Consider the following 275897-nt stretch of genomic DNA (forward strand, 5'->3'; position numbering starts at 1 on the left):
ATCTGGCCACGTTCTGCTTGGACCTATTCCTCCATAGGAAGGTGTAGCTCAGTGAGCAGCACTCCAATTCTCTTAAGCTCTTTAAATCAAAAGCCTTGAACACTGGCAACAAAATCAGAGCAAGATTTTTATGCTTTTGAGTTTTGTTGTGGTCTGGGATTTTCTTGTGTCAGTTCAATGTCCACAGCTGTGGTAGCTGTGCACCAGGGGCCACCACTTTGCCTTTGTGATGCAGGGCCTGGTGCCTGGACACCATTGTCACGGAGGGCTCTGGGGTAACCGCGGGGGTATATAAGCAAGGCGAGCTCTGGGATGCCAGGAGAGCAACTCGCTCAGTTGTTCTGTGTGCCCGTGGAACAGCTACGCTGGCAGAAGAGGCCAAAATGTCCATGGAAAGAGAGGAGAAGGCCCGCTCCAAGACCACCATGGGGCAACCGCTCCTGAAGAAGAGGCTCTTGGTGAGGCTCAAGGTAAGAGGGAGAGGCTGGCGTGGGACGGGGTCACACGGCGCTGCCTCGGTGCCAGTGCTGAGTTTGCTGGCAACAGGGGTCCTGGCAGCCCCCTCCATCCCACACCTCCTCCTCCTGCCCACAAGGAGGTGGGCCACAGGCGGCAACCAGGGGTGCTGCAGGGTGGCAGCCAGGGCCAGGTCTCGTCCCTTGATGGGGACAGACTGCCAGAGCTGCCCTGCCCCAAGAACTCTCAAGCCAAGGCCACGGGGAGACACCACGTCCAGGCAGGGAGCCCAGGGGCAATGGGCATGGACATCTTCTCAGCCCAGGAGCTGCTGGCAGCTGGGAGGTGCGGGAGGGAACAGGCTGGGCCGTGGGGCTGCCAGGGCATCCTGGCAGAAGGAAGGACCTTGCACAACAGGGACAGGGAGCCACAGGGGCAAGGGCCAGAGTCATTGTAGTCTCTCCTTGGTTTCTCTTGCAGTTGGGCAGCCTGGTAGGCAGGGCGACAGAGGAGGAGACAGCTTGCCAGCCATGCCGGCTGCCTCTCCTCAGGCAGGATGTGGCACCTGGGCAGGCACTCACAGCTCAGCCCTCAGGAGCTGCCAGCACTTGGTGTCAGAAGCCACGTCCCCCTCCAGCTGCACGCTCCACACCTTTAGGCAGGGGCCAAGACAAGGCTGCCAGCACCTGCTGCAAGCTGCCCCATCTGCCAACTGCACCCTCTACATCATCTTCTTCCACAAGCAGTTACAAGACTGCCAGCACCTGCTGCAAGCTGCCTCCTCTGCCAGCAGCAACCTTTGCCAGAGGCAGAAACACAGCCATCAGCGCTGCAACCAGCGGCCACCAAGAGGTTGTCTCCTCTGCCCGGGGCACATGGGGTGACCGGGGCACATCTGCCAGGGTGGAGATCTGGCAGCCTGCCCTGCACGGCCCTGGAGCTTCTGTCCCAGCTGGAAAGGGGACAGCCTGGCACGTCCCCAGTGAGCCCCAGCACAAGGTTTTCACTGGGCGATGGGGATGCTGCAAGCAGCCAGCAGCACGGCAGCACCGGGCAATACCAAGAAGAGCAGAGGAAGTCTGGGCAGCTGATAGACAACGTCCCTTGCCTGATCCCCACAGACGTGGGAGCACTGGTGTTGCCTGCAGCACCACTGCGCCAGCTTCCTTGGAGAGGGACGCGGGACCAGCATGCTGTGGACAAACGGCACGACGTGTCTCAGAAAGGTTCACAGTGCGTGTCAGGTGCCAGCCCCATAGCAGCTTGTCGGCTGACCAAGGGGCTGCTGCAGATCGTTTGACCATCCAGACCGTCCACACGGAGCATCTGGAGGACCAGGAGAGGAGCTGCCCGGCCCAGACCTGTGCAGCCACCCGGCAGCGTCAGCAGGGTGGCCTGGAGGCCCGGCTGCTGTGGCGGCAGGAGAGCGAGGAGCAGGAGGTCCTCCGGACAGAGTCGTGGCGGCTCAGTGTCAGATCCAGGAGGGTGAGTACCAAGGACGGCATGGGATGGGGTGGGACGGGACAGGACAGGACGGGATGGGATGGAGGCAGGACAGCACAGGGGGATGAAGCCTCCCTCTGCCTGGATTGCGCCCCTGCGCCGCACAGCTCCAGCCCCATCATCTCCTGGCTCTGACAGCAGCTGCTACCGGCAGGGCCCTGGCATGCAGGTGCTGCTGGAAGCCAGGCTGCTTTTACTAAACCCCTCTTTCTTTCCTTCCAGACCTGCAGAGTGAGCTTGAAGGTGTGCCAGCCAGAGGCGAGGCGATGCAGGGAACTCCTGCATGATGCCACCAGCAGAGAGGACATGCTGGAGTGGATGGAAGCCCCCGGACCCAGCCAGCAGCAAGTGGGGGCAAGAAGGAAGACATTCCTGCCAGTGCTGGACAACAAAGCAGGGGACTTAGTCCAGGAGGGGGAAGAGGACAGTGATGGAGATGACATCATCTGGCCCTATTCCCAGGAGTTCTTTCAGGACCTCAGCTTTGTCCCCCAGGAGGAATCCAGCTCATCCAGCAGCATGGGCACAGAGGCTGAAGAACAGGAAGATAATTACCAGCACAGCACATATGAATCCCTGGAGTTCACAGAAGCAGAGCCAGCAGCTTCTGCACGGGCCAGAGCTCTTGGAAAAGAGGGGCACCACTTGCCTCTGTCTCCTGTGCCACAAGAGGAGGCAAAAGCACCAGCTTGTCTTGCCTTTAGTGAGCTTGACACAGCAGTGGAGGCAGAGAGCCTGGCACCTGTCTCCTCCAGCCCCAGAGAAGATGATGTGGCTCTGGCGGACACCGACCACTTCATTGTTGGTGATGCTGTGGATAAGGCTGTGCTTGTAACAGAAGGACCAGACCAGCAGGACACCACAGCAGAAGCTGAGGGACGGGCACCTCTTCCCTCCAGCCCCACAGACGATGATCTGGCTCAAGGGGACACCGACCACTTCATGGTCAGGGAGTCTGTGGCCAAGGCTGTGGTGATGTTGGAGGGACCAGACCAGGAGGACACCAGAGGAGAAGCTGAGTGCCTGGCACCTGTCCCCTCCAGCCCAACAGATGGTGATCTGGCTCAAGTGGACACCGACCACTTCATGGTCAGGGAATCTGTGGCCAAGGCTGTGGTGATGTCGGAGGGACCAGACAAGGAGGACACCAGAGGAGAAGCTGAGTGCCTGGCACCTGTTCCCTCCAGCCCAACAGATGGTGATCTGGCTCCGGTGGACACCCACCACTTCGTGGTCCGGGAGTCTGTGGCCAAGGCTGTGCTTACTACAGAGGGACAAGGCCAGCAGGACACCACAGCAGAAGCTGAGGGACTGGCACCTGTCCCCTCCTGCCCCAGAGATGATGATCTGGCTCCGGTGGACACACACGAGCTCATGGTCAGGGAGTTTGTGGCCAGGGCTGTGCTTGTGATGCAGGGATCAGGCTACCTCTCGAAAGTACAGCAGGACCTCCTAGAAGACATGGGCCAGCAGGCAGAGCCCAGCACAGCCTTTGGCTCCTGGGTAGCACAAGAGGCTGAAGGGACTTCATCACCTCTGGCAGACACTGACACGCCCAAGGCTGAGCCAGGTACGTCTCGGAGGCGAGGGCACGCCTGGCCCAGCCATCCCGGTGAGCAGCACTGGGCACACAGGGACTGGCGGTGCCCCGGCCACCTCTCCCTGGGGAAAGGCCACGCTGGCAGGGGCAGCCAGGAGCCCACCCGTAACCCACCCAGCCCCTCACCTACAGCTCTCTTTCCTGCAGGCACGGCCACACCCCCAGAGGCCACAGCTCGACGGAAACGGTCCTCCCTCTTCCGAAGGGTGTCCAGGGGCGTGCGCAGGCTTTTCCAGTTCTACCGTAGAGCACATCGGAGACAGGAACCCAGCTCCCCTGCCAGCACCGGGAGGGTTCCTGGAGGTGGCCACCAGCCCTGAACCCGCCCCGCCATGCTGTCAGCTGCCTCGAAAGGCTGCCTGTGGATTTTTGAAACCTAATAAAAGCTGACAGCTCCCATAGTGCTTGTCTGTGTCTGGTGCCTCTCGGGAGAAGTGCAGGGCACGGGGAACCGCTTCCAGGCAGCTGCAGCAGGAGCTGGGCTGGCAGGAATAAGATTGTATCCCCTTCTACCCGAAAGCACAGTGGAGCCAACAAAGGCAAAGGCAGGCTGGGGGCACCCTGGTGAGGCCAGGGATGCCTTCCGTGCTGGGGGACGCTTTCCCTGCAGACAGAGCAGCAGCAACAGGGGCTGCCGGTTCCACGGTGCCCCATGTTCTCAGACACTGACCAAGTCAGTCCTGGCACAGCCGAAGAGGCACTCGGTGAGACAGTGGCAGTGCCCTCACTTGGGGGTTCCCACTGTGCAGCCCATGCCCAGCAGCTGAGGCAGCAGCTTCACCTCAACCTGGCTGAGTGTGGCCCAGGGGAAACAGAGTGGCCCTGGTGCCGTAAGCAGGCTGGTCAAGGAGGACATCAGGCCACCAGACCTGCAGCACCACAGCTTGCCTCTGCCTTCCTTAGCACCATGCAAAGCCCCTGACTGCTGCTCCCCCTCCCTTCTTCCAAGCTAAAGCCAGGACTTCTGTTTGGCTTTTTTCCCCCTCAGTCGCTGCCCAAGGCACTGAGTCAGGGAACAATGGGCTCTGCAGCACCATGCTCCTCTTGGTGGACTTACACAAGCCCACACAACCCTCACTGCCCAGGTGCTTTGCTCAGCGTGTTAAGTATCACTGGCAGGCTTAGAAGGGCCTTAATATCTCCATCCTCTGCCAGGGCAGCCAGAGGGTAGCACTCTGCAGCAGGGGTCCTCCTGGCAGGACAGGTGAATTTATCATTTCTTCTGCTCAATGCGCTGCAGCCCAGGGGAAGAAGGAACATTTCAGGGTTGAAATGGTCAAAAAATGTCCAGTCTATGCACACACTGAAGCCACAGGGCAGGGAACCCTGGACATGCAGCCTGGGCCACCAGAGTCCCCATGAACTTGCTTTGGCATTCCACTGAAGTAGCTTGTGCCCTGAGTCCTCCAGACCTTCCAGAAGGAGCTGAGGAGCTTTCTTGAAGCCTTCCTTCTAGTGCAGACTTAAAGGAGGATCTCCTCTGCTCGTACTGTACAGCTACAGCTTTGCTGATGAGATCAGGCATCCAACAGTTGCTGGTCTTGTCTGCTATCATCCCACCCAGCAAGCACTGGAGAAGTTAGGTGTGATCAGGACTCTGAGATCACAAACAAAATCAATCACATGCTGCTAACCGATACTCTCCTGACTAGATCAAGACACCCTGGGACATGGAGACCAGAAGGACTTTCTTGGCCTAGAAGTTTGCTGTGTCTTTTGGATAAGGCAGCAGCAGAAGAGGAGACTGAGTGTACCCCACTGCATGAGAATGAACAGTCCCATAAGGCAGCTGAAAGCAAGCAGCACCCCAAAGCCCAGGTGGTCCTTGCTATGGGCTGCAGGCATGGCTCGCAAAAAAAAAAAGGGAACTATTGATCCTGTTGCCACAAAAATAAAAGCCCAGATCCGATGCTCGTGATGTGGAATCTCAAGTCCCCCACTTAAGGAACAGCAGCAATACACAGTCCTTCCAAGACATGCACGGAGGACTGTGTCCCTCACACAGGGAGACGGATTGCTTGCCACAGTGCCCTTGTTCCGCTCTGCAAGAGCAACTGGGCACATCTGTACGAGGTGGAGGATCACTGAGAGAGACCTTGGCTTCCAGGGTAACGCTGGCAGTCAGTGAGGGAAGCAGCAAAGACAGTCATGGTCTTGCTGACTGGAGACCCCAAGGACATGTGCTCTCATGGGTGAGCGACTGTCAAAATTGGCCTGGAATAATAATCACCACAAAACCCAGAGGTTAATGTTAAAAACCTTTCCTGCTTCATTATTAAATACATAAATCAGCAACATTACCAGTAGAAATATGTATGCTACAGATTTCCACTCTTTAAATATCATATCCTACAAAACGCAACTCGCCTAACAGTATTTCTGCTGAAAGAGACAGCTGGAAGCAGGGAGGGAGACAGAGAACCGAACACACATTGGTAGCAACAGGATGAAATGGAGTGTGAAAGATGAACCGTGGGGCTGGCTTTCAACAGGCAGCTCTAACAGCTTCCTAAGCTGCAACAGAGACACCCCTGTTAGATGCAAGGGAAGGACACACTCAGCGGAGAGGTGTGTGATGCAGGGAAGTGCTGCAGCCTCCTGAACAATGTGATACAGCTTTGGAGTGATACACCTTGCTTGGAGTAGGTTGCCTAGACTACCTCCAGAGCTCACTGTGTTCCTGTTTCTGAAAGCTATTCCAGAGGCCTAAGGAAGTTCACAGAGGTCTACTTAAAAAGGTTACCGGAAAAAAAAAAAAAAAAAAAAAAAAATTGAAGCAGCTCCAGAGCTGAGCTTGGGACAAATTCACTTGAGTCAAGTCAACCCCCTGCATCTCTTTTCCCCTAAAGACAACTGAGGCTACTGCACCTCTTTTCATCACACTTCCATGTAGAAACCCTCTGAATCTGGAGCTGGGCAGGACACCTGGCAGTACTTTACCCACTGTAAGTGGGTTTTGTATGTTAACATTTTGCCAGAAAATTCTCAAGCAGCAGTGTCACTAATCCAGATTGTGCCTCTGGCTAAAAGGAAGGACCACTGCCTTCAGTACAGATGGAATCTGCACTGCAGCAGGGGATGACCTTGTGTGAGCTCTTCTATTGAAAACGCTGGAGAGCCCTTCCTTCTCAAAAGAACACTGATTTTTGCAGATTTTCTACTTACAGCTTAGATGATGTGAATTGATTTCCACTGCCTGGGGGTCACTGGCAAACATTCTACCAACTCCACACAGACATCAACATAAATGTACACATTGTCTCTGTGTAAAGAAGCAGTTAGCAGATGAGGCTTTTTTTCTCTCTTTTCTAAATTGTCTGTGGGCACAGACACCAAAGAGAGGAGCTCCACTTCACATTAATGCATATCAGTTGAAGACCCATTGTGCAAGCCTGTGGGCCAGTCTAGGGGAAAAAAACAAAAAAGCTCTTTTGCTCGCTTTAGAAGATTTATTCTTGAGTCTGTTCGTCATCAGCACAAGCACCTACAGTTATTCTCCAGGCTTCGGAAGAAGGAAATTCCTCTACCTAGGATGTACCAGCTAGAAGGAAATCTATCCAGCACAGCAGGAAGCAAAAAGCAGAAGTGGACTGTGCCACAATACTCTCTAAAATGCAAAACGTACAGGATGTTTACGCAAAGAGGTAGACATTCCAGTGACAGAGAGAACTTTTGACATTGCGATAAACATCAGCTAGTGCTTCAAAATCAATTCAAAAGCATAAACTAAAAACTCCACACAATTTTATCAGTCCATCCTTGCAACTGAATCAGTCATTCACTTAACTCCTGGGCTTCCTTTGAAGTCCATTAGTTCTTCCAGTCATAAGACAAATCCCCTTCCACTGCTTTCAAAGACAAGACATCATGCTTTCTAATAATCTGCAGTATCTTTGGTGCCAAGAACTGTTCACTAGGTTTCTTGATTGATTCCTTTTCCAGGTAGACTTTGCCTCTAGACTCTCGGCTCTGGCCTAAGAAAGAGTCCTTTTCATCCTGATTATTGCACAGAAAAGGCACAAAAATTTCTGGTGACCTCTACAACTCCCATGAGAATTGTGCTTTTTACCTAGGGGTCCCATGATACCCCAAGGGGAGAATGCCTGTCCTGGAACATCTTCTTCCACTTAAAAGCAGATTTCCCCCTCTTCCTTAAACAAAGGAAAGCTTGGAATGAAATCTTCCTTTTCGTCTGAAACCATTCATCAATTCAGTTTCTAGCTTCAGCTCAGTGGGAAGGATTTTGTCGTTTCTAGAACTTAGAGAAATCATTCTTTCTACAATTGCTTGGAGGGTTCTGGAGCACGATGAGAATTAGTCTCCCATCTGGCCACGTTCTGCTTGGACCTATTCCTCCATAGGAAGGTGTAGCTCAGTGAGCAGCACTCCAATTCTCTTAAGCTCTTTAAATCAAAAGCCTTGAACACTGGCAACAAAATCAGAGCAAGATTTTTATGCTTTTGAGTTTTGTTGTGGTCCGGGATTTTCTTGTGTCAGTTCAACGTCCACAGCTGTGGTAGCTGTGCACCAGGGGCCACCACTTTGCCTTTGTGATGCAGGGCCTGGTGCCTGTACACCATTGTCACAGAGGGCTTTGGAGTAACCCTGGGGGTGTATAAGCAAGGCGAGCTCTGGGATGCCAGGAGAGCAACTCGCTCAGTTGTTCTGCGTGCCTGCGGAATGGCTATGTTGGCAGAAGAGCCAAAGTCTTAGCCTCTTCATGGTGTGCACATGAGTGTAGTGGAGACTTCCCATGCACCCAGCGCTGTTTTGCTCACTGTAATTTCAATTTTATTAATTAAATTAAACCATTAGCAGAATATTGAGTCTCAGTCATTTTTAACAAGGGTATGACTGGTTTCTCTTCAGTGGCTGCACCTAAAAAGGCGATATTAATCTCCCTCCCAGCTGGGACAGCACGTCTCGTCCTAATAACAATACAGGCACTTGCATTATATATGGCTTTACAGATACACACCACACATCAGAGAACTGCAGCTGTACCGGATGCTGGCTTACCATAGGCAGGGACAGTCCACCCACCCCCATGACTGCTAACTGAGCTGGTCTGACCGACCACGTAGACAGACAATTTTGCTTTGCTATAATGGTGACATCTGCACCTATGTCTACCAATAGAGATAACTGTTTTTCTTCACCCTGACAATTTTTAACAATAGCTGATTCTCTCAGTTGCTCCTTGGTGATATTCACTGCCAGATTGACTATTTGTGGACCCTCTTGATCCAAAACCTCCTTCCCCCTGTTCAATGTTTGCAGCTCGAGGCACACAGCTTTGGAATGGTACTAACTGGGCAATTCTTTGTCCTCTTGGGATAAAAACGGAGGCAAAAGAGTGTAGACCATGGCCTGCACCAATCCTGTGTAGTCTGAGTCAATGAGTCCTAGAACAACAAAAATGCCCTGTTTTGAAAAGAGAAGACCGCCCAAGCAGTAGTGCGCTCAGGCCGTGACTAAGTGGCCCCTGCATGTCAGTATCTATTAATGCCACTTGGTGTCAGTAAGATATTTATCTAGGAGTGTTTCCACATCCACTCCGGCGCTCCCTCGGGTGGCTTGCGGGGTGGCGATCCAGGCACCCTGATTTGTTGTCGGTGTGCGCGGGTGGCGCGCCCGCACGGGAGTTTCCCTGTTTCTTACGACACTCCTGAGTGTTATGATTGTCTTTTCGGCATACCCACACACCACTTCCCCAGTTTCTTCCTTACAGTCCCTTTTAAAGTGACTTTCCTTCCCGCATTTAAAACACCGCTTTGTTTTTAACTTGGTCTCCATTAGAGGTGCACCATTGCTCCCACTGCAGCAGCGGTAGACACCTCTACCACGGCTACCGTCACTTGAGCTTGTTCTGCTCCCCTCATCTTCTCAACAGCTTCCAGCATCGGCGGAAATTGAGGGTCCCTTTGGTAGGTGGGACAACCCCGGCCTTTCCGCTCCGCCTCCGTGATGTATTCCTTTTTAAGGAGACGAAGCACTATCGGGCTCCTGGCCACCGGACCGGTCCTTTTGCCCCGCTTCCCATTCTTCCTTCGTGGTGGCTCCTGCACTGGCTGCGGTTCGTTTGCCTCAGGCGTGGTGGATGAATGGGCTGGTCACCGGTTGCCGAGGGCTGCCGACATGCCTCCTTTTTTGAGGCTTTAATGAGGAGCAGTCGCATGGGGGTCCTGTTACAGTAAGAGGCGGAGGTGGGGCTGGCCGCTCATGTCCCTTTTTCTCCGCCTGCGGCACTTCAGGCTGCTGCGAAGCCTGCGGAGCTTGCAGCCACGCGGGCAATTGGAAAGGCGCACCCGGTATTCCCGGTACCAGAGGTGCCGCGAACAGAGAAGGACCGACAGGCTCAGTTTTTTGTGGCCCCAAGGCGGCAGATAAATGCGGTCTGCGCAACGTCCCGCTCAGCTTTTAATTCTTTCAAAGTCTCAATCACCAGACGCCACGTTTTTGCCAGTTTGATCGCGTCCTTCGAGCCCCCAAAGACCTCCTCTAAGAGGGTACTGCTACCTCTTCCCAAAGTGCAACCTCACACCGTTATTCCAGTCCTTAAAACGGTTGTGCTGCTTTGCCCACAGCAGTAAGTGCCGCAAAGCGCTGTCATCAAACTTAATCTCTCTCGTGGAGAAGATATGGTGAAGGAGTTTCACCGCTGCCTCTCCTGCCTTGCTCAGCGATGCCACTCTCCTTCCCGGCCGCCTGGGGAGCCTGTCCCAGGTTTTCAGACCTAGCTAGGTTTTCCCTCAATATGAGCTCCCCGCGTCCGCCGCACACTCCCGCGGAGCGTGTTCTCCGGAGCCAGGGCACCTCTGCTTCGGCCACCCTCCTCTCTACCCTCGTCCGAGGATTTTTTTACTGCACTTTTTCTCAGCAATCCTAGGCGAGGCTGGTCACTGTTCGGGCGCCCGTTGTCGCGAGAGGGCTCGGAGTAAATGCCAGACAATCAATATGATTTAAAGGCAGGTCTCCCTCTTTATTAACTTCAACAACTGTGTTTATATTCAATACAGCATGTCTCCCCAGCTAAAGGACCTTCAACAAGTCCTGTCACGCTGTGACCACGCCCCTGACCTTTAAACCAATCAGTAGTATTCACGGGCAGACCACGTGAGGCTGTTTCGGTCGATTGCTACGTGCCGACTTGCTCGTGTTCTTGGTCGCCATCTTATCACGTCTCAGAGTAACGGTCAGTTCGTTAATACCCCCGTGTACGTGGCTCCTTCAGTACACGGCTGTCACCTTGTAGAAACCCAACAGGATGCCAGGAGAGCAACTCGCTCAGTTGTTCTGCGTGCCTGCGGAACAGCTACGTTGGCAGAAGAGGCCAAAGTCTCAATGGAGAGAGAGGAGAAGGCCCGCTGCCAGACCACCAAGGGGCAACCGCTCTTGAAGAAGAGGCTCTTGGTGAGGCTCAACGGAAAAGGGAGAGGCTGGCATGGGACGTTGTCACACGGCGCTGCCTCGGTGCCAGTGCTGAGTTTGCTGGCAACAGGGGTCCTGGCAGCCACCTCCATCCCAGACCTCCTCCTCCTGCCCACAAGGAGGTGGGCCACAGGCGGCAACCAGGAGTGCTGCAGGGTGGCAGCCAGGGCCAGGTCTCGTCCCTTGATGGGGACAGACTGCCAGAGCTGCCCTGCCCCAAGAACTCTCAAGCCAAGGCCACGGGGAGACACCACGTCCAGGCAGGGAGCCCAGGGGCAATGGGCATGGACATCTTCTCAGCCCAGGAGCTGCTGGCAGCTGGGAGGTGCGGGAGGGAACAGGCTGGGCCGGGGGGCTGCCAGGGCTTCCTGGCAGAAGGAAGGACCTTGCACAACAGGGACATGGAGCCACAGGGGCAAGGGCCAGAGTCATTGTAGTCTCTCCTTGGTTTCTCTTGCAGTTGGGCAGCCTGGTAGGCAGGGCGACAGAGGAGGAGACAGCTTGCCAGCCATGCCGGCTGCCTCTCCTCAGGCAGGATGTGGCACCCGAGCATGCACTCACAGCTCAGCCCTCAGGAGCTGCCAGCACTTGGTGTCAGAAGCCACGTACCCCTCCAGCTGCACGCTCCACACTTCTAGGCAGGGACCGAGACAAGGCTGTCAGCACCTGCGGCAAGCTGCCCCATCTGCCAACTGCACCCTCTACATCATCTTCTTCCACAAGCAGTTACAAGACTGCCAGCACCTGCTGCAAGCTGCCTCCTCTGCCAGCAGCAACCTTTGCCAGAGGCAGAAACACAGCCATCAGCGCTGCAACCAGCGGCCACCAAGAGGTTGTCTCCTCTGCCCGGGCCACATGGGGTGACCGGGGCACATCTGCCAGGGTGGAGATCTGGCAGCCTGCCCTGCACGGCCCTGGAGCCTCTGTCCCAGCTGGAAAGGGGACAGCCTGGCACGTCCCCAGTGAGCCCCAGCACAAGGTTTTCACTGGACAATGAGGATGCTGCAAGCAGCCTGCATCTGGAGAGAAAGGAGAGGAGCTGCGCGTCCCAGACCAGTGCAGCCACCCGGCAGCGTCAGCAGGGTGGCCTGGAGGCCTGGCTGCTGTGGCGGCAGGAGAGCGAGGAGCAGGAGGTCCTCTTGACAGAGTCGTGGTGGCTCAGTGTCAGATCCAGGAGAGAGTACCAGGGATGGCATGGGATGGGATGGAACTGGAACCTCCCTCTGTCTGGATCGTGCTGCTGCGCCGCACGGCTCCGGCCCTATCAGATCCAGGATGGTGAATACCAAGGACGGCATAGGATTCGGTGGGACGTGATGGCACGGGATGGGATGGGATGGTATGGAGGCAGGACAGCACAGGGGGATGAAGCCTCCCTTTGCCTGGATTGCGCCGCTGCACCGCATGGTTCTGGCCCCACCGTCTCCCGTCTCTGACAGCAGCCGCTGCCTGCAGGGCGCTGGCATGCAGGTGCTGCTGGGAGCCAGGCTGCTTTTACTAAACCCCTCTTTCTTTCCTTCAAGACCTGCAGAGTGAGCTTGAAGGTGTGCCAGCCAGAGGCGAGGCGCAGGGAACTCCTGCATGATACCACCAGCAGAGAGGCCGTGGTGGAGTGGGTGGAAGCCCCCAGGCCCAGCCAGCAGGAAGTGGGGGCAAGAGGGAGGACATTCCTGTCAGTGCTGGACAAGAAAGCAGGGACTTAGAGCAGGAGGGGGAGGAGAGCAGTGATGGAGATGACATCATCTGGCCCTCTTCCATGGAGTTCTTTCAGGACCTCAGCTTTGTCCTCCAGGAGGAGTCCAGCTCATCCAGCAGCATGGACACAGAGGCTGAAGAACAGGAAGAAAATTACTAGCACAGCACATATGAATCCCTGGAGTTCACAGCCTTGGAGCCAGCAGCTTCTGCACGGGCCAGAGCTCTTGGCAAAGAGGGGCACCACTTGCCTCTTTCTCCACTGCCACAAGAGGAGGCAAAAGCACCAGCTTGTCTTGCCTTCAGTGAGCTCGACACCGCAGTGGAGGCAGAGAGCCTGGCACCTGTCCCCTGCAGCCCCAGAGAAGATGATGTGGCTCTGGCAGAGACCGACCACTTCATTGTTGGCGATGGTGTGGATAAGGCTGTGCTTGTGACAGAGGGACCAGAGCAACAGGACACCACGGCAGAAGCTGAGAGACGGGCACCTGTCCCCTCCAGGGCCACAGATGGTGATCTTTCTCAAGTGGACACTGACCACTTCATTGTAAGGGAATCTGTGGCAGAGACTGTACTGATGACAGAGGGTGAAGGAGTTTCACCGCTGCCTCTCCTGCCTTGCTCAGCGATGCCCCCATCTCCTTCCCGGCCGCCTGGGGAGCCTGTCCCAGGTTTTCAGACCTAGCTAGGTTTTCCCTCAATATGAGCTCCCCGCGTCCGCCGCACACTCCCGCGGAGCGTGTTCTCCGGAGCCGGGGCACCTCTGCTTCGGCCACCCTCCTCTCTACCCTCGTCTGAGGATTTTTTTACTGCACTTTTTCTCAGCAATCCTAGGCGAGGCTGGTCACTGTTCGGGCGCTCGTTGTCGCGAGAGGGCTCGAAGTTAATGCCAGACAATCAATATGATTTAAAGGCAGGTCTCCCTCTTTATTAACTTCAACAACTGTGTTTATATTCAATACAGCATGTTTCCCCAGCTAAAGGACCTTCAACAAGTCCTGTCACGCTGTGACCACGCCCCTGACCTTTAAACCAATCAGTAGTATTCACGGGCAGACCACGTGAGGCTGTTTCGGTCGATTGCTACGTGCCGACTTGCTCGTGTTCTTGGTCGCCATCTTATCACGTCTCAGAGTAACGGTCAGTTCGTTAATACCCCCGTGTACGTGGCTCCTTCAGTACACGGCTGTCACCTTGTAGAAACCCAACAGGATGCCAGGAGAGCAACTCGCTCAGTTGTTCTGCGTGCCTGCGGAACAGCTACGTTGGCAGAAGAGGCCAAAGTCTCAATGGAGAGAGAGGAGAAGGCCCGCTGCCAGACCACCAAGGGGCAACCGCTCTTGAAGAAGAGGCTCTTGGTGAGGCTCAAGGGAAAAGGGAGAGGCTGGCATGGGACGTTGTCACACGGTGCTGCCTCGGTGCCAGTGCTGAGTTTGCTGGCAACAGTGGTCCTGGCAGCCACCTCCATCCCAGACCTCCTCCTCCTGCCCACAAGGAGGTGGGCCACAGGCGGCAACCAGGAGTGCTGCAGGGTGGCAGCCAGGGCCAGGTCTCGTCCCTTGATGGGGACAGACTGCCAGAGCTGCCCTGCCCCAAGAACTCTCAAGCCAAGGCCACGGGGAGACACCACGTCCAGGCAGGGAGCCCAGGGGCAATGGGCATGGACATCTTCTCAGCCCAGGAGCTGCTGGCAGCTGGGAGGTGCGGGAGGGAACAGGCTGGGCCGTGGGGCTGCCAGGGCATCCTGGCAGAAGAAAGGACCTTGCACAACAGGGACATGGAGCCACAGGGGCAAGGGCCAGAGTCATTGTAGTCTCTCCTTGCAGTCGGGCAGCCTGGTAGGCAGGGCGACAGAGGAGGAGACAGCTTGCCAGCCATGCCAGCTGCCTCTCCTCAGGCAGGATGTGGCACCCGGGCATGCACTCACAGCTGAGCCCTCAGGAGCTGCCAGCACTTGGTGTCAGAAGCCACGTCCCCCTCCAGCTGCACGCTCCACACTTCTAGGCAGGGACCGAGACAAGGCTGCCAGCACCTGCTGCAAGCTGCCCCATCTGCCAACTGCACCCTCTACATCATCTTCTTCCACAAGCAGTTACAAGACTGCCAGCACCTGCTGCAAGCTGCCTCCTCTGCCAGCAGCAACCTTTGCCAGAGGCAGAAACACAGCCATCAGCGCTGCAACCAGCGGCCACCAAGAGGTTGTCTCCTCTGCCCGGGGCACATGGGGTGACCGGGGCACATCTGCCAGGGTGGAGATCTGGCAGCCTGCCCTGCACGGCCCTGGAGCCTCTGCCCCAGCTGGAAAGGGGACAGCCTGGCACGTCCCCAGTGAGCCCCAGCACAAGGTTTTCACTGGACAATGAGGATGCTGCAAGGACACCAGAGGAGAAGCTGGGTGCCTTGCATCTGTCCCCTCCAGTGCCACAGTCGATGATCTGGCTCCGGTGGACACCGACCACTTCATTGTTGGCGATGCTGTGGCCAAGGCTGTGCTTATGACACCGAGACCAGAGCAGGGGGACACAAGAGGAGAAGTTAAGAGCCTAGAACGCGTCCCCTCCAGGGCCACAGATGATGATCTGGCTCCGGTGCACATTGACCACTTTGTCGTCAGGGAGTCTGTCGCCAAGGCTGTGCTTATGATACCGGAACCAGACCGGCAGGACACCATCACAGAATCTGAGACCCTAGCACCTTTCCCTCCAAGGTCACAGATGATGATCTGGCTCCGGTGGACACCGAGCACTTCATTGTTGGCGATGCTGGTGCCAAGGCTGTGCTTATGAGAGAGAAACCAGACCAGCAGGAATCCACCGCAGAATCTGAGAGCCTGGCACCTGTCCCTCCAGGGTCACAGATGATGATCTGTCTGGTGGACACCGACCACTTCATTATTGGAGATGCTGTGGCTAAGTCTGTGCTTATGACACCAGGACCAGACCAGCAGGACACCAGCACAGAAGTTGACAGTCTGGTACTTTCACCTCCACGACCACAGATGACAGATCTGTCTCCGGTGGACACCGATCACTTTATTGTTGGTGATGCTGTGGCCAAGGCTGTGCTTATGATACCAGGACACCACCACAGAAGATGGCAGAAGGCAGCTGTCCCCTCCAGGACAACAGTTTATGATCTCTTTCTGGTGGACACCGACCACTTCATTGTTGGCAATGCTGTGGCCACGGCTGCACTTAAAAAACCGGGACCAGACCAGCATGACACCACCGCAGAAGCTGACAGCCTGGTACCTGTCCCCTCCATGGCCACAGTTTATTATCTCAGAGAGATAATAGAGAGTCTGCTGCCAAGGCTGTGCTTATGACACCGGGACCAGAGCAGCAGGACATGACCACAGAAGCTGAGAGCCTGGCACCTGTCCCTTGTATGTTTAAGCATACTTATAATGAAGAAAAGTCAGAAAAATAGAAGGAGGAGCTGACGGCAGGGACCCGCAAAACAGGGACGTCATGTTACCATTTCCCTCAGCAACAGAACGAAGCCCGCAAAACAAGAACCAATGCTGGGCAAGGGAACTGCTTCCAGGCAGCTGTAGCAGGAGCTGGGCTGGCAGGAGTAAGATTTTATCCCCTTCTACCCCAAAGCACAGTGGAGCCAACAAAGGCAAAGGCAGGCTGGGGGTACCCTGGTGAGGCCAGGGATGCCTCCCCTGCTGGGGGACGCTTTCCCTGCAGACAGAGCAGCAGCAACAGGGGCTGCCGGTTCCACGGTGCCCCATGTTCTCAGACACTGACCAAGTCAGTCCTGGCACAGCCGAAGAGGCACTTGGTGAGACAAGTGCCCTCACTTGGGGGTTCCCACTGTGCAGCCCATGCCCAGCAGCTGAGGCAGCAGCTTCACCTCAGCCTGGCTGAGTGTGGCCCAGGGGAAGCAGAGTGGCCCTGGTGCCGTAAGCAGGCTGGTCAAGGAGGACATCAGGCCACCGGACCTGCAGCACCACAGCTTGCCTCTGCCTTCCTTAGCACCATGCAAAGCCCCTTGACTGCTGCTCACCCTCCCTCCTTCCAGGCTAAAGGTGGTCCTTGCTATGGGCTGCAGGCATGACTTGCAAAAAAAAGGGAACTATTGATCCTGTTGCCACAAAAATAAAAGCCTAGATCCGATGCTCGTGATGTGGAATCTCAAGCCCCCCACTTAAGGAACAGCAGCAATACACAGTCCTTCCAAGACATGCACGGAGGACTGTGTCCCTCACACAGGGAGACGGATTGCTTGCCACAGTGCCCTTGTTCCGCTCTGCAAGAGCAACTGGGCACATCTGTACGAGGTGGAGAATCACTGAGAGAGACCTTGGCTTCCAGGGTTAACGCTGGCAGTCAGTGAGGGAAGCAGCAAAGACAATCATGGTCTTGCTGACTGGAGCCCCCCAAGGACATGTGCTCTCATGGGTGAGCGACTGTCAAAATCGGCCTGGAATAATAATCACCACAAGACCCATAGGTTAATGCTAAAAACCTTTCCTGCTTCATTATTAAATACATAAATCAGCAACATTACCAGTAGAAATATGTATGCTACAGATTTCCACTCTTTAAATATCATATCCTACAAAATGCAACTCGCCTAACAGTATTTCTGCTGTAAGAGACAGCTGGAAGCAGGGAGGGAGACAGAGAACCGAACACACATTGGTAGCAACAGGATGAAATGGAGTGTGAAAGATGAACCGTGGGGGTGGCTTTCAACAGGCAGCTGTAACAGCTTCCTAAGCTGCAACAGAGACACCCCTGTTAGATGCAAGGGAAGGACACACTCAGCGGAGAGGTGTGTGATGCAGGGAAGTGCTGCAGCCTCCTGAACAATGTGATACAGCTTTGGAGTGATACACCTTGCTTGGAGTAGGTTGCCTAGACGACCTCCAGAGCTCACTATGTTCCTGTTTCTGAAAGCGATTCCTGAGGACTAAGGAAGTTCGGAGGGCAGACTTCTTGGCCTGTTCAGAAGACTAGTTCAGTGTACCCTGGGAAACAACTCTTGAAAGAAAAGGGGTCCAGGAGGCATGGACGTACGTCAAGAAGCAGTTTTTGAAAGCACAGAAGTAGGCTTTCCCCTTATGCCAAAAGTCGAGCCAGAGGGCAAGACGACCTGTCTGGCTGAACAGGGAGATTTTGAAAGAAATGAGAAAGAAGAGAGCCTACCGATTATGGAACAAAAAGGGCTAACTACTCAGGAAGAATTTAGGAATATAGTTAGTGTTATAAATTGGGTCCTAAAAATTGACCAGGACACGCCAATTAAAAAAACGAATTCGAATTTATTAGCAAGAGACAACAAGCAAAAACAGCGCTGAGTTCTCGGCCGCCTCCGCTCCCTACAGACAGCACGCCTCCGGCTTAGGTTCCTTTCATTTTATAGTCCGCCACCTGCTGGCGTCACCAATTGCGGCCGTGTTCGTTCTGCGCATGTGCGCAGTGTTGCTAGGGGTCTCTGGATCCTCCAAGGGACGGGTCTCTCGTCACGTAGCAGCCTATTTTCTCGAGTACATTTTGCGGTTTATAAACATAACATTTTTCACTGCTTCTTTCTTACCTATAGTAGTAAAATTACAAAGGAATATACCTTGTAAACAATATATATATAATTCATAACAGAAATATACCTTGCTTAAGGTTTAAATGAACAACCATTATATACAATTCATAACAATCCCCCCTTTTCTTTTATTACAGATTTTGTTCATTAAACCGCTGTAATTTTTGGTGGCTTAGTACAAAAATTCCTGTTGTTTCAAATTCATTGGTGGTACTTATTTATATTTAACACACATAAACATCAAATGAGCTGCTTCTAGTGATTTTTAACCAGTGAAACTACTTTGTTTAAAAATACAAGGCCCAAAGGTTAGTCCTAAAACAAATAGTATGAATGGCCCTGTTATAGTGGATAATAATGTTGTAAGCCAAGGGGATTGCTGAAACCAAGATTCATACCAGCTTTGTTGTGCTTCACGTTCTCTTTTTCGCTTTTCCAGCCCCTCTCTCAATTTGGTCGTAATATCTCTCACTATCCCAGTATGGGCAGCGTACACACAGCACTCCTCATGCAAGGTTGCACAGAGTCCCCCTTGTTGTAGAAATAACAAATTCAGCCCTCATTTACCGCTGTTGTTAATGCAGTAAACCCCTGATTTTGTTTTACTAAAGAGGCTACCCCTATACCTGCACCAGTTCCTCCTAAAATTTTAAAGGTTGCAAGTGTCAGTAACAGGCTTCCTTCTTGCTAAATGATGTTCCAGGGTTGTTTTTCATAACTTTAGAGGTGGTACAAAACTTTGGATGTTACTATTACCTGTACATAATACATTTTCTACTGTTGGCTGTATCTTTTGATATACTCTCACATGAAAAATACTTTCTGCAAGAAAACCATTTTGAATTAGTGTTATTCTGGGAAGAGAATGTTACATATATGGCATTACAGGGAAAGCATCATTGAGAATGAATATTTACAAAAGCTACTCTTTAGCAACTCACACATTGTTTCGAAAAGCACAGATGCACTTATTTGCTCAGAAATATGCTAGCAGGTAAAAATTCCTAATGCCTAAAATGGGGACATAACAAAATTGTGCATATTTATTTTGCCTGATCTGAACCTGTTTGTTGATTCCTATGCATAAAGTTTTGGCTTCAACGATTGTCACATTGTGCTTTTCACACTTCCTATTCAAATACAGACTGGAAAGCAGGACAGACCCAACAAGCTACCTAGCCACCTGCTGGTTATTCAGGATGCCAGAAAATCAATCTCTGTATATTAGAAAAATATTATAGTTCATTAAATAGTATTTTGTCATCTGGACATGGCAGCTCTTTACAGGCTCCTGTGACAACACAGGTTAAATAATCATGGGTTCAAAAGACCCAAAACCCCTTTTATACACACTATCACCACCGAGTGATGTAAAAAGAGAGGAAATGTTCAAGGTTGAGTGATCAAAGGCAATTTAGAACAATATGTTTCCTAAAGCTATTATAGCACAGGAAACATCTTATTTCATAGAAATGCAACATTTTCTTTTAGTGGGCATTTTTATACATTCTAAAGATTCAGAGTGGAATTCACTGAGATGTTTATTCAATACAAAAAAAAACCAAAACCAAAACAGTTATCCTATATGGTAATTAACCTGGACATCCTTTGCTTCCCTGGCTGCGTGGCATGGCTGAATGGATACACTGAATGTACACTGGATAGTACAAACCAGCCTTTTTCAATTTGTCATCAACTGAGTGTGTTTCTAAAATAAATAAATCACAACACCATGACTCAATACAAACTGAGCCCACATATAACACAAATGGGGCAGAAACAAACTATGCCAGAACAAATTGTCATGTTCTGTCCCAGGGAGACTTCTAGGCCACAAGACTCCTTAGAATTCCAAAAGTGTTTAAAGTCTCTCTGTTCACATATATATATATATTTACAGGTCCCCAGGCTGGTTGCTCCTACACTGTATTCCCTTTTAGGAGAGGTACATCCCACCAGACCTCTTTATATTATGAGAAATTTATCTTTCACTCCTTCAAGATTCCAATCTGTCCCTATGATTTCACAACCTCAGTAGGCAAAATAATAATGGCCCGGATGAGTATAGTAAGATTTTCCAGGATTAGGAACAGGACAAAAATAATATGCTTTTTGCTCAATACAGGGTGCCATAGGATCCAGTATCGGTATCAATTTACATAAGGGGGTTATAAAATCTGGAGCCCCTGGTGTTACCTGTGAACTTTTCAAGTTATATCAGGGACCATTTTAAAAGATGGTGGTGTTCATTTCCTAAACCTTCGGCCAGCAGGATTGAAGTGATCAGGGTAACTAATATTAGGTTCCCCATCATATGTCACCTCACACCACGTACCCCTCTTCCTTCGCCTCAGCCGCCTCTTTGCAGAAGGCACCGGGAGTGTCTCTTCTTCTCGGCAGCAGATAGTGCTCTTCAGAGGATGCGGGGGTTCTTTGTAAAGTCTAAGCCTGCATAGCCAAAGGGATAGTTCTCTTAATTCTGAGTCCCGCTCTTGTTCGGTCAATTATTTAATATGTTTCGTAATAGGGGCCCTTTTAACACAACACTTGCCTACCATTTTTGTCCTGTTCATAGCCTGAACATGCTCCACACTTGATTTTACACTGTGCCATATACGAGCCAAATCAATATGTTCCTGGTTTTCTAACACAAAATATCCCACATTATACCAGTCTCCTTCTGGAATCCCTTTTTCATCTGTCCATTGTTTTTGTACTACTTGAGGCCAATTTGTATAATACACTACTCCCACATTAGAAGCAATAAGACAGGAATCACAAAGAGTTTTATCTTTCAAACACTTTTCTGTACCCCAATACATTTCCTTACACTGTCCACATTGAAACTTTACCCAATAGTTACAAGAGTTATCCCCACAGTCACAGCATTTATAAAGTTCTCTCTTTAAGGGTTGTATATTTAAGAATTTATCTACAATTTTCCAAACTGATTCCTTACTCTACCATTGGATCTCTACCTAATAAATTATAGTCCGCTTCGGGTACCAAAAGGAAAGTTCCCAATCCTATTTTGAACTTGATTTGCAATTGTACATTTTTATAACTGGTACCCCAAACGGAACTCCACTAGCCCCAACAACTTATGCAAACTCTGATGATATTTTACATCCAAGAGATAGAATTTGGACTGTTGACATTTCTGTCCCCAAGTCCATTAAGAATTCTACCTCCTGTCACTGGAGACCCACCCCACTGCTATCAAGGACTCATTCGCTTCTCTGGTAGCCAGCAAATAAAGCCCCTGATGCTTTTAATCTTCTTTAAACATTTTCTTATCCCGCATCCTTCTTCTGAAATCCTTCTTCATATGACCCTCTTTGTTGCAATAATAGCAAATGACTACATTCTTAGTCCTTTCAAGAGGCCCTGGAGCTTTACCAGGCCTCTGATACTGTCCCTTGCGCTCAACCAGCTCCAGCCCCACTGGTCTTTGACCTGCCGGTCTCTGACTCCCTCGCACAGCAGCAGCAACCATCATTTTCACTGCTCGCTCCTCTGCCTCTTCAACTCTTCATACGTGCACTTTCCCTCTTTGCACTTTCTGAGCCTCCCTCAACAATTCATCCAGTCCCCTATCCTGCCAGTCTTCTAATTTCTCCAGCTTTTTCCTAATATCCTTCTGAGATTTAGCCACAAACTGAGTTTTTAACAAATTCTCGCCTACTGGAGTACTCAGGTCCAGCCCTGTATACAAATATAAGTTTTTTCTTAACCTTTCTAACCATTCTGTAGAAGTTTCATCCTGCTTTTGTTGTTCTTTAAATGTTTTATTAATATTCTGTCCATGTGGGACGGATTCTCTTTTACCTTGAATAGGATGGATATTAGAAAGAATTTCTTTACAGAAAGGGTGATAAGATATTGTAATGGGCTGCGCAGGGAACTAGTGGATTCTACAACCCTGGAGATATTTAAAAAGAGATTGAATGTGGCAGCTAGTGCCATGGTCTAGTAAATGCAACAGTAGTGGATCAGGGGTTGGACTTGATGTCAGAGGTCCTTTCCAACAAAGATGATTCTATGATTGTGCGATCAGATAGTGCTTCAAAATCGTTTTCTCAGTCCATCTTTGCAACTGAATCAGTCATTCACTTAACTCCTGGGCTTTCTTTGAAGTCCATTAGTTCTTCCAGTCATAAGACAAATCCCCTTCCACTGCTTTCAAAGTCAAGACATCATGCTTTCTAATAATCTGCAGTATCTTTGGTGCCAAAGAACTGTTCACTAGGTTTCTTGATTGATTCTTTTTCCAGGTAGACTTTGCCTCTAGACTCTCGGCTCTGGCCTAAGAAAGAGTCCTTTTCATCCTGATTATTGCACAGAAAAGGCACAAAAATTTCTGGTGACCTCTACAACTCCCATGAGAATTGTGCTTTTTACCTAGGGGTCCCATGATACCCCAAGGGGAGAATGCCTGTCCTGGAACATCTTCTTCCACTTAAAAGCAGATTTCCCCCTCTTCCTTAAACAAAGGAAAACTTGGAATGAAATCTTCCTTTTCGTCTGAAACCATTCATCAATTCAGTTTCTAGCTTCAGCTCAGTGGGAAGGATTTTGTCATTTCTAGAACTTAGAGAACTCATTCTTTCTACAATTGGCTTGAAGGGTTCTGGAGCACGATGAGAATTAGTCTCCCATCTGGCCACGTTCTGCTTGGACCTATTCCTCCATAGGAAGGTGTAGCTCAGTGAGCAGCACTCCAATTCTCTTAAGCTCTTTAAATCAAAAGCCTTGAACTCTGGCAACAAAATCAGAGCAAGATTTTTATGCTTTCAAGTTTTGTTGTGGTCCGGGATTTTCTTGTGTCAGTTCAACGTCCACAGCTGTGGTAGCTGTGCACCAGGGGCCATCACTTTGCCTTTGTGATGCAGGGCCTGGTGCCTGGACACCATTGTCACGGAGGGCTCTGGGGTAACCGCGGGGGTATATAAGCAAGGCGAGCTCTGGGATGCCAGGAGAGCAACTTGCTCAGTTGTTCTGTGTGCCCGTGGAACAGCTACGCTGGCAGAAGAGGCCAAAGTGTCCATGGAGAGAGAGGAGAAGGCCCGCTCCCAGACCACCAAGGGGCAACCGCTCCTGAAGAAGAGGCTCTTGGGGAGGCTCAAGGTAAAAGGGAGAGGCTGGCATGGGACGGGGTCAAACGGCGCTGCCTCGGTGCCAGTGCTGAGTTTGCTGGCAACAGGGGTCCTGGCAGCCACCTCCATCCCAGACCTCCTCCTCCTGCCCACAAGGAGGTGGGCCACAGGCGGCAACCAGGAGTGCTGCAGGGTGGCAGCCAGGGCCAGGTCTCGTCCCTTGATGGAGATAGACTGCCAGAGCTGCCCTGCCCCAAGAACTCTCAAGCCAAGGCCACGGGGAGACACCACGTCCAGGCAGGGAGCCCAGGGGCAATGGCCATGGACATCTGCCCAGCCCAGGAGCTGCTGGCAGCTGGGAGGTGCGGGAGGGAACAGGCTGGGCCGTGGGGCTGCCAGGGCATCCTGGCAGAAGGAAGGACCTTGCACAACAGGGACATGGAGCCACAGGGGCAAGGGCCAGAGTCATTGTAGTCTCTTCTTGGTTTCTCTTGCAGTCGGGCAGCCTGGTAGGCAGGGCGACAGAGGAGGAGACAGCTTGCCAGAAATGCCAGCTGCCTCTCCTCAGGCAGGATGTGGCACCCGGGCAGGCACTCACAGCTCAGCCCTCAGGAGCTGCCAGCACTTGGTGTCAGAAGCCACGTCCCCCTCCAGCTGCACGCTCCACACCTTTAGGCAGGGGCCGAGACAAGGCTGCCAGCACCTGCTGCAAGCTGCCTCCTCTGCCAGCTGCACCCTCTACATCATCGTCTTCAACAAGCAGTTACAAGACTGCCAGCACCTGCTGCAAGCTGCCTCCTCTGCCAGCAGCAACCTTTGCCAGAGGCAGAAACACAGCCATCAGCGCTGCAACCAGCGGCCACCAAGAGGTTGTCTCCTCTGCCCGGGGCACATGGGGTGACCGGGGCACATCTGCCAGGGTGGAGATCTGGCAGCCTGCCCTGCATGGCCCTGGAGCCTCTGTCCCAGCTGGAAAGGGGACAGCCTGGCACGTCCCCAGTGAGCCCCAGCACAAGGTTTTCACTGGGCGATGGGGATACTGCAAGCAGCCAGCAGCACGGCAGGACCGGGCAATACCAAGAAGAGCAGAGGAAGTCTGGGCAGCTGATAGACAACGTCCCTTGCCTGATCCCCACAGACGTGGGAGCACTGGTGTTGCCTGCAGCACCACTGCGCCAGCTTCCTTGGAGAGGGACGCGGGACCAGCATGCTGTGGACAAACGGCACGACGTGTCTCAGAAAGGTTGGCAGTGCATGTCAGGTGCCAGCCCCATAGCAGCTTGTCGGCTGACCAAGGGGCTGCTGCAGATCGTTTGACCATCTGCTCCGCCCACACGGAGCATCTGGAGGACCAGGAGAGGAGCTGCCTGGCCCAGTCCAGTGCAGCCACCCGGCAGCGTCAGCAGGGTGGCCTGGAGGCCCGGCTGCTGTGGCGGCAGGAGAGCGAGGAGGAGGAGGTCCTCTTGACAGAGTCGTGGCGGCTCAGTGTCAGATCCAGGAGGGTGAGTACCAAGGACGGCATGGGATGGGATGGGATGGGATGGGATGGGATCGGATGGGATGGGACGGGACGGGATGGAGGCAGGACAGCACAGGGGGATGAAGCCTCCCTCTGCCTGGATTGCGCCGCTGCACCGCACGGCTCCGGCCCCATCATCTCCCGGCTCTGACAGCAGCTGCTACCGGCAGGGCGCTGGCATGCAGGTGCTGCTGGGAGCCAGGCTGCTTCTACTAAACCCCTCTTTCTTTCCTTCAAGACCTGCAGAGTGAGCTTGAAGGTGTGCCAGCCAGAGGCGAGGCGCAGGGAACTCCTGCATGATGCCACCAGCAGAGAGGACATGCTGGAGTGCATGGAAGCCCCCGGACCCAGCCAGCAGCAACTGGGGGCAAGAAGGAGGACATTCCCCCGGGAGGAATCCAGCTCATCCAGCAACATGGGCACAGAGGCTGAAGAAGAGGAAGAAAATTACCAGCACAGCACATACGAATCCCTGGAGTCCACAGACGTGGAGCCAGCAGCTTCTGCACGGGCCAGAGTTCTTGGCAAAGAGGGGCACCACTTGCCTCTTTCTCCACTGCCACAAGAGGAGGCAAAAGCACCAGCTTGTCCTGCCTTTAGAGAGCTTGACACAGCAGTGGAGGCAGAGAGCCTGGCACCTGTCCCCTGCAGCCCCAGAGAAGATGATGTGGCTCTGGCAGAGACCGACCATTTCATTGTTGGCGATGGTGTGGATAAGGCTGTGCTAGTGACAGAGGGACCAGAGCAGGAGGACACCACGGCAGAAGCTGAGAGATGGGCACCTGTCCCCTCCAGGGCCACAGATGATGATCTGGCTCAAGTGGACACCGACCACTTCATGGTCAGGGAGTCTGTGGCCAAGGCTGTGGTGATGTCGGAGGGACCAGACCAGGAGGACACCACAGCAGAAGCTGAGTGCCTGGCACCTGTCCCCTCCAGGGCCACAGATGGTGATCTGGCTCAAGTGGACACCGACCACTTCATGGTCAGGGAGTCTGTTGCCAAGGCTGTGGTGATGTCGGAGGGACCAGACCAGAAGGACACCATAGCAGAAGCTGAGGAACGGGCACCTGTCCCCTCCAGGGCCACAGATGGTGATCTGGCTCAAGTGGACACCGACCACTTCATGGTCAGGGAGTCTGTGGCCAAGGCTGTGGTGATGTCAGAGGGACCAGACCAGAAGGACACCATAGCAGAAGCTGAGGAACGGGCACCTGTCCCCTCCAGGGCCACAGATGGTGATCTGGCTCAAGTGGACACCGACCACTTCACGGTCAGGGAGTCTGTGGCCAAGGCTGTGCTTATGACAGAGGGACCAGACCAGCAGGACACCACGGCAGAAGCTGAGAGACCAGCACCTGTCCCCTCCTGCCCCACAGAAGATGATCTGGCTCTGGTGGACACCGACCACTTCATTATTAGCGATGCTGTGGATAAGGCTGTGCTTGTGACAGAGGGACAAGGCCAGCAGGACACCACAGCAGAAGCTGAGGGACTGGCACCTGTCCCCTCCTGCCCCACAGACGATGATCTGGCTCAAGGGGACACTGACAACTTCATGGTCAGGGAGTCTGTGGCCAAGGCTGTGCTGATGACATGGGGACCAGAGCAGCAGGATACCACAGGAGAAGCTGAGAGCCTGGCGCCTGTCCCCTCCAGGGCCACAGATGGTGATCTGGCTCCGGTAGACACACACCAGTTCATGGTCAGGGAGTTTGTGGCCAGGGCTGTGCTTGTGATGCAGGGATCAGGCTACCTCTCGAAAGTACAGCAGGACCTCCTAGAAGACATGGGCCAGCAGGCAGAGCCCAGCACAGCCTTTGGCTCCTGGGTAGCACAAGAGGCTGAAGGGACTTCATCACCTCTGGCAGACACTGACACGCCCAAGGCTGAGCCAGGTACGTCTCGGAGGCGAGGGCACGCCTGGCCCAGCCATCCCGGTGAGCAGCACTGGGCACACAGGGACTGGCGGTGCCCCGGCCACCTCTCCCTGGGGAAAGGCCACGCTGGCAGGGGCAGCCAGGAGCCCACCCGTAACCCACCCAGCCCCTCACCTACAGCTCTCTTTCCTGCAGGCACGGCCACACCCCCAGAGGCCACAGCTCGACGGAAACGGTCCTCCCTCTTCCGAAGGGTGTCCAGGGGCGTGCGCAGGCTTTTCCAGTTCTACCGTAGAGCACATCGGAGACAGGAACCCAGCTCCCCTGCCAGCACCGGGAGGGTTCCTGGAGGTGGCCACCAGCCCTGAACCCGCCCCGCCATGCTGTCAGCTGCCTCGAAAGGCTGCCTGTGGATTTTTGAAACCTAATAAAAGCTGACAGCTCCCCATAGTGCTTGTCTGTGTCTGGTGCCTCTCGGGAGAAGTGCAGGGCACGGGGAACCGCTTCCAGGCAGCTGCAGCAGGAGCTGGGCTGGCAGGAATAAGATTGTATCCCCTTCTACCCCAAAGCACAGTGGAGCCAACAAAGGCAAAGGCAGGCTGGGGGCACCCTGGTGAGGCCAGGGATGCCTTCCGTGCTTGGGGACGCTTTCCCTGCAGACAGAGCAGCAGCAACAGGGGCTGCCGGTTCCACGGTGCTCCATGTTCTCAGACACTGACCAAGTCAGTCCTGGCACAGCCGAAGAGGCACTCGGTGAGACAGTGGCAGTGCCCTCACTTGGGGGTTCCCACTGTGCAGCCCATGCCCAGCAGCTGAGGCAGCAGCTTCACCTCAACCTGGCTGAGTGTGGCCCAGGGGAAACAGAGTGGCCCTGGTGCCGTAAGCAGGCTGGTCAAGGAGGACATCAGGCCACCAGACCTGCAGCACCACAGCTTGCCTCTGCCTTGCTTAGCACCATGCAAAGCCCCTTGACTGCTGCTCCCCCTCCCTTCTTCCAAGCTAAAGCCAGGACTTCTGTTTGGCTTTTTTTCCCCCTCAGTCGCTGCCCAAGGCACTGAGTCAGGGAACAATGGGCTCTGCAGCACCATGCTCCTCTTGGTGGACTTGCACAAGCCCACACAACCCTCACTGCCCAGGTGCTTTGCTCAGCGTGTTAAGTATCACTGGCAGGCTTAGAAGGGCCTTAATATCTCCATCCTCTGCCAGGGCAGCCAGAGGGGTAGCACTCTGCAGCAGGGTCCTCCTGGCAGGACAGGTGAATTTATCATTTCTTCTGCTCAATGCGCTGCAGCCCAGGGGGAAGAAGGAACATTTCAGGGTTGAAATGGTCAAAAATGTCCAGTCTATGCACACACTGAAGCCACAGGGCAGGGAACCCTGGACATGCAGCCTGGGCCACCAGAGTCCCCATGAACTTGCTTTCGCATTCCACTGAAGTAGCTTGTGCCCCCCTGAGTCCTCCAGACCTTCCAGAAGGTGCTGAGGAACTTTCTTGAAGCCTTCCTTCTAGTGCAGACTTAAAGGAGGATCTCCTCTGCTCGTACTGTACAGCTGCAGCTTTGCTGATGAGATCAGGCATCCAACAGTTGCTGGTCTCGTCTGCTATCATCCCACCCAGCAAGCACTGGAGTGGTCCTTGCTATGGGCTGCAGGCATGGCTCGCAAAAAAAAGGGAACTATTGATCCTGTTGCCACAAAAATAAAACCCAGATCCGATGCTCGTGATGTGGAATCTCAAGCCCCCCACTTAAGGAACAGCAGCAATACACAGTCCTTCCAAGACATGCACGGAGGACTGTGTCCCTCACACAGGGAGACGGATTGCTTGCCACAGTGCCCTTGTTCCGCTCTGCAAGAGCAACTGGGCACATCTGTACGAGGTGGAGGATCACTGAGAGAGACCTTGGCTTCCAGGGTTAACGCTGGCAGTCAGTGAGGGAAGCAGCAAAGACAATCATGGTCTTGCTGACTGGAGCCCCCCAAGGACATGTGCTCTCATGGGTGAGCGACTGTCAAAATCGGCCTGGAATAATAATCACCACAAAACCCAGAGGTTAATGTTAAAAACCTTTCCTGCTTCATTATTAAATACATAAATCAGCAACATTACCAGTAGAAATATGTATGCTACAGATTTCCACTCTTTAAATATCATATCGTACAAAACGCAACTCGCCTAACAGTATTTCTGCTGAAAGAGACAGCTGGAAGCAGGGAGGGAGACAGAGAACCGAACACACATTGGTAGCAACAGGATGAAATGGAGTGTGAAAGATGAACCGTGGGGCTTTCAACAGGCAGCTGTAACAGCTTCCTAAGCTGCAACAGAGACACCCCTGTTAGATGCAAGGGAAGGACACACTCAGCGGAGAGGTGTGTGATGCAGGGAAGTGCTGCAGCCTCCTGAACAATGTGATACAGCTTTGGAGTGATACACCTTGCTTGGAGTAGGTTGCCTAGACGACCTCCAGAGCTCACTGTGTTCCTGTTTCTGAAAGCTATTCCTGAGGCCTAAGGAAGTTCACAGAGGTCTACTTAAAAAGGTTACCGGAAAAAAAAAAAAAAAAAAAAAAAAATTGAAGCAGCTCCAGAAGGTACCTGGAAGGTTTTGAGAAGGTAAAACTTTTTTAATCTTAGCACTTAAAAGTTCTCAGCTTGCTTTTCCTTGCAAAATGGAAGTTTCGAGAAGTCACATCAATTGCACTGCTGAAAGGGAAAGAAACTCAAATGAAAAGACTTGGGTACAAGATATAGGAAATTAAATGCCATAAAAAGCAAGGTAAAACCAGAAACGAGAAGTTTCCAAAGAACAGAAGAAAAAAACATTCTTAGCAGGAGAGCAGGAATAGGGTTAGGAAACTAAAGAAATGTGTAAGAGCTATTAGTCTCAAATTGATGCGCTCCCAGTGTTAGGAATTAAAGCTTGCAAGCAGCAGTATCTTTACACCATATTTCAATGAAATCTAGTTCTTTAGAACTTCTGCTGGACACCTGAAGAGGACAGATTTCTTCTTTTGCCTAAATGTAAAAGCTTCTACAGAACAATCACTTTCATCTGAAGCACAAATGTGCTATCACAATTGACAAAACCTCCATGTCCAAGGAAATTGAGAAGACTGGTGGAGCTGCCTCCTACATTCAAATAATGCTGCTCCTCTGTCCAGATACTGTATGGGGTTTGGGGGGATGCTCCTTACCTCTTTCTAGTAGGATGTCCATGCCTAGATCCTGAATGAAAGCAGTCTCGCTGGGTGTTGTGGCAAGGACCTGGAGTGCAGGTAATAAGTGTCTTCCCTCTCTCCTGTGCTATGAAGGACATAGAAGTTCTCAAGGAATATAAACCATTAGTGCTTAAGATTTTCAATGCAGCAGATGATTAATTTGGACACTTTTTGTAAAACATCTATTACGTATTCAGTCACCCAAAGAACCTCAATAGTCCATTTCATTTGATGTTCCTGAAGTTGGGCACCTCTCAGTGATGATGTTTCTTCAAGTCACCAGGTACTGAGCACCAAGTTCAAGGACACCTTGCCCTAGCAGACTTGAGAACCTGGCTAACCAGCAAGTTTAGTCACCTTGGCCATAAGTGGTCTGTTAGGAGCTGTAGTGCAGCCCCAGTGGAAAAGGCATTTCCCTTGCTGCTGACCCAGGGCCAGATGTGACTCGGTGATGAAGGGCTCCAAAAGCTCCAAATTCTAGCATTCTAATACAATTACCTAGAATATTACATTGATCATAGCAACACAGACCTGAGGGAGTGACAGCAGAACAGAGGGTCCCTTTATTTTTGGCTGGTCAAGTTCTTCTGTCACTGCAATTATGTCTTAAAGAAACAGCAGTAAAATTGTGCAATAAGGTGACTGCTAAGAAAAAATCTCAGCTCCAGCTTTGTCTCTCTGGCAATCACTACCCGCAGCCTAGGAAGTTGTCCTCTTCTAAAAAATCCACAGGCTCTGTTAGCATGGTAACAATCCCACCTGAGTACAGAGATCTCGTATTTGGGAACCTCCGTGTACTGGCAATCCCCTGCTCCCAGATCCCTCAGAACCACCAAGATTTCACCCCCTCCACTCATGCTTGCACAGAGACCATGTTTTGATCTACTCCACCAAGCTCAGATTCCTGCCTTGGCTTTCTCTAGTCCAGGTTTAGTATCTTGGAAGTCCTGACCTCCTCAAGGCTTGTTTTTAATTTGCTGCCAGGTTCTTACTTGAGACAGCCTGCTTTGGTTTTCCAGGTTTAGCATATTAATATATATTAGTTGCAAAAAACCCCACACTTTTACCTCACTAAACACACAGCAACCCTCCCATCATATCACGCACAGTTCCCTTTTTTTTTTTTTTAAATAAGTATTTACAAAGATTCAGGGTACTATAATGTTAAAAATTCTCCTGCCAACAGCACATATGTCTTTTTAATATAAAGTCACAAGAACAAGTTGTACATTAACACAACAGAAGTACTGTCTAAAACCCCTTTCTCCTCAACAGCTGCCATAGTCCTCCACTGCAGGAATCCACATCTCCCACTGCAGGAACCAGCTGCTCTACTTCTCTGGGACTTATACTGGGGCTGTTCAATCTCCCTTCGTGATCAAGTCCTCAATATATGCATCCAGTTCATCATCTGTATTAATATCGATGTCCTGAAACCAAAAGCACAAGAAATAACAGTGAAAAGTTGATCTAGAAAACCAGTGCAAAAATGGACAAGACAGACCAGCATCAGCATCCTCTGAAACATGTGCCCTGGACAGCCCTTACATCCCAGCTTCCATCGCTCCCTAGCTGCTGACATCTGCTCTGAAGGCACCATCAGCTTTCCTTGCCAGGGCCTGACAGACCACCAGAGCCTGGAAACCAATCAGCACTTGATGCTCAAACAATAAATTTACTGTGCTGACCAGAGTCAAGTTAGTTTTTTGGGGTTTTTTAGCTTTAACACAGTTTCCTACTAGGGAGCAACCCCTTCAATATGTTTGCAGTAGCTTTTCCATTGGGTGGTCCTAATTTTAGTTAATGTTATTTATTTCACACATTTATGCAAACACATATTTGCTATTTTAATTAAATACTTAGTAGTATAACTAATAACTAGATGTCACCATGAAATTTTTCTATTATTATTTGTTTAAAGGTCTGCATGGGATTCAGAATCTAGCACCCACCTTTCTGCCCAAGAATGGGGCAAAAATTTCCTGCAGAACATAGCCTATGCCCAGGGGAATTTTCCTGCAGTCCCATGTTTCATAGCAGAAAGCAAAAAACCTATCAAAGCTGTGCACTATGTACACGCTGTGAAAAATCCATTTGTGAAAATTAATACTTCTAAGGATCCCCAGAGGCAGGCAGTGACAGAAGCCTTGCATTTAGCTGCCCCTGATGGTCTACGCCTAAGCTGCACCCGAGAAGGAGTTGAAGCTTGGTCAAATGCTGGATGCAAACATCTCAAGTGTCTGGAGGCTCTGGGGAAGGTTGCAACTGGGGAAGCTCCTGTTTCACACCCCTTCCTCACCCACCTCCTGCACTTTCTGGAGAAGGGCCACTATGTTAGTCCGCAGCTTCTGCAGTTTCTCCTGTGTTTCCTTGAGCTTTCTCTCTGAGTCACGGAGGTTTTCTTCACAGGCTTTGGCCCGAGCATCAGCACGCATCTGATATGAATTGCACAGGTTCTGCAGGCCTACTTCATACTGTTTGAAATATTCTTTCTATAGAAGACAAAACACAAGAGATGAAGTGTTAAGAAGCAGCATCAAGTGTCAAGAAAACCCCAGCACTCGCAGCCTGAAGCTGCACTCTGGGACTGGCACTCTGGGACCGAGCAGGCCCTGCCTGCAGTCATTACCATGCTCTCACATTTACATTTCTGATTTGCCTACTGCAGGCAGCACAAAGTCACACAGATTTTCACATTCCTCAAAGAGCAGAACTGCAACCAAAGCTGCCTGGATTCACATTAAAGAAGCAGCATGTTTTAAGAACCCTAAAACCACAGTTTTGCTGTAAAAAGATCTCACAGCCTCTGTATACAGTGAGTTTCTTTAGCATAGACCCAGACAATGCAGATTGTAGTAGGAAGGAACTGCACTGGCAGAAAATTCCAGACACGAGCAATGTGTCTGTGGAAGCAGCAGGACAGGTGACTCAAGCAGATGCCTGAACTAACACAGAAAAGAAGACAAAAGAAGACATTGCAAGTGAGGGAGCAGGACACTTTGAAGACTACCAAATAAGCAGGGGCTTTTGTCATTTGGTCAGCTGTAGAAGGCTTCTTGTAACCTACAGATGCCTCCTGAAGAAATCTTCCTTTGTGGCATGTCAGAGGAGAAAAGCCAGAGAAGCCAGTTCCACTTATCTGCACTTCAGCCTGCATTGGACCTTTCAGATACTGGTGCAGGCTCAACCCCAGCTGTTCCTTGCTCAGAGGTCACACCAAGAACCTTAAGATGTGCAGTGAGATCACAGTTTGTCAGCTTGCTCATCAGAAGAAGTGTGAGAGGGGTTGGTTCCCATGTTCTCCCATCTTCAAGATTGCCTCCCCATAAGTTAGATTTCTAAGGCTGGAGGCAAAACCAAGAGGTATGCTTACATACCCTTTCTACAAACCTTCAACCTGGCCTCTCTTTTTTAAAAGCTTAACAGTGAGACAAGAAGTTAGGATCGTAGCAGCCAACATCCTTCCTACACAGATGGGTGGCAATTAAAAAATCCCCAGACAACAACGGTCAAGAGACCACATTTCAGAGGCTCTCGCTATTTCTCAGCTATGTTTTTCTGCTAAGGACCTAAACAACCTTTTGAAGAGTGTGATCTTGCATCAAAAGGATGCACGTTTGCAATAGAATGGAATGTCTTTGGGGAAAACCCCCAAACTTTTCTGGAAATTTTGAACTCACCAAGGGAAATGCCAACAACCCTTCAGAGCTCATGGAACTCAGCTCCTTCTTGGAGATAGGAAAGTTTGGAGGTAAGAAGTACCGCAAACAATTTCTGCACAGGAAAGAAAAACACAAAACCAGAACTGGAGTTCATAAGACTAATGATATGAGACTGCAGCAGCTCTGCAGAACTGCTGTGAACCCACCGAAGGATCTGAACTAGTAAGTCTACTGTTTCTTGGCTGCTGCTGGGACCTGTGGTGTCTGGCTCAATTCTGACACAGTCTGAGGTAGAAGGTTCAGCCACAACAACTTCCTCTTCCTGCTGCGTATCTGGAGCCTGGTACTCAGGAGAGGGAGGCTTCATCAACCTCACATCCTCACTGCCCTTCTCTACCCTGAAAAAATAATATTAAAGGAAAGTCAGATACATTCTTCTTTATTGGCCATACCTGAAAAACTGTTTGCAGCTTTATCAGAACCTGTAACCAGCTGCTACTCTGAGACCTCCATATCACACAACAGCTGCCTCCACAGGAAGATCACATCAAAGCAGACTGTATGGAATCTGTCATGCTCATTCTTTATGCAGCATCTGGACAGACACATACTCTCTGACATGACAGCAACATATTTGCCTTCAGCATCTATTGAAAGCAAGACAAGCCCCTAAAATCCCATAGCTAGAGATAGTTACCAGCGATCCCTGGGTGTGGTGTCTGTAGGAACATAATCAAACTTCACCTTCCAGCGTACTGCATGCTTGCCCAGCTCCACAGCTGTGACACGGCCTGTGAACCACTCCTTGTTCACACGCACTTCCACGTGCAGCCCTTTATCTGCAAGGAGGATGACAGCAAAGATGTTTGCAAACATTCAGATGCTGGAAAGTACATTCTGCATGACCACTAGAGAAGACAGACACCCTCAGCAGGCACCCTCAGCATCTAGATCCCTGGGAATTCCTTCCAGTGGTACGTGATCCATAAAACACTGCTGTCACACAGTTAAGTCCTACTTAAAAACAGTGCAAGTGTGGCATTTTGAGATAGATGGTTTCTCCTGTACTCTGAGCTGTTGGACATGTGCATTCCAGGCTTCTGTTGGCCACTAGGACAATTTGCCACTTGTCCCTAGTGGATCACCTTTGATATAGCTCCCTGGGAACAAGCTGAAGACATGCCCTGCTCTGGCAGAAGGTGCATCCTAGCAATCATCTTTCCTGGGATCTCTCAGCCCCTAAACTCTCACAGCAGCACAGCAGGTCTAGATACAGCCCTCAGCATTTCCCAGCTAACAGAGCTGCATGCTCCATGTAGTTAGGAAGGGTTGGTGCCATCAGTTGACACCATGCAGCCAAGCAGCACACCCGTGAAGGTGATGCAGCCTCATGTTACCCCACCACAATCACCTATTGTCTAATCAAGGTGTTCTAGCCAAAATGTTTCATGTGAGTTAGAGTCATCTTGGGGCAAAGGATGCAAATTTACACTAATTCTTATTTTAATAAGCTCATTAATGAAATCATACATTTAACCAGTGAATCTAGTTCTGCAACAACTCTTTTCCAGTGTTAGATACTGGAGGCATTTCTCACCTTTCTGAGCTTTCTTCAGTTCTGCTAGCTCTTCTTCCCCAGCACTGTCAGTGAGCTGTGAACAGAGAGAACTCAAATTAGTTGCATCCCAACAAGATCATAAACGTTTGAAAAAATATCTTCATCTGGGGAAACAAGTGCACTCTCACCTCTACCACAACCTCATTGAAATCCTTCTTCTCCTCTTTCACTGCCACAAATTTGCCCCGTTTTTTCTCCTTCTTGTGCTCCCCCTCCTCCTCAGATCCATCCCCTGTGGTGGTGTTCAAGGTCCTCTTCCGGGGGGTGGAGGCCTTTAGGAAGTAAACAAATTCTAGCTATAATTGCGTGCTAGCAACCAAAACCTTATTTCAGACAACTTATAAAAATAAGATGCTCAGTATCCAGTATTTTCATTTGATAGTCAATCAGCTTTTCCAGAAGGTTTTGGCAGATGCTACATAATTCTCCACATTATTTCAGTCTGGGGAAACAGTTTGGTCTAGCACAGAAGATACAAAATGTATCTTCATGCAGGGTGTGGAATGGCACCCTAACTCAAAAGTAAAGTAAAAATTATCTTGTCTGACACAGGGACTACATAGGAACTCTCATGTGGCAGATCAAGACAGGCTATGCAGAGCAGCAGGTAAGGAGCTGACAGTTCTCATTCCATTGGGTCTTACCTGTGAGCACTTGACAGTTGCAGATTTCTTTAGTGCTGACACCTTGACAGCTTTTGAACTGGGTGTCTCACGTGAACTTTTGGGGTTCTGCAGAACAGCACAGGGTGGTTTTGTTGTTGTTGCTGGTTTGTCAAGAGTTTTTGAAGTGCTATTAGACTTCCAAGCTGCCACAGTGTGCTGGTGTGTCCTGGAAGTGCTGGCCTCTTTGGAGAGCATGCTTGCTAGTTTGGGAGTGCTGATATTTGGCCAAGCTGAAGAGCTCTTTTTCAACTGACTGGTGGACTTGGGCAGAGGTGTAGGTGGTGGTCTGCTGGGAGCATTCTTGATTACATCAGGTAAAGGGGGAGACCGTGGACGCTGAGGTCGGGTCTGTGACTGGGAGTTCTGAGAGAAATGAGAGTACAGAGAGAGGATGGAAGAGTAAGGAATTGCTTTCCAGAGCTGCTAAGGATATAGCACAGAAAAGCACAAAGGCCACAGCAGTATCCTATTTACCTCCCCTGAAGGCCGCATGGTCACTTCCAGAGGCAACTTCTTTAAATCAGCTTGACACCGAACTGGAGTGGTTTTCTATTAAGAAAAATTAAAAATTCAGAAATGCCATCTTTAGGAACTGTCAGGACCTGCCTGAACCCAGCCCAACAGTTTTCCAGTTTAAAATCAACAATTACAAGAAGGTGTGTTCTGTATCCTTCATGCTTTCATCTAACACCAGCAGTCACACGGTGGTGAAAATGAAATGAAAATGAAATGCATGCTGAGATGCTTGTTTTCTGCTATTAAAAGAACCCTTAACCCATGAAGAAGCACAGGTGGTATTAGTGACAGAGACAGACATGACTCTGCATCAGCCACTTGCACTAGGAGGTCCCTCAGACCTCCTGTGCTTAGCCAGGTACCTCCAGACTCACCTGTAGAGCTTCCAACTTTTCCTGCTGCTGCCGAATTTTCTCTGTCAGTTGTTTCTGCTTTTCCTCCTGTGATTTCAAGTCTTTCTTCAGAGTTCCCAGTGGTACCTTCTGCTTCTGCTCTGGAGCTTCACATCTAGCATGAAGGGAATGCAAGAAACCTCAGCAAAGACTGTCTCATGCACACAGCACTGTCCCCATGTCCCATCCCAAATGCAGCAGTAAAAAACCACTTTCTGCAGTAACCACAATATCAAAACCTGGTTTTCTTCTTGGCAAATACATACATGATTTAGGGATCAAAAGTACAGGTGTTAAAAAACATACTACATATGCTGGAAGCTACCAATTCAGAGCCCAAGAGCTAAGCAAGCTTAGAAACAGCTGCAAGTGGTTTTCTATTCTGTTTCTGTACTCGGGACTTTCACAGCAATTTTTCTTCCTAACAACTTTTGTCTTCATAGCAATTCCTTTTTTTACAGATTTCCTTTCCATTTAGGAAGGCTTAGTACCAGCAACCTGTGCTTAAGGTGTCATTTACATGACCTTTTCAACAGAAGATGCACTTAACCTTGCTGCCCAACGCCACAAAGTTTTCCTTTGCAATATCCCTTAACTATTTGCATTTTGCATTCTGTTCAGCTTATGGCCTACAAAACAGTAGCAAGTGTCCTACTCCCTTAGGGCCTCTCAGGTGCAGAATGCTGGAAGAGTCCTTGAGAGGAGGAAAATGCAGGTAGGAAATACATGAAGGTGGACTGGCATACCCTTCAAATGCCACCAGGAGCCCTGACAGAGGAAGGAGATGGGACTGAGGTGTTCCTAGGTTTATCTCCTGTCACAGAACTAAGTCATGGGGACATACACAACAGAATCAACCCCTTCAGGGCAAAACCATGCAGGGATGATGTGAGACAGGAAAGCAGCATGTAAGTGCTGAGATAGCTCTAGCAAACGGCAAGAAATCCAGCTGATTCCTGCACTGCCTTGGAGCCAAGCCACTAAAACCTTCTGGCAAGTGTAAGCTTGACAGATAGAGGGAGGACCCTGCCCAAGAGGCTCAGGATTTTATTAAGAACAGGCCTGCCAATGGGATGCCCCCTAGTCTGTAAGATACATACTGTGGTAAGCTTTGTCAGTGGAAAGGAGCACAAGGAGCAATTTCTCCATCAGCCTCTTCTCAGCTGAAGCACTGCAGGGGAATTTTTCACAGACCAGTTACATCCTTAGCTAAGAAAGCATCTGCCATCTGTAAAATGACTGCCTGACACCAAAGCTGCAATGTCAAAGATAAAGCTGAACAAGTGGCATCATATGCAAATTTCCCAGCAGAGAAATGCCATCTCCTGTGCCACTGCATGAATTGAGGCTGAAACCACTGTTAAGCTGCATCTTAGAGAACAAGAAAGCAGAAAAAAGCCCGTTAGTTCTGCTGACAGGAAAAAAATTAAGACATGACATTCAAAATGACTAACTGCATCCTTGGAGGCATCAAGTCAGAACAAAGGAATTATCTTAGAATAGTCTGCAACTCAGCACCAAAACTGGCAATGCTCAAGAAGCCTTGAGCCAAAGAATCATATTCATCTGGTTTCAGCCAAGAGTCCGAACACCTTTTAGGACTGGATTTAAGGTAGGAAAAGGGACATGGTCCCAAGCCTTGCTATTGCTTCCATATGGGGGCTGGAGATGTGGGAACCTCTTCTTGGGCTGGCAGATTCAGCCCTTCCCAAGCAGTTTATTAGGAAGAGGACATCCTCAGCACAACCACGGTCTTTGTAGCTCTGCACCAGGGCACAAATGCATGGAGCAGCAGGGAAGTTAGAATTGGTATTCCTTCAATGAGAGTTGCCAAAAGGAAGAAGCCAGAAAATCAATACTTTCCAAATATCAACTCCAACACTTCTGTGTAGCTGCTTCATCCACAGATGTTAAAATTTTGATTCCAGTTAAAAGTTAACATCTGGAGTCCTTCCCTCTGACTTTAAGCACTGAGCCAAGGCACCTGAATTACAGAGAAGCTGCTTCCCTCATTCCATAGCAAAGACAGGAATCAGTTCTAGTGGTGTTTCTCTGTACACAAAAGCAGCAGCCAAGAGCAACTCTCTTTCTCATTCAAATAAATTACTAGATTCTACCCAACTTTTAGAACTGTGAAACACATCATTGGTAAATGAATAGTTGTGTTGCTCCCTCAAATGTGCAACCCTGAGGTCACTGCAACTCCGAGGTGTTGCTGCAGTTTGTGTGCATAATAGATCACAGCTACAGTAGCAATGAAGACAATTGCAAAGACTCCTCTGAACAAAGACTCTCAGCCTGCACCTATGACTATTCTTCAACTGCTGTCTATGCTACCTACAATAAAGTTAACAGGCACAAGCTAAGGCTACACTCTTATTCCCAGTGGCAGAACAGAAAAACTATAAAGGAACTTAATTTCACAGTATAACTGGTTGAGGTTGGAGGGGCCTGTGGAGGTCATCTGGTCTAAGTCCCTGCTCAGTTCATACAGAACTGGTTGCCCAGGATCATGACCTGGAATACCTCCAAGAATGAAGACTGTACAACCTCTCTCAGCAATCTGTGCCATGAAGGAACCTGTTCAGAGGGAACCTCCTGTGCTTGTTTGTGCCCATTGCCTCTGGTCCTGCCACTGGGCACCACTGAGAAGAGCCAGGCTTTTTTCTCTTTGCAGCCTGCCTTCAGGTATGTAAATATACTGATGAGATCTCCTTGTGCCTTCTCTGCTCCAGGCTGAACAGCATATACTGGTGCCAGCAGTTGTTCCTCCTCAGAGCAGGACTCTGAACTTCTCCTGGTTGCACCTCCTGAGGTGCATGGACCATTTCTTCATCCTGTCCAGGCCTCTCTGGATGGATGCATGACCCTCTGGCATATCAGCCACTCCTTCCAGTGTAGTTTCACCTGCAAACTTGCTGAGGGTGCACTCTGACATTTGTGTATTGCACAAATGCCCAATCAGTGTGTCAGCTCCAAACACATCCATCATCACTACTTTTTCACAGAATGTGAGCACAGATTAAAGGTACAGAATTACTGTCTAGTACTCCAATTGTTCTCAAAGAAGAGATGACTATTAAAAAAAAAAGTGCAGCTAAGACATGCTGCAGCAAAGTCTTTGTATTACCAGATTCTTACCTGTCTTGTTCAGGATCAGGGTTCATAGAGCACACCCAGCTATCAGGGTAATTCTTCTCCACTGAACTCAGCTGGAATGGGAGAGTTCGCCACTTCAGACATACATCTGTGGGACAAATATTTTACAAGTCAGAAATCTACAGCCTAAGCCACAAAATCTTTTTTTTTTTCCACAGCACTTCTCAAACCCATTAAACACCCTAGAACCACACTTATTTCCACAGTATAGCCAACAACAATAAAATCAGTGGCCAAAAAAAAGACACAGCCACAGGATTTACTGAGTCAACTGTTGTTTCATGCTCACAAAATGCTTGGAGGAAGACCCCAAGTCTTGTACAAGGCATCCATAACAACAATTTGATAAAGCCTGGTATCAACCAATACTAAAGGACCATACTCACACTCACTGCTGCAGTGACAGCATGAACAAACCAAACTGAGCAGCCACTCCTGAAAACACTGCTCATATCACAAGTCAAGCTGTCTCTTACTGGTGTCAACACAAAACAAGCCAAAAAAACCCCACCCTAATCTTGCAATTTTTGATGAGCCAGGAAGCCAGATTTGCTCCTATTTGACAAAAGAACTCCACAAGACTGGACTCATATTCCTTACCGCATCCTCATCACCAAGTCTTGTGGGGACAACTAGGTCAATGGAGTTTGGTGTCCCTCTACTAAGAAACCAAGCGACTGTGTTGAGATCTCTCTTACCCCAGCAATGGCTGAGAACTTGCATTAAATTTGAAAGGCCAGGGTATTAGAACGGAAGTTACTTGGCCATTTTCCATTTCCTAGGGGGATGTGTGGCTTTGGCCAGGACCAGTTCATATGACTTAGTTCTAAGTCCATTCTCAACACTGCTATTGGCCATACCTTCTCTGCTCCATAAGGATACCTGAAGAACATCACTGATAATAAACTACAAGAAAGGAACCTTATGGTAAGATGTCTAAGTGTACCATCAAGTATAGACAACGGCAACTCACAGGAGACAACCCCTAGAAGCAGATAATCATTGCAAAGCTCATCTCAAATCTCCCACCCTTGTAGCTGCTCCCAAAGTACAGCCAGGAGCCCCTCCTCCCTTCCCCAGAGGCCCAGCCTCCTAATCACAGCCCCGCTGGACGCACCGCACTGAATCGTGGTAGGGATCTCCATGGCTCTCCGGCGTTTGTAGCGCAGTTCACTAGATGGAGGCTGGCTCCAGTTTGCTGATAAATAACCGAATTCATCCCAGAATTTGATGATACCTCTCTGGGCTGGAAAACAAACAAGCTGCCACTCAGTACGAAGACTTTACCACAAAAATCACCACTTGCACTCTTGGGTGCCCTCCCCCTTAGCTGCCTTCTGGCCACCATAGGTTTCCATTCCAGCCCCTGGTAATGTGCAGCTTCATTACCTATAGCAACATCCTTCCAGTACTGAGCCAAATGCTCTCCCATGGCCTTCAGCAAGTGTCGATACTCTTTGGCATCAGCAAAGTCTTGTTTATTATGGGTTGGCTCCAGAACCAAATAGGGCACATCCACCACGCCTACCACTCCACCACATGCCCTAGAAGATAGATGCAGGACCAAGAACATCATTAAACTACGAGGTTGTTTTTCAGAGAAGCAGTATTGAAAGTACCAGGTTATACACGCACTCATTCACCCATCCACCCATTCCTGCAGCAGTACTGGTTTTAATTCATCAGATCTCTAGATCAGACTTCAGCTGATATGCAAAAAGTAAGGTGGGCTCAAATGTTTAAATTTGCTTCCAAGACCTCTTCGCCCTGTCCCTAGAATGAGGCAGTATCACTAACAGTATTCATCATCCTCAAATATCAGCACTGAGAACAAGCTGCAGGTATGACCAAAATCTCCACAGAGAACATTCTAACAAGAAAACAGGGAAATGTTGGGAAATATTAAAGGTAATTTACATGTCAGAATCCAAACTAAAGGCTGGCAAAATGAGTAAGCCTCATGTTTGTGAAGAATGATTAATGCAGGACAAGGTTATTACACAGCCTAAATTATATGCAGGAACATGCCAGGCTTAAGCAAAAAGATTGCTGAGAAGACTCCAAACTCACATGCCACCCTCCAGCTGCGGGCCCACCTTCTCATACATCTTTATGAGTCGACTGCAGTTATAAATGAACATGCCATCCAATTCACGCTGCTCAATATTTACACCAAAGATAAAATTCAATTCTTTGGGCTCCTTCAGTGCACTGTAAAAGAATGAAACAGAGCCTCAGAGATGCTGAAAATAAAATTAATTTTTTGCTGTTATTAATCATACAAACATAGAATGGTTTGGGTTGGAAGGGACCTTAAAGATTACCAAGATGCAACCCCCTGCACAGGCAGGGACACCTCCCACTTCCAGGGAAGGGGCATCAACAACCTCCTTAAGCAACTTATTCCAGTATTTTACCACCCTCATGCTGAAGAATTTTTTCCTAATAGCTAAATCTACCCTCTTTCAGTTTAACACCATTAGCCGTTGTCCTGTTACTATCCTCTCTGGTGAGAAGTCCTTCCCCAGCTTTCCTGTAGCCCCCTTCATGTACTGGAAGGTGCTTTAGGGTCTCCCTGGAGCCTTCTTTTCTGCAGGCTGAACAGACCCAACTCTTTCAGCCTGTTTTCATAGCAGAGGTGTTCCAACCCTCTAGTCATCTTACCTTTGTGGCCCTTCTCTGCACCCTCCCCAACAGGTCTATATCTTTCCTGTGATGCTGTCTCCAAAGCTGTATGCAGTACTCCAGGTGGGGTCTCCCAAGAGCAGAGGGACAGAATCCCCTCCCTTGCCCTGCAGGCCATGATTCTTTTGATGCAGTCCAGGATGTGATTGGCCACCTGGGCTGTGAGTGCATGTTAATGGCTCATATCAAGCTCCTCACCTACTGCCACCCCCAAGTCCTTTTCCTCAGGGCTGCTCCCTATCCATTTACCCCCCAGCCTGCATTTGTGCCTGGGGTTGCACTGATCAAGTTGTGCAGGACCTTGCATTTGGCCATGCTGAACTTGCTGAGGATACACTCTATCCCATTGTTCTTGTCTCCAACAAAGATGTTAAACATCCACTCCAAGGAATTTTGGTTTGTTTTTTCTAGATGTAGTAAAGCATGGAAATTAAAATTTTGATACAAAACTAAGTCTTGATATTCAAATTCTGGGAAAGTTCTCATAATTACAAGTTGTTACAATGCTTAAAAGTTTGAAAATTTCTTAAGTTAGAAAGTTGAGAGATACAACACAAAGCCTAAGCAGAGATTTTTTCTGGGAAATAACAGGATAGCAATTTGCATGATTTCTACATTATCTATGCAGCAGATACCTTCAACAAAAGTCAGCCTGAAGCATGTTTGTGAGCACAAATTTCTGAATCTGAATCTATTATCAACAGGAATTTTATCTCCTGCAATGCAGAAAGCCTCAAGAGTTTTATATCTGTGCTATAAATCAAAAAACCTAAATTTAGCACGTTCCACATCCTCCATGAAATCTATGCTGAGGATTTTTCATAATGAGGATCCTCTGTTTCAGACCAAGGGTACCACCAAACATGAGATCCAACCTTTTCACTACTGTGAGGCATGGTCTATACCACTGTTCTACACACTTCCCTCATTTTTGACTTCCCTTATTTTTCTCCCCACATAAAATTCTTCGCACTTATGTGCTTTAGCTCATTTAAGAATTCGATTTCTCTGTAAGTGACTGAAGATAATGGAATTCTTCCAAATGATCTGTTGACTGCTTACGAATATCAGATATTAAAAGAAACTCATCTGTGCATCCATCAGCACTGTACAACAATAACCTGCAGATATAAGACACAAATCTGTCTTAACAGACAAGTGTTTCCAAAAAAGTCCCTGAAGTAGATTAATTTCATGTTCATTTTCTGTTTAAAGTAATCCTTTTCCTCACACAGATGTATAGGGACCATGTAACACACTTTTCTTTAAAAAAGATGACTCTAAAATATGTTACTAGGAAAACACCTGGGTTAGCAGCTCTCAGTAATTTTAAATGTAAACCTCTGCAAGAGGTGCTTTGAACACTGCCAACATAGAATCTTGGCTAGAAAGTTACCCTTTTGGTCTCAGATCATCCAGGTAAACTACTGTGATTTGAGGGCATGAGTAGGTATGGCAAACACCCATGTCAGGGATTGTCTTTTTCTAACTTTTGGCAAAGGCTGTAGTGCCTTAAATTTCAAGTAGTAATGTGCACTGACCTACTGAAGAAAAACACCTGAAGAAAACAGCTTCTGCAGCAGAAGTTGCTACATTCTTGAGATCACATATCTAGCACTTTCAAACTAAAGCTTTATTTATTTATTTATTTGTAGCATCTTAAGATGCATTAAATCTATCTCTGGCAACAAGTCTGAGATAGTTTCTGACCTAAGCAGCCATGTAAACTAGCATGCAAAGCAACCTGGTGGGAACAGAGACTTGGTATATACAAATCCCTAACTTTCTCAGACTCAGCATTTGCTTCAGGAGCATTTGTTTACAGCTTAATTTGTGAAATGCATATGAAAAATTTGCAAAAAGCCTGCATACAAAGAGTGGAGTATTCCTGTGAGTACATTGACACTGAAGTTAATTGCAACCAGAACTAAGAACAATGTCTTCGGATTTCACAGCACTGACTGTAACAGAACTCACCAAGTTTTTACAAAACACCTCTACAACTTTATAAGACATTTCACTGTAACTTGCTAACATTTGTTTGCCCTCTTTTGAATCTTACCTGCAGATGAAAAAGGCCAAGAGTGAAAAACTGATGTGAAAAACAGGTAAAAATCTACAGAGCGTAAGCCAAATCCAAAGACGTTTTTCAGCAAGTAGGAGGGGAATAGCAGAAGCAACCTGAACTGATTGAGCACACTCAGGTTTAACAGCCAAGGGCATACAAGATGCCCACAGATATTTTAGCTTTGAGCTCAGCTGTTGCCTCTACCACACCAGCAAAGTGAGAGAGACATATGAGGATGCAGAGAGAATAGCCTGGGAAAATCAGAGCTCTGAACCCCTGTGCACTCACCGCTGCTTTGCATCCTTGATCCTTTTCTTGACATCAGCCTCCCGGCGCATCGTTATTGCAGAGTTCTGGACTTGACGTAGTGTCACCTGCAAACAGGTATCACACAGTAAAACTGATGCTGTGAATCTCATGAAATTAACTCACGTCTATGTTTTTTCCCCTTCAAGAAGATGTCAGAAATGTCTTTAATATAAAGCATTCACAAATGGTCAAGAATGACCGTCAACACACTTTTACATTTAGGCCAGCATTGGGATGCTTAAGCTGCTATACAGTTGCTTGGAAGAAAATGTTTTGATGTAACTAAACATTAAAGGTCACTGAAATCAGACAGTAAGAGAGGCACAGGATAACTGTCAGTGAAGTGCTGCCAAAGCACAAGGCTTACCCTGGACTCCCTCGTGAGATCCCCTCCAAGGCGCAGCTCCAGGGCACGGGCTTTACTCTCAGCCTCACGAGCCTTCTCCTCCGCTGAAACACAAGGTAAAAAGCATGATATCAGCCATTCAGCACAGAGTATGGTAAAGCATTCACCTCAGGCAATTTCCAGCCTTTGCTGGCCTGACATGTACAAGGGTACCAAGCTAACACAGAAGGGTACAAAATAAAACCTTACACGTAAGAAAGCATCACTGACTTGCTCAGAGGTTGCAGTCAACGCTGGCCTAACAGCAGGGCAAAACTTTGCCAAAGCATGTTTAAAGGAGGAAGTTCCATGAGGAAGGCAGGGAGGAAATTAAAAGAGTAAGGATGTAAACAGTACTGCCTGCTCCACCTGGAAGCATGAAGGCAGAGAAAGGCTCTCAGAAAACAAAGACTGAATTCAGGCTTGAAAAGCGGTTACATAGACAAAATTTCTTGCAGAGATGAAGGGAAAGAACTACTCTCAGAAATGTATTTATCTTTGGTAATTGTTACATTTTGCCCAGAAAATTACAAACCTGCACTACACACAAAATAGGATATGTGTATGTGCAAGAGGACTAGAAGAAATGATTAAGCACAGGTTAAAAGAATGGTGACGGGCGCAGATACTGTTTGGAAATAGAACCAGGAGGTACTGAGGGATGGTGTGGCTATCAGCAAGGAGAACAGCAGGAGGCAGAAGCACAGCCTGTGAGCCAGATCACTCCTTACTCTCACAAAAGGGAGACAGACGAGGCTGTGAGATGCCCAAAACAAAGAAACACAACAGTGAAGGAGCAATCTTGCCTAACATTTACAGAAGATGAAGTAAGCAAGAAGGTGACAGGATGCCACTTGAGTGCTGGAGGTTACCAAGCACTTCCCCAAAAAACCAGTGCTCATTTGCCAGCAAGAAGGAATCCAGATGCTGTAGCCAGTATCACAGTGGTTATCTACTGTCCTCCATGCCATGGTCAGTGTTACTTCTGGAAATGCATATTTTTGCTGAGTGCCAGTTATGGGAATGCACACAGGCACAGTCAAATTACTTAAGTTAATTACAAAAAAGCCCCTTTCCTTTCTGTGCAGTGTTACATTTGACTTTTATTCCACTCCTTCCCAAAGAAGCATGCTCTGAGGTTCACAGCAGCTTACCAGGAACATCATAGACAAACTGTACTGTGCAACCAACTTCATCAAGATATCTCTTGCTGGCAATGGCAAAACCAGAATGTCTCAATACAGGATTCTGCCTTGGTTCAGAAATACACAGAAAGCAGCTGATGGTCTTTCACAGCTACCTTGCCCAGAAATGGTACTTTTTTCTTGGGTCCATTCACTACTTAGGGATTTAAATGCTACAGCTTATCACATGAGACAGGAAGTCAGTTCTGAGGGAATGAAGAGTGGCGTTTCCTTATCTTAAAATATAAGATATGTCTTCAACTCCTGAGTTGTGGCCCTTTTTGGATATGCCAAAGCCACCTCCCAAATAGCCATAGCTACCCATACTTTTTTCCTTTCCATCCCAAGAGCTATTTTTTGGTTATTACAAGTTTTGGTCAAATAAGATCTATTTCCAGTGACTCATCAATGCCTCAGCAGAGTTCTACAGTATCATGGATTCCAACATACGCCTGGCAGCCAGCCACAGAATACTGGAACTGCAGTTATTTCAGCTGAGATCCACAGTTTCTCATAACTCACCCACATTTTTGAAAGAGAAAACCACAAGTCATTGCCTGGTAAAGATCTCTCCTAAGACCTGTGGGCATCCTCAAGAGAAAACATGCTGAATATGATGAGAAATTAACTTTTCTATCAACAGGAGAACAAGTGAACTTGGTTGCTACAGATTAAATTGATTTTCCTAGAAGAAATGAGATCTTGTCTGTGAAAGCTGAGATTGAAGCTATTAGAATGTTTCAGTCCCGGCAGCTTCGTGCAATCAAATCTTGCAGAACAGCCTGAGGTCTGCCATGAGTTTCACCACACTCTTCAAAGCCACTCAGCACCTGAGGCAGAGGGCTGGCTTTGGTGGTTAAAATGAGTTCATGTTTCCATGTCAGTGGTATCTCTTCCTAGAATTGGGACACTGGAGACACTAAAGCTCACTTTTTAAACACCACAAAGGCCTCATGGACTGCTGCAAGAAAGAAGCCTCTCTAGATCACACTACTTGTACCTTCTGAAGGAAATAAAAGTGTGTCCTGGACACCTGCTTTGGCTATAGAGCTCACTCAAAAAATAAATCCATATACGAGGACAGAGGCACAGGATAAAATCTGTTTAAACTTCATAGTTTTAAGTCTACCTTGTTAGGTTGTGTTTCATAAAGAAGGAACAGGGAACACAACAATTTACAATTCCATTTTGCTCTTTGCTTTGGGCAAGGTCGAATTCCCACTGCCCTTAATGGCCCTGCACAGGCTGAATGTGACACCATCACTTGTGTATCTGAACTACATGCACACATGCCTGCAGCACTCTCACACAGGGAGAGGACACATGCCTCTGATTGATTTATTAAGCTGATTTATGAAACCTACCAGAAGATATAGATTTCTCCTTCACTATGGCATTCCCCCATCAGGGGTTAGAGAGACCACTTAGAATGTTAAATGTGCAAATTTAAGAAAGTTCTATGCTATACTTACATGGTTATGGAATTTCTATATGCTGAATATCCAATAATGTTTAATTTGGTTTCTCATGAGGACTACAGGACTTAATAGGAAGGGAAGGCTACGTGGAAAAAAGGTGTCTTGAAGGGGGAAAAAACCCAAGAAACAAACCAGGACTCCCTTGTACACTCTGACTGATCACTTTACATCAAGTGACAGAATAAAAACCTATTTTTTTAACAACTGCCTCAACAGGGAAGGAGCAGAAGGAGAAAAGAACAAAAAGCCAATGATGTGCAAAAGGAGGGAGCAGAACTGTGGGGTAACAGGGCAGTAGCCTTGTCAGGCTTCATATGGAGCATGGGCAGAATGTGACTCAACAGGCAATGCTATACATGTACTGTCCAGAGGAAGTGGTCCTAGGGAATGATGTGCATTCCTTGCACTGCACAGAAGTAAGTCTGGGTATTCTGTAAGCACCTTAATAACTGATTTCCTGAGCAACCGTAATGATCATAGAAATGAGCAATTTCAGGTCATATCCTACACAGCAGCATCTTTCAGTCTGTTCTTGCAAAACCAGGATGCACCAAAGACTCACCTATCCTTGCCATGTGCTCTGCTTTCTTCACCTCTTGCTCTGCACGGGTCTTGAAACGGTTTGAAGTATATTTGTACATCCTGTGATGATTAAAACTTATTAATTAGCAAATTCAGCAATTAGGTCAAACTAAGATTTCATTACTGTATGAGAGAATAAGGTCTCCACATGATACTCTACTCTTCTTAAAAGATTCAATACATAGAGAAGGAAGTTTATATCTCAGGAACTGGGTATTTTTGGATGCAGCTAGGCAGAAATTTTTAAGTCAGATGCTTTAGTAGTAGCTGCAAGCACAATATCCCCTTCTGCATTAGCAGGTGGGGGTAAAATATATTCTTGTAGGAAATTGAAAGGTTTAGATGAGTAAGTTCTTCCAAAGCAAAAAGGGAGAGTAAATATCAAAAACCTCAAAAACCTCCCATTGCAGAAAAATAACACTTTCCTTCTCCTACAGTGCCTGATACTGCCCATCTCCATGCAGGACTCTCTTGCTTTCTCTCTCAAAGCCTCTCTGTGGCAGAGCAACTCTCTGAATGGAGTTACAAGTTTTGGCTCAAAGTTTCAAGACATTTCTCTATTGCTACACAACCTTGACAATATTTGACTCACAACCTTGTAAATTGTGCTTGAGTTGCAGTGGCTTGTTTCACCTTCCTTATATCATAACATCATCATAAACGCAGATCACAATCTGCCTGACAACTGCAAAGGTAAAGAGGCAAATGTGTAAAGGAGGCAGAGGCAGAGTCACCTCTGTGCAGAGACATGTAATTGGGTAAGAGGAGATGACACCAAGAAGGATGATCAGAGCCTGCAGGAACTACAACCTCCTTAAAACACTGGGGTTTGGATGGAACAAGAATATTCCCAACCCAAGTAACTTATTATGAAAAAACAAACCTCTCCAGCATTTAGCCAAATCACAAACCACAAGAAACGCTGGTTTTACAGAGAGAGGCAGAAACATAAGGATGTAGGGCTTGATTGACCAGCTCATTACTGTAGGAAAAACCAGACTTAGATTCCAATGAGATATAAGATTCCATCAAACAGCAGATAATCTAGGAGGATCCATGAGAAATCACCTTGCACAGATGAAAAATTTCATTTGTGTATGTTTCTGTGGGCAAGCACACACGGATATCTATACTGATGTCAGAGTCTGAGCAACAGAAATCCCTTGTTCCTAAATCCAGAAAATTCATACCACAAGCACAATCCAATTAAATACATTTCTGCATCTACTAAACTAATTTTCTGCTATTCATAAGGATTTCCTCACCGAGGAAAGGGCACGCAAGTCCCAACTCTTCCAGAAATCAATAACTGCGATCGGAGACACAGAGTCAGCTTTTACATGGCTACCATCTACTCAAATCTACTTAGCAATTAAAGATACCTGGGGCCAAGAGAGAGAACACATTCTGAAAACCAGACTGGTTTCAGCATGTTGGCATAATAAAATTACCTCATCCACATCCCACCTGGCTTTCCTGAGGAGAAAAAAAAAAAAAAAAAAGGGAAGCAGGGGGATGCAGAACTATTCCAACATGCTCAGCTCAAGAGGCAGGGCAGTAGCTGAAAGGAACCTGTAGACAGCAGGGTGTCCCAGACAGGCACAATGGGCTATCACTGCGCCTATTCTCCTGCTTCACTTTCTTTCAAACACCAAATGATTTCAGTCACAGGCAAGAAAGACCCCATTCCAGTGGACTGGAACAGTGTATCCACCAAAGATGTGCAGAAACATGTCAGACAGAAAAGAAGCCTGCAGGATGTGACAGTAAAATGCACTCTCCCATCTTCATTACAAATGCCTTGGAGTGTCCTCATGAAGAGACTCCCTTGCTCATGGCCTGGCTACTTCTACCTGCACAGCCTGCACTGCTGAACAAGCTCAAATAGTCAGTAGAGGAGGCAACAGAAGGATGCAGTCCTTCGGGAGACAAAAGTCATTCTCAGGGAATATCATGGTATTACACTGCAAACACTGGTGAAGGATCATCACAAAATCAGCCTGTCACCAGAATGTAACAGGTTTGAGAAAGGTATGGAGAAGCTTCCAGAACGAGTAGATGACAAAAGGGAAAAAAATGTCCTGCTCAGGAAACAGAGTGCAACAGCTACAAAACCTTATTTTTCTGTAAAATCACTCAAATATCCTAAAGCCCACAACGGGTACCTATTCCCACATTTTCATTTAAGAAGCTGATGAAACTATGAGCTTGACAGACAGAACAACTGTAAGCTGAAAACTGCCAGGTTCTTAGGGCAGCAATCAGTGGTGTGACATCAGATTGCAGTTAGTAAAAGTACCAACAGGTTGACATTCAGCCCATGCTGTTGAACCACTACTGCAATCCAAAATGCTGTTTTAAAACAACCTACAAATACTTCATAAAATACTGTTTTATTAAGATACATTATGTTAAGGTGTCTAGATTGCAGTCTGTATACTCCCAGGGACAGAAGAACACTATTGACTCAAGCAGATTGACATGTTTTCCTTTCACATCCCATCTTTATAACCTTCTCCAGTTCCTGTTGAACCAGCCGGCAGCACATCACAGATCACTTTCCAATTTTTCCTTAAAGGGACTTAAAAGGAATATTTCCCAATTTCCCAATCCCTATTCAAACCTAGATCAGGTACATGTAAAAGTTAATTTTCAAAGCAACTCTTTCAAAGTATGCAGTCTATTTCCTTTTCAGTTACACTCGGTAATATCCAGGATATGTATTTGCTTGTCCTACTTAGAAAAACCAGTTACCTATTAGATTTGTATAGTTATGGAATTCTGACCAATTAGTACCTTCATTCCCTACTTTGCTCTGACAGGGAGCCAAATGGCACAAATTACTCATGTGATTTTCAAAGACATTAAAGACATTCCACTATCTACCACTTTTTCCATGATGTCAGTACCACAGTCCATTCTCTTAATCCCTTCTGTGGTTTTATCATGGAATTATGCAGGATACACCCAGAGAGTAAAATGCTAAACCTGTTCTGTAAAGGAAAATCTAAAAGTCCCAGAAGCATGCAGGCTTTGGGTCTTACCTGGGCTTGTACAGGCAGCAGGAAAGTCGCTTGGTTTGTACTTTGTGTCCATTTATGAAGATCCTCATTCTGGGATCAATATAAAGCACAGCAGTGTAGGCACGGAAGGAGCGGCGCTCAGGCTTCCTGCAACAGAGGGGTGATTACAGAGCCTGAGCAGTTTGTTCAGCATTTACTCATAGGACTACCAGCAGACATTCATAGAATCATACAGTTTTCAGGGTTGGAAGGGACCTTTAAGATGCCAGGGTTTATTCAGTCACAAAATTGAGCAGCAGACTCACAACCAGCTGTCATTCGGACAAAATTATCTTTGATGAGTATAGAAAATTAAAACTATATTTTAAGGATCCTTTATTTTAAGGTGCCAAAAGAAGGGTGTCAAGTTTGCTCCAGTGACTAAGTTGAGACAAGCCAAGAGAGGCATTGACAGCAAATTCACAACCATAATGCCTGCAGGCCATTTAGATGCATGAATTCCAAACTGCTAGAGAACTAAAGATCTTCTTAATTCTCCAGTTCACCACAGAAAGAAAAGCTTTTAAAAACCACACCCACACAATATACAGTCAAACCCTACACATAATTTGATCAGAATCCAAGGGACTGTCATGCCCATTACGCTTACGTTCCATCTGGGGACGTTTCTGCCATCTGAATGTCTCGGGGGTCAGAAGTAACATCCAGCTCTGGCTCTCCATTATCCATTAGCTTGAGGTTAAAGATGATCACCAGGGTACCTGAGCAAGTAACAAGCTGATCAGGTGAATCCCAGCCAAACCCCAAATACCATATCTATGACAACACCATACATACATACCGTTCTCACCACGGATCTTCTTAAACTGCTCCATCACTTCCTGTTCTGATTTGAAAGGGGAATACTTGTAAATTAGCTCTGTCTCAACAGTAAACTTCTCCATGTTGTCAGTCACAGGCACCCTGTTCCGGGCACTCCAGGTGGGCAGGGGAACAATGACCTGCAAATTACAAAATACTTGTGCTTGAGCACAGACATACTTCCATGTTAAGAGTGTGGATACAGAACAACAATGCCTGAATTATGTGTTAAGATACACAAGTTTCAATAGGCAGAGCCAGACTGATGTTTTACTTTAAAAAGTTCCAAAAGAAGAGACATGTCTGGAGTTTCTGACTTGTGGGTAGCAACTTCAATCACACCTGTAATTCTCTGAAGAAAATCAAATCAAAGCAGTACATTTGAAACTCCAATTCTGTGATAAAAAGAAAATGCAAGTAGCCTAGGCATGTGCTGACCTCAGTATAAGTTACTTTAAGTGACTGAAATGAGCTCTTCAAATATGCTATAGTTTAGAGAGACTTCTCAAACAGAATTAAACCCAAAAGGAAAAAAATTTCTTATTAATTTGCAGAACCCCTACAAGTGTATCACAAAGAGAGAACCATGCACTGATCCAACCAGAATAGCAACCAACATTGGCACAGCCTCTTCTCCTGAATACTGAGAAAGTTCACATGAGACAGTGTTCACCATATTCATTACAACAAAATACATGCAAACCTCATCAATGCCTTCTTCCTCATGGAATGTCCTTGACAAGAGGAGGCAAGTCATGGTGTTGTCTTTCTTTGTGAACAGGATAAAATCCTTCCCAATCCGCATGGAACCCCTGGAAACAGATTTGTCTGTATGTTACACCTGATGCTCAACATTTTCTGAAAAACAGACCACATTATTGAGTTTTCTTCCTGTTGCATTCAAATATGAGATGCCAACACCAGGTAAGGCTGAAGAGGAGTTTTAACAGCAATACCTCATTCCTTTCAAAAGGTATCTCAACCAGGACATTTTCATAATGTTTTGAAACTCTTAACACTAGTCATCATTAAAAAGTGCACACATACAGCAAGGCTTTGCAGGCATACTATGTAGAAATTTTAAAAAATAATAGGTCTTTTTTTAAAATCTAAAAGAGATGACTAAGGTGAGGTGTCATAACAATCTTCAAATATGACAGCAGAAATGTGAAAAAGCAACTTTAAACTTCATTTCACTGTACACAGAATGAATAGCTGCAGACAGGTTTCTGGGAGACAGGCAACTTATTTTCTAGTGTCTAACTCAAAAGACTGACTGACACTTTAGTTAATGCAGCTTAGCAGCTAGCTGTCATAAAAAGGGACAGTCCCATTTTTCACCCCAATCCTCTATCCCCAGTAGTGCCTTCCCATGTTTTCTTTTACTCTATTACCTCACTTACAAAAAAAACCTAAAAGAAAAATTACCATTCCATCAAAAGAAGGATTAAGTGTTCTGTCAGTTCAGTTCTCTTTAGATGAGCTTAATGCAATACCAAAGCTCACCTTTCACATGTTTAGGCTTCGGTCTGCATTTCTCTGATGTAATATAGTATGTCTCTTGCTCAAGGTTAAGAACAGGACAGTCATCTGTCCTAGAAGTGCACAGGCAGAATCTGTCCTGCACTGCAGCTGGATCAACAGTCTCTCAAGATTCAATACATCCCGTTTTTCATTCCCTTCCTTCCCCAATACAGTTCCACAGATTTCCCCAAGAGGATACACACAACCAAGCCACATGGAACAGCATAAGGCAGAATAGTCAATCAGAGTAAGCCATAAAAGCCCTTTAACTTCCCCAAAGACATCAATCCTAGCAAACTCTTGCATCTTCCCTAGCAAATCCCCTCTAACCAGTAAGATTTCCTTTCTGCCTTTGTTCCTCTGCCACTTAATCCCATGACTCCTCTCATTCCTTCCATCACTTCCCTTCTTCTCTCTGCATTTGTTTGGTTTAAGATAAAAAGAAAAGATGTAAGTCCATCTGACTACTTTTCTAGCCAGAGGTTGCAGCACTATTTTGCTCCAATTTTGCTGTCTGACTGCCATAGGCATATTAAGGTTTTGTTTCCTGCTCTATCATTTTTTATCCCCTCTGTATCCTCTGCATCATGCAAAAAAAAATGGCAAAACAGCAACACTGGCTTTGGATTGGGTTTTCTGCCACTGAAAAAAGGCAGCAGATGTTCATGGAGGTTCTGCCTACAAAACTATATATATCTATTTATCTCCAAGCAAAACCACATTTACTATATCAACTCTAACCTCCACAGTCTCAGGAGGCTGGCTTTTGTTATACCTACGATTTCAAGCCATTCCCATACTGCCCAATTTGGGTTGACTCAGGTGATCGCTTGGCTGATTTACCAAACTGAATAACACTGGCAGCTTCATCTGGAATGAGAGACAGGGAACAAAAAGTCTATTTTAATACACACACATGTATCTTTTATCTAAAACTTATTCATCGCTGTTAGTAGCACAGAAGGACTATAGCATGGAAGAGGCTGTCAGCCCAATGAAATATCATCCTGAAGTTCTACCATACAGACCTATAAAGCACACATTGCTGGATGGCATTTACATGATCAAAGGCTTTGTATAGATGCCATTGTGCTGACAAAAAGAGTTCCAAGTTTCAGACTAGCCCAGTGCTCTGAGCAAGCTGCACAAAGATGTTTCCTTTAAAAAAAAAATGTCCACAAGATGATCTCTTGTGTCCACCACAGTTACCAACATGCTAGTGAACCAAACAGCACCCTGGACACTGCAGCTCTGCTGTACTCTGTGTGCTGCTGACACCACACCCTCAAAACCACAGGCATTAAAGCATAAACAGTATTACAAAATAGGTCTTGAATTCAGGGTAAACATTACTTTTTCTTCATGGTGTTGAATGACACTATGATTAATTATTGCACTAATAAGACAAACGCTAATTTTCATAGCAGATTGCTGGAGGGCTGACAGCAGGACAGCTGTGGGTGAAAAGGCAGTACTAGCAAGTACCACAGCAATTAACAGAGTATTTAATTAGCACAGGACAAAATGAAAGGATATGATATCTTTGCAGCTGAGAGGCTGTCATTTTTAGCTCAAGCCTTTCTATTGTTCAAGGGACAAAACCTTTTAACATCATCCATAGGATGGAACAATTCCTCTCCCTTCCCCCAAGAGATAGCAATTGTTTCACATGGTGTTTACTGGGAGAAATGAAGCGCAATTCCAGAGACAGGGAACACAAACTACCTTAACAGGAAGGCTGACAACAATTGCAGCCCTCAAATGCATACACAAGCTGTCAGGGAGCATGGAACATCAGTCACTCAGCCAGGAGTCTGAGCCCCTGGACAAGCTGGGCTTAAGCATACACGAGACTTACCCAGATCCACTGGGTTTTTACAGTAAGAGGTTTAGTATTAGCACAGTTGGTCTAACATGGAATCACTAACTGGGTGTCAGAATTCCATTTTCCATTGAAATGTCACTCATATTTAAAGACACAAATTACAAGGTGAAAATACAGAAGAACTATGCAAGCACCTCACTGCCTCAATTTAGTATGTTCATAATGGAGGTCCATAACTATTTCAAAACCAGTTTTCGACTGGATGAGAGCACCTCTTCCTTTCCTTCAGTATACTATAGTATTTTCTGGGCAAACAAAGAAAACATTAGATTATTTCTTATTTGGAGATATGATAGTGTTATTATTATTACTTTTATTACTGTGTTAGTTTTACAACCTGGTCAGAAAAGGTGATAGGGAATATTCTAAGAAAAGAGGGCTACTAGAACTCTTGCTATACAAAAAGTTGTATCAAGAACTATTATAAACAAAACCTCAAGAAGCCTGAAGAGGGAAAAGAGTAATTGTCCAAAGCATTTCCTCACTCAGAAGAGGAGACCATATGGTATATTAGTCAGTGCTGGATGTCCAAGAACATGCTGTAAAAATTCTTTCTGGGCAGAGGGTTGAAGATGATGCTGAGCAGAGGGGACTTCTTGAGAGCAAGGGAGCATGTCTCTGCTCCAGGCTTGTTATCTCTGGGAGAGATTTAATCTTCGCCTCCTCCCACAAATTAAGATAGAAATGAATTTTTTTTCCAGCTTTTTTGATTCAAGGCTCTGAAGAGAATTTCACTTAAGGCTATTTTAGTCACACTGTTTTGATTTTGTGGTGTCTCACAGTACTAGATTTAAAAAAACGAAACAAACAGAAAACAAAAAAACAAACAATAAACTCCCTGGCAACAAAAAGAGGGTGACATGATCTATGCCAAAGAGAGAAGAGAAAAAACAATGCAAAGGAACTTATTCAAGGTGGCAGACTGATCTTCAAAGCCCAAGAAAAGGAATCAAGGGCACAGATGAAAAGCTTCCTAATAAGAAGCTTCAGGGATGAAGAACTGAGGGATGGAGATGTTTAGTTCCTGACTGTTGATCCTCCAGGTCAGTAACAGCATACACCTGAATGGCAGAGAGGCTGTTACAGCAGGCATGCTGGCTGGCACAAACAAGACAATGGGATAGAAAGAACATACAGATGTGAAACAAGGTACCAGAAATTTCTCTGAACCAGTTGCCCAAGAAGCTTGGCCGTCCCACATGAATCAGCTAAAAATGTATGCTTTAGGTGAGCTTGATTAATTATAATATGAAAACCTGATTTCCAAAAGTTAAGATACTCACCTCTCCTTGAAGACCCCACTCTTGCACAATAAAATTTTTTAAAAATGTACCTTTTAAGAAGACAAGGGTACCCTACATCAATCAGCTTTAAGATAAGGGATTGTAAGCACCAGTAAAAACCTCGTGAACAACGAATATGCTAAATATGTTCATTTACAATGTATAAATGTGTGAGTGTTCCAATGTTGTATGTGCCAGCTTTGTGGGAATACTGACTCAACTCTATAATGCAGCAAAACAGTTTTCTTTTGGCCAGATTAGTTTTCTGCAACTGAAGAGGTGAACAGTTTGATATATAATACTGTATGAAAGAGCCAGTGCAGAGGCAGGAACAACACCTCCAGGCATGAAACATGCCCCTTTCAACAGAACCAAGATGCTAATTCAGCTTAAGCCATCACATGAAACCTATTTGAAAATGGAAATTTAACTTCCTGTGACTTACTTGAATCCATTCCTGTTCCATCATCCAAAAAACACAGCATGAATCCACCTCGTAGGTCTTCCCGTTGCTCTACAAGAGAAGAATTATTCATTACTCCCACAGGCAAAAGGTAAAAGTGCCATAAAACAGAATCGGGGTTCATGACAGAAGTAAAACAACAAATAGGACTTTCACGACCCCAGTATGGTTCAGGTCTAAGCAAAAGCACCAGATTTTTGTTACAGAATAATTAAAAACTTATCCTGCACTTTACACTCTAAGTAAATATACAGTACAAGAGTACAGTCTAAAAGTGAGATTTTAAGCATCCAGCACCAATAACTACTCACTTTACCTGACCTCAGCTGGAGGCTGATCTATGTGCTTGCCCGAGTTATTTGCAAAGACACAACTTTTTGAAAGATAATAGGCACTGGTGCACAGGATAAATGGTAGAATCACAGACTCGTGCTTAGGTTGGAAAAGATGAGAGTCCAACAGTAAACCTAATAGTGCAATGTCAGTCACTAAGCCTTGTCCTTCAGCACCACATCTTTAAATACCTCCAGGCCTGGTGACCCAAGCACTTCCCTGAGCAGCCTGTTCCAGTGCCTCACAACCCTTTAGCTAGGATAGAGTTAATTTTCTTCATAGTAGCTGGCATGAGGATGTGCTGAAAAACAGTGTTGTTTTCAAGGCAGAGATGTTTTAATTCCTGCTGAGCAGTGCTTACACAGCCTTTCCTGCTCCTCACACCCCACCAGTGGGCTGGGGGAACACAGACAGCTGGGAAGGGACAAGACACTGGGACAGCTGACCCCAGCTGACCCCAGGGACATTCCAGACAATAGGACTTCGCACTCAGCTATGAAAACAGGGGGAAAAGAGGCTGGGGGAACACTCAGCTTTATGGTCTTTCTCTTCTCAAGTAAGCAGCAGGCGTGATGGGGCGCTGTGGGTTCCTGGGGATTACACACCTGCCCCTGAGGGAAAGCAGTGGATGAATTCTGTCTTTGGTTTTGCTTGCTGTACTTATTATATCATCTCTATCTCAACCTCCAAGTTTTCTCAGTTTTACTCTTCCGATTGTTTCCCCCATCCCTCTGTGGGGCAAGGAGTGAGTGGCCGCATGAGAATTAGATGCTGTCTGGGGTTAGACCACAACAGTTCTTTTGGGCACCTACAAGGGGCTCAAAGGTTTTGAGATAATGTCAGACTTGAATGCATTGTGCTACACAAATTTTTAGCTGTTGTTTCTGTTTATCTATTAGCTAGCAGCCTGCTTTTTGCATTTACTGTTTGTTATAATGCTGATTGCCCTGTGCCCATGGATAAGATCATGCCAGAGCAGGTACACCTCGAAGCAACCACGGCTGTGGCTATGTCTGTGCTGCAGCAGATATACCTCTGAAGGGATTGTGACCCAAGGGTAAGTCCATGCTGCAGAAGGCACATCTTGAAGCATCTGTGGTGGTGGATAAGTCTATGCTGCAGCACGTACACCCTGAAGCATCAGTGATTGTGCATGAGGTCATCTTGGGACACTTCAAAGTGTGTGGCCATGGATAAGGCCGCAAGAGAGCAGGTAGGAACACCCCTGGAGGAACTGCAGCCATGGGTAGGGTCATGTTGGAGCAGGTTTACAAAACCACCACAGTGAAGAAATTGTTCCCAACCTCCAATCTAAACCTCCTCTGGCACAACTTGAGGACCTTTCCTCTTTTTCTATCATTTGTTCCTTGGCAGAAGAGATCAACACTCCCTGGCTCCAACCTCCTCTCAGGGAGTTGTAGAGAACTAGAGAGGGAGAAAGTCTCCCTTCAGCCTCCTTTGCTCCAGGCTGAATACCTCAGGTCCTTCAGCTGCTTCTGGTCAGACTTGTGTCCCAACCCCCTCTCCAGCTCCCCTGTCCTTCTCTGGACATGCTCCATCCCCTTAATGTCCTGGTAGGGCAGGACTTGGAGGGGGGTGCAAAACTGAACGCAGTAATGGGCATAAACACCCTCACTCTTATACTACTAAGTACAATATGCATTTGCAGCCTTAAGTTAACTACTGGCTTAGCTGCCAACATGCAAGGAAGCAACAGCAGTGACTTACCAGTGTAAATGTCTATTCGTGTGGCATCTGCATCTCTACAAAGCAATAAAATCACAATCAGTATTCAAAGCTCAAATAGAAACGAAGTGAAAATCCAGGTACATGCAGTAATTTCCAAAATCAACTGGCTGCACAGATCACAGTCCACAAAGGCCTAACAGCCAAGTACTAGCAGACAAGTTGACAGATATATTCTAGTCTTTGCCTACTTGAACCCTAACTCCAGAACATGCTGCTGCTGCCACAAAATTGAACCTAGTAATAGCATTACTGGCTTTTCACCAAAAAGGGATTAACAGTCCAGGATGACCCTACTGCTGAGCCATATGGTTCACACTGGACTCCTTTGCTTTCTAAACTCCTTCTCAGAGAGGAGTCTGGGTGCAGCTGGATCCAGTCCTAACCCTCAGCTGGGAAGAATAGTTTGTCACAGATTCAGTTTGTTGCAGCTTGAGTTGGTGCCTCCAAACAGGGACCCTGCCCAGACCAGTGCCTTTTAAGGCCTCACAAATATTTAAGTGAAACCCTTCATACACTGTGCATCCTTGTATTTGAAAATGGAGCACATAAAGCACTAGAGTTCTCTCCTCAAGACCAGTTTCAACTTTTTTCCATGTAGACCATCACATACCCTTGGTTTGCTGATCATAAGAATGCAACTGTAGTGCTGTAATAAAACCCTACTTCCCAAACACCAAAATCACTGTCCTTTGGATCTCCAGCCAAGTACAACTGCCTCCTCACTAGAAGACCAACCTCTCTTTTGCCAGAGGAGAAACAAAGTTGAAGAGAAAACCACCCATTCATCTCAAAGATGCCACATTTAATTACGTTGTAGCAAAAGTGAAAACAGCAACAGTGCACAGGCACAGGGCTGATTGCCTTCACAGAATTCTTCCTATACAGAAAGCTTCCAGTTTCAGCTCCTCGCATTACAAACAGCATAGTGTGACAATTCATGCTTGACAGAAGATGATCTCAAAATATTTCCACAATGCCACATCAGAATATTTTGTATTCTCAGAAAATAGCTCAGAAAAATAACTCTGCAATGCCTGGGATGCAGCAATTGCCTGGATTCCTGAATGGAAACATGGTAATTGTGGCCTAAACCCCATGATTTCCAAATACCAAGTCTCCTCTCAAGTGTCACAGTTGTTCTAATTGGTTTTGGTCTTTTTTTCAATATCCCACTCCTAATTTCATTTTCATCCTACCACCATGCTTAGGATACGAAGATCCAAGGATTATCTGAGTATCTTGAGAATCCCAGCTCTAATAATTACTATTGTACAAATTTCTTTAAACAAAAAGGCAGACATTTTTTCCTTAAATCTACCCCCTGTCTTTTAATTATTTCCTCTCTAATCTGTGTTATTCTATGCTATGATTCATCCAAACTTACTTTTTAAGAAGTAATACTTTTTTTTTCCCCTGTTTTTTTCTTTAGGGGGTAGACATAGTAGTATAAGATGACCAAGGGTAACATTCATATTAAACTACAGCAGAGACTTCTACTATATATTTTCATGGTCTACTACAAGTCAAAATTGCTCAAGATAAGCAAACAGACAGACTAATGAAATCTTAACTAAATTTACCTTAGGAATCAGGCAGTCTCAAGTACATACCTGGCATTATCTACAAGTTCAGCAAGGGCACCGAATAAAAACTCATGGGTAGTTCTGCAATGAAACAGAATCAGCAGAGTTACACTGACACTTAAAATGAGACCTTCGAATAAACAAGAAACTCAAACACGTTTTAGACAAATCCAATTGTATGTCTGTAACACCAATATCTCCAGCCACTGACAGCAGACTAGAAATTAGCTTTTTACTTTCAGAGGCAGAGATGCAGCAGACAGACTACCCTGTGAAGACTCTGATTCAACAAACCACTGCTCAGTATAGTCTAAAAAACCACTGTATGGTAAACATACAGTTTACCTCAACAATAGAGAAAATTATTGAGGTAGGGAACCAGCCTATGAGCCAGTCAACAATTAATATACATCATAGAATGGTTTGGGTTGGAAAGGGCATTTAAACCCATCTAGTCCAAGCTCCCCTTGCAGCAAGTAGGACATCTTCAACTAGACCATGTTGCTCAGAGCTCTGTCCTACCTGACACCAAATGTTTCCAGGATGGGGCATCCACCACCTCCCTGGGCAACCTAGGTCTTGTTTCACCATCCTCACCATAAAAAATTTCTTCCTTCCATCTAGTCTGTATCTGCCCTTTTTTAGTTTACAACCATGACACCTAATCCTCTTATTGCAGGCCCTGCTAAAAAGTCTGTCCACATCTCTTCTAGGGTTCCTTTAAGTGTTGAAAAGCCACAGTTTGGTCTCCCTGGAGCCTTCTCTTCTCCAGGCTGAACAACTCCAACTCTCTCAGTCTCTCCTCAAAGCAGAGGTGCTCCAGTCCTTGGATCATTGTTGTGGCCTTCTACAGACTCCTTAATTATTCACCACATTGCCAGGTCTCTTCATGGCAAGTAAACACTGCCTATATGTAAAACACAGACAGATGAGGATTATGCGTAAGGTCCACCTTCCCCATGCACATATTCACTTTGCAGAAGTTATTTCTGTCAGGAAGAAGCTTCCAGATCCTGGGAGACTTTCAGTAGCTGCAACTGCTCCTAGCCAAGAGAAAGACAGTCTTCTGCCATGATGGTACCACACCACCACCTTCCAAGCTCAATGCTAAAATCATCTATTCATGGGCCACTCCTGCACAATCTCAAAAGCCATGTTTAATTTCTGGCCTCTTAACTTTTATAACCAGCACCCTTAACCTTGAGAGAAGATAGATGGGGAAAATACCTAAAGAGAAAACCTAATAAAATTATTACAAGGCATTGTCTGCCAACATTAATGTAATGTGTCCACTGACTGCCCAACTTCACAATCTATCTTCAGAATATAACACTTTTAAATGTAGATAAGCCACATGAACTCCAATATTAATAGCAACTACAGGACTTGGAGAAACAGTTGCTAGAAACTGTTGCTCCTGTAGGATGCTCAGTGAAGAGACATCCTCAGAAACTGTTTCTATCTACATGTTTCAGTTTGCAGGAAACCTCTTCACATACAGCCTGCTTCCACTGCTACACAAAAAGGCCAACAAGGCAAGCAAAAAGTAATTCATATTTTCAGCTTTCAAAGAACAGATCCACAGGTACTTCCCCCACAAAATATATAGCTGTCCATGATGCTAATAATCCAAAATCAACTTTCATATCCATCTTCAGTGTCATGATGCCTACTCTATCAATGTAGCTCCAGTCAGAGGAAAACACCTCAGCTTTCAAAGTCATCACCAGAGCCACAAGAACAGAGATTTCCATCTCTGCAAGCTCCCATTTGTCCACGCAGAGGCAAAAGACAGAATACAACGGTGTTTTGAAGGCTATTTTTCCAATCAGAAAGCTTCCACAGAAGCTCAAACTTTGTATTCTTTCCTTTGACCAGGATTTCCTGTCCACAGACTTGAAGTGCTTCCTTAACTTTACAAGTACTTACTCAGCTCCACAAATCAACATTCCAGAAGTTTATTTAGGAAGTAACCAATGTCAGGAAAAACCCAGCAGCAAATGGATGCTTTGGCACCACTAACTATGTTTCACTAGCAGCTTTTAATCTGCAATTAAAGAATGCTTCTAAGTAAGAAAAGATGCAAATAATATTTTAAAAAGGGATTTCCAAAGAAAGATATTGGAACAAAATAGCTGAAAATGTAGCTGTAGATGATATGAAGAGAGGCAAGAGAAAGCATGACTTCCACATAGCTTGACCCAATACTCAACTTGATCCTGAATCTACCAACACTGGAATTTCTTGTGCTGACAGCCAAAGTGAAACCTTGCTGTAAGCAAGTGAAATCCACTCCAGCTCTTTATCACTACCAAAAATATATATGCACTATAAATATCTTCTATTCAGAGTATTAATCTCAACACTTACCTTGCCAATATCTAATTAAAGCCACATGAATTGCTTTGGCCTGATTCAATGAACTCAGCTTAAAAAAAACCCAAATAAACATGGTCTTGCAATCCCTGAAATACTTAACATACACTGTTATCAACTGATGACAATTTTCCCCCATCTTTAAGAAAAAACTGGGATTATTCTACTCGCAACATGAATTTGAAAACCATGAGGCAAACTGCTGGCACAATGGAGTGATCAAGAGCTTGCACATAACATGGAAACACCTAAGTGTGAGCTAGATGGGCATCAATAGAGGCACAGTAAATACAACTATTACTAGTATACAACTAACTAAATGACACATGAAATTGGGGGGATCTTAGCAAAAAATTATCTTGGCAGAAACAGACTGGCTTAGACCTTCCTTCTTGGAAGGCAGCTTGGAAGACAGCTTCCAACTTTCATTCCAGATAGCTCCATGAAGGAGTGCAGGCTTGACAGGGAACACAACAGAGAAGACAACTGCTCCCAATTTATCGAAACCTGAGTTACAAAAGGTCAAGTCAAACAACTATGTAGAATACGACCAATTTCAAACACCTCCCAAACCAACTGCTTGCAGTAAGACTCCAAAGGAATAAAACCTTATTTTGTGGGCAGTCCTAGAGGATCATCGATGTTTAAACACAGTTGGGGCTGCAAAGTTGATGCTGCAAAGTCAGAGAAGTAACTAATCATTAATGAAAGACTGTTGGGGAAACAGTTCAGAAATGTACAGGTTGTGAGCAATCCTGACTTCAATTTAGGCCACATTGGGTTAATGGTTATTGAGGCCTAGTTAGAGGCTTTCTGAGAATGAGCTAATGGGAAAGAGATAACTTAACTGGCAACAGAAGAGGAAAACAATTATGTGAGAAGAATCTTTCCGTGAGAATGATATGTGTAATTGGAATACAAAGCCACCTCCATGATAAGATGGTGTAAACAAGACTTCTCTATATGTGAGTGCAAGTTGTTAATAAACGATTTCATACAATCATAGTGATGTGCACATGGAATCCTTAAGCCTCCGCAGACTGTTTTCCCACAAAAGATATAAAACTTTTTTTTTGTTTTGGACATGTCTGGGAAGATGTTTGGCATCTGCACCAGAGGCAAGAGCTATCCTGATGGTACTGTACTCCATTTCAGGCCAGAACATAAAACATGCACAAGAAGAAATGGAAGAGCCTGGGGAGTGGGAAGATGTTACTGGTCTGTTATTACTAGTATTCCCCTGGCCAGATAGAAAGATAGAAGTCTTTCTATCTGAGTGACCTCCTTCCACTCCAGCTGTATTGAATGAGACAATTCTAGTCACAGAAAATAGTCAAGTTCAATCACAAACTAAATCCTACCTACCATCAGAAGACAATTTCGTCTGTTCAATTAACAAACTCCTTCAATTTTGCATTACAAATATCCAAAATCTGAAAAATGGAAAAAGTTGGTTGGGCTCAGATGTCTTTTTGAGACTGAATGGATCTGAAGTACCTTAAAAGTAGCAGCATTTGATTTTTAAGGAAGAATGTCAAGGGAAACAGGTGGCTCTGGGAAGTCATAAAACCCACGGAGGGGTAATTTTCACATGCTGAAACAGTGATTTCCTTTCTAGGATCTAAAAGAACTTTCACATCAAAATGTAAAATAGTTTGGGCTGGAATGGACTTTTAAGTCCATCTACTCCTACCCCCTGCAGCAAGCAGGGACATCTTCAACTAGATTCTATTGCTCGGACTGAATGTTTCCAGGGATTAAGGAATCCACCACAGCTCTGAGCAACCTGAAAAACTTCTTCCTATTTTAGACAGTCATAACCCTTTGTCCTATCACTACAGGCCCTGCAAATAAGTCTCAACTAGACGTCAGGAAAAGCTTTTGAAAAAGAACAGAGGTGTTTTAGTTTTTAAAAATGGCAACTCAAGTAATTGAGGTACATGCTGTGAAATGTGCCACAGACATGGGAGCACTAAGAAGCTACCAAAAAGATCTACCAAAAGTCCTCAAGTTCAGGGACTGATAAACAGGCTTCTGGAAAGTATTTCAGACCAAGTACTCTGCATGAGACATACTAAAACTTTTCCTACAGAAAGTCTCGCAAAAGGATGAAGAAAAAAAAAAATCAGATACCTTCTGCACCTCACCAGATAGATGGCTGATTTTTAACTGGAATTTAAAGAACTTCTCCCTCCATGACTACCAGAACATCTTTAGCACTGAAATGAAACTTTTCTGAGATGGTATGGTTTTCCTCAGCAAGAGAGGACAGACAAAAAGACAAGATATTGTCTCCATTATCAAAGTTACACACTGTTCTTGGGTTGGTTTTCATTTGTTTTCCTCCCCCTCACTTTTTTTCAGGGGAGCTGGGGAGTTGTTTATTTGGGTTGTGGATTTTTGTTTGTTGTTTGGGTTTTTTTGCTTTTAAAAACTACTTCCATTTTTTCCATTGCCATTTGGCAAGGGAAGGACTTGGCTTATGTGCTGATTCCCATAATCTCAAAAGGCTCTTATTCATATGCATTAGCTTGCAGCTCCTCCTAAACATTTCAATGTACTTATGTACTGCAGACATGTAGCACACCAGAAGCTGATCATCAGCAGAACAGAAAGCATGGTGGCAACATGAAGAAGCTTTAATATTCAATACTTCAGTGAAGCAAGAACACATCAGCCTTTTCTACAGCACAGACATCTTCTTATGAAGTCAGCCAAAGTTCTGGTGTCCTGCAGGCAAACACAGGCTGCTGACAGAGCTCTGCCATACAGTCTTCTTATCTGTAAAAACATTTGTTTTCTGCAGCTGGACATTAGAATTTCTCAAATCAACAACAGCAACAGAAGCATGATTCAGTATTGTCTATCGTCTTCCGGCACTTCAGTTCACTCCACATGCAGTGGCTTCCAGCCAAGCCAGAGAGACACAGACCCCAGGAGGATACCAGGCTGTTACTAGGTTTCTTTTCTTGTACAAAACCGGTTAACTTCCCTCATCATGAAAAGCAGTGGCTCATTCATAATGCTCTTGGCATATCTAAGCGAGATTTGTCTTGGTTCATCTTGCAGACATATCTTGTGTTGCCAACAGAATGAGTCAGATCCACTTCGAAATCAAGTTGCCTGTGTTTCTGTGTATCAGAAGTCTTCAGGCTGCTGCAGACCACTGCTGCCCTTCACACATTGAAAAGAGAAAGCAAAGCGATAAACCTGCACTTTATTTCTTCTTCTATGATGGTAAGGGTAAGGGTCAACTCTTCCACAAAACATTAGAAGATAACCTTATGCCGGTGACCAGCTGATCAAAATGAAGAAACGCCCAATGTGGTTCATGTTGTTCTTCCAGGTCATTTGGCCAGAACAAGCTTTTGTGCTTTAGGGCCAGCTGGTAACTTAGCACCACATGGCTGCTCACTGAATCCACCCTCCCTGCCCCAGTGGGGTGGTGAGGAGTATCAGAAGAAAAAAGGAGAAACTTGTGGGTTGAGACATGAACAGTTTAATAGTTAAACACGAGAAGAAACAGTAACAATAATACTAATAAAAGAATATTTGAAGCCAGTGATGCACAGTGCATTTCACCACCTGAAACCTGATGAGCAGCCCATTCCTAGAGCTGCAATCTCTCTTTTTCCCCCTGCCAATTACCCCAGTTTATATACTGCCATCCACTTGGCTGGTTGGGGTCAGTTACCCTGGCTGTGTCCCTTCCCAGTCCTTTGTGAAAATTAACTATCCCAACTGAACCCAAGGTCTTTCTTTTAAAACTGTTGTGTACATGGCACTACAAGGTTTACGTGCAATAGGCAGTTCTCGGATGGGTGCTCATCCTTGCTAAGCACCTTTTCTCGGTGACACTTCCCATTTTCTAGACATACACTTAGAAGTAACCCATTTTAAAGAACTTTGCCCCTTCTGGGTACGATTTTATTTTAGAGGATTCATCAGTTACGTACAAAAGCCACAGCAGCTTCAAAAAGCTCGTCAGAAGAACGTCATATTCTGCTTGAACCACACCTGCACAGTATATTAGGGCACCGATGTGAGGACGTGCTGCGGATGGATGACAGACGCTACGGCCATCACACGTGCTCCCCCAGAGAGCCGCGGCCGAAAGGCCCGGGCTGGCCGGGAGGCTGCACCCTGCTCTTCCCGTGAGCCCCTCCAGGCCTCGCCTCTCACGCAGTTACCAGCCCGCACAAAAAGCGATCGGGGCCGGCAGCAACCCACGAAGCTCCCGGGCCGGGCTCGACGCGGGGCGGGGGATTGGTCTGTCCTGCCGGGCCGCCGCGGCCTCGCCCGGGTCCCCCCATACTCACCTGCCGGCCCCGCGGCCCAGGGGCGGGTGCGGGCGCTGCCGCGGGCACCCAGGCACCGTCCCGCCGTGGCCCTGCCCAGCGGCCACCGCCCCGGCGGCGCGGTACTCACGAGTTGGTGTGCAGGTACTCGAAGGTGAGCTGGGCCCGGTTCAGGATGCTGTAATTGGCCAGGGCCATAGCAGCGGCCGCCGCTTTGTCTGCGCCGCGATGGCGGACGGGCCCCGCAGCCGCAGCCGCCCCCGCTCCCGCCCCCGCCCCGCGGTTCCAGCCCCGGCCGCGCGGCGCCCATTGGTGGGGCGGGGTCACGTGACAGCAGAGCGATGGCGCGGGGCGCTGCGGCTTCTCCGCGGCCGCGTGACGGACGCTGTCGGGCGGCGAGAGGCGGGAGGCAGCGGGTGTCTGCGGCGCGCGCAAACCCCGCCCCGCGGCCTCACGCGTCATCACTTGCGTCATCCCTTACGTCAACCTCCACCGGCCCCTCCCAGCGCGGCCCGAGCGGCGGCGGCGGCAGCGGGAGCGGGAGCGGGGGCGGGGGCGGGAGCGGGAGCGGGAGCGGGAGCGGGAGCGGGGGCGCCGCTGGGTCCGCCGCTGGGTCCGCCGCTGGGTCCGCCGCTGGGTCCGCCGCTGGGTCCGCCGGGTCCGCCGGGTCCGCCGGACAACCGCAGCAGCACCCAAGCCTCACAGCTTGAGGCAAGCCCGCTGGAACGATGCGGTCCCGCTTCCGCAAGAGCCGGCGGGAAGAGGTGCGGGGAGCACGGGCTTTGCGCAACCCCTCAGAGCCAGGAGGCGGCTGCGGCGAGCGAGGGTAGCGCGACCCAGCTGACGGTAAAACTTGGGCACCGGGGAGGAGCGGGAGGAACCTTCCCGTCCCCCGCAGCGGTCCTGTGAACGGGATATGGCGCGATGGAGAGACCCGGAGAGCAGCTGCCTGAGTCCTGCGGCCGGCAGTGCCGACAGCGGGGAAAGGTCCGGGAAGTCATTGTGGAGAACAGAGAGGGTTTTATAAAACCTTAAGTCCCGTGTCTTCGATTAATCTTGAAATTCAGTGGGATCGAGCACAGCGGGGCTGGTGCCTTGTATCCTGTGCACGCTTTTCCCTCTGCCAAACCACAGGCTGGACCCGGGAATCCTGAAGGCCGGAAATACTTTGCCGAGCACTTGAGTTGCTTAGTGGAAAAACATACTAAATTCTCTTTCTGAAATGGACTTTAAACAGAATGGGTACCTCTCCTGCATCTCGGATAACAGGAATCTTTAATGACCCAAAATCTGAAGGAATTACTGATGTGGTGTATCTGAGCTTTGTGGTAGAAAGTTAAATTTAATCATATAATAATCATGATGGGCAAATGGCTAAAATCCGAGCTTCATATTTGAGTTGCTTGCCTCCCATTTTGTGTGTGAAATGTGTCCCCAGTGGCATGCAAGCCAGAGCTTTGACCTGAGGACTTCACTTCTCAGCACAGCACTGAGGTTCATCCTCAGTTCAACATGTTCAGATCTAAAGACTCCTGCAAGCCAACACGCATGTGTGTGGCAACTCTTTTAGGCCTTGTCTCTGACTGGCTATGCACAACAGAACATTAAAGCTGGAAAGGAAAGAATTTGGGAAATTACTGGCAGCAGCTGTGTTTATGTGTCATTAGGTTTATGACAGAATATAATGTATCTACTTGAGTCTTTTAAAGACTAAAGGTTATCTATTGTGCTCAGCTCTTATTTCATCGTCTTGCACTCAATATTGGAAGCAGATGTCAATATCAATCCCATCAACATAAGGGCAAAGCAACTATGCAGGTACATGATCCTAAGGAGCATCAACCCGAACTTGTGCTTCTCGTCAGCCTTGCACTCTTCGGTACTTTGGGTGCTCTCTATTTTCCTAACAGGAAATTTGTCTTATCTTGCCTTTTGGGGGAGAACCAGTGTTCTTTTTCCTGCCACTGGAGAGGTTGGAAACATCAACAGAGTACTGCAGTGCTCTGGAATGTAGCAGCTGGACACCTTCCTGTTGCTCTTGTGGGATCTGACCTGTTACTAGGACTGGTTGGCTGAATGCCAGTCCTTTCCATCTGGCTCTTGGGAGAAGACCAGTACATTGCAGTTCCATTTTATTTGGCTAGTCCCAGGCAGGAAATTACTCTTTTCCATCCCACCATTTGGTGGTGTTGAATTCTACATCTTCTGTTGAAACGAAAATTTTATTCTTACAGTTTCCATAGTTGTTCTGATGTAGGTTTCAGAAATGTTTCTGACTGCTGCTCTTTGGTCTTTCTTGCCCAAGTCTTGAAAGGATTATATCATTGTTCACTGGCCCTCTGAGCTGCCAGACACTATTCCAAGGAGTAATTAAATTAATTTACCTTTGGATCTCAGCACAGTTCTACAGTTGGCCACAGAAGAGCTATTTGGTGGAAACCAGTCAGTGGACAGAGATGAAATGCTCTCTTTGCTTCCACACCGCTGACGCAATCTGCTGAGTTCACCAGTGCTTCTGAGATGGAAGTCTTCACACTGCAAACTCACATTTTTCCTCTCTGGGGGCAACACTTCTGTCTTAGAAACTCTCTAAACTTAGTTTAAATAGTTGTAGATCTCTGTTACACTGATTAGAGCAGGCAACTTCATTTCTTTTTTCCATCTGCTACCTGCACCATTTCCCTGGGTCTGTGCTGGCATGCCTGCCCTCCTGCCTGCTGCTGCCTGCACCTTGGACATAAGACAGAAACTGCTGTGTGAGAATGATGTGAAGGAACCCATGAGAAGCCAGTAGAAGAGGAATGATGGTGGCATCTTACAAGAACTGAGCTGACAGACTTGGAAGAGGAATGAATGGCGTGAATTGATCTTTCGTCAGACATGTACAGTTTAGCCTACGTTTCCACAGGGGTGCTGAAAAGGATGCAAACCTTGGGGCTTCCTTCTTTCTAAGCTCTGTATGACATTTTTAGTCACCTCTACCAACATGCAGGCTTCTTAACAAAGTCACTAACTAGCAGATTTTTTTTCCATGAATAAATAGTTCTCTTTGTCTCATTATTTGAAATGTGTGGACTGTGTTACTTGTGGGTTTTGGTTCAGTTCAGAGTGTCTTTTCAGACCAGCCTGATGGATGGGCAGCTCTAGTAATTTCAGTTTGGCCAACTTGTAAGCAACCAAACCAAAAAAAAAAACAGTGTAGTGAAAAGCTTGTGAGGTCTTATGTGTGGATCTGTCTTAGAAATAGCATCTGAGTACACTGAGCTGTGATACAAATGAAGAGGCAAAAAGCCGTATGACCACATCTGGTACAGAACATGCTTGGTGAGTGCTATGGAGGGAGAAAGGTTCTACAGATTCTTCCCATTAAAACCTCTCTCAGTGGTGACTGATAATAGATAACTGCTCCTCTAGTGTGTGCTGTGAATACTACCAAATGTCATCTCTGAAAGGGTTCATCTCTAAATTTAGATACAGGCAAGTACAAGGTACACCAGAACCCTAGACTGCCCTTGTGTGTTAGTGAAATTGATAAGAGTAGGTGGGCTTGGCTGCTTTGGTGGAAGAGAATGAGGAGATGCATAATGTCTTCTGTGCCATGGGATAGTTTGCAGGAACCTGCTTAGTCTGACAGTTGGAAGCATTGAAGGCAAGAGAAGGTGTGAAGAGCAAAAGGTACCACAGCATCAGACCATAGCAAAAAGCTTCCAGTCAGCACTGTGTTGGTGCACAGCTCCAGAGGCTGTCCCCAGCCTAAGCAGGGACTTTCAGGAAACGTGGATGTTATCAGGAAGAGGGGGGAGGGTAAGCAGCTGTGGGACAATGACATTTTTTTCAGAAACTTCACCTTGAAGTTACTTCCTACTGTGGCCTCATCCAGACACAACTATTTTCATTAAGAGAAAGCAACTCAGGAAAAGCTTTATCAGCATACTTGATCATCTCATGTGCTAGTGACCAGACCTCAGCAATCCTGTAATCCCGATAGCATCCAATTTGGAGAGTGTGTGGAGATGACACCATTCTTGCTCAGTACATCCTGAGGTCCACTTCTTCATGGAGTCTGGCTGTGTCCTGTGCTAACGACCTGGAGAGGAAGGAGGAGCATCATGAAGTGCCCTCTCCTCCCACATCCTGGGGAGAGCTATCTGCACACCCTGCCCCAAGCTGCTGCTCTCAGCATCTTTTTGAATTGTACATTTCCTCACAGACCCCACCAGAGATTCTGCAGCATTTGGTTCAGACTGGGAGGTGACCCTTGCTAGGAGGAGCTCCACCATTTCCAAGCATCAGGGACACAGGCAACAGGACCTGTCAGTGCACCTCAGTGCCACCTGAAGCCATCCAAATGCCAAACCCTACATGGGGAAGCTGCCTGAAAAATTAAGGAAAACTTCTGCATCAGGAATGACTCAGTGCTTTGGTATATCATGTTCTCAAATATTTATTTCAGTGTTCTTCTAAATGTTTTACTTGAAGAAAAATATTGTAATTGGCCAATATTCTGCAGAATCTAAATATTATGTTCTAAGACACTACTTCCTTCAGTTGCAGAGATTGGATTCTTTGCTGATTACATGGTTCAGGCTCTGGGCATGATGAGGGCTTCCCCCCTCTGCTGTGTGTTTACATGTGACTAAGGCTTTAATCCAACCAATGTCATAGGAAGGGGGAGAAAGGACAATTTATCCATGGTTAAAGCTGAAAAAAAGCTTTTCATCTGACAGACTTTTGCACTGAGAAAGAGGAAGATGGGAACAGTGCGTGTGAGAAGAGGATGGGACAGTTGGGGGCAAAAACTGAGCCTCTCTGTCCCACCTGCATTGACTGTGCAGGGAAGGGGCACCAGGAACAAGGTGCCCTTGCAAGAGTGGCCACACAGTCTCAGAGCTCCTGAAAAACAAGGAACAGTTGCCTGTGGAGGGCCTTGCCTTTCCCCTGGTTTGGCAAAGGCGTTGCTGGGTTTATAATGCTGGAAGGGTTTCAGGCACACTTCATGGTTCTTGTTGTGGAGAAACATCCCACCCTATACCCAGGGCTTTGCTGTGTGCTGGTTTCATGGTCAAGAGAGCCACCAGGCAGAGGGTGCTGTGGGGCATGTGATGCTGGGAAGGCAGTGAGGTTAGTTGCTCATCTGCCCAATGCCAGAGAAACCCTTCTTGATCCTTTGCTGTGGATGGAAAATAAATTTTTTAATTACTTCAAAGTCACCTCCAGTAACTTCCTTAAAAGGAGTCTATTGCAGTCTTTGTTGCAGGTAACAACAGCTCTCAATGCTGGATTTTCAGATGATGATGGGGGCAGAGCTGAAAGGCCAGAGAGACTGCACAACACCACAGGAGGCATCTGCTCTTCTGTCCCTGTGGTGTGGTGAAAGAGGACAGAGAAGCATTACCCTTCTGGGCAGAGTGAAAGAGTGAAGAGTGCCTGAGACACAGAAGATACTGGCTGAAGAACAGGGAGACCAGGGGGCCCAGCCAGGACAGGGTCCAAGCTCTGGCAGCACGGCCAGGTCTGGTGCCACTGGAAGCACTCTGCAGCCAGTGTCCATGTCACCAGCTCAGCAGGCACACATGCAGTTGGCTACAGTGCCATGGGGGCACTGGCAGCTGTGTCCAGCCATGCTCAGTGTAGTAGCAGTGAAGAACTGGGGTGCATGTCTGCAGCCCAGATAACTAGAGCAGCTCAGCAATCAGTGAAGCACAGGATTTCTTGTTGGACTGGGGTGCAACCACCAGCTGTAACTGAGTCACAGGGAGTACAGTGCTGGTCTGTGACCTTCACGTGAGCCAGAGCTGTAGACGACCCCAGTTTAAAATGGAAAAGCTCTTCATAGGGACCCAGGAAGCCAGCAGAGCAACAGGGAGTGCTCATGGGAGCATTTGCTGTGGGATAAGGACAAACCAGTTCATACTGACTTTGCAGTGGATAAATTAATCTTCCATCTCCAACATGAATTGGGGACAACATATAAAATGCCAAATGATGTGCTAGCAATATTTGTGTATGTGGACAGGGCATTGTAATGGAACCTAGGTCAGCCTGCTTGCAGCAGACTAGACATACCAATGAGGATTAAGACTCCAGTGCAAGACTTGGCAGTCACAGATGGGCAGGGAAGGCTTCTGACCAGGCAGCTGTTTAGTTCTTTCGTATATAAACTGTCTAGACCAGACAAGAGGAAACAAAGCCAACCCTGGCATAAGACTACGGCTCTCTGCAGAGATGGTCTCCAACCTACACCTTTCATATTTGAGTTATTCAAAACAAGAGAAGGAACAGAAGAAGTAGTCAAGCTGGCTATGTACCAGAGAGAAGTCTACAAACAACTATAAAAATAATGGAAAAGAATGGTAGTTAGTGAGATGTATTACAACTAGGAAAACACTTGGTGTTTTGCACACAGAAGATACAGCGTTGACAAGAAATGTCACCCCACAGCCCACAAGTCTCAGGCAGTGCAAGATGACACAGCACTGAGCTCCTGGAGAGGAGCAGACCCAAAGAGCATGAATGCACTTAGAAATATTTTACCAAGTTTTCCTAATTTCTTGTGACTGTCCCAGTGGAGAATCAAGTGAATATAAGAAAATATGATCAGAAAAGAGCCTGGTCTTGAAATAGTTCACATGACAAATGAGACAGAAGGGCCTGTGGCTGGGACAAGGGCTGAAGCAATCAAAGCCATCATCAGAGATGATGCTCTGAGCTGCAGAGCAAGGCTCATCCTTTTGGTCCATAAGGATGTGATAGTTCTGGTCAGCCATCACCAACTGGTGGCTCAGGGATGTGACACACACCCAAGCCTTGCACTGACTGGCAGGATGTGACCCACTGGGTGCAGCACACCTGACAGCTCCCTGTCAGCACATGATTTGACTTATTAGCAAATACCAGGACTGGTGTCTGACAGGCTTTCCATAACATTGCAGCTGCCACATTTCTTGAACCAATGTGGTGCTGGTGCCTGTGATGTTGTTTTTACTTTGCCAGGGGCCCATGGAGGAGCAGCCCCTGAGTGATGAGGCACAGGAGGACCTGCTTTGGCTTTGCACCTGCCTGCAGCCCCTTTGGGCCTGTTCACAGGAGCACCCAGTCCTGGAGAAGGTCCCCAACCACCCAGTCCTGGAGAAGAGAGTGTGCCCTTCATTGGGTCAGCCTGCTTGTACTGGTGGGTTGTGCAGGACCTCTGGGGTAGGAGTAGCCCTGGGATTGGTTCTTCATCCTTCATGAGCAGTTTAGCTGCTCTGGAAAAAGTCCCCTGTTTGCCTTGGCACGAGGTTGCAAAGAGAACCTGGGAAGTCCAGGGGGCTTGACCACCTCTGCCCAGGACTGTTTGACCTTGCCTGTGGCACAGCAGTGCCACTTGTGTGTTTCTATACTGTAGTCCAGGTGATGCCAAGGACCTTCCCTGAACCCATTTATGCAAGAAGAGTCATCCTGTACTTGACACAGTTTGTGAATGAAGCCATTTTTTAGGGCAGTTTAGCCACAGTAGATACCAGCATTGTGATTTATGGACTCTAGAGGTATCCCAAAAAGGGAAAACCAGCTGTGTTAGCTCAGTGTGACAAAGAAATTAGCAAGGCAGGGGGCTGGGGGATGGAACTGTGTAAGGGAGGGACTGGTCATGTCTTAGAAATATCCTTTCCTGTGGAAATACTGAAACAGCCCCAGGCCCCATCACACACAGCCAGGGCCTAGTGCAAGCTCCCAGAGCTGAGATGGAGCTGGAGCTTCCCTCTGGTCTGAAAGCACCGAGGTCTTGCTCTTCAGCTCCAAGTGGGGCTTCTGAGGTGGCCTGGAGCTGCTGACTCCCCAGGCCTGAGTCCCTGCTCTAGATGAAAGCACAGCAGGGTGAAACCCTGTGGGTCAGTGCCTCTAATGACTCTGTACTTTGGGAGGGTTACAACCCCTTGGAGGAATGAGGGCTGACAAGTGCCATTTGGGGGTCTGCGCAGGCTGGAAGGGGAAGCACTGGCTCTGCAGGGTGGTAGCTCTGGAGCAGGCTCAGATGCCAGCAATGCAGGGAGCAAGGCTGCAGTGTGCCTCTGAGGGCACTGGGCAGCTGTGCATCCAGGACAGAGACCATGTACTTGGCAAGCATGCTGTGGGCAGACCTACAGCAGGGAAAGGCAGTGCCCACTCCCTCACAGGCTGGCAGCCCTGTCAGTCCTGGCTATGCTGACACCCAACCCCTGACCATTCTCAAGCACTCCAGTTCTCCAGCCCCACTGCCAGAGTGCAGGCTGCAGCCTCAGGGTCTGTGTCCTGAGCAGCTGCCAGCTCCACTCCAGCCTCTGCCTCCAAGGTTCCTCTGTTCCCAGCTGTGGTGTCCTGCCTGCAGCTGTGTCCTGCACTGCAGGACATGGTGCAGCACTGTCATCCATCCCTGGGCTGCAGCACTGGGTACTGATGATGTTTCTGTCTTCTTCCTAGGGGCAGAGGCAAAGTGGATTTATGGTCAAGAGGTCCCCAGGGAGGACCAGAAAGTGTTGGAGGCCCTGCAGCAGGGGCAGAGCCAGGCTCCTATGGTGTATGTAGTGCTGGCAGACACTGGCAGAGAGGTCTGCAGGGTCCTGCTCTGCCCTTCCCTGGCTTCTTTGGCTGGGCGGGGAGCAGGACAGGCTGTACTTGCTTCACAGGATCCCTGGGGGACTCCAGGCATAACAAGGGCCAAAGGTGAGAAGAGGGAAAAATGCAGGCAATGCTTTCAGTCATCTGGCATTTAACCCCTGCAAGCCAATGCTGTGGTGGGGCAGCAGCTCAGTGCCCAGTGTTGCAGCCCCCACGGGAGGATGTGAATGGGACCAGGGTGTGCATGAAGGAGGCAGAGGGGGTATGGTGCCTGACCCAGCATGTGCACGTGCAGCACAGGATCTCCCTTGTACCAGAGGTTCCCATCAAGGAGCGCAGGTGTGTGCTCTGTGCAAGCTGAAACCTTGGGCATTCGCCAGTACTTTGTTGCTGTCTGCAGTTTGACCTGGGCAGTCCAGCCCCTGGCACAGTGAGATGTGTGATGTGCACCAGTGCTCGTGTACCTCACTGCAGCACGATGCAGCCGCCTGTCACACACACCCTGCCTTCAGCCAAGGCACTCACATTGCTGTGGGCAGTGTGAGCAGACAGACCAGAGCCTGGAGACAGATGGACAAACCTGCCCACTCACTTCTTATGTGCAAGTAGAGACACAACAGAGATCCAGCCCTGGAGGTCCACACTTGTCACAAGCAGCTTCCAGCTCACAGAGAAGTGGTGCATGCTCTCTTCACACTAGCTCCCATATGTGCCAGCCAGGAATGACAACTGTGGTCCTCTGTACCAACAACAGCATTGCTCCCACTCAGGCAGTGTGGTCCCAGAAGTGGGACCTTGTTATGCTGTCCTGTGGGGTGCTCCCACCCCCAGGTCCTGCTGCTGTGGCTTGTCTTAATCACAGTGTCAGCACTAACCCTGCCATGTGGCGCCCAGGGACCTGCTGTCCAGGAAGATCTTGGCACATCTGTACACCCAAGGGTGCAATCCCTAAGAGGGAGGGGAGGAGGAGGCACAGAGCCCTACTGTTTCTGCAGACCCAGGGAGTCGGAGGAGCTTCTACTCTGTTCAGGAGCTGGGGTGTGTCCTGGGAAGTGAGTCTGAGAGCCCCAAAACTCAGCCTCCATGATGTCATTGTGTATAATAGCACAGTGCTGGATGGGAGCTGCCCTGGTGTCGGCACACAGAGGAGTGGCAGTGATAGGCTGCACATGTGATTGCCGTGGGCAAACAGCACAGTGAAGTCCATCTCCTCCTCCTCCCACTCCTCCCTGAACATATCCAGCTGCTTTTGGTAGCCAGGGGTGCCCAAGCATCCTCCTGGGATGGCAAGTACCCTCCTCCTGTCTTCCTCTGGAACATGGGGCCAGTCAGGTCCAGCTGATTGCTGACCTTGGGAGTGGTCACAAAGTGATGGGTGTGGGGAGAGTGGGAGCAGCACAGGTCTGTGTGTGTCAGGTGTTCCCAGAGTGGGAGGGATGAGGCCAGGAAAAGCTCCCATGTGTTGCTGAAGAAGACAGAAGGAGGAAAGAGGAGGGGGTCCTGAGATCTTCCTCTCCCTGTTGCCAGGGCTCCTGCAGCCTGTACTCCTCTCTGCTGCCATGCCTGCAGGAAAAGCCACAGGCTCAAAAAAGACTGCATTTGCATTGCCTGCCAGGTGTCTCCAGCCCCTGTGCCAGACCAGTCCCAGACACATGCTGGCACTAGTATGCTCCCAGCATTCTACCAGTGGTATTTAACATTACATTTAGCATCTAAAAAGGGAACCCAGAGGACTCTTGACTTTCTTCCCTTGATGCACCCTTGCCTTAGATGGGGAATCCCCCAGAGATAAGCCCCTTGAGCCTGCCCAGGCCCCTGCTCCCTGGTGGGGGTGTGTCCCATCTGCTAAGCATTCTGCCCACCTGTGTCAGCATACAGCACCCACCCTGGGATCTCTACAAGTGAATCTCACCATCACCTGCCCCGGTGCCAGTGTGCTGGGCATTAGCCTGCAGCCCCCACAGCCAGGCCTGGAACCACAACCCCTGCGCTCCCTGATGGGTTTGTAAATCTCTCCTTGCTCCCCTTTCATGGGAATAAGGTCTCCACTTCTTTGAGGCTGCAGAGAGCAGAGCAGGGTTGCCTGCATAACAGGTCCTTCCTATCCTGCCAGCCTCAGAAGCAACATCCTCGTCACTTGGTGGATGAGCCCTGTGCTGCCAGGCTGTCATGCAAGTGTGCTCATCCCACAGCTCCTGGAAATTAATTTTGCAGAGATTTCTCTTGGGGAGAGGACCCCAGGCAGGAGGTGCTGGGCCACTCTCCACCCTCTCACCCTGCATGCTGGAGGTGCAGCAGCTTCTCCCGCGGGTGGGAGTGGCCCCGGCCCCTCGGGGTCCCTGGATGGACCGGCCGGGGCAGACCGAGGGGTGACCTTCCCCCTCCAAGCCTCTGCACCTGGAGAAGGGCAGCGCTGGCATCCACACCGGGGGGCTGCTCAAAGCTGTCGTGGAAGGGAGCGCAGTGACGGGGGAAGGGGCCAGGTGCACCGGGACCGCTCGGGCTCCGCTGCACAGTACCGGGGCGGGCGGCCGGAATACCCTATGGCGGCGCCCGGGGCTCCGTGTGCGGCGGAGCGAGCCCGGAGCCCGACACGGCGGGGCGGAGCGGCCTTTCCCGCCCGTCGCACGGAGCCAATGGAAGCGGCGGGCACGGCGTGGGCGGGAGCGGCCGGCGGCGGCGGGGCCGGGGCTGGGGCCAGGAACGCGGGCGTAGCGGGGCCGGGCCGAGCCGAGCCGAGCCGAGTCGGAGCGTAGTGCGGGGCCGCGCTGCCTCGGTCGCCCTTTGTTGTTTCGGCCGCCGCCGAGCCCCTGGTCTACAGCAGCGGCGGGGCAGGCGGGCGGGATGTCCCTGGACAACCTCCTCGGCATGGACGAGGGAGCGCTGCGGAAGCTGGTGAGTCCCTGCTGGGGTGGAGCGGGGCAAAGCGCGCTGCCTGCAGCCTCTGCCCGCGTGTGACGGCTCCCGAGGCGCGGGTCGGTGTGTGCCCAGCAGTGCCCCGGCTCACCGTACCCCCCGGGGTCGAGGGGGTGGTGGCTATGCCAGGCGCGGGTAGAGAGAACGGCCGGGCTGGCGCCGGGGGCTGAGCGGTACCAGGAGGCCCTCTGCTCCCCGCAGGTGATGGAGCTGGTGCTGCCCTACCCTGGGGGGCAAGTGGGGGCCACCGGCAAAGAGCTGCTGCAGTGCTGTGGGAGGTCTGGGCAGCAGCACCTGGAGGGGCTCCAGCTGGCCTGGGCCGGAGCTCTGGGCACGGGTGATCTCTGGCTCAAGCCCCTGTCTTGCCCCAGTGGCTCCAGAGTCTCCGGTTCACACCTAGCCCTTTGCTCGCACCAGCGATCTGACTGTAATGTCTGTCCGGTGGCTCCATCACCTTGGCCGGCGGCTCCCGCCTGAGATGTTTCCTGCTGCCGGCTCTCTGCTCGCCGCTCTCAGCCATCTGGCCCCGCTCTCTGCTCCCGCGCTGCCCGCGGCTGGCTCTGTGCCCGGGCTGCTCCCCAGACTCGGTGCCCATGGACGGGTATCCCCTCTTGTTCAGCCGAGCCGCTTCCCTGCTCCGGGAGTGAGAGCCGGAGCCAAGTCCTGGCCTCACGGCTGCCGGGCTGGGTGTGCTGGTGGGGAATGAACCCCCGTGTCCCCCAAAGGTGGGCTCTGGGTGCTGGGCTAACCCAGGGATGTTGTACCAGGAAGGCCTGTAAAGTGTTGCCCAGCTTTGTGGAGCCCTGCCAGCCCCGAGGCACCGTGGTTTTGGGGCTGGGGGTGTTCCGGGTGCCGCAGGGCTGAGCGCTGGGGATGGGGAGGGCAGGAAGCTGAGTCAGCCGGGAAGGCACGTCTACGGGAACAGGAAAGAGTCGGGGTACTGCAGCACTGGTGGGGAGCAGGAGCTCCACTAGGCGTGGGCAAGGGGTCAGGACGAGACATCTGCCTCGGTGGACCCTCCTGATGCGCCATCCTCAGCCAGCTCTGGGTGACAACACACAGACGTGCCCGTGGGTTGTGGGTGGAGGAGCCTACTGCTCTCTGTGGGGTGACATGGAGATAACAGGGTGTCCTGGGGGTGTGGGGATTGGTGGTCTGAGTTTCTTCCTGTCCTACAAGTGCTTTGGCACTGCCATGTCCCATATGAGGTCTTTGGACTGAGATGGAGTCCTGGGAGTAGTGATGGGATAGATGTAGGGTTTGTGGTGCAGCTGGATCTCCAGCCAGCCTGGGAAGGTAGAACCACGCAGGAAGTGCCACTTCTCCTGGGGCTTTGTCTTTGGCCCGCCTGAGGCTTTGTATTCCCAGAGCACCCTGATCGTGGCTTGGGTCTCCCTTTGTCTATGTTTTACCAACTGGGGAAAGCCTGTTCCGAGCTGATGAGAGGCAGGGAAGGAATTATTTTTCTTTCTGGTTAAGTTTTGGCTCAGCTCATCTGGAAGAGGATTAGCCCATATAAGGGAAAACTGCCTCTCCCACTGCTTCCTCCCTGCTCCTCTGCTCTCCCCAGTCCTCTACTCTGGACTGCTTCTCCTACTTTCTTCCAGCAAGTAAGACCTTGGCAGCAGCCTGTGACATCCCTGGGGGTTCTAAAAGAAGAAGTCTGGGGAACACGAGCAGGTCTCAGCAGCTTTCTCACTGGGACAGTATGCTGATGGAGTTGGGACTCCAGACTCCATCCTGTAAGCAGACACATAGTTCCCTCTCCAGCTGCCTATTGTTACCCCAGTCCTGGAAAGGCCAGTTGGGATGAACCTGTGGTGCAGCAGGAAGGTGACAAAAGGCTTGGATGAACTTAGGGAGGGAGCTGTGGGTATAAGGTTGGTACTGTGCAGCGTGGCCCTTAGCTGGCTGTCTGGAAGAGCAGGGGGTTGTGTGAGAGCTATGCTGAACTCCCAGATGTGGTCTGCTGGCCCCAGGCTGGGGAATGCTTCCCTCTCCTGGCCCCTCCAGGTCTCAACCTGGTTAATTAAACTGGCAGGATGCAAATCCCTGTGCAGGAAAAGGCAGAGCAGACTTGAGCTAGGAATGTCAGGGTGACGAGGTCCCCTTATACCCCATGGCCTTTGGGAAAGGAGTGTTGCATCTCATTCATGCCCCCATCAGCCATCTCTCCTTCTTGCTTTCTTCTGCCTGGAAGGCAGCCATGCTCTCCGTGGCTTCTCCCAAAGGTGACAGCAAAGCTTGGGGCTGCTGAAGGTCCTTGATATGCCTGGCTTCTGTCCCCAGAGCAGTTTCCCTGTGTCTGGGACTCTGGCCTGCCAAGTGCTGTGTATTCATCCACTCCCTAGAGCCAGATGGATACAGGGCTAATTACAGCTGTCCCAGAGGAACTGCCAGCCATGCCGGGGCACTGAACACTTGCTGTGCTTGGGCATCATCAGAAAAGCAGCTCATGGGTGCTTTGCCAGCACCTTTTTCACAAAGCCACTTTGTATGTGTACTGAGGCAGGCATTTGCTCATAACCATTAATTTGCTGCCAGCTGGGCAGGGCTGGTGGGGCCCTGGCATGTGCTGATCCCTGGGCCAGCCCAGGGGTTGGGCCCCTTGGCCCCTGCCCACTCCCTGGCTCCAGCTGTGGTTTCAGGCACGCTCCCCCTCACCACTGGCCACGGAGCCTCCAAGGCCACTCATTTGCCTCATCCCAGCTCCCTGCTGACGTGGGCTTGAGACAAAGCTCTTTCTCCTGCCTTGCTGCTGTTTCTCCTGCTGGGAGAAGCCCTCCAGGACCCAGGTGCAGGTCAGGTCTCAGATGGAGTCCCCTGGGTAGGGCAGTTGCTGAAGTTGGAGGGTGAGTGTCACATGAATGCCAGGGTGTCCCCCACTCCAGGGTGCATGAGGCTGATGTCCTATCATGTGCCTGCTTTCCCTGCACTCCTGACTCCTGCAGTTGCTGCCCTCCCCATTGCTCTGACCTGGCTGCCAGTGCTGAGCTGTGCATCACCAGCAGCCGCTCATTTAGGGAAGGGCCAGGACCTTGGCCTGCCAGGGTATGGTGGAGATGTGTTTTTCTGTCCTCCATGCTTTTGCACAGCTGTGGGGAGAGCTCTGCTTCTGATGGGACCTCTGCCTCCAGCACCTTGTCTGGGGTGAGACCAGGCTCCACCGCTCCCACCCTGTGCTTGGCAAATCCAGGCTTCCTGGACAGCCAGGGTTGCTGCTGTCCCTGCTGGAGCATCTGTAAAAGGCCTTGTCCTGATACCTGTGTCCTGGCAGCCAGTGTCCCCATCTGCAGCAGCATCCCTGGGGTGCAGATAGGTGCCCAGGGCTGGCAGGCCAGCCTAGTGTAGATTGGAACTGGAGTCCCATGTGGACACGGGTTGGTTTCCTCCTTGACATCCCCTTGCCCTGGCAGTGCAGTGGCTTCTGCTCTTCCCAACTTCTTCCCTGCACGTGTGCCACCAGAGGTGCCAATTCTGAAGAAGAGCCTTGGGGACTGGAAACCATTGCTCTGTCCAGGAGGCAGATACTGGTGCTGCTGTGGGATGGGATAATCAGCTGTATTGTGCTGGGAGGGGGTGGCACTGCCAGCCAGTGCTGCAGGGGCTGCCAGGGTGGGAGGGAGCATCCCAGCTCCACACAGCTGCCCCTGAGGGTGGGAGAACTTTCAGTGTTGGGCTGTCTGGGGGGAGCTGCTCCGGGGTCAACACTTCTGGCTGCCAAGCATCCTGCTGGGGTCCTCCCAGCTGGCAAAGGATAATGTTTCTGTCTGGACCTCAAGGCTGGCAGAGGCTGGAGGACCACAATTCTGGCTGCCACTAGGGTGGTATGTGGCAGCTCTGTGCCTGCTGGCTTCACTGAGCTGGAAATACCCTCCCTTGGTCTCCAAACCCTGAGCAGGGAATGTGAAGGGTGATGGCGTTGCTGTGGGGCTCTATGCAGGGCAGTTTCTGCTTACATGTGATGGTTTGGGGCCCTTGGTGCTGATCAGTCTGGCTGAGGGACCAACCCTGGACTCCAGCTGTGGCAGAACCTGAAGAGCCTGGATGGGTGGCCTAGCAGTGGCCCATGGGACCGGAAGGGAGGGAACTGACGCTCTTGTCCTCTGGCGCAGTCACTGCTGCTGCCGTTTCCAGCATGCTGGGCCTTGATGTTGACAGCAGCTGCTGTGGGTCATGAGGTTTATTTTTCACAAGCTCCATGGAAAATTGCCTCCTGGTTCCCAGCACCAAGTTGATCTTGATGTCCCACAATGGGGTCATGCCTGCCCTGTCTTGGTTTTCCCTGTGGATCTGGCTGCCTTCTGCCCCCTTTCAATGTTGGGGTCCTGTGTGGCCCCTTCAAAAGCACTTGGACTGATGGCAGGGATGGGTCTGTGGACCTAATCTGGAAGAAGGAAAGCAGCACTGGGTGCCTGTGCCAGGTTCTGATGGGAAACCTTGGGTGTGCTGAGGGAACACTGTGAGATGTTAATGAGGGGGGTGAGGGCAGGGTGGGTTGGGGCTATGCTTTCTGAACACAGAGGGTTGGACTTTAATTTGGGACAGATACTGCTCACTGGTTTGGCTCTGAGAGACACCTGCCATCCTCCAGTGCTGGGTGAGAGTGGGGAGGCCTACAAGGGGGAACCCCTCCTCACTGGGGTGGAAGGACAGGACTGGAGGTCTCAGTGCCACCATGGCATCCCCTCCTGTCCATAGCTGATCCCACCACCCTGCCCCTGGGGGCTGAGCCTGCTCCCCATGGGGTCACGCAGTGCTGTGCATGGGCCCTGCTGGACAGACGGCCTCATTGTGCAGTGCCCGGGCAGCCCACGGTGAGGGGGAGGCACCAGGGGCACAATGGGTGCTGAGCCCTGCCCGTCACACACAGCTGGAGGCAACGCTGGACCTGGCTGAACGGCGCCGCATCCGCTCGGCCATCAGGGAGCTGCAGCGGCAGGAGCTGGAGCGGGACGAGGAGGCGCTGGCATCCAAGCGCTTCCGCACAGAGCGCAGCAGCCACCGGCAGGAGGACAAGGAGAACTGGCCACGGTGAGTCCAGCCTGGGGCCGGGGTCACCCCCTGCCTCTGCCCCAGACAACAAATGCTTTGATGCCCAGCCCCACTGTGGCTTGGACAGATTTGGGTGAGTGGGAGGGTGGGAGGAGATCGGCACCAAGCAGCTCGGCGTGTGGCGGGGCCATTGCCTGAACTTTACGGCTGCCCACAAGGGAACTTTGGTCCTGAGCACCCACAGCATCTCCTGGCTGTCCTCTCTCACCCCCACCCAGATCCCGGCACCTGGAGGAGGAGCAGAAGGCAGCCCTGGCTGCCTTGTCTCAGCAGCTTGAAGCCATCACTGATGTGGAGGAGCTGACAAAACTGGTGAGTGACCGTGTGCTGGGGCTGACTGTGTGCCAGGGTGACTTTGCTTCTCTCCTGGGTCTTTCTCTCTTGCAGCTGCGGGCAGCAGGTGAGTACGAGGAGCGCAAGCTGATCCGAGCTGCCATTCGCAAACTTCGGGCTGAGGAGATCGAAGGTGAGGCACTGTCCCCGTGTCCCAGGGCAGCTACCCTGGAGAGCTCATGATGTGGATGGCTCCTTCCTAAATGTTGCTTTGCTCCCATCCAGCTGCAACCTTGGCTGAGAACATGCGCAGCAGCCAGAGGGATGGCAGCGAGCCCCCCGCAGTGCCTGGGCATGCAAAAAGCAGCCAGAGGGATGATGCTGAAACGAAGGAGAGCCATAGGGGTGATGCTGAGCTGCCAGCCCTGGCTCAGAGCAGGGAGACCTGTGATAAGGGCAGCTCCAAGCCCCTGGCTGCAGCCAGGAGTGGAGAGATCAGCCAGAAGAATGATTCAGAGCAGCTGGAATTGGCTGGGCCAGGGAAGAGCAGCCACGGAGGGTGTGTGGAGCAGTCCCCTGCACAGGAGCCCAAAGGCTCAGTGGTGAGTGTGTGGAGTGCTCCTGGAGGGTGGGGGCAGCACCATTGAAGACTCTTCACCCTTCTCTCAGGCTCCTGTGCCAGCTTGCCTTGGGCACAGAGCCCTGGGCATGCTGGGCTTTCCCGCCCGAGGGAACTGGGACAAGTGGAGCTGGGGTCTCTGAGGATATGGGGGATGCACTGCGCTGTGCCAGCATGGCCCCAGCAGGGATGATCTCGGTGCTCAAACATGGGTGCCCCCTGGGCTTCTCCCTGAAGATGCAGCCTGGGTGTGAGTGCTGCAGGTAAGGGGTCTGCTTGGTGCACCTCTCCCCCTGCAGCTCTGCAGGGTCAGTGCTCTGGGGGCAATGGTCACTTGTCCTGCCTTGATGCTGCAGCTGCTTGCATCAGTCCCCCTGCACAGGCAGATACCTTGACCCTCCCATCCCTCTCCCCATACTGGCTGTTCCCACTGGCCCTCGAGGGGCTGGGGCTTGCTCTGGAGTGGGGCTGATGTCCACCAGCCATGGTGGGGGTGCTCTGGCAGAGGAAAGGATGAGCTGATGGGCAGGGCTGGAAGGAATGGGCTCAAGCTTGGCTTCCTGCACAGTGGTGGTCCCCCCAGGGGACTGTGGCTCTGTGGTGGTAGGAGGTCCTTGCAGGGACACCATGCAGGGTTGCCCTTTAGGAGAGAGAGTGGGGAAAGGAGAAACATAATCATAGCCAAGGAGTAAGGTATGGGTCCTTGTGTCTGCCTCCATTCAGCCCAGATTTCACTGCCACCTGCCCCGGGGCTATGCAGTGGGGACATGGCCCTGTGCCACCTCTCAGCACTGTCTGCCTTCCCAATCTGGATGTGCTGGAACACTGCACCCTGTTCTGCCCCTGCTGGGACATCTCCTAGGCAGCTGGTAGAGCTGCACCACTATGGCTGATTACTCCAAACCTGAGGACATTTCCCTTAAATGCTGAACATAGTGGTGCTTGGGTTCAGGTCCTCGGTTTCCCTGTCTGCCCTCTGGGTCCAGAGCCTTCTCTGCATACCCCCACCCTGGAGTCAGCACCTAAAGCCTGTGGGATTCCTAGGGGCACTGGAACAGCCAGGACTGGCACCTTGTGCCCTGCCTGGTAACACCAGGACTCCCTAGCCCTGCTTAGTATAATGTCAGGGATGCACAGGTTACCTGTGTGTCCTTGCCACTCAGTTGTGAGTGTGTGGTCCTGAACCCAGAGCATCCCATTGTTTGCTGAGCAGAGCTGCTGGTATCACAGGCTGGGACAGTGTGATGCAAAACTGGGTGCTCCCTACCTCATGGAGCCCTGAGACTCCTCCGCTGGGTTACAAGAAAGGATGGGGGCACAAGTGAGGGGCTCTCCTTTCCTCCTACCTCCTGGCATCCATGTTGGACACAGGGAGCCACAGGGAGACCCAAGAGCCAACTCCTTCCTCCACTGCCTTGTGCTTATCAGCCCCAAGCAGAGAAATGCTGGGAGCCCCAGGGGTATGCAGGGTTTTGGTATATCCCTAGCTGAGTGGCAGGGAAAGGATGGGGTGACCTGGTCAAGAGACCCTCTCACCCCTTGTTCTCTCCAGGCCCATCAGCAAGGCAACACAGTGGAGCAGGAACACATCCCAGCTGGAATGCAGGAGCTATGCAGTCGGCAGGTGGGAGACCTGCAGAAACCCAGTGCCCAGGGTGAGTCCCCTCAAATGTCACACTTGTGTGTGCCTGGGGCCACAGTGGTGCCAGGGACAGCTACAGGATGGATGGAGGATGGGGAGGGCAGCACAGCATCTCCCAAAGATGTGGGCAGGGGAGCTGGGTGCCTGGGGGGGCCATGGCAGCAGAGATGCTCTTTAGGCAGCCGCAGGCTTTCCTTGTGCCAAAACTCTTCTCTCTTTGCAGCTGTGGTCTCGGGGACCCTTGTGCTTCTGGAGCTACAGCTGCCCTCAGAGCCTGGTCTGGAGCCCAAAGATGGTGGTGAGGAGGGGGAGCAGTGCCACTCATGCTCCTCAGGAACTGCCCAGTCTAAGGGGCAGCCCCGGGCAGCCTGGAAGGCTGGGATCACGGGCAGCCCTGCTATCTCTCAAGAGCTCATTGCGGGGCAGAGCTGTACACCAGACCAGCCTAGTCCTGGCAGCCAGGTACAGAACTGGCAGCACAAGTTGGGGCTGCCACCGCCCACTTGGCTGCCAGTCCCGTGGGAAAGGCAGCTTGATGGAGGGGGGGTGAGCACGGCCCCCCCAGCTGACTGCTTTGCCCCTTTTCCCTCCCTGCAGCTCAGCACTAGGGTGTGTGGGCAGATGCCAGGGCTGTCTGGGAGGTGTGTGGAACTGGCAGCAGGTACGTGCATCCCTGTGAGAAGGGGGTGCAGGGCTATGACTCCCCCAAGCCTGGCAGTGCTGCTCTATGCCCCCTGCCCTGCAGCACGTGCACCCCTGGGGTGCAGGGAAGGGCCCATCCCTGAGGATGTGACTCAAGCCTGCCAGGGCAGAGATGGGAGTGTGGGAGGTGGCCAGGCTCTCCCCAGTCGGTTGTCACCTGTCACCCTGCTGTGTGGGGTGGTGGTGTTGTCCCCCAGCTGGGTGCCGGGAGAGCGGAATGCCACCGGGCTGTTTACCAGGCCAGACGGCAGCAGGGCCATGAAAGGGAATCGGTGCCTGCAGCAAACCCCGGCCTTTTGCATTCTTTGTCCCAATAAGGCTGGGAGCTGTGTGCTGGCTGGCCCCCCACCCCCCTGGGGCCATACTCACTGGCCCAGCCAGGGCCCAGCACCCTATGGGTCTTCCCTGCAGCCTTGAGGAATCCTGGTGGCCAGCAGCTGCCCTTGTTCTGCTGCTAGGAAGCCTGTCCTTTGAGCTGTGATGGGAGGAAACTGGGAGGAAAAAAACAGAAAGCAGAGCTCTGCCCCCAGGGACAGGGTTTCCGCTCAGAGCTGACCTTGCAGACAGAGGTCCTCTCCCTCCAACAAGCCCCAGGGGACCTCCGGCTGGTTCTTGGAGAGATGCACAGCCCTGGGGCAGTGAGAAGCATGCAGGACCCAATGCCCCTTGCCTCACCCGTGGATGACGCAAACCTGAGTGCTGAGCCCTGTCACTACAGCATCAGTGTTTCTGTTCCCAGGCCGGACTGCTGCCTGTTCAGTGCCTGACAGCACTCTGGATGTTCCCTGTGTGTGGGCTGAGCCACTGAACCCCCTTGCCCTCTTCTCTAGAGGCAATGTTGGGCTCTGCCCCACTATGCCAGGGCCTGGAGGGTTCAGGGGTGATCCTGATCTCATGGCATAGAGCCCAAGTACCAATCACTGCCCTGCTGGGGCACAGGTACCCTGATCTCTGCCTTTCCCTCCTCTGTGGCATGGTTTGGCACTGTGGGGCAGAGCTGTCTGCTGTGTTGCAGAGCTGCCTGCGAGTGCAGGTGGATTTTGGTATTACACTTGGGGGAGTGTGGGGTGACAGGGAGGGGGACCCCAAGGTGCTGCGTGGAGAAGGTGGGGATTGCAACAGGACCGTGGCTACGCTTACCCTCTGTTCCTCTTGTCCTGTTCCTCCCATATGTGACCCATCCCTTCCCAAGTGGCAAGGCCCACCCAGGACACAGTGGGGACCCCAGCTCGCCTGAACACTCACGGTTGGGAGCAAGCATCCTCCTCCGTGTGCCTGTCCGGCTGCACAGGTAAGGTCCCAGTGACAGCTGCCTCTGCTTTTTCTGCTTCCCAGTGGCTGGAGGTCTCTGGCAGAGCCTGGGGAGCTGTGGAGCTCTGGAAGCAGGCCGTTGCTGGCTGAGCAGGACTGGCTGCTGGATGGATGCCCACCTTCTTTCTTGCCCCCTGCCCAGCACCCATCCTCTCCCCACGATTGTGCACGATTAGCCGGGCCCCTGCAGGAGCTTTGAAGGGCTGCAGTCAACCTGGGAGGGGCAGCAAGCGCAGCATGGCATCGGGAGGGGTTGCACGCATGGTAGGGTCTGGTGCGCAACATGCATCGTTCAGGCATTGTAGGGGCTGCATGTGTGTCAGGCCACTGGATCCTCGTGCATTGTGTGGGCACACTGGGGGCAGCATGCTGGGCAAGGCGCCCCCGGGGCAGGGGCAGCATACATTGTAAAGGGCCCTCCGGGGGGCTGCGTGCGTGGCGGGGCACCCTGGGGACTGCGTGCATCGTAAGGAGCCAGGGAGGGGGGTGCAGCATGCGTGGCGGGGACGCCCGCAGGTGGTGGCAGCCCAGGTAACCCCCCGCGTCTCTCCCCGCAGAGCAGAGCCGCGCCGGGTCGCTGCCACGGGCTGCCTCGGTGCGGGAGCGAGCCCAGCGCTTCTCCCCGGCCGCGGCTGCGGACGGCCCGGCGGGGGTGGGCGGCACGGGGGGGGCGGGCCGGGACCGCCCAGTGGCAGAGGGGGCCCCGCACTGCCCCGCCGGGGCCCGCTCAAAACGCGCGGGCCGGCGGCAGCGGAGGTGCAGAACAGCTCCCGGCCCCGGTCTCCGCCGGTCCCCGCCCTGCCCGCTCCCGCCCAGGTCCCGGTCCCGACGGCATGAAGACCTTCTTCACCATCGAGATCAAGGATGGGCGTGTGCAGCCCCTCACGCCACGTGTCGTGGCCACCCCCAGCAACCAGCGGGCAGGTGGGCACCGGGCAGGGAAGTTGGGAAGCGCGGGCAAGGGTACAGGACCAGGGGACAAAATCGAGTTGTGCATCCATTGGGAGACCAGGTGGGGGAGATGGGCAGTGCGGACAGCAGGCACCCGTTGTGAGGATGGGATGGGCCGGTTGGGCAGCGTAGCACCTGGTCACTGTAGGGATGATAGCCACAAGTGATTCCATCACTCGTGGAAGTAGGACTAGGACCACTGGGCACCTGTCAGGGGGGTGGGCACCATGGGGGCAGCAGGTTGCCAGCAGGCAGGTAGGAGCTGGCAGGGCTGCAAGCACTATGGGACAGTGTTCCCAACAGGATGATGTGCACAGTCAGACAGTGGAGCAAATGGGTGCCAGTGAGCAGTAAAGCACTGGCAAGCTGGTAGAAATCAGTGAGCATATGGAAGTCAGCAGGCAGGTGGGCAGCAGTGGGCAGGTGGGTAGTGATAGGCCAGCCAGGCACCGATCGGACACAGCAGCAGCAGCAGCATTTGCGTGCTGGAGGCTGAGCGTGGGTGCTGCCAGAAGAGCAGTGGCCAAGGGCAGGAGTGTGCCTGGCAGCCCTCGTCCTTTGGCAGGGATGCTCAGCCTGCTCAGGCCATCTCAGTACTGAGAGGTCATCTGGCCCTGCAGTCTAAACCCGGGCCCACTGTTCTGCCACACTTGTGACTGCAATCCCTCCCCAGCTTCCTGCCTTGTCACTGCAGCCTTGCCCCATCCTTTGCCTCGCATTCATGCTGTGACCCCACTGACCTGCTGGTCCAGGGGAATCCACGCAGTCCTGGTCCATCCTATCCCCACTCCTGCTGTGTCTGATCCAGCCCTGCCCTTGATCCAGCCCTCCCTGCCTGCAGGCGTGGCTGGCTTGGGATGTTCCTGGGGTTGTCCCTCACCCCAGGGGGTCTTGGCTGCAGCTGTAGCGCTGCAGAAAGTGCCCTTCCTTGGGGAGGAGGGTGAGCCAGGGTGGTGAGGGGGGCCTAGTTTCCCCATCCTTGGCTGTCCACAGAGCCCTTCCCATGTGCCAGAGATCAGCACCCACCACTGAGGCAGGATGTATGCAGCAGGCACCCTACCTGGAGCTATTCCTTGGTGTGGGGCTGAGCCTGCTAGGCTGGGGCAAATCCCACATACCTCTTGTTTGCCTTGCAGAGGTGACCCTAGGGCTACGGAGTACCCCCATCCGTATCACCACTGTCCCCAAAAGCAGCAGCAGCAGCATCTGCAGCATCAGCACTGTCAGCAGCAATGTCACCAAGGTGAGTGCCAGGAGGTGCTGTGTGCCACAGGACTGTTTTCCACTTGGGCATGGTTTGGGATGGGAAGCGGTGACCAGGGCAAGGGGGTTGGTGCTGACAGTGTCATTTGGAACCTCTAGCTTATCATTTTGTATTTACAAAGAGGCTTTGGGGTCTGCATGTGGACCCACAGCCCCAGCCATGTGAGTCCTCTGCAGCCTTGACTGTGCTACTGTGTATGCAGATACCTGCGGGGTGGGTGGAGGTGGACTTGGGAGCTATTCTTCTGTCTTAAATACCTTTTAGGGTGGGAAAAACCCATTGCTACCCACCCCTCTGGTTTTACTCCCGAGGATAGACCTTGGCTGTGGTGCTGCAGAGCCTGCCAGAGGAGTGAGGAGAGGGGGAATAAGTTGCTCTGAGAAGGTCTGTGACCTATTCTGGAGCCAGAGACTGGGTTCTTGCCTCCTCTTGCTTTGTGTTTCAAAGTCAACAGCACAGTGGCAGCCTTAGGCTTCCTGGCTCGGGAGGGATTCTTAGGTGTGAATGGAAAAAATTGAAAATTTCCGCTTAGTTTTGGGGGTCAGGTGTGACATGGTTGCCCAGGTGTGACATGGTGCTGGGGGCAGTGGGTCTGGGTGCACATAGAGGCAGGCCTCCTTGTGCAGCCCTTTAAATGCTTTTATCTGCTCCTGGCCATCTAGGGTAATGAGAGGCGCTTGCTCATGCAGCCTTGGCAGGAGCCAGGATGTCAAGTGAAGTTCTGCTTCTCTTGTGGCTCTGCATGTACCCAGCTGGTGTTTTGGACACAGTACTGCCGGTGGCCACAACATGGCTGAGGCACTCCAGCCCTGTCTTAGCCCTCGCCAGCATGAAGCAGGCAGTGCCTGCAGAGTGGCAGGACTACCCTGCAGTGCTGCCTGCAGGAGCTGGCAGGTCCAGCTGTCCATGGGCAGCTTGCTGCCTGCAGAAATGTTCCTTCCCCACACTAATGGGCTTGGGCAGGCTTGGCTGAAGCAGCCCGTCAGCTCTCATTAAGGTATTAGCGATGCTGCCTGGTGGGGTGGGGGGCTTGGGACCCATTGGTTGCCTGGCGGGAGACACAGCCTTCAGGTATGCTCCCAGGAGGCAGGGAGGAGGAAGAGGCGGCAGTGGTGCTGGCAGCCTTGCCAGGTAGGGCTTGGTTGGAGGGGCGAGTGGGGTGTGTGGATTCGGGACAGTGGCTGCTGTAATGTATTCTCCCAGTGATGGTGCTGCCTCTGGCCAGTGTGCAGGGATCTGCTCCCCCTGGGGCATTTGTCAGGCAGCGTGGCAGGATAGGGGGCCCCAAAAATCACCACTGATGACCAAGGCCCTCGCACTGGTGCCAACCTGTGGCTGGACATGCGTCAGTGTGTTGTGAGTGACGCCAGCCAGGAGCAGGAGGGTGCTCAGGCAAAAGGGTGTGTGGGTGTTCATCAGCCCTGGAGCTCATCCAGCACAGCAATGGTTTGGGGTTGACCCTGCATGGGGGGCTCTGCCCAACCACCATGCCCTGCAGCCCCTCAGGCTGCACTAAGAGCCCTAGCAGCAAGCCAGGGTGTGTGTGGGGGCACTCTGCAGCACCCCCCTCCCCCCACCAAACCACCTGGTCCCAGGGCTTGAAGTGCTGCCAAGTGTCAGCGCCTGCCTCAGCACCCCTGTGCAGGACCCCCGGCCCCAGCGACAAGAATAGCCCTGCAGGCGCAGAGCCAGGCCCAGCCAGCCTCCAGCTGGGGGTGGTGCTCCCAGCACCCCTATAAAGGGCAGGGGACAGCTGAGCGGGTCTTGCTGCAGCTCCTGCCAGCACTGACACTGCCACCATGCCGGGGGTCAGCCTGGAGGGGCTGGCGCAGGCCGGAGCGGCCGAGCTGGCAGAGCTACGGCGGGAGCTGGGGGCTTTCCGAGGGGTGGTAGAGGGGCAGCTGGAGCAAGCACTGGGGCAGGTGCAGCCCCTGGTGCAGGCACTGCGGGAGCTGCAGGAGGAGCACCTGGAGCTGCGGGCAGAGCTGGCACGCCTTGGCCGCCGCCTCGACCTGCTGGCACTGCAGCTGGAGCCCCCCGGGGAGGACCTCAGCACCCTCTTTCTGGAAGCACAGGACCCTTGCGCCCACTTTGAGGGCACCGAGGAGCCCAGCAGCCTCGTGGCCCATCCGCCTGCTTTCTCCAGCACACGCCAACAATCGACCCTACAACTCTCCCGGAGCAACAGTGGCGTGAGTGCCAGCAGCCCTGCCCTACGGCAGCGCCTGGCGAGGGGATGGGAGGGTGGCACCAGCCAGCAGGGCTCCAATAGCCCCGGGGCTATCTGGAGCCAAGGTGAAACCTCTGACACAAAATGAGACTGTGGATGCAGCGCAGGGGCAACACGGTGTCAGCAGGATCTGCACCCATTTGGGCTTGCTGCTGTGGGGGCAAACGTAGCCTGCCTGCTCTGCATTGCCAGCATGCCGGTCCTGCAGGCAGGGTGCAGACAGCTGTCTTGCTCTTTCCCACGCACAGCAGTGGCAGGGTGCAGGTGGTGGTGTGGGTGCACATGGCTGGTGTCCCCTTCTGCCAGCAGTTTTGCCACAGGCTGGGTGCTGGGCCGGGGCAGTGGGATGCAGGATGGGGCCAGGTGTGCAGCGGGGCAGTTCTGCCTGCTGCCTCCCCTGCCTATTCCGGGCCTGGCCCACTGCCGGCCACACATTGCTGGGGGGTTGTGCTGAAAGGGACTTGGCAACCTGGCTTTGCTCCGGTGGGGGCCAAGCTGGCCTAGATCCTGAGCAAGGGTGTGGGGGAGGCTCTTGATCTCCTGCACAAGCTCTTCTTTCTACTAAGTCCTTTTAATTCCCTGGAAATCCCTTGTGTTGCTAACAGCATGTACTTGCCTTGCCAGCACTTTGCCCACAGGTGGGCACCAGGCCCTGTACAGCCTGGAGTGCCCATGCAGCCCCTGCCTGCTGAAGGGCTCCAGCAGCCTCCAGTGATGATATGTGGGGACATTTTGGCAACCAGGCTGGGAGCAGTAAGAGATTGCTGGGCCCTCCCAAGGCAGGGGGTACCATGGGGGGGATGTTGTAGTCCCCTGCTCTGCCTTGGTTACTGTGGATGCCTGCAGCATCCCACCAGCTTATACCGCATGTGGCATGTCTTCTGCAGGGTCCCCACTGCCTGTGGCACTGGGCAAGTATCAGGGCCATGGAGATTGTGGTCTCTGAGCAGTGTGGTGAGGGGCGGGAGGGGCAGCAAGTTGGTGGGGACTCAGTCACGTGGTGCTGTCCCTTTTAGATGGAGCCAGAAGTGGTGGAGAAACCCAAGGCACCAAGGCGGGTGGTGGAGCAGCCCCAGGCACCGAGGCTGGAGCCAGAGTTGCCTAATGGCATGGAGAAGGTCCAAGTAAGGGAGCTGGAGAGAAGGAGCAAGCTGAATGTTGAGGAGCTGAACAGGATCGAGGATGAAGATGTTCTGGATAAGATGGTACTTCCTCTGCTGCTGGGCTTCTGGGGAAGGCAAGGGGTGAAGCCAAGCTGGTGGCAGAGGGGTGATGCTGACCTCTACCTCCTCCTGCAGCTGGATCAGACAACAGACTTTGAGGAGCGGCGACTGATCCGAAATGCCATGCGGGAGCTCCGCCAGCGCAAGCGAGGTAATCTTGGGGACAGTGACCCCCCCCAGAGGTCAGTAGTCTCATGGTGGCACTACAGGCAGGTGCTGACCTAGGCCTGTCCGGCTGTGGTGAAGCAGACCTGCATGCTTGGTCTTCTGCTGCACCCATGGTTGTGGATATTGTCCTTCCTACAAGGTGGTTCTGGACCAGCAGTAGCCACAGAACCCCTGGTGTGGCGAGGACCGTCCCTACCACTCCAGCCTCTCCCTGCTGACACTGTCTCCCTCCATGTTTGCAGACCAGCGGGAAAAGGAGCGGGACCAGCGACTGCAGGAGACAAGGAGCCAGGCAACGGCAGGGAGGGCTGGCCATGCCACGGAGACCACCACTACGCAGAGCATGCAGTCAGCGGATGGCTCAGCACACAGCACCATCACCAAGACTGAGCGGCTTGTCCAGTCAAGTATGGGCTGGGCCATGGGGGCACAGGGCTCGTATCAGCCCATCAGGAATCTGTGGAGGGACTTTACCACCATTCTACCACTGCATCTTCTCTTTGATGTGCTCATCACTAGGCCCCACTGGGAGCGTGATTATGGTTCAGGGCTGGTTTTACTGAATCACCTCTGGCTCACCCAAAGCCTCCCTGGGGGTCTGTAAGGGCTCTGCTGTGGTGGTTCTCCACCCATCTCTTTGGGGAGGCAGGGGCTTTGTCTCCCCTTTGGGCCTGTTTCCTGTCCCCTACAACTTTGCTCTTCCTGTCCCTGGGTCTCAATCTGATAGTCACTTCAGAGGCCTGAGGGATGTTCCAGCTCCCTGCTCTGTGCTCTGGCCTCTTGGCTCTGCCTAGGAAGTACATGCCCTCTGTCCCCCCTCTGCCTGCCCTGGCTGTAGCTCTGCCACCTGGGACTTATCCTGTTTGCATGGATGTGGGGTGGCTGTGGGTGCTGATGCTACTTCCCTAGCTGATCCCTCACATCCTTGCCCCCTGCAGGTGATGGCAGCAAGACTTCCCGCACCACAACCATGGAGTCGAGTTACTCGAAGAGATCAGACAGTAGGAGCTTTTTCTGCCTTTTCCCTGCAGCATCTGGGCAACACCCCAGGGTCATTGCTGCCTCTGAGCTATCCCTGCCTTTGGTGAAGGCAGAGCCCCCACCTGCCTGGTGCCACTTTTCTCAGCTCCTTCCCAAGGCCTCTCTTTCTCTCTCTCTGCAGATGGCAACAGCACGTTCGTTCAAACCAAATCATCCTACAGCTCCTCATCCAAGAAGATGGGCAGGTGAGAAGTGGAGCCTCCCTGGGGCCAGCCCCAAGTGGTCCCAGTCATCTGTCTGCTTGCACAGGACCCTCGCTGCCCAGCTTGAGGTGTCCCTGTGCAGGAATGTCCCCAAAACCCCTTGGTCCTTGGGGCATGCTTGCTTTTCCCTCCATGGGCATAGAGACGTGTCTGCCAGCTGGGGTAAACTATTACTGTCCCAGGGACATTGAAGTTTGCCACGCTCTGGGGCTGGCAATCAGCTGAGGCCACCACATTCCTTCCCCAGGCTGTCTGTGGCCCTCTTAGCTTTGTCTGTCTCTCTCCCAGCATCTTTGACCGTGAAGATGAGAGTGCCTCCAGGCAGAGCAGCCTCGCTGCGCTGGAGCGGCGCCAGGCGGAGAAGAAGAAAGAGCTGATGAAAGCACAGAGCCTGCCCAAGACATCAGCCTCACAGGCTCGCAAGGCCATGATGGAGAAGCTGCAGAAGGAGAGTGGAAGGTGAGGCTGGGCCAGGGGCAGGCTGGTTGGGGACCATGATCACCACTTGGATAACACCCTGTGCCTTCTGCCACAGCTTGTCAAACCCTTCAGCAGGGCGCCAAACCACTGTCCAGCGCTCCTCCAGCTTTGGTGTGCCAAATGCCAACAGCATCAAGCAGATGTTGCTGGACTGGTGCAGAGCCAAGACCCGGGGCTATGAGGTGAGTGCCATCTAATTTGCCTGTCCCCAGGGCCTGTCATTCTGCCCCTTGGTAACTCTCCTGCTCTTGCAGCATGTGGACATCCAGAACTTCTCATCCAGCTGGAGTGATGGCATGGCCTTCTGTGCCTTGGTCCACAACTTCTTCCCTGATGCGTTTGACTACAGCCAGCTGACACCCCAGAACCGCCGCCACAACTTTGAGGTGGCCTTCTCCTCTGCAGAGTATGTAGCTCTCATGCCATCAAGTGGGCTTGGGGTGGCTTGGGGCAGCTCTCCCACACAGTGCCTGGGTGATGGGGGACACAGCAGGGGAGATGACGCTGGAGGTGGGCACCTGTCAGCATCGCTCCCCTCATGTTATGGAACAAGGTTTGGACACCAGGGTGGGAAAGCAGTGGACAGAGCCACAAGAGGCCAGCACAGTCTGGCAGGGCAAGGATGGTCATGGGGGCCTGGGCTTCCTGAGTGTGGGGCAGAGCACCCAAAGGCCACCCAGCTGCAGTCAGTACCTCCTATCCCAGGATGTCAAGTGTGGTGGCACAGCCCCTGGGGTGTGGGGTTTGTGTGTGCCAGGTATCTCCTTTCACAGTCCTAGGGGCTCAAGCTGTTGCAGCTTCTCCAGTCTCTCCCCTTCCCCTTTTGCTTCTGGTTTTCCTGGGTGCTGAGAGATGGGAGCTTATCCAGCTGAAGGGCTGGCAGCCAGCCCCTCTCTCCTTCCTTCTGTCTCTCTCCCATGCACTCCCTTTCCCTCCAGCACCCTGCTCAGAGGCAGGGCTGGGTGACTGGGGGTGTCCCATTCCAACTGGTGCATTGGGTGGTGGTGTGAGCTGGGAGCTCTCATGAGCTCCCTTGGTGCTGCAGTGCTGTTCAGTGGAGCAAGAAGAGAGCCACGTACCTGGCTCTTCGTGCTCCTGGTAATGGACTTTTTGCCTCAATTTGGAAACCGGTGCGTGGACTTGAGAGAGCCATCGATCGCTCCAGCCTGGAAGCCAGGTGGCCTCTCGTCCTTCCTCCTCCTCCTCCTCCAGCTCTTGTGAGCATCTTCTCCCAGGCTTCCTGCACCAGGGCTGTGCCACGTGGTTCCAAGTGGAGCTGGGCAGGATGGCTGGGCTTGCCCCACTTATCCTCCTAGCGGGTCTATATAGGGGCTATATAGAGCGCTGCTCCGCTCTGGAACCTGCTCCCCAACCACCCCGCACCAAAACACCTCACTTCTCCTCCTCTTCCTCCATCTGTCCTTCTCTCTGGACCTCACGCCTCTTCACGCCACTCACCTCCCCTCCCCATCCCTTGCTTGTGCTGCCCCAAATCTCACTGAATGGCCTTGGCGCAGCGGTGCCCAGAGCCCTCCTGCCCCTGCATCGCGCACCCTAGAGCATGTGAGAGCAGAGCAGCATCTGCTCTGGGGGGAGGGATGGGAACTGCACTGATCCGTGTCTCTTGTTTTCTCTCTTCCTCCCTTCCCCGACTGGGCTGCGGTCACTGGCTTGCCCCTCTCTCCCCACCCCCAGGAAGCACGCGGACTGTCCGCAGTTGCTGGACGTGGAGGACATGGTCCGGATGCGCGAGCCAGATTGGAAGTGTGTGTACACATACATTCAGGAATTCTATCGCTGCCTGGTCCAGAAGGGGCTGGTAAAAACCAAAAAGTCGTAGGCCATTTTCACCCCCCCGGGAGCGATGGTGAGAACCTTCCCCTCCAAATCCGTGCCCGTGCTGCACCCTCACCACTTGGTTGTGGCAGCTGGGGAAGAAGAGACTGGGGTATTCTGGTGGGCAAGGGGTGAGTCCTGGTGCTGTCAGCTGCCAGGGCCAACCTGTGGCCAGAAGAGTGGAGGCAGTCAGCTGGCCTCTGTCCTAGAATAACACCCCTGGGGACTTGGAGAGGGGGAAGTTGTGTCATGATGGGGGACTGTTGGCTTTCCAGCAGGAATGAAGCTGCTGCAGCTCTTCCCTCCACACTGGCTGAATGTGGAGTGAATTAGGTGCTGGGGATGTGACTTGCAGTGATCTACAGTAGCACAAGCCCAACCAGTGCTGCCTGAGTGTGGGTGCCCCCCCCACCCCGGGCTGCCCCAGCATCCCTGCTTGCACTCCCTGCTTGGTGATAGCTGCAGGCACTGCTGCGTGGCCAGGCGTGGGTGATGCCTTGCCTGTGAGGTGCTGACTGCTCATATATGGGCATGAGTGGGGAGCCTGGAAAGTGTGAGTCAAGGCTTGGGTCCTGCCGAGTCTTGCAGTGTTTGTGCCTGTCTTCAGGGGCATCCCAGCTGGCAGTGGAGCCGCTGCTCTCCCATGCTCCATGCGGCATCAGCACACCGGGTCCCAAACAATGGCTTTATAAGGGCAGAGCTGCTCTGTCTGCACTGCCATTGCTTTGCCATCAGGCCCTGAGCTGGGGCTGATGGTGGTGAGGGGCCCCCAGAGCTTGGCGGGGGCTTTCCCAAAGCCCCAAGCACACTCCTCCTTCCCTAGGGCACCCGAATCATGAGGTGGGGCAAGTTCTGGTCTGGCCATGGGCTCTGAGCTGAGCACGGGCTGCATTGACTCCAGCAGAGGCCCTGGAGGAGAGCTGGGGTGTTGGGGGACAGGAGCAGAGCACTGGGTCAGGTGGTTCTCCTTGGCCCTGCTTGGTCCCAGCTGGGTGTCACTTGGCTGTGCCAGTGTCAGCCCAGGGGCTAGGGTGGGCTGTGCTGGGGACTGAGGCAAGCAGTGGGGTTACAGCTGAGTGGGGGGTGGAGAGGGCTTGGGGGTTGCTGTAGTGGGTGGCAGATTGGGGATTTAATCCTCCTTGTACTCAGAGCTGCAGTGCACCCTGTCAGTGGGGCAGAGCCCCTGCCAGAGGGTGGCCCTGGGGCTGGAGCAGCCAGGCTGGCCATGGCATCAGCCAGGGCTACCAATTTGCTCCAAACAGCCCCCAGGTGCCTGTGGCTGTTTTGGCTGTCTGTTAGCAGCAACAGCAGGTCGGGGGGTGGGGGCTCAGGCACCATCAGTCCCCCTGATGGGTGCTGGTGCCTGCCACACTAGCTGGCAGGGATACAGTGACCCAGGGTGAGTGGCACCGGTGGCTGGGTTGATTCTCTGCGCCCTCCCCCAGCACCCCCAGCAAAAAGGTGAGAGGAGAGAGGCTGCCAGTTCCCCTCTGCCCTGCGGGGCTGTCATGGTGATATCCCAGCCGTGCTGGCAGCCTCTTCTAGATGGACTCCACCAGCTGCCCAGGGAGCCCCAGTCTGGGGAGAGGAATGGCATCCACAGCCCAGGGAGCTTGGTGGGTGGTGTGGGCAGACTGAGGTCAGGGCTGACACTCCACTGAGGTGGCAGCAGCAGAGGCCATGAGTATGTGGGTACAGCCATGCTCTGCCAGGGCTCCCCTAAGCTGCCTTCCTGAGCACCCCAGTGTGACCTGGGCTGGGGGGTTGTATGAACAGGCCAGTGCTGAGCTGCTTGAAGCTGGGCAGAGCCCAACCCCCTGGTGGGGCTGTGCCAGGGCTGTGGCAGGTACTCCCTGGAGAGCTGGTCCAGGACAAGGGTGGGAACTGGGCAGACAGACAAGGTAGGAGCACAGGGCTTGAGCCGGAGTGATTGGCACCATGTGACCAGGACATCCTGACCTTCATTGGACCGGATAGTGACACTTGGGGTGGGGGGCACAGCACAGATGCCTGTGGGCATCTCTACAATGCACCGGTATTGACTGAAGGAGGAAGAGGGTGGGCATGACCTGAGCAGGGGTGCCTGGCAGCACCAAGAGCTGGGGCAGAGTGCATCAGGGGGGCAAGACAGCTCCTGTGGTGGGTAGCATACACTGGTGCCAGTGCCAGGAGCAGCAGGACTGTGGGTATTGAGAGGAAGGCCGGAGCTGCACAGGGATGAGGGCAGCAATGCCCAGCACCAGCGGGCCCTGGAGCAGGGCAGCCTGCCCAGGGCTGTGCTGAGGGCTGCATCTCCACAGGACGCTGGTGGACTGTGTGCCCCTGGTGGAGGTGGAAGACATGATGATCATGGGGAAGAAGCCAGACGCCAAGTGCGTCTTCACCTACGTGCAGTCCCTCTACAACCACCTGCGTCGTCACGAGTTGCGCATGCGACAGAAAGAGTGCTAGAGCCTGCCCTGCCTGCCCCCCTGCCACTCCCTGCCCTCAGGGCTGCTGGTGGGCAGGAGAGCTGCCTGCCCCAAGAAGGTTCTAGGAGCTCCTGCAGGACCAGCACTGGGGATGGGGGGGGCTCTGACATTGGGGCATCCCATGCCTCTGCCCTGCTGGAGCTCCCCTTGCCCTGGCCAGCTGCAGTCTGACCCCATGGGTGAGGCCAGGCAAGCGCTGCTGGGGGTGCTCCCTAGCTTGGCTTGCCTGCCACGCTGCAGTGTGTTTAGTTACTTGTTCTCCAGTTGTTTTTCCTGTGGGCAGCACTCCTGTTGGTCAGTAGCCAAGCAGGGAGGTGCAGTGCAGCCCAGGTCACAGTCGTGCCCCAGCAGCGTGCCCGTGAGTGGCTCCCCTTTGCCCTTTGTGAGAAAGCTCCTCTGCCCACTGCAGGCCCTGCTTGGTGCCACCTCCCTGGGGACGGCTCCACAGCCCTGTGCTGGCATCTTGCTTTCCACCGCACACATGCACCCTGGGGCACTTCAACCGGGGGGGGGGGGCTGCAGCCCTGTGTGTGGGGTCAGGTGGGGCAGTGAGGGGTCCCAGGGGAGCAAGGGGACCAAGGAGGGAGCCAGGACAGCAGCCCCCACTTTCCTCCCCCGCCCAACTCAGGGCACCACGTGCTCAGCGCTGCTCACCCCTCCGTCACCGTCTCTACACCCGTGTTGACACGTGTATCAACACCAGCCAGACAATAAAGGTTTATTCTACAGAGTGGTGACATGTCTGCCTTGGGTCCTTCCCCACTGCACTCCTTCATGCCTCCAGTGCAGCAGGAGATGTAGCACCTGGGAGGAGGGCTGGTAGCCCTGCCTGGTGCAAGCCACTGCCCACCCTCATCAGGGTGAGATGTGGGGTGCTGCTCCTCCTACTCAGGAGTGATGCCTAGAGCTGAGGGGCAGCATCAGTATTCTGCTCTGCCCACATGCTGGCCCCAGAGCTGGTATGAGAAGATCCCATACTGCCAAAGGAGGAGATGTGCCTAAGAAGACCCCAGGTCTCCAGAAGGTGCAGCTGCACCCTGCTCCTCTGGCTAAGGACCAGTCGTTCTCACCAGGCCAACATGGCCATTGGTCTTCATCTCAGCACTGCAAGACCCACTTGTAGATTTGCATCCATCCTCCGCACAACCTATGTGAAGAGCTCATCCCAAGCTATGGCACCCCATCCCTTCCTCCATCCCCCCTAAGAATGGCACAGATCCATGGACACTGTCAGCTTGCCATTAGTGGCTGTGACCCTCTGTTCCCTTCCACTTCTGCAAGTGGCTCTGGGGCACCCAACTTCACCCAGCATCAAAGCAGAGCGGTGTGGGATTTGCTCCACTGCCCACTTCCCCTCTCTCCTTGACAGATGACACACTGCACCAATCTTACACAAGGGTTTTACTGGGGACTCAATACAAGACAAGCCCGCTGAGGTGTAAAGCCATACCCCACCCAAGGCAGCTCTCCCACCTCTGGGACTCAGCACATCTACCCTCAGCACCTGGGGCTTTCTGCTGAGGGTTTCATTCTGTCCCACTCAGGTAGGATACCACTGCCCAGTTCTGGGAGTCACCCAAACCTTGGTGCATTGTGAGGGAGCACAAAGAATGCTCCCAACTGGCTGGGGATGCCAGGCTTGCAGGAGAGGAAGGGCAACAGGCACACAAGACTGCCAGGATACCTGCAGTTCCCAGGAAGCCCTCAAGCCTGCGGCTGCTCAGGCATCCTCAGGGCAGAGTCTACACTTGCACCAAGGAACAGCAGGAGCACCTTCCCCAGCTGCATACTGGGAACTCACTGCAGGGCCCTCTCCTTAGCACAGCATCCCTAGCTAGAGGTCTGGGTGTTCTCCCTGGTCACGGTCAGGTGGTGTCTTGCTACCAGCAGCTGAAGCTTGGTGGGGAAGCAGGGTTGGCAGAGGCCTAGCAGGGGCAAACTGGAACTCCTCAGGCACAGGGGCATCAGGTGTTTCCTTGCGGTAGAAGCCCAGATCCTGCACCAGCTGGTTGATCTCCTCCCGTGTCATGTCACTCAGGGAGATTCTCTGCACACAGACAGTGATTGCAGCCTGGCATTGGCGGGGAACCAACCCCCTTCAGACCCCGCTGTGGTGGTGGGTGCTGTGTTTCCTGCTCACCTCCAGCTCCTCATATCGGTGGCTGAGAAGCACAAGCTCAGGGTCAGCACCAGGCAGGTGTTTCATCTCGAGGTTATGGCTGGGCAGTGCGTTAAGGAGCAGACAGTACTGGGCAGGCCCACGCAGCTCTGCATCCTATCCTGTCCTCTAAACCCATCCCATTTCCTCCCATCCCGTTCTCCATCCCACTCTGTCCCATCGCATCCCCCAGCCATCCCATTCTCCACCTCATCCCATCCTCCATCCCATCCTGTCCTCCATCCCCTCCCATCCCACATCCTGTCTCACCCTGTCCTCCATCGCATCCTGCCCTCTCCTTCTTCCCATCCCGCCCAATCCTGTCCTGTTCCATCCCACCCGTTATCCCCGTCCCATCCCCTTCTGCCCCCATCCCAAGCCAAATCCCCTCCCGACACCCATTCTGCTGGGCCTCGAGCCCGGGGGTGCTGGGAGGCAACGGAGGGATCAGGGCGCAGCAGCCGGGGGTACTAGAGGGGGATGTCCTGGGTGACGAAGGCCTTCACCTGCGGGCACAGGTCCGGATCAGCGGCGGGGACGCCCTGGCCCCGCCCCCGCCCGCCCCCGCAGCAGCACCTACCTCCCTCAGGCGGTTCAGCCGTCACCCGCCGCAGGTCTGCGGGAGGAGACACCGCGTCACCCCCGCTGTCACCCCCGCTGCCATTCCCGCTGCCATTCCCGCTGCCACCCCCGCCGTTACCCCCCGCCCCCCGCGCTCACCTCCACCTTGCCCCTGGCCAGGTCCCGCAGTTTGCCCTCGCGGAGCTCGGGAGGTCTCGATCCGTCCCCCAACGCGAGCGCCGCCAAAAGCAGCGACAGCGACATCGGCAGCGACGGCGACATCGGCAGCGACACCACTCGCCGCATCCCCCCGCCGCCACGTCACGCCACGGGCCGGGCACGCGCACACGCTACACTCGAGCAACGCACAACGCGTGCGCAGCGACAACATAGACACACACACGCACACAGGCACACGCACGCATACAAACGCACGCACATACACACACAGATACGACACACACAGACACCCATAAGCAGAAACAGACACAGGCACACAGACACACATATGCACACGCACACACACGCACATACACGCGTGTGCACACACGCACACACGTACGCATACACACATGCACTTACATGCACATGAACAAACACGTGCATATACGCATGCACATACATGCACATACACACAAACGTGTGTGCACACACCCCCCTTGTGCACTCACACATGCCCCCACACCCCATGTGCCCAATTCTGCACACCTGCCCGGTGCACACCCCTACACCTCACCCATGCACACACACCCCCCATAAGTGTGCATGTGCAAACACACCCTTGTGTGCACATGAACGCCCCCCACACTGCACACACGCAAATCCTTTACAGGCTATGGATGCGCGTGCAGGCTGCACTTTGCCATACTGCAGATGAACCACCCTTCTACACACGTTGCAAACACACACACAGAACACGTGCCAGGACAGCGTTTGTGTGTGCATGGCAGAGTGTTGTGTGCGCACATCATGGTGCACAACTGTGAACTCTACATACACAGAGCCATATGCAGAGCACACACCAGCGCACAGGTACAACTGCACACCCGCACAGGTGCCTAGTGGCAGGCAGAGCTACCCCCATACACAACTGCTCACTGCATGCCTGCACCCAGACACCAGCACACACAGTTGTACACAGGAACATGTGCCAGCACACACAGCCACACATGCAATTAACAGTGTGCATGCAACATAAAGCTCTATGCATACACACAGCTGTATGCATACACACATCTGCACTCCTGACTTCATATATGTGCAACTGGACACCCAGATTGTTCTGGGTTGATGCTGCGCTGTTTCTGGTAGCAGAGAAAGGGTCCCCTCCCCCAAGGATGGCTCAGGTAAGCAGCTGGAATAGCTCTCCCTTTTCCAAGATGCTGGGCCCTACCTTAGGCCATCAGTGAACAAAAAGATTTTCACCTCAGCGATTATTATGTTCAAGAAGGGGATATAGACGGTAGTTAAGAGCAGGGCAGAGGAGAAGGGGGAGATGAGAGAAAGCAAGAAGTGCAGAGAGAGAGCAACACCAGAAAAGAGAACAACACCAGAGGAGAGCAATGCTGGAGCAGAGAGACAAAGGCTGGTGAGGAAGGAAGTGCCTGAAGAGATTTTTCTCTACATCCCCTGGTGAGATGGTAGCCTGTCTCCTGGAGGAGCTCAGTGGAGCAGACCCTGAAGGACCACGGCAGAGCAGGTGTTGTGGACCTTCTGCCTGTGTGGAATCCTGGCAGAGCAGCTGTGGACCTGCAGCCTGGGGAGGATCACGGAGCAGAGGTTGTGTCCCTGCAACCATGGAGGGGACTGTTCCCAAAGTAGTCTGTGGCACTGTGGGCTGCCCACGCTGAAGCAGTTTGCTCCCGAGGAACTGTGCCTGGCAGATAGGAACTGACACTGGAGAGGTTCGCTAAGGACTTTCTCCTGTGGGAGGGACCCCATGATGGAGCAGGGAAAGACTTTAAGGAATTCTCTCTGAAGAGGAAGGAGCTCTCTGCTCATCCGGGCGCATCTCTGAGCATTCTTTCCTGCCTTCCTCTTTATCAGTATGCTTTGCTCTTGGACAAGGAGAAGGTAATCCTTGAATACTGACCATCTGTCATAGGCCCCCCTTCCCTCCAGGGCTTCATCCCATGGTACTCTGGCCAGCAGATCCCTGAAGCGATTGAAGACTGGATGCCTGAAGTCCAGGGTCACAAGTTTGGAATACATCCTCCTAGCTGCCCTGAGGATCTTGAATTCTGGTGCTTTGTGGTTACTGCAGCCAAGGTTATCCCTGAGACTAACATTGGTCACCAGCCTCTCCCTGTTGGTGAGAACAAGATCCAGCATAGCACCTTTTTTTTGTTGGTTCTTCTAACATTTGGAGAATGAAGTTATCTGTGCATTCCAGGAACATCCTCCAGATGTTCTCTCCAGAATCCTTCCAGAATCCTCTGGTCTTGGGGAAGAGAATCTCAACTATGTCCAAGGGGGAGCTGCGTCAAATCTAGTCCAGTCGAGGGGTCTTGAAGCCCTCTCTGACCCAGGCTGGGACACTTCTTGATTTCTGCCTCCAGCGTTGTCGGATGTTACCCAGGGAGCACGAACTCGAGCTCCGTTCTGCGCAGTGTTTATCAGCAGCAATTCCTGAACTTGTATCTGAAACCCGAGTAAATTACCGATCTCTGCAACTTGCTCCGTGCAGCCCTTGGCGGGGCACTGGAACAGGCAGGAGTTGCCTCTCACCAGTGGCTGCACACATAAAATCCCCTGGACACAAACCCTGGCGCCAGACGGGGACGGGGACCGGCGGCACTCCGACCCGCCGAGAAAGGGTGAGCAGAGCGGAGGGTCCGGGTTCCGCACCTCACCGCTCACCGGACGGGCCCGCACGGCAGCACCCTTGTGCTGGCAGCGCGCGGGACCACCCGATCCCGGTACCCGCAGGGAGCGCGCGCTGGGCTCCTGGCGCCGGGGGAGGCGGGGCCCTGTCCATCACGTGATCGGGGCGGTAGCAGGTGCGCGCGGGGAGGGCGGGCACCTCCCTCCTGCCGCTCCGGTGGCCGGCCCGGGCCCTTGGGACGGGATGGAGCCGGCCCGGCGGGGCAGCGCGGACCAGGGCTCGGCCGCCGCCTCGGGGTCCCGGGCCGGCCCCCCGCGGGGCCCCGGGCCCGCCGCCTCCCCCGCACGGCCGGTGCCCTTCGTCCCCGGGGGCTCGGCCCGGCCCCGGCCTGACAGCGGAGCGGCTGTGCCGTTCCTCGGGGGTGGCGGCGTTGTCCCGGGCGGCCGTCGGCGCCCCCGGCCGGACTGCTCCGGCGACCTTTTCCCCTACGGCTGTCCCCGGCCCGCGGGGGCACAGCGCGGTGAGCCCGAGGAGAGCGTCCCGGGCTGGGCTGCCAAGCCCCTGCCGCTGGAGGTCGGCCGGGCCCAACCAGAGGGAGCCGGCGGGTCCCACGCCTTCTCGCTGCCGACCCTGCTGCCGCCCAGTCCAGGTGCGCCCCCGGCCCGTCCAGCCGTGCCGTCCCCGGCGGCTCCCGGCCCGGCACTGGGCTGGCCCGCCTTCCCCGAGCTCGGTCCCCTGGAGCAGGCAGCCACTGGGAGACCGCTGCCCGCCGAGCGGAGGGAGATGCTTCCCAAGGCGGAGTCCAGCGACCACATCTCGGCCTGGGCGAGCTCTTCGCCCCGCTCCGCCGGCCTGCCCAAAGCCGTCTCCAGCGAGTTCATTGCCGGTGGGCGGGTGGGTCTTTCCAAGCCTGCGGCCCTCTCCAAGCCGGAGCCGGAGGAGCAGCCCCTCTTCGGAAGGTCCCTCGGCCTGCCGGGCTCCAGCGGCTCCTGCGACTCGCTGCCCGGCTGCTCGGGCCGGGGCCCGGAGCACGGCGCGTTCCGGTAAGCGAGGCAAACGGCGGGGGGGAGCGGTGCCGAGTTGCCCTTGGGAGGAAACAACGAGCGAAGCCCCTCGGGGGCTGGGGCTGCCCCGTCCCTCCTGCTGCGGGTGGCTTTTAGCAGGAGGGGATTTGGGATGAGGGGCTGAAAGGCTCCCGGGGGAAGGGTGCCCGGTGCCTGCACAGGCAGCGCTGGGGAGTCTGGGCACTGGGGCATGGCAGAGGCTGTGGAGCGGGTGCTATCTGTCCCCGCTGTCCCTGAGCTGTGGCAATGCTGTGGCACTGCCCTCCCTCCCTGTTGGAACGTGTCCCCCGTGACTGAGACTCGTCCTGCCGCTGCCGAACCAGCCCGCGGCCGCTGGCGCATGCTGCGTAGCGGCATTGATGTGTCGTGACTGAGGGCGGCTGTGCGCTTCTGAAGGACACTGCTGCGGGGTGGGCAGCGATGCTGTCACACGCCGTGCCCTGGTCCATGGGGCTGGCCCTGCTCTGGGGCAGGCTCTGGGACCCGAGTTCCGCGTCTTTTTCCCTAGGAGCTGGAGGGATGTGTGGCTCTCGGGGAAGGGATGGGAAACTGTTTTCTGGGGACACTGTCTCACAGGCTGCCTGAGGTGCCAGCCTTCAGTGATGGAAATGAGGGCTCTTTGTGCTGGTTTCTAGAATTTCACCAGCGTTTGGCTTACAGCAGGGCTTGCCATGCACTGAGGTGAAGACCCTGGGTAGGTTTAGAGGCAAGGACCCATCTCCCTCCAATGGGAGTTACAGACCTGGCATACGTGCCTGGCTAAGCTTCAGCTGTGGCCACTTCTGTTGAAGGCAGAGAGCTTCCTTGGTGGAGATAGGGGGCTGAAGGGGGCAACAGAGAACACCTCTGAGCCCCAGTGTTTGCCTGTTCTTTTGTCCTCCCAAGCATCACAGTGGTCACCTGGAATGTGGGCACAGCCATGCCCCCAAATGATGTGACATCCCTGCTGCACCTCAACACAGGAGAGACAAATGATGCAGATATGATCGCCATTGGGTAAGAGGGGGAGGTGCAGGGTTCTTTCCCCTGCCCTGTCTCATCTCTTTTTGGGGGATCCCCATAGCTCGGGAAGGGGGGAGCAGGGGTAATGGAAGAGCTGCAGCCCCAGCCTCCCCAGGGTATGGTGAGCAGGGAGGGGTGTTCATTGCAATTGTTAAAATAGCAGAAAAGGTCATGGAGCACCAACTCCTAGGAAAATAGGAGGGCTAAGGGGAACCAAAATGCTTGAATCCTGAGGAGCTTCAAAGCCTCAAAAAGGCTGTGTCTGGCCATGCTGTGCAGAGCCAGGCCTTTGCAAGCACTGCTCTTGCTGTGAGCCCTGACTGTTGTGGGGTCAGGTCTGTAGAGGCATTTAACTCACCTGACAGAGTCCTCTGGGAGCATTTTCTTCACCTCAGCTTTTTCCCTGTAGTATGTAGGCCTCAAGGGCACATATCTGCTGTTCTCTCACAGCTGGATTGGCTCAGTGCCCCTGGCAACACTTTACTGCTGGCAAAGCAGTGCCGTGCCAGTGGTAAGGCTTTATTGGTGTGGCTGGTGAGGCAAGCTCTGCCAGAGTATAAGGCAAAACTGGTCCCTCGAGGTTTGCCGTGGTGTGTGGATTCTCACTAAGGCCAGGGACACGCTGCCTTTCCACAGCAAGTGAGAAGCAGCCTCTAGCTATCAGTGTGAAGTGGAAGAGCTGGATCTGCCTCCAGAAGGCTCCAAGGGACTTCCCCCAGTGTTCCTTGCCCTAAGGAGGGAGTGGTGTGAGGCTGAGGCTGCAGAAGCTGTGATGTTATATTGTAGCCAGTTTCCTGGTCCCCTTGGCCTTGTTGACCAGTGGGGTGGGGCTGTGGAGGTAGACCCGAGTCTGGATAGATGGGGCAAGGGGTGTAGCTAACAGCAAGGAACAGTGTCCTGTCCAGGACAGGGTGTTCTACTGCTTCCCAGCTCCAGGGTATTTCTGGCTGTGTCCTTTCTCTGACCTGTGTCTTTTGTGCCCCGAGCACTTGATATTTTTGGGCAAGACATTTCCTGATTCTGCCATTCTGTGTGGATGTTCTCCTTCACTAATTGCTGAGCTGGAAGGAGTGCCATTAACCTTTTTGCTGCTGCTCTGAGCTTGGTGGCTAGGAAACATCTGGACATCCTGTGCTCTGGTACTGGTGGGACTTTGCTTCTTTGTAGAGACCACTGCAGCTGAAATGTCCTGTAAGCCTCTCTTGCACCTAGAGATAGGCTTTAGACTTCTGCTCAGCCTTGTGCAGCTGAACTGCTTCTGTTTTAAAAAAGGTCAGGGCTTCAGGGCCAGTTATGCATCCTGCTAGCACATGGTCCAGCATCACTGAGGTGAGGATATGGCTGGTCTGTGCTCTAAACCCAGGGTCTTCCCGTCCTGCCCTGGCCCTACTACCCAGCACTGTGCTGTGGCACCTTTTCCAAGGAGCTATTACAATCTGAGACACAGACACCATCCTGGTGTGGCTGAGGGACCTGTCCGTTTCCTCCCAGGCTGCAAGAGGTGAACTCTAAGATAAACAAGCGCCTGAAGGATGCCCTCTTCACAGATCAGTGGAGTGAGCTCTTCATGGATGTGCTGAGCCCCTTCCACTTTGTCCTGGTAAGGAGGTCCCAAAGAAGCTGGGCAGCTGGCATTCCCTCTGCCTACCAGGCAGGTGAACCACGGGGAGGGAGAGTTGAACTGCAGGGACAGAGGAAGCAGGTGTGATGGCCTGCTGGGGGGACATCCTGCAGCAATCCAAGCAGCATGGGGGGGCTGACCTAAAGGATAGTGGTGTATCTCTCCAGCTTGCTGTCTGGCTTCTGCCTCCCTGTTCCTTTTCCAGTGTTTTAGGCTTCCCAAGTGCTTTTGAGTGCTTGTTGCCTGCTATGTTGCACCAGAGTGAGGAGGTGAATGTGAGAACAAGCCTGTGCTGCCGGGTCGCGGGGCAGGTTCACAGCTCTCCAGGATGCTTGCCCCAGTGTGTACCTAAGCCTGAGCATTGCTGGGCTTATGTCAGCTGTCATTATTCAGGAGGGTGTGCACAGATCTCTGAGCTAAAGATGCTGTTAGTCATCTGCAAGACAGGGGGTGTGCACAGACAGGATGGAGGTGCTGCCCCTATAGCCTGTCCCAGCTCCCACAGGCTCTGCTGTGGCTACTGTCTTGTTTCAGTCCCTGCTTGCTCCTGTTCCAGGTCAGCACAGTGCGGATGCAAGGTGTGATCCTGCTGGTATTTGCCAAGTACTACCACCTCCCCTTCCTGCAGGACATCCAGACAGACTGCACGAGGACAGGGCTGGGAGGCTACTGGGTGAGTGTGGCACTGGGGGGAGGTGGGGAGAAGGCTGGCTTCCCGAGGAGTCATGGGATCCTTTCGGTACAGGGCAACAAGGGTGGGGTGAGCGTTCGTCTCTCAGTCTTCGGCCACATGATCTGCTTCCTGAACTGCCACCTGCCAGCACACCTGGAGAAGGCAGAGCAGCGCAAGGAGGACTTTGCTACCATACTGCACATGCAGCAATTCGACGGGCATGCAGCCAGCGGCATCCTGGACCACGAGTGCGTACTCTACCACCTTGCTCCCCTGTCTGGGCCAAGGCTCTAGTGCCAACTCAGGTCCTTGACTGCCTGCAGATAGGCTCTGAGGTCTGTCCCCTGAATCTCAGCACAGCTTGGAGGTGGGGTCTTGCCTACAGAGCTGCAAAGTTGTCTTGTGACACAGTGTGGATCCAGCACTGTGGGGTAGGTGTTAGAAGGTCCTTGGTCTACCTTGGGCACATCCAGGCCTAGTGCAGCTCCTGCTATCCTGGTGCTGTTGGGATTTGGGACAGGTGAGGTGGAGGGACTGGCTCTGCCCCTGTGACTTGGCCATGTGATCTAACTCTGGTAGGTGCCTCAGGGTGGAAATTTTCACCCTGTTTCTGCCCAGGGAAGTCAGGTCTGCTCAGCTAATAGTGCATGGTCCTACCTGAAGAATCCTGGCAGGGCTATCAGCTGTTGGCTGAGTGCTGACCTGCACCTGTGCTCCCAAGAGGCAACAGCTGCTCACAGCCTCAGAATGTTCTCCCTCTGTTGTGCTGCCTGGCTCTGGTAGTCTTGACCCTTCCAGTCCATCACACTCCTGTCCACAGCCTCGTGTTCTGGTTTGGGGACCTCAACTTCCGCATTGAGAGCCTTGACATCCGCTTTGTGAAGTACGCCATCGACAGCAACATCCTGAGCCAGCTCTGGGAGAAGGACCAGGTGAGAGGGATGGACGTGCTGCTGCTGGTTCTGTAAGGAAGGGGTGGCAGTCCCAGATGGTCTCTGTGGGAGCTGGGCATCTGCTTCATTTGTGCTGGGGAGGGACGAGGGCATTGGGTCTGTGGACTTGTATGGCATGAAAGCTGTGTGGGGCTGCAGAAATGTGGCAGGGGTGGTTGTGCTGGGGGTAGAGAGGTTGTGGGGGGCTTGCACAGGAGTCTGGCCATGGGCTGGTGTGCTTCCCCACCTGCTTTTTTTCCCCACAGCTGAACATTGCCAAGAGCACCTGGCCTGTCCTCAGTGGCTTTCAGGAGGGACCCCTGAACTTCCCACCCACCTTCAAATTTGATGTGGGCACCAACAAGTACGACAGCAGGTAGGAGAGCAGGGCTTAAAGGCTGTGCTGGGCCTGGAAATGGGTGGCAGGGCTGTGAGGGGTGCAGAAGTAGTGGGGCTCCAAGCCAGGGTGGGTGCTGATGCCAGTGGGGCGGGGGCTGATGCCAGCGTGGATGGATGAGGGGAGCCATGCTGGCGTGGGCACAGGCTGGGCTCGGGGTGGCAGGCTGGGACACCACTATCGTGCTGGAGCCAGCGCAGGTCTGTCCCTGCAGCCACACTGAGCTGTGTGCCGAGACAAGCCGCAACCCCTGCCCATGCGTGCTGTAGTGCCAGGGGAGGCAGTTTGGGGTGCAGCCCACTGCCCTCTGCCAGGCAAGAGATGCCCCTCTGTGCCCTGCAGTGCCAAGAAGCGAAAACCCGCTTGGACTGATCGCATCCTCTGGAAGATCAAATCTCCCAGTGCTGGGCTCGGTGCGGGTGGGCGCCGGCCCAGCCGGAGCATCCTGTCAGTGAGCCAGCTCTGCTACTGCAGCCACATGGAGTACACAGTCAGCGACCACAAGCCAGTAGCTGCCATCTTTGCAGTGCAGGTGGGCACCGTCTAGGGCCACCAGGCACACAGGCAGGAGCTCTCAGCTAGCGTGTGCAGTGTGTGTGATGGGGCATGTGAGGCTTTATTTTTGTTTGGCAAGCTGGGGGCTGCTGTTGGTGTATGCATGAGGGCCCAGCCCTAGACAGGTGCCCCAGGCATCAGGGGCAGCTCTCTCTGACATGCTCTTGCTCACCACGTATGTGTCTCTCACAGTTTGTTTCCAAGGCAGACAAGCCCCTGGTTGAGATTTATGTTGCTGACGAATGGAGCAGGCCCGAGCAAGCAGTTGTCAGGTACAAGATGGCTGCTGGCTTCCACCGGAGCTCCTGGGACTGGATAGGACTCTACCGGGTAGGGGCTTAGGGGCTGCTGGGGCCGGAGGGAGTGGGGAGCACTGCACAGCTCTGCAAGGTCCTTTCAGGCTACCCCTCACCAGTGGACATGGGTGCATGGTGTGGACCTTTCCTCTGCAGTCCCTTCCCTTAGGAAGTCCTAAGTTAGCTGCAGGATTCGACTCTGCTTCAGGAAGCTTGGATCCAGCAGTTACCTCTTCCTGCTGATCTGTGGCCCCACAGGGTCCCAAAGCCTGGCACTGCTGGGGGACTAGGGGCCAGGGCACTGCTGAGTGCAAGGCAGCTCTTGGTGCCCCTTACAAGACAAGCAGGCTGAGTGAGAGGAGAGCCAAGGCTGGGCATGGGTGATGGTGCTGAGCGGGGCTGATGGTCCTGTACCCCCCCTCACCAGTGCTCTCCCATGTGCATGCACACAGGTGGGCTTTCGACACCCTAAAGACTATATGTCCTATGTCTGGGCCAGGAGTGATGATGGAGAACGCTGCCTGGAGAAGCAGCTGTGCGCACAGGTGAGCTCAGGTCAGCCCTGCTGTCTGACCAGGCATGAATGCCCCACTATGAAGGGGACACAGACCCTTTGTGCCCCTGATGGGGTAGGAGGGCACCTCCTTAGTGCTTTGTGCTGAGCCTTGGGCAGCCTCACTGTGCTGACAGTGGGGATTTCTGCTCTCAGCTGGGGCTGGAGCTCTCTGTGGGGCTAGAGGTGGGAGGGGGCACCCCTGTGCCCAGCCCTGGTGTCCACTGGCTGTCTTGACTGCAGGTTATGTTCTCGGAGGAGGCACTGCCCAAGGGGAAGGGCGAGTACATCCTTGGGTACTACAGCAACACCTCCAGCAGCATCGCTGGTGTGACGGAGCCCTTCCAGGTCAGCATGGCCAAGGGTGAGGGTAGCAGGGGGAGTTGGTAAGGGGGCTTGGCTGCTGTGGGCTCCACAGCCCCTGGTCAGGATCAGCCAGAAGTGCTGATGTAGGGGTGCAGATCTCCCTGCCCAGGTCGGAGGAGGGCAGCAGCCCCACAGACAGCTCAGGCAGCAGCTCAGAAGAGGAGGATGACAGCACACTTGTCCTGCTGGCACCCAAATCCCGCAGCCCCAGCCCAGGCAAGATGAAACGGCACCGGAGCCGAAGCCCCAGCCTGGCCAAGTTCCAGGGCCTCATCCTGCGGCCATCGAGCCGGGACAGGGGTACAAGCCGCAGCCCTTCACCCCAGAGCCGCCGAGGCCTCCCCAGGGACATCCCCACCATCCACCTGCCCCAGGAGGAGCCAGGGCACCATGGAGCCAAAGCCAAGGAGGCAGGAGGCCAGGCAGCCAACAGCCATGAGGGCAGCTCCTTCTACCAGACTGCACAGGAGCAGGATGGCCCCTGGCGTGTCCCTGCAGACAACCCCCTGGCCAGGGCTGACCCCAGGAACCTGGGCCTGCTACCTGCGCTTCGCCTGGAGATGATTGACCAGGCCCTGGTCCAACAGAGGGAGAACACAGACCAGGGCTGCCCCTGCCAGAGGATGAGCCCCACCAGCCCCCTGAGCTGCAGCACCTCCCCAAAGGAGGGAAGCAGTCCCCAGGAGCGTGACAGCCATAGCTGTGCCATGGGCCACTGATGCAGTGGCCCCCTCCCTCCTTCCCATAGTGGGCTTGCTGTGTGCTTTCCTCTGCCACTTTCCTGCTGAGACATTCCCCTCCCTTATTTATTGCAGTGACTCCTCTTCCCTGTGTGTGCCTGGCAGGTGGGCTCCCCCTGCTCTCCCCAGCCTTGGCTGGGCTGGTCTAGTGCAGTAGGGGGGAGCCCCTCGGAAGGTCAAAGCAGCAGACTCTTCAGTTCCACAGGAGGAGTCCTGGCCTTGCACCTGAGGTGGGGCAGGAGACCAGAGCAGTGCTCTTGGCAGCAATGTTGATGGGTTAGAGTGAGGACCACCCCAGGGTACCCCTGAGATAAAACCTTTCCTGCTCCTTTCCTCCTGCTACCACTGTGCCTCAGCCTTGGACGTAGTGCAAGCCAGAAAATAAACCATCCTGCCCACCTCAGCTGCACTGTGCTTACTGCAGGAGGGCAGGATCAGCCTCTGGGTGGGGCCACAGCTGGAAAAAGGGGCTCAGCACCACACACCATCCTTGAACCACCCTTTATTTATCTTCTGCTGCAAGTGGGGCAGAGCCAGCTGCCCCTGGCTGCTGCCCCTTCACCTCCAGGGCTGGAAGCCAGCACAGAGCCCAGCTCATCTGCACACCCTCCCACCCTGCCAGGGGAAGGAGGCCAGGATCACACCATACTGTTCAGCCATGCACCTGGGGGGGCACAGATGCACAGGTGGGCATCCAGTGCCCCCTGCCTGGAGCATCCAATGCTCAGAGCATCCCCCTGCCCGCAGGGAACAACAGGGATGGTGGGTTTTCCCTTTCAAGGCCTCCTATTCCTTTCCCCTTGCTTTGATGTTCACAGATGGCTGGCACTGCCCTGCAGCCACAGCTCTTTGAGCGTCTTCTCAGTCCCTCTGTGTGCCTCCACTCCAGCAGTAGCTCCCTGCAGCCATGCTCAGCACCAGCCTTTGTCTCAAGGACAAGAAATCAAGCAGCTCCACTCCATGGCTGCTGCACCACACATCTTCCTCTTGAAGTGAGGCAATCCTTCATCAGGGCAGTGTGTGGTGCCAAGTGCCTGACTTCTGCTCCAAGGCCAGCTGCAGGCATTGCTCATAGAGGGTAGCACCACTGTCCTGTGTTTTCCAGTGTGAATGTTCAGTCTTGGAGGTCACATGCAGAAGACCCTGGCGTCTCAGGGTCTTTTTGAGATGCTGTGTAGGTACTAGCACAGCTTGAGTTGCTGTGCTACAGCTGCCGGAGAAGAAAAGCTGTGAGCACCACCATAATATTGCAGCACTGACTTGCACTGTTTTTCACCCCAGTCCCACTCACAGGACAGTGGAGGAAAACACTTCCAAAGCCATCTTCATGCCAAGCCTGCAGGACAGCACCCAGCCTCACCAGGGCATGCCACCTGCCCACACTGGGTGGGAAGCCCCATGCCGGCCATGTTCCCCTGACCCTCACCACTTACTTGTGCTGTGAGCCCTTGTCCAGGCGGCAGTCAGTGGACAGTTCCAGCACAAAGCAGTCCATAGCAATGCGATGAGCCAGGTCAGCCACCTCCACATCACTGATAGCCCTCACCCTGCGCAGGAATCTCACCAGCCTGCAGGCACAAGATGGCAGTGGTCAGCAGCTGCTGGCCTGGATGGGCATCCTGCTGGGTACCAAATCCATCTGCACGCAGTGGCTGTGATGGTGGGACAAGCCCTGCCTTTTCCTCCTGGACACACACCTGCGAGTACAGTTGCAGTGGAAGAGCGTCTGGGTGCCCGCGTTGTGCAGTTGGTACTTTACCTCATGGGGTGCAATCTGGTGCTCACACTGATCCAGGCGCTTGTAGCCCCTGCACACCCTGCCCGGGCCTGAGGACAGTGGGGTGGTGAGGGGCACCCCTGGTTCATGACTCCAAGGGGCTGAGGCCTCAGACCCCCCAGCACTGACTCACCCTCCCGCCTGCCCTTCTCCATGGCAGGCATAGGGGTGGCTCTGCTCTGCTCAGTGGCCTGGCTGGGTCCAGTCATGCCGTTGCCAGGACAGGCTGTGCAGGCAGAAGGTGCCGAGCCCCCAGCCCCTGGCTGTGTTCCTCCCGGTGCTGCCCGTCCTCCAGCAAGGTCCTGTCCCAACAAAGTCATGACTGTTGGTGGGCCGGGTTCCAGCGCCCTCTGAGCTGCTGAGTGGCTGCTCGTGGGCTCAGCCTCGTCCCTGGTGGGCGCAGGGGACACGGTACCCAAGCCCAGTGTCTGCTGGGCTGATGCAGGACTCTGGTGACGTCCGGGATTTTGCCCCAGTCCCTGTCGGAGCCGCTTGCGCCCTACTCTGGATCGCTTCTTCCCCTTGCCCGGGGGCTGCACCGCAGGACTGCTCGGCCCCTCGGCGGGCAGGCTGTAGTGGTACTGACTCTGCTGCACCATCCTGGCCAGGGGCACCACCCCGTACCGCTCACACCTGGGGACACCATGAGGACTCAGGCACGAGCCCCGCCGTGGCCACCGGTGTCATGCGTGCCCGGCAGTGGCGACCGGGCAGGAAACCTCGCGGGCACTCACCCTCCCCACCAGTGCCACTGCACGCACTGCTCGCTCTCCTCCAGCACGAAGCACGGCACCTCCAACAGGTCGAAAAAGGTGACGCCGATGATGTCAGAGATGGTGTCGTTGAGGGCTAAGAGGCACTGCCGGAATCTGCGGGGCAGAGAAGGTGAAATGGGGGGTGTGAATGACCCGGCAGCGCCCCGGTGTCTGTGCCACCCCCGGTGTCTCCGGCGCACCTGGCGTCGCAGTCGCAGTGGGACACGGTGTGCAGGCGGTAGTTGCGGATACCGTAGCTGAACTGTAGCGCAGCGATCTGAGCAGAGCACTGGTCGTGCTCCCGGCAGCACCGGTCGGGGCCGCGGAAGAGACCTGCGGGCAGCGCCGGTCAGTACGGCCCGGCCGGCAGGACAGTGCCTGCCCGCCCGCCGCCGCCCCCCGCCCCCGTACCCAGCTCTCCGGCGTGCCCCGCCGAGTCTCCGGCGCCGCACCAGAGGGTGCCCGGCACGGTCCAGCCCCGCGGTCTGCGGGAGCGCCTCCCCGAGGGGGTGGGGCTGTCGCAGGCTGCGCGCCGCCGCCAAAGCGCGTCCAGGTCCCGGCGCAGGGCGGCCCCTGCGTCGGGACTGGGGGAGCGGGCGCAAGCGGCGCGGAAGGCGCGCGCCAGGCGCGGGTCCCGCCGTGCCCAGCAGGCGCGGAGGCGGCCGCGCGCGTCCCAAGCGCTCTCCAGCAGCGCGGAGGGACCGGGGCCGCCCCCGCCTCCCAGGAAGGACACGTAGCGCGCGCCGCCCGCCCCCTCTAACCGCCGCGCGCACACGGCGCCGCCGGGCCAGGCGCGAGCGCAAGCGCACAGCACCGCGCAGGACAGGACCGCGCGCGCCCACATCACGCGCCTGGAGCGCGCTCGCCCCGCGCGCCGGGCTTTAAGGCCGCGCCTGGCGGCGGAGCCCGCGCTGATTGGGCCGCGCCGGACGGACCCGACCCCGACCCCCTCGCCCCGGGCACCCCGGTCACAGCCCCCGCCTGCAGAGCCCCGGCAGGGCCCAGGGTCACGTGCTTGTGTCCGAGGTTCCCGTGTGTGTCCGAGTTGGTGCCGTTGCCCGGGGTTATCTGCTCGCCCGGGGGATGCTCAGAGTGCTGCTGGGCGGGGGGGGGAGGTGGGGCTGGCAGCCGGAGTTGGGCAGCGGAGCATTAACTCACCAGGATTTCCCTGACGCAAGGAGAGAGGCCACAGGCAGTGCAGAGCGCAGCTCTGCAGCTGTGACGAACCTGCCACGCACCGCCCTCATATCGCCTGAGGTGCTGCAAAGGTCTTCCAGCTGCTGTTGCACTTTGCAAGGCCACCTCCAGGCTCAAGTCCCACGGAAAGATATTTCCACCCTGGAGGCTCGTGTGGACCAAGCAAGATGAGGGCCGGTGTGCCTGGGCTGGCTGGTAGAGCACAGGTGGTTGTCTCCCGAAAGGCTTTGCCCCGGGGAACTCACTCCCAGCCTCACCCGGGAACGGCAGAGCCCTCTGCCACAGTCACTCTTGCACCCCCGATGCCCCAGGGGCTGCCCTGTGACAGGACGGTGCCTGCAGCCCCGCGGGGGCCCCACGGGGAGTCCGCTCCCCCCTGCAGTGCGCTCCAGCCTTGGCCGCCGAGGGTGTGCGTGTGTCAGGGACTTGGAACCAGTTTGGGTTTGTCTGGAAGATAAGGAACGACGCCCACTGCTCTGGCCTTCACCCCACAAGCAGCTGTCGGGGGGACATGGCTGGACGCTGCTGTCATACCAGGTGCCAGCTGCCCTGCTACCTGCTGCTGAGGGTGACACCAGGATGCAGCTGGCTGAGGTGCAACGCCTAGCCCTGGACTACCTGTCCCTGTGGTCAGTGACCTGCAGCCCCATGCCTGTCCCCGCTGACGTGGCTCAAGGTCACAGGCAAGGCCAGCACAGAGATGGACACCAAGGGCTTAGCTCTGCCTGTGCTGCCACAGCTCTCAAGGCATTACTGAACCTGCTCCGGGGAGCAGTGGCTGCAGCAGAGGTGGGGGCAGCTGCAGTCCCCTGGGGTCAGGGTGCTCAGCAGGTCCCAGGCTGCATCAGGATGAGTGCAAGGATGTGCTGGTGAAGCAATTATCCCTCTGCTTTGCACCATGTCCCATTTGGGATGCCCCAGTACACAACAAAGCAAGGCTGATGGAGTTTACCAAGCTAGGCAGGGCTAGAGCTGGGCTTCCTTGGGGTGCAGGAGGGAAGAAGAAATGGGATCCAGAGCTGACACATCCCTGCCTGTCCCCCTGTCCAGCCTTGACCTTTGCCCCAGCCAGTGGCAGTGCTGGACCCTGTGGCCGTGCAGTCGTGTGTACCCTGCGTGCTGCCAGTCATGTTCTGCTCCTGTCTTGACAGTAGAGGCAGCAGGGATAGGCAGCAGGGCTCCCCTCTCTCTAGAGAAGAGCCTCAGGAGTCTAAGCTTTTCACAATGCAAGCAGTGGGTACAGCTGAGGCTCTGCAGAGCCCCAGGCAGCACCATCCAATCCAGCACGTAAACACTGAGTGGCTCAAGAACCATTATGGGATGCTGCCCTTCCTGCATGGCATCCACAGTGATATTGCAATTAGTATAAAGCTGGGGGATCACGAGAGTCAAATTATTTTCATCCATGGTGTCCTGGGAGGATTCTTAACAGGACTGCCTTTAATCCTGACCTGTGTGTTCTTGCATCCAACTCCCATCTGCTGTTGACTCCAGGAGCCCAATCTGTAACATTCTCAGGTCTGTCCCTGAAGCCCTGGTGGTGAGATCAGCGTTACTGGGGGGGAGCATGTTTTTTTATATATATTGGCATATATTTACTTTCCTTTTCATTATAACTCTTTAATTAAATCTGTGCAGTTCAGTTTCCAACCCATAAGTCTCTCCTGTATTCTCTTCCCTTTTCCCTGGAAAGGGAGGGGGGTTAACAGGGACCATCTGGCATTCACTTGATTGGCAGCCAAGTATTAAACCTTGACAAAAGGTCAAAGGGTTGGGGAATTTTTGGAAAGCACAGTCTCCTTTCCTGTGGTGTCCAAGGTTGTGTGCTGGTGTTTTCATCTCTTTAGAAATGAGAGAAAGGGACTAAAGCAGCTTGATGAGAGAAAGTTCCCTCATGCTTCAGGTTTGCTTAATGTTGGGTGTGTTGGATCTGACTGTGAGCTTCTACAGTGGATGGGGAGGTTTGGGTGTCCAGAGGAGGAAGTGCTCTCTTGTGCTGGGTGAATCATTAACATCCAGAGTAAGACCAACGAGGCACAGCATGTGCATCAGTATTACTTCCAACGTGGGCAGAGCCAGGGCCAGCAGTACAGGCATCTCCCCCCGGAGCACAGCAACCCCATGGGTCCATGCTGCTCTTCTGGAAATCTACTGCTGATCTGAAAACTATTTATCAGAAATCTACATATCACTGAAGAAAGAGCAAGTGCTGGACTGAAGGTGCTTTGCTTTTATTTTAAATACTCACAGCACCTCTGGTGTTACTTTAATTCATTATGGTGCTCATGTCAGTTGATTTGGGGGCCAGGGCCAGGACAGCTTCAAAAGCTCTCAGGGCATGTGACTGCCTTGCCCACTGGGGCCACATGCACAGTTTCCCTGTAATCTCCCATCCTCTGTGGGAGAGGTTCTCTGGTCATGCAGGGACAAGGTCTGATTTCCATCAGTTTCTTTTGGATTCACAGCCTGGTTAAAGCAGAGCTAGCCATATTTCTTGGGAAGCACAAATAAGACCTCAGGAGGAGCCCCACGAGCACTGCAGCGCACCCCCATCCTAACTGGGTGTAAGTCAGGCTTACCTACTGGCCTGGGCTTCTTCATTTTTATTGCACAACACCAGCCTCATAACTCAAAGATGGGAAAAATGTTAGAAGGCATAGTTCCTATTTCACTCACATCTCTGTTGTTGATGATACATTACCTGAGAGAGGCCAGGTCCTCACCTGAGGAAGGAGACTGGGAGCAGAAGCAGCAATTCTGGCCAAAGAGACCAACAACACCTTTATAGCCTGCAGGGCCAGGTGGCATTGTGCTGGCAGGGCAGGCGTTGCAGTCCCAGGGGGTATGGCATCCCTGCAGGCACAACACTGCCATGGGCACAGTGACCCCCAGACCACACTGCTCCCCCCCAGCCACCAGCATGGCTGGTGGCTCCATCCTCACCCCCCAGCAGCATGGGGCTCAGTTGCCACCAGTGCTGGGCCACAGGCCCGTGCCAGGGACATTGACTGCTTGCCCAGGAGCTCTCTGCCCAGGAACGGGCTTCCTGGGTGAGCTGGCTGGGCACCAAGGAACAGCTCCAGAGCCAAGAAGGAAGATCCCAAAGGGATGGAAGATGCTGGTACTGGGCTCTGCTGTGTGTGAGCTCCTGCCAAGGTGAATGAGTCCTTGTGCCCAAGCGGGGGTCTCCTTGGGCAAGTCTCTACTGTCTGTGTTTGTTTTTCCCAGTGGCCGCTGTGCAGCATTTGTTAACAGAACCTGCGGGCAGGGGGAGGAGTTGGTGTCAGGGGTCTGGGGCTGAGCTGATCCTGGGGACAGAGCTGTTACTCTGGAGCAGAGGTGTGTGTGTGGGGTGGGTGTCAGGAAGAAGGGGGGACCCAGGGTGCGAGATCCTGTGAGGAGTGGGCAAGCTGAGCACAGGGTTCCTGGTGGCCAAGTCCCCCAGGCAGAAGCAGGAGGAGAGTGGGTGACAACAGCTGCCAGGGAGCAGGGCTCCTGTGGGATGTGCTGGGGGAGAAGCTCTGGAGAGCCCAGAAGGACCCGAGGGGCAGAAATGCCCAGGCAGCTGGTGGGTGAGCAGACAGAGGTGCAGCTCTTGAGCAATCCCAAGCCCTGCTGATGGGCAGCACGGGACTAGGTGCCCCAAGAGACTGGGTGTGGGGCCAGGCTCAAGTGCCTGCAGAGCACAGTAGGCATGGTGGATAATCTGTGGACCAGGATGGAAAACAAGGTAAAGAGACTCCATGTTGTCTTAACTGACTCATCTAGAGCATCATCTCATTCAGTCAGGCAAGTTACCCCTGGAATGCAGTTAAATGACAGCATGTTGCTACTGGCAAAGTCACAAGTACTCATTGTTGTGTTGTGCTGTGCATGTAGGTGCTGATGGTGTCTTTGCTCAGCAGATGCTGGTTTGATTCTGCCCAGCAGAATGATGGTTTATTGTAAATGCATCAGCATGAGGGCAAAAAGCTGCCTGAGCATGCCCCAGGCACATCTGAAATCTTAACTCCCAGACTCATCCCACTACGTATCAAGGGCATAAATATTTGCCCAAGATGTTGCACAGTGGTAAAATCTAATAATAATATTTTCAGCAATTTTGACCTTTGTAATGCTGGGAAACCGAGTACAGGACTCCATCTCATGCCAGAAATCCTCATCCTCCCAGGCACTTCTTAGAGGGAAAGAGTGTTCTATGCCAGAGTAAGGCTTACTAAAAGAGCACGCAGTTCTGAGTTACGTTTGTTTTATTAGAATCTCATAAATTATTTTTAAATGTACAGGTCCCTTTTTATAACACTCAAAGATCAAAATCTTAAAGCTTGTTTCTCTTTTTCTAAAACCCCAAAGATTGTGAAGAAAAAGCCATTCTAACCCAACATCTTCAGAATGTTAATTTGAAAATGGAAACAAAGTAGTTGAAGTTTTTAAGAGCTGAGACAAGCAGCATGAAAAGTTGAATTACAAAAGAAACACCACCACCCAACATTCCTGCTACAAGTTTACCTTTCAACAACCAATACTTCCAGGTCAGTACTTTCCTCCAAAGAGATGCTGCAGTGGGGACACGATTATGCTGGGGAAACAGCAACAAAAAGAGCACTTTATATTTACAATCATTCTCTGACAACTGTATAAACAAGCTAATTTAAAGAACAAGAAAGACATAACCCCAGCAGTTAGATAATACAGAGGAAAATGGAAAAAACAGAGACTGAAACATACAGAATAACTTGTGATCTAACAGCCTAGACTTGGTAGTTAATGCACTACAATTTAAGAGGAGTTTTACTTCTTCCACTATCTCACCTGCCAGTTATTGCTGATGTCCAGCTCTTGCTGTGCAGTGAACAGACTACTCTTGCACGACACAGCTCCCACAGCTTTAGAGCACTCCTTTAGTCAGCAATGCAGCTGTGTACCTGGGTACTTAAGTTTAAAATGGTGCCTTTGGGAGTCAATGTTACAAAAGCCACAGCTGCTAAGTGGCCACAAAGAGGCCACACTTACCTCAGCAGGACTGAAGGCCCACCCAAGGAGGGCCCTGCTAGAGGGGGGATTCTTTAAGCCTTTAGAAAATCAGGCTGGAGATGGCAACTGACAAAAGCCATGTTGTGTGAAGGGTATGGCTGAGGGCTGTAACCCTCTTGTAAGCAGTTTTGTGAGCATTTTTTTCCCCAAAGACAGCTCAGGAGAGGAACATTTATGAGGAATGTTGCACTGTACTACAAGACAAAAGGAAATCCTTGAATGTTCCTTTGCCTTGGGAGACTTTGGCTGAACCACAGAAAAGATGTATCCGTGCTTCAAGATCACATGGAATCACCTGAACTGCCAGAATCAGGCACAGGCTTGGACATAGCCCAGACTGATCTGCATACAGCCACAGTATTAATACCTTCTCCAGAACTTGGAGAGACCTCTTCCTTCTGACTTAACATGTCCTCTGCTTACTGCTTGGTCCCTTTGCTGCAGTAGCTGCACTGCACCCTCAGACTGCTCAGCTGCTGTTCTTTGTTCAGGGTTAGATTCCACAGGTCCCCCTGCAAGAAACAGCAGCAAGAACAAAACCACGAGCTCATTCTCTCCACACTCCCTGCACAGCCAAGGGCAGGTCCTGAAGACTAGAGGTGGGTCCAGACTCTGACTGTTGTGATGCCTGTGATGTTTCAAAGCAATTGCTGTGCAGGCTGACTGTGAGGGAGGATCCTATCCCACAGCCCAGATCAAGAAGGGCTGTGCAGCCCAGCTCTATGGGTGGGAATTTGTTAGGTAAGCTGAGAGTCTCAGCCAAAATCACTGTTGACTGACCACTCTGTGGTGCTTGTAATTCCTAACTTCACATGGTGGAAGAAACCCAGCACCATTTTTAAAGGAAGACTAATACCAGTGTCATCCTTGCTGCCTTTGATATCATGAGCAACTTGAATCCAGAAATTCCTTACTTACAGGAGCTCATTTGGTTACAGTCCATGGAAAGGGATGCTGGACTACACTCACACTCATTTCCTTTGGAGGAATTCTAAAAGGAAAAGGAACCCAAAAACTGTTACACAATGTTCTACTGTACAGGAGATTGGGCTTTGCTTGCTTGCTTGAAGGATTTAAAGGCAAGGTTTATGCTCTTGTTCTGCGATTTTATTTTTTTCCATGCTACTATGAGGACCTACTTCACCAATATATTTCTACCCCTCCCTCCTCTGGACATTCACAGGCCTAAAATAAAGCTGTAATTCTTTGAGTTGACTTTAATATAGCAGATAGTGAAAGAATAAGAGCAGCTATGGAATACAGAGATTTTAAAAGATATGAACAGAGGTGTTGTGGGAAACTACAGCCACTGGACAAAACAAGTCCCTTGGCATCAGCCCTGCTGAAACACAGCAACTGGAAACAGAGTAACAGGGAAGGGGCAAAAGGAAAAAGTGCCAGAAGCAAGAGGTGAGCCAGGAATACCCATAGAGAAGGCTATCAGAAACACAGAGCCACAGACAACAAAATCAGCATGGAAGTTGTTTGTTTTTTTTTCAGAGAGAGTAAAACAGCTTTCTCACAGACAGATCATAGAAGAATAGAGCCACTGCCTGACAGGGTTTCTCTTGTTCATGCAAAATTCCAACCTTAACAGCTGTAGGCTCCTCCCTTACCCTTTCCCTTTCCCTCTCCCTTCTCCTTTCCTTCCTTCACTTGACTCCAGTCACCCTCACCAGACAGCCTCCTGTCCCCATCACAGGCCCAGAAGGCATGTGGACTAGTTCAGAAAAAGTAATGTACTGAACAGCCATGGGATTGCAGCACTGCCCTGGTCCTCCTGGAGCTCCAGCTTTCAAGGCCTCTGATGCTTGGGAAATTCAGTTCAAGGAGTGGAAGCATTCTGGGGACAGTGATTGTAGCAAAGTGGGGAATACAAAAGCATCTTTTTGAGAATGACCCTTATCCCACCAACAGAGTGTATGGAGCACCCAAGAAGCCAAAAAGGGGCTGTGTACAGACTTTTCACTAATTCTGCAAAGGCAAACTGAGGTGAAACAGAAGTGATACAGATTTTAGAGACAAATAATTGTGTTTGGTTTAGAGAAGTTTTTCTGTACTCAGTGCTCCTGAGCAGATACCAGACAGTCTCCTGCCTATGTAGGAAATCCAACAAAACTGTCGAAAACCCCTCTTCTGAAGGAAAGTTTTGGCCTTACAACAAGGTGAGGGTTTCAGGAGAGAAGTTTCTCTGTGAAGGCTGAAAGTTTCCATGGACCTGTTATCACCTGACACTGTGTATGCAGTGAATCCTTGCAGAGCTGGGATCAGCCCTTTGAAACCAGTTCTGCAGGAGCCAGCAGGCAGAGCACCCTGGCCAGTGTCAACCTGTCAGCACTCACAGTCAGCCCTTCATGGAGTTGGGCACGAAAAGGCATCTAAGGTAGGAGAGGACCATGGCCTTGGAAACTACTCCAGGCTCATCTCTGAGAGGCCAAGCTCACCCTGAGAGTTCATAGCTTGACAGTCAGAAAAGTTTGTGTCCTATTCTGGTAAAACTCACCCCTTGGCTAAGTTTGATGAGCAGGAATCACAAATGTCTCCATGCAGGTGATGAAGGTGAAAAAAGAAATTACCTGAAGGCATTTTTTTGCTTGCCACTTTAAGAATCTAGGATGAAACAAATGTTGTTGTCTCTTTTCTGAATATTCTGTATCTTACCGTTTCAGATCCAGGCTTTGCTACACTCATATGGTGAACACACTCGTCTCCAGTTCTAAAAATCAGTGAAATAAGTAAGAACTAAGTTTACAAAAAGTCACAAAAAGGAAGCAGTCTTGTAAATAGCTACTCCAAGTATTTTGTTAGAAACCAGGATTTTAGTACCTCTAGCCAACGCAGACATCCTTAGTCTATATCTATATTCATGTTTCAAAATCTTGTTTAAAAAAATGAAAGCATGCACTGGTACCAGTATTAGGCTTTCTGCTCTTTGACTAAAACCAACAAGAAGCTAAAGAGAAAAAAAAATGTTATGTGACATGGAAAGGGGGATAAGCAGTGAATGGATAAAGCTTGCAAATCCTACGAGGTTACTGACACCAAGAAAAGGGCAGATAGCAAAGAACCACAGAAAGATCTTACAAGGCTCAGTTAGGGAGCAATAAAATGGCAGAGGAAACTCTATACAGAGAGATACACCCACGAAATAGTGCTCTTTGAGCTGTTCAGTATCACTAGGGAATGACACCTGGGGATTCTGAGAGCTCAGCATGCAACAGCACCCAGGAAAACTCATCCAAATCTGCTGTGAGGAATTAAGAGCAAAAGAGCTTGTCCAAAATTATCAAAAAAAAAAAAAAAAAAAAGGTCCAGACATGGTCTGCTTACAGGACACAAACTTGTTCCTGGGGGTAGGAGGAATGTCCAGACTGAATGAGCTCTTCAGTTGAATAGTAATATTTTTCCTATGATGACAGGAGGCTTAAAGCTGGTCCCTCAACAACTTAATTTTGAAATCAAGAATACACATTCAAGTGACTTACTGTTTTAATCTTAATTTTCTGGAAAAGCATAACTTCTGGGGCAAGGCATAGGACTAAGAGGGAACTGTCAGGTCTGTATCAGGAAAGAGTCCTTTCTGGCCTTGTGTTTGTCCAATCTACAACTCACTTGGCTAAAAGAGATCAGAAAGCATTCTGGATCCTGGTCCCACTCTTCACTCATTTTCTGCAGTTTTCTTCTGACTAGAAACTGATGCAGGGAAAGGGAAATAAGAGGACTCCATTTCCATGAACAGGAAAAGAACTGGCTTCAGAGTCCTCTTGTGGTAATCTCCACATGAAATTCATTTGGTAATTGGGCAGAACATAAAGGAACAAGGGAGATGACTTGACAGAGTCTGTACCTTGCTGTGGAAGGGGAAAGGTGAGAATAAGCACTTCTGATCACAACACTGGAGCCTTGCCACATATTTCTGATTGTTAAATACAGACATAATTTTTTTTTCTTTTGTACAAGCTACACTCCATGAAACAAAGCAGCCTGCTAGACTGAAACTAATAACGGGCCTGCCTCTGAACAGCAGTCAGGAACCAAGCTTTAAGTGAGCCAGCACCCCCTCCTCATGCTGAAGGTGGCCAGCAGCATCCTGAGCTGCATTCAGCAGAGTTTTGCCAGCAGGTCGAGGAAGTTGATCCTTCCCCTCTGCCCAAGGCTGCTGACACCAAGACTGGGACTCACTGGGCGAAAGGCCACAAAGATGAAGGGACAGGGGCACTTTTCATACCTGGAGAGGCTGGGACTGCTATGTCTGGAGAAGATTTGGGGGATCTTATCAATGTACACCTGATGGGAGGGAATGAAAAAGTGGAAACTGGGCTCTCCTCAGCAATGCTTGCTGGAAGTACAAGGGGTACAGGGCACAGTCCACAAAACATGATGTGAAATCGGAACATAAGAGAAATTATTTTGGCTGCAACTGTGGTCAAGCACTGCATCCACAGAAATTGGGGTCTGTCCAGCCTTGGAGTCCACTGAAAACCTGGGGGGACATGTTCTGGGCAACACGCTGTGGGTGACACTGCTTGAGCAGGAGGGGTCGCATTGGTATCAAATGTCCCATCCAACCACAATGATTCTGCAAAACCCCCATATTAAGATCCCAGCCTCAAGCTGAGAGGTGGCATTCATCAGCCAACTCAGAGCAACAGGCTAGGATGCAGCTAGAAAACAGTTCCCACTTCCCTTGCCACCCTTGGCTCAGGTGTGCAAGCCAGGGTACTGCTTCATCTACTTGTTGAGTTCTCACCCCAATGCCATTCTATAGATAATGGTAACAGAAAGAAGATAAACAGAAAGCCCCCACTGGCAGGGGAACCTGAAAGCATAGGACAACTTTTCTCCAAACATGGACAATGCTGCTTACATTCTGTCACACAGATGGAAGAAGACAAAGGGAGTGAAGGATTACAGAGTAATTAAATCTGGAAAATGTACAAGAGACATTAAAACCATTGACATGTGCCCCAAAGACCATTTTGTAGTCATCTGACCTGTTCATAACCAACGATGGGCATGAGGTCTCTGCTCTGACTTCCACTCTTCTCCTCTTCATTGGCTCTTCCACTGTAGTACTTTGTAACACTTCATTTCTTCTTTTGACCTTCAAAACATTGCCCATTTGTTTATACCATGAAAGCAGCAGGAACATAAAAGACTCAGGAATAAAAGACTAGCTGTCTTCTGATTCAAAGAGAAGAGAAGCACCCAGAGGCCATTGAGAGAATTTTGCTTTAAAAAAGAGATACTGCTTCCCAGGATATCATCCTATGTTCTCCACTTTTAGAGGAGTGGAGATGTTTTAAACAGGAAATGCTGCTTCCCAGGATATCTTACATGCTCCATTTTTAGAGAAGGGCCTAGGAATGTCACTAGCAGGAATGTACTGCTAGCAGAAACACCAGGATTTTCCTTTGGGAATTTGGACAGGACACCACTAATTCACCCCATCTTCAGACACTTACCCCTATTGAAAACAAACCTACCCTGAGCTCTCATTAAACAAAAACTTCCCAGAGAAGCTGAACTGCATTGTTTATGACACAAACAACACCTGGGAAACTACTCATGTATTCAGCAATATTGACCTCTTTTGCAGTGAAGAAATAATTTGCCAGCTCAGCTCAGACTCATAGAAAGCACATTTAGCTGAAGCCTGCACGGCCCTCAGGTCCTGAAGCAGGAATTCCATCCAAGTCCACTGGAACTGCCAGGAAGATTTCTCTCAAGTTGCCTGGTTCTAGGTGGGAATTCAGGGCCACCCCACCTGCTTGATTCCCAGAAACAGGGGAAACAGAGCATTGCTCATGTATTGCTCTGCTGCTCCAGGCTATTTATAACTTTAAAACAAAACAAAACCACACATTTAACTTACAAACTCATCACGGTCCTTGTTTACTTCTTTTCCTGTGACAGAGGCATTAGAAAATGTGGTGAATATTTGGTGATCAGACATTCTCTAACCAACTTAAAAGTACATTTCTGCATTGCACCTCACTTTCCAAGAACAAGAAAACTACTTAGAAACCATGGTAGGCTGAAATGGAAAACTGCACATACAGCTCTTCCAGGAGGAGATTTCCTGGCTATGAGCACCACATGTTGGTGGAATGGGGATGACTCCTTGAAGTCAAAGGAGTGTTCAGAATAACTACTGGCATCACGCTGTGCTTTGGAAAACAGGTGGCAGATGCAAGGACATCTAGAGCAGAGCCTCCACAGAGTATTGGCCACCTAACCTCTGATGCATGAGATCCATTTTATAAAGGAGACCAGAATATCCACAAAGTGGTCTTAAGAAAAACAGTCAGCTTCTCTCAGGGACCAGAACAGGAAACAGTAAGAATAAACACTCTGTTTTCACAACAGAAGAGTAAAATGTAGAGTCCCATAGAGATCTCAGCTGGGGCCCGAGGTTATTCATGGAGTTATTAAAAAAATCTGTAAAATGAGATGGTAGGGAGGTGGCAACATTTGCTAACTATACAAAAGACATTCTCATTTATTACTACAATTATTTAGAAAAACAAAAGCATTTTTCTTCAGGAAAACAGAAACAAAGAGTGTGAAGTTCAATGTCAACCAACACAGTTGAGCACAAGAAAGAAAAACATGCATTCCATACACATCTGCTGGCTCCAGTACGACTGCTGATATTAAAGAATGAAGGCTGGGAGCCACTGGGCATTGCTTCATACAAACACCAGCTGCAGAGTCAGCCATGGGTGAAAAAGCAAATAGATATTCAGAAAACTTTAGAAAAGCAACACAAGACAAAAGAAAACACTCTTCTGCTGTTTCAAATCCATGGTACAGTCACACTGCATGCAGTTTAGCTCCCTCTCATTCAAAAACACGGTAGATGAAGGGAAGAGGAAAATCAAGACACAGACCACAGACACTTCCAGAAATTATCTAAACATAACCACAGGGACTCACCATGAGATAGGTTTTGCTGAAATGAGTTGAGTTCTAGATACATTGTGCAAATGTAGGGATAAGGCACCAGACAGACATTCTCACACTTGAATCTCATCTTTGATACTCTCTCCCACTTGCTCAAATCTGAGAATGATGATAAGACTTAAGGACATTTCAAAGGAGAAGGAGTCCTGACAATGTCTCTTGTAAAGCTTCCAAAGTCACACCACATGGCACATGTATAATGGAGCAAATAAAATCTGTGGGGATGAACTTGGTGAAAAAACACTGGTACACATTACAGGAAACACTCATCCAGCACATACACTCCCATCAGTCCCCTGTATTAACTGTTTTCCTCACCACATTTGCCTTCAGTCCTGACATTATACTGCAAGAAACAACATGCTGGGCTCTCCCAAATTCTCCCTCATCAGGTTTCCTAACTAAAAACTGATTCTTTCATAAAATATTTTAAGCATTGAAAGGGACTAGGATTCACAAGGATAGCATCACTACATTTGCTTCTGAGTTCAAAATGGGAGGATAATTACAACTGACATAACAACTACCACAGTTACAGACCTTCCTTCCTGCAGGTGCAGTTCTGATACTGAGGAGCTCACGTACACAAGAATGGAGGTCGTGAGATAGCAGTCTCCTTACATGCCTCTTATTTCAGGAAGAAACAGGCAACATTAATCCTTCTAATGCATTTGTGACTTCATGAACACCCCAAAGACTGAAGATGGAGCCCATGATTTACCCAGATGAAACACTGACACAATCACTTCCTTGAACGGATGAAATTTCTCCTTTGAGTTTGGCTTCCAAGACTCCCACAGCTGATGATGAACTAAGAACTATGCTATAGCAAGGAACCCAAAACACAGCTTGCAGGACAACTCACCAGGGCCCAGCACTGGCTGGGCATAGGGATGCACTCCAAGCTCTGGAAATACAAGTTTGTCAGTCAAACACTCCTCAAGCATGCAGGCAAAACTGGATGAGCTTTAGTGAAGCAAACCACCAACCAGGTTTTGTTCATTTGGATGCTTCCTGTCCCACAGTGCTCCTGGCTGCTTTCTGTTCCTGGCAGTAACAGGAATCAGCTGCTATCACACGCCAGCTTCTGACAGAGGCTGCCCTCATTCTTGCCTGCTATAACGAGGCCACACAATGCAGTCTCCCAAGCCTGGGAGGGAACGTCTTGCAGGCAGAAACACAAGGGTGTTCATTACTCCTGGGCACCCAAAACCACAGGAGGTGGTGCTGAAGGGATGGATCTGATTGACAAACTGACAGACCAGAGGACTCAAAAGGCTTCTCAGCTACCTAACTTACTCTGCTCTACAACAAGAGCCTTGGGACAATAAGTTCTTTTTAACCCTTTACACTATAGCCACTACAATATTTAATCCTAATGTACCTGACAAGAAAACATCTCCTCTACTAGTGAGCCAATGTTGCTGAGCCTGTAAGGAGCACCTGATGTTTCATCAGCCTTTGAAAACGTTGCACAAGCTGTGCTTGCAATCACATTAGTGGGCTGCTTCTGCCTTTATGCATACACATTCATTTTCTCTGGCTAAATCTGATTTGGAACACAGAGGGTTTAATCTGAAAACACTGAAAAACACTCTTTTCACATCAGTTCTCTCTCTGGGGAAGGCAACAACTGAGTCAAGCTACAAAGCTCAAAGGACTCACCTCAGCTACAGATCTGTGCTATGTGACATGGATGCTGAGTCCAGCCATGCCCAACAGGCACAAGTCACTGAATATTTTATGGGTAAGAAAGGATACAGGGAAAGATAGTGAAGTGGTCTGTAGAAAATGGGTGTAAATCATCCAGATTTCCAAGGACTACTCGAATTGCTTCCTGGAGAGGCCAAAAAAAAAAAAAAAAGAAGGGTCAATATTAATAGAACCACAATCCTGCTGTGAAGTACAGTTTAAGGATTGGGAAAAAATTAAAATTACTTTACAGCTTGCATGAATTATGGTAGAGCAGGTTCTAGGTATTCTGCATCTTATCTCCCCATGTTGTCCCTTCCTCCTCCCCACCCCTCAGAGTGTGCTGCACTGACTTATAGAAACTGAAGTAAATTAATATCTTAGCTCTGGATTAACACAGAAGCACTACTATAGAAAGTGAAGGTGTGCTTTTAAATTTAAGGAGGTTTTAATTTAACAAGTCTCTTTTTTTTTTTTTTTTTTTTTTTTTCCCCAGCAAAACACATATATTGATCTGCTTCAAATGTAAGCATACTCCTTTTTTCTGGATATTGACCCCATCCAGTTTTTAAGGAACTGTAATGCAGCCCCAACAAATTCCTGCTTTACAAACAGGTAGCTTTGCCTAGTAATGCCTTTTTGTATTTTTAAAAGTGAAAAAAACCTATTTTCCATATTATATTGGGTTGGTGTGGCAGTGTTTGATAGAGCAGGAGAGATGCCAGAGGTGCCTTCTGTGAGAAGCTGCTCAAAGCTTCCCCTGCTCCAATTCTGGCCCTGCCTCTGGCCAAGGCCAAGCCCATCAGTGAGGGTGGATGTGCTTCTGTGATTAACATAGCCAGAAAGGGGAAAAATTAAACTGCTGTAAGACCTCAGGGTAGAGGAGAGGGAGGTAGGAGCAGTCCCTGAGGGGAGAGCAGTGCTAGAACAGATACCAAGGCCAGTGAGGAAGGAGGAGGATGAGGGGCCTGAGCAGAGGAACCTGGCAGCCCATGATGAGACAGCAGGCTGTCCCCTTCAGTCCTGGAGGAGTACAGTGGGGCAGATGTGGATCTGCAGCCATGGAGGATCCCGTGCCACGGGAGGTGACTGTGCCTGAAGCAGCCGTGACTCTGTGGGCAGCCCAGCCTGGAGCAGTTCCTGAGGGACTGCACCCCAGGGGAGGCACTCATGTCCCAGGGGTTCCTGAAGCACTGTCCCCTGCCAGAGGGATCCTGCCTTGGAGCAGGGGAAAGCTGTGAGGAATCCTTCTCCTGGAGGAGGAAGGAGAGGTAGAAAACGTGTGATGGACTGACTGTAAAACCTCTCTGCTTGTCACTGTGCCACTGGGGGAGGAGATAGAGGTATCAGGAACAAAGTAATTTGGGCCCAGGAAGAAGGGAGGGGTGGGGTAAGGTACTGAAAATCTGGTTTTGTTTTCTCTTCTCTTTGTCCTGCTCTGATTTAATTGGTCATAAATTACATTGATTTTTTTTCTCCAGGTTGAGTTTGTTTTGTCCAGGACCATAACTGGTGAGTGAAATCTTCCTAGTCCTTATCTTGACCCACAAAGTTTCAGTTGGATTTTCTCCTCCTCATCCCGCAGTGGGGGGAGAAGTGAGAAAATGGATGTGAGGTTCTTTAGCTGGGCCTAAACCATGCAGTATAGCAATTATGATCAGCACATTTTCTGCAATGGTATTTATAACACTAATAGTGTATCCTGAAGATTTCTTTAAATTAAGCCATAGGAGCATTTCTAAACAGGTAGTACATTTGTCTCATTTCCTCAGGAATGGTGGGGGCATTCTGCTGTCTCAGGAAGTAGATGACAATAGAACTCATCAGTTGTAACCATGCTTGGTCCCAAAGTAATGGAACAGGAATCAGAAAGGAACAGGCTGTAACTAGCCCAGCAAATAGGAATTTTGAACAGTCTTCTTGGAAATTTTTCAAATAAAAGCATCACTCTTCTACACTAACATTGTCTGCTGATGATCATTTTGATTACATCATTTTTTCCACCCTCATACTTGACAGAGAAGTTCCCCATTACTCTCACTTGAAATGTTGCATTTAACAAAATGTCCTCAGCCTCACAATGAACAAAACATTCAGCTAAGGTTCCGTGGACCTGCTTCATCTCCTACCTCCAACTCCTTGGCAGCACTTTCAGTGTTGTTGAGATCAGGAGCGCTGTGAAACAAACAAAGAGTCAGTCAAAAAGCACTGGAACTACATTCCTTGTAGGAGTTTAATCAGCAACAAAACGTCATTCCTACTGCACAGAGAAAATACTCAGTGGGCAGATGAGTTCTTTATTTATAGTAAAATTATGGTATATGGGCTGGTAGGCAGCCATTCCTGCATCTTCCACATGCAGAGTCCTCAAGCAGCAGGTGTGATGGAGCTCTGCGTTCCTGGGGATTACACACCTTCCCCTGAGGGAAAGCAGTGGATGAATTCTTTGTTTTGCCCTTTACTTATTCAGCTGTCTGAGTTTTCTTACTTTTAGCTTTCTGATTCTCTCCCTGATCCCACTGCAGGACAGTGAGTGAGTGGCCATGTGGGACTTAGGTGCTGGCTGGAGTTAAATCATGCCAAAGGCTCCAGAGCTTCTCGGTTAAACCCTGATAGAATTTCAAAGTATTGTCGGTAAACCCAGCCTCTTTTTCTACTGAAGCATAAAACCCTATCATGGCAGGGAAATAGAACCATGTTCTTTACAGCTCAAAATAACTCCTTCAGCCTAATGCTCAGCCCGTGAAATGCAGGGGCTGCCTTTAAGTGACCACTTTCCCCATCAGTGAAAGAAGGCAGGAAATAAGAAGCCCTCAAGATCTGAATTTAGGGTCTCAGACCAACTCAGTGTAACATGCTTACCTGTGGAAGTTGCCATAGCGGATTTTAAATTTGTACACGAGCCTGCCCGCGTGAAGAAACCTTGTTTCAGGCAGTGGATAGGTAAATGGTTTCAATGCCATCATTTTTCCGCCTTATATGCCAGCCCAGGGAAGCTGAAGAGTCAAAGTCAGTTCCTAAAGCCCTTTACTGGATCTCCTTCTGTCATACAAACAGAAAAAGGGTACATGGAATTTTCACTCTAGCAGACATTTGAGAGAACAGATTTCCAACCAGCATCTCCTGCAAGTCTGGGAATTGCTGATTCAAGTGTCTGTTCCAAGAAAGCAGGGTATTTTTGAACAAGATTTGAGGACAGACTGTACCTCCAGCTGCACAGTTCTGCAAATGTCACCACCAGTGTCCCTGAGGCTTCCCAGGCCGCTTGCCCGGGGGGGGGGCTGGCAGGAAAGCCCGGGCAGGACTGGGACTCAGCCCGTGGCCTGTGAGGGTCACTCCCGGCTGCTGTGTGTGCCCCTGAGGGGGAACAGCCGGGAGAAACTCTTTTCTCTCCACACCCGCACGTCTCCCCGGTGCATGCGGGCCTTGGCCGGACAAACCCCCAGCGGTCGGCAGCCCCCGCTGCCCTGCGGAGGGCCCAGCGCCCCGGGCTGCCGAGCGGGGATTTGCCTCCGCTCCTCGGCCCCGCTGCCGCCTGCCTGGCGACCACCGGGCAGCCCCGGCTCCACGGCAGGCAAGGAGCCGCAGCCACCGACCCCGACCCCACCTCTCGACCTCACCTCAGGCGGGGCCAAGCCGGAGCCGAAAGGAGCCGAGCGTTTCCGAAAGGAGCCGAGCGGAGCCGAACAGTGTAGAGCAGCGGCCAGCGCAGTGGTCCTACAGCTGTGTGCCCCACTGCTGGCCCCAGCCCTGTCAGTAAACCCAGTACTCAGCATCCTGCCAGGGGATGCTGACAACAGGTGAAATGGAAGGGATATGTCCTTGAGGCCTGCAGTGCCATGGTGGGGACGTGCACAGCCCCCAGGGATGGTGGGGAGCTGAAGGGATGTAGGACTGCTTGCCCTGCTGCAGGGATACGGGGACAGGACAGGGTTCCCCCTCCCTCAGGGCCCCATCCCTGCCCACAGGCTGCCTGCAGAGCCTGACACAGGCAGGGCATTGGCAAGGGGGAGCTGCTGGGCTCCCCTACCTCCATTTGGGTGGCTTGCCCCCTATGAAGTGCAGCACCTCTTACAGTAGCAAGAGGAGGTCACCTCTCCTCCCAGGAGCAGGGAGCTGCTGCTGCTGCATTAGGGGCAGACCATGGCCCTGGAGCTGGCAGAGCTGGGGTGCACTCCCTGGCCCCAGGGAGCAGATAGGGACAAGTCCTTGGGTCCTTCCTGCCCAGCAAGGACACAGGTCACCCCCCCCCACACAAACTGGAGACATGTCACATGCCCCTTCTACTACCCCCCTCCCCAAAACAACACCTGTCTTCTACAATCCATTTATTTATAGAAATTCCACATTAAAAGCACACCTGGGGCCAGCACTGACCTATGGAGCACAGCTCCGGGACCTGGTGGCCCCAGCCCCCCAATGCCAGGAAGCCCCATCCCTGACAGGGCTTTTGCTGTCCTTCCCTTGCTGTTGAAGGTGTGCCCAGCTTCTCTGGGGTCTGTCTCAGGGCCAGTGGGATCCATGACCAGCCTCCCATGGATGGGAGCAGCGTGGTGAGTGGCAGGATGCAGGCAGGAGGAGCAGCCCACCACCTCATTGCTGGAGCAGGGGGGTGGTGTGCAGGAGCCACTCGATAGTTTCCAGGAGGTAGGCCATGCCATAGTGCCGGGCAATGTTCTGGAAGACCTTGATGTGCTCCATGAAGGTCTGGGGAAAAGGGGGCAGGAAGGGAAGGAGGCTGCTCAGCACCCTTGAGGTAGCTGGGCAGGACTGGTGTGGCAGCACAGCAGCTTCCAGGGAACAAACAGAGAAGAAGTAGCGGAGGAGCAGGGCAGCACAGAGGTGTTTGCCCTCTCTCTGGTAGCTGCTGGCACAGGGCTGGGCTAGGCAGGAGGGTGCAGCCCTACCTGTGAGGAGATGGTGAGGGTGAAGTTTCCAGCACAGCTGCAGTACACAGGCATGTGGGTCTCCTTCACACTGTGACACTTCTTGCACACCTGGGGGCCAAGGAGTTTTAGGTGGGCCAGAAGACAAGACCAAGTCCTCTGACAGGGGTGGAGTGGACAGGAGGATTGGGCAGCCCCACACTCACCAGGTCCTGCAGCACGAAGGCCATCAGCTTCTTCTGTAGGGCTTCCACCAGTGCTGCTTCAATGGCATCAGAGTCGTACTGGGCCTGGCAGTTGGAGCAGACCCAGATGGGCAGCACTGACGCATCCTAAGGGCAAAAAGGGGGGAGGTGATCACTAGCAACCAAGCACTGGGATGGTGTAACTGGTTTCTGGAGAGGACAGAGCATCACCCAAGGCCGAGGGATGCTCAGACCTGTCACAAGAAAGCTGCCTTTAGGTGAGGTTGATTACCAGCAGAGCCACAAAGCAAAGGGGCTGAGGGAGAAGACAATGCAACTGACTGGCCTCCAGCACTGCCATGATGGGGCCTCTGGTGTCCCCAGGAAAGAGACCACACCTGGGAGAGGGCAGGGTCCTTGCACAAGTCCAGGTCCCTGCAGAAGTTGCAGTTCCTGCAGATGACTTCTGGGAGCACATAGGAGCGGCAAGGGTCCTGAAACTGGGCTGCTTCTGAGAACTCCCCCACCTCAATGAGGCGCAGCAGGTCCCGGCGCAGTTTGTTCACTTGGTTGGTTATGTTTTTATCCAGGGAGAGGACCTATGGGAATAAGAGGGTGTTCTCACGAGGACAGCAAATATCCTCATATGGATGCAGGGCAAAACAAACTAGTTCTAGGTCACTCCTGGAGGAATGGAACAGCAGACATGAACAAGGGCCAGAACTGGAGTCCTGTCTCAAAACCTTCAGGAAAGTGGCCTGCCCACCCAGCTGACCTTGCAAACGTATTTGATGAACTCAAGAGCTGGGTTGTTGAGGGGCAAGTAGGAGCCAGGCAGCACTGGGAACATGTCTGAAGGCTCAGTGGTATTACGAGAACTAGACACCTTCTTCTGAATCTTCTGGGTGATGGTGAAGAAGCTCTGGGTGAGCTCATTGGCCACATAGTCCTGAGAGAAGGTGATCATGCCTAGAGAGATGAAGCAGAGAGCACTTGAGCCATATGGAGGCATATGGGGACAGCAAGGTGGGTGACTGCCTGCATGAGGGCTGCCCTGTGGCTCAGCACTCACCTGGCATGGCCCCCATCTCTCCCAGTGCCTCCTGGGTCACCTGGGTGGTGCTCCTCCTCTTGATGGGGGTGCTCCCAGGAGAACTGCGCCGAAGCTCCTCCTTCATGCTGTGGTACACAGCCACAATGTAGGCTGGGGAGAGACAGGCAAGACTTCAGCTCCAGCTGGCACCAGCAGATGCCCCACTGTGGGCTCTCCTGGGCACCAGGGAGGCACAAGCAACTTCATCTCCTCCTGGGACAGCTCACCTGACACAATCATAAGGAAGTAGCTCTGGCAGGAAGCAGCCTGGGGCAGGAACTGAGCAATGTTCCAGTTGTTCTCCAGCAGCTCCTCCATGTTTGGCTCCCCTTCCTCCTCTTCTTCCCCTGCTGCTGCCTCCTCCTCTTCTTCCTCGCTGTTATCCTCCTCCAACACTTGCCTCTTGCTGGTGTCCTGCTGGAGGACCCAGCAATATTGCAGCAGTTCCTTGTGCCCAGCCAATATCACCCTGCTCGCCCCATCCCCCAGAAGCCTCCCTGCTCTTGGGGAATTGAGCACTTCTCATCTCTTACCTCCCCATAGTGAATGCGAGAATCCACTTTTCCTTTGATACCTCCATAATTTGCTGGATCCATCCAGAGCAGGAACTCCCAGCAGCGGGAGAAGGAGATGGTCAGAGAGTGGAAAATCTCCTTGGAGTGGATGCTGAAGGGAAGAGATTGCAGTCACCAGAGCATCAGCATAATTCCTAGTTCAAAGCCTTCTCTGTGGGATGCCATGGGGACGAAGTGGTGCTGGTTAGGAGAGAGGGTGCCCCTCTCTCATCCAGCCACTGGAAGGGGCCCCATGGGAGCAATGTTCCCTGTGGTTGTGCTGAGGTGCCCGTACGTGGCTGGGATGCCAAGAGCCAGCAAGGGGATGAGGTGCTTGGCACTTTGGGTTTTCCTGAAGGGAAGTAATCCTGCCCCTGTACTTGGCCCTGGTGAGGTCCCACCTTGAGTACTGTGTTCAGTTTTGGGCCCCTCAATACAAAAAGGACATTGAGTTGTTGAAGCAAGTCCAAAGAAGGGCAACAAAGCTGGTGAAGGGTTTGAAAAATATCCCTTATGAGGAGTGACTGAGGGAGTTGGGGCTGTATAGTCTGTGGAAACACAGGCTGAAGAGAGACCTTATCACTCTTTACAGATGCCTGAAAGGAGGTTGTAGAGAGAGTGGGGTTGGTCTCTTCTCACTGGTGACAGATGACAGGACAAGGGGAAATGGTTTCAAGTTGCATCAGGGGAGATTTAGGTTGGATATCAGGAGAAACTTCTTTACAGAAAGGGTTGTTAAGCACTGGAACAGGCTCCCCAGGGAGTCCCCACCCCACCTGTTGATGATGTACTCCATGTAGCTGATGGCATCCTCGATGCGCCGCTTCTTGGTGCACAGAATGATGCGGTTAAAGTTGGCATAAACCACCGAGGAGCCCAGGCGCTTGAACTCGGCCACCAGCCTGCAGGCAAGGCACAGGAGAGGGAGTCAGCAAGCAGAAAGCCAAAGTCCAAGGAGCAGATGTGATTCGTAAAGGACATGATGATCCAGCACAGCCAGGAGCCAAGCATGTTGGCCACACCACGCAAGGGAACAGTTCGGGAGGTCCAACATACTGGCTGCCTCTGGAGGCTGGGGCAGAGGAGTGACTGTGGGTGCCAACAGCATCCTGTGCACCAATGCCATGCCTGTCCCCTCCCTAGTCAACAGCCTGGCATGCTTTGGGTGTCACTTACTGCAGGAAAAGCTTCTTCATCATGTTGTGTAGTGTGCGGTGCAGCGCTGGGTCGTAGAGCAGAGAGGAAGGGGAGCGGAGCCAGCGGTAGAAGTGAATGACCTGGTTGTCTGCATAGACATTGTGATACTGCGTGATCTCCTTCACCCAGCTCACCACCATGCTCTTCAGGATCCTGCCAGGAAGCAGAGAACAGCATCACGCCTCCAGACACATGCAACCCCTTCCCCTTTCCATACAGACACATGTTTTCAGCTCTGCTGGAAGACAGAGCAAAAACTGTGTCAGAGCAGATGTGTGAGCCCTCAGCACAGAAGCCACATGGTACATGTGCCTCTGTAACCTGGTGGACCAGGAAGAAAGGAGAAACAGGAAAGGGCAAAGTCTTCAACAATATGCATGAATCTGCTAGGTGCACCACCATGCAGTTCTGAGCCCTGGACCTTCAAGATTGTTGAAGATGTTTGCCCTATGCTCAAGACCTGAATTTTTGTTCAGGTCTCTGTATTTATGTTTATTTATGTTCCAAGCCCCATTGCTGCCACAAGTCTGGCCAGGGCTAAAGTCAGGAGGGAATGAGAGGTAGGTCCCATCTCAGGACCTGGATGGAGACCAGATGCTCTATCTCCCACTGGCTCCTAGAGAAATACCTGAAAGTGTTAGAGCAGAGGGCAGTTTCGTCATAGCTGGCCGGGATGTTGGCAGCCTGGTTCCCTGTCACCATGTCTTCTAGGGATGCCTGCTGAATCACATCAAAGCTGATGCTCATACTGGAACCTCCTTCCATGTCGTTGATGTGGTGGGACTGTAAGACTGTGTTTACAGCCAGGCTTTGGATGTCCAGCTCCAGACACACTAACAGCAAAGACAATCTCTCAGCAGGCAGGCAGGACAAAGGACCAACAGAGCCACTCCCCTCCCCCCACCTTCTGACAGGAGCACCTTTCAGTTGTAAGGGTGATCTACAGGTGTTGTTACACTGAGTGGGGGAGATGCTTTCACAGGCATGACTGTGTCTTGACCAGCACTTTGTCTTCCAAGAAGACTTAGACCTACTAATCCTTTGGGGACCACCAGTTTTTCAGAAGAACTGACTGCCACTCTGAGAAAGACCTGTCCTAGGGTCAGCAGGGATGACCATTTGAGCTGCCTTTGGGTTGAAACACTGCAGGCCCTCTGAGTGCTGATGTCAGGGGCACGAATTGGAAAAGAATCTGCATTTGAATGCCTGGAGACATTGCAGGTCAGACCTCTCTTTCTCAGGACGTGCCCCTTGCACACATCTTGCCCAGATGGCTGCTGAAATGCCTAAGCTGCTGGTGACTATTGTCACCACAGAGACTCTTGGGAGACCACACCCATCCCTCTACAGGTCTTGCAGAGCAGGATCCAACTCTGCCCTCATTCAGTGTTGCCACCCTTCTCCCTCCTCACCGGTGGAATAGCAGCCAGGGTTGTTTATCTCCACAGAGGCCCTTTCATCAAACTCCATCACCAGACGGTTGTCATCAGCCTCCTTACCCCCCAGGTCTGGGCGGGCAGTGGGTGAGAGCCACAGCAAGTGGTTGTGGCGATGGAGGTGGCGTGAGAAGAAGAGGTCAGAACCAAAGGTGGAGATGTCATCTGGGAGGTTCCCAATAGGGATGTGGTAGTACCTGGGGCACAGAGAGGTGAATGGTTGCTGGGGTGAGTACAGCTGCAGAGAAGACAGGGACCCTGGGGCCTGTCCCCTTGAGGGACAAGGAAGCCTCCCATGGACCCATCAAGAGCATGGCAGCCCTGGGGATGTGCAGTCATTCCAGGCACCTGCTCATCTCAAAAGCTTGGGAGAGGCAGGTGTCCAGGTTGAGGTAGGAGCGGATCATACGGCGGGCAGCATGGCGCTGCCAGTCCAGGACTGAGTAGCTGATGTCATCTACCAGCCGGATGGGGACCAAGGGGAACTCTTCAATGATTGGGATCCCATTTGCCAGCTGTTTCAGGTCCCAGTTAGACTGCACAGCCACCAGTGTGGGGCCCCGGCGCTCATCCTGTGGGAAAGAGAAGAGGACATGTCCTAGAGCACCTCTCCAGCACATGTCTCTGCTCAGCAGGAAACCAGCAGTGCTGGATGCCTCATCCCCACAGCCGGTCACCATGATGAGGACACCACACCCCAGCACTCTTGAAGAACCCACCTCTGTGCAATGAGCTCTTCAGCTGAGCACAGGGATAGGGGACACGCTGAGGTGGCCTCAGTACTGGTACTGCCCTAGGCAAACCACCCCAAGCAAGGCAAAGCTCTGGAGCAACACCCATTTCTACCCTTGATTTCCAGGCCAGTAGCTACATTCAGGCACTGTGGAAACTGGTGGCACCCACCAGTGCCTTCTACAGCACCCTCCCTTTACCTGATACCTGCATGACAAGGTCCTGCAGGGATCTTCCTGGCAACTTCACCTCACCTTGTAGCCCAGCAGCAGTCTCTGGATGGCTCTGTAGACTGCCTTGGGGTCAGTCTCAGCCCGCACCTCAAAGGTGTGCTTGTCCGGAGGCAGCAGCTCCTTGCCCACCTTTTCCAGCAGGGCTTTGTGCTCTGCTGAGAAGAGGGTGGTGAGATTTGGCATCTGGTTGCTGCGGACCTGCACGCAAGGTAAACTGGGTTAGAGCCAAGGGAAAAGGGGCCATGGGCTGTGGGGTCTCAGGGGGGCTCTCCTCTTCACACATTGCAAGATGCCTCCCACCAAGCCCTGCAGAAATGCAACAGGGATGTGCAGAGAAACCTCTTGCTGCCAGATCCCCATCACAGCATCACAGAATGGTTTGGGTTGAAGGAGCCTTTAAAGGTCACGTAGTCCAACCCCCCTGCAGCAAGCAAGGACATCTTCAACTACATCAGGTTGTTTACAGCCCCATCAAGCTTCATTCCAAAAGTGTTTCCAGGGATGGGGCATGTAACACTTCTCTGGGAAACCTGGGCCAGTGTTTCACCACTCTCATTGCAATAAATTTATTTCTTATCTCTAGTCTGAATCTCCCCTCTTTCAATTTAAAACCATCATGCCTGGTTCTATCATCACAGGCTCTGTTAAAAAAACCCCATATTTCCTATAGATTCCCTTGAAGGACTGAAAGGCCACAATAAGGTCTCCTTTCAGACTTCTGTTCTCCAGGCTGACCAACACCCAGTCTCTGTCTGGCTCCAGAGCAGAGTTGCTCCAGCCCTAAGAGCATTTCTGTGGCCTCCTCTGGACTCACTCCAACAGCTCTGTGTCCTTCTTCTGTTGGGGACCCCAGAGCACTGCACAGGAGTCTCACCAGAGTGGAGGAGAGGGGGATCTACTGGTCATGCTGCTTTTGATGCCACCCAGGAGATGGTTGGGCTTTAAGTGCACATTGCCAGCTTGTGCCCAGCTTTTCATCCCTCAGTCTCACCTTACCTTGTCCAGCACAAAGACAGCAGCTTTGCGCTGAGAGGGGATGAAGAGGCCCAAGAGTGCCTTGCTGCCCTGGGAGCTGTGGTATAGGTAGATGTGGCGAATACTCCCTAGGGACAGAGCACAGAGTATCAGTGGTGCTCAGTCCTGGGTGCCCTCCCAGCCCCTTTCCCAGGGTTCTTTACCTGGCTCTAGATAATTGAACTGGGCCAGTGAGCGCATCTCCAGGTGCTCAATGTCAAAGGTTTCAGCCTCTCGCCCTGCCAGGTGCCTGACCAGCTGCCTGCTGACCATGCACACACAGCCCAGGCGGATTAGGGCACGGAGGAGAAGCGGCACCTGCAGTGATGGGCAGAGATGTGGAACAATGTTCTGCTACCAAGCTTCCCTTGGGGGCTCTAGATTTAGAACAACCCAGCTTAAAATCCACAGGTAGGACATCTCTAAGGTGCTTTCGATAGAAGTTTGGTATCATCACCCTGGCTGGTGCTGGAGATACAGGACAAATGTCTTAATTACCCTGTGTTCCCATCTAGCCCCAGATCTCACCATCAAGGGCAGCAACTGATACTTTTGAGAATGTGTGGAGCAGAATCTGGGCTATCCTTCAGCTCAGCAACTTGTGGTCTCACCAAACTGCTGGATTTTGAAGTGCCAGGTGTCCTCCTGTGCCACTGGTATTCAGCCTCACAAGCCACCATGCAGCAATCCTTAAAAATGGGTACCCAGAGGAGTTACCTGCGTCTCATACACTCCCTCGATGTCCGGAGCGGAGAGGTCTGCATTGATTTCATTGATGTGCTCTAGGTACATGTCTTCAGGGACAGAGTATTCATACAGGTTGTAAACTAAGTTAGAGCGGGGCAGGATCCTGTTCACCTGCCGAGGAAAGGGACAGGCTCAGGGACACGTCACTGTATGCAGTATTGCTGCCAGTAGCTGGGGCACTTCCAGGGGCTGCAAGGAGCTGGGCTCTTGCTCCTAACTGAATCAGTGGTTTCTCCTCATTCACATTACAAATTCCTGTAACAGAAAACCTATTTGCTGGGCAAGGCTGGGATTAGCAGAGGAACTGGAAGAGGGACAGCCCTAGAATGGGAGGGAGACCCTGCAAGGCAGTATCTGCTTGCAGCAGAACTGAAACACCTCATCTCAACACAAGCAGCTGTTTCTGCTTCCAGAACGGGCAGATCCTCACCCTCCTGTAGGCTGTTCCCTCCTCTGGCTTTGGGACACGCTGGTTGACATAGAAGACCCTGGGTATGCTCAGTCTGATGCAGTGCAGGTCGCTCCCGATCAGTGCCCACAGCCTGAACAGCCCGGGCTGGTTGGTCTCAGCAATCTGCAAGACATAGGGATCCAAAGTTAGTGTGAGCAGCAGGGATCCACCCTGTTACCAGTGATTACATCTAAGCTGCAGAGCTCACTTTGGGTCTGTACAGAATCACAGAATCCGTTTGGGTGGAAAAAATCCTTAAAAGAATCCAGTCCAACCATTAACCCAACCATTAACCCTGCCAAGGCCACCACTGGACCATGTCTCTTAGCACATGGAACAGGCTGCCCAGAGAGATTGTGGAATCTCCTTCTCTCAAGACTTTCAAGACCCATCTGGATGTGTTGCTGTGTGACCAGCCTTGGGTAATGCTGCTTTGGCAGGGGGCTTGGAATCTATGATCTCCATAGGCCCTTTCCAACACCTAACATTCTATGATTTGAGCACAGACAGTGTAAATGTGAGTCTCCTGCCCTGGGTCACCCTCAGTGGCATGTCCCTTCCCCAGTACCTGCACGATCTGCCAGGGCAAATCCAGGATGCTGCGGGCAGTCCTGCGCAGGTAGGCGCTCAGCCCTTTGGAGAGGGTGTCCCGGACCACTCCTCCACCTGCTGTCACCTCCCCGTCCTCCAGACGTCGCCTTTTCCGCCGCTCCCGCCGCTGCCGAGCCTGCAGCTCCCACTTCTTCTGGTGGTAGCGCAGCCAGACCAGCTGCTCCTCCTGCAGGGGTGGACATCAGCCCAGACATAAAAGCCAGCCCAGACATTGCCCAGCCCTCCATCCCCCAGCCCCACACCACCTTCCTGCCACAGCTGTGAAGCCACCACCACCCCCTTTTCTCCATCAGCAGTTGTATGTCTCCATCTCCTGGTTGTATTTCCCCATGTAGCCCAGAGCCACGGCCATGCAGAGGGCTTCAGGAGATCCATGGCTCACTCCTGGCACCACCCAAGCTGCTTGGGTGGGTGTAAGAGTGCAGCCCTGGCCATCTCCCGCCCAGTCTGCTTCACCTACCTTGGTGGTGCCCAGGGGTGGAGGTGGACCCAGGATCTCTCTCCAGGACTGAGACAGCTCCACATCCTGGGATATCTGTTGGCTCTCCTCTGCCACAGGGACTCGCTTCCGCTTGTTTGTGATGGGAACCAGTGGCTGAAGGATTTTGGCAGCCCCAAAGTCCTCTATGTCGCCAATCTGTGAGCTGGGAGTGCCCCCCAGGGGCTGGTTGGTGAGGACCTGTGGGAGGAAGGACAGGAGGACATGGGTTGCAGAAGAGCCCCACTAGCCCAGGCAGCACCTTACCCTCACCCTCTTTACCTGTCTCTTGCCTTCTGAAGTGAAGAGCTCATTGATTTTCTTCTGTTTGTACACATCATTCTTCTCCAGCAGCTTCTTGTGGAGCCAGTCTGGGTGCCGGACCCGCGGCACTGGGTTCTTCACCTGGAGAAGATCTTCAAATCACACCAAATCCCCCAACCACATCCCTCCTTCTGCCCACTACTACCCTCTACCTGCTGCAGGGCTGCAGGAATGGTGATAATCTTCTGGATGGTGCTGCCCAGCCTCTCAATGTAGTAGTCCCAGTCCAGGATCTGTGAAGAGGGCAGAGCAGAGAATGCAGAGGAAAGCTGAGCAGGTGGCCACAGATGCAAGATTAAGCATCTCATTGCAACTCCTGTCCCCAGCACCCTGCTTTGCAAGGACCTGTTGCCCAGGTCGTGCTTCCAAATGCATGAGCTCTTGTCCTGGAGCAGGGCTGACCCACTCACCGCACGGATGTTGAAGTCCTGCAGTGAGGGGCTCTTCAACCATTTTCGGAGGTAGTGTTTGCGCACACTGGGCTCAGCTTGGAAGATTGCAAGGGGGATGGCCCTGGAGAAAGCAGGGAAGCACTTACACACCTGGAGCAAGATCCTGGCAGCACATGATCCTCTTCAAGCCTGCAGAGACCTTCCAGGGTTCTTCTCCCACCACACAGCAGTTGCATGGTGTTACCCATTGGTACTCTTGCCCACAGTCTGAGGCAGAGGACAGGTGACCACTTGACCACACCACACCAGCTCCTGCTCCCCTGCCCATCCCCTCCTGGTTGCCCCCACACTGTCAAAAGCCCTGGCCCGTCAAGATGAGGTTACCTTTCAGTGACTGGAGACCCCTCTGGTTTCTTGGAAATGATGAATCGGCAGCTCAGCCCGGCATCCTTCACCATCTGGTCCCCCAGGAACTCTGCCAGGCGCTTGGCAGTGCTGATGGAGGTGGACTTCTGCTCCCCATAGTCTTCCAGCTTGCGTGACATGGACCGGTTCTCTGAGATGAGCTCAAATAGCTCTGAATCTGGCATGTTGGCAGCCTGAAAGGGAGGGAAAAAAACCCAAAGCTAGTAAGAGCCTCATGGCTAAACCTTGCTGCTGTCAGATACAGGGAGCTCCTGCACCCAGCTTGGTGGGGCTCTTTACAGGGAGCCTGGGAACTGCTCCCTGTTGCAGATGCCAACATGACCAGCTGCTGCTCCCTCAGCTGCTCCTCCTAAGACTTCTGCTCCAAATCCTTCATCAGCTTTGTGAAGTGACCATCGTGATGGAAGTGGCCACCTCAGACCACCTACTCGGTACACGCGAAGTCCACCTTACCCAGTGCCCCACCAGCTCTGACACTTCTCTGGCTCCACCTGGGGAGCACAGACATGCTGAGATGCACTTACCTTGCTGTAGAGCACATCCAGCCAGTAATCAGCCACCTTGGCCACAGAAGCATAGACTTCCTCCAGGGTGCTGCCTTTCAGAAAGGCTTCAAACACAGAGGACTGGAATATCTTCACCAGCTGCAGTTCTCCCCGGCGCTTCACCTCAAATCCCTTCAATTCAGCCAGGGACCCGTCCTCATTGAACACTGCATACCTAGGAGACAGCGTGGGCAAAACCTGGTCTGTGCCAAAGGACATATCCTCTCCTAACCCATCCTGCCAGGGCACTTCTCCCCATGACACCAGCCAGTGTGTTCAGAGCCATGGTGCTCAATGCTAGGATGATCTCGGAACATCTACCAACAGTTTCCACTTGGTCTCCAAAGGCACCTGCCCCAGCTCATCCACACTGACTAGGAGAATGATCTTGATTGCACCCAGGCAAAGGGTGGGAGGCGAGAGCCCAGGTGGGGAAATAGAGGAAAGTATTAGACAGAGGTTTGGAGATACGAAGGAAATTTTGTCAGCTCAGATTTTGGAAAAGGGGTTCAGAGGAAACTGGATGTAGCCATGAAACAACTACAGGAACACTTGCCTTTTCTCTTGCATTTTTTTGCATTACACAGCCCTGCCAATTATTTGAATGTATCAAGAAAAACCATATGGGATCATCAGTTAAGAGAAGAGAGGGGATACTTGAACCTACATCACTTGGTCATCTGCTTTCCCATCTAACCACATTCCTGTGGTCACAGCCTTCTCTTCCTCCACTGAGGATGATGCCTGTCAGTCACCTCCAGGCTGTTTTGGTTGGAGAAGTGACTGAGAAAGAAATGCACCTGATTACATCCCAAAACTGCAAGAAACCAAGAAGCCCTGAGATAAGAGTTTTAGGAGCAGAGCCCACTTAGTGCTTGGCACCACCTTGACTCCTGTGCAGGCACCCATTGCTTGCAGAAAGGCACTGAGACAGTGGGTGCTGGTGCTCATCCAATGGGGAACTAAACACAAAGGAACACAGACCTGCAAGGAAAGAGGGTGCTCAGGTCTGTGGGCAGCCCTCTATGCCAATCAGGGAGATGGTGCCTGGTCACTAAGTTGGAACTATGTTGTTTTGCTGTTATCTTCTAAGAATTGTTGCCATAGAATTATTGGAGGCAAATGAATAATTGGATTCAAAGATGATTCCAATTCCTGAAAGGGGACTACAGGAAAACTGGAGAGGGTTTTCTTACAAAGACATGGAATGATAGGACAAGGGGTAATGGCATCAAGCTGAGAGACAGATTTATGTTAAACATTAGGAGAAAATTCTTTGCTGTGAGGGTAGTGAGACCCTGGCCCAGGTTGCCCAGAGAAGCTGTGGCTCACCCATCTCTGGCAAGTGTCCAGAACCAGGTTGAATGGGGTTTGGAGCAAACTGGTCTGGTGGGAGATGTCCCTGCCCATGGCAGGGAGTTGGGACCGGATGAGCTTTAAAGTCCCTTCCCACGCAACCCATTGCATGATTCTGTGATCTGGTGTCAGGCACCTGCCACCTAAAGCCAGTAAATCAAGAGTGCTGACAGCTCCAGGGTCAAGGACCAATATGCCCCCACACACATGAAGGAAGAGACCCTCAGTCTGTTACCTGGGTAAGTGACAGTATTTGGGTCCTTGAATTCTCACCCTTTTCTTCAGCTTCTTCCCTCCTTCCTTGGAAGCTGGGAGGATCATGGCCAGGTATGGTCCATCCACTTCAAAAAAGATGCTGTTCTCTGAGCGTGTGATGTAGGTGAGGGAGGCTGGGTCCTGCAGCTCCTGGTACTGGTCATTTGTGAAGCCTTCCTATGGGCACAGACCCAAGAGAGCAGCTTCATACCACAGCCAGGCTGGTTATACCAGGAGGGCACATCCCACCCAAAGAGATCATTGAGCAACCCTCCGAAAGCTACAGCAACGATTTTGGACTCAAAATCAGAACATTTGATCCACTGGTTCAGAAGAGAAATGTTTTGGACCCTAAAATGTTATTCTTTTGTCTTTAAAAAGGTGGAGCAAGCAGAGAATGGGTCTGGCCATAGCTCTAGTCTGGGTTCCCCCAAGTGCCCAGGTGAGCAGTCACACACCCCAGCCCCTCACACCTCCCTCCTCTTGCTGCAGGGATTTTGGATGCTCTCAGGGCAGAGAGAAACTCTGCAGCAAGCAAGGCCATCAGCCCCTATATCCTGCCCACACCACAGGGAGCAGAGGTGGATGAGAGGTCTTCCTCCCTTCTCAATCCTTCACTTGCTTTTTCCCAGCCTGCAGAGCAGGCCTGGATGGGTGCACATCTCACCTTCACCAGGATGTTAAGCATGGCACCTGGGTAGGAGATTGTCACTTTTGGCTTCTTGGCATTGGTTGACTTGATGACAAAGTTCTCTGGGAAGCTGTTGGGGAGGACACACCAAATCCCATCAGTATCCAGTTCCAGAGGTCTCCTAAGGAAACGAGGAAGGTCAGTGTCAGGTGGGTGAGCTCTGTGTCCCCCAGAAAGGCAGAGGCAGCCTTGTGGCATCCACTCACCAGTCCCTTCTGCAAAACAAGCCCTCAAAATATAAAAGAATAACCCCAGCAGTGTCTGAAATTTGACTTTTCAACACTAACTGCTGAAAGCTCCAGTGTTTAACATAACCTTTCTTCCACAGCTCAGTACATACTCACCCAATCTGCTCAATCAGCTCCCTGGCCTGGGTGATGATATTGGCTCCAGTGAAGCAGACAATGCCAGCCATTTCCATGGAGTACCAGCGAGCTCTGTGAGCAGAGGAATCAAAAGCATGAAGTGCTCCTTCCCAAACCCAGCTATGGAGAGGGTGGGAGGACCTCCAGAGGGTTAAGAGCAAGAAACACATCTTGGTAGATAGTTCTCCTTGTCCTAGTTATGAAGATTCAGAAAAGCTGGAACTCCACTAACAGACAAGATTCCCCTCACTTATGCCCAACACTTTTTGTCTAGTAGGAGTCTCCAGGATGAAAAGTCATTGCTAGGAGTAAGAGGAGAGTGTTACAGGCTGCACCCATCTTCAACCTGGTGCTTCCAAAGCAGCTGAAACAAGTGACAGCCTCCCTAGGACGATCCCAGTATCCCAGGGTCCTCTCTGGAGGACTCCAAGCACTGCTGGGGGGGAATACTCACCCCTTCCGCATGACATAGCCATAGAAGGAGTTGAGGATGCATTTGTGGGCCAGCTGCAGGGAGTCATACAGGATTTCCATGTTCTTGCAGCGCTTCACTTCAGAGGCATCTCCTGTCTCCACTGCTGCAGACAGCTTCTTCTTCCACACCTGCAAGCCACAGGCAGAGTCAGGACAATCCCCCATATCACTATTGGTGGTATCCAACTTGTTCCCATGCCAGTAAAGCACTGCAGTCCAGTATAACATCACAACGCTAGGAGAGCAGCTTTGCCAAAGACCAGCAGCATGAGCTAAACGTTCCTCTTTCTTTGGCAGCAGAGCAGGAGTTGGCCAGAGGCACCTAGGAGGGACCTGCAGCACCAGCCATAACACTGAAGGTGTCAATCAGTGCTGCCTGCCTGCAGCAGCTGTGCTGCACCACGTGTACAGGCAAGAGCTCAATGCCTGCAGCAACCCATGACATCTGGGTGAACAGCAGAACCACCCATGAAGAAAAAGACTTGAGGCTGTGATTCATGGTGTAAGAGGCAGCTGGGAGTAACTGCAAAGCCAACAGCTTGTCATTTAACTCTGCCAGAAGTAGAGTCCCAGGGCTCTGTCATTGTCTCCAACACATCCAAGAATTAATGTGCCCTGGTCTCCTTTAGCACAAGCCTTGACCAGCAGAGAAATAAAATGTCTTCCTGGAGTCAACCATTCCCTAAACCGAGAACTGGACCTTGCTTCTCAGGTTGTCTCCACGTAGGAAGAACACCCCAGGCTCAACTCAATCAGATCAGATATGTCAGAACAGAGACTGGCTGGGAATTTGCTAAACCCAGGGGAAACAAGAGATGCAGCTTTGGTTCCAACAGCAGCACAGAGGCACTAAGTGCTGCTGTTGCAGCCGTTGAAGCAGCTACAGCTGTCAAGAGCTTCACAAGGTCCTTCTTGAACAGGAAGGAGCAGTTCTTTAGGACTCAGGTTTTCAGTGAGATGAGAGATACCCAGCAAGACATATTAAGCCAGAAACTGAGCTCAGTACCTTGTGCAGCCCCTTAAACTCGTAGCGGCGGTCCCTGAAAGCTCGCACCGTGTCCACATAGAAAGAGTTTTCTCTCTGGCAGATGGTGGTGACTCTCTCCTCCACCTTGGTGACATGGATCTTCTTGTATGCCTTGCGGCAGTAATCTAGTCAAGGAAAGAAGCAGAGGGAGCTTCTCAGGGATGGGTGCCCTGCTGTGGACAGAGGAATGGGCACACTATGGACAAGGAGACATCTAAGCATCGGGCCCAGGTGAGCAGAGACAGTCCTGCTGCAAAAGGGGTGAGGATACAAGCACGGAGAGAAGCAGCACCTTGTCATGGAGATGCAGGGACAGGTGGGGGGGAATAAATTATGACACACATACAGCACATCCACAAACCCTGACTCTGCTCCCAGCCAGCTGGATGGTCCTGCTGAACAGCAGCACTCTAAATGATTAGGTAATGTCATGTTTCGATTATTTAATTAACGCCTTCCGAAAAATGGAGCTTTTCATAGGTTTCAGCTCAGATCCATGGCTCTCCAGACAAAAGGAGAAACACTGACCTGGCCATCAGTGCCTGGCACCTCTTCAGGAAGCACACAGCAATCTGCTGGAATCCTGAAGAAGGTCTCCCAAAGCATGGGATGACACCAGGCCCAGTCTGAACCAACCCCACAGTCATATGAAAGGTAATTAGTGGTGACCACTCACAGTCTGGGTCACAAAACACCACTCCAGATGATGATGTGGATTTAGCTTTTTTGGGTTTTTTTACCTGCCAGCCGTTTTTTCTCATACTTGGCTTGTTCTTCCCGGGAGAGCTCATGGAAGGCCCGGGGTGCTCCCTCAGGGGACAGGGGGGGGGAATTTCTCTGACTCCAGCTGCTGCTGGATGCGGTGGTACTCGCTGCGGCTGGCGGGCACTGTGGGGCAGAGCAGCCATCAGTTTCCCAGAGAAGCAGGAATCCACCTCCATCCTGGGGGGCTGGGCTGCACGGTGCCATCTGTACTTACTGAACTCTCCTCTCCACTGCCACGTCATCCGGCGCTGGCAGTTGGCACCCGGCTTATTGAAGTCACAGGCAGCACATGTGGCCTCATCCACCATGGCTGAGGGCTGGACACAATCAGAGACACACACGGGTTAGAGGGGACAGGTTTTCAGACCACAGTTGATGCCAGACAAAGTGCTGGGGGGGCACAAGAACTTAAGTGTGAACAGTGAAAATGGGACTTTGTGAGTTCTCCTTTACAGAGCCTTTTGGAAACACAATCCCCTCCAAAACAGTATCTGGTTTCTTGGAAAAACCCCAGGTAAAGTTGTAGCTCAGCCTCTGCAGACCTGGTGTCCTTAGCAGCTCAGCTGAATTCCACATCCAGCCTTTCCTGATCCCTGCCCTGAGTTCAGCCCTTGCTGTTAAGGGGATCAAATCAGAGGTACCACCAAGATTAACTGAAAGACAAAGGAAGAGAGAAAAGGATGATGTTACTCACCTGCAACCTGTTGGTCAGAATGATGTTGGGATACATGGCCCCCACATCCAGATGGTAGATAAGGGGACACTCAATTCTGTTTGGAACATCCTTCAGGGAATTGAGCTTGACCTTGATTTCATCACAGACCTGTGGAGAGACAAAATAGTGAATCCTGGACAGGAAGGAGCTAATGAGTCAAACACTTGTATAATTTCGTCCTTTCTCCTGCACCTGCCACTGACTCTGGGAAAGGATTTAAAGGATCAAAGGAGAAGAAACAGGGACTCCTCAACCACCAAAACTGTAGGTTTTGTTTTGGACCTCCCAGGTAGGCTTTATCTTTAGGGGCATGTGGAAGATAACAGCAGCTTCTTCCTGAAGGTTACTTGATCAAGGACCTTTTCAATGAAAACCAGTTAATGGGGACAACAGCAGACATTCCTAACTGATGATGCCCTTCAAGAAACTGTAGACTTGGTTTTGGGGAGGGGGGTGACCAATACTTTGTAGCCAGTAAGAAGCAGGGAACAAGAAGAACATGAGTATATGGGATATCTGATGGGTCTGTCTTCTCACTAAATCCTTCCCCAGCTCAGAGTTTTGTTTCTGATTGAATCTGCAAAGGGGAAAGCAGGATCTCTGTCCCTCAGCTGGAGCAGGGATCCTGAATCCCAGGGCTGGGTTCCAGCAGCCAGGAAGGGGCTACTTGTAACACCCCTGAACCCCATCTGCTCTGCAGATGCCCAATCCCAAAATGGGATTATTGGTCTCTCTCCACAAAGTGAACCTCAAGAGGCACTTGCAAGGCACCCCAGCCTGGCAGCTCAGCCCTACCTCCTGGAAGTTGGTGACCTGCTCCAATGGCAATCCCTCCTCCTCCTCAATGGCGTGTCGCAGAGTCTTCTCCACATGCTGCACCAAGAAGTCAAAGGCAGCTGGGTTCTGCAGGGCAGGGGACAGCACTGAGCCCAAGGACAGCCACTCCCAGGCCAGCAGCTCCTGTCCCTGACAGACCCAGGGAGCTCTCAGCACGGCCCAGCAGCACATGTGGAGACACGGGCAGGGTCTCCAAGGACACCAAGTCAGGAAAAAAAGCAATGAAGGGAAAAAACCACTTTGTTTGGTAGCGTAGCACCTGTCATGGTCATCTGAGATCTGGTACAAGGGCCTAAGAATTCAGACTGAGCCCAGACTCCTTTATACACCTGGTGAGTGCTCCCCCATGATCAATCACTAGATTGGGATATCCACCTCTGGGAGCAGAGGAGGCTGAGAGGAGACCACCTGGGTTCCTGCAACTGCTTGAGAGGAGGCTGGAGCAGCCAGGGGTGGGGGTCAGCCTCTGTTCCCAGGAAACAAGTGATAGAACAGAGGAAACAACCTCCAATTGGCAAGGGGAGGTTTTGATTTGAGCTTGGGAACAATATCTTCCTGAAAAGGGTTGTCAGGCTTTGGCCCGGTGGAGTCCCCATCCCTGGAGGGGTTTCAAAGCTGTGGAGATGTGGTGCTGAGGGACATGGATTAGTGGTGGCTTTGGCAGTGCTGGGTTAATGGTTGGACTCATTGACCTCAAAGGTTTTTTCCAAACAGAATGATTTGATGATTCTATGAAAATGTCCCACACTCAGTGCACTGCATCACATGGCAGAGTGAAGACACCTCTGAGAACTTAAACGTCTGTGAGCACAATGCAGGCATGAGGCAGGGCAGGGGACAGATGATGGAGAGAGTAGTGTGAACTAGAAACAGGTTCACAGACACCCAGGGAGGGTTCAGAAGCAGCTCAGTAAGGCTGGGAGCAGCACAGAGGACAGGACTGTTAGGGACAGAAGGTCAGCTCCATGTAGCTTTAGGTGCTCAAGGTCTCCTGCAGTTTGATGGGCACTGCCCAGCCAGGACACAGAGCAGATGTTAACACCAGCAGAGGGTCACTCCTCACAGCCACCCTGCTGCCCCTTTACCATTTTGAAGCGGCACGGGATGTCACTGCGGAAGACTCCTGATTCCAAGGCTTCCACATGGCCTCCCACGTAGGTCTCCGAGTCCAGCACGTGGCCATCTTCTGTAAGCTTGTTGAACTCCTGCTCCTGCTTGTTGGGGAAGATTATGTTTGCATGATAGGCCTGAACCATCAGCAGTGCCTCGCACAGTGTCCCAGATCCTTTTCTTAACACCTGCCAAAGAGATATCAAAGCTGGTTTTACACTCAAAAAGAGCAGATTTACATGAGCTATAAGGAAGAAATTCTTTGCTGTGAGAGTGGTGATGCCATGGCCCAGGCTGCCCAGAGAAGCTGTGGCAGCTCCATCCTTGGAAGTGTTCAAGGCCAGGATGGATGGGGCTTGGAGCAACCTGGTCTACTGAAAAATGTCCCTGCCCAGTTTAGGAGGATTGGACTAGATAATTTTGAAGGTCCTTTCCAACCCAAACCATCCTGTGATTCATCAACAAATGCTGTACCAGTGCTGGTAGGATCTCTCTGGTCTTACAGCTGCATCATTGACCCAGCAGCTTCAGCTGGTGACAGACATTACCACAGCACAGGCCACACTTCAGAGCATAGCAAGGAAGATGGGAGCAAGTTAGAAACCAACACTGACTCCTTTGTGCTGGCTGGGAGGAGAGTAGGCTATGGACAGGGCACAGATCTCCAAGACCTGTGCTGCCATCCTCTCCTGACACTACTCCCCTGTCAAGCGCCTTGTAAGATAAAACAGGCAGGGACAGAGGGACATTTCCACATACAGTTCCCAGCTGAGCTGGCAGGAGACCCAGCTTTGCATGACCATGACTACAAGCACTGCTGACTGATCATGGAGCATCAGCCATGCTTTCCTGCTCCTGTCCTGTCCTACCAACCCTCAGGTCTCTTGTTCTTAACACCTCTCTTGGATAACTCCAGGGCCGTGAAAAGAAAGGAGTTGCCTTCAACTCCCCACTCCCTAACATGGATGGAGAAGTGAGAACCAGGTCTGTAGCCAGAGTGTCCCTGAGCATGGGAGACAAAAATCACTATTTCAGGAGTGCACCTACCTCATCAGGCTCCATTGGAATGATGGTGCACAAGGCAAAAATGAAAGGGTGCACATACTTCATGTACATGTAATAGGTAGCAACTGCGTCCGACACTGAATAGGTGGCCAGGGTCTGTCAGGGAAGGGTGAGAGACAAATCAGTCCCAAGCACAGATGATAGCGCAGCTCAGCGACAATAATCTTTCACTGCTCCCTGCTGGGCACACTCTATTCAGCAGGAAGAAAGGCAAGGTGGATTTCTCTGTATCATGGGCTGCGGGGAAGAAGCTGTTCACTTTCAAGGACATCCTGCTCTAGTGATATGCTCTGAATGAGAAGAAATGGGGAGGATGAGGTCACAGCACTGATTCTGTCCCCATCTGGGACCTAGGAGGTGGTTTGGCAGAAATCCCCTTCCCATGACACCTGGAACACCAAGCCTATTCTTTGTCCCTCAAGCAAGTCATGGCTCTTAGGTGGTACCTTCCACCTCACACTGATGTAAATAAATCCAGAAAATACACAGTGTAATGCCAGTGCCAGAACAGCTGCAAAGAAATCCTGTCCTGTTTCCCCATGGCTCAAACACTTCTAAGCACTGGCAACCTGGGGAAACAAATTGAGCTACTTTCTCAAAACCCACTGCATTAAGCAAAAACATTCTGTGACACACTAACTCAAGGATTCAATCATGCTGCAGCAGCTCTAGGCTTGTTTTCCAGTTGCTCAGAGATACAGCACAGGGAGGCAATACCTGAGGCTCCTCCATAGCCATCCGGCACATCTCTTCAGGGTCCAGCTCCACTGGGTCATAACCCAGTTTTGCTTTAGCTGCTGCTTTCAGATTGTGACTTCCCACTGGGAGGTAACTGTCTCTCTTCACCCACCTGGATGGAATCACAAAAATACCACTTGGTGCAGAGAAACCAGCCCTGCCCTTCATAAAGGGGCTTGAGCTTGTGAAGGTGACCTCTCCCCAAGAGCAGCTGAGAGCTGAGCACTCACATGCAGTGGAGGCTGCCCAGCTTTAGGTATCCTGTATCTCTAACAATGCTATTAAATCCCAGCCAGGACAAACCCCACTGTCCACACCATTACCACTGCTCAGTTACCCCCTTCCAACTCCCATTGTAGCTTTAAGATAAATATTTAATCACTGGAGGAGGTGGCAGCACCAGGACTGCAAGGACAGCCCAGCCACTTCCCAACATCCAGATACCATTTGAGGAGAGGAAATCCACATAAAAACCCCAGATTGTCTCTCTCCCATGCATGCCCATGTAATTTCTTCTTCTATCTGTGCCAGGAGGCTGTTGGGTTAGGATATGGTCCTTTCCTCATTCCAATAGCCCACCCTTTCTTTGCTGCCCCATATCAGACCTCCAATGGCCAAGGACAAGCACCAGTGGGCTGAAGGGGGAGAGACCCAGGAGCCCTCCCTGGGGAAGTCTGTCAGCTTCAGGGGCATGCAAAGCACCCAGGGGAGGCAAAGAAATGGGCTGTCACACCAGCCTCAGGGGGTGGATGCATGGAAGCTTCAACAGTCAGGAGAAGGACGGTATTCAAATACAACTGTAGATATTTTAAATAAATTCAGGAGATAAAGACATAGGTATATGGTAAAGGGATAGTTGGTACCTCAGACAGTCCATGTGGATGCACTGGGATGCTTTGTACTCTCCCTGGCTGTCCTTCTGAAACCCAATTTCCTGATACATGTTAATTCCATGAGCTGCTGCTCTTGCTTCCACAAAGGGCCTGGGGAAAGAGGGATGATGAGAAGGAGCAGAACAGCCATTTCCCTTCCCCTCACTTCTGACAATGGTTTTACAACTGCTTCCTTACAAACTACCTAAATTGTTCTTGTGATTTCTGTGATGCCTGGACACAGGGAGAACTTGAAGGACAGAATCCTAGTCTGGCCCAGGAGGCAAAGATGCCTGCTTAAACCTTGCCCCAGGAGGTAGAGGCACATGGTCCCTTTCTCCTTGCTTCCCCAGGGCTTACCTGTGCCCCTCTCCCTGCTATCCCCCAGCCCTCTTCTGAGCCTCTCCCTGCTCTCCAAAACTAGGCTGACACACACACCAACATCAGCACACTGGCAGGGGTTTAAAGCAGCTCCACCAAGCAGCCAGGACTCTAAAGAAGCACTTCCCAGTCAACAACTACAGGATTTGGCAAGGTGTTCAAGCTGGCCAGACAATCAGCACAAATCACACAGTCACCATGTGTGAGCTATGGAAGGACCTGACTGTGCCCCACAGCTCAGGTGACACCTTGCCAGCTTAATTTTCATTCCTAATCTTACCAGTCAAAGAAGTCTCCATTGTATGTGACAATGATGGTGGGTTTGGTCTCCTGGACATGTTCAAACCACCTCTGAATTAAATGAGCCTAGGATGAAACGGAAGGATAGAAAAGATACCTGTTTAAAGTAACCTCACCACCTCCACAGAGAACTGCTGGATACCATATGGTTTACTCCACCCTTCCCCTCTCCCCACCCAGCCCATACCTGACCTCTCTTATTACCCAGCAGTAAAGCAGGACCAGCCCCACTGGACCCACCATGGAGAGGCAGCTGAACCAGCTATCAGCTCTCTGGCCAACAAGAGCCCCAGGCAGGTAAAAAGTCTACTGGGCAGAACTGACTTACTTCATCTGGTTCATTAAAGACACAAAAGGGACCCTCATACTCCGGCTTGGGAGTAAACTCAAAGTCTTCAATATCTTCGGAAACGATCTCCCTGTTTGTGATCAGGTAGCCCTAGGGAGGTGACATGGAGGCTGTTAGGAGGATTGGGCTTGCAGAAGACTTGAAAATGCTATCCATGTGGTGGCACGTTCTCCTTTTGAAAGCCAAAGCTTCTATCAAGAGGGAACAAGTGTTTGGGAGTCATCTGCTGAACCATTGCTGGCCATCAGCTAAGAAGGCCACCAGGAGACAACATGGGCCAGCAGAGTTGTTCCTGTGCTCTCCGGGTTACTGCTGCTTCCACAGAGGAGCTTCAGCAACCTAGGCTGGATGCTGAGTTCAAGGCCACAGCCCCACACCAAGACACCAAGCAGCCAGGCAAGCCTGGAGTGAGCAAGGCTGAAGGCAAAGTGATGCCCTGCTCCCTCGCTTCCCTATGGGAGCAGGGAGGAAACCACTCTACTGTCCCTTACCTGCCCATCAATCATGTAGGAGATCATCATGATCTGGTCTGTCTCTGCATCAGGGAACTTCAGAGGGAGTTTGGTAGTTTCAATGTCAAAGGCAAGAACGACAGGATCCTGAGCAGGATCAGATTCATCAGAAAACATTCCAAAGTAGACCCCAAATTAGAGAGCAAATCCCATTAAGACCAGTGCTAGCCCAGCAAGTGAACCCGACCCACCCCAGTAATCATTTCATTGCTTTATCAATCCTAAAATTGTGACACAAGCCCAGAAACAAAGTGCTCTCCCTGTGCACCATGGCGTGACACCAGGAACAGATCAGAACCCAAGTCCTGGGGCCAACAGCCCGGCTGCACTCCGGGACAGACAGACACCTGCCCGACCAACACTCACCGGACGCTCCACGAGGTCTTCTCGTCGGGTGATTTCGGGGGGGTAGGTGCTACCCCTGTACCGCACGTTGTACCAGTGAGCCTGTGGGGAGAGGGCAGGCAGGGCTGGGGACAGAGTTCTACCAGTTACATGCAGCCCAGAAGAAAGTCTGAAGCTGTGGCTGTGTGTCAGTCATTTAACTTTTCTGCCTGTTGTTCACTCAGGAGAAGGCCCAGCATTCTGGGACTGAGCTTTACAACAAGAACTCAGTCATCACCAACACCTTTGCAAGGATTCTGGGAAAGAAAACTCTCCCAGCAGTGGGGAGTGGAGCTCTTCCAGCTTTGCCAGTCCTTACTCACCACATGGATCTTCAGGTCGATGGAGAGGCGAACATGGTAGGGCACATCATACTCTCGCATGTCCACAATGTTGTCCATCTGGCTGGCAACCTTCCTGGAGGGCCCTTCCTCCTCTGTGCTGAGGCTGCCTCCGCTCAGGGCACTGCTGAGAGCAAAGCCAAGCAGCTGCCTCATCTGGGTGCATCCCTGGGCATGGACAGCCCTGTGGCACTGGGGACAGCCCAAGGGACAGGAGGCAACAGGAATGCTTCCCCAGCACACAACACCCACAGTGCCTTCTCCTGTCTGCTTTGGTCACTGGTCTGGACAAACCCCACCTGTGTCTGTGCAATGAACAGTACAGTAACGAGTCTGTGGATAATGAGGCAACCTGGGAAGACAGTGAACTGGGACCACATGCCCTCCAGGTGAGCTAGAAGTGCTTGCATCACTTTGTTGTCTCTCTAAAGTACCAACTGCAACCCAAGGTCAGGGCCAAGAAACCAGAGAGAGGAGTTTTCCATGAGTATAACGCTGCATATTCCATGTGTATATTCTGACTTTACAAAACAAAGTGTTGTTGGATTTGGTTTTCTTTCTGTCTGCAACTATTTAACCCACCTGGTAAACAAGAATCTGACTTTTTATACCCATTAAATACATCAGATTTTTCTCCCTCCTTTAGTCACAGCTAGAAGGAGTGTTGCCCAGGTCCTCTCAGCATTCTTTCCCAGGGGACAGGGAATTGATCTGATGGGCAGGCAGAGGTACCCAGCCCAGAGGAACCACCTTGAAGATGGGTGGCAGAGAGGCCTAGCTGGAGTCAGACCCCAGGTGAGACAAGACCTCTCTGAGGACAGCTAAAAAATAAGCAAGGGAGGCTAATTGTTAACACAAGGAACTGACTGGATGCTCCATGGAGAGTCCCCACCTTGCCAGCATGGCTGTGTAGACATCGCTCGCCTGGTCTCGCTCCCTGTTTTTCCTCACAGCAGGAGAGATCTCTTTCCGCACCTTCACCAACTCATCCACCGTGTAGAAGGACAGCTTAATGTAGTTCCTCTTCAGGCCCACTAAGTGGTTTGGCTGCAAAGCAGTGCAGAAGGCAGACTAGACTGATGCAGATGGAAGAACTGGCTAAAAAGGAAGCATCGGTGTGTGGAAGTGCCAAGCACCAGTGGGGGTGCTTTGGTGGGCAGGACAAGGGGGAAGAGGGCAAGAGCTGCACACAGAACCACAAAACTGTTCTGATTGGAAAAGGCCTTTAAGACTATTGAGTTCAACCCCCAAAGCAAGAGCACAGCCAGTGCTGCTGCCTGTGCAGGCAGGACAAGGAGTGGGATCCACCCTGGGAAGAGGAAGATGAGCAGGTCAAACATAAGCAGCATCCCCCTCTCACAGTTCCCTCTCTTCTTCCAATCATTCTTTAATTCTGGCAGTTACATGCCTTGAACATGCTGTAAGACAGCTGATGGACTTGAGGAACATCAGTCATTACTAACAATAAGCAATCAGCTATAACTAATGTGTTTCTGACAGGCACCACAAGCAGCATGGGGAGATGGGAGTCAAACCTGCATTTTCCACTCACTGCTAAGTCCCTTCCTCCTTCCCTAGAGCTGTGCAAGGTCCAAACCCAGCTTGCTATGCAAGCACACAGAGGGAAAAGGAATACAAACCAGGTCTAAGTCTTCTTTAGGGACAGTCTCAAGCTTCGCAATCTTCCCTTGGAATTTCTTGGAGAGGAAGGAGGACACTTCTCGCTCACAGCCCTGCCAAGAGACCCTGGAGCTGAGCAGTGTGGCTCTGTCCCTTGGGAGACTCCCTGAAAGCAGGATGCTCAGGAGGTCTCATGCTCCCCAGGGACCTGCTGCCCCCTTCCCTGGGGACCTCAGCCCTCCCAGGGACCTCTCTCACCTTCTGGGTGGCAATGTAGAAGTAGGGCTTGTAGGGCAGAGCCACCTAGGAAGAGAGAGCAGATGGGTGACAAGGGCGGGTCCCCTCGTGTGACCCTGAGCCCTGCCAGGGCTTCCCCCGGGCACCCACCTTGAAGCGGCTCCCGTCCTCCTGGATGAAGTAATAATCCACAGCGCTCACCGACCGCCGGTCCTCGTCCAGCACCTCCGTCTGCCAGAGACCACCAAGGACTCAGTGAGGTTTCCCTGAGACCCACGAGGCTTTTCCGTGGGACCCTCCCAAAGCCCTAGAGGGGGTCACTCGTGACAGGCCCCACGGGCCCTATCGGAAGCTTTCCCGTCGGACTCCCACCCTCTCCCTGGGCCCGATCCGGAGTCTCTCAGACGGACACCCCCAGGCACAGCCTCTATCGGGGCTCACTCCATGGGACCATCCCAGACCTCCTGGCTAGTTTGCCGGTCCGGTCCCTACCGGGTGCATGTTGATGAGCCAGCCCGTCCTCTCGCCGGGCTCCGCCGGCCGCACGAAACCGAACAGCTCATCCAGCCGGTCCGTGCGCAGCGATCGCTCCAGCCGCTTGAGAGAGGAGAGCGCAGGGCCATCGTCCCTGCCAGCTCCTGCACCCTCAGCCGCCGATTCCTGGTACCCGCCCGCCCTCCGTCCCCCGGCCCGAGCCCCTTCGGAGTCTCCCCCGGCCCGCAGCCGCATCCCGGCACCCGGCGCCTTCCCGCCCTGCGCCTCTTCCCGCGAGAGCCGAAGCCCCGCCCCTCTGCGGCAGCACCAATCACAGAGCAGACCCGCCTCCGCCTCCGCGCTCCCACCAATCAGAAGGCAGAGCCCTGCCCCGCCCCCAGCGACAGCGGGCGGGGCTGAGCTGCGGAACGGCGGGGACGGGGGGGCATGGAGGGCGGCAGTGGGCACGGGGGGATGCGGGGGGCGGCAGTGGGCACGGGGGGATGCGGGGGGCGGCTGTGGGGACGGGGGGATGCGGGGGGCGGCTGTGGGGCAGGGGGACTGTGGCGGGACGGAGGGAGCTGAACGGCACCGGGCAGCTGCGCGAAGACAGCGGCTTGAAGCCCCCGAATCCCCCCTGGTTTTCTTCCCCCCTGGTCCAAGGCAGTGCCCGAAATAGTCGTGCGGGCAGTGCTGGTGTCAGTCCGCAGAGCCCCGGGCCACACTCCAGGGGATGGTGATGATGGGGACATTCGCTGCCCAACAGCTCTGCGGCATCTAAAGGTCAGGGAGGCCTCGCAGCCGTCCCGCAGGGGTAGGGCTGCTCTCACTGTCCCTGCCCAGCCCCATGGCTGCAGAGAGGGCATGCTCTGCCCATGGCGGGCAGAGATACATCTCCAGCTGCTCCCAGGACAGCGCAGCCCTACAGAGGGGCTGGGATCGCCTCAGCTCTTCCCTGCACTGATGCTCTCGGATCCAGGAGGGAAGGTCCTGTTTGACTAACCTGATCTCCTTCTGTGATAAGGTGACCCACTTATTGGATAAGGGAAGGGCTGTAGATGTCTACTGTGACTTTAGCAAGGCCTTTGACAGTTACCCGTGGCATTCTCTTGGAGGTTCTGGCTGCTCGTGACTTGGATGTGCACACACTTCAGTGGATAAAAATCTGGTTGGATGGACAAGTGCAAAGAGTTGTGGTCAGTGGTGTTAAATCCAGCGGGTGTCCAGTCACGAGTGGTGTGGCCACTTTAACAGCTTCACTGATGATTCGTATGAAGGAATACAGTGCACCATCAGTAAACTTGCAGGTGACACTAAGCTGGGAGGAAGTGTTGACCTGCCTGAGGATTGGAAGGCTCTGCAGAGGGGTCTAGACAGGCTCGATGGATGGGCCAGGGCCAATTGTATGAGTTTCATCAAGGCCAAATGTCAGGTCCTGCACTTGGGCCACAACAACCCACAGCAGCTCTACAGCCCTGGGGAGGACTGGCTGGAGAGCTGCCCAGCACAGAGGGACCTGGGGCTGCTGATTGACAGCTAAACATGAGCCAGCAGTGTGCCCAGGTGGCCAACAAGGCAAACAACACCCTGGTCTGTATCAGGAACAGTGTTGTCACCAGGACCAGGGAGGGGATCCTACCCCTGTACTCAGCCCTGGTGAGGCTGCACCTCGAGTGCTGTGTTGCAGTTTTAGGCACCACAGTGCAGGAAGGACATGGAGGTGCTGGAGAGGGTGCAGAGAAGGGCAGCTGGGCTGATGAGGGGTCTGGAGAACAGGTCTGAGGAGGAGAGGCTGAAGGAGCTGGGGCTGTTCAGCCTGGAGGAGTTTGAGGGGAGACCTTATTGCCCTCTACAACTCCCTGAAAGGAGGCTGTGGTGAGGTCGGTGTTGGCCTCTTCTCCCCAGTGGGCTGGTGATAGGACAAGAGGTAATGGGTTCAAGTTGCACCAGGGAAGGTTCAGATTAGATATTAGGAAAAATTTATTCAACAGAAGAGTGGTGAAGCATTGGAACAGATTGTCCAGGAGGGTGGTGGAGTTGCCATTCCTGGAAGAATTAAAAAAAAAAAGTAGATGTGGTGCTTTGGAAGATGATTTAGTGGTCAAGGTGTTGTAGGACTGATGGTTGGACTCGATGACCTTGAATGTGCCTTCCAACCATAATGATTCTATCAAACAGCCCCAAATTGTGTATGCTTATAATGTCAGCTGAGCAGGGCTGCTTGCCAACAATCAGCAGAGCTTCCTCTGGGATCATTCCCTGAGAAGTCATTTACCTACTCTTTCCAAGGTCCAATTCTTGCTGTTTGCTTGGCAGTTCTGTGGGAGTGGCAGCTCCATGGGGGTGGTTTTCCACATCAGAGGTCAAAAATCCCATGTTCCAGGTAGGAAAATGGAGGTGGCTGTCAGCTGCCCTGGGTCCCTGCTGCCAGCAGCACTGAATCCCGTGGGATCAGCTCTGCACAGCATGGTGTGCAGGGATGCTCTTGCTCTGTTACCTGCAGACATGCCCTATGTCCTGGTTTCATTTCGTGGAGGCAGCTCCATGAGGATCCACAATCCCTCTCACAAGCCCTGGGGGCCTGTGGTCCCTGCAGCTCCCATGTCTGCAGGGTAAAACTCCCTTGGGAATTTTTTTTTTCACAGCAGTGAAGGTCCAGTTAAGCTGCTCATCTCATCTCACAACAAGGAACAGAAGCTGTGCCAGTGAATGGCCTGGAAAACCTCTTGTAATCAGAGTGCAAGACAAGCAGTGACCTAAGATAATCTGTATACAAGAAAGATCCTTCCTCTGCATCCAGGGATGGTCTCAAAAGTCATCGAGGGAAATAAAGGACATAATTGGGGCATGCGGTAAGAAAAAGCACACAGAGATGCTGACACTGCCAAACCGGCTATGACGGAGAAAGAAAAGAGTTCCTGGGGAGAAGCGAACCCTGTCTCCAGAGGAGAGCAGAGAAACGTCAGTCCAGAAGGCAAACGTGAAAGGAATGACATGGGGAGGGACGGGACGGGTTATTTCCAGGAGGGTACCCTGGGAGTGGGCGGGGGGCGATGTCCAGCCCAGCTCGGGCGAGCGGGAGCGAAAAGCACCCCTTGGCGTTCCCGGGGCCACCGCGGCCACCCACGGCTCGGGGAAAGGGTGTGAGAGCCAGGGACCCCTCTCTGTGTGCCTGTCCCGCCTCTCCCCGCCCTCCGCCCCCCGCCCCTCCCTGTTCCGCCCCTCTGCCCCTGTCCTCCGCCGGCTCCGGCGCAGCTGCCCAGGTATGCGCGGGGTCCGGGTGGGCTCCTCCCGGGGATCGCCCCGGTGGGGGGTGACGGGTGGGGCTCCCGGTGCTGGTCCGAAACCTCATCTGTGGGCGGGGGATGGAGAGGTGGAGAGTAGAGGAGGAGGGAAACAGCCCCGGCCCAGTGGGCTCTTCTGCAGCGGGAGCTGGCGGGGGGGAGCGGGGCTGGGGGCAGCGGGACCGGGGGGAGCGGAGCCAGAGGGCAGCGTCAGATGCATTGGCGAGCGGCGCACCTTCACCTCTCTCTCGAGATGCAGCAATTGCTTAAGTAATGAAAGCAGGGGGAAAAAAAAGCAAGAAAAAAAAATTTAAAAAAAGGGGGCATAGATTGCTGTCGGGAGAAAGCCGCGTTTCTTCTGAAGCCCCGGTTTTGGGGCCCCTGTTCCCCACCCCAGCGTATCCCCCAAATTTGTTTGTCCCTGTTTTGGGGGACTAACAGGGCAGCAGTCCCAGTGTCAGAGCCTAGCAGCGAGAGCCCGAGCTGTGCTTGCAGGTGCAAGTCTGCCTGGGCATGAAAGCGTGAGGAACCGGCGGTGGCAAAAGTGCGCGGGGAATGCACGGTGCGGGGGGATGCACGGTCTCTTTCAGGGGGGAACATCCCCTTCTCGAGGCGGCGGATGACAGCTGGAGCTCTGTGGTGCTGTTCTTTAGCTGTTAGTCTTGAAAAACGTTCTCATGATAAACTCCTTTTGCAGTGCTTGCATTTTCTGCAGGGAACACAGTTTTCTCTTGTGCAATCGTGAGCTGGCGGTAACAGCACGGGGAAGGACTTGGCTGCCTGTAACAGAGCGATACAGAATTAAAACTCTTTTGTGTTGTGAAATGTTTTCATTTTCACATCCAGCAGCTTGCTCTTGGGGAGCATTTTCAGCATTTGTGCTTTTTAGTGGAGTACCTTGGAGATCCGGACCAAATTTCTTGCTTTATTATTGATGGCAGAGTATTTCCAATCCAGTTTGCAGGGGCTGTGTTTGGAGGGGTGGCAGTGACAGCTCCACCGAGTGAGCCTTTAACCTGGAGCCCATAAATCGCTGCAGCAGCAGCAGCAGCAGGCAGTTCAACAACTGTGGTTAACTGCAGCCTGACACGGGGCCCCGCTGTGCTTGGGGACCCGGCGGGACACTTCAAACAGCAGCTTTGTACCTCTGCTGCCGCTGGCACAAGCCCCTGGTGCCAAGGTGCCAGGACACGTCCTCCCCATTTTCGGTGAGAAGGGGCCAAGCAGCCCTTCAGAGGCACTGGGAGCTGCTCTCACCACTTTGCAGAGTGAGTTTTGCTTCTGTTTCTTTGGGCTATCCAAAGCAAATTACCCAGCAAAACCAAACCCGCTCCCTGCTCCGGGTGGGTGCAAAGGAAATCTCAGTCGCAGTCCAGAAGCAGATGGAGAGGGCAAGGTTTGGCTGAGGTGTGCTGAGAAGGGGGCTGTGGCACCTGAGAGGGCAAGGTGGGGGAAGGAGGGGACCAGTGGGGCCAGGATGATGTCAGAGTAGCCGGGGGACCCCTGGAACGGGGCCAGGCAGCAGGGTCGGGATGGGTATGGAAGCAGCAGGAACGTGGAAAAAGGAGTGTCAGGCAGAGGAAAATGGGGGAACTGGGTGGGAAGAAAGGAGGTTGGAGGTGCCAGGGAGAGGAGAGCAGCGGTCTCCTATGCACCAGGCCCCCGAGTCTGCCTGCAAGGGCAGGGGCAATGCATGGTGTGTCCCTGCCAGCAGTGTGTGGGGCAGCATGCTTGAGGGATGGCAGGAATGCCAAGGAGGGTTTTTCCCCCGGTTGGGTGCCCTGTGCTGGAAAGCTGGTCTGCATTGGGAGCTGGGGCTGGGGAGTGTGGGAGCCCTGTGTTCACCCTTTGTAGTGCAGCTCCTGAAAAAAAAAGGGAGAGCTTCAGGAGGATGGAGGATGGAGATTCAGCCCCAATTTTAGAAATACACATTCTCCCTGCCCTAGAAATGTCATCCCCTCTCACTCTTTCTCTTGTATGACTTCATTGCCTGGCTTTTCCTAGGCTTTTTTATGAAGGGGGATGACACCTCTACACCTTCCTGGGGTGACTTCCTGAGTCAGAGCAGGGTATGCTGTGCACAGCACAACATGGGGACTCCCAAGGCTCTGGCTGTGCCTGGGCTCTGTTCAGAGTCCCATGTTCGGGCAAGGGACCTGTTGGCCCTGGCAGCAGAGCCCAGCTTATCTTGGAGATTGGGCAAGTTTGACCCTGCTGAGCCCAAACTTGCAAGGAACTGGAGCTCCTGATATTAAACTGGGGAGTTTCTCCTCATGATCATGGGCTGTGGCAGTTTGGCTGTGCCCAGGGGGGTGTAGTGGGTGCAGGATTGACCCCTGGGTGGGCAGAAGGGGAGGTTGCAGGCAGCTCGGGGAGTGAGCAGGGCTCCCTGCTGACAGCAGACTTGGGTTTTGGTGGGAGCCATGGTGGGTCATGGCAGGGATCCTGGGTCTTGGAGGCTTCTGAAGCAGGTGTGACAGCCAGTGGGCTGCAGGGAGCATCAGAACCCACCTTATATATTTTTACTAATGGCTTCTCCCCACAAAGCAGCAGATGCTGCTGAAACTTGCTGAGGAGGAGGTGCAAAGCATTGCTGGTGGCTGGAGTTGTCCCACTGAACAGAGATGGAGGAGAAGTGAAGCATGAGGCTGTGCACAGTGGGGACTGAGAGTCAAACAGGAGATGCCCATCAGGAGGTCAACCACAGAAACATAGAGTCAGAATGTCAGATTGGTAGGGACCTCAAGGATCACTTGAGAATATTATTAGAATATTCTAATATTATTGTTGATGTGAGATGTCTCATCAAGATGAGACTTAAAACTTTCCAAGGTGAGGGAATCCACCACTTCCCCTGGGAGATCATTCCAATGTCTGACTGTTCTCAGAGTGAAAAAATTTCATCTTGTGTTAAAACAGAATCTCCCCAGGAACAACTTGGGCCCAATTGTTCTTGTCTTGTCCATGGGACTCCTTGTAGACAGGGAGTCTCCATCTTCTTTGTAGATGTCCCTTAAGTACTGGAACATGGTAATAAGGTCTCTCCTAATCCTTCTCTTCCCAAGGCTGAACAAACCCAGATTTCTCAGCCTCTCTTCATATGGCAGGTGCTCCAGTCTTCTGATCATCCTTGTGGCCCTTTTCTGGACCCTCTCCAGAATGCCCATGTCCTTTTTGTAAAATGGGGACCAAAACTGAAAGCAATACTCCAGGTGTGGTCTGAATCTGACAAGCACTGCATAGAGTGGGATGATTACTTTTTTATCTCTGCTGGTGATGCCAAGCATCCTTTTGGATATCTTTGCTGCTGTAGCTCACTGTTGGCTCATGTTGACCCTGTTGTCCTCCAAGATCCCCAGCTACCTTTCCACAAAGCTGCTCTCTAGCCAAGTGGATCCCAGTCTGAACGTCACTCTTGGGTTATGTGTTCCCAGGTGCAAGACCTTGATCTTCTCTACACTGAACCACTGAACTTCATCAGGTTCCTGTTATCCTTATCCTTATCCAGTTTGTCTAGGTCATCCTGGAGGGTGGCTGTCCTTGATGGGCTGTCAGCCTCTCCACTCATCTTGGTGGCATCATCAAACTTCATCAGGGTGCTCTTGATCCCAACATCCAGGTCGCTTATGAAGATGATAAACAGCATCAGGCCCCATATTGATCCCTGGGAGACTCCACTTGTGATTCATTTTCAGATACAGGATGAACTATTTACTCTTACCCTTAGAGTATGGTCTGTACCCAAAGCCAGTTCCCCAGCCACTGCACACAGTCTGGGCATACTCATCAGGGACAGGAGAACAAGGAATCACCAACTCTTAAATGGGTGTGGAATGACCACGTTCAGGACCTTGCACTTGTCCCTACTGAACTCCTGATAGTTGACATGGTTTGGTGTATGTGGTGGGTTGTGGGATGTGTATGTGGTGGGTATGTACCTGGCTGAGATAGAGCCATGCAGGGTGATGTATGGTGTGATGGTGGGGCTGGGAGATGAGTTCCACTGCTGGGTGCCATCACACAGGGTGCCATCACACTCTGAGTCCTGGTGAAGTTCAGAACTGAATGGGCCCATGGACCAGAGCCCAGACTGCCTGCAGGATGGGCTGTGCTTTGCAGGACACTCTGGAGAGGATGTCGTAGGGTTTGCACTTCATTTTGTTTGTAGGGTGTGTCTGAAATGGGTCTGCTGCTGGGACTGCTCCCTGGATCCTGCTGGCCCTCGTGTTAAAGACAATATTTTCCAGGGACAGAGAATTGGCAGGGAGGCAGTGCTGCGGCAGATAGGGTATGGCTGGGGATCAAGGGTTGTTTGTTTCCACAGCAGGAACCAGAGTCAGAGCCAACTCTTCCCTGTGAGTATGGAGAGTGCCTTGAGATGCTCTGAGCCTCCAGCTGCCCTCTCCTCCTGTATCTCAGTCTGTAGACCCAGATCTTGCTGTCTGGAAGAGGCTTGAGGTGCTCCTTGCTCTGCAGAGTGGGCAGGGCTGCTTGCAGATATGAATAGATATCTCTCTCTTCCAGGAGATGTGGAGGTGCCAGGTGTCTTTTGTTCCCTGGTGTATGTGGCATTGCATGCTGTAGGTGAGGAGCCTAGAAGCACAGGGCAGTGTGTGTTCAGGCTTATAGACAGGAGGGTTTTGCTTTCTTGTTTTAGGAGATCGATTCTGTCCAGAATTAAGAGTTCAGATGGAAAACCAGCCATGTGTAACAACCAGCCAGAGTGTCTTCCCTGAGCACTAAGTGTGGTAGAAAAAGATTGTTACTGGCAGACATCAAAAACCTTCCTAAAACTCCAGGTTCCTGTTGGGACATTGCTCCTGAGTACAGGTGCCGCCCTTGACCTTGTCCTGGCTATAGGTCCTGCTGTCAGACCTGGGTGCATTGTGATGACTGGTGAGATCTGGGTGTGCAGAGCACAAAGGTGTTGGTGAGACCAGTTTTAGGTCTCTTTGTACTGAACAGGGTGGACAAGATTCAGATGTGCTCTGGCATGGACTCTTCAGAAACACCCATGAAGGATGTCCTGAGAAGGAAGTACCAAGTTCTTCAAATGGTGTTAACATTGCTGGGAGCCCAAAAATTGTCTACAGTACCTGATCACACTTCTGAAGGACAATGTTCCTGAGGCAGAAATGGGTGTGTATTTGCAGACAACAGAACTGAGATGCAATAATAGGAAGGTTTTATTGTATGCAGGGGCAGTTAAAAACCAGCAGCTCCTGTTGAGCGTGGAGCTGTAGGACATTGCTTTAGAAGACTTACATTGGAGATGACTGAAAACTGGAAAAACAAAGCTGCCTCGTGGAGAAAAGGTGAAGAGATCATGGACACAGCTGTACTTCTGGTTCTGTGACAGCAGGGAAGCTCTGCCCACCAATGACCCCAGGGAGCTCTGGCAAGGGGCTGTGCTCAGTGCTGCAGAGGAAGGCCAAAATCCCCCAGGTTGCCTGTGCCAATCTGTCAGGAGGAAAAAATTCCTTCCTGACCCCAGAAGTGGCGATCTGCTGTTCCATGAGCATGTGAACCTGCTCCTGCCCAGCCCCTCAGGGCTTCGCTGGCTTCAGGGGACATGAACACTACCCAACACCTTCCCTCCCTTCACTGGAGTCATCTTGGGAGCTTCCCAGCATGGCAAAATACTCCAGAAATTACAGGTCTTGAAGAAAAGAGAGGCCACAGAGCCCCTCTTCTTGGCTCTTTTCAGTTCCATTTAATGTTTCTCCTTTGCAAATGAGCTGCTTGGGAGGCTCTGCAGAGGTCTGAGTGCTCTTTGGAGACCTCAGGCAATCTCGTGAGCTTCTCCTCCCCTGAGCAGCTGGTCCTACAGGGGTGCCCCTCGGTGCTTCTTATCAAACAGCCTGTGCCTGCGTGGCACCACGTGCCATGGCACTGCTCTCCTCCTCCCCTGTGCCCTGGATTAGTTATTCAATATGCCTCAGGCTTTGAGGTTCCTCCTGCAACTTCTTGGGACTTGGTGGAGATCATGCCATGCATGGCAGAAAGTTTGAAGGTGTGGGGGAAGGAGCTTGTGTGTTTTGGAGGGACACAGCTAAAGACTGATGGTTCTATCTGGATATTTGGTGCTGGTGCTTAAGTAAAGAGGAGAAACTGCAGTGCTTGGCATCTGGCCTCTGGCATGCCTGTGTTTTCTTCTCATTGGAAACATTCCGAGGCACTTTCTAAGCTGCAGGAAAAAACCCTACTTTGCCTGTGTTAAAATACCCTTTAGAAGGGGTTTTAACTCCCCACCGAGATCAGGAGGACTTTGTGAAAAATGTATTGCAAGAACATAGCAAATCAGTTCAAGTATAGATATGAATGGGTAGAATTAATTAAATATTCTAATTTATTGCCAGTTGTGCTGTATGAACCCTTGCTGGGTTTATCCAAGGAATAAAACCAAAAAGCTTTATCCTGATTCTTAGTCTGTACCAAATCTAGAAACACTATCAATCAAAGCTAAAGGGAGAAACACAGCTTGAAGTAGGGACTGTTTGCCTGTCCCAATTCAACATGAAAAAAAAAATCTCATCTTAGTAGTTTAAAAAATTGGGTTTTGGTGCAAAAGGACCTAATGTTGAAAACCCTTTCTCAAATAAAGAATTGTTTCAAAGCAAATGGGATATCTGCAACATTGAACATTACTGGAAAAGGAAAAAAATCAGGACTGGGCAATAGAGTAGATTTCTTTTTTTCCACCACTTAATAACAAAGGAAAAAAATCTGACTGAAATGTCTTTGTGGTTTAATCATTGTGTTTGGGCTGTGACCTATGTGCTTAGAGATTTAAATCCCCAAGGCAGGGCTCTGGAAAGTTATTGAAGTCTGAAGATGAGTGTTACAAGGTTTTCTCATAATTTTAAACTTTGAAAAATAATTGAATTTATAAACTTCATAACTGAATTTACTGGGGACTGCCAGCATGGTGTCCCCACCTGAGGTCCTTTTGTCACCTGGGTCACCAGGGGTGCATGTGGCTCGGTGGCATTTCCCCCATGCTCCATATGTTGGTTGTACTGGTGCTGCATGGTAACCACAGCCCCGGGACTCCTTCTCACTGAGCTTCTCCCCCCACACAGGTGGTGAACAAGACCTGGACCAGGGGCAGTGTGAGCAGAAGTTTTACCATGCAAGGATGTGCCCGTGTCCCTGCTGAGCTGCCTGCCACCCCTGTCCCCACTGCCTGTCCTGCCCGGCGCCATGGGAGGATGCTTCTCCAAGCCCAAACCAGGTGCTGTGCCCCCATCCCACCACCCATCACTGTGGAGAGAAGTAGGTCAGTGCTGGTGGACACTGGCTGAGGGAATGTTAATTCTTGTCTCCTGCAGAGAGGATTAACATCTTAATAATCACCCCAAATTCCTTGGCACTCTGGCTGCAGGGCAGGGAGCCACACGGGGGCTGTTGCAGGGCTGGGGACAGGTGGGAGGAGAGCACCTGTACCCTGCTCCTCCATCCCAACACCCGCTCATATTCATTCCTGCCTCTGTCCTCCTGCAGTGCCCGAAGCAGAGCTGTCACCTCCTGCCCCTGGGGTCTTTTTGTCACCACTGTCCCCGCAGTGACATGGGGATTCCAGCACCGATGTGTGGGCTCCAGCCCTGACATGGGACTCCAGCCTTCATATGGGTGCAACAGTCCTGACATAGGGGCTCCAGCACCTTCCCTGCTGCCAGACCTTTGGCCAGCCCTTAGTTTTTTCCCTGCTGGAAGGGAATGCCCAGGGAAGGAGCAGGAGCACCCACTGCTTGATTTTGTGGTGCCTTCTCACTCCTACTGAGTCAGGCAACCCAAGCAAGGTCCTGGGCTGCTCTCCTCTCTGCATTTTATTTTCTTGGTGAAGCTTGTCCATGCAAGCTGCCTGGGTGGGCTCCCTGTGCCATGGGGCTGGCAAAGATAGGTGCAAAGAAAGGGCTGCTTGGGCGAACAGGCTGCTCAAGGGAGGGCTGGAGTATAAGTGTCACAGGGAGGTGAACGGAGGCATTTTCAGAGTCTGATTGCTCTGGCAAAGAGGTTTCACAGTCTTTCTGGCATTTGTGGTTCCTGTTGCTTGTGGAAAACTGTGCACCCTCAGATCTCTGGAGTTGACTTTCCTGGTTCTAAAAATGCCCCTATCTCCTGTATGGACAAGAAGCAAATCACATAGGGACAGAGCAGAGCTCTTTCCTCCATCAGTGCTGTGCTGACACGAAGGGAACAGTTCAGATGCAGCCCAAACTCAACAGAATTGATTTGAATACTTTTGAAACAGGTGTACTAGGCCCATATATGCTCCATCTTATACCTGAGAGAACCCCAGTCCCCCTGAATACCCTCAGCATTTCTTGAGATGGCCCTGACAGTTGCCCGGGCACCTGGCTGGGTGCCATGGGGACCTTTTTGATGAGCAGATCATGGATACAAGAGCTTTGGGGAGTAGGGTCCTGCAGCAGTACACAACTATGCTGGTCAGCCCTTGCAATCCAGCTGCTTCTGCAGCACCTGACCCCACTTGGTGTTTAAGTGTTTAATTCAGAGCTAATTGAGCTAATACTCAAGCAGATGTTTCCATACATGTGCTCAGAGAGCAGAACTTGCTTTGCCCTGAAGCTGCCACTTGTCACCCTTGTTGCCACCAGCTGTGGCCGGGCAGTGGGACAGTGCTGTGGGACAGTGGTGGCCTTGGCTCATCCCTGGAAGTTGATTCCCCCACAGATTTGTAAGTATGCACTTAAGACTCCCCCAAAAGTGTGCTTTAAGGTCAGGAACCTATTTTATCAGTTACAGAAGATGACTATGAAAGGGATGGAGCACGCTGGGCCAGCCACATGGTGCCAATCGGATTTTAGAATTAAACTTGGGTTTTATAAACATTTCATTTAAATGTAATTTTCCCCGGTGGCAAATGAAACAAGTTTGCCAGATCAGCCCCGGATTCCTAGAGGGATCATTCCTCAGGAATGCGGGTCTCTGGCCAGGGGGACACCCCATGCAGGGCCAAGGGGAGGAGGATGGAAGGTGGGGGAGAGGCAGGAGGGAGCTGGAATAGGAGGGGAGAAGGAGGACATTATTCCTCTTTTCCTTTTCCTCTGGACATTTGGCCAGCAGTATTGGGGAGTGCTGAGTGGGGATGGCTGGGAATGCTGTCACATGCCAGAGCCCTGCTGCTTTTTGCGTATGTTCTTCTGACTGAGCAAGAAGGGAAGAGCTTAGAACTAAACATCCATCTACATCCCTGCAGGTTTGTGTGCCAGTGGGGCCACTGGGCTCTCTGGGGACTTGCTGTCCCAAAAGACTGATATTGAGCTCACCTGACCCAAACACAGCTTCAAAAACAAAACTTTGGGGCATCAAACCAGTGAGAGGTGGGGGTTTGTTCCCTGCAGGATGAGTTCAGCAGCATCAACGTCACCGTGGGGCTGGGGGGTGCCAGCCTGGTCTCCTCTGGTGCTGTGCTTGGCGGCAGCTTTGCCATGAGGATGTACAGCTGCTTCTGCTCCAGACAGATGTCTGATTGACTGCATAATTGTATGAAATGATCCTCCTGTTTCTTTGACCAAGAGGCTTTGTCAGGGACTGGCATAAATGAGGGTTTGTTGTATTTTCTAACTCAATCCTGGAAAATCTGTGTCTGCTTTTCCAAATGCCGTAGGAAAACAGCGCTTAAGGGAAGTGGCCTCTTTCATAGAACCATAGAATGGTTTAGGTTGGAAAAGACCGTAAAGATCATATAGTTCCACCCCCCTTGCATGGGCAGAGACACCTCCCACTGGGCCAGACTGCACAAGGACTCTTCCAACCTGGCCTTAGACACTTCCAGGGAGGGGGCATCAACAGCTTCTCTAGGCAACCGATTCCAGTATTTTACTACCCTTGTGGTGAAGAATTTCTTCCTAGTACCTAAGCTCAATCTACCCTCTTTCAGTTTAAACTCTTTGCTGCATACCTGTAGGGAGCAACATACTTTTCCAGTGCATGATGCTGCATCTATTGGTTGGCAAGTCCTGCAGCTGGTGGCTGCAATAGCACAACAAAAAATCACATTTTCTTCAGGTTCAGTGTGGATACGCAGACAATTGCTTTGCTGTATCTTCCAGTCAGAGCCCTCAGGGATGTGTGGCATCACCAAATGCCCCTGGTAAGTGTGAGGATTTGGTGCTTTGGTGAAAAGCCACCTCATCCCCTGCCCAGCTGAGCCGGCACAAAAAGCAGAATCTCACAGGACTCTTGAAGCAGCTGCCTGCCTCCAGTCTCCAGATAGATGCTGCCATTTGCCTTTCTCCCCCCAAAATGAGTGACCTTCCCCCTAAGTGTTTCTTCCAGCATCCTCTCCATGGCCATGCAATGACTGGTGTGGGATGTTGGGAAGAATCATAGAATCATCATGTTTGGAAAGGACCTGCAAGATCATCAAGTCCAGCCACAGTCCTACACCTGTGGTACTCCCAAAGTACCACATCTACCCAGTTTTTAATATCCCCCAGGGATGGCAACTCCACCACCTCCCCAGGCAACCTTTTCCAATGCTTCACCACCTAGAGCCAGTGCTCCACTCCTGCTGCAGGGCTTGTCCTGCTCTTTGGGATGTGTCATTCCTCTGCCTTTGCTTTTCCTTAACCTGCTCAGGTCATGAGCTTCAATTTTTATCTTCTTTAAAGCTTTTCCTGTTTATAACCTTTATGAAGTAGGGAAAGTTCAGCAATCTCCTATTTGCTTTAGACACATCTTCAGTCTCTGCCACTTACCCCTGTGGCTCTCTCTCAAACTCCCTGGGGTTTGTTATAAATATTAATGGCTTTTCAGTTTATGAAGTCCCTAGGAGATAAAGTGCTGGTTTGCACTACATGGTGTGAGAGCTCATCACCAGCTTCCTCTGATGCTTCAGTGTCCCACCTGGTCCCCCCAGGCAGTGGGTGGGTTCAGAGTGAGGCTGATGGAGGAACATCTGCATATCCTTCCCTGGGTAGCCCTGGAGAGCCCTTTGTCTCAGCTCCATTGCTTCCTGTAACAGCACCCGGGGTGTTGGTGGGCCCCAGGGGACCTTCTTGCTCCTGTGTCCCCTCTGGTGATGGTGGGGATGCTCTACACTGATGCAAGCAGCTCCTGCCTGTCCCCTGGCCAGGGATGGTTTTACTGTCAATCCTGTTACACAGTGTGCCCATATGCAGAAGGGGCACCCCTTGATTTTCTCACTTAATGCTGACAATTCACTCTATGCTGAAAACCTCATGCAGAAATAATTTGGGATGTTTCTAGTTCTTTATTAATTGCTCTCCATCTAATTAAGCAGCTTTATGCACCATGCAGTGTTGGCTTTCTCCTCCAGTTAATGTTACCTAAAAACAATTAAAGGCTTTTTTTTCCAGTCTGTCTGAACCTAACATTTAGCTGCCTGAAGCTGTTTTTCCACTAACGAGGACAGGAAGGGCTGAGGGGTTGGGTTGCTTTTCTCTGCTAATGTCTGCTTGCAGCAATAGGTACTTGAGGTGCCCCGTGGAGAATGATCAGGGCTCAGGTCATCAAGCTGAGTAGGAGATTAAATATTTGATCTTCCCAAGAAAGCTACCAAAAAATGTCTGCTCTGATGTCCATCAGTGTCATCTGTCTTAATGTACATTTCTGCTTGGTCTTGCAGTTGAAGTGAAAATTGAAGTTGTGATACCTGAGAAGGAGAGAAGCAAGGAGGAGATGTCACCCAATGGGAAAGCCAGTCCCCTGATCTACAAAGTCAATGGGACTGCTCGTCATTATCATCTTGAGGATCATCCCATTGCCAGCAACCCCTACCACCACCCCAAGGACGTGGTGGAAGCATCCGTGTGCCATGTGAGGGACCTGGAGAATGGACAGTAAGTGCCTAAAATTTTTGTTGGTAAAATTTGCAGAACTCCTATAACCCAAACTGAACGCCTATCATGTTCTTTAAAAAAAAATGGTATCACAGACAAATGATAACTGTTTGGTTTTGGGTGCTTTATTTTTTTTTATTTTTTATTTTTTTTTAACCAGAAGGTCTGCTGGAAATGATTTGGAGACTCTATGAGAGCACCTGAAGGAGCTGTTGTTGAGGTTAGCAGTGAAGAGGCAGCACAGGGGTCAAGGGCTACACTGCACAGTCTGTCCTGGGGCTCAGCTTAGAAAGATGGGGAGGTCTGGAGCAGAATTTCTCAACGGGCTCAGCTCAGCTTGCATTAACAACCCTGAGAGTTGTGTACAGTTTTATAACTGTACTGTAGGAGTTCAAAACAACATGAGGAGCATGTGGGTGGAGCTGACGGGGCAGATCCTGTGCTCTGCAGTGCCTGGCTCTTCTAAGTCACCCTTGTCTCTTTCACCAGGGATGTAGTTTTCCAATTTTTTTTGCTCATGGCAGCACACTTCAGCTGTGCACAATTTTCCTACCCTGATTTAAGAGTTTTCTGAAGTCTAAAAAAATGACTCTGCAGGCTGTTGTTTCTTTTTTGGAGTGGACGTGCCTTTTCTGCAGGATGTTCTGTTAGTCTGATGGCCATATCTCAGCAGGCTCTGTCCTCTGTGAAAGAAAGCTGAGTTCAAAATAGCTTTTCTCCAGCGAGTGATGTGAGGTGTGTGGGAAATTGCAGGAGTCTGGCAGCTCTTTGGTTTACATTGATTTATCATTTGTGAGAATATTCTAGAATAATCTATGTGCCACAAGCTACTTTGTCCTAAACTTAAGGAGTTTCATGAGCTATGAATTCTCATCAGGTAAATTCATCCAGGAATTAAGTGGGTTTTTTAACTTATGATGGGAATTTACATATTAGGCCATTCTACAAAGGGATGAGTGGGCTCTGCTGGATGTGGTGTGGCTGACTCTGCAGGCTCTTCTACAGCTCAGAGAAGTCCTGAAGGGCCATCAGGACCTGGAGACAAATGGTCATCTCCAGCAAGCAGTGGGGTGAGGAGTCATTAGAGATGTACTTGGCTTGAAGGTGATCACAGGACTGCGGGGCTGCTCCTGGGAGGTGATGGGCAGCCCACTGCCTCTGTGAGCAGTGAGTCCAGGCTGAGGAGGAGGGACCTGGGGTAGGGACTGGGACTGTCTTGAAGCTGGAGCAATGCAAAAAGGGGAGACTATCCTGGTTTCACACTTCAGTCCTGTGTGCATTCAGCTATCATCTAAGGAAGCAGAGCTGTCATTGCTGGGTGTTGAGAGTTGAAAATAATGGTTTTCTTAGCAGACCAAGTCTAGCTCACAGGAGAGATGCTACCAGGCGGTCCCACAGCTCCTGTAAGCAGTGGGTCAGACCAAAGGAGTCTCTTCTCACCCTGATGCCCAGAGGGATTTTCTGGAATCACAAAATCATAGACTGGTTTGAGTTGGAAGGGGCTTTGAAGATCATCTAGGTCCAGCCCTCCTGTCATGGGCAGGGACACCTCCCACCAGCCCAGGCTGCTCCAAGCCCCATCCAACCTGGCTTGAGACACAGCTTCTCTGGGCAGCCTGGGCAGCCAGGGTCTCAGCACCCTCACAGTGAAGAATTTCCTCCTAATGTCTAATCTAAATCTCCCCTCTTCAAGTTTTAAACCATTGCCCATGCCCTCTCACTTGGGATGCTTCTCCCAAGGCATGTGCTGGGCAGGGGTCTGCATGGGCAGCAGCAGTAGTTGGGCACAAGGGCTCAGGCACCTCCATGTTGTGTTAATGGGGTCTGCAATCACAAGGTTCTCCTTCTGCCCACCATGTCCACCTTTCTGGTATGAAGATGGTCTCAGCAGAAGGAATAAAGTATACTGGAAGATAAACTCTGCACCCAGCCTTCCAGCAAGGCTGACGGGGAGGCCACTGAGCTGCAGGGAACAGCCCCCAGTGCTCCCTCAGCTTCTGAGCAAAGGTCCTTTGTGGGCCAGAGCTGAGCTTCAGCTGGGACATCCTAAATGGGGAGTGAAGGGGCAACAGGACAAACTGCTGGCTCAGTAAACAGCTCAGTGGGGAGCAGCACAGCATAAATCATCCTCTTGTGCTGGAGTGAATGTGGGGTCAGAGCCTTGCAGGTGGCTGTGTCCTGCCCTGGAGACACCAGGTCTTGTTTTTTGACTCTTTCAGATCACACAGTTCCTGGGGTATGTTGTGAACTCTTTCACTTATCTTATCTTCCCATGGAGTTATGGTTGTCATTTAACTGCAGGTTTTATCTGCAGTCCTGCACAGCTGAGGAATGCAGTCAGACTTGCACTGCTCTGTTCCCCTGGTGCTGAAGGGAGGATCTCCAAGTGACAAGTGTCCCAGATGAGCACGGAACAGAGCTGTGTGTCCTGAGAGTGGGGCTGCTGGTAAACTGGGACAAAACAGTTCCTGAAAGCAAGCAGGATCAGCTCTGCTGCTGGTTCCCCACAAGGTGTCATGGATATAGAACATTTGTTGTTACTCTGGTGGGACAGCTGATGCAGGTGGAGCAGAAGAAGATTTGTCCAAGGTGGGGTTGAAAGTGGTACAGAGGAGAAGGTGGACTGAACCCTGGCCTCATCTCCATGGCTGTTGAGTGGAGAGTAGGACAAGTGTCTCTGAGGTCTCTGGGTGCCAGTGACAGGATAGAGTTGGGATGTTGCCTGAAGAGGAATGAGCATGCAAAGTGAGTCCCATTCTTCTGAGACCCTGGGACCCATTGTGTGTGAGCAGCACTCAGGGTTCTCTCATGGCCAGTGGCTTTCTTGAGCATGTGGGGTTTGCTGTGTGCCTTGGTATTACCCAGTGTATTTGGTACACTCCATACAATGTGCTAGGCTTGCCCCCCAGGGCACAAGGCCAGTGTACGCAGAGGGTCAGAATTTCCTCTTCTGGCTTTCAATTCTCAGAATTGTGTTTGCTTTAAGTGAATGAACAGAAGCCTGGCAGGTAACTGCTGAGCTGCTGGGGCCAGCAGGGGAGGCAAGATCACAGTAAAACCAGTTTTGTTTCTTGCTCCCACTGTCTCCTGAAAAGCTTAATTCTATACCCGCTGGACTTGGGTGGAGGCCACCAGCCACATCCTGAGCAGCCTGGAGGGTGCCACTCCTTGGTACACTGATAGATGAAGAAGCTGCCATTCAGTGGCCCAGCTTGGATGTGTCCCAGCTGTGGAGCCATCTCCAAAGCCAGCCTGGTGACAGGAGTGACCCACATCTGTAAGGCATCTGGAGCTGGTGTGAACAAATTGGAGGAAGGAAGGAGACTGGTGGGACCAGGGCTGGGGCATAGGGTAAGGGGGTGGTGTCTGCTTCCAGATGGATGCTCTGCAGTGTTTTTTCCCTGCTTCTCCTCCCCAGGATGCGGGAAGTGGACCTGGGCTGTGGGAAGGCTCTGCTCATCAAGGAGAGTGGGGAATTCCATGCCATGGGACACAAATGTCCACACTATGGGGCTCCGCTGGTTAAAGGTCAGTCTGCAACATCTTCTAGGAGACCAACCAAGGGCAGGAAAGTGTGGGCAAAGACATCTTGGTGTTCATCTGATGGGGCATGGGGCAGTGCATTGCTGGGTGCTAGGCATCATTTTGGCATCTCCTGTCTGGGGGAAGGCCTGGGCAGAAAGCTGGGGATGCACAAACCTCCTGGGAGTGCTTCACCTCAATGCTGCATTGCTGGTGACCCCAGCTTGTCACTGCAAGCCACAGGTCTGGGACTTCCTTGGGTGACTTTGAAGATCAAACAGTATGGGCACCATTAAATTTGGCTTCTGCTTTGTTCTCCAGTGGGAGGTGAAGCTCTCTGGGAGGCTCCGAAATAGCTGCAGCTCTCTCTCCCCACACCAAAATTGTTTTCATGGGTTTTATGTTTTTCAGATAGTTTGCTTATCTGTTCCCAGCCATGAGGAGTTAATAAAATGTCTTATAGGGGAAAAAATATGAACCACTTTACAGTTTTTCAGCCCCCTCAGTCTTAAAAATAACAACAAAACCACATCTCCCTGTCAGTCAAAATCCTCATGGCAAGGGGCACTTTGCCAGAGTGACCCTGGGACCTCTCTTCACCTCCAGTGAAGCATCCTGCTGGGTGCCCCCAAAGCACCTCAGCCCCTCACTGAGCACCCAGAGGGAAGGCCCAACTACACCCCTGAGCCTAGCACTGGCAGTGGGATCTTCTGGGCAGTTCAGGATTTGCGGCAGGAGGGAGAGCAGAGGCTGTCCCTGTGTCCCCACATATGGTGGGGGATGACCCGTGGCACTGCTGTGCTCAGGACCAGTCGGGCATGGGAAGCTTGTTGTCTCTGGCTCTGCCCTGGTGCTGCCAGCCCAGGTACCAGCTTCTGAGCAAACACTTGTGAGGAGGAACCTCGCGGCCTTGGGCATGCCCCATGCTGTCCCGGCTGATCTGTGCTCTGCCGGGATCTGCTCTGTAACACATATCCTCTAAATCAGTGATGTTCTGCTTGAGAATCTGCTGGGGCTATGGAGCTGAATGTAAGACCTGCAGCCCCAGGCCCTGCTGGAGGGTGAGATCCCACTCCAGGCAGAGCAGTCAGCCCTGGAACTGTGCTCAGAGGTGCCCTGGAGCTGTGGTCAGTGGAGGCATTTTAGAGGGGACCCCTCATACAGAATCCATTTGGTAACTGGGTTCACCCTCCACCCCAAATGGCTGATGCATCCCAAGTGCAAGTTAAGAGAATTCCACATCAAGTAGCCAAGATGCTGTGGACCAGTCAGGTCCACAACATCTGTCTTATGTCCTGTAGGAAAGGCAACACCTCTGAGTAAAGAAGAAGTGTCCTGGGCACATGCTCACAAAGTCTGAACTTTGAAGCTGCTCTGCATGGAGCAGCACAGCTCTTGACACTGCAGGGTTAGGATTAGGTTGCTGGGCAGCAACCTGCAGCCTTCAGGAGGGCATCCTCACTCAGCTCAGGTGTTCATCTTGGGAAGAAGTCAAAGAGTCCACCATCATTGTGACAACAGGAGAGAGACCTGGTGTCTGCTACCCCTGCCCTGGCCAGGTCACAGCAGCTCAAGTGGGCTGCAGGCAGGGATGGGAGGCAGTGCCAGGCAGCACCAACTCTGCACTGCCCTGTGTCCTGCAGGGGTTTTGTCCAAAGGAAGAGTCCGCTGTCCCTGGCATGGAGCTTGCTTCAGCATCAGCACGGGTGACATAGAGGACTTTCCTGGCTTGGACAGCTTACCCAGGTTCCAGGTGAGACTTTGCTCAGAGGAAATGACAGAATCCCAAACTGGTTTGGGTTGGAAGGGACCTTAAACTCACCCAGTGAAGTGCACAGTCTGGGAGGTCCCCTGAGCAGCACTGGGGTGGGACTGAGAAACCATCCACCAGCCTGAGATAGAAATTGGGTTTTAGACTGACCACAGGTTCATGGTTGGGATGAGACAGGCCACATCCCTCAGCCTTCCACTGGGGCCAATCCTGCCATGGCCTGAGCCGTCCTGGCAGGAGACCTGGTGAGATGGCTGCAGTGGTCCTTAGAGGAGTCACTCACTGCAACATGCTGCTCTTCTGTTGCCCTCAGGTGAAGATCGAGAAGGAGAAGGTGTACATCCGAGCAAGCAAGCAGGTGAGGAGCCACTGGCATCCCAAAATCAAGGCCTGTATGCATGGGGGTGGAGGAGAAATGCTTGTCCTCCCTGGCAGGGGAAGAGGTACCTGAAGGGGTGTGTGACATCGAGCACGCATATCAAAGGTTCACCCAGCCCAGTCCTATCTCAAGCAACATACTAAAGTTTGTTAGGAGGCATGAGTGAGGCAAGGCAGAGGTTGTGTGTGCCCTCTTGCCCTGCTTGTGCTTCCCTGGACTTCCTCTAGCTGCCAGGCACCAGAGCTGGGGTGTCCAAGGACTCCCTAGGAGTTTGTCCTGAACTTGTATTCCTTAAGCTCATAGCTCATAGCAACTTTTAATTTAGTTGGCCCATGGAAACAGACTTATTTCACCAAGCTTTCAGTCTTGTCTGCTGGGTTTGAATGTGGCACAGAGGTACTTGTGCTCCCTCCTGATCCCAGACATCAGCTCCTTTTGCTAGAGGGGAACTTGGTGTGTGGACAGGGAGAGCTCTCACACTCACCACAGGGTGCAGAGTGAAGCTCAGTCAGGCCACTGCTATCTTCCTTTCCACAAAAAAACCTGATGTGCATTTACACATGTGAATCCAGCAGTTCAGAATCAGCCAGACTTGTACAGCACTTGGGTCACCAGAGTGGTAGCACTTCTGCTTCAATACACATTGACACACCACGGATGCTTTCCTAGATTTTTTTTTTCTCAGCTCTGTGTACCTGGATGAATTGGCAGAAGGTGATGGATTTGGTTTTCTTTTGTACTTTGTGCACTGAATGGTGGAATGGTATGAGCATGAGTTTGGGGCCCTCTTTGGATAAAAGGGTGAAGCTCTTTATCTCTCTAAGCTGTTTTGTGATAACAGTGTAGTTGTTGCCATCCTTGCCCTGACCAACCAAGTTAAAACTGACGAAAGATAATGACTTTTCTTCTTATTGTTGGTGGCTTAGGCTCTTCAGACACAGAGGAGGACAAAGATGATGGCAAAATGCATCTCCTTGAGCAACTATAACCTGAGCAGTACCAACGTGCTGATCATTGGTGCAGGTACTGCAGTGTGTGTCCCCTCCTGGACAGGGTGTCTGTGTGCCAGGCACCTGCTGTCACCTCTCCTGTGTGAAGGGCCAGACCAGAGGGTCTTCCCGAGCCTTTTTGTTCTAAAGGCTAATGGTCCAAAAGTACTCTGTGCCTCTGGTCAGTGGAGCTTTGGGTTTCCCTGTTGCAGCCCTCTCTGTAGTGGGTGCCCTGAACCCTCTTCCATCTGCACTCTGCCCAGATACATCAGTCAGATCTGATTTCCACAACTGATAAGTGTAAAGTCCTCTCAGGTGTCCCTGTGATGTGTCTAAACCTTTTCCTCTTGGAGCTTGCACATTGCTATCTCATTCTGTGGCAGCTGCCAGCACCTGCAAGGCTCTCACCTCAAGGTGCTTCTCTGAAGATAAATTTTTCTTCTGGGAATCTCCCAGAAAATATCAAATTCCTACATGGAACAGCAAAAATGTGGAGGTGTCTTTTTTTCTCTCTTGTCCCAGCTTCATTTGTTTCATGGAATTTTTGTAGAAAGCCCAGTGGGATGATTCCCATCTACTGAGTTAGCCTGGTTCTGGGATGGGTTGGACACAAGGCTGGGCCATGTCGTGGTGACTGGAGGATGGGACAACACAATGTTGGGCTTGGGGCTGTGAGGGAATGGCTGCTTCTGGCACATATGTTATTGTGACTTGATTACAGCCCCCAGACCACAGAACAACAGAGCTTGAAAGTACCTCTAGAGATCATCTAGTCCAAGACTCCCACTAAAGCAGGATCACCCAGAGCACAGCACACAGTACTGCATCCTGGGCAGCCTGTGCCAGTGATTTCTTACCCTCATAAAAAAGTTTTTTCTTAAGTTTAAATGGAACTTCCTATGTTCCTGCTTGTGCCCCTTGCCCCTCGTCCTGTCACTGGCAGCTACTGAGAAGAGTCTGGCTCTGTCCTCCTTGCACCCACCCCTTAGATACCTGAAGACATTGATAAGGTCTCCCCCCAGCCTTTTCTTTTTCAGGCTGAAGAGTCCCAGCTCTCTCAGCCTTTCCTCATCAGAGAGATGCTCCAGTCCCCCCTGTTATCTTTGTTGCCCTCTGCTCGACTCTGTCCAATAGTTCCCTGTCTCTCTGGAACTTGGGAGCCCAGAACTGGATGCAATATTCCAGCTGTGGGGTCACCAGGTCCCAGCTGTGGAAATGGGGAGCGTGCTGCCATCTCCTGCTCCTGACATCTAAGTTGCAGCTCACAGCCTGAGCAGAGAGAAATCCAGCCTGGCTGGCTTGATCCTGGGGGATTGTCCCTTCCTCCTGTCCCTGCTGTCTGTTGACTGGAAGCCCAGGTATGAGGCTGCTGGCCAGATGGGCCAGGACATGTGTGCAGGGCTGGACAGTCACTGAAATCCCCAGAAAGGACACTCCACAGGCAATGTTGCCCATTGCTGAGAGAACTTTCTCAGGCTTGACTAGCTACAGGTCAAGGTCTGCTCTGGTGGGTGGGAAAGGAGGTTTCAAGGCTGGGTTAGTAAGGAAGAAGTGTTAGGAAGAGATCAGCCACCCAGCCCTACTTTGTGGGCCAAGATCCAGCTACGCCCAGCAGATCTGAGGGCTTCTTGCTCATGTGAGGGTCATGCTGGTATCAGTGCAGCATCAGTCCTGGTTCAGCATGCTCCAAGAAGTGGGCATGGGATGTCCACCTTCATGTGCCCCCCCCAGCTGCCAGTTGTTTTCTTTTCCCTTAGGGGCAGCTGGACTGGTCTGTGCAGAGACCTTGCGCCAGGAGGGTTTCTCGGACAGGATTGTGATGTGCACGATGGACAGACACCTGCCCTATGACAGACCAAAACTCAGTAAGGTTTGTATCACATTGGCAATGCCACATTCCTCCCCTGTTTTAAATTTTTCCTCAAGACCTTTCCCCACTGTCACTCATTGCACCAGCAGGTTTCTTCTTCCTTACTCACTCTTGTCTCTGTTTTCCCTTGAATTCTCTTTCCTGTTGGTGACTGAAATATGAAACACAAAAGAGGAGTCGATCAAACTCTGAATGAAGAGCACTGCAGCACAGAAGCAAGCTCATTTTTCACAGGACTAGCAAGAGCTGTCCTGGCCAGCTTGTGCTTGAATGTATCTCATTATCACTGTTCCGCATCAAAATCTTTAGGACAATGAAATGGGGCATATAAAAAAACATGTCATTTTCTACCAGGTTATTTATTGGTGCGTGGTTCTCACTGCCCAGCCATGCTCCATGCTATAATGTGTGATCATCATCATCATCACAGGTCAGTAACTTGACTGCAGAGCAAGGATCACTTTTTCTGGCATGCAGCCCATTTTGCATTCCAGTTTGTAGACAGAGGATGATCTAATCACAGATTTTATGACTGGTTCCTGAGCCTTGCTTATCAGAGAGCATCACAGGTCAGACAGCAGCATTTCATCTTGAAGCTTGGAGATAATGTGAGAGCAGGTGGAATGGGTGTTGCCCTTTCTGTCTATGGGGGCACTCTGCAACCACAGCATCCAACTCTGCTCCCAGCCCCAAGGCAAAGTCATTTGCAAAGGCAGCAAATATGTGTGTGGCTTTTGGAGAGTGTTCCCAGGGCAGTGGTGGAGTCCTCATCACCAGAGGGGTTTCAAAGCTGTGTAGGTATGGTGCTGAGGGACATGGATTTGTGGTGGCTTTGGCAGTGCTGGGGAAATGGTTGGACTTGATGATCTTAGAGTTCTTTTCCAACCAACATGATTCAGTGGTTCTATGATTTCTGTTCTTGGACAAGACCTGCTTGGAGCGAGGAGCAGCTGGCTGAAACCTGCACCCAAGAGCCACTGAGATTGTGCTGGGGAGCTCAGGGAAACTTGCAGTCAAGCAGAAGTTTCAGAAACTGGCTAGGAAAAAAGGGGGATTTTTCTGAATCCTGTTATGTGTGGGACTAAGCCTGGAAAGAGTCCTTAAGAGGAGCACACAAAGCTGTAAGCAGCAGATGTCTTGCCTCCTGAAACTGCAGCCTTGACCTCCCTCTGGTATCAGGTGTTCCTCCCCTCGCCTCCACTCACAGAAGCTGACAGAAAAATTGCTTTTTATTGCAGTCAATGGATTCCCACCCGGAGCAGATTGCCCTGCGACCAAAGGAGTTCTTCTGCACCTATGACATTGAAGTCCTGACTGAAATGCAGGTAAGGGGAGTCCTGTGGGTACCTGCAGGAGCCACTATGTGAAGGTTGTGTCTGGCAAGTGTGGGTGCTGTCCGTGTTCTTAGAATCATAGAATAGTTTGGGTTGGAAGGGACCTTGAAGATCATCCAGCTCCAACTCTCCTGCCATGGGCAGGGACACTTTCCGCCTGCCCAGGTTGCTCCAAGCCCCATCCAACATGGGCTGGAACACAGCCAGGGATGGGGCAGCCACAGCTTCTCTGGGCAACCTGGGCCAGGGGCTCAGCACCCTCACAATGTCTCACATAAATTCTTCCTAATGTCTCACATAAATTTCCCCTTTTCAAGTTTTAAACCATTGGCCCTTGTCTTCTCACCACACACCCATGTAAAGAGCCCTACCCCAGCTTTCTTGTAGGCCCCTTCAGGTACTCTATAAGGTCTATAAGTCTCTATAAGGTCACCTCTGAGCCTCCTTTTCTCCAGGCTGAATAACCCCAACTTCTTCAGCCTATCTTCAATGGGGAGGTGCTCCAGCTTCTTGACTCTGTGGATGCCATTGCCAAAACACTGGGTCTGCCCCAGCCCCTTTTCTATGCCACAAAGTGCAGGTTGCCTGTGGTTGTTTAGAAGCAGAGTTAATACAATTCCTTTCATGGTGGAAAGGACCCTCTACAAACTCTGTAGTGACCTGACCATCATGTCCTACCTGCCAATTTCAAGTGTCCTCATATGGATTTGGGGTGGCCTCTGCTTAGGATAGTCAACACACAAGCAGTGCTGGCAGTGATGGTTTAAACATTTCTTTCTCATTATTTTCTTTACTTGGAATATGTTCAAAGATTTGTGACAAGGCAACTGAGAATATTTAAAGTCTGGGTTGACTAAGCTGTGAACAGGAACACAGGATACTAAAACCTCACAGACAGGGTGGTTGGGCTCAGAGCTCAGTGAACATCAGGGATTGCATCCCTTAACATTATTTAGGAATGATTTCAGGTTGCAGCTGTGGATATCAAGAACAAGGTAGCTGTGTTCAAGGATGGATTTAAGATGGAATACAACAAGCTGCTGATAGCAACTGGAAACACGTAAGCACATTTTAAATATCAAGAGAAACTTTTATCTGAGAATGTGAGGAGCTTGTGTCTGGGGATACAGGGTCAAATATGGCAATTGAGTTTGGACACTGAATTTAGTTGTTTGCAGAAAAGGCAATGAACAATTGGAAAAAGTTGTCTGTACCTATATCTGTATCTGTACCTGTAAATCTAGAGCTAGATCTATCACCTACCATCTATCATCTATCTATATCCTGATGTAGATTTAGATCTGGATCATAAATTTCTGTATCATAGAATCCCAGACTGGTTTGGGTTGGAAGGTGCCTTAAAGACCATCTCATTCCAAACCCTTGACATGGGCAGGGACACTTCCCACCAGCCCAGGTTGCTCCAAGCCCCATCCATCCTTCAACACTGCCAGGGATGGGGCAGCCACAGCTTCTCTGGGCAACCTGGGACAGGGGCTCAGCACCCTCACAGTGAAGAATTTCCTCCTAATGTCTAACCTAAAACTTCTCTCTTTCAGTTTACAGCCATTCCCCTTCATTCTGTCACTCCATGCCCTTTTCCAAAGCTTTTTTCCCAGCTTCCTTGTAGCTCATTCACCCTCAGTGTGTGTTTTTCAGGCCCAAAGCTCTCAGTTGCAAAGGCAAAGAAGTGGAAAATGTTTTCAACATCCGGACACCTGAAGATGCCAACCGTGTGGTGAAGCTGGCCACAAGCAAGAACGTGGTTATTGTGGGAGCATCCTTCCTGGGTGAGAACTTGCTCTCAGGTCTCTTCATCCCGTGTGGCCATGTCATCCCATCCATGTCCCAGTCCCTCATCCAGTTTGTCAGTGCCCAGTTAGACACAACCCCCCCTAAACTAGATCTTAGGAGAGTCCAAACTTCAGCTCCAGGCGGGTGCCAAGGACATCTCCTTGCTGAAGAAACTGATTTTGCTGAAGAGGCTGAGCTGGCAGCTTGCATGGACACAGGTAGTCGTGTCCCAGGCTGAAATGCAGAAGGCAAGTCCAGCACTGGTGCTTAGGTGGTTTCAAATTTGTTATGTCTAGATTTGACTTCAATTGGGAGAGGGTGGTTGGTAGGTGAAAGCCTGTGGGCTTACCTCTCTTAATTTTTAGCAGGGTGCTTAAGTTTTAAAACACACAGGAAAATTTCTATAGTACTTTTGGTGGTTTTTCTTTCTGCTTGATATGGTTCTAACAAAATTATTGAGGGTCCCTGCAAGCCTTAAACCTATGTGGTTATTAGTCAGGGAATTTATTATAAAATGATCGGTATTTAATTTTCTTTTTTTTTTTTTTTTTTTTTTAAATCTTTTTTTACTAGTTCAATCACTCCCATCTACAGAAAAGCATTCTGGAGGAGGGGACAACTGCAAACTCTGCAGGTCACTCAAAAGATCAATTTAGAAAAAAAATCCATTGATAGAAAATGTCTTGGTGAAGACTCCCACAAAACTTCCAGCACCAAAATGATCCTGTTCTAATCAGAGAAAGCAACTGGTCACAGGGGCTGTTTTCCACCTGCAGCTCATGATCTATACTGAGTCCCAGCTGTAAAAGGAAGGTTCCCCTCATCTGAGGTCCATTGCCTCAAGTGCCACAGCTTCCTGGGGCACTCTGGGACTTCATCATGGCCAGTCCCTCCCTTTGGTCTTTGAAACCCACATCTAAAAAAATTGTCATTAATAATAAGTTTGAAATGGTGTAGTCCTTGTGGCTGTCAGTTCTGGTGGCATCCCAGATCACCCAGTAGAGCAGCTCCAGCCATCCCAGCTGGAAGGGACCGCTGGGGGATCCTGCAGCCACTCAGACCTGCTTCTGTTCCCCAGGGATGGAGGTGGCTGCTTACCTCGCAGACAGGGCCCACTCAGTGTCCCTGGTGGAGCTGGAGGAAGTCCCCTTCAAGAAGTTCTTTGGGGAGAAGGTTGGCCGTGCTGTCATGAAGGTGACTTTGCTTTCTGATCCCAGGGGTGTTTTTGGTGGCAGAATGGGTTCTGTTTGTTTCACTTACTGCACTAATGAAGTTGTTATTTGATGTTTATTGATTAAGCTGTGGTGGCAGCTGTCACTGGAAGGAATCCTTTCCTTCTGGGACTGCGTCTTCCCTCTTGTGGTCCACATGCTGTAGAGCACCTTCCTCTGGACACACTGGGGATGGTGGTGGGACTGACCCCCTTTGCAGTGTGGGTTGAAGGGTTCCTGAGTTGGGGAAGGGCAGAGTGGGGGGCACAGGGACACCAGCAGCAGGGCTGGTTCACGGCCCTGATGTCCTCTACTCTGCCCATGTTTTGCCTCCAGATGTTTGAGAACAACAGGGTGAAGTTCTACATGCAGACAGAGGTGTCAGAGCTACGGGAGCAGGAGGGCAAGGTAGGGCATGGGTGGGGGGATCCCCGTGGGCATCCCTACAGCCCCCCTCTTCCTGGACTACCCTTCTTGTCACTGTTGGCTTTTGCCTTCTACTCTTCCTTGGCACCTGAAATTCATATTCCTGGATTTAGCCCCCAGATGTGCTCTAGAGCAGGGGGTGGGTCATTCCACTGCTCTCATCTCCTGGCCTTGTCAAGGCCAACCTGCATGTCAAAAATGCCCTACCAGCCTGGATTGCTGCTGCCACAGGGGTTTGTTTTTGTCCCTAAACTAACCTAGATGTCCCCACATGTCCCATGCAGCTGAAGGAGGTGGTGCTGAAGAGTGGGAAGGTCCTGCGTGCCGATGTCTGTGTGGTTGGTGTGGGTAAGGAGCTGTTCCTCCAGTGTGGGGCTGAGACCTGGGGGGGCTGGGAGAGGCTGGGGGAGATGTGGCAGCAATGGGTCTCCAGGCCTGGGTGGCTGGGAAGCTGGCTGGGACATGAGCACAGCTGAGAAAGTCATGTCCAGAGCCTCTACCCCAAAATGCAATTGTAACTGTACCTGGAAAGTAGTGATGGGTTTGGTTATTCCAGAAAACAAACAAACAAGCATTCAAACCAATTCCATCCTCTCATATTGTTTGGTTGTTTTTTTTTTTTCCCAAACATCCCCACACTAAACTTGTTTCCTCTTTGTTTAATTTTTTTCTTAAATTAGTTTTACTGCCATAGAAGAGAGTATTTCTTTTTTAACTTAAGGGAAAAAAAACAACTCACTTTCTCACTCTGTAACTTTTCAAAATGCTGTGGACTGAATGAATCACAGAATTGGTTCAATTCTGCTCTTGTTATTTTATTGACTACTGCAATTTGTGAAGGCTGGAGGGAAAAAAAATAAAAAAAAGAAAAAAAAAAAAAAGCTAAAGGAAAGCTACAAGTTGTGGGGGAGGTAGAGGAACCCTGTTTGTAAATTCCAGGGCTGCCTTTTAAATAATTAAAAGAAATATATCTCTAGACAGAGGTGGTGGGCAGGTTACAGTGGTGCAGGGACCTGAGGTGCTGAGGGGCTTACAGTAAAGCTGAGGAGGGACTTTGGACAAGGGCAGGTAGTGGTAGGATAAGTAGTAACGGTTTCAAGCTGGAAGGGGCAGCTTTAAGATAGACATTAGGAAGAAATTCAGTGTGAGGGTGCTGGGCCCCTGTCCTAGGTTGCCCCCAGAAGCTGTGGCTACCCTGTCCCTAGCAGTGTTGAAGGTTGGATGGGGCTTGGAGCACCCTGGGCTGGTGGGAGGTGTCCCTGCCCATGGCAGGGGTGGCACTGGGTGAGTTTTATGTCCCTTCCAATCCAAACCATCCCTTGGTTTTGTGTTTCTTCTGCAGGTGCAGTTCCAGCAACTGGCTTCCTCAAGCAGAGTGGCATCAACATTGACTCCAAAGGTTTCATTGTGGTCAACAAGGTGAGGAAGGGGGGGCAGTCCCTGCCAGGGGAGGGGGTGAAAAAAGCTGTGTTTGCTTCTCTGAGGCTTCCCTGGGGCTCCAAATGGCCATTGCATTGGCTTTTCATCTGCTAGGATGCTGGGAACATCATGATGGAGCACCTGGTCCTATCCTCTGCTCACTGGGTGGTTTGCAAACCCCAAACCTGGATGCTGTGGCTTGGATCTGTCTCTGAGCTGCCCTGGAATGGAGTAGATATTCTAGGGGGACAAGAAATATAGACAGATCTATCTTTTCAAGGATCCTGAAGGATCTCATCTTTCCTCCCACCATGAGTGACTCTTGATGGGAGCAGTGTTAGTGCCAAGGGGTGCTGTGTGCCATGAGGAGCCTGGTGGGGCTCATTGCTGCCCACACCCTCATTTACTGCTCCGAGGTGCCATAGGCCAGGGTCTGTTTGCAAACACTGACAGACCCCTGTCTAAGCAGGGCTCCAAGAACTCCTCTGTCTCCCTTTATGAGATAATGCCCTGGCAGAGAGCTGGGAGATGTCCCAGCCCCCTGATCTGCTCTGAAAGGTGCTAAATAAATCCCACCTGGGACCCACAGCTGAGCAGAGCTTGTCCATGTGTGACCAGGGCTGCCCCAGAGCAGCTCCCTAGTCCTGTTCACAGGCATGCAGAACCCACTGACCCCAACTCCTGCCTCCCCCTGCAGATGATGCAAACCAACATCCCTGGGGTCTTTGCAGCTGGTGATGCTGTCACCTTCCCCCTGGCCTTGAGGAATAACAAGAAGGTGAACGTCCCTCACTGGCAGATGGCCCACATGCATGGTAGGTGCCTTTCAGTGACTTTGCAACAGTGAATTGCTTATGGAAAAGAAACTTTTCTGGTTCTGGGGCAGTCTAGGAGTGTGCAGAGTGCAAAGCAGAGACCTTTCTCCCCTTCATGCCAGCAAGCTTGGAAACCCTGGCATGATCAGCTGCCCTCCAGCTTCCTGAGGCCACGGCTCCTGTGGGAGGTTGACCTCTAGGTGATTGCTATGGGTGAGAGGTTTTGGAACTACAGCTTCAAAGTGGTGTGGGACTTTGGTGGTGTGTGAACCCTGGGTACAGGGACTGTACACCAACAGTCTCCATGTTTCCTGGGGGTTCATCCATCCCATCCCATCCCATCCCATCCCATCCCATCCCATCCCATCCCATCCCATCCCATCCCATCGGCAGTGGGAGCTCAATGAGCTCCCAGTCTTGCCCCTCCTGCAGAAGCTGGGTTGAAGCAGGCTCTTGAGCATGTTGCTCTTGCCAGTGGAGGTGATGGGTCAGGAGGAGCTGCTTGCCCAGGTAGCATCCAAACCCAGCCTTGGACAATGAGATTTTGATTTTTTGCCCAGGCAGAAGGTCTTGGTTCCCCTGTACTCAGGTTCTAGAGCTGTGGGTGCTGTGCTGTGACCTGAGGGCAGACCCAGTTGCTCACCCTGGCTTTGAGCTTCCTCACTTATTCTGCTGCCTCTCCTCCAGGGCGCATCGCTGCGCTGAACATGCTGGCCCATGGCATGGAGCTCAGCACTGTCCCCTACCTATGGACAGCTATGTTTGGGAAGAGCATCCGATATGCAGGTAAGGGGCTCTCCAAGGCTGCTGTAGGGTCTGTGTTGGCAGAAGGAGTGTGTCCCAGGAGAGAGAAGCCACAGCCACCTCCTGTTCTGGGGACCCTCCATGCCAACCTCTGCCTCGGGTCTGCTTCCCTTCCTGGCTCTGGAGGGGTTTGGTATCTCCTCTGAAACCTGTCTGCTCCTGGCACAGGGTCAGAGAAGTGGCTGTGGCTACCATGGATGATGCCAGCACAAACAGAGATGGTCCCCCTGAACTTGTTCTTCTTTTCTTTTTGGTGTCCTCATCTTCTGGTGCTGGTCTCTTGGTGACTGCAGGATACTGCTCGTGTAGCTCTGGACTGAAACACTTTGTTCTAGGGCCTAGAGTTGGATCCAGGGGAACTATTGCTGAATCTACTTCTTTTCTCCCTTCCAGGCCATGGGGAAGGATTCGATGATGTCGTCATTCAGGGAGATTTAGATGAACTGAAGTTTGTGGCATTTTATACCAAGTAAGTGCTTCTCTTCTCCACATTCCTGCACAGGCATTCATCTAAGCTTGTTCTGCTAGGCTGGAAAATATTTTTGCCAGAGTTTCTGTCAGTTCCTCTCTGGACAACAAGGTTGCAGGACATTAATAAAAGGCCCTAGGGAAACAAGGTGTTAAGCATAAAGCAGGTTAAACTGGTCCTTGATCCAGTTGTAAGCACTTCTGTTCACCTAATATCTGAGAATAGATAATGGCTCCTATTAATTTGTTGCTGGCAATCAATACCCATCAAATATTTCCTTCCCTTCTCATCAATGTGTTAATGATTTGTGACCAGAGCTGCACTGTGAGCTTAGGCATCACTACTTCTTCTGGTTTGAAAAATTAAGCTCAAAAAGTTCTTCTGTGTCTGAACAAGCTGTGAAGGTTTTCAAGAGTTCAGGATCTTTTGCTGTACCTTCAGTGCAACTCGGCTACCCCTAGCATGGGGCCTCTCTGGGAATATTTTCCTGAGATGTGGGGACACTGGGATGTGTTTCCTTGGCTGTTCTTGAGCCCCACTGGCTGCTTACACTGGTAAAACCGTGTCCCATGGATTTATCCCCAAAATATTTGCTGTCATTTATGTATGCCTTTGTCCCATTCCCATCTCAGTCCAATGGCCACAGAGCCATATTATGGAGATGGGGATGGATTTCTTCTAGGGCTTTCTAAAAATGAGGATGGAAAGATGAAAGTAGGGGAGGGAAGGTTTTCCAGCTGGGTGGTCCAGCTGCCCAGCAGTGGTGTCCTGGCAGGAACAGGAAGGAGCTGTGGGCAGGAGCTCAGCTCACCGGGGCTACCTGCCCTGACATCCCCTGCCCAATGTCCCTCATGGCCTCCCCTCCACGTCCCCTCCCCAGGGGTGGCTGCTTGCCCCATCACTCCAGGATGGAGCCTGTCAGTCAGATGTGTCCATTGGGCTTGGGGAGGTGCAGGAATCAACTTATCACCCTGTGGCATGAGCCAGCTGGGCCCCCAGCACCCACCCTCCTTCTCCCGGTTTCAGCACACCTCGGATAAAAACGATAGAGCTCCAACATTCCCCAGCAACCAGGAGCCCTTTGCATGTGGATGTTCCCCTTCTACAGCATTGGGCACCATGAACCTCTCCCCCCACCACTCTGAGATGCATTTCAGTCCCAGAAGGCCAGAGCAGTATTTTAAAAGGTGCCATTAGCTCACTGTGTGTGAGCCAGGGGAAGATCAAAGGCTGCTGTTTCTGGCAGTTCTGCTGCAGGGGTTTGCAGAGCTGGGTGCTCTTTTGCTGCTGCATCCCCTGGGGAGCAGCCCTGCAGCCCTGCACTGGGGGTCCTATGGCCACAGTGGCACCTGGCACCTCCCAGCATGTCATCTCTGAAACCTCTGTTCCTCCTTTCCATGCTGGGACATTCAAAAATTTGTCCCCACCCTGGTTAGAACATCTGGTGCTGAGGTGTCTGGGGGTGTGGGTGGCTACAGGGGCAGCAGCTCCTGGTGGGCAGCAGGGTGGGTGCTGAGCCCTGTATTGTTCTGACACCCAGGAGGGGCTCCCAGAGGTGGCTTTTGGGTACCAGGGTGGCTTCCTGCTCCGAGAGCCAGAGGTACAGGGGGTGCACTGGGTGGTGGGGCCAGCGGGTGCACCTCCCGCTGCTTTGCTCAGCTCTCATCAAATCCCTGTTCTCCTCCTGTGAGACGCCATTGGGAGAGTTTATTCTTTTTCTCAGTTGGTGATAGTTCTGCTGGTTGGTGTTACTGCTTTTGGACTGAGGACACTGTCTCAAATCACCCATCTCCTCCTGTTTCCTTCTGCCATGCTCACCCAGTGGTTTGGACTCTTCTGATGCATGCTGTCTTGGTTGTTGCATGAACCATTGGTGGCTCCCACTCTTGGGGCTTGTCCTCAGCATTGACCTTCCTACTAAGGCTCTTTTTCCCCCCCCAGACTTTGAAAATGAAATCTGTTCACTCACCCCTGCTGGGAGCAGAGTGAGCCATGGAGGGGTCAGCAGGAGGCCCTGTGCCAAGAGGTAGACAGGATGGGGCTCCACTGGTGTCCCCATGGGACATTTGCTGCAGCACTTCAGCCAGGACAGACCAGTGTCATCCCCCCTCTAAACCTTGCAGATCTTGGGAAATCCAGGAGTTTGTTGTCGTTCCCCATTTCCATTGTGTTGGGCTCTGCAGAGGAAGAGAAGATGATCTAGAGCCGGTGCTAATCCAGAGGGCTTCATCTTCCCTTTATGCCAAAGCTTGCTCCAAATCCCAATTGCAGGGAGGACTCCCTTGTTGCCTCAAAAAACCTCTTCAAAAAAAGGGGTTCCTCCTAGCTTCCCTGTCTGCCAGACAAAATGTGCTGATGTGCTCCAACCCCCAGCCATGAGTTATTTCACACATGGCCCAGCTACCCTGTGTCTTGCAGAGGGAAATGTTTGGGCTGTACTCACCTTCCTGTGTCAGGTATTTGGTGGGGCAGCTGGTGGGTTTTAGGCTACCTTTTCTTCCCTTGCACACCTTGGTTATTCCATCCCTTGGGATAGCACATCTCTCCCTGGTTTTGATGATGGGTGTCATGGTTGAGTAGTCAGGGCAAACCAAAAGCCAGAGGACAGCATTGCTCTGTGTTTCCTTCCTCCCCCCTCCCAGGGGAAGATGAAAGGGGATAAAGGGAACATAAAGGTTGGAAATCAAAACTAGAACAGGTTTTACTGGAACAGGGTTCCCAGTCATCCTGGCTTTTAAAGAGCTTGGTAGGAAATGGGAGGGGAATCCTGACCCCTCTCTGTTCCACCCCACTCAGATCCCTCAGGGTCTTACAGGCTCTCTTTAGGTTCTCATACTGGTATCAAAAATTAGCCTGGTCCACTCAAACCATGGTATTTCATCCCTTATTCCCAGTGGGGCCAGCCTGCAGTGCCAACTCTGAGCCTTCTTCTGTCCTTGTCCCACACCACTTGCACAGTCCCCATTGTGCTCATGCCTCAGGATGTTTCCTTACCCTGGAGCACCAGGTGTTTCTCTTTGCTTCCTGCTTCTCTTCATGCTGCTTTTTGGGTGATGGAGCTGTAGCCACCTGGGGCTGCCCTGACCTCTCTGCTCTGCCTGGCCCTAGGAGTGACGAGGTGGTGGCTGTGGCCAGCATGAACTACGACCCCATTGTGTCCAAGGTGGCTGAGGTTCTGGCTGCTGGGAGGACCATCCGGAAGCGTGACGTGGAGTAAGTAGGGACACTGTGGGAACTGGCAGTGCTGTGGCAGGGACTGAGCTCAGCTGTGGGGTGCAGACAGGGCTGAGCACTCTAAGAAAGGACCCACTGGGCAACTCTCTTCTGCTGTTTCCTACTCCAGAGCCTGCTCCTATCCCCTTGCCCCACTCACTTCATCCTCCATGAAGGGATGCTCTGGCATCCCTCACCCCAGGGTTTGTCTGAAACACCAGGATTCAAACCCTTGCTCAGACTTGGTGGGACAGGGATGCTCAGTGCCACTGAATGCTGGCACATCACCCAGACAGCACTGCCTGGTGCTGGGGTGTCCCTGAGCACCCACTCTACCAAGGGCACCCACAGAGAGGGGCTGGGTGTGCTCTCTGGGCACAGCATCTGCAGGACCAAAGCCCAGAGAGTTTGTGGTGATGGGACACCAGCCCTTGGGGTCTCAATCTCTGGTTCACTGAGGTGTAGCTCAAAGGCAAAGTGCATTTTTCTCCTTTCACCTTGTTTTTAAGACTTTGCCCCAGAAAGAGTATAGCCCTGCATGTCCTGCTGGGAGGCCAGTGTGGGAACAGAGCCTTTAGAGTGGGAATAAGAGCCAAGGGGGAAATGTGGGTCCCTGTCCCTAGGGTGTTTCCATCAGTTAAAAATACTTTTGTTCCTCATCTGGAGTAAAAGCAGATGTCTTCAAAAGCTCTTAGTAGCTTGTAGAAGTACTCTCAGACCCCAGGCACCCTGGGAAAGAGCCCACACAGCCCAGGGCAGGGATGTGCTCATCTCCTCCAGTGCATGGGGAAGAAGTTACTGGACACCCTGTTTGTGGCTGGGAGGGAGGTGGCATCTCATGGGCAGCCTGGCTTGGAGGCAGCTGCAAGCTCCCATGGTGGGACTCCACAAGCCTGGGAGATGCCAGAACACCCATCCCTGACTGTCTCTTCTCTCTCTTGTCTCCTGCTGCTTTCGCACCTTTCAGGCTGTTTGTCCATCACGGCAAGTACGTTCTGTTTGGGGTCCTGGGGGTGAAGAGCTGGAAGGAGGGACAGCTGGACCCTTGCTTGGGCCATGGCCCTGATTCCTGCGTGGGGACACTTGTTACAGCTGTGTCCATGTTTTGCAGCCCCTTTGTCCCCAGGGGTGATGCTGCTGGCCTGGCTGGCGGGGCTGGAGGTGGCAGGAGTTGGGACCCAGGGGGGCACAGCTGTTCCCTACCCTTAGCAGGGTGTCTGCTGGGACCCTTTTTGTTCAGGCAGACACCCTCCATGTGGTGCCATCAGTCTTCATGCTGAATGCCTGAAGGGCTTAAGTTAAAAAAAAAACAGTTTGAACTCAGTTTTACATGGAATCAAGGATCTATGCATGAGGTTTTGGGCAGTTTTAGTAGCATGTGAATCAGGGCAGAGGAAGGGGAATTGCTGTCCTGCCTGGGCTGTGCCTCTGAGCAGAGCAGCACAGGGTTGAGGGTGGGGACAAAAGGCTGATGACCAGACTGGTGCCTGAAACCACCCAAGCACACCCAGCACCTTTGCTTGCTCTTGTTGGGAAACATCTCACAGTGCTGTTGTTTTTTTCCTCTTTTTTTTTTTAGAACTGGAGATATGTCTTGGCTAACTGGGAAAGGCTGCTAATGCTGCAGGGGGCTGTGCCCTCCTGACACTGTACTCACTGTGGGGACACGGGCTGCCAGCTCCAGGCGAGTGGGAACACTGTGGCTGAGCATCTCCTTTGAGACCTGGATGAACCCGGAGCCTCTCACTGCTCACTTTCCTTCCCAGCACAGCTCCTCTGCCCCAGGGCCTACTGGGCTGGGGCTCAGCTGTTGCAATTCCTATGGGATGCTGAAAAATCAGCTCCTGGAGAGAGAGAGGCGTGGCACGGGCAGCAGGCAGGGGCACCACGGGGCTTGGGCTGCTGCTGACAGACTCAGGGGTCCCCAGGCAGGTCTGTCCCAGGCATGTCCCTCACCCCAAGAAGCAGCATGAGTGCCTTTCATTGCTCCCTGTGCTTTCAAGCACATTGCCCCTCCCAAATGCTCTTGGATCCCAGCAAAGCTCCGATGCACATCCCTGCGGAGCCTGGCACCCACACCCTCTCTGCATGACTGAAGTGCTTGCCACGGCTCTCCCTGCACCCACTGCCTCAGGAGGCACCCAGAGGGGCAGAAAAATGGGTCAGACTGGGAGGTCTCAGTACCACCTGTATTTGTGTTTGGAATTCTCCATCCTCCAGGTTGCTCACTCCTTCCAGCCCCCCACAGAGGGGAGTCTCTGCCCAAGCCAAGGGCTCTACAGTCCCTGTCCCAGCACTCACAGCATCTCCCCATTTCCAGGTAGGGAAGGGACTGGACATGGCTTCTCCCATCACCTGGGCCTTGGCTGGGGCTTGGGCAGCTCTTGAGCAGCCCCCAGGGTGCAGAGCTCACCAACAGCATCCCCCAGGCCCAGTTGCCATCCTTCCAGACAGCCTCGTGATGTCTCCCTAATGATTATCACAGGATTAGTGATGTTGCTGAGATGTTACTCAAGGAAAAGTAGCCAGAAAAGTATTTCTGTCCCTCATTCTTCCTGTCACTTGATGACATAGCTGTATCTCTTGTCTCATGGGCTGCCCATGTCGGTGCTCTGCTGTCAGTGTTTTCTGCCCCCTGCGGGAAGGAAGAGCTTTATCCCCAGCTCAGGGGTGGACCTGTCTCTTGTCCATCATCCCAGCAAAGCGGGTAGGTGAGAAAACCCCCTTGGAAAGCCTCCAGTGCTCTCTTCTGAGCGAAGTCTCTTCTCTGCCATTGTTTTACTCTGAGCCTGAAGCAGATGGATTTATATTTTCAATTGGATTCACCCCCTATGAATTAAAGCAGTACTGTTCTTGAGATCTGGATCATCTCTGATTCCTGCCAAGGCTTTGGGTCACCTCTGCAGGCTGGCTGGGTGGTGTCTGCACCTTTTCTGTGGGGGCTTCCCATTTGTCTCCAGCTGACCTGTATTCATCTCCAGACTTGCTGATCTTTATTTGGCACAAACTTCCCCTGTTGTCTGTCATGTCTCTGGTTGATCCTTTCTGGTTTCACCGCAAGGTTTCCCCAGGCAGCATGACCAGAGGGGACACCAGGCAGGGATGTGTGTTCTCCAGTGTGCAGCACAAACAGGGTCCTCATCATGAACATTTTGATATCTGCTGGATCCACAGAGGGATGTGAACTTGTCTCATCTTAGCTCCCAAAAGATCTCTATTCATCTACTGGCATTTAGTCCTTGCTTTGCTCCCTCTGAATTGTTGAAGGTCAGGTTGGATGGGGCTTGGAGAAACATGGTCTGGTGGGAAGGCTGAGCAGTGTGGAGATCTACAGGGGTGGCCTGTTAGCTGGGAAGTTCTCAGTGATGGGCAAAATCCTCCATGAGCCTGAAGGCTTTTGAAAAGTGTTTCTGGCAAAAAGTAATATCTGGGCACCCTTGCCTGTCAGGGAGCTTTGAGCAATAATGAGGAAGACACAACCTGGCTGGGAGAGTTTGGTGGAGCAGAGTGTTGCCCATGGGGTGCATGGACTGGGGACATCACTGTGTTCCATCATGGTCATGGGTGCTGCTCACCCCTGTGAACTCCTGTGGAGGGGAGATGCTCTGTGTCCCTCTGGCTCCTGTGTGGGTTTGGTGTCCCTGGGGGGGATTTGCTTTCCCTGCATCCTCCTCCCTGCCCAGCAGCCTTGTCCCCAGCAGCCAATGGCCGAGCAACTCTGCACATTAGCCCGACCTGTCATCCCATTAATTAGCTTCTGGCTAATCCATTTGGAGCCTGGCCGGGGCAAGTGAGGCTCAGCTGCTGGGCATGGCTGTGAGCACCCCTCTGCCCCTGAACCTGCGCCGGGGCCTGGTGGCCTTCAGCAACTCCCTCTTTGTCAACAACAAGACGTGGGACAGTGGCGTTGCCCACACCTACCACTCAGGTATGGCAGCAGGGCTCAGGCAGAGAAGCTGGGGTGTGGGGAGTTTGGTTTTTGCTTCATCACCAGGAGCACAGCCCATCATCCAAATACCTGTGTGCCTCTGAGTGAGGAGCACCCGAAGGGTCCCTGAACCCATCCTTTGAAAAGGGGGAGCAAAAATAAGGGTGTTTGCTGCAAACAGCCATTCTTTCCACCCAGCTGCCCCCCAAAGCATGGCAGGGGTCATGGCTTGCCCCTCCATGAGCTGGAAGACTCGGGGTCCCCTTGGGCAGTGAGCTCCTGGGGGTGCTGGGCAGCTCTATCCACCTCTGCTTGCCCTGCCTTAGCCCACGAAGTGCTGTCCAGCCTGCCCCTCCAGATGATGCTCTACTTCAACGTCTACTTCTTTCCTGTCTGGTGCCTGTCCGAGGGGATGATGCTGCAGCTGAAGGTACCATCCTGTGGGGCACATGGTGGGGGGTGAGCCAGCTCCTGCCCAGCCTCCCTGGGCAGACAGGGGCCATGCTGAACTAGGAAGAGGGGCTGGGGGGCTCTGCAAAGGTCATGTGTGGGCCCAAAATATCCTGTCCCCCACTAGATGAGATGGTTCCTCTCCAGCTCCCAGAAATGGAAATTATGAGAAAAACCATCAAACTTTCCAAGCAGGGAATATTAAACTGAGAGGGCAGAGTGGGAAGGACTGGGGACCAGCATGAGAGAGCTGGCAGAGCATGGAGAGGAGGGCACAGGGCATGGGGCACAGGGGATGGGAAACTGGGCATGGAGTGCTGGACACAGGGCACAGGGCTGTCTGGGACGAGGCTGTGTCCCCATTACAGTACCACCTGCTGCCCCAGTATTACCAGTTCCTGTTGGTCACTGCCTTCCTCATCTTCTGCCTGGCTGAGGGCTCCCGCCTCTACCTGGGCTACGTGGGGAACCTGCAGGAGAAGGTAAATGCTGTCCCTCTGCCCTGGCCACTAGTCCCCTGTGCTCAATGTGGCTCTGATGCTGGAGCTGTGGCTGTGCTGGATGTCCCCTCTCCCAGCACCTCAGGGACCACCCCTTCCTCCTGGAGGTGGCCTGGGAGGGGATCGTGGGTGCGGGCAGCACCTGGAGTCAGGGGATCAAGAAGAGCCATTCTTTCTCCTGCTGTTTCCCACTGTGTGCTGCAAGTGTGATTCTCAACTGCTGGACTTGAGAGCACCTGACCACATCCAGGCACAGCTCCACATGGCAGGGACATCCCTGGTACCTGAGTGCTGAGGCCAGCAGAGTGGCTGATGCAGGGAGCTCCGGAGGCATAGAGGGTCCCTCCTGCCCCCAGCACTGGCCTCTGGTCCCACAGGTGCCCGAGCTGGCCGGGTTCCTCCTCATCTCCTTCCTGATCCAGCTCCCGCTCCTGCTCTTCCTGCTGACAGACAGCCACACCATCCGCCTGCCTCTGGAGATGGCCGTGCACAGCCTGCTCCTGGCCTTCCTCCTCGCCGAGATCCTGGCTGCCCTCTTTGCTCTCAAGACCATGACCAAGCAGCTGGCAGCACAGTTCTACCTGCGGCAGTTCAAGCGGGGCAGCACGGGACAGCCGGGCCAGGGGTTCATGGGGGGGCAGGCAGGGGAGCAGGGGTAATGCCGTGGGACCCCTCAAGCCCACCCAGTCAGGGAGCATTAAGCAGAGCTGGGGCTCCCCCTGCACCTCCACACTATGCGAGTCTGGGGGCTTGTGGGGTTCCTGGAGCATCCTGGGGGCACAGACCTGGCCTGCCCTGCACCAGGCTGACACAGGCCCAGGTGGGACTGTGGGGTTCAACACCTCCAAAATGCTCAGACTCACCCCAGGGCACCCTCTGAGCATCAGCCCTGCAAGAGGCAGGAACTGGGGGGGGTGCAGGAGCCACTGTACCCACTGCAAGCAAGTACCTGCTGGGGACTGCCACCGTGAACTTGGCTCTTAAACCCTCTCTGATCAGAGCTGAAATGATGGAGGGGACAGTGACCTGGCACTACTGCTCCCTGGGGAGAGCCTGAGGATCTGGGTGGCTCCTGTGAAGCCATCCCAGCTGGAAGCATGCAAGGTGCTGTAAGGTGTGAGCACCATGAAACCTTTGCAGACACTCCCAGGGCTAGAGACAGTGCAGAGCCACCTCCCACTTTCTGAAAAGCTTTATTCCATTGCATCCCTGTTTTTCACAGGAAATCAAGGCCCACAGCCAGCTGGAACATGAACTGCAAAGTGCTTTAAGCCTCTTGTGCTAAGCATGGGTCAGCTGCCCCTCAGCAAGCTCTGCTTCCCACAGCAGCTCCACAGAATAGCTCTGCTTTGTCACTGGCTTGTTGGTGCTGGGAGCTGCACGTGGGATGGCTTTGTATTCCAGGAGCCAAGAACGTCTTGATACCAGAGCTTCTCCAGGAAGGGCAGACAGGAACCCCAGTAACACACACTCAAGCCAGAACTTGTCCATCTCCACCTGGACGGCAGCCATTCCCCCATCACATCTACCTGGAGACCACTCTGAAGTGAAGGATGTTGGTGGCAGAGCATTCCTGATGTCCCTAAGCTGCAGCCTCTGTCTTACTTTCAGGAGGTTTTGCCTGTGAAATGAAGAGAAGCATTTCAGTACACAACGGGGTGATCCATGCTGGTGGTCCTGAGCTGCTCTGCTCAGTTCTTTGTGGTCAGATTCATTGCTTGAGACCCTCGCTCATAATTTGAGATCAGGCATTAGGAACAACCTTTTTTTGTCCCCAGCAGGACAGTGCAGCTCTGGGGCAGTTCACAGGAACTGCCCTCTGTCCTCAGAGGTTTCTAAGACTGGTTCAGATAAAGATGCCCTGAGCTGGAGCTGGACCTCCCAGCCCACTTCCTGTGACTCCCTGATGGAGCAGTCCCGAGCAGTACCAGAGTGGGATCATGCATGGCAAGAAAATCCATCCCTGACCTGCAGCATCAGCACCAACCTGACACCAGGGCTGCCTGGAGAGCTGCCCACTCTCCATCTGGAGCTTCCCAATGTTTGGTTCAGATGAGGGTGAACAAATGTTGGTCCTGGGTCAGTTTTCTGTGGTAAAGCCCCCCCATGGACTCCTTACTGTCTAACAGGTACAGCTTTCCCTGCACTCTGGGCATCAGCTGGGTCCCTCTCTTCCACCCTGCTGTCTGTTGTCATTAAAGTTTCATCACTGCCAGGCTCAGTTCAGAGCAGCCACCATGCCCAAGAGTCAGAGACTAATAACTGCTCCACTGAGGTTTTCTGAGAACTTGTAAACTGAGTTTCATTAAAGGGTTAGAAAATAATTAAATACTCTTGCAAAACTTCATTCCAACCTCAGGTCTCCAAAGCAGCCCCATCCTTACCTCTTCAAACTTCTCCTTCCAATACATGTCAGCCTTTGTGTCCAGGTAGAGCAGAACCAGGTCACAGACCACTGTGGCCTGGAGACAGACAAACGTGGCAGGGCAGTCAGCAGTGAAGCTTCCTGCAGGAGCACCAGGGCCCAGCCCTGGCTCCCACCCAGCCCCACACCCAGCAGCAGGACCAACTCCAGCACCTGGCTGGTGCAGGGCCAGTCAGCCTGACCTGTCTCCAGCTCAAGCCACCCAGGCAGCCACACCAGCTCCTCATTGACCCATGAGCTCCCATGAGCTGCACAGGTCTGACATGACTGGTCTGCAATGCACAGCCACACAACGAGAGGACTGGTCTGGTGAAAAGCCACTGTCACAGCCATGTAAGGGATGGGGATGAGCATGTCTGGGAGAAACCAAAGGGCTGGTGAGGGATCCCAGTGTCCCTGTTACTCTGCTGAAGGGGAGGAGACATGGAAGTGCTCTACAAGGTGCTTCCCCACAACACAATGACCATACTGGAGCCAGACCTGGCTCCCTTTAGAGGAGAACCAGACTGGAGCTGCTCTTTCTTGCTGGAGCAGACCAGCCAGTAACACCCTAGCACCTTCCCAGGGCCAACACAAACACCCCACCTCCATGAGATGTGCCCCTGACAGTGTCCAGGATATCTGATCCAGCTGTGTCATTGCTGCCAAGGATCACGAACAGGGAAAGGGGAGTTAACACCCTGTCAGCCCATCTCTCCTCAGTAGGTGCTAAGGACGCTGTTTGCCCAAGCAGAGAGGGGAAACAGCAGATGAGTGGCAAACCCCAACCCCCCCACTGGAGGAAAAGAGTGTCTGGAGTACTCACGACACCGAAGAAGGCAATGCCGGTGCCAAAGCTGACGGCAGTAGGAATTATGCTGAACTTCCCAGCCTGGGGAGAGAGAGGGGGTGAGTGGGGGGGACAGCAGGTGGAGAGCAGTGGGAGTGGGCAGCGTGCTTAAAGCCAGGGAGGTGCTGGAGGACACCGGCGTCATTGCCCAGCAGGAGGAACCCGACTGCTGTTGTCTTGACCCAAAATCCCTTTGTCTGCCAAAGCAGGGGCTGAGGCAGCTTGTGATGGGTGGCAGCAGAGGTTCCTGTGACCACACTGCTCCTGCAGGCATGGTGCAAGTCTCCATCTTGCTGAGGGATCCCAGCAGCTGCCACTCACTGAACTACATATCAGTGCCCTGCAAACAGAGCCCTGATGTGATGTGTCCCCTTTGCTCAAATGTGTTTGGATCTTGGAGAAAAGAGATTTTCAGGTTCCTGTCTCTCTCCTGACTATCCCTTCCTGCTCCACACCTCCAGAGCTGACCTCACTGTCCAAAAGTGATGTACCCTGTCCTGCACTAGGTGCTTTGCCCTCTTCAGGTGAAAAGGCCCCTGCTTAGCAAGACAGACACCTGTGAACATCTCACGGGGTGACAAGTCCTCTCAGCACAGGCTCCATCTTGCACACAGTATTGAGTTTTGTCAGTGATGCTGTGTGGAGTAGCATCAGTCATGATCATGCCCATGCCTTTTCTAAGGGGCACAATTAATCAAGAAGGAATTAATTGTCCAGGTTCAGAAAAGTTCAGGTTGATTTTACCAGGGTTCTTCCACCACAAGACATTCAGAGATGCCCAAAGGCCATCCACCCAGACAAGCTCACCTTGCCTACAGGGCTTAGTACTTCATAGCACCCATGTCAGATCCTCAATAAAGGATGCCTCCCTAGTCAGGGCATTACCAAGACCTTTCTCTTCAAATGGCTGAGACCACTTTTTTTTCCTTGCTTTTGCTTGGAAAACTCTAGAAAGAGGTGATGAGCTCACCAGGGTGGGGAGAAGTGATGCCAGTGGGAAGCCGTGAGGCTGGCTGCAGGAGAGAATAGCAGGGAGCGGTGCGAGGAGTCAGCCTGGGTGACAAGGTGCTGGGTGACAAGGTGGCCAGGCCCGTGCATGCGAGCTCTGCAGAGGAGGCAGTACCTGCCCGTGCACAGAGATGTCGAAGCGGATGCCGTAGAACTTCAACAGGTTCCTGTAGAGCTGCTTCTGGGAGTCCCAGTAGTAGGAGGCAGTTCTGTGGGAGACATTGGACCTGGCTCAGAACACCACAGCAGCTCTGCCTGTGCATACCTTGTGTCCTCCAGCATTGCCTCCAGCTCAGTGTCAGCACAGGGTGGACAGCCACACACCCCTGCCCTGGGGCAGGCAGTGCCTTGCACAGCAGTACTATAAGGTACAGGGACTACAGCAGCACCCTGGCATGGACAGACCCAGTGCTGAGTTACCTCATCCTGCTGTCCCTGCTCCCACAGAATCCATCAGTAACACTGAGATCCCGAACGACTGCCATGTGCTCAGCCTACTTACAGGCCTGTGTGGCTGCTGTCCCAGCACCCTCACCTGAAATTGTACCTCCTGTCCTGCAGGCTGAAGGAGTACTGTGGCTGGCACAGGGCAGCAGAGTGATCCAGGTTGCAGTCCCACTCAATGCGCACTCCAATGCTCCCCCCCTGCAAAATACATTTCATTCCAGGAGAAGCACTGGGACCAGAGATCTGCTGAGTCCTGTGCTGTTCAGATGTCCTCAGATCACTTGTTCCCTTAGAGTTTCAGGGGTGACCCTTACCCCTTCCCCACATCCTTGAGGAATTTGGGAATCACCTTCCATGTTTTTAAAAAAAAACAAGTACCAGCAGTGCGAGGTCTCCAAAGTTCTCTCCAGCTGCCTCCACCATGTCACGGACACGGAAGACAGGGCAGAAGGGGTTGAGGAAAGCATCATATGTGCAGCTCTTGAAATAGGTGGGGTCATTAGTTTGCAAAGTGTTGCACCTGAGAGAGGAGAAAGGGGGAACTGTCAGGGGTGGAGTATGGTGTAGAAGGTCAGTGACCCCTGCTGCAGGGCTGAAGGAGACCCTCCCCATGAAGTAGAACCACTAAGACTCCTGCTTCATGGCGATATTCACTGTCTCTCCTAAAGCCTCAGCTCAAGAGAGGACGGAGGGAAACTGTCTAGAGGAATCACTCATGGAGTTATCACACTTTACAGGACCTGCCAAGGTCCTTCCCCTCCCAGCTCCTCCATTTACCTTTGTGCTTCTCAAGTAACACTTGTGCTTCTCAAGTTACTTCTTCAAGTAACAAGTGATAGAACAAGAGGAAAGGGCCTCAAGTCGTGCCAGGCGAGGTTTAGATTGGATACTAGTAACAATTTCTTCCTGGAAAGGGTTGTCAGACCCTGGCCCAAGCTCCCCATCCCTGGAGGGTTTTCAAAGCTGTGTAGATGTGGTGCTGAATAAGAGGGGTTGGTGGTGGCCCTGGCAGTCCTGGAGGGACGGATGGTCTGTATGATCTTAAAGGTCTTTTCTAACCAACATGATTTGATGATTCTCCTTTCTTCCCCAGCACCCACTGCTCTTAGATGTACTGACCCAGCTGCCCCAGTCCATCTCTCCTGCAGGGCTGAGGCAGCACTCTCAGCATGCCTGGGGCTGCAAGACTTCTACTGGGCCTCTGTCAAACCATTTTGCAGGGATTAATCTACAAAAATATAAAATGGGTAAAATGAGACCTTGGGAATGACTGCCCTTGTCTAGTGCTGTCTGCAGTACTCTAAGACAGGCAGGCAGTCCCTCCCTGAGGACAACCCATCCCATTGCTCTGATGTCTGCAGACACAGGTGCTGCTGAATGCACCATCCTGAACTGCAACTGCTCAACCCACTGCTCATCATGGATGGCAGAAGACTACTTGGCCACCTTGGCTGTGCAGCCCCTGGGCAGGCAAGCTCAGGACAGAGGCTGGATGTAGCTGGACCCACAGTCTGTCTGGAGGAGTATGATACTTACTTGGAGAAGTTAAATTTGGTGAAGTGGACAGTATTTTTTATAAAAAGAGTGAAATTCTCTGCCTCATCCAGAAGAGGTTTCCTGGAAAACAGCCACCAATCAATTCAAATTTTGCACCCTCGCCAAGGCACCCTCCCCACTCCCCTTGCTCCAAAGTCTTTTCCACAACTCTGGGACTTTGGCTACAATAAATAGTTGCAAGAAATTCTATTGCATGAAGTCCCCTGGGCTTAACTGACTGATACATCAATGTCAAAGTTCTCCCTGAGCCTGGCTGCCCCTTGGGAAAGTATGACCAGACCCCCTGCTTACACAAAGCAGAGGGATGAACCAAACTCTGATTGTCCGCTGTCCCCTTACCCTCTGCCTTACCTGGGCAGGGTGTTGTTCTCCACAGGACACCAGCCATAGATCTCACAGGTTGAATGAGTGGTGTTGAACATGATGCATTTCCCAGTTTTTATCCCTGGAAATGAGACAATGTCAGTTACTATTCCTTTTCAAAACTCTTTCTCTGCAGCTCCCCTCCTGAGACAGTGCCCTGGTCACAGGCTTGTTCTGACCTTCTCAAAACCTGAACCACAAAGATGGCCCTGGGATCATCTGCATCAACAGCTTCCCTGTGAAACCTTCCCTCGAGGCTGAACAACAGCAGCTGTTTTACAAAGCCAAGAAGCTTTTGCTGCTGCCAGTGTCTGTCCAGAGCAGCCTCTCCTACCCAGTGGCTGCTGAAGCCACCTGCTCCCCAGGAGATAACACTGGGGCAACCCTGCACATAAAGCTTTGGCAACTGATCTAGAGCTGAAACACCCATTTCCATCTGAACTCACATGGGCCTCTAATATTAATCATCATTAAATAAAAGCCAGATTTGTTTGTTTGTCTTTTTTTTCAAAAGGAAAACCTGCCAATCACAGAGCACAGTGGTTTCAGTTCCAGCAGCCAACATCAGAAGCAAAGTGCCCCCATGCCTGCAGTTAGCCATGCTGGGGCAGATCACTGAGTGGTTCTGACAAGAATAAATGGCTGGAGAAAACTTCCATGCACACTTACAAAAAGCACTGAGCTGGGTTCTGCAGGTCTGCTTGCTACTAAGCATGAGGAATGCAACGATCTTATGGTTTGGTTTAGTTTGAGGTTTTTTGGTATTTTTTTTTTCTTAGCAAAACACCCCATACCATTGCCATGAACCACAGTGTTCCCCACGGGACAGTCTGCATCTTCTGTGCATGTTGCCTCGAGAACAGAGGGGCTCTGTGGGGGGCAGAGGGAAGAGCTGTGTCACTGCACCGCGTGGCCACCTCAGGCTCACTCACCCACATTTCTGTGCTGCTGCTGCTCCAGATTCTCCAAGCACATCCCAAAAGCTTCCAGAAGACATTCACCACGTCCAGAACCTGGGCAGCCTTCAGCCATCGAGGAGAGAGCTATCTCCATGGGACAGTCCTTCCTGTCTGTCCCCATGCTCTCTGGGGTGCTTGCCTCCCCTGCTGCAGAGACGGGGAAGCCTCAGGAGGTACCTTGGACCTTTCAGCTGGGACTGGGAACAAGCACAGCTGGGTTTGGAAGGCCAGTAATGGTAAGGCCCATAGAGCACCTTGTACAGCACCACCACAATGCCCCCAGGGAAGGGCTGAAGACCCATCAAACCCAGCATAACATAAGTTTTACAAGAGACCCAGGGAAAGCTTCACCCTCACTCTGGACCCAACTGAGTGCCCTGAGCAGCAAGAAGCTCCAACTGAAACAGAGAAGCTGGCAAGTAGGGGGAACAAAAGTAACACCTTCCCTCAGAAACTCCCAGGCCATTGCAGCAGACACCAGAAACCCATCTCCCCATGCCCAGAGGGGCACAGAGCCCCAAAGGCAGGTGGGGAAACACCAGTTATGGAGTAAGAAGGACAGAGGGGGTCTGCCCAACCCCCCCAGGGCTGCTGCAGGACAGCCTCAGCCCCTTGGTCCAGGTGTGAAACTCACCACGATGAGCTGAGAGTAACAGCTCTGAAGGACCTTTGGACCAGAGTGTTGACTGCCTAGGGCTATGGGAATTATTATGGGAAGCAGAAAAGTGTATTGGGATGGCACAGGACATTTAAGGGATGGGATGTTTAGGGGATGAAGAAAAGACATGGAATGGGAGGGGTTTAAAGTGAGCAGAAAAGGCACAAACATTGAAAGACAGAGGGATAAAAGTATGCAAAGGGCTAACCAGCAGGTGGTTGCTAGTTACAGGGGCACAGGATCTTTATTCCTAAAGTTCTCTATTGCTGTACCTTGCTTGTGTAAGGGTCTTCCTCTGGCTCCTGCTGGACTTCTGACAATACTTTGGTAACTGAGAATATTCAGAACTTCCTGCAAAGTCAAAAGCTGCCACTGCTAAACCTTCAAAGCTTTCCAAACATGAATGTCAGCTATAGCCTCAAAGCCAAGAACTGAAAAATTACTGGGGAGAAGGATGGGGTGAAGGCCATGGTAGCACCCAGACACACCACAGCACTGTCATGAGGTGAAGTGCTCTGCTCTGCCTATATCCATGGCTTCCACACTGCAAAAATTTAGCATCTAGAGTTACCAGTGACTGTCTGGGAGAGAATGAGCTCTGAAATGTTCTACAGCACATATCTTCCCCTGGAGAGGCTCCTGCAGCCATCAGTCCTATAGGAATTCTCAACATTTTAAAGAGGGACCACTAGTATCATTTTCCCCGACTCAAAACTGGGGTTGCTCCTACTCTTCTGCAGCCTTTGGGCTGCATTTGGAGAACTGCCCAGCCTGGTGAGCTGGGAGGCAAGGTCAGGCTGGGCATGGCAGAGGAGGCCACAGCCAAAGGGACCATTAGGAAAAACAGCATTTGGCTCAGCTTAAAAGTCATTTGCTCCTGTCTGCTGAGCAGGGTCCAGCTTGAGAGGGTTCAGCTGAGGAGTTGGTCTAAATCCAAACTTAATGGGAAGATCTGTCCCTGAGAACTTACACAACTAAGTGCAGGCTGAATCAAAAAACCACATAGACCTTATGCTCAGTTCCTCCTAAAAAAAGGACACTGGGATGTGGAGGATACTGGTCCTGCAGCAGAGTTATAAAGGGAACATGACACATGTATACATGGAGCATGCACAAAAGCATCAGGAGAAATGGCAGAACAGAGGTAAAAGAATGGAGCAACAAGCCAAGAATATGTGTGAAGACTCAAGAAGCAACACAGGTGCCAGGGGTAGCAGGGATGCCACAGTGCAGAGGTGGGATGGCAATGGGACAACACAGCTCAGTTGGCCCAGAGTGGCTCTCATCCAAAGGCAGAGGGAACCTGCAAAGTGTCACCACCCCTCAAGAAGTTTTGAGAGCTGTCAAGAACACAACATTCTGTGTTCCTCATCATTCTGGTCACCACAAGTGACTGGCTAAACCTCTTGGTTCATGCAGGTACGACAGAGAAAGTGAAAATGAGGGAGTAAGACCTATGGAGCCATGAGAAGGAGTTTTGTTTGGAATACAATGCAATAGTTTTGTTTGGAATAAAGAACATTTTGCCGTTCTGTCTGGTCTGGCACTGGATCTTCCCAGGCTCCTGCACAATAGCAGCAGCACTGTCTGGCTTTAACAATCTGATCTCAGGATACCACAAATCACTCACCTCGGGACATGTGCCCTGGGTTTGCTTGGCTGTAGTGATGAAATTGGTCACCAGAAAAAGCACATTTTCTCCCTAGGAGGCAAGAAGGCACCTTCAGCTGGGAATTTACCCCCTCACACTCCTCAGCAAACACCTATTTTTTTCTTTTCTTTTCTTTCTTTTTTTTTTCTTTGTAACTTACACCATCACCCTCACCTTTCTTTTCCCAAAGGGTTTAAACCTCAGGTTTTGCCACCTCCCTCCCTCCGCAGCCTGGGTCCGGCCGTACCTGTGGGGGCCAGGCTTGGTCCACGGCGTCCCACAGCTGCCATCCCGCACCCCTCTCTCCGGCCACCGCCGAACCCTTCATCTTGGTGACAACGGCGGTGCGGGGGGCAGGGTCGGTGTCCTGATAGCCCTTCCGCACCAGCAGCACCCACCTGCGGAGGGGCAGGGGGCGAGGGGCGCTGAGAAGAGGAAACCGGGGTAGCTGGGGCGGGAGGGGAGGAGAGGGCCCTACCCGAGCAGGTAGCCCAGCACACCGAGCTGCAGCAGGCGGTGCAGCAGCCCGACCCGCCGGTTCCGTGTCAGCGCGAACTTCGCCGTCTTGTAGTCGAGCAGCCCAGACCAGGGTCCGACTGCCACCGCCATGGCCACCGGCGGGGAACAGGATGACCACGGCGGGACTGCGGGTACCGGCGGTACACTGCGGTACCGGTACCGGTCCCGCCCCGCTGCCCCGCACAGACCCCGCCTCTCGCTGCTCCGCCCCGTGGCCGAGGCAGCCGCGTAGCGGGAGCGGGGCGGGGATGGAGGCGGTGTCGGAGGGAGCTGGGGCCTGAGGGGGTACCGCAAGCTGGGGCTGGTGGCTGGAATGTGCAGGTTGTGTCATCCCTTTTCCCCCTCGGAGTGTGAATTTTGCCTGTTTGTCTTCCTTGCGGTACTCCACATTTTTAAATTAATGTTTTTAGGAAGAAATCATAAACCTTTGTATGTTCACTCACTGCTTTGTGTCAGGTAGGCTCACCCATGAAAGCTCTTTTCAGTGGACATGACAGTTTGGAAATGTGTAGTTTGAGCACACCTTGGGCACCTGCTGGCTCATGTTCAGCCGCTGTTGTCCAACACCACCAGGTCCTTTTCTGCATGGCATTTCCCAGCTGCTTCCTCTGCCCAAAGCCTGGAGCATTGCCTGGGGCTGTTGGGACCCATGTACAGGACTCAACACTTGGTCTTTTTGAAGCTCATACAACTGGTGTTGTCCCATTGATCCAGCCTGTGTGGGTCCCTCAGCAGAGACTTCCTACCCTCAAGCAGATCAACTCTTCCAAAAGATTTAGCTGTAGTAGCTACTAAGAAGCATCATTTGGAGGCAGGGCTGGGGCAAAGAAACTTGTGGTGACTGCCAGCCTCTCTCCTAGCGCAGAAAGGAAGTTATCTGTGAACACTTTTGTTTCCTTTGCAATATTGAGTGTGCTGCTGTGCCTGAGGGTTCCAGCAAGGACCAGGGCCTATGGTATGTGGTGCTGCCCTCGAGTGCTTCCTATCTGGTGAGGGCAGGTGGGATCAGGAGAGACCAGTTATCCTTGCCCCAGAGGAGGAGGAGCTCACTGAAGCCCATTCCTGTCACCATCTAACAGATGTTTCATAACCTCTCTGGCAAAGTTGTCGTCGCCGTGGGGAAGTGTTTCCAGTCTCTTGCCTCAATCTCCCTTGTGCCAGTTCCACTCCACTGCCTCTTGCCTCGTTGCCTGTACACGTGGTGAGGATTTAGTCTCCTTACTTTTGTGGCTACAAGGTTGAACACCAGCCTGTCTGCTATTAGGGTTGGGATCCCATCATTCCCACATGTGCTTACACAACTTGTTAAAAAATGTGTGCACTGCATGTTGAGAAATGGAAGAGTTATGGCCCAGAGCAGTCACAGGGACTGCTGAGACATGGGCTGCTGAGATACTTCTAAACAGAAGCACAAATTCCTGCAATACTTTGGGTACCCCTGTGCCCAGCCCCCCAGCTGCTGGTCCGACCTCTGGTGCTCCGTGAAGGGATGGAAGGAGTAGAGGACCTGGGGTTTGTGCCATCTTTCAGTGCCCTGCTATTCTGCAGCTGGTGAAAGGAGCAGACACTGCTTTGGGCTTCTCAGGGATGAAGCACGGTGCTTACCTCATCCTCCAGCTATAACTGTGGGAGGAGGAGGGGAGGATGGAAGGGGATAGTGAGACAATTACTTACAGCCAGCTAAACCAGCCCTGCAGCTCGTCTGTGCTGCTGCCAGAGCTGGAGCAGTGGCAGAGGAAAGATAATTTAGAAACACAAGGCTGGGAGGAGATTTAATTAGGGTACCAAGCTGCTCTCTCCTGGGTGTGTCTACTACCCTCTTCCAGTGCTTGGGGCTCCCATTTTCCTCCCTTGAGCATGGACAGGGCTCAGGTATACACCCAAGTCAGTGCCTGCTTATTTCAGCAATGTCTGTGGTTAAACTGCCACTTAGACAGTGCTGGGATGCACCCACCACCCCTACCCCCTGTGCCAGAGCCTGGTGACCCTGCAGGAGCTCCCAGGGCTGGTGCACAGTGTAGCAGCACCCAGTCACTTTCCTGAAGCCTCCAAGATCTCCATCAGCTCAGTCCCCTTTGGCCATCCCTGGAGTTGGGCTGTGTACACCCCTTCCCTGAGCTGCTTCTCGGGGCTGGGGCAGGAGGCATACAGCCTGGGTCACTGCTGGCTGGCAGCCCTAGCATCCATTTCCTCCCTTGCAGGGACCACCACTGCCCTTGGTGCTCCCAACCTTCCCAGTCCAGCCTTGTCCCCACTGAGGTTCAGCCATCCCTGCCTGCTCCCACGCCATCAGAGGGGGATTATCTTACTGGGATTACAGTAACCCTCTTAGCCCAGCCCGGAGCATGAGTGTTGGAGCTGCTCCTGCCCTGTAGCCCCTAAAGCCGTTCCAGGTTCCTGCAGCCCCAGCACTGCTGACCTAAATACTTCCCTGGTGCCTCGTAATGAAATTGGTTTCCACACAGTCCAGCTAGGCTGATTAGACTGTTTCCACAAGCCCCAGAAAATATAATTATTCTTTTAAAAAAACATCAAACAAACCCAACGAATTTGGAGAAGGATGCTCCTATGGCAACTAGGTGGAATGGCAGGAACAATACAGCAGTGAGCAGCTGCCTCCACGTGTTGTGTGGAAAGGGTTTGTGAGCTGCATGGGGGGGGGGAACAGGGGGTGGTTGTTTTTAAATCTGTCTGGATCAAGTGTATAAGGATAGAACTGGAGGAAGCAGTGGATTTTTCACCTAGTTACAGGCTGCCATCTTAAAGCATTGCTGATGGTGTTTGGTTTGAATATTTTTTTTGCTGCTGATATTATTTGCAGGAACAAATCATCGTAGGAGGGCTCCCTTTTTTGTGTGCCTTAACAAATAGATAATGTTAAACCAATTAATACATATTCTGTGCTTCTGCACGGTGTGTTACTGCAATAGGATGATGCATGGCACAGATGAATAGACCAGTTTTGTAATCCTATTTAAAAAAACAAACCCACAAGTGTGCTTGATAGGGCAGGCTTGCCTCCCAGGCTGCTGTTAATTATATTTCAATCCTTTAATTCCCTGCCAGCCATGTTCCCATCACCCCCTGCCTGGCCAGCACTGGGGGTACCCCACGGCACAGCCTATCAGCAGTTTCTCAGCATTTTTACGAATTAATATTTTAAAATAGATTAAATATCAGTGGTTATGAGGCTCACTCAAAAACTCCTAGGTCTCTGCCAACTTGAAAGGCTGACCCAGAGCCCATGGGGGGTGGGCCCAGCTTGTCATGCCAAGAATATTTTGTGATGTGACTTCTATTGACACCCCTCCAAAAAGAGAACAGAAAAGTGTTTGAACCTCAGACTGTCCTGCTCTGTTTGGACCTTTGCTGCTCCTACCCATCCCTGCACTGGACTTCCTTGCTCCTGACACAGCACTATGGTCCTTTCAGTTCACTTTTATCCAGCTGACAGTGGGTTTGTAGCAGACATTTGATGAGCAGAGTGAAGGTTATCTCCCTCCTGTTGAATACTTCATTTTTTAAATAATGAATTACATTGTTACCATGGAAAGGAAATTTCCCTAATGAACAGCATGGATGAGGATATCTCAAGTGACTCACACTAATTCCCATTAGTTCCATGGGTTCACAAGTTTTCCCACCCATCCAGCACCTAACCCCTGGCAGCTAGAGTGACCCATCCCAGCACTGCTCAGCTCCATCCTTGCAGTTGTCAAAGGGGTTCAATATCCTTACATTTATGCACATGTAAAGCCCCAGTTCCAGCTGCTATTGCATGCCTGCCCTGGCCCCTTTGGGGTCCCACCTTCTGTGGGCCCAGCTGGAGCCCACCCTCAGGGATGAAATGCTGGTGCCAGAGGAGCAAAGCAGCTCTGGGGGTGTCAAGTGGACAGGTCCTGCAGACAGGTCCTGCACAGCTCACATGTGCCAGCTCAGCTCTGGAAATGTGTGCCAGAGGTTGGGAATCTGGGCTCCCAGCATGGTGATGTCAGAGAACAACTGGGGGCAGATCCTGCAGCTCAGGAGGAAGCTGGCTGCAAGGTGGGAGTGGGTGGCACCACCCCCCTGTCCCCAGGCTTTGGGGGGGATCAGCTGGGGGAAGTGACTCTTGTGACTCCTTGTGTTCTCCTTGTGACTCCTGTGGGACACACAGCACAAATGACCAGAGCCATCACAGAACCAGTATTTATGTGGGTGACCATGTCAGCCCGTTGCTCACAAGCCACTAGACAGAGGTGTCAAGCAGGGCCACAGCATTGCAGGGATGGGCCACTCCAGTGGGGACAGCAGCGCAGAGGTGAGGTGGGATGCAGAGCAGTGCTGGCATACAGAGGGCTCACCAGAGAGCAGCACATCACACAGAGACCCCCATGGCCCCTCAGGGACTGGCCAGAAATGGGACTAGCTGTGGTCCCCAGCTCCTGGCAGGGTGCAGATGACATTGAACATCTAGCATGGCTGCAAGGAGCAGGGTGTCCACTCTGCAGAGCCTGGCAATTTGGCATCCTTGTGCTTGACTGATGGTTTTTCTTTCAGAGCATTCTAAAACCCCCTTCCCCTCCACTTTAAGCTCTCCATGGGTAAACAAGCCAGGGGTGACCACAGTGGGTGACCACTCCTGGGGATACCCTCAGGACACCACAGGATGAGCAAGGAGATGCTTGCTAGGGAGGGGCAACAGGGAAAAGCACCCACAGAGCATGTCCCAAGCCTGGGAGGGGCATCACAGTGGGCTAAGCACCCTCACCAGGAAGGGCAGCAGCACAGTCTGTGCTGCTGGGGTGTAGGGAAGGGGGGAGCTGGCTCCAGGAAGCCCAGCCTGGTGATGCTGCTGGAGACCTCTGGGGCCATGGCAATAAATCTGGGGTACTGAGCACCCACAACCAGCATGGGGCTGGGCCAAGACACTGGGAGGACCTTGAAGCCAGGCATGGCATCAGGCCCACCCTGAAACAGCTGATGGCAAAGGAGGGGAAGATGCAGTTGGGCCTTGGCTGTGCCAGTCTGCACTGGCTCTCCCAGCATCTCTGCCTGGACACTGTCTCTGGCCATGTCATTTCTCCATCTCGCGTCCCCAGCTGCTCCTCAGCCCCAACCTTTTAGGAGAAGTGGGATGGAGCTGGCCAGGATGCAGGTGGGGAAGAGCATCTGGCCCCTACTCCTTCTGCAGGCAGCTCAGCAGGAGGTTGGGCAGGGCTGCAGCAAGAGCCCAGGCTGTAGCCAGGGTGAGACCTGGGATGGGAGGCACTGGGCTGCCTGCCCTGGTCTTGGGGCCCCTCTGCACCTATCTCTGCACCCACCAGCACCTCTCTGCACTGATGGGCCTGCAGAGATTTGCTGCAGGGTCCCTGGGTGCACTCGAGGAAGGTGACAAGGCTGTGGCTCCTGGTAAGCTGGGTAGACAGCAGGCTGAGGGGACTGAGACCCTACTCCTGAGTGCTGGGGCTGAGGAGGGAAGGAGCCAGTGCACCCCTTGCCGCCCTGCAGGGAGCTGGTGGGGAAGGACAAGCATCCTCCACATTTCCAGATGCAGCCACAAGCCCAGGGCAGCTCCAGTGGCTCTGCTGCTGAAGGGACCAGGAGGAGCAGAGGGGGTCAGTCGCTGCCACAGCCCCTGTTCCCTGAAGTGTCATCTCTTGCAGTCGTTAGTGTCGGTGTCGGGTGGGCCGGGGTCAGGCTGGGAGCTGGGCTGCACCGCCTGCACCCGCTCCTCCAGGCTGCTGCTGGGGAACACCACGTAGCGGGCACTGACGCTCTGGGGCCGCAGCTCCCGCAGGTTCTCCTTGCTGTGCCAGATGCCATAACCAAAGTAGACGAGTAGCCCTGCAGCAAGGACATGGAGAGCAGTGGCTGAGGGCTGGCAGTGATGCAACAGGCATCCTGGCAGAGCAGCACAAGCCACAGCACCAGGGGGGCTTAACTGAGCTGCTTGCAGGTGGAAAAGGATCCTGCAGGGTGGTGAGAGCAAGAGGGCAGCGCCAGTCCCTGAGAAGGGGCAGCCTCTTGCTGGGGTGGGCTCCTCAAGCCCCAGGGAGCAGGGGCTTGTTCTGGTTTGGAGCTTGAAGGTGGATCCAAACCCTAACAGGAACAAGTGGTAACACTCCTGGAACCAGAGACGGTCAGGGAGATGCTGGGAGACCTCAGCTTGTGTCTCCAAAGGGAAATTGGTGGCAGAGAGAGGCACGACATGAACTGTAAACCCATCACTGGGGAAAAGAGGTACTGAAGCCATTGGCTGTTGCTGAGATCAGCCCAGTTCCCCCAGATAAGCCCAGTTCCCCTCTCCCTCCAAAGCAGCCACCACGCAAGCACCCACCTAAGAGCAGCCAGATGGCAAAGCGGAGCCACGTCATGTAGCTGAGCTTCAGCATCAGGTAGATGTTGAGGATGATGCTCAGTGCTGGAGAGAGGGGTACCAGGGGAATCTGTGGGAGAAACGGAGTCAGGAGTGGTGACACCATCCTTAAAACCATAGAGACAAAATCCGGCTCTGGTAAATGCAAGGAACAAAGTGACTGTCACTATGGAGTTTCCAAAATTACATTTTTTTTCCCAGAAAAAGGCAGTGAAATGAACAATGGTCAGTCAGGGAGGCAGGAGCTGGGAGCCAGGCCACATGCTGGGCTGGCAGAGTGGATACTGGCACTGGAACCAGCCCAGAGGCACCATCACAAGGATCAAACAAGCTCCTGGCACCACCCAGGGGCAATGGGGTCCTTGCTGAAGAAGCTGGGGCAGGGAAGGGAGGTGGCACTGCACAAGAGGCATAAAAGCAGTTGGGAGATTGAAGAGCTCCATCATGTAGCTAGCACCATGAAGACCAAGGGCAGAAGGAGCTGGGATAGGCAGAATTGAAGTGGGGGGCTGTGAGGATGCAGAGGAGGGAGACCAGGGTGGGCAAAAGTGATCCCATGGGATAGACACTGAGCTGCTGGGGATCATAGAATCATAGAATTGGCTGGGTTGGAAGGGACCTCAGAGATCATCAAGTCCAACCCTTGACCCACCGTTGCAGTTGCTAGACCATGGCACTGAGTGCCACATGCAGTCTCTTTTTAAATATCTCCAGGGACGGAGAATCCACTACTTCACTGGGCAGCCCATTCCAGTGCCTGATGTCCCCTCCTGACTGTGCAGAGTGACACCGCAGGCACCACCACCTCCCTACACTCCATGCTTGATGACACCCTTGTCCCTCCTCCTTTAGCAATTGGAGTGCTTTCACTCACACCTTGCGGGTCCATCAGAGCAGCTCCCACCCTGTACACCCCAGCAGAGGGACCCATGGATATACCTGGAAGGTCTGTGTGCCATGCTGCTGCTCATGTGCCCAGATAAGGAAGAGGCTGAGGAGGAAGCCCAGGCTGAAGAGGACCAACAACAGGGAGTAGCTCCAGGTGGGCAGGTGGAGGTGGGTGTTGCCAAACGCCAAGATGGAGCAGAGGCAGATGGCAGACACCATCAGGGTCACCACGGCTACTGTGACCACCTCGCCTGGGTAGAAGTCGCTGAGGAACTCCAGGTAGGGCTCAAAAGCTGCCTTCAGCTGCCCTGGCTCCCGGTGCTCTTTGCTTTTGTCCCTGTCCACCAGCTGGAGCTTGTCAGAGAAGGACTCGTACTCCTTCAGCTCGCTGGTAGATGAACCCTCATGGGGCTCAGGGCTGGGTCGGCAACCGGCTGCCGGTGCACGGGGTTCCACCTTCTGCTGCTGGAAGCGCAGGATGATGATGCTGGCAGCCACAAAGGTGTAGGCCAGCAGCGTGCCGATGGACAGGAACTGCACCAGGGCCTCCAGGTCAAAGACAAGGGCCAACAAGGCCATCAGCAGCCCAAAGACCACAATGCCGATGACTGGCACCTGTGTGCGAGGATGCACTCGGGAGAAGACCTGGAAGAAGAGCCCATCCTCGGCCATGGCATAGACGATACGTGGCAGGGAGAAGAGGTTGCTCAGCAGGACCGTGTTCATTGCTGAGGAACGGGAAGAAGAAGGAGGACATTAGACCCAAACCACCCTGGTTCCCAGCTCCCGTTGCAAGTGGGGTGGCAGGTCCCACCACCACTGCCTGTACTCACCACAGATGGAACCAGCAGCCACCAGGAACCCTGCCCAGGAGTAGCCCCTCCTGTAAAATGCATCTGCCAGGGCAGAGTCGGGGTCTAGTGTGTGCCAGGGCACCATCAGTGTCAGCACCATCGACACGAGGATGTAGGCCCCAGTGGCCAGCCCCAAGGAGAAAGCAATGGCCCTGGGGACAGCCCGCTGTGGGTTCCTGGCTTCTTCACTGGAGGCAGCAATCACATCAAAGCCAACAAAGGCATAGAAGCAGGTGGCTGTGCCTGCCATGATACCTGACAGCCCAAATGGGGCAAAGCCACCCTCCTGGGTACTCCAGTTCTTGGGCTGTGCGAGGATGAAGCCCATGATGAGAATGAAGAGGATGACACCCATACTGATGGCCGAGAAGACATGGTTGAGCCAGGAAGACACTTTAGCCCCAAAGGAGATGAAGGCAGTGGCTACCAGCAGGATGGCTGCAGCCAGAAAGTCGGGGTAGTGAGCCAGGAATGGCACCTGCCAGGTGCCCACGTGGGTCTCAGTGAAGTTTTTTATCTTGTGATTGAAGATAGAGTCCAGGTAGCCGCTCCAGGCCCTGGCCACTGCGGCTCCCCCAATCATGTACTCCAGAAGCACATTCCAACCGATGAGGAAGGCCCAGATCTCACCCACAGACACGTAGGTGAACATATAAGCAGAGCCCGTTTTTGGTACTCGGGCTCCAAACTCAGCATAGCAGAGAGCAGCCAGGAGCGAGGCAAAGCCGGCAATGATGAAGGAGACAATGACGGCTGGGCCGGCAATCTCTTTGGCCACAGTACCTGTGAGGACGTAGAGCCCAGAGCCCACCATGCCCCCAACGCCCAGAAGTGTCAAGTCGACGGTGGAAAGGCATCTGTTGAAGGATGTTTCCATCATGTCGTCCTCTAAGGTCTTCACCCGGTTGAGTTTCTGGCAGAAGCGGGTCAGGTCGGTAGAGCGTGGCAGCCATCTCGCCATCCTGCAGGCAGTGGGAGGAGTCTACAGCTGGAGACTGCCTGGGGACCTACCAGAGGAGGAGGAAGGTGTGAGCATACCCTCCTGCAGGGAGGTATGGGGTGGTGAGGACAGGGTGGAAAACCCAGCAGGGGAACATTTAAAGTGTTCCTAACTCCTCAGCCAGTGTGGAGCTCAGCACCGGAGCATGTCCTCCACCAGAGTGATGGTACAGGACAGACAGCCTTGTACGTCAGGTGAGAGGGGAACCCCAGCACCCCCAGGGCAGGACCACCCAGGCTTTTCTTTTCGAACCAGAGATGCATTACAGCTCAAACTAGGCTGCTCTGGCCGTGATGAAGGTTTCTTTGCTGCTTCCCCTCCATCTTACCCAACATCTCCCAGACCTTCTGCCTGGTGTGCTGGGGGCCTCCCAAGGGGGCATGCAGTGTCCCCTCTCCCAACACCTTGCTGCTTCCCCAGGGAAAGCCCAGGCACGGTGCAGATGTGTGCAGGAGGAAGTCCAAAGCAGCTCCTGTGAGGACGTGGACACGTCCCCAGCCAATCCAGGAAACATATCAAGTGCCCAGGGTCCAGCCCAAGCTGGCAGCTGCCACCATGACGGCGAGAGGACACAGTTCTGGGGACCTTCAGGTGCCACTTCAGGGCTGCCCCGTTGGGTGGTCTGTAATCTGGGGGGATGCTCTCCCAGTCGCCCTCCTCCCGGTCCCGGGATTCCTATCTCCCTATCCCTAAACCTGCCGCGAGGGCTCGCACCGCTGGGTGCAGCCCTTATCCCTGGCTCCCTCTGTTTCGGAGGGCAAAAGGTCCCGCAAAGGCCACCACCACCTGAGGACACGACGCTGCCGCTGGGGACAAACGGCCGGTGGGCAACCCCCGCGCTGGCCGAGCCCCCCCCAGCCCCGCTCAGCCGCCACCGAACCCCCGCGTCCGGCAGCACCGGGGGCCCGACCCCATCTCACCCACAGCCGGGCGGAGGCTCCGGGATCGCACCCGGAAAGGGAGAGGGGGATTGGGGACAGGTTGTGTGTGAGGCGGGGTTCGGCCTCCGGACCCAACCCCAGCCGGGGATGGAGGGAATGTTTCATCCCCGCTGACCCCACCGCGATGCCGGCCCCGCAGTCCCACCCCGGTCCCGCCGCTCCGGAGGGGTCCGCAGGCCCCGCTCACCTACGCGGGGACACCGCGCGGCTCCTCCACGGCCTGGCCCGGCCCGCCCCACCTGCTCCGCTCTCCCGGCTCCGCCTTCCGGACCGGCGGAAGGGCGGGGACGGGCGCGGCGGCTGCCGGAGCCCCCAGGGAACTGGTCCAGGGGCTGTGTGAGGATGAACAACCTCCGCATCCCTACGGGGTGTCTCCTCCGTAGCTGGGCTGGGGTAACGGGAGCACCCCCCACTCCCACAGAGACGGTGATGAATTTTTAGTAGAGCACCGAGAGCATCCCGTGGGTCCCCACGACCTTTTGGCTGCGTGCTGGACACCAGCCCCATGGGGGGGTGCTGGAAAGGGATCACTGGGAAGGGTCTGAAGCACATGTCTGCCCAGGAGCAGCTGAGGGAGCTGGGGGTGTTCAGCCTGGAGCACAGGAAGCTGAGAGGAGACCTTCTGGCTCTCTGCAACTGCCTGAGAGGAGGTTGCAGACAGGGGGTTCCAGCTCTGCTTCCAAGGATGGGACATAGGCAGTGCTGTGGGAAGGCGTCACCCTCTAGTGACAGAAAGGCACTTGCTTGGAAAAATATTTGTGGATGCTTGACCTCATCCTGCCCAGCAGTGCCTGGGGTGTGGGGTGGGCAGGCTGAGCAAGCTTCCTGCTCTGAAATCGTGCTGACCCAAAATTCCCTCCCTCTCAAGGGAAACAAGAACTTGGTTCCCTTAGGATAACCTTTTCCACCAATGACCCTGCCACCTCCACATCACATGGAAAGCCTTCCTGAAACACAACCTGACCACAGCGATGGAAAATTTCAGCTTGGATGCTCTGCCTGGCAGAGCTGCAGAGCAGATGGTGGGAGTGGGAAGCTAGAGAGTTGCTGTTGTCATGGCAGTGGCAGAACAGTCACTGCCATCCCTAGAACCATCTCCCTAGCAGTGAAGGTGTCAGTGACCAGCTCTCCTGGCTGGTGGGGAATTCTGGCCCACTCAGAAGGGCTGAACCCACTGGCAGAGTCCTTGCTAATAGCTCTGGACACAGAGGAATAGGGATGCTGCTTTCACCTGGTCAGCACCAGACTACCATGTCTGCAGGTGTCATCTCATACAGGACAAAGGGATCTCCAGAGTGGGATGGGGACCACTCTGCTCCTCGACACATCAGTGCAGGGCTCCCAGCTGAGGACCAAAGGACAACACAGTTTGAGGTGATTCGTGGGGATCCTACACTGGTGCAGGTCCTGCATCAGTCCACTTTCCAGCTGGGGATTTTCCTGCAGGAGGCAGAAACCCCCTCAAGAGTGGTAACTTTTGTCTCCAGCAGCTGAACCACAGTAGCACATTGCTGTGGGGAGGAGTACCCCACCTGTACTGGAAATGGGGGGATGGCTCAACCCTGAATTTGCAGAAGCCTCATTTGTCCTTGTAGCTGCTGATCTTCAGTGTTTGCCTATGGTACAGTACTCGGCAACTCCTCCACCACCACCTCTCCCTAACAGGCCACCCACAACCTCCACGAACACCTCTGTGGGTTTCCTTTAGCTGGTTCTCCAGCTCTGCAGTGGCCTCCTACTCCAGCTTACATGATCAGCTTCCAAATGAACACAAGGGCTCACTGGACCCTGGCCACAGGGTACTGACCCGTTTCTCAGCCTTTTTAGTTAAGAGCATACTGAATCTTCAAATGCTGCCTTCTGTTATGAAGAGACTGCTGCAAGAACAGCAGAGGATGCAGGCAAGAGCAACATGAAAGCAATGCCTCCCAAATCCAAAACTTGCTCTGGGAATGTTGGAGAAATCCCAGCTGTACGCAGAGCCCTTCAACACACCATTGCCCAAGTCTTTGAGCCACCAACAGCTTCTCTTGACTCAAAGTTCATCCATGAAGAACAGCACTGCTTAGTCCCTTGCACCATCTCATTTCCCAGGGACACCCACACAGTGCTGACCCTCTGAGTTGTAGGAGTGGGAATCAGGCTCTCAGGAAAGGTCTCCACCAGGAGAGGTCTCTTTAAGTTCTCATGCAGCTTTACTCTAGTACCCCCAAACCACATGCTCGTCAAGCAGGGAGGGGACAACCGTAACTGCAACCACTGACATTTAGAAAGGTGTAGGACAGAGTATTTTATTTTTCTCCATTTAGAAGCTGGCTTAAAGTAACACAGGCAAATCTCTGAAGCCTTCTCTGCTGTCCAAGTTGGGAGGGAACACTGCAAACATCACAGTCCAGTAACGGTGGGAAGAGGCCAGAGATCTTCCTTTAATAAAGCTGATGGTGGTATCTGTGCAGAGGCCTCCCGGGGGAGGGGCTGCCTGTTTCAGAGGCTCTTTCAGCCTCGACACACACAGAATCATTCTTTTGTAGATAAACCTTGGACATTTTTTTCTCCATCTGCAAACCATCTGCCAGGGTGAGGCAGCACTGGATGCTGTCCCTCTCCCCTCCCAGAGACACTCACTCCTCCTCCTCCTCCCTGCATCAGAAGAGGTGACTGCAGTTTGGAGGTGACACTGCTCTCTCGTTCAGTGCAATCCACCTGAGCACAGGGCTCAGCCCCACACCACAGGGTCAGCTTTGCTGCTGCCATGCCCCTCCCCATCTCCCCAGGCTCCCTGAGGGTGTGGGCTGCCCGGGACAGATCTCAGCATCCTCCATTGCCTCTCATCTTAGCAGGACGTGCAGCACACATCTTGCTCTGAGGACAGGAGAGACAGCCTGATGCTCCCACCCACACCCCTGCTCTGGGGTCTGCACCCCCCAGCTCTAAGGTTATCTAAGGGCCTCAGCTATTTCTTCTACAGCCAGTAGCCTCTTCCTGGCACAGTATCAAGCAAAGGCATTAACAGTCTGTTCTTTAGAGGGAAGTCAGAAGAAAACTCTGGACAGAAAACAGAAGATTTGCTCATTCAGGAAAAAGCTTTCTCAGACTCAGATTCCTTCTGTTGTAACTTCCGAATCAGTTCCAGCAAATTCATCTGTAAAGTGAGCTCCTGCAAAGGAGAGACATGTTTGCAAGATTAAGCTGATCCTGTTCCCTGCTGTAGAAAGCAGAAAGCACTGGTTTGTACCACCCACTCAAGAGCTGCTAACTTTCAGGGAACAAAAGTAAAAAGAAACAATGGCTTAATCTTGTTTAAGCATTTCTACAAAATACAAGGCAGTAGTATCTTAGCTGCACACTGTAGCTGTCTGAGGAACTGCAGGGCTTTATGGTTCATTAAGGATAGAGAAGAGTTCTTTTCTTGACTCTGATTTAGTGATAACCACAGCACAAGCCAGCCAGTTCTGCAGGTTTTCACTTCTGAAGTAGCCTTCAGGAGCGGGGCAGTAGTGTCCCCTGGCATAGCCACACATCCCTGTGGAGTTTCTTGGCGCAGCACAGCTCCCTCCTCTCCATCTCCAACACCTCCCCTCCCTCAGGCACAGCTGGGCAGGCAGCAGGAGGCATTGCTGTGGGTGCCCTTGGAGTGCAGTCCAAGACGTGTGATACACTGCTAGGCTGTGCCTCCAGTTCCCTCTAGGTATGACATTCCCTTTCAAAAACTCCCTTTTTCAGGACTGTAAATAAGTGCAGACCACCATCTCCTACAGTCACCAAGAACAGCTTATGGTTTCCTTACCATCTGCATGTCCTTTACTCACACTTAGCTCACAAGTCATTTAGCACAAAGACTACATGGCAGAGTAGCTAATTCAGTGAGCCCCATGCTGTGACTCAGACTTGCAGACATTACAACTCAGAAATAAAAACCTGTTTTTATAAAACCATATCAACTGCATAAGTGGGCATTTGATACAACAGACTGGGGGAAACACAGCAGCTGATGGGAAACGTGTGTAGAGCAGATTCCAGCAGTGATTTCTTATCTGATGGTGGCATTCAGGGGTGCAAGCCAAGGTCGGGGCCTAGTTTGCCAGCTATCATCAAGGCAAACATAAATAAACCCCAGCAAATAGGAACCCTGTTAAGAGTTATTACTTACTAAAATAACATAAAAGGAGGGGGCAGGAGGGGAGAGAAAGAGCTTTCATTATACAGCTGAGGAACAGCAGCACAGGAAAAATAAGAGGCTTGTTCAAGGCTACACAACCAGGAATTGTGTGGGTTTCAGAAAACGCTGGTTTAACTAACTTTAAGCCATCGTTTCGCACCAGTAGGTCTCTATCAAAGTGAAATTTAATCAGCTGAAGATTAAGAACAGCCTGTTCCTGCATTCTCTGCAAACTTCTGTGGCATTACAGTGAGACTTTGGAAGTTTTATTTTTCATTCCTGTGGTGGCGTTAAGACAACAGAGAAAAACCCAGGCGACTGCTCTCGAGTTTTAAGCTCAGATGCACCAGGGAAACCAAGAATGATTTTCTAATCACAGTCTGAGATTGTCATCTTCAGTAAGTCACATGCAAGAATTAGTAAGATGCCTGATAAAAGGATTTTTCAAAGGCAACTTGTACAGCTAAGTGAGGTACAAAAGTGAAAAACATATGCAGCCACTTCTTTTAGTACTATTCAGACCCACTGCACAGTGACAGGACTGCATGCTGTGGGCACAGCGTTTCTTCCCCCCAGACAGGGAAGATCATTGCAGAAAGCTGGGGATGTTGCCCTTTTTGATAGGTTTTGGCTTCTGCTACTATGCCAACCAAGGACACGATGGCTGTCAGCTGATGACACAAAGGACTGATCATTCTTTCTGACTCAGTGGTTCAGAATTCATTAAGTTCAAGGGTGGTTTTGTTTTGGTTTGTTGGTTGCTGTTTTTTTAAATAAAGATATTAACACGAGAGTACTGTCAGTTGTTACGCTTCCTAAACACCAACCTGTGGGTTTGTGGTGATGTAGAAGCCGGACACCCCAGCCTTTTCCAGAGTGCTCTGCTGGTCTATCACCTTCTGGTCTAGCTCCAAGACTATCTTCTCATCCATCATTCGCTGCTCCTCTCGAATTCGTTGCTCCACAGCCTGAAGCAGATAACAGACAACAGGAAAAATAGCAGAGTATTTGCCTTCCTTCTATCTTTTCTCATCTGTCTGTTACCAAAACCGAAGAGCCACCAGATCCTGCAGCACTTGAGTCCCAAGGACAGGAGAGGGAGCAAGCACAGCCCCACATCTCACTTACTCCACTTGTGATGCCTAGAGCAAGCTACCACTCATGAATCACTGGGACCAGCCTGCTTTCTGGGTGTCTTTAGTCCAGGAAAGACCATGAGCAACAGATTGGTGCATGAATCAATATTCCTGGGAAGCCAAGGCCTGAGCTGCAGGATACAGCCATGCACTCCAGCAACAGGGGTTCGAAAGAAAACAGGGATCCAAGAACTCCTATCCCTGACAGGACTGGTGAGGCTGAAGTCAGACTTGGAGGAGTAACAAAGGACACCAGCAGTCACCAAGGTGCCAAGCCTGGAGGCTTCCCTAAGCCTCCATGTTCCCTGAACACACAGTATCTAGGTGTGATTTACAGCTCCAGCTCTATTTATTCACCAAAGAAGCCAAACTCCTAAAAAACCTAACTTTGCAACTGGAAAGCCAGTTTTTGTACTGACAACAATAAGCTGAAGTTTCCCTTGGGACTAGTGTGCTGGGGCTCTACTTTTGGCAGAGAACATTATCCTGCCTTGCTGACATCTGCCTAAAACTCAGCAGAGACAGTTCGGCATTGCTGCTGCAGATGAAATGGAGCAGTGACCATTTGGCACATCAAAGGCACACTGGAAATCAGAAGTGTTGGATCTTCAACAATGTGCTCTGAGAGCACTCGCATGCTCTGCTAGAAGGGGTGCTGGAGCTCTGGAGGAAACCTCAACCTACCAGAAACTCTGCTGGAGACGGGAAAGCCAAAAAGGAGGACTGCAGGGGATGAGGAGAGCCCAGCTCAAATAAAAAGCTGCATGTGCGGAGAGGTGAGGGGACAAACTGCTTGGGTGGCACTAAGCAAGATACAGGGGAAGTCAGAAGGCATCAAATCCCATCTAAGCACAGAATCCTTCTCTTGCAGGAATTTTAATTTTCACTTTCTCCTGCAGGCACAAGTTTACATATTTTCCTTGGGCACAGCTGCCCCTTTGTAACACAGTAAACAGGCAGGCACATAGCTGGAAATATTCACAGGGCCTTGCTGCACAGAAAGGTAGAAGTCACAAAGTCTGAGATTTCCTACATCAGTGACTGGTGGTTTAAGAGACCCAGACAGATACATCTGAGAGGAAAGCCAAAAGCCTGTGCACTGCTTCACATCCTGGGGAGAATCCAGAATTTGAACAGATGTCTCTGGAAAAGAGCCAAGGTTTGTCTGGATGGACGACTCAGCAGCTCTCTGCAAAAGGCCTAACCTGAATCAAGAGCAATTATTACCTGAGGAGCAAGAGCTACCTCATGTAACCTTTCTTGGATGTCAGGCAGTCAATTGGTGTCTTACCTTTTTAATTATGTCCACAGGCAACTTTGGAAAAGTTTTGCAGAACTACACTTTCTTAGTGAAGACTCAGGACTCCATCAAACCTCAACAAAAGCTGAGGTAGAGGGCTAATTGCCTCCCTTCACTACAGGATAATAATGAACCCAAGAAAGCTTTGTCCTTATGCATTCTTCAGTCTAAAGGTTCATGCTCTTTGTGGAAGATATGAAGGATTCAAATCCCTTGCTCTTCAGACTTTCCTTCCTCCCAGCCACCTTGGGGGAGGGAGGAGACATCACACCATCATCTCTTCTGTTCACTGTGCTGGAGAAGTGACTTGGCTTGGAACAAATTCAGATTTAATTGCCTACACACTGTTTAGGCTTGGCTCCTAGTTCTAGGCTACAGAGAAGTGACAAAGTATGTGAGAAAAATAATGCTTAAACACAAGTTTTTTCTTCAACTCTGGTGGCTGCTGAATGTATGATGGGCAAAGCTTTTTAAAATGTTACAGGGTCCACTAGGAAGCCAGACATTTAAAAAGTACCTCTTTTATTAAGCCCAGGGAGCTGGTTGTTGAAAACTTTAACCACAGAGGGCAGCTCCAACACATACCAATTGTTACTGCAGTGACCGACCTATTCCCAAAATGCTCTACAGCAGAAATAGCAGAGCAAAATAAGGGAAGAACATGGTAGAGGAACCTGTCAAGGAACACCTGGCAGAGAAAAATAGAAGAGAAGAAAACGAGAAGTTGCATATTATGTAAGACAAGGAGAAATGACACATACTTAATGAATGAAGACAATACTGAAATTATTTAAAACAGGCAGTACAGATTATTACTTGCTTCAAGTATAATTTACTCCCAGACAGAAAGAACAGGGACAACTAATAAAGATTCAGCCTGCTTTTAGTCACCCCGAGAGGAAACAAGGGATGTGGCAACACCAAAACAAAAGATCCAACAGTAGCATATTACTTGTCACGGGCAAAGGTCAGGAAAGAGCCTGTGTATTTGAACAGTTATCTGTTTGCCTTATGTGGAGTAACTTTCCCTCCACATTTATACTCCATCCATTAAGATAACTAGCTACTTACAATTACTTTTCCCTTATAAAAAATGCCTCTATCTTATCATTGATGTACATAAAAGTCCTATGGAACTCCTTGCTAAAGTACCAGTTGTACTGAAGCACCTTTCTCCAAATGCCTTTGGATGCTCAAAGAAACTATTTCTATCCTTAAGTATTTCAGTCCAGTTCCTCCTTATCAGTGCTACTGAGTAAAATGTGTTTGAGTAGTCTCTGCTTTCTTCTTGCTATTGCAGATTTCACATACCTTTCACATACACATTTTACATTTTCATAGTGGCAGATTTCACATACCTTCTCTATTTTCTATCAGTTCATTCTCTATCTATATACAGATTTCAGTCTGTTAAATAACAAAGCACTGGGGAGACCCTTGCTCTTTTGGAGTGGGCAATTCCATGATTCCCAGATCATGCCTGGACCACAACTATCCCAGATGTCAAGAACCTGGGTGCCCCATTCTTGAGGGTGGGGTTGTGGAGGGACAAAGAGTAAGAGCTGGGGACCACGAGGTCAGGGTGAAGAATGTCGGACTGTGCTAGCAATACCAGAAAGGACAACTGGTAGCTCCTGTGGGGGTGAGAAGGTGACTAGTTAAACCCTCTGGAGATGCTGTGATGGTCCTGTGATGTTGCTGCAATGCAGGAGAGGTCCTGCAGCAAAGGGGCTGTCAGAGCCCTGGGGAGGGGACACAACCTCCACGCCAGGGGAAGGCTGTTGCCTGGCTGGGCCCTGCTCACCTCCATCTCCCGTTGCTGTGCAGCACGGAGGAGCGGCAGATTGTGGGGTCTGCAGCACTGCTGGGCCTCCTTGTGCCGGTGGAAGAGCTCCTGCTTCATCCCTGCAAGGGAGATGCTGCAGGTCAGTGCATGGCCCCTCCCGCTCTGCAACACCTGTGTCCTCAGTGTCCCCACCACCTTCCCCCTCAGTGTCACCCCTCCAGATGCCCCAGCCCCGCCTCCTCTCCACAATGTCCCCATCACCTTCCAGCTGTGTCCTCAGTGCCACCCACCCACCCAGTGCTCCTGAGCTGCCCTTCTAGTGTCCCCTCAGCGCCCCAGGACTGCCACCCGTGTCCCAGGACTGCCACCCAGTAGCCCCTCCAGTGTTCCCCCAGCCGCTGCTCCAGGATCCGCACCATCTGCTCCCCCCCCACCGTCCCCCAATGCCCTGGGCCTTCCCTCAGTGTCTCCCACCCAAGCACTCCGCAATTGACCCCCGGTGCCCTCCCACCTCCCCCCGGTGCCCCGGGCCTTACCTCACCCGCTGTCCCCTCCACCTCCCTACACTGTCCCCACCGCCTGTCCCCGGTGTTCCGAACCAGCACCCCCAGTGCCCGCCCGTCCCCCCTCACCGCGGTGCTCGCTGTGCAGCTGCAGGCGCTGGCTGTAGAGGTTCTTCTCGGTCAGGTGCTGGATCTCCAGCAGGCCTTGCACTATCTCGAAGACGGTCCCGTCCAGCAGCGCCAGCGCCAGGTCGCTCAGCGTCGTGTAGGAGAGACGCTGCTGGCAGGAGCTGCCAGTACCGGGGGCGATACTGAATCAGCTCCGGTTCCAGCCCGACCCAGGCCCCCCGCACCGCGCCCTGTGCCACTGCCCCCCGCTCACCTGGGCAGCGCCTTCACCAGAGTCTGCAGCTCGGAAAGCAGACGGTAGTGCCGCTCCTGCTGCCGGGACAGCTGCTCCTGCTGCCGGGACAGCTGCTCCTGCTGCTGCTCTGCCGCCTCGTACTCCCCTGACCCGCCGCCGAACCGGTCCATGACCCCACAGCCGAACCGGTCCATGGCTCCGCCGTGCCCGGCCCCAAATTCCGCCGGGCCCTGCGCATGCGCGATCCCGCCCCGCCGGGCGGCTCCATGGCCCCGGCCCACCCACTGCCCAGCCCGTTCTCCTCGCACCTCCCCCTCTTCTCCCCCTTCCAGTATATTTCTCCGCCTTCCGCTTTTTTTTTCCCCCTTTCCATTCCCTTTCTCCCTCTACGGCCCCTTTCGTCTTTGCTGCTTCTCCTGTCCCGTGTTCTCGGTGCTGTTCCCGGGCTCCGCACGTACACCCCCGGATTTCCCTGGAGTTTTTTCTCCAGCTGCTCCATCCCATGGGATGCATAGGCAGGCGCTACTAGGTGTTTCGCTGCTCGGCCTTGGAAGCAGTTAAAAATGCCGGAAATGGCGTTATCAGAAGCGTTTCATACGGAGTGTTTCCCTTTTGAGTCACTGGACAGGGTTACTTTGCCACGACCGAAAATGCGGTGACCCCAGTGTCTCTGTATTCGGGTACATGGCTTCATGGTTTTACTCCAGCCCATGACCTGGGACCATTCACCAAGGACAGTGGGAAACATTCATGCATTCCATGGGGAGCCCTGAGGAGGGTGAGGCCACTTGGCCCCAGGATCCCCTCTGGTCCCCTCAGCACCTGGAACTGATTATGGGCACTTTTACCTCAGAGGTCACCCCCCTCAGTGTGGGGATGGCCATGATTGGGGATCCCACAAGTGCAGGTGATGAGATCCACCTTCACTGCAGCTTGGGTTGCAAATTAATTTCAGTGGCACACATGCAAAGGGTTCTGGCTTGAACAGATAACCCTTTCCAGGAAGAAATTGTTCTCAAGCTCCAATCTAAATCTCCCCCTGGCACAACTTGAGGCCATTACCTCTTGTCCTGTCACTTGTTCTTTGGGAGCAGAGCCCGACCCCCCCTGGCTGCAGCCTCCTCTCAGGCAGTTGCAGAGAGCCAGAAGGTTTCTCCTCAGCCTCCTGTGCTCCAGGATCAACACCCCCAGCTCCCTCAGCCCCTCCTGGGCAGACTTCTGCTCCAGACCCTTCCCTGGGTCTCTTGCCTTTTTCTGGACACACTCCAGCCCCGTTCTCTGGACAGAATTTGAGGTTTGTTCTCACCAGTGCTGAAAATCCCTTTGGCAGCCTTGGTTGCTTGACAATGGAGGGACAAAAACCACCTTGTCCCAGTGTAGGACCAGACAAGCTCACTGCCCTGACATGGCTACCTGCACTGCTGAGGACCTACCACCTAACCTAACACAACTTAACACCTCCATGCTTTGTCTGTGTTCAAGCATAACGTCCCCATCATCATGACACGGAGCAGCCCCTGGCTTGATCTTGCCACCTTCCTCACCTCTGGGGCTGTGCCCCAGAACTGTTTTGAGTGGGAGATGAAGTCCAGTGGTGTCTGGGCATGGGGAGGATTGTTTTGACCCCAGACGTGGAGCTGAAGAGGCATTACCTTGACCGGAGGGCTAGACCATGCCTGAGGATGGGGGAGATGGTACAGCTGAGATAGCCATGCCCTGCAGCCACACAGAGACTGCACAGAAAGGGGAGAGCCAGGAAGGGGCTCAGCTGAGGGCTTAGCCAGGGGATGGGGGGCACAGCCTAGGAAGGGAGGAGATCATCCTGGGGAGAGGTCAGCATGTTCCCAAGCTACAGCAGTGCTGGTGAAGGAGCCAGCCGTGAGGAGACCCTGAGGCCTGGGCTTTGCTGTGGACATTCCTCTCCTTTCCTCTGTGCTACAGGAACTCAGTGCTTCCTCCCTCCCCAGCTCTACTCCCTCTCAATTGATCCCAGATGTGGGTCCAGGTGCTTCTCATTACCCCACAGGCTCAGGGCACTGCTGCCTGGTGGGGGTTGAGGCCGTGCTTTGGGGGACCCAGGGCCAGTGTGTGCCACAGGGAACTGGCCTGTTTCTGCTCAGGGCTTGTGCCTCCTTCATGCCAGGCTGGGCTGGGCTGGGATTCAGGGAAAGCTTGTGTGGATGGAGCTGGAGGGCCCCAGGGCTCTCTTCTGGGGCTGTTCAAGTGCCTTGGGGACAAGGAGACAAAGGGCACATCAGCTGTTCAGTCTGAAGCAAAGGAGGCTGAGGAAGCACCTTCTCACAACTCTCTGAAAGGGGAATCAATCTCTTCTCCCAAGGAACAAGCAATGGGACAAGAGAAAACTGCCTCAGGTTGCCCATAAGAGGTTTAGATTGGAGCTTGGGAACAATTTATCTCTGGAAAGGGTTGTCAGGGCCTGGCCCAGGCTGCCCAAAGCAGGGGTAGCGTCCTCATCCCTGGAAGGGTTTCAAAGCCATGGAGATGGGCATGGGTTAGAGGTGGCCTTGGCAGTGCTGGGTTAATAGTAGGATTTGATGATCTTAATAATCTTGTCCAACCAAAACATTTCTCTGATTCTAAGCTCAGTGAGGTGAACTGCAGCTAGGTCTCCCATGGGGCTGAGCCTGCAGAACCTGTAGGTCTAGGCTGGGTCTGGGAACGTTGGGAGAGGCAGGTGGATGGCAGACATGGGAAGTGGGACTGGAAAGCACCTGGTGACCCAGTGGTGTCCTATGCTCTGTATGTGGCTCACACAGTCAAGGTAGTGAGCACATCATGATATGTTGGAATGTGCAGAAGTCTCCTGGGGTTTAGGATTAAGTTGGTTGGGAGTCTCTGACTGGGTGATGGTGTCAGCAATGGTACCAAAGCAGCTCAGGTGGCACAGCATGGGAGGAGAAAGTACTGGCCTCTTCCCACTCCCTCCAGCATTTGCTAGCCACACAGCAGCTGGACCCAGGGGCTTGACAGCAGAAACAGCCCCACAGCTGGCTTGTCATGCCCAGGACGACCCATAAAGACATAAAAGGAGGGAGGAAGTTCCTTCTGTCCTTTCTCACCATGGAGCTTGGCTGGGTAAGAGGGGATGAGGAAGACCCCAGTGGGACCCTGCAGATGGCCCATGACATCATGGCTCTTGTGCATGGAGCAATGTGCTCAGCTGGGCAGGATGAGGCCACATGTGCTGGTCTGCATGGGAGAGAGCAGGATGCTCCTTGCCTCACCAGAGGGAACCAGGGGCTGATTCTGGCTCACTGCTTCTTCCTAAGCCCCCAACAACCCGTGGGACTTTCCTCACACTGTGAAGAGGTGGGTGCTGAGAAGCAGGCACACGTCATGGGATGGAGCCCGTGCCCCAGGATGGTGCCTGCAGGGACAACCAGAGGGCCCAAGAAGCTATTTTCTGTTTGTCCAGGTTGCCCAGGGATGGGGCAGAAAAAAGTTCTCTGGGCAACCTGGGCCAGGGTCTCACCAGCCCTACAGCAAAGAATTTCTTCCTCATCTCTAACCTAAATCTCCCCTCTTTTAGCTTAAACTGTGCTCCCTTGTCCTATCACACCAGACCCTTGTCCCAAGTCCCTCCCCAGCTTTCCTAGAGCTCCTTCAGGCACTGGAAGGTGGCTCTAAGGTCTCCCTATTGCAGCCTTCTTCTTCTCCAGGCTGAACAACTCCAACTCTCTCAGCCTGGCTCCAGAGCAGAGCTGCTCCAGCCCTTGAACCATTCTCGTGCCCTCCTCCTGGCTTGCCCCATGTTGTTCTTATGCTTACGCTGGCTTGTACTGTAGCACTGATGGAGCTGATGGAGCCAGCCCCTCACAATCCCCTTTCCAGCATGAATACTCTGGCACCACCATTCCCTCTACCAGCAAGAGCTGATAGAGAAATTTCCTACATCATTTTGGAAGGCCTGTTGCCTCAGCGTGTTTCATTCTCACTGGAGTTTCCCTTTCCAAGTTTTATTTTGGTAGGGCCTGAAATAGGAAATGAATTGTTGGCAAGGGGATCACTGCTATCGCTGCTTGCTGGCCAAGCCAAAACAAATGTGCTTTTGTCAAACCCAACAGCTCCTTCTTCAGTTTAGGAAATGGGGACAAAATGGGAACAAAACCAGTGTTACAGTATTGGTGAAGGAACGGATGGGCCACAAATGCATCCATCTCCTCTGCTTCCCTGGCTGAGGTCTCAGTGGAGGGGAGGGCAATGGCAGTCCCTGCTCCACCTCAGTACCTCCTGCCAGCCTCAATCCACTGCTTCTCTTTGGCTGTGGAAGGCCAGGTAACATGCTAAGTCAAGCCTTCACGTTGTCACCAGAAAGCTCTCACCTATCTGTTAGGGAAGGTGGCTTCAGGAAAGATAGATCTTAGGTATAAAGTGCTTCCTTCTTCATCTCTGGTGAGCAGAAGATTTGGGTTTTGCTCCACATTATGACTTCATCCTGTGATTGGGTTCAGCTGTTTTTTCTTTGAGGCCAAAGGTTCTGCATGTCCACAACAGTGGTGGAAAGCAGCTAAGAAAAAAAAGTGCATTTATGCTCTGTACTATCCTTTTCAATGGACTCACAGCTGCAGGGAAAACTGTGTCATGGCGTGGCCTCTGTTGATTTGGGAACCCCTCACAGTATCTGTTACAGGTTGCTGCCAAGTCAGATATGACCAAAATGTGGTGGTGGAGGAAAGCCTGCAGGCCCCAGCAGGATGGTTGGAAGAGATTCATGGTCACATTATGTGGAGAAATCAGCCCTTCATGATGCTGAGGTGTAGCAATGCCTCATCCATTGAGATGGTGATGTCCTTCATGGCCTGTGGCAATACAGGACATTTATTAGAGAAGGCATCCGACACATCTGAGCTGGAAGGGCCTGCTGAAAAGAATGTGGGGCCCTACAGTGGACCTCAGGCTGACCATCAGCTGTTGTTGTCAGTTCAGAGAGAATGTGAAGAATTGGAGAGGCCTGGAGGTGGGCTATCACCATGCTCATGGATCTGCCCACATTGCACCAGGAAGAGGTGGAGGGGGCTGTGCTGAGTTAGCCCGGCCATGAGGAGGTGAAGGGGATCTCAGAGAAGCCAGCTGAGATGATGGAGTGTCACTGATCGAGCATGAGGAGCTAAAGCAGGAGGGCTTTCAGGCTCTGAAAGAGGCGGCACACAGAGGGCTCTATTCCCTCCCATTCCCTGCCCATATTCTCTCCAGCTCATGCAGACCATCAGCCCCTCCTCTCTTTCACCCCTCCGGGCTGAAGCCAGAGCAAGGTGATTCCAGCTCCTGCCCCTGCCAACGGGAGCCTGGGCAGGCAGAGACAGCACCCAGCTACAGAAGAAATACATTTTTATTAGGAAAGCTCTCTGCAGAGGTGCCAGGCTCTGTCGTACCAAACTAATCCCTCCAACTCTGTTGGCTCTGGCCAGAGCTAGTGCTTTTCTCCCGGGCAGCGGCAGCCCCGGCAGAGGGCAGGGAGGCTTCCGGTCGAAACCAGCTCGACCGCCGGCACCGGGCACACAATGGCTGCGGTGGGTCCCGGCTGTGGAGAGCTGTGCCTGGAGCCCAGTGTGTTGGGGGCAGGGGTTTTCCTCTGGTGATGGATGGGGGCACATCCCTGGTGGTGCCCTGAGTTGCCCGGGCAGCAGCACACTCCCTCTCCCGAGCTCCGCAAGCCTGACGGACCCCGAGTGGGTTGGGAAGCGAGTGGCTCCGTTACTGCAGAAGTATACGGTGGTAAGTCTAGTACAACAAGCGCTGCTTATGTGATCGATAATACTGCTAACAAAAAGGGGTGGACGGGATTATACATTGCCACGCACGGACCATTCCCTCCCCGCCCCTGGATTGGCGGCCAGGCCGGCTCCCTGTGGTCCTGCCCTGCACGGGAGGGTGAGCTGCCAGACCCAGGCAGGGAGCAGGCAGCAGGGCTTGGAGGGGAGGACAGGTCCTGGGGCAGGGGAGGATAAAGGAAAAAGGGGAACGAGAGATACGGTGGGGGGCAAATGGAAGCTCACGGGCTCTTCAAATGCCCCTGCCCAGTCCGTGGCCATGCTGGCAAACGTCCTTCTTCCCAGTGCATGACCGGCCGGCAAGGGGCCGGTGCCCATCTCCTGGTCACTGCACGGCCTGGGCGGGCATGGTGGTTGCCCTGGGCTGCTCCAGGCTGGGCTTCTCGGCTCTTCTTCCTGGAGGCTTTTTAATGGGGGTTTTTCTTGGCCACTTGCTCGCTAGGGAGAGAGCCTGGTCCTGGCTGCTGCCAGTGCTCGGCTTCCCCACCCGCTTGGGCTCCCCGGCAGTTGGCTCAGCCACCCAGGGAATCAGTTTTTGCAGGTGGGGAGAGGTGGGCAGCAAGGGCTTGCTGGTCTTCTGGCTCCCGGCAGCCGCTGAGCGCTTGGCTTTCTGAGGAGGGTAGGCTTCTCCCTCTGGCTGCCTACTCCATTGGCACGGGTGCCTCCATCCCCCTTGTTGAGGCTCTGAGTCTTTTCCTTCAGCTGGGCAGCCAGCTCAGAGGCCAGGTGGGGGTGGAGGGGCTCGGAGCGAGGTTTGCTGGTGTTGGGGCTGCGAGGAGCATCCTTGTTGTCCCCGCCCCACCGCTCCGGCTGGAAGGCACCCATCTTTCGGAAGGCATTCTGCACTGCCCCATTGATGCTCTCTGCTGGCTCTGAGCTGGCTTTGCTCCTCTGCTTGGCCTTGGAGGAGGACTGGGACTCTCCGGGGAGGCTGGCTTTGCCCTCGGGGACACCAGGCTCCTTTGGTTGCTTCTTGCTCCGCGTGCTGCCCTTCTCCTCTGCTCTGCCCTGTATGCCAGCCGAGGTCTCGCTGGGGCTCCTCTTCCTCTGGCCAAGCCCTGGCCTTGCTCGGGGCTTCCAGACAGGGTGGCTGCTCGCTCTGGGGACCGGCTGGGTGCCGGGAGGGAATTGGACTGGCTGGAGTTGTACCTGCCGTGGATCCAGGAGATTTTGGGCTTCGTCGCTGGGTCTGGGGGACGGGGTTTGGTCCTCTCTGGGGATGGCGGCTTCCCGGAGCTGCGGGGCTCCACGCCAGCATCCTCTCCTCCTCCTTGGACTGCTTGGAGAGGCGAGCGACCCGGGCAATAGAGGGGCAGCGCCGGCCGAGCCTGAGCCGCAGGAGGAGCGCTCGCTGTCCGAGGACTTGAGGCAGCGGCGTTTCACTGCTGTCGGCTGGGAAGCTCTGACAAAGCCTGTCTCCTTCAGGGAAGGGTGTATTCGCCTGCTTCTTCACCACCAGCTGGGGCCACCACCTTGTCCCCGGTGTTGGCAGGTGTTCCCCGGTCCCTGCTGTCGCCCATGCTCTCTGTGGGAGGAGAGGACAGAGGTGTCAGGCTGGATGTGCCAGGGCAGGGGAAGGACGGAGAGGCTCCCGCAGCACAGTGGGTTGTCATCCCCATCTGGTTCCTCCTCTGGTGTGTCCCTAAGTCCTCCCAGCCCCTCCTCCTGGTCAGGGACTCCAGAGCCAGAAGGCTTTTAAAAACAACCCACAGCAGCAAATGCCAGAGGAGGGAGCTCTAAAACCGCACAGGAGGCAACACCAGCACCCGTGTCCCTTCCTGGGGAATTAGGAGCCAGTGTGACATGCGTCCATGCTGCAGCAAGGGTGACACCTCCTCACTGAGAAGACGGTGGCCCCTGATGATGGCCTCAGAGTCCCCTGGGGAAGCACCCTGTCCCTCTGTCCCCCAGCTCACCTTCATGGGGACACAGTACACTGGCCCCTCATCTGTGGTGTCGAAGGAGGAGAAAGACCCACGGGATGACCAGGACGGGGAAGGCTGCTCCACCACAGAGGGTGGCTCGATGAAGCTGCAGTTCAGCGTGTTCTCCAGGTCATGGTGGGCCACTGTGAGTGCAAGAACTGCTGTCAGTGCCCATCCTGCTGACCACCCCTAGCCAGAGAGGAAGGGTGGGATGCTACAGAGCTCCCCCCCTTTGCCCCCACAACTTAGCAGTTGGTCTTGGGAACAGGGACAGCATCCCAGACATGGGGACATTCTCTTGTCCCACCCAGGTCCCCAGCCAAGCAGCCACAGAAGCCATCAATTGGTGGGACCAGCAACCCAGCATCCCCCATGCCTGTGGGCAGCAAAGCCTGTGCAGGCCTTACACCTCCATCATCCCCCCCTCTCCACAGCAGGTCTCCAGCTGCCCAAATCAAGATGCACATAGCAGAGGGACGAGTCACCCAATGTCCTGGGGTCCTATGAGAACCCAGGGAGAGTACTAGTGGTGACCCATGAGCTGCACAAACTGCATGGCTCTGGTGCTGCAACCATCTCCTTCCTGGGGAAAGAAAATGAGCTGCCAGCTTTAATGCATTTCACTGTTCCCACTTCAGCATCTAATGTTCACATTTTCCTTTTCCTTCTGCTTTCTGCAAAAGGAGGGAGATGTATGGTAAAAGGCAGCAGGGGGATGTTCAGCACTGTTTTTTCCTAGTTCTGCGCAACTTTTCAGTCCCTTTGTCAGCTTCTCCCATCCCAAAGCCGAGGAGGAGCATCCCCTCACCATGGCGGCTGCCCACAGTGAAGCTGATTGGAAGAGAAAAACCACGAGAGGGAAATCTTGGTGTTAAAAATGTTTTTGGCTTCAACAGTTAAAAAAAAAAAATGAGCAGTGTGAGTTGCTTGGGCTGGGCCCAGGAATTGTGAGCGGGTCACTTTTTTCTGTGACCCATTTCTAAAGCTTCTCACTGGATAAGCTGAGGTTCCAGCCCACCCCTGGTGCTCTCCTGGGTTCCCACTCCTTCAAAATCATTTTTTTGGGTAACTGCAGGACCAGGGCAGCACCAGCTGGCTGGAGGGCACTGACCTTTCTGGACCACCTGGGCACCATCAGATGCCCTTGTTCCCATCCCCTCCCAGCAGCTGACATTGGTATCACCAGGTGTTTGCAAAATAACTGTGTTATGGGTGCCCACTCAGGACCTTTATTCTTTATTAGAATAATCTGGCCTCGGAGATGCAGGACATGAACTGATGACACATGCTGGGTTAAAAAGTAAGCAAAAAAAAAAAAAAAAAAAAAAAAAAGCAGTGATATTTAAAGAGCAAACGGCCTGGAGAGGGGAAGCAGCAGTTTCAACATGGCTTTTCTTGTAATAAAAACAAAAAGGGAAATTAAAAGCAGCCGGCTGGAAGCAGATGAAGGGCAATGCTTCCTGAGAGGGAGTGTGAGGAGTGCCTGGACTCACAGCCATCGAGGCGTCTCTGGGACTCGATGAGACTCATGATACAGCCAAAGGATAAAAAGAGGATGTGCAGCACACCCCAGAGCTGCGGCTTGAGACTCCTGCCTGCTTCCCTGGGATTCATTCTCCCACCGACTATGCACCACAGGCTGATGGGGCTGGGAGACTGGGAGAAATGTGCCCGATTCTTCTTTGGGTCCCCTCCTGCTGCTTCTCCCAAAAAACTCCTGGCACTACAGCACCAGGGAAGGCTGACCCCAGCCCTGCTTGTGTGGGCAGCTGGCTGGGACCCAGAACAGAACAAAACAGTGAAGGAGCCACAGAGAGGCCATGGGAGGGTGGCCGCTGGAGCTCTCCTGGCCTCCCTCCTGTTTCACCCCAACTCCCCAGCATCTGTGGGGTGACACACACTGAGACCAACATGGGTACCACTGATGTACCAGGCAAGCAAACCCCATGAAACCACCACAGGGATGTCCAAACCGTAATCACAGCAGGCCCTGGCATCTGACCAGGATGTGGCCCACTCAAGTGCAACCCCCAGGAGGTGCTGGTGTGGGCAGCAGTTTGAGGGGGCAACCTGGGGCTCCAGGCAGCTGATGAGGTTTGGTGGGGCTTCAAAATGTTCTGCCTCATCTGGGGAGGTTCTGCTCTGTATGGACTTGTGCTTTGCTGGTGGTGAGCATGATCATGTTTGAGCCCAGAGGGGGAACAGCTTGCAAATATATGGCTGTGACAGTGACTGTGTGAGGATATGAGCACTCCCAGAGTGACGATCTACCAAGTGTCCTCAGGTCCAGCCAGCCCTGGTTCACTATGACATCTCCACAGGGTCCTCAGCCCCTCTAGCACTGATCTGGCACTTGGGATGCATTTCAGCATCCCCCAGACCCTCTTGCCAGAACAGGCCCAATGTGGGGAACAGGTAGCCACCACAGCCTCCATGAGCATCCCAGGGACTCACTGCTGCAGGACCAAAGCAGATCTCCATGTTCTGGCAGGGGCTGGAGGCATCATCACTGGACCAGACCATCACCATCACCAGAAGGACTGACAGTGTCTTAAGACCACTCTGGCTCTGCCAGGGACAACACCAAGAACACAAGACAACCCCTGACCAAAGCATTTCCCCCAGGAAACATCAACCCCCGACCCCTCAAACAGGCCTTACAGACAGCTCCAGCCCAGCTGGGACCTGTGGCCATCCCAGGCATCCCTTGAGCACCATTATGGAACCTCAGCCTGTCCTGAGGTGGCTGTCACCCTGTTTAGATGGAGCAGCTGGGTGGGTGCCAGCAGCCTCCAGACCCCCTGAGCCCCCCTGCCCTTGCCACACACAGGCATCTCTCTGTCCTCCCTGAGCCCTGCCTGGCCCCTTCCACAAAACACAGCCTCTGTTATCCTTGCAGCAGGAATGTTTCTCCAGCCCTGGCCCACCCTGCTCAGGGTAGGGCTTGCTGTGCCTCATGCCGTGAGCAGTCATGTCCCCCTGACTTGATGCTGGAGCTGAGGTATGATGTGCTGGGATGGGGACCACCTCTGTCCCCCGCCCAGGACAGGGGATTTGTCCTCAGGCCGAGCTGTTCCATGCCAGGATCCAGTCCCTTAAGGGGCTTCAGGAAAGCTGGGGAGGGGCTTCGGACAAGGGCAGTGAGTGATAGGACAAGAGGGAACAGTTTTAAGCTGAAAGAGGGGAGATTTAGGTTAGATATGAGGAAGGAATTTGGTGTGAGGGTGCTGAGGCCCTGTCCCAGCTTGCCCAGAGAAGCTGTGTCTGCCCCATCCCTGGCAGTGTTGGAGCAGTCTGGGGTGGTGGGAGGTGTCCCTGCCCATGGCAGGGTGGATGGGACTGGGTGAGCTTTAAGGTGCCTTCCAACACCAGCCTGTCTGGGATGTGGCTGCTCAGGGTGCCTGGGCAGCGCTGCTCACCCAGTGATGTGTGGGGGGACGTGGGGCTCAGTGCCATTGTGGCACAGGGTGGGGAGTGCTGCCTTTGCCCCCCAGTATTCCATAAGCTTCTCTCTGAGGTGGCAGATCCCTGTCCTCAAGCTGGGATGAGCACAGGGAAGTTTTGGAGGGTGGGGGTTACAGTGTCCCTCAGCTGCCTGGCTGCGAGGGGAAAGATCAGGATCTCCTGTGAGCCTGGTTGGTGCCTGGGCAGCATGAGGAGCTAAAATCTCTGCCAAAAATTTCACCCAAAATCTCTGCCTCTCCATCCTTGAGACTGCTGCCCACAGAAGGAGCGTGGTCTCCAGCCCCAGCTCAGATGCTACAGGCCCTGCAAAGCTGGGGCAGGGTCGGTCAGGATCAATAGGGCAAACAAAGTGTTTGGCTGCTGCAATGGGGACTGTTCTCCCTGGGGAACTTACAAACTTCACAAGCAGCTCAGCCGAGCTTCAGGCACCAGGAACCTGTCCTGGTGATGCAAAATTATGCACTTTGAGATCCAGAAGCTCAGACTGAGATGAAAGGGCTGAGACCCCATGGGCCAGGCAGCTTGCACCAAGTGTTGCGGTGGCCCCTGGGAGCTGTGTGTCCTTGTCACCATGCACCTCCCTGGGCTTGGAGATGGAAAGAATGCTGAGAGCCTTGTATACTGCCTCACTGTGAGTAACCCCAGGGTTTGTCTCTCTGGCCCCTCCCAAAAACCCCAGCAACTTACCCACGACCTTGGGCAGCTTCTGACGGCGCAGGGGGATGCGTGGGAGCTTCATGCTGATGCGACTGAAACGCCCACACAAGCGTCTTGGAGGCTTCTTGGCTGCTGCTGGGTCCTGGCTGGAGCTGCAAGAGAAGGTGACAGCCCCATCAAAGAGACACCGACACCTGCCTGGAGCTGGGACAGTCCTCATGGGCTGAGAGGGAGAGCTCAAGGACACTGCAAATGCAGAGGGATTTTCGGGAAGATACTGGGGCAGATCAGTGCAGGGGGCTGCCCTGGACACGGGGGTCTGGCAACCCCCCCAAGTTGCTGCCAGCCCTGAGCACCAGCTCACTCCATGCCAGAGTGGAGCCAGGGGGTGGTGACAAGGCCAGATCCAGCCACCAGCATTGGCAGCCTGGCCTGAAACATGCCCCGCAATGCCCAGCCAGGCCCTTGAATCTTAAAAAAAAAAAAAAAATAAAAAAAAAAATTATCCCAACCCATGAACAAGCAGCACAACTTCTCTTTATTTGCTCTCTGGTTTCAAAAGCCTCTCCAAGCAGTTCTCCAGCAATCATCTGCAGCTGCAGGAGTGAGCAGCTCCATGGGCTGAGGCAGGGAACCTGTGAGGTACCACCTCCATCCCTTGGGATGCTCTGGCAAGTGACAGCAGCTGGGACAGTGACCCAGCTCTTTGGGGACATTGGGCACCTTGGGAGAGAGGTAACTATTTCGAGCTGTTTCCCCTCTCCGACTGATACTTCACTTCATGGGGCTGCATTTGAGCTTTTGTCTGCAAGGTAACTCCAGACAGCCCCCAGGCTCTCCAAACCAGATGTGCTGGACTGGGACTGAGCTGCAAGGCTGCAGGGGAGGCTGCTGGAAAGTTTCTGAGCAGTGGTCGGTGGAATGCAGGGAGGCTTTTTCCACAGCCAGAGGAGCTGCTGGGGCCCACTCCTGCCTTGCTGAGCAACAGTGATGTCCCTGCCCCTATAGTGGAATGTCACCTGGTGCTGACAAAATGCTGCCAACATCCCAGCCTCGCTGCAGGAACTCATCCTCCTGAATGTCCCTGGGCAGGACAGCCAGCACTGCCATAGCCCATCACCCCCCAGGCTTCATCCTAGGGCTTAGGGATTTGTTCTGGGGGTCTTGGTCACATCTCAATGCCCTTGTTCCCTTTGCATATCAGCTCCAGACTGGAGGGGACCTAATGGGTGTCTATTAAATGATGGACCACAAGAGGGAAATAAAGCCAGGATGATGGTCCCCTGGCAGAGCTCACCATGAGTATCCCAGCTGGGTTCTGCACTGAGGATGCAGTGGGACCTCCTCAGACCTTGGAACTCAGGCCACACAGTATGGTGCGGGCAGTACTGCTCTGCCTCAGTTTCCCCCAGCACCACTGTCCCAGTGCGGTCCCCTGTGTCCCCCTGCTCGTCCCAGCCCCACACTTGACACTCATGTCCCCAGCTGTCCCCAGCTCCCCCAGAGCCTGGCCAGAACCTTCGGGCCCCAGCACTCACCTATGGGCTTCATCCTTCTTGCGACAGACGCAGCAGCAGCAGAGCAGGGAGAGCAGAAGGATGAGCAGCAGGGCCAGGAGAGCTCCTGCTCCGATCACCCCCATCCTCTGGTTGGCCTCTGCAAGACAAACTCGGCTACCTCAGCCCCAGGGCTGGTGGGTGGTGCAGCCCGGTGCCCCGCTGGGTGCCCACTGGCACTCACCCATGTGGCAGGCACCCGTGAGTGGGTCACAGGCCCCGTCGTGGCAGCTGCAGAATTCGGCACAGTTGGCTCCATAGTGGCCAGGGGGGCAAGTCAGGTTACAGCTGGAGGGAAGGGGCTGGGTGAGAGGCTTCATCACCCCAGCTGCTTCATCCTCCCAAGCTCTTCCCAGGCTCTGGGGAAAAGCGGGAGGGACTTCTCCAGCCTGCTCCAACACAGCCCCCCCACCTCTTGCAAGTCCCTACGAGCAGGAGCCTGTCACCCACCACTTGGGGGTTTGGTCCCACTGGAGCTGACACCCTTGCTTCTCCCTGCAAGAGGCTTTGCAACTAGACACAGTAATTACAAAAGGACATTAACCCAGCAGTCACATCTGAACACCCCCCCAGAGTCACATACAGGGTTTCTCGGTGGTGACGTGGTCATGGCATCCCCAGACTCCCTCATGCCAAGTGGAGTGAGGTGGGGCCCAGTGACCAGGAGCTGGGATGGTGCCCAGACTGGTTTTATTTTTATTGTTTTGGTCTCCAAGAAGAAAAGCAACTGTGTGGCCCTGAGGCATCCATGACCCTCCTGGTTCAGCTAAACTTGGTGCCAAATCTCCACCACTGGTAGAAGGACCTTCCTGATGGTGTTACTGAGGCAACAGGGACATGCATGAATGGCCACCATCCCATCACAGAAAACATGTACCAGGCCCATGCTAAAGCAACTGGAGCTCCTGGTGCTGTCAGGACTGACCCAGCCTGCCACCCCAGCCATGGGACAAGCTCCATGGAGCAGGACCCGGGTGGGTTTAGGGGATGTCCCTCCGCCAGCTGCTCACCAGCTGCAACATCCTGGCCAGAGCGGCTGCAACCATCAGGAGCCAGAGGCCCCAAGCCCAGACGTGCTCCCAGGGGACACAGCTGCCCCCCAGGCTCTGGCACCCTGCCCAGAAGTGGCTCAGCCCATTTCACGCTTCAGCAACTTACAAAGCACCGGCCCGGCCCAGCCTCGTGCCCCTAGTGTGCTCCGTGATGGGCATGGAGTCCCTGCGGTCGCTCCAAGCAGCTGTGCTTGGGGCAGCAAACAGGGAGGACAGGATCAGGGATATTTCTCTGGCAATCCCAAACCTCCCACCCCACCACTTGGTCCCATATTTCTGCCCCAGAGTGAGATTTTGGGAGAGCAGAACTGGGGGTGAGGGGTGGGAGGGTGGGTGTCCAGACACCTCTGAGAATGATGTGGAGGAGATAAACCCCTTTGTGCACACCCCAAATATTTTAGCAGCCTTTCCTTTAGCATGCTCCCAGTGCAGAGCTGAGGGGCCACCCCTGCCCACTGAGGGCATTCCTTCTGTCTGCCTTGCAGAAATAATCCCCTTTTCAGCAAAATTTTGCTGACAAAAAACAGTTTGCACACAGTCAAAGGGATCTGTCCCAGTACTGAGGAAGTCCCTGAGCCTGCCAGGCATCCACCCCTCCAGGCACTCACCCTGTGGTTACAGCTCCAGAATGTTTCTGGGGTCAGGGCTGCATCCTGAGTATCTCTGAACCCACATCCTGAGCATCCCCCGTCCCTGCATCCTGAGCAGCCCTGGTCCCTGGTCCTAAGCATCTCCAGTCTCAGTGCTATGATCAGCATCTCAGAACAATTTATATTATACTCTGCCTTCTGGTGCTGTGCTCAAATCGGTGCCACATGCCCCTGGTGAGCACCAGGACCCTCTTAACTCCAGCTCTGCTAATCAAGGTGGCACCAATGCCCAGAGTAGACACCATGAGCTGGCATCAGTGCCCACCTGTGTGCCTCCCTGCTCACTTCTGCAGCCCTGCTGGTAGCACAGATGGGCAACTGAAGCCCCGCAAACCCTACCTGAAACAGAAATGCTCCCTGATTTTGTAACCTGAGTGAAGCAGCAGCACAGGTGGGATGCTGGCCCCAAGTCACTGGCACCAGCTTTGTGGTTAATTCCTGGGAAAATCTGGGCAAGACCTGGGGAAGATGATGTGCACACCCTAGCTAGGTGGAAAACACCTCCCTTGCCTTTCCAAACAACTGGAAAAAACCACCAGGGGATGCGAGGAGGACATCGATGTCCCTTGTGCCCCTTCCTTGGGCAGGGAGCATGGGGGTGGCCAGGGGAATTCTTTCCGGCGATGAGGAAAACTCTGGCCAGAGCAGAAGCTCACAGCAGGCACACTCTAGGGATGCTGTGCCCATGAGGCTATCTGCTATTCTGGGATGCAGTTTTCTTTCTCTTTTAATCTAGAAATTCCACCCTGAGCTTAAGGAAAAGAAAACCCAAACAAACCCAAACTACCATTTTTGTCGACAGCATTTGTTTGTGCCAAATAGCCATTTCCTAAAGCAAAATCCCTCTCTTGCAGCATTCCTTCACTGTTAATGGCTCTGCCAGTGCCTCCTTTCCCCTCTGCTCCAGATGCATCTTGAATTGCTGCCTGTGAGTGCTCCCACCGCAGCAAAACCCTTGGTTGGGGATTGTGGGGACCCATGGGACAGGAGGGGACTGAGCAGCTCCCATGTACCAGAGGCACCCCAAAAGCATGCCTGCCATGCCTGACTTACAAGGTGCCGTGGGAGCCGGGGTGGCAGAGGCAGCGTCCAGTCTCGAAGTGGCACTGCCCATTGACGCAGTCGCTGCAGACAAAGGCACAGTTGTCCCCATACGTCCCATTCCGGCACTTGGTTTCGCACCTGGGGAGGGATGAAAGCAGGTGTCTGGAGCACCCCCCGGTGTCCCCCCAGCCTTCTAGCCTGCCCTTCTGCCTACAGTCAGGGAGATGGGGCTGTGCAGTGCCAGCCTCTTTTGGGTGCTGAAAAGCCCTGCACCCAGTCCTTGGTATAAGCCTGTGGGAATGCTGCCCAGCTTCAGAGCTGAGCCCTCTCACCATCACCCAGCCTCACCTGGGGGCATGGGGCAGGGGTCTCATAGTTCACTCAGGTCCCACAGCTGTGCCAGTGGGCTCAGCCCACCCCTGCCCTCCCCAGAGAAAGGTGAGGAGCCCCCTCGCCAGCCCTGCCCCAACACCCAGGCTCACTCACCGGTCTCCAATCCAGCCTGGGTTGCAATGGGAGCACTTGCCATTGATGTGGTTGCAGGTGTGGCCATCCTTGCAGGGGGGACAGAGCTTCTCACAGCCCTCTCCGTAGAAGCCAGGTGAGCAGGGCTGGTCACACTTGGTGCCATTCCAGCCTGCCTCGCAGGTCAGGCAGCGCCCGTCGGCCACAGTGCACGGCTGCAGGCTCTTGCACTGCCCACACCTGCAACAGCCGAGGGGGAACCCTGTCACCCGCTGCAGCACCCCAAAACCTGCCACCACCTCCCACCGAACCCATGCTGCTGGGACAGCTTCACGGGGTCCAGCCACTCACCGCCTCCTGCAGCCTTGGCCGTATAAACCAGCTGGGCACGGCTCACGGCAGTACTTGCCCCGGTAGCCAGGCTCACAGGTGCAGGTCCCATCCACCTGGTTGCACTTGCCCTTGTAGCACTGGCAGTAGCGGTCACAGCGTGGCCCAAAGGTGCGGTCCCGGCACTGGCAGCGCCCGGTGAACTGCTCACAGGGTGAGTTGTTGCAGGAGCATTGGTTGTTGCAGCCACGGCCCCACCAGCCCGGCTGGCACAGGCAGTTGCCTGTTTGCTGGTCACACTGGGAGTTGTGGCTGCAATAGCAGGAGCTGGAGCACTGGGGTCCCCACCAGTTGGGCTCGCAGGTGCATTTTCCTGTCTTCTGGTCACACTTGCCATGCTTGCAGAGGCAGATGTTCTCGCATTTGGGACCCCAGCGGTTGGGGTTGCACGTGCACTGTCCGGTCACGTCCTCACACTGCCCGTTGGGGTGGCAGCTGCACATCTCCTTGCAGTCAGGACCCCAGAACTGCCGGGGACACTCTGTGGGCAGAGCCATCAGCCTTGGCACTGCCCATGGGACAACCCCAGCAGCAGTGGAGACCCCCGGGCCTGATGGGACCCCTTGGCTGCAGTGCCCCCCCCACTCCTCCCAGTGCACCAGATCTCAGAGGAGATCATTCCAAAGGGACAATGCCCTGGGGACAAAGCCAGGGGACAGGCAAGGGAAGAGCAAGAGCCCCTGTAGTCCTGCCCCTGATGGTCTGCTCTGGAAAGTCACCCTGGGACGAGCCAGCACCCCAGCCCCCCCCCAGGTGCTTGCCAGTACTTACTGGTGTCACAGTTGGCCCCGAAGTAGCCGTGGCGGCAGCGGCACTCGCCAGGTCTGACACACACCTCATTCTCCTTGCAGGTGAAGTTCCCCTCACACACAGCTGGACAGATGAACAGACAGCAGACATGAGTGCCAGTGCCACCGGGCTCATCCCTGCCATCCCTAATCCCCCCCCAGCATGGCAGGGCAGGGGAAAGGGTGTGTAGTGGCACTCCAGGTGCTACTGAGCTGTGGCACCACCACCAGCCAAGCAAGTAGCCAGGCAAGCCAGATGGGACCCTTGCCAGAAAAATGCCACCAGCATCCTGCCACCCAGCTCAGCTCCATCCCTGCCACTGGCTGCACCCATCAGTGTCCCCAGCTCAGCTCCATTGCTGGCTGTGGGGACATGGATTGGGGGGGCTTGGGGCAGCCAGGAGCTCCCTGCACACCTTGGGACAGCAGTGGTGTCACTGTCATCCCCGCCACTGCCTCTCCCACATGGACCATCAGCCCCCAAAGGCCACCAGCCCCTCTCCAGCCAAGGGGATCTTGTGCTGGGTCCAAGGCCCAGAGTGGGGCAGGACGTGGGGCAGGCAGCACTGCAGTGCAGGCAGGCACAGGCAGACCCTGCATGCTCAAGCCTCCTAAGCCACCGGGGGAGGGAGAGTGGACCACCCATCCCATCCACCTTACCTGGGATTTCTTAGACCTACGGTGATGGATACTATAGAACCCCCTAAAATAGACAGATGGCACAGGTTAGGAGCATTGAGTAGTGGTTAGAGCAGGTAGGGGGGGGAGAGGAAATGGGGACAGCTTGCTGGTGGGACTGTCCCCTCATGCTGTCCTGGCAGACCCTGTCCTTCTCTCTTCCTGCCAGCACGTGAAAGGGCCGTGTCCAGTTCCTGGTGCGTGGGCACCAGCGCATGCAGTGAGCGGTTACGAGGGCTCATGCACAGAGGGTTAGTTGGTTACGTGCTCTGCGCCTCTGGCTGCAATCTGCTGTGGTGTGGGCCAGCACAGGGCTCCTCTGGCTGAGCTCCTGCAGAGCAAAGAACTCAGAACAGCCACTGGCATCCTGGCAGCCATGCGGGAATCAGCTCCCAGGGCTTGGTGCTGAGCACCTGTGCTGGGCTCACCATGGCTCTGATGACAGCCGTAACACTCAGTGTGGTCCCAGCCAGGGCTGCCCTGCCCACAGGCTCGGTGGTCCCTGCCTGGCACCCTCCTGTCCCCGCAGCCACTCCCCAGCAGGGCCATGATGGACTGATACATGCCTGATCCTGGCAGCTTCTCTTCCACTGGCTTGGCTCCCCATGCTGCAGCACCCATAGGAACTTTCTGGGTCCCATCCCTGAAGTTGCACCTTCCCTGTTCCCACACTTAACTCCAGGGAAAACACTGTTCTCTTGGTCCCAGGGCAGCCCCTTCCCCCCAAAATCCTTAGACCCAAAGCTGGCCAACAACAAGAGAAACCCCCAGGCCTGGGAGAGAGGTGATGCTCCTGGGGGAGGAGCTCAGTGGGGGCAGTGGGTACACCAGGGCTGGGCTCTGGTGCTCTTAAATGCTCTGTGACGAGCACCCATCCACATGCTGCTGGCTCTGAGCACTGCAGGGAGGCAGGACAGCCTCCAGCATGGTGGAGGAGAGTCCAGCTGCAGGCAGAGGTCCCTGGGACTGGGGTCCATGCTGCAGGGCACATCAGGGTGGCCCCTGCCAGTGAGGGTCAGGCCACGGGTGCTCAGCAAGGCTGGGCAGATGAGCAGTGTCCAAAGAAGCAAGACACCAGTGCTTACCTAGTAAACACTCGCTTCCTTGTTGCCTCCATCCCGGGCAGCACACCAGCACCAAGGAGCTGCAAGGGAAAAAATCAATCACAAACTGTTATGACCCTCATAGAATCATAGAATCTGACAAGTTGGAAAGGATGCATCAGGATCATCAAGTCCAACTCCTGTCCCTGTGTAGGGCACCCCAAGAATCATACCATGTGCCTGAGAAACCCCAGAAAGCCCTGGTCCTTCCCAAGAACCCACCAGGAGCACAGGTGCTGTGATGGGGCAGACTAGAGCAGTTCCTCCTATCAAAGAGGAGCAATGAAACAATGAGAATTCTGTTCAGAACCGTTAGTGTGGAAAAAAAATGTCCCAGACCCCCCAAAAGCTGGGGGAAAAAAGGGAAAGCCCAGCAGAGACCCAACTGCTCTGCAACCGAGGGCCCGGCAAAGCAGCCAGCTCCTGGGAGTGGATGGCTCAAAACCTGAGGCCAGATGCACACCTTTTCTCCCCTGGGTGCTTGTGGGGGTGTTGCAGTGAGCAGCTGTGCCTGCACTGAAAATGTCCCCATGCTGCTCTTCTCTGCCCCCATCCTGCCTGCATTCCCTGCTGCACTCTCCCTCATGTACGAGCCAGGTGATGGCAACTGCAGGATGAGTCCCTGAATCCCTGTCTGTCCTGGAGTACCAGCAGGTCTGGGAATTGCCATGAAGAGGATCAACTGCCAAAGTGGTTTTGGCACAAGCTAGACCCTGGCTAACACTAGGATGGGGTCTCACACCTTTGTGGGAGCCCGACCAGGGTCACTCTGTAGGGATGGGACATGTGGGGAGTAAGCAGGGACACCTCAACCCCACTTCTTCAGTGGCCACCGCGAGCAAATGGCTGGGGGCTCACGATGCTGGAACCCAGGCATGGGGAATGTGCTTCCCATGCTGTGACACCACATGAACCCCTGATGGTGGGAACCTTGCTCAGCCCTGGTGTGTCCAGCATTGTCTGGTCCTCACAGGCACTGGGAATGATGCTGGAAGGTTATAAATGGTCCGAGCAGACGCTGCAGTCGAGGAAAACTTCCCTGGGCTCGTCCGGCCATGCAGGCTGGAATGCATTGTGCTTTTTTTTTTTTTTCCTCTTTATATGTAACAAATGCAGAAGAGGAGGAGACAACGAGGAAGTATTTGCTCAAAACCCAGCACAGTCACAGGACCGTGTCTGGCTGCCAGACAGCCTTGTCCTGGGGCTGGGGAGGGAGCTGCCAGCAGCCTCTGGCCCAATGCTGGTACCAGAGAGGCTGGACCCAGCTGCCGCCCCCCCCCCCCCTCCTTGGCTGGTGGCACTCACACGGCCCAGCCGGGAGCATCGTGTCCCCTTTTTCATGGTGGAGGGTGAAAAGTTGGAAAGGAGGCTGAAAAGAACCACAAAAATGATTCAAGGCCTGGAAAAAATGCCTTGCAGCTGGAGCCCAAAATAGCTCCATCTATTCAGCCCATCGAAGCGGTCGTGAGATGCTGTGGTGGCAGCCGGTGTGCACACCCCCACCCCGTGGGGACCCTGGGGCTGGAGCAGGGGCTCTGCTCCTGCCATGCACGCAAGGGGATGCAGGGTCTTAACCACCAACCCACCTCCTGGAGACTAGGTTTTTTTCTGCAAGCCACTTCAGGCCCCCCTCCCCCAAAAGCCTCACCAGCAGTGCTCGGGCACAGGCAGGAAAGGGTCTGTGGTGCCCTGAGACCCCCACCGTGCAGCTGAAGTCCCTGCCATCCCCCCTGAGTTGCTTCCATTGCTCCACCCTTTAGAAATTCAGTGTTTTAGCTGTTTTTAGATGAAACTTTTCAGGTTTCCAAGGGGAAACCCCTCCAGCTGGGAAAACTCCTTCCTGGAACAGCTCAGCCTGGACACCAAAAGGGGCATCGTGGAGGATGCACCAAAAAGCATCAGCCGTGATGAGAGCCCTGATCTGACAGCGAGAAGCTGCAAGCTGCCAAAACACAAAGGCAGGAGGGAAAACCCCCTTTGCCTTCCATGAACCTGAGGCAAGCAGGACCAGGACCATCACCAGCCAGGAGAAGGACCCCAGCCAACCCACCGCCTCACTGGATGTAGGATTTGAGCTTATCTGTTGACTGCTAACTAATCTCTCCCTGGCTACGCCCGCACCCTGCCGCTCAGCCCCCACTTCCTTTATCAGCAGCTTTGACAGCAAATAACCTCGTGCCTGTGGCGAGGAGAGGAAGCATTGGGACACCGATGCTCCCAGCGTGGCACAGGGACTGGTCTCTGAGTGCACTGGGAACCCCTCAGGGCGTGGGTCTGACACATCTCTGGTGGTCTCAGCTCCTCCAAAGAGGGCTGGCACCATCTGTCCGTGACCACTGGGACTGGGGTAACTGGGAGGTCTCTTCAAAGGCTCACTCCCGACCCACACAGCCATGCCACCACAGGCAGGCACAGTGCAAACGCTTGCTGCTTTTTCTCCTCTTCAAAGAGCTACAAATGCTGGGGTGGGGGGGAGGAACAAATAAACAAGAAAGAAAAGCTCCGTCCGAGCTGTGGCCTGGGTATGGGAGCTGATGGGCAGGAGGAGTGGGGATGTGGGCAAAGCCAGAGCTGTGACCTACGGGGAGGAGCTCCTGGTGCATGCATTGACCTCAGTACATGGCTACATCCTGCTCACACCAAGCATCAGAGGGACCTCTGCAAATGCTCTGGGGGTTTCACACTGGATGAAGTTACAGAGGGCACAAAATATGTCCTTGAAACATGTGCATCCTGGTCACCTTCCTCAGCCTTGCAGCAGTGCCCAGGGCTTCCCATCCTCCAGAACACCAACCTGGCATCAAGCTCCTTCTTTCTCGGTGTCATCATCACCCAGTGCCACCCAGCTCCCCTTGTAGGGCACACAGGGCTCTTGGGACCACCGGGTCCCAGCCAGCAGCATTGCCCTCCAGACAATGCCAGCCACAGCTCCCTGACCCGAGCCCAGCCTCAGGGTGCAGGGAGAGCCAGAAACCTGGTGCAGGCAGGTGCAGGATCACATATACAGAAGGAAATGCTTTGAGCAGAGAAAGAGAAAAAAAAAATAAAAAAGTTAAAACCCTAAAGATTAGCAAGGGAGGGCATTACTGAGAGCAGGACAGGGACAAAGCAATGCCCATGCATACAAGGCTTCCCTTAACCAACATCCCAAGTAGCAGCTTCAGAGAGGGTCATGTTGACTTGTAACTCATTATAAGAGTTTCAAATTTAGGAGCAAGTTGCATCCAGTACACAAAATTTTTAACACCAAATAGCCCCCAAATTTGCCCTTTTCTCCTACTCAGAAGGTGCTGAGGCAGAATCCTCTAAGACTTGCAGCTGGTATCCCTGAGGAATGCCTGGATATGCCCAGCAGAGACCATCATTTGTAGGTCAAGAATCCAACCAGCAGCTTTACTGAGGTCAAGGGATGCACACCAGGACCTTCTCCCCAAGACACCTCTGGCCCGGCTGCCCCCAGCCCCCAGCACAGGGCAGGACCTGCAGCACCTGGCCCGGGTGTTTGGGGCCACCAAGGTGGGGTTGGATGGTGACACACAAGGTGTCTACATGTTGAGGGGAGCACCACAAGGTGCATGAGTGGGGAGGGAAGAAAGCTTTGCAGAAAGTTGAGGTGTAGAAAATGATGCAAACATCATCTCAGCTTCCTAGGGACCATCACCCCCCTATCTTGTCTGGTTCCTGAGCTGCCTCCAGACCCCAGCTGCCACAGGATGAGGGACACTAACATCTGCCCATCCCACACGTCCTGCTCACCACCGAGTGCCTCTCATGCACCCCACGGGTGGCACAGGGAGAGAGCCTGACCCCCAAGGTTCTGGATGCAGCATCTCCCCCACTGACACCCAGTAAGAATGGAGGGTTCCTGCACAAGGAGGAGCACCCAGACACCCCATCAGAGCACCTGGGACAGGATGCTGGGAACTGGGCGGGGTGGATGCCGCTAAACCCCCCTCTGCCAGCCCATGCGGTGGTGGCAGTTTTCTGGGAACCCGTGGGCAGATGCGAGGTTGGGGGGAGGACCGACTCCTGCATCCTCCCCTGCCGAGGAGCCGCACGGGGCTGGGGCTGCAGCCGATCGGGCTCCTGAAATGCCTCTTTAGGAAACTCAGCCTGTAATTTGAGGAGGGGGCACCAGCGCCCTGCGGCCCTGCTGAATGGAGCCATTATGCGGCCCCTCTCACTCGCAGCACATGTTTTCCTTGTGGACTCGTCTGACCTCACGGGCGAGATGTAAAGGTGCATTTATGGCCTGGGCCCCCCATTCAGGGCCGGGATCCTGCTCTCCAAGCCAGGAGGGAGAGTCTGCAGACACTCTGCCCCTTTTGCTGGGGCCAGCTTTGCCGAGGAGCCTGGCCAGCACCAAACACCGAAGCTTGGCCCAAGGTGATTCTCTGGCAAGCAATCCGTGGGACACGGAGGGCACGGAGAGCGAGAACAAGGCAGTGCCAGCTCCCAGGGCCCTGCTTCTGACCAGGGAGCCAGGATGTGACCTCTGAGGGACAGCCAGGCAGTGCCAGCACTCCCTTTCTGAAGCCAAATCCAAAGATCCCGGAGCTGCCAACTCTAGGGCATCTCCACCAGGATACCCTGAGCATCCCGCACCCTGCCAGCCCGGGCTCGGAAGGACCGCCCGGGACCGCCCCCCCCCCCATCAACCCCAGTCCCGGCGGCAGCCAGGGCACGGCTCCTCACAGCAGAACCGGCCCCGGGGGAACAGGACCAGCCCCGGGGGCAACCAGGAATGGCTCCCTGTAGCAGGACTGGCCCAAGGGGGAGCAGGACCGGTCCCGATGTGCCCTGAACCGTCTTCCCGCAGCATGCCAGAACCGACCCCCCCTCTACTCCCGGCCCCACTCGGCTGGGCTCCTCGCCCCCTCCCCTGCGCCCGGCTCCCCCCGCCTCAGCCCCGCACAAGCCGGACTTTGTCTTGGAAGGCGCCCAGCGCCGCGGCTGGCCCGGGGGAGGGGAGCAGCGGGTCCGCCCGTCCTGTCCCGTTCCCCCCCATAGCCCCACCGCAACCCCTGCGCCCCGGCCCCCCCCAGTGCGGGTGGGGGTTGCGATGCCCCCCGCCCCGGGCACACCTGCCCGCCCGGCCGCTCCTACCCGCCGGCCCTGCAGACGTTCCTGCCGCGGGGGCTCAGCTCTTGCGCGGCTCCGCGGCTCAGCACCAGCATCAAAACCGGCAGCAGCAGCAGCGCGGCCCCGGCCCGGGCGCGGCGGGGCGGTCGTAGCCTATGGGCCGCCATCACCGTCGGAGCGGCGGGGCCCGGCTTGACCCGGCCCATCCCACACGGGGCCGGGCTCTTCCCCCCCCCCCCACCCCTCCGTCGCTCCCCCCGGCTCCCCCGTGCCCGGTGTCCGCCCGGCCCCGGCTGTTGCTCGGCGGGCGGAAGCCGCAGTTCGAGCGCTCGGGCTCCGCCGCCGCCGCCTCCCCCGCGCCCCTCTCGGCAGCGGCGGGAGGGGCCCCGCCGCCAGCCAGGAAATTCCGCATTGGTTCCCCTGACGGCGGGCCAGGCTCCGGGGGCCGCCGGCCGCCGCCTCCCCCAGCCGCCGGGTAGCACCGCCCCGACGGCCCCGACGGTCCCGAGGGTCTCTACCGGGCAGGCAGCCCCGCCGAGCCGGTGAAGCATGTCCCGGGGTGGGGAGGGGGGAAAGGTCCTGGCTTCCCGTTCAGCCCGGGGGTCCAGAAGCTCCCCGGGAGGACCAATGACTCTGAGGTTTGGCTAGCCAGTGGGTCCGGCAGCACCGGAGTCGGACTGTCCCAGTGGTTTGACAGCTCCAGGTGTCCGGCAGGTCCCGGAGCCCGGCGGCCCCGGGCTCTGGCTGTCCCCAGGGTCCAGCAGCTTCAGGGGCTCGATGGCCCTTCATGCACAAAAGCCCCGGGGCCTGGCTGTCCCAGGGATCTGGCACCCATCTGGTGTGTCCAAGAGGGCCAGTGGTGTCCTGGGTTGCACGAGGACAAGTGTGTTCAGCAGATCCACGGAGGTTCTCCTCCCCCTCTACTCTGCACTGGAATACTGGATCCAGTTTTGGGCTCCCCAGTTGAAGAGAGACAGGGATTTACTGGAAAGAGTCCAAGGGAGAGCTGTGAGGGTGATGAAGGGACTTGAGCATCTCTCCTGTGAAGAAAGATTGAGAGATCTGGGGATGAGAGATCTTCTCATCCTTGAGAAGAGAAGGCTGAGAGGGGATCTTCTGAATGTCCATCAATATCTGAGAATGGATGGCAAGTGGAAGGGGCCAATCTCTTTTCAGTGGTGCCCAGTAGCAGGCCAATGAATAATGGGTTTGAGATAGAACATAGATGTCCCACCTCAACATAACAAGAAACTGCTCTACTGTGAGGGTGAAGGGAGCCCTGGCACAGACTGCCCAGAGAGGTTGTGGAGTCTCTTCTGGAGAATTTCCAAACCTGCACAGACATGTTCCTGTGTGTCCTGCCCTGGGTGATCCTGCTGTGGCAGTAGGATCGGACCAGATGGTCTCTAGAGAGGTCTTTTCCAACACCTAAAATTCTATGATTCTATGATCCCTGATGGGTTAGACTACCACCTGTAGAGAAACAAGATAAACCAGGTGCCTCGAGTTGCCAAAGAGTGGGTGTGAGTCCACCTGTGCCTGGTTAGGGCAGGCCCCCTATTACCAGGGGGCCAATAAAGGTGGGACACACACCCACAAGGAGAAAGCTCACTCTGGTGCGAGGCAATGGAGAGGCCAGCAGCTCGTCGAGCCTCAGGAGCAAGAAAGGCTCTTCCCGCTACAACCACCAGTATGGGGCAAATAAGATACTCTTAATTTTATCAGTGTTGAAACAAATGAGAAAGACATTACCTAATTTCCACGCTGTGGAAAACCTCTGAAAGGCAAATCTTAAATACCTTGGCTCAAGTTCATGCAACAAGGCATCAGCCACCACCTGAAGCAGAAAAGGCAATTGGATGCTCAGATCTCTGTCGTGGCTGCTGGGGCTCTCTGCCTCATGCAATGAAGGACAGGGATCACCAAGAGTCTTACCAGAAGATGACAGGTTTCTGGTCTTCTGGCAGGAAGTGAAATGTACTGCACCTCAAAGGAATTTACTAATAGGAAAACCTGTTTACTAACAGATCTGTGGGGGGAAAAGAAAGGCCCTGCCCACCCCATCCTGCTCACAGGACCTGACTAGAGGGTGCCCAGAAACACATGGGTAGCCTCCAAAGCTGGGGCAGGAATGCTAGGACTGTGTTGGCCTGGCTGTGCTGGGGCAGAAGGAGCACCCTCAGGTGACCCTGAGCCCCAGGCTGAGCCCAGCATCCCTTGCTATCTGGGAAGGTGTGATGGGGAAGGGTTAACTCCAAAGTTAGGCAGGAAGCTGGGCTTAAGATTCTATCCCCATTCCCCACAGCTGTGCCCACCTGGATCTTTAGCCTTGCTCTAGCTGCTTCCATAACCAGGATTCTCTTTGTATCTGCTCTCTCCATCACCTCCTGCTGTACCAAGGGTGCCTGGTGCTCTTCTGCCTGCTCCTGATGAACCAGGGGAGGCTGGCACCACCATGCCTTCCTCACACTGCTGCTTTATCCAAGGACACTTTGGCTTTTTGGCTGTTTGCTTTTCTTCCATAACCATCTCCTCTCCACTCTAGCATCATATCCTGGGATGCTCCATTTTTACTGGATCTAACCCGCCACGAAAGCAGGACCTGGGCTGGGAGATAAGATGGTCCCTCAGATGGTCCCTTACTGCCTGTTAGCCACAGTCTGGAGAATGAGGATGCTGCAGGGAGGAGGCAGAGGGAGGGGAGATTTGTGGTGCTTTGGGGCATGGCATGGCCTGGCTGGTGCTGGGGGACCACAAGTTCTAGGGGTATCAGCCACAACCCTCCCTCCCCCTCTGGTGCCAGCAAGGCTGTTGGCTGTGCCAGCTTGCTGCTTTCCATTCCAACACTGTTTGCAGTTACTTTTTCAAACTTCAGGCTGGAATGCCGTGCCAGGTGCTTGCCTCCTGTTGAGCTGTGCTTTGGAAAACAACAGAGAAAAAGAAACCCGGCACTACAGTATTTCTGAACAAAAAACTAAGGGAAAAAAAACATGCTGTTTCGTGGATGGTTCAGAAATCCTTGTGGCTCTTTCAGCAGGTAGGAGCTTCAGCAAGGAGTCGCAGTATGAGGTACTGGTCCCCATTCTGCTGGAACACAGCCAGGCTCTACTCCTTGCAAGAAGCCTCTGCTCAGGCATTTAAGTGCAAGACTGCAGAGATGGCTGCTGCCGAGATCCTGCTCCAGCAGCATCTTTCCCCTGGCAGCTCCCCTTGCAGCCAGCAGCTCTGCACCCCAGTGGTCTGCAGTGAGAGCTCTTAACACCCATCACCACCCCTGACCACCCCTTCCCCGGGGACAAGCAGAAAGCAGAAAGCTTCCAGCAGCTACCACTGACCCTGAGCAGGGTGGGGAGGGGGAGCTGGAGATATAGGGAAGGTCATGTTGGATCACTGCATTCAGATATAAAAGAAGTGGCTACTGTTTTTTGGCTGAGCATGAAGGTTGCTTGACACTTGGGCAAGGGTTAGGCAGGAGGCAGGGTCCTGCACCCTGACCCTACACACAGCCTCTACAGAGCTGCAGAAGTCCTTTCTTTCCTGGAAAGAGGGCTGGGGAGGGCTGGAGTTAACTCCAGAAAGGGGGCTCAGGAAGAGCTGTGTACAGGTACATGAAACTGCGGGTATGGAAATTACATCTGCTCTTGCAACAGATAGTCTGGAGCCCTGGAGGGCTTTGCAGAAGCTTGCAGAAGGTGATCCATCCCCACTGCCTGTCCCAGGGCACCCACTGCTCACCAGTTCTGCACAGAGCAGAGCAGGATCAGGCTTTCTCCCATCCCACCAGTCCCTTCCCAGCTTTCCTGGACCCCCTTCAGGTGACAGAACTTGATCCCTTTGGCTTGGGTGGGCTGCCAGAAGCAGAGGGAACAACCCAGGGACAAAGGGGACACTGCTGCAGCTGCCAAGCAGGGAAGCCCAGAGATGCTCATGTTCCTGCAGAGCCCAAAATGAGCCCAAGAGAAACTGCCCCTCATTTGAAGCAGAGAAAGCCTGCACAGTGCACACCCCCCCCAGAACACACCCTGGAGTGTGGGGGGAGAGCCTCTCCCATAGCTGCCCCACACCTTCTGTGGGCAGCAGGGTGCTGGGGGCAGCTGAGGATGCTCCAGGGCTCCCATCTTCCTACGAGCCCATCCCAGGCTCACAGATTCCCCATTCCCAGGCCTGGGAAGTTTGGCCTCTCTTGGTGCGCTCTGGTTCTGTTCCCCAAGCCCTGTCTCAGGCCAGCATGTGCTGATGGAGGGGGCTGGGAGCTGGCACTAACACCCCCCTGCCCAGCCCCTGGCTCTCAGGGCAGCAAAGCAGCCAAGGGCCGGGCAGCTGCCCAGTAACTCAACAGGGAGACTGTAGCAAGAACAGTTACCATTTAATCATCAGCATTCTCTGCAAATCCAGTGTCTGGCAGAGCCCAGCCGTGGTCCGGCTGCTGCTGCTCCAACATAGTCACCACTCCTGGTCCAGCATGGGAACTGGGGACCATGGGCAGAAACAGGGTGGGGATGGGGCCAGCCACCTCCCCACACCCCTCCTGCCCTAGGGTGGACAACCCCAGGCTCTGCTCAGCCTGGTGGGGTGGGAGAAAGCCTGGTCCTGCCCTGCTCTGTGCAGAACTGGTGAGCAGTGGGGGCCCTGGGACAGGCAGTGGGGATGGATCCTGCCCCTGCCCAGGGACTCTTCATAGCTCACTGTGGCCTCTGCTTTGGAATGGAGCTGGAAGAGACCAAGCCCCAGCCTGGACGAAGCTGGAGGAGGCTGTCCCCAAGCCCCCCAGTCTGTCCTCGATTAAGGCCAAATCTCCCTGTGCAGACCTGCAATCATGGAGATGGGGGGGCTGGCAGGGGAGCCCCAGCACCTCCCCTGAGACAAACCCAGGGCAAGCACACCTCAAGAACCCCTGGGTTGGCCCAGAAAGACACCCCCGGGGGGGGCAGGGTGAGCTCTGGGACAACCCTAGAGCAGTCACCTCCAGCAGGTTCAAACAACAAGGAGGACACATCCTCTCCCAGGGCAAAGGGCACCAAGGGGGTGTGGATGGGGATGGGGGAGGTCAGGAAAGTGCAGCAGAACAAGGACAGGGAAAGGCAACAGTGGTTCTGGGTGAAGGCACAGGAGCCCCAGGCTGGGAGCCAGACTTGGGGTCAGTGGCTGGGGCTGAAAATACTGCCAGAGAGGAGCCGCCTCTTCATCTCCCTCCAGAGCAGGTCCCGCTCCCGGGTTGCCCTCTGCATGAAGCCTCGGTTCTCCTGGGCCCGCCGGGACAGGTAGGGCAGCACTTCATTCACTGGGCCGTAGGGCATGTACTTGTAGACAGGGAAACCAGCCTGGCCTGGGGGGGGGGAGAGACTGATCAGGGAAGTGCCAGGGAAGAGGGAAAACAGAAAAGAAGCAGAGCGAAAAGAGAGGGGGAACACCTTGGTGACCCCCAGGTCTGCCGTGGCCCTGGGATGTGCCAATGAAGCCAGGGATGGAGGCAGGAGGGCTGAGGGCCAGAGGCTGTGGTGGCACTGTGGAGGGGATGGGGTGGCACCATGGAGGGGATGAGGTGGCACATCCCTCTCCTGGCTCAGCACCAGGAGCTTGGGAACATGCTGAGGAGGAGCAAGCTGAGGTCACCAAGAGCCCTGGGAATGTTGGCAGCCAGGGCTGGGCCAATTGAAGAAGCATTCAACCAGAAACATCATGTTAACACATTTTTCCAGCATGACCAGAGGAGGTTGTGGACAGACAGCCAAATCCAGCTTGTGAGGGGAACTCCAGGACAGAGCAGCACCCACCATGGACAACTGCCTGGTCTGCTTCCTGTAGATCTCCTGTCCTTGGGTCTCTGCTCTGGACACTGGTGTAGGCAGAGGTATCCATCCCTGACATGAGCTGGGATACCTGGACCCTTGCACGTCCCTCTGCCTGGGGACCTGGGAGCTCTGCTCTGCTGCCTGGGCCACCAGCAGAGGAGGGGACAAGGCCACACAACAGCCTGGTGACATACAAGACTTGGTGTGCACCTCCAGAGGAGCAAAGCAATGCTTCCAGACCAAGGAGGTACAAGCGGGGTTTTCTGTGTTCAGGACCTGTCTCTGCCCCATCTAGAAACAGCCCTATCTCAGATCCTAGGCCAAAGAAGCCATCATGATCTTCGGGAGACAGATGTGATTCTTCATCCTCCCCAACCCTAAGCAGGGGATGCAGACCTCAACACAGCTGGGGAAGAGGTAGCAAGGCCCTATCCTCAGCCAGTCCTGCTCCGCCTGACCCATGGCCTGGCTCTGCCCATCTTTCAGACCCCACAGCCACTGCTCAGGGAGACACCAGGGTCTGCCAAATGGCTCCCTGCTCCCCATACTCACCCAGAGGGAAGGTGATCTGGTCACACATGCCCAGCAGCTGCCCAAAGTACACCTTCTTCTCTGAGGGATGGATCCCAAGTTCCATCATCCTGCAAGCCAAGCCTCAGCATTAGGGAAGAGTGGAGACAGAGGAGCACACAGGGGCAGTGCATCCCACCAGAGGAGTGAGGATCATCTCTGAGGATGAGAACAGGGCTTTGACCATGTCCCAGATGGATACAGAGATGTGAGCACGTGAAGGATTTGTTTTTAAAACAGCCTTTAGGCTGGCCTCTGGGGCCAGCTTTGCAGCCACCGTGTGCTATTGTGCTGCACCCCATCTCCAAGCCCCAGCTGAAGCCCTGAGCACCAGATGGGAGCTCTCACATGGGTGAGTGCAGGGACCTGACAAGCCACAGCACATTTTCTCATGGCCCAGATGTGTCCCCACCTCCTCAAGCATCCAGTCCTGATCACACCACCTCCCCAGTACCTACCTGCACAGGGTGAACTTCACTGTGTCCTCATTGTGAGATGCCACCATCACGCTGGCTTTCTGGCTGTGCTTGATCTCCTCCAGGATATAGTCCAGGCATCTGTAGGACAGTACAGGGCTGCATGGTGAGGCCACTTGACCCCATGTGCAGTGGAGTGGGAGGGAGGAGCGTGGCTGGAGCTGTCCTCTACCTGTGGTACATCTCATTGGTCTTCTCATAGGTGGGATTGATGGGATCCTCATAGCCAATCTGGGCTGCCCTCTCCCGCTCCTGTTCCATGTAGGCACCTCGAACCAGCTTGGTGCCAAAGTGCCAGCCCTCCCGGCGTGACAGCTCCACATCCACAGTCACATTGTCATAAGCCTCCTGGAATGGGTTGGAGGAGATGGCACAAGGTTGTGGCACCGGTGGCACATCTGCCCTGCACCTTTTCAGGCAGTCAGCCCTGGAGCTGTGCCAACACATCACAGCAGCTTCAGGAGCAGAGGCCTCCATCCAGCTGCTCCAGCAGGTTCTTCTAGCCAGCCCTCACCTTCAGGTAGCACTGGTAGGTGTTGAAGATGATGGCTTGGTCCCTGTTGAAGCGGCGCTGCATCTCCAGGGTGAGGCGGCTGATGGCTGGTTGGAAGTAGCTCTGCTCTGCATCCACCATCAGCCTCACACCCTTCTCTGAGGCTCTCTGAGGGGGGTGGGGGGTGGGTGTGAACGACATTCAGGTTGGTCTGGGGGGGCCACCCTCCTTCCCTCTCTGTGGTAACACTTGTGCCCAGCCCCAGCACCCCCTGACCTTGGCAAGTACATCCATGCGCTGCAGCATCCGCTTCATCTGTAGATCCTCCTCCTCGGTGAAGCGTGAGAGAAGAGGCTCAAGCTGCCCAGTCTGAAATGAGAACAGCTGATGGCACCCTGCCCTGCCCATGGGAGACAGAAACCTGCACCAGGGAGGCCCCTGATGGTGGCCAAGGGCATGGAGAAAGCAAATGTCCCAGAGGGATGAGTCCTTGTGGCACACAAAACTTGGAGGAGGAGCAGAGCACCAGAGCAGAGGACAGGAACAGGCTGCCTGGCACTGGCAGTGCCCTCCAAGCAAGGTCACTCTAGGGGTGGAAGAGATGGGTACCCACCTTTATGTTGGGTACGAGCAGCAGCTTGGAGAGCTTAGTACGGCTATCAATCAGGCTGTTCCAGTCCAGCAGGTCCACAGTGCTGGAAGCAGAGAGCAAGGTCCATGCTGGTGTCTTGCAGGGAGAGGGAGGTCTCTACCAGGTCCTGACCCCCACCAGCAACCAGGTCTACAGCACATGCCAACTTGACCCATCTTGTCATCTCTACACAAACTTCATCACTTCTTGTGCTGACCATGCTGACTTTTGGAGACCTCCCCATGCAACTGCCCTATGAATGAGGACAAAGTCCCCTGGTGTACCCATCCCACAGCACCCCCAGCTTACCCGCTCATGCCCAAGTTCTTGCCCGTGAACCAGTCCTGGCTCTCTGCTTTGGTCACGATGCCAAGGTTGGCCAGGGCCTCCTGCCACCAAAAAAGAGCATCAGTGCAAGGGGCTACACTGTTCCAGGCTCAGAGGTGTCACAGGTAAGAGCTGCCCGGGGACCTCTATGGCCACCAGACACCTCCAGGAGTGCATTCCCTGCACAGCCTCCCTTGACCATCACTCGCCTCACCTGCAGCTTCTTCACCTCCAACTTCACCTCCAGAGCTGTACGCCCAGCTTGTCCCTGCTCTGCAGCCATTTGGTGGAAGAACCTCCTCCACTTCACCAGCACCTCAGAGAACTGCATCTGTGGGGACAGAGCTCGAGGTGAGACACCTGGGCTGGAGCCAAGCAGGCTTGGAGCCTCCTGTGGTGGAAGCTTTCAAGGATTATGCCCAGACTGAGGCAGACTCTGACCCTGTAGCAGGGAACACCTAGGACAAGCAGGGGCCAAACCTAGCAGTAGGGATACCCTACCCCCTCATATTGGGATTTCTAAGTTTCTGCAATCTTTAAGTGTCCCCAAAAGTTGAGGCAGAGACTCCAGGGTGGCCTCCAGGCAGAGAGGGGATAACTTATTGGTGCCCACTGCTCCCTGCTGTCAATAGAGATGCCACTGCAGCAAGCCTGGCACCCCAAAGCACCTGCCCCCTGCGACACATCATCCATGGCTCTGGCTGTGACCCACTTGCCCTGGTCACAGCCCTGACACTCACCAGGAACTGAGGTCTGCCCAGTGCTGTCAGCTTGATGGCTGAGAAGCCGTCCTCTGAGCTGCCACCTGGATGGAGCCACAAAGCCAGAGCTCGCCTGACAGGCAAGGCACTTGGGGGAGGTACCTGAGCCACACTGGTGGGCTAAAGGCCCCCTGAAATTGCTCAGGCATGCATGGAGCACTGTCACTGCTTGGGACACATGGACCACTTACCTGAGGCATCGATGCAGTGGAGGAAAGTCTCCATGTGCTGGTCACACTTGGCCTCATCAGCATAGAAATATGTGCGGGCGCTGATGACCCCACCACGGCGATCCCCAAATCCCCGATGGACTCGAAACTGCTTCTCCCTTTGCTCTGCTTCTGCGGTGGGAGAGGATAGAGATGGGCTACTCAGCCCTGCCAAGCTCCTACAAGCCTCCCTGAGAGCTCCTGCCATGAGTGCAGAGGGGCTCCACCTTAGATCTCCAAAGAGCCCGCAGGGCTGCAAGGCGCCCTACCCTGCCTGCTCTGCTGCCCCAGCAGAGGCTGAGCCTTGGCAGAGGAGCAGAGTTAGCAGAGAACCAAGATGTTCCTCATCCTGCTTGAGTTTTGAGGCTGCGGGAGCAGGGTCCTTCCCCCATACCAGGGCTGCAGTGCCCAGGTCAGGTGGACCTTCAGACTATGCCCTGTCAGCAGGAGGGGCTGGGTCACTCACCTCCTGTCTCCTTCTCGGCTGCAGAGGTGCAGGAGCTAAGAAGAGAAACAGGGAAGATAAGGGCCAGGTCAGCAAACCCCCCCAGCACCCCCACTGGTGGCCAGGGCAGCTCCAAGGCTCCTCTGGTGCTGCCCCTGCTCCTTCCTTGCCATCCCATCACTGATGGATCAGATGCTGCTCAGCACAAGCTCTGCTGACAGCTTAGATGCCCCAAACCCCCTGGGGGAAGGTGATGTGGTTTCACCATCCAGGCAAGTGTTCCCAGGAGGCCCTTCAGCTGCACACCCAGGATTCTCCATGTCTGAGCCCAGAGCTGCTCTGACACAGCTCATCCCATGGGAGGGACAAGGTCAGCCCTGCTGGGGCTGGCTGCCCCACCTTCAACCATGCCAGCCCATGGTCCTTACTGTGGTGGCACAAAACCTCAACCCAACACCTCCCAACCCTGCAGGCACCAACCACGAAGCAAGGAGTTTCTCCAGAGCCAGTGCTGCTGAAGCACAGGATGACCTGCTGTAGCTCAGCCATCCTGCTGAGCACTGGTGTTAGCCAACAGCTTCTAAGCAAGGTCTCAGCTTCAACACAGCTGACCTGGGATGTCAGAGAACCCAATCTCTTTGCCACAGAGATAAGAGGGCTCTGACAGCCCCGGGGGCGCTGGCCAATTAAGGAGATCCTACTTGAGCTTGAGCAGCTAAGCCTTCTCACTGACACCCTACATTCAGCCTGCAGACCCCAGCTCTCACCCAGGAACATTGCCAGCCCCTGGACAACAGCAGAAGAGACAGGTTCTGCAGCAGGTCCCAGCCACAGCAGAGCAGGACAGCTCTGAAGCTCGGGGCAGACCTTCCATCCAAGATCTGAGACACTGGGGTCAAGTGGCAGGGAGCACAGCCTCTTCTCACCAACCCAACTAAATTAGCAGACAGTACCCTGGCAATGGAAGCCTTCCGAGTTCCTGGAGACAAACACATCCTTTCCAGCAGCATTCCTGCTGCATGACTGCACCAAGCCCTTCCTCCTTAGGGGCACTCAAAGCAGTGCCATGGTACTTGCTTTATTCTTCCGCATCTAGCAAAATATGGAGGTTGGTTCCAGTTGAAGGAACAGCTCTTCCTGAACATCATCTGCTTTCTTTGCATACTTAGTCTTGGCCAGCAAAGACATTCCTACACTAAGCAAGTCTCTCTTAACCCAGCTTGTACCTGTCATCCCTTCTGCAAACCGAGAGCAGGACATGTCTCCAGGCACTGCCTAAAAGCTTCTGGCAAGCTGTAACCAGAAAGGAGCCACCTGCCAGGCATGCTTAGGATCTGGTGGCTCATCATCACCCAAAGCTGACACCAATCAGGTGTCACCAAGTGCTGCGAAGTTGGTTAGGAAGACTTGATGCAGCCCATGGGCTGGCTGGGCAGGGCAATCCAGCTGATGCAGCAGTCTTGGGCCTTCAGTAAGTTTTTGATCAGGCTCAAATAAGCTGTCTCAGGGGAAGCACAAAGATTCCATGTTGCCATCATGGTGCCCCGAGGATGCCATGAGCACAGTGTTATTTGCTTGGCTCATCAGCTGCTGGGTCTGGCAGAGGGGAAACCCCAGGGAGAAGCTGTCACTGAATGACCACATCTACAGCAAAACTCATGGTCACATGGAGCCCAAATTGGAACTATGGGTGGTGCTTAAAACCCTGCAGGGAGGAGGAGTCCTTCAAGAGTGTTCTATGCATAAGCTACTAGCACAACCCAGCCCAGGACTACACAGGACTTGCAAAGCTTCAAGCCAAGCAGCAACCCCCTGTGACCCTGGGGACCCACAGCAGGAGCAGGCAGTGGCACTAGGAGCAGAGGGAGAAGGGAAGGAGGTGGCTCTGGGAGGTGAATTGGCCAGGCTGGGTTGTAACCCCACACAGATATCAGGTGCTCACACAAGGAACCTCTAGAGGAAGGAAGATCAGGTGCTGTTCAGGATGCTGGTGGCCTTCTTGGCCACCTAGGCACACACTGGTCACTGCTGACCAACACTCCCAGGTCCTTTTCTGCTTCCCAGGCACTCTGCCCAAGCCTGGAGAGTTACATGGGGTTGTTATAACCCAAAGATTGCACCAGGAGGCCAAAAACTCAGTGGCTACATCTCATCTGTACCTCTGCTTCCCAACTGGCAGCAGGGAACAGCCCTGAAGTGCTGACAGGATGGGGAGAAGCAGCTCCCGAGCCCAGCAGACGTCAGATTGGGGCCACTCACCCCTCCCAACCCTGCACAGCCCAGCTGAGCCCCATCCCTAGCAGAAACACCAGCAGTTTGGGAGTTTGACCCTGAATGAGCTGGAGCACTGCTTGGCATGGGCCAGGGCCCAGCACAGTCCCTCTGATTCCATCCCTATTCTCACTCCATGAGACTGCCAGGATGGCATTTCCCTCTCTCATTTTTTTGAGCAAATCCTGCTGGGACTTGGGCAGGGTGGGTGATTGTAACAGTGGCACTGGGGGACAACATGGGAGGACACAGGGTATGGTGCATGGCTTTGCTGAGCTCTCACAGGGGAGGAGATTAGCAAGCAGTCCCACACATGGGACGCCCAAATCTGTACTGGGGGGACCAGCACAGCCCAGACAGCTCACGAAGCACCAGCACAGCAGGCAGGACAGAAGTGCAGGCAGAGCCTGCCTGCAGCAGCCAGCCCTCGGTGGTCAGCCCCTGGGAAGAGCTTGGCAAAGGCACAGTCAGAGCAGGGCAGGCAGTGGTGCCAGATCCCTGGGTCACACCAGGGTCCAGCTCAACCTCACAGAGATACCTGAGCAAAATGCTGGACCACAGCCACATCGCCGGGAAAGAAACCAGCTGCTCCCAAAACATCGTTTTTATATAAAAACAAATAAAAAAACAGTTTGCAGCTCCATCTGCAGTGGTGGGGTGGACGCAGCCCTGTTCCCAACCCCGGCAAAGTTCCTACACCAGCACTGCTCTTGGACCTTCATGCCACAGGGTGGTGCCACCCACCACGGCAAGAGGGGGCCCTGAAAAACAGCGCCCGGGTGCGGAGGGGAGATAAGGCTGGGAGGAGCCCAGCGCAGCAGCCGCTTCACCGCATAGACCCGCAGCCCCACTGTCCAATCACCCCCAAATCCGTTTCCCCTCTGTTATTCACACTGCCTGACAAACGTGTGGCTGTGGCTGGTGGCCCCAGCTGTGAATGGGGACACGGGGCTGTCGCAGCTTTGCCCGGAGCCACCACGACACCCTCAGCCCGTGCCCTCCAGCAGGACCATATTTGTCCTGGGTGGGGAACACACCGCCCATCCTGGGGTGCCACCGTCCACCGTAGCGGCACTCATCGATCAGCGAACGGATCTGCCGTGAACTGGAGCTCGAAGTTCCCGGTAGCTTTGGGCTGGTGCCTGCCCGTGACAAGGGGTGGGAGGCAGGGAAGGCAGCCGTGGGGGGGGAACAGTGTGAGAAGAGGGTCCGGTCTGGCCGGGGGTGGGCACTACGTCCACTTGAGAGGTTTGGAAGTGCTGGGGGTCAGCAGTACCCCGTGGGAATGGTGGGGGATGGGAGAGGAGGGGGCAGCATTATCGGGGGGGTGATGGGGGAGCAGCACTTCAGTGGATAGGGGGAGGACAAGGGGAGGCAGCACCCCAAAGTAAAGGGGGAATTTTTGCAGGAGGATGCAGGGCGAACAGTACCACAGTGATGGTAGAAGTGGGGAGCAAACCAGTGGGTGGAGAGGCAAAATGGGATGGGGAGGGGGCATCACCACGGGGGGAAGTGGGACTGGGAAGGGAGGGGGGGGGGGCAGCACGCCAGAGGGAATGGGGAAGAGGAGGAGGGCAGAACCGGGGGGCAGCCCTTCTTTGTGTGCCGGGGGCGGATGCGGAGGGGGGGAGCGGCCCTGGGAGGGGTCGGTGGCAGCGGGCGGGGAGGGGGCCCGCGGGGGGCGGGGCCGTGACGCACGGCAGCTCCAGCCAGTGGGAGTGGGGGGATGGGCGAGCGCAGCCAATAGAAGAGCGGCCAAGTACCGCGCCCGCCCCCCACCCCAACCCGCCCCGTCCGGCCCCGCACACACTCCGGTCCCGCACTCACTCCAGCTCCTTGCGCTCGGCCTCCTCGGCGCTCAAATCCTCCTCCACGCTGTAGTCCAGCACGGCACCCACGCCGAAGGCCTGGTTCCGCCGGATGAGTGGTTTGATGGCCTCCTGGTCTTCCCCGGCCACGAACTGCCCGTAGAATGTCATCTTCATTAGCCGCTCGAACAGCGCCTGCCCCAGCACCCGCTGGCACAGCCGCATTAGCTGCGGGATGAAGGCGATTCAGTGCCCCGCAAGCCGGCACTTGGCCCGCAGCAGAGCCCCCGAGTGCGGACTTCCCCGCTCCGGTCCCGGACTGGCAATCTCACAGCGATCAGACCGGTATTCCCCCTGGAACGGACACCCACCGGAGCGGGACCCGCACCGCCCAGAACCGCTGCCTCTGGAGCGTCATCCCGCTGAGTGAGCAGCCCCCGCGGGCTTGTCTGGCACTCCAGCTCCACTTCCCCAAAGCAGCGGACCCCCTGACCCAGGGCCTGTAGTTCCCTCGGGGGAGCCGGCAATCCCCCGAGCGGTCAGCCGCCCTCTGGAGCAGGAGAACCCCGGGACACCACCCTGCCTAGGACATCCCCCACCCCGGAGGGGCAATCCCCGGCCCCCTAGTCCGGGACCGGCAATCCTCGAAGCGGTCAGGTTCCCCCCGCCCAGCTTGGGACCGATATTCCCTCTGGCGCAGGCAGCCCCCCCGGAGCCGGATCCTCCCCGTAGCAGCAGCTCCCCCCCCGCCCCCAACGCACCTCTCGATTGTGCTCCACCAGCGGCCCGACGGCGCAAAGCCCCAGCACCACCAGCCCCCGCAGCAGCTCGGCGTTGCTCTTGCTGCGGAACGCTTCCCGCGGGTCCCCGAAATTCACGGCGGGCGGCGGCGACTCCCGCTCCGCACCCCGCGGCGGAGGCGGCGGCACCGGCCGGGTACCCCTGCCCGCTACCGGCAACGGGGCGGCCCCGCGGGGGGCTGTAGCCGGTGAGGAGCGGAAGCGGCGGGGGACGCCCAGGCGGGCGGCTGAGCAGAGCGTCCGTGCTGCTCTCGGGGCAGCCATGGACATGGCGTGGCCTCCTGCCCCGCGCTGCCGCCTTAAGTAGGGCCCGGCCGGCACCGCCCCGGGCACGTCCTGGCCGCTCCCGCCCGGGCTGCGGGGCCGCCGCTCCTCCCCATGGCCGGGTTCTGCTTGGCCGTGCCGCGGCACCGGCACTGGGATCACTCAGCCCGGCGCGGCCCGATGCCTTCTCCCTTGCCATCCCCTTGGGGCAGCCCTTCCCGGGGGTGCATCGCTCCCGAGGAGGGCACAGAGGGACAGGGGTGGCCCGAGGGGAGCCCCCGGTGACTGAAGGAAACGCCTTTCCCTTGAAGCTTGGAAGGGAAGGGGCAGAGAGACCCCCATTGCCCTTGGAGCAGGCCTGGGAGGGGATGAACGGAGCCCCATGCCCTCGTAGGAGCCCCCGGGAGAGCTCTAGAGGCCCCAGGGGAGGTGCCTGATGTGGTCCCCATCCCATCAGAGGGGCCCTGAGGCAAGCACTGAGGTCAACCCTGTGGGGACAAGGGGCTCATAAACCCCTAGAGAAGCCCCAAGGAGGGTCCCTCTCCCCTCCTAGCAGTCCCTGGGATAGGCGATGGTATGTCCAGCCCACAGACCTGGGAAACCCTTGAGGGTCTCAGTCCCAGAGAACCAACCCATGGAAGAGATGTTGGTGCAAGCCCTTGCGCTTGCTCCTCATTGTCTATTCATGAAGGTTTTGGGGGTTTCAGCTTAATCCTCATTCATTTGGTCAGGGTTCATGGGTGCTTGGGGCAGCCTGAGCTGGCAGACTGGCTCCCTTGGCATGAGGTGAGGTAGTTGGGTTTGTCCCTGCCCTGTGGAGCTCTACCACAGCGGGCTGGCAGGGCTTTGGAAGGCTCCCAGGCAGGGCCAAGTGCCTGTGCTGCTTCTGGCAGGTGTTCACCTGAGCTGTTCCTCCCAGGCACACCCAGTGCTGAACTCCAGAGATCACCCAGCACCAGGAAGGCACACCATGGCCAGATATGCTCTGACTCTTGGCCTAGGGAGCAGAGAGCAGGGATCTCCCTTCCTTTTGGGAGGATCATTTCACAGCAGCAAGTATCACAAGTAGCATCCCCTCTCGAAGCCCACATTCCCTTTCCATGCCCATGTCCCATCTTTGTGCCTATGTCTCATCCCTTTTCCCATATCCCCTGCATTCCTGCTTTTCCAGTCCCGGTGTTGTGACAGTTCTCTGGGGATGACTCCAACAATGACAGATGACTGTTCAGACCCAGACTCAGACCCAGACTCAGACCCAGTTCCTGAGTGCCATCATGTGCCTGGGGATTCTCAGCGAAGGCAGCAGAGGCCGGGCAGGAGGGGAGCAGGAGGCAGCAGGCTGGGAAACCACACCTTGAGTGGAAGTGGCTCTTCTTCTCTGGGCAGAGAGGAAGAGCCCAGAGCTTTGAAAAGGATTCAGCAGCTGTGACGCAAAACAGCTACTACAGGTCCAATGGGACAGGAAAAAGAGTTACAGTAAATGTTTTTCCCTCATGCCCCAGCACTCACATTGTTGTAATTAGCAGGGAACCAGAGAGGTTCCTTCAACTGATTTGCAAGGCTTCCTTTTGGGATGTCCTGTCCTTCCATGGTGAGAGCCAGGCAGTGACATACCCTCTGCTGTGGGCAGCGGTGCAGACCCTCAGCTGGCATCCAGTTCTGCCAAATGTGCCCCTTGGAGTGGGACATGATGGGGTGGGCAGGAGCTTCCCCAGCACAGACCAGGAACAGCCATCTGCTGGAGGCACCAGAAAATCCCAGGGGAAGGTGGAGGTGGTGACAATGCTTCCCAGGCTGCCGCCACATGGAACTCATCATCTGGTTGAGGGTTACCTTTCTTCACAGGTGGCTTCATCCCCTGCCATGTCACCCTACAGGGAGAGCCCAGAGCCCCTGATACTCACAGTGATGGGATTAACCCCCTAGTGTGTGCACAGGAGCTGCCAGCACTAGGTCAGGGTGTATTTAGGTGATGGGTTGGTTCTCTCTAAACCCTGCAAGCATTCCTGTCACCCACTCTCTCACCCTTCCTGCAGGTGGCTGTGGCTCATTCCATTGCATGGACCATTTTAAGTGTTGCTTTGCTTTTGCTCCACTGTTCTCCAGCAGTAGAACCTTGTCCTTCCCCTTTCTCTGGGTGCTGGAGGCCCCTAAATGTTCCCTGCTGCAGTGAGGGTGGTGGTGAAGCCCACCCCAGCATGGCACAGGTAGGGTGGGGCTGTGGTACTCATGTCCTGCCTCTGTGAGGCTGGAGCAGGGGGCTTGGGGAACTTGCTGGTGGACACCTTGAGAGTCACAGGGCAAGAGCTCCAGCTCCTGGAGGTTTGGAACTCTGCTGTGATCTGTTGGGCTCTGCCACAGACCCTGGTGGTGGAAGGAGATGCTTGAGGGGACACCTCTTGCAGCTGATCTGGCTGTCTCAGGCCTTGGGCCCTCAAGATTTGGAATTTGGGAAGTCTGATGGTGCTCTGAGACCTGGCATTTTCCATTTGCATGACGTTTTTCAGTTAATCACTTGCAGCCTAAGAAATAAATACCTCCTTGATTGTTCCTCTGTGTTCCTGCAGGCCTTGTGTGGCTCAGCAGCTGTGAGAAAATACTTGGGTGAATTCCTATCTCCATAAAGGTCAAAGCCATAAAAAAAAAAAAAAAAAAAAAAAAAAAAAGAAAAGGATACCTCTGAAAGGGCACCTTGGAAATATCCAATACAGGGAAAAGCACATCAGAATTCCTACACCAGGTATTTATTTATTAATTTCATTTCTGTGCAGAAGATCCCTCTGGTTTTCCACCTGCCTGTAGAGGTGGGTGGTGTGAGATGTCCACCAGTGTGCCTGGGGGAAAAGGAAGGTCAGTGAATGCCTGAAACAATTTTGCTGCACTAACAGCTGAGAAAGGATCATGCTGGAAGGTTTCTGTGGAAGTGGGGTCTGGGGAATAGACATAAAAGCCTTTTTTTCTTAGCAGAGTCCTGTGGCAGGTGGGTTGCTTATGTTTATGCCAGAGTGCCTGGAAGGGAGCCAGCTCTCTTTTAGCCCTTCGTAAATGATTTAAACTCCTCGCGCTAGGGGAGCATTCCTGGGAAAGCAGTGGGGAGGGGAAAGAGTGAGCAGAGCCCTTGGGGGCAGAGGTTGGGCTGGGCAGAGGAAAGGGGCAGCTCAGCTCTCTGTCCCCACTGGAACACTTTGGGACCCTTGGAGGTGGGTGAAGGCAGAAGGGGTCAGCCCTGGGCAGTGATAGCTGAGTGCTGGGGGGGGCTGTGTCCCTCCTGCCCCCTGTGGAGAGCTGCTGCTGAGAGGTGAACCCAAGGGGGTGTGTGCCCAGGGCTGCCAGCCCCTGGGGCCAGTTGCCTCAGAGGACAGCTGGCCACCAAGCATCTCCCCCAGCCTCTCTACTTCCTCCTGGGTGATCGCAGAATTGTCACGGTTGGAAAAGATGTCTAAGATCACTGAGTCCAACATCCCTCCCCAGTAAAATAAATAAAATATATTTATCAATATCTGTATCACCATGACTATTACAGCATGGCCTGAAGTGCCTCATCTACACAGTTTTTAAATACCTTCCGTGATGGTGACTTCACCACCTCCCTGGGCAACCCATTCCAGTGCCTGACTACTCACTCTGTAAAGAAATTCTTCCTAATATCTAGTCTAGTATCTAGTCCTAATATCTAGCCTCCCCTGGGGCAACATCAAGCCATTTCCTCTGGTCCTACTACCAAGGAGCCCTTGGCCAGGCCCAGGGTGTTGGGCTGAGCTGAGGACCCCAATCTGCGGGTTGAGGTGTGCTGGGGGCTCCCTGCAGTGGTCTGGGGGCAACCAGGCACTGGTGCTGGGGATTTGCAGGGCTCTGGAGGCTGAAGCTGATGAACTCAAGACACTCTTACCCTTGAGAACCTGCCTGTTCTTATTGATTGATGCAGTGGCTCATTCTTCTAAAAATATGCTCTAATTAATGTGCCTTGGGAAGCAGAGATGTCTTGCAGCAAAACCTCATTGATTTGAGGGCTCCTGCAGCCCCGGCAAAGCCCCTTTTGTTGCATGGCCTTGATACCCAGTCTGCTCCTCCCTGCAGGCAGGTGTTGGGCTGCTCCAGAGGACGTCAGTTCCCTGCTCCCAGCAGCTGATTGATACTTACTTTTTTTTTTTTTTTTTTTTTTTTTTTCCCAAGTCACCTATTTTTGCTTCTTTGTGTCTATTTAATTGTGAGGAGGTAGCATCACATGGCACTTCTATTCCAGTGAATCAAACTGGAAGGAAAAATGTTCCTTTTTTCCCCTCCTGAGATGTCCCAAGGAAAGGAGAACAGCCACTCTGTTCTCTTTATTTGTGTGTTGTTTTCCCACCTTCTTCC

General features: G+C 52.9%; 14 protein-coding genes and 1 long non-coding RNA gene across 24 annotated transcripts; 5 read left to right on the forward strand and 10 right to left on the reverse strand.

Annotated features, from left to right (window-relative positions):
* Positions 1-29344: 29344 nt before the first annotated feature.
* On the reverse strand, positions 29345-68287 carry MORC2 (MORC family CW-type zinc finger 2). Of its 4 annotated transcripts, XM_030460450.1 has the most exons (26): positions 68166-68287; positions 61389-61442; positions 59758-59792; positions 57679-57747; positions 54845-54935; positions 53245-53353; positions 52522-52681; positions 52330-52441; positions 51702-51827; positions 48638-48717; positions 45396-45478; positions 45008-45093; positions 42037-42177; positions 41356-41510; positions 41084-41212; positions 39949-40054; positions 36790-36922; positions 36374-36448; positions 35879-36262; positions 35363-35506; positions 35214-35268; positions 34314-34455; positions 33823-34014; positions 33635-33728; positions 32258-32446; positions 29345-31384 (listed from the first exon to the last, which is right to left on the reverse strand). In XM_030460450.1, the coding sequence occupies exons 1-26, from the start codon at positions 68231-68233 to the stop codon at positions 31316-31318; spliced, it is 3081 nt and encodes a 1026-aa protein (XP_030316310.1). In that variant the 5' UTR covers positions 68234-68287; the 3' UTR covers positions 29345-31315. The 4 variants fall into 4 exon arrangements, with proteins under 4 accessions (XP_030316310.1, XP_030316311.1, XP_030316312.1 ...); XM_030460451.1 differs by lacking the exon at positions 61389-61442 and having other exon boundaries at positions 31129-31384; XM_030460452.1 differs by lacking the exons at positions 59758-59792; positions 61389-61442 and having other exon boundaries at positions 31129-31384; positions 68166-68229.
* A 1504-nt stretch (positions 68288-69791) lies between these two features.
* LOC115599210 lies at positions 69792-71092 on the forward strand. The gene is made up of 2 exons (XR_003988214.1): positions 69792-69853; positions 70782-71092. It is a non-coding gene; the product is annotated as an uncharacterized LOC115599210 (long non-coding RNA).
* An 8255-nt stretch (positions 71093-79347) lies between these two features.
* On the forward strand, positions 79348-101736 carry SMTN (smoothelin). The gene is given in 21 exon segments (XM_030460594.1): positions 79348-79507; positions 84402-84562; positions 84802-84895; positions 84971-85049; positions 85142-85458; positions 87028-87130; positions 87341-87579; positions 87715-87778; positions 89012-89110; positions 89688-89794; positions 89796-90054; positions 91218-91324; positions 94592-94780; positions 94874-94949; positions 95209-95373; positions 95905-95967; positions 96129-96192; positions 96499-96669; positions 96746-96872; positions 96945-97096; positions 100827-101736. Coding segments are annotated over 21 exon segments (2838 nt in total). The 5' UTR covers positions 79348-79456; the 3' UTR covers positions 100978-101736.
* A 645-nt stretch (positions 101737-102381) lies between these two features.
* SELENOM (selenoprotein M) lies at positions 102382-104074 on the reverse strand. Its single transcript, XM_030460597.1, has 6 exons — positions 103876-104074; positions 103736-103771; positions 103627-103661; positions 103138-103216; positions 102861-103044; positions 102382-102573 (listed from the first exon to the last, which is right to left on the reverse strand). Exons 1-6 carry the CDS (start codon positions 104020-104022, stop codon positions 102524-102526), a joined length of 531 nt encoding a protein of 176 aa, XP_030316457.1. The 5' UTR covers positions 104023-104074; the 3' UTR covers positions 102382-102523.
* A 2709-nt stretch (positions 104075-106783) lies between these two features.
* Positions 106784-115376, forward strand: INPP5J (inositol polyphosphate-5-phosphatase J). Its single transcript, XM_030460593.1, has 12 exons — positions 106784-107583; positions 108490-108600; positions 110098-110206; positions 110784-110900; positions 110973-111148; positions 111721-111832; positions 112099-112208; positions 112572-112761; positions 112977-113114; positions 113533-113625; positions 113877-113981; positions 114095-115376. Exons 1-12 carry the CDS (start codon positions 106784-106786, stop codon positions 114716-114718), a joined length of 2685 nt encoding a protein of 894 aa, XP_030316453.1. The 3' UTR covers positions 114719-115376.
* Positions 115377-115726: 350 nt separating this feature from the next.
* Positions 115727-118115, reverse strand: PLA2G3 (phospholipase A2 group III). The gene is made up of 9 exons (XM_030460702.1): positions 117683-118115; positions 117472-117604; positions 117251-117385; positions 116814-117149; positions 116650-116777; positions 116437-116566; positions 116173-116307; positions 116031-116075; positions 115727-115949 (listed from the first exon to the last, which is right to left on the reverse strand). The coding sequence occupies exons 1-9, from the start codon at positions 118113-118115 to the stop codon at positions 115748-115750; spliced, it is 1677 nt and encodes a 558-aa protein (XP_030316562.1). The 3' UTR covers positions 115727-115747.
* Positions 118116-122962: 4847 nt separating this feature from the next.
* MAJIN (membrane anchored junction protein) lies at positions 122963-135658 on the reverse strand. Its single transcript, XM_030460572.1, has 11 exons — positions 135367-135658; positions 135023-135202; positions 134290-134335; positions 132230-132305; positions 130442-130567; positions 129378-129409; positions 128497-128606; positions 126164-126218; positions 124421-124493; positions 123870-124014; positions 122963-123047 (listed from the first exon to the last, which is right to left on the reverse strand). Exons 2-11 carry the CDS (start codon positions 135124-135126, stop codon positions 123002-123004), a joined length of 813 nt encoding a protein of 270 aa, XP_030316432.1. The 5' UTR covers positions 135127-135202; positions 135367-135658; the 3' UTR covers positions 122963-123001.
* A 908-nt stretch (positions 135659-136566) lies between these two features.
* Positions 136567-162588, reverse strand: POLE (DNA polymerase epsilon, catalytic subunit). Its single transcript, XM_030460646.1, is given in 49 exon segments — positions 136567-136867; positions 137068-137157; positions 137253-137378; positions 137630-137830; positions 138007-138200; positions 138304-138435; positions 138552-138741; positions 138858-138990; positions 139655-139780; positions 140055-140228; positions 140704-140908; positions 141488-141708; positions 141860-142083; positions 142498-142674; positions 143473-143579; positions 143655-143808; positions 144208-144348; positions 144668-144811; positions 145257-145466; positions 145761-145979; positions 146061-146183; positions 146255-146335; positions 146513-146615; positions 146879-147093; positions 147445-147639; positions 149095-149253; positions 149744-149888; positions 150112-150204; positions 150587-150735; positions 151613-151758; positions 152374-152461; positions 152463-152521; positions 152613-152715; positions 153093-153221; positions 153909-154016; positions 155036-155248; positions 156108-156221; positions 156843-156975; positions 157727-157846; positions 158397-158482; positions 158745-158855; positions 159257-159364; positions 159644-159724; positions 159985-160126; positions 160895-161049; positions 161643-161735; positions 161881-161925; positions 162010-162090; positions 162352-162588. Coding segments are annotated over 49 exon segments (6897 nt in total). The 3' UTR covers positions 136567-136753.
* Positions 162589-165531: 2943 nt separating this feature from the next.
* AIFM3 (apoptosis inducing factor mitochondria associated 3) lies at positions 165532-200358 on the forward strand. Of its 2 annotated transcripts, none has more exons than XM_030460817.1 (20): positions 165532-165596; positions 172700-172896; positions 177235-177448; positions 180867-180976; positions 182614-182723; positions 183055-183099; positions 184047-184143; positions 185867-185979; positions 187218-187304; positions 188282-188373; positions 188973-189103; positions 190186-190301; positions 190655-190726; positions 191029-191092; positions 192087-192163; positions 192861-192978; positions 193666-193764; positions 194176-194251; positions 197360-197464; positions 199044-200358. In XM_030460817.1, the coding sequence occupies exons 2-20, from the start codon at positions 172821-172823 to the stop codon at positions 199081-199083; spliced, it is 1842 nt and encodes a 613-aa protein (XP_030316677.1). In that variant the 5' UTR covers positions 165532-165596; positions 172700-172820; the 3' UTR covers positions 199084-200358. The 2 variants fall into 2 exon arrangements, with proteins under 2 accessions (XP_030316677.1, XP_030316679.1); XM_030460819.1 differs by having other exon boundaries at positions 172700-172851.
* A 916-nt stretch (positions 200359-201274) lies between these two features.
* LOC103535439 (transmembrane protein 17B) lies at positions 201275-203001 on the forward strand. The gene is made up of 4 exons (XM_030460705.1): positions 201275-201392; positions 201719-201822; positions 202211-202324; positions 202720-203001. The coding sequence occupies exons 1-4, from the start codon at positions 201275-201277 to the stop codon at positions 202999-203001; spliced, it is 618 nt and encodes a 205-aa protein (XP_030316565.1).
* A 609-nt stretch (positions 203002-203610) lies between these two features.
* Positions 203611-212878, reverse strand: LOC103535438 (P2X purinoceptor 6). Of its 4 annotated transcripts, none has more exons than XM_030460524.1 (12): positions 212718-212878; positions 212487-212637; positions 212219-212290; positions 209766-209841; positions 208960-209053; positions 208588-208668; positions 207430-207571; positions 207152-207249; positions 206720-206813; positions 205573-205638; positions 204727-204804; positions 203611-203963 (listed from the first exon to the last, which is right to left on the reverse strand). In XM_030460524.1, the coding sequence occupies exons 1-12, from the start codon at positions 212846-212848 to the stop codon at positions 203925-203927; spliced, it is 1122 nt and encodes a 373-aa protein (XP_030316384.1). In that variant the 5' UTR covers positions 212849-212878; the 3' UTR covers positions 203611-203924. The 4 variants fall into 4 exon arrangements, 3 of the variants coding, with proteins under 3 accessions (XP_030316384.1, XP_030316383.1, XP_030316385.1); XM_030460523.1 differs by having other exon boundaries at positions 207140-207249; XM_030460525.1 differs by lacking the exon at positions 208588-208668 and having other exon boundaries at positions 207140-207249.
* A 5508-nt stretch (positions 212879-218386) lies between these two features.
* On the reverse strand, positions 218387-223066 carry SLC7A4 (solute carrier family 7 member 4). Of its 3 annotated transcripts, none has more exons than XM_030460534.1 (5): positions 222987-223066; positions 220838-221865; positions 220056-220732; positions 219078-219186; positions 218387-218584 (listed from the first exon to the last, which is right to left on the reverse strand). In XM_030460534.1, exons 2-5 carry the CDS (start codon positions 221817-221819, stop codon positions 218391-218393), a joined length of 1962 nt encoding a protein of 653 aa, XP_030316394.1. In that variant the 5' UTR covers positions 221820-221865; positions 222987-223066; the 3' UTR covers positions 218387-218390. The 3 variants fall into 3 exon arrangements, with proteins under 3 accessions (XP_030316394.1, XP_030316395.1, XP_030316396.1); XM_030460535.1 differs by having other exon boundaries at positions 222991-223036; XM_030460536.1 differs by lacking the exon at positions 222987-223066 and adding an exon at positions 222779-222834.
* A 2008-nt stretch (positions 223067-225074) lies between these two features.
* Positions 225075-232284, reverse strand: LOC103535429 (DiGeorge syndrome critical region gene 6 like). Its single transcript, XM_030460538.1, has 5 exons — positions 232066-232284; positions 231813-231973; positions 231199-231299; positions 227786-227926; positions 225075-225956 (listed from the first exon to the last, which is right to left on the reverse strand). Exons 1-5 carry the CDS (start codon positions 232239-232241, stop codon positions 225873-225875), a joined length of 663 nt encoding a protein of 220 aa, XP_030316398.1. The 5' UTR covers positions 232242-232284; the 3' UTR covers positions 225075-225872.
* Positions 232285-237384: 5100 nt separating this feature from the next.
* SCARF2 (scavenger receptor class F member 2) lies at positions 237385-256905 on the reverse strand. Its single transcript, XM_030460781.1, is given in 17 exon segments — positions 237385-238460; positions 238463-238888; positions 238891-239101; positions 239104-239148; positions 239151-239264; positions 239267-239362; positions 239672-239674; positions 239756-239907; positions 243917-244038; positions 245425-245542; positions 245627-245730; positions 248198-248326; positions 248675-248893; positions 249005-249524; positions 249815-249916; positions 251595-251653; positions 256719-256905. Coding segments are annotated over 17 exon segments (2898 nt in total). The 5' UTR covers positions 256901-256905; the 3' UTR covers positions 237385-238164.
* Positions 256906-261046: 4141 nt separating this feature from the next.
* LOC103535437 (proline dehydrogenase 1, mitochondrial) lies at positions 261047-271530 on the reverse strand. Its single transcript, XM_030460650.1, has 14 exons — positions 271239-271530; positions 270497-270705; positions 266420-266454; positions 265936-266085; positions 265724-265788; positions 265198-265314; positions 264966-265045; positions 264639-264720; positions 264302-264394; positions 264047-264193; positions 263705-263880; positions 263515-263613; positions 263039-263127; positions 261047-262020 (listed from the first exon to the last, which is right to left on the reverse strand). Exons 2-14 carry the CDS (start codon positions 270700-270702, stop codon positions 261833-261835), a joined length of 1527 nt encoding a protein of 508 aa, XP_030316510.1. The 5' UTR covers positions 270703-270705; positions 271239-271530; the 3' UTR covers positions 261047-261832.
* Between the last annotated feature and the right edge of the window lie 4367 nt (positions 271531-275897).

Source organism: Calypte anna, chromosome 15 (genome assembly GCF_003957555.1).
Source record: "Calypte anna isolate BGI_N300 chromosome 15, bCalAnn1_v1.p, whole genome shotgun sequence".
NCBI lineage: Eukaryota > Metazoa > Chordata > Aves > Apodiformes > Trochilidae > Calypte > Calypte anna.

Excerpts from the sequence above, each read along its gene's own strand:
- SLC7A4 (XM_030460534.1), bottom strand. The coding sequence starts at position 221,819 with ATGGCGAGATGGCTGCCACGCTCTACCGACCTGACCCGCTTCTGCCAG. Across the intron at positions 220,733-220,837 it reads GGCTGCTGGTTCCATCTGTG|CAATGAACACGGTCCTGCTG; the intron begins GTGAGTACAGGC and ends CCCGTTCCTCAG. Across the intron at positions 219,187-220,055 it reads ATGGCACACAGACCTTCCAG|ATTCCCCTGGTACCCCTCTC; the intron begins GTATATCCATGG and ends TTTCTCCCACAG.
- MORC2 (XM_030460450.1), bottom strand. The coding sequence starts at position 68,233 with ATGGCCCTGGCCAATTACAGCATCCTGAACCGGGCCCAGCTCACCTTC. Across the intron at positions 51,828-52,329 it reads GAAACGTCCCCAGATGGAAC|GAAGCCTGAGCGCCGCTCCT; the intron begins GTAAGCGTAATG and ends CCTCTGTTGCAG. Across the intron at positions 34,015-34,313 it reads ACCACACCCAGGGATCGCTG|GGTAGAGAAGGGCAGTGAGG; the intron begins GTAACTATCTCT and ends TTATTTTTTCAG.
- LOC103535437 (XM_030460650.1), bottom strand. The coding sequence starts at position 270,702 with ATGCGGCTGTGCCAGCGGGTGCTGGGGCAGGCGCTGTTCGAGCGGCTA. Across the intron at positions 266,455-270,496 it reads GCCGAGCGCAAGGAGCTGGA|CTCCTGCACCTCTGCAGCCG; the intron begins GTGAGTGCGGGA and ends TTCTCTTCTTAG. Across the intron at positions 265,046-265,197 it reads TGGAGGTGAAGAAGCTGCAG|GAGGCCCTGGCCAACCTTGG; the intron begins GTGAGGCGAGTG and ends TTTTGGTGGCAG.
- AIFM3 (XM_030460817.1), top strand. The coding sequence starts at position 172,821 with ATGGGAGGATGCTTCTCCAAGCCCAAACCAGGTGCTGTGCCCCCATCC. Across the intron at positions 185,980-187,217 it reads ACAGACCAAAACTCAGTAAG|TCAATGGATTCCCACCCGGA; the intron begins GTTTGTATCACA and ends TTTTTATTGCAG. Across the intron at positions 197,465-199,043 it reads ATCCGGAAGCGTGACGTGGA|AACTGGAGATATGTCTTGGC; the intron begins GTAAGTAGGGAC and ends TTTTTTTTTTAG.
- LOC103535438 (XM_030460523.1), bottom strand. The coding sequence starts at position 212,848 with ATGGCGGTGGCAGTCGGACCCTGGTCTGGGCTGCTCGACTACAAGACG. Across the intron at positions 209,842-212,218 it reads CCCAGGGCACATGTCCCGAG|AGCCCCTCTGTTCTCGAGGC; the intron begins GTGAGTGATTTG and ends TGCCCCCCACAG. Across the intron at positions 205,639-206,719 it reads ACATCTCTGTGCACGGGCAG|GCTGGGAAGTTCAGCATAAT; the intron begins GTACTGCCTCCT and ends CTCTCTCCCCAG.
- MAJIN (XM_030460572.1), bottom strand. The coding sequence starts at position 135,126 with ATGATGGCATTGAAACCATTTACCTATCCACTGCCTGAAACAAGGTTT. Across the intron at positions 134,336-135,022 it reads CGCTATGGCAACTTCCACAG|CGCTCCTGATCTCAACAACA; the intron begins GTAAGCATGTTA and ends TTTGTTTCACAG. Across the intron at positions 130,568-132,229 it reads CCACTTCACTATCTTTCCCT|ATTTGAGCAAGTGGGAGAGA; the intron begins GTATCCTTTCTT and ends CATCATTCTCAG.
- INPP5J (XM_030460593.1), top strand. The coding sequence starts at position 106,784 with ATGGAGCCGGCCCGGCGGGGCAGCGCGGACCAGGGCTCGGCCGCCGCC. Across the intron at positions 107,584-108,489 it reads CCGGAGCACGGCGCGTTCCG|CATCACAGTGGTCACCTGGA; the intron begins GTAAGCGAGGCA and ends TGTCCTCCCAAG. Across the intron at positions 112,762-112,976 it reads CTGCCATCTTTGCAGTGCAG|TTTGTTTCCAAGGCAGACAA; the intron begins GTGGGCACCGTC and ends TGTCTCTCACAG.
- LOC103535429 (XM_030460538.1), bottom strand. The coding sequence starts at position 232,241 with ATGGACCGGTTCGGCTGTGGGGTCATGGACCGGTTCGGCGGCGGGTCA. Across the intron at positions 227,927-231,198 it reads CACAGCAACGGGAGATGGAG|GCTGTGGAGCAACGAATTCG; the intron begins GTGAGCAGGGCC and ends TATCTGCTTCAG. Across the intron at positions 225,957-227,785 it reads ACATCACCACAAACCCACAG|GAGCTCACTTTACAGATGAA; the intron begins GTTGGTGTTTAG and ends TCTCCTTTGCAG.
- PLA2G3 (XM_030460702.1), bottom strand. The coding sequence starts at position 118,115 with ATGTGGGCGCGCGCGGTCCTGTCCTGCGCGGTGCTGTGCGCTTGCGCT. Across the intron at positions 117,605-117,682 it reads GGGGCACGCCGGAGAGCTGG|GTCTCTTCCGCGGCCCCGAC; the intron begins GTACGGGGGCGG and ends CGCTGCCCGCAG. Across the intron at positions 116,567-116,649 it reads GGAGAAGGGCAGGCGGGAGG|GCCCGGGCAGGGTGTGCAGG; the intron begins GTGAGTCAGTGC and ends CACTGTCCTCAG.
- LOC103535439 (XM_030460705.1), top strand. The coding sequence starts at position 201,275 with ATGGCTGTGAGCACCCCTCTGCCCCTGAACCTGCGCCGGGGCCTGGTG. Across the intron at positions 201,393-201,718 it reads TGCCCACACCTACCACTCAG|CCCACGAAGTGCTGTCCAGC; the intron begins GTATGGCAGCAG and ends GCCCTGCCTTAG. Across the intron at positions 202,325-202,719 it reads TGGGGAACCTGCAGGAGAAG|GTGCCCGAGCTGGCCGGGTT; the intron begins GTAAATGCTGTC and ends CTGGTCCCACAG.